We start from the raw sequence: 282,852 nt of genomic DNA on the forward strand, positions 1-282,852 counted from the left end.
TTCCCAAATTTAATAAAATTTGTGATTTTTTATATTATCTAATTTGTTTTATTTAATAGGTCTGGATCCCGCATGAAAAAAAAGTTGATTAATAGCAAGCTGACAATTTGTTAATAGCTTAAGGGTGTCTAGTCGGATAAACTTTGATATATGGGAACACTGGAACAGGGGCAGTTTTAATTCTGGAACAGGTTAAAAATTTGGAACGGTCAGACCACGAAAACGGCACATTTATTTTGTCCGACAGAATAGACTTAAACTCTACGAACAGAGATTAAACTCTCATGCAAAAATCAGACTGCTATTTATCACCTGTCATAAGTCCTGTCATTTGACATAATCTACATGTTCCACTCATTAAAACGCCCATTTGGTGATAAATAGCAGTCTGATTTTTGCATGAGAGTTTAATCTCTGTTCGGAGAGTTTAAGTCTGTTCTGTCGGACAAAATACATGTGCCGTTTTCGTGGTCTGACCGTTCCAAATTTTTAACCTGTTCCACAATTAAAACTTCCCTTGTTCCAGTGTTCCCATATATCAAAGTTTATCCGACTAGACACCCTTAAGCTATTAACAAATTTTCAGCTTGCTATTAATCAACTTTTTTTTCATACGCGGGATCCAGACCTATAAGTCAAGAGCAACAGATCAATCTTTATAGTAGTAACTTTCAGTGGCGTAACAGAGGCCCCCGCAGCGTGAAGCTTGCGGGGGGGCCCAATCGCTTAGGGGCCCATCTGGTCATCTGATATTATGTAAAAATCTGTCATTGTTATATTATTATACGTTGTGTGTTTAAAATTAAAAACGTAAAATTTCTAAATAGACGTATTTGCCAAGTTGAAATCATCTCATAATATTTAGAAACTTAATCCCTTCCGGCCTTTTTATGGTAAAGACAATAAAAACTATAATGCTTTGTACATGACTATTGAAAGATTTGAGAATTGCAATTTGCCGAAATGGGTTTTCTCTTAATCTTTACCTACGTCTAGTATTTAGATACAATTATTCAGAGGCGTAACAGTTGCCCCCGCAGCATGAAGCCCCAATATGTCAAGGGCCCCATCTTGTTGTCTAATATATGTAAAAATGTGTTTCTATATTATTTGCATACATACGTTTTTTAAGCAGTGCAGTATTGAAAATAAAGTTGTCCATCCGAATTAATAAAATTGTAGATAATATATTTGCTGATAGTAGATAGTGCAAGAAGAAAGTTGTTCATCTCATAGAATAATACTAATGTAATCATGTAGTAATTTTTGTTCTATTTTATTCTATACCAATAAAGATGAAAAATGTAAGTCGTCATAAACAATTCATGAATACATTCATGATCAGCGTCACGACGGACGTATTTGCTTGACAATTTGGATTTAGGTTCTAGTTACACTCCACTTCAAAGTTGGATTTACGCTGTTGGTTGCTTTTGCTTTGGGGGGTGACACCCCTCCTTGGGGCGGAAAACATACGTTTAAAATAAGTCCGGAAATGTATAAATTGACTAATTATAAGCAACTTTTGTTCTTCTATAGAGTTTCTTTATCTATGCTAATACTTTTCAAGTCATTTGCGAGTGAAAATGTTTATTTTTCAAAAAAAAACACGTTTTCAGACGGGTTTTTCGCAAATAACTCAAAAATAAGTATTTATCAAATTAAATATTAGATATCGAAAAAATATTTGTAGCAAAATGTAGCTTATAAGATTCAGAAACTGGTGTACTTATTCATGAAGTCTATCGACACAATAAAAGCACAGTTGAAGCTCATGAAAAATTATTCTTATTTGTCCAATTCCAAATCCAATATTTCAACCTGCAATAACCAAAAAATGAAGCAATTTTAGGGAAAAACTCTTAAAACTTTTTTTAAATGTTTCAAAAAAAAGCTTTATTTTTATTTTTTATAAAAGTTTCTAGCACCAAAACTATACGAGTTACGCTCAAAATAAAGTAGTTGGCCCCTTTTTGGTAAAAAAAATCTTGAAAATCTGCTCCTATCTCGCACCCCAAATAAAATTTATCATTAGCGCTTTACCATTTCGGTACTTTAAATATTTATTGCTATATGATCTGTAAGTTTGACCGGTTCGAAATTCTTATTTTTGAAAAAAAATTAAAAAATTTTTTATTTTGGAAAAATGCCTTTTTTTCAAAATAACTTAAAAAGTATTATAGTGATACGAAAAATCTCAAAGAGTAAAGAAATGTAGGTAGGTCTTGCTTTTAATAAATATTTTGGCTTTATTTTGTTTTTCTGTAAGACAAAAATTGGTTAAGACATGGCTGTTTAAAATTTGCATATACTCGTGATTAGTGACTCGTTCAAGCCCTTAAACTAGAACCCATTTAAAAATAAGCACTTTAAACCGGTGAAACTTACAGGTCGTATAAAAAGGTTAGGTAATTTGTAAAGCGATAATGATTAGTTTCATTTGGGGCGCTAAATAGGGGGAGATTTTCACAATTTTTTACCAAAAAATGGGATTAACTCTATTTTGAGCGTAACTGGCTTAGTTTTGATGCTAGAAACTTTTGTAAAAAATAAAGCTTATTTTAAGCTCTTTAAAAAAGTTCTAATGAGTTTCCCCGAACAATATTTCATTTTTTGGTTATTCCACGTTGAAATATTCGATTTGGAATTTGACGAATAAGAAAATCTTTTCATGAGCTACAAGTTTTCTTTATTAAGTCGATAGACTTCTTTTTTGTTTCACTTTTTTTATAAGCTAAATACATTTTTGCTAACAATATTCTTTTCGATCGAATACTTACTCTTTGAACTATTTGCGAAAAATCGCCTAAAAACGTGTTTTTTTTGTTCAACAATAAATATTTTTACTCATAAAATAAATAACTCGAAAAGTCTTGAGTTGACCTCTTTGGTGGTGACACTGAAAATTACACGGTATCGCCATATTTTACGTTGATTTACTGGGCTGTAACACATATAGGTATTTGTTACACATGTTGCATTGGGTAATTTTTTAAAGGGGGCCCCATTTCCAATTCTGCGGGGGGTCCCCGACGGAGTTTGTTACGCCACTGGTAACTTTTCAGTTTCATTTTTAAGTACATCTAAAGAGGTACTATTTACCTACATAATTTAATTTATTTTATGCCTTACAATGTGCATTTTTAAAGTGGTTAGGTAATATAGCAAAATTTTATTATTTATAAAATTCTTTCATACAGCATGACTTGCTCGAAAACCATTTAGATACCTTTTCTATGTATTATCTATAAATTAATAATTTTCCCATTTCTATATTATTCCAATTTCTATTTGTATGTAATATTTTTTAAATAACTCAAAGGCCCATTTCGCCGATTCAAGTTTATATAGGCAATTCAAATTACACGGCGCAAAGTAGTGGGTCAGGATTTAGACAGAATCGATAACCCTGGTAATTACGGCCAGTCTACCAGTTAAATAAGAAGAATAGAAGAATAAGAACATTATGGGTTATGTTATGTTGGTTGGTTTTTGCTCTTTTTCTTTTTTCCTTGTCTAAGGGTTTTTGGTTTGTCTGAAAGCTAAAATTTGTCTTTTTTTTATTAGCTGTTAGCTTAGTTATGGAAGTAAAAGCTGAAATTAATGACGAGTTTGTTGAAGATGGCTCAAAATATACAAAATATCAGCCACATACATCCCTTGACCAAAGAGACCTGAGGACTGAAGCAGAAGGTAAGACAGGTGATAAATAATAATTATTGTAAACAATGTGGTTTAATTCCAATTTTTTATTCATTATGGCAGTAAAAGCTGAAATTTTGGAAGGTAACCCAACATATATAATAGAGAGTCAGTTATCTACATCACTTGATCTGGGAGTTCTGAAGAATGAAGCAGAGTATAACTCAGGTGAGATAAATTAGTAAACAATGTAGGGTGAACTTTTTTCTATAGCTTTAATTTATTATTTTTTTTTATTTGATACACTGCATTTTTTTAATCTACTCTATATACAAAGTAATAAGTAAATGGTATGTAAGTCAATTAAGGTGAGTTAGGTACTAGTGACGGTTCTTTAAGTATTATTGTGGTCTGGCCATACTCTCTTCAGTATTCTTTCAGCAAGTGGTTGGGTGAATAAATTATTTATCAATTCGTTGGTGTGGTCAGTGGTGCGATTTTTATATTTTATTGAACGATTCTTTATCATGTCCTTGATTAGTGGGATGTACAGATCATTGTGAAGTGTCTGGTTAGATACATACTAAGGAGCTTTACTTATCATACAGAGTATTTTGGACTGGAATGTTTGGAGTATCTTCATATTTGAAGGTTTACTGCAGCCCCATAGTTCTATTCCGTATGACCAAACTGGTATGAGTATAGCTTTATACAGAAGCAGTTTATTTTCAAGAGATAAATACAGTAGAACCTCGATTATCCGTGCTCCACGGGACAGGATGTGGCACGGATAATCCGAACATTTATTTCTCATATATGATGCATATGTACACACATACATATGTGCCACTTCATCTTCCGGTGCCATATTACGTCCCCCTAATGTTAGCAATGACATTGGCAAGTTACTCACTGTCTTCAGCTAATCAGAATAGTTGTTTAGCATTGCGTATTCCTATCCAATTGCGAATGTTCTTGATCTTGAACCAGGACATCTGGTTCCTTCCAATTCCTCTGCAGCCCCCAATTTTACCTTTCACGATAAGCAGAAGAATTTTGTATTGTTTGCTTACCAATTTCATAGATTCGTGATAAATGCGAAACTTTCATCTTTCCACTTCTGTATAAAATCTCTGCTTGTTCAATCGTTAAAACATTTTTCTTGAGTTTATAACTAACTACATTTTGAAAACATAGACTGGTGTTAAGAATATAGCAGAGCAGTGACTTTTCTCTAGCGTTCAACTAAATCTCACACATTCGGCATAACACACAGCAGCAGATGGCTAGTGAATGTTTTCTAGAGATTTCCCGAGCACTGTTTCTAGCGATATTGCATTATGTGTTTCTATCATTCGTAGAGTTTTCTTATAGAATTTCTGTCGACTGATATACGTTGATGCTATTTCGAAAAATATCAAAAATGCAAAATAAGTAATGAAAAATCATAGCATGGATAATCTACAGCCCGGATAATCAGGTTTCTATTGAAACTGAGACCTCTTGTTAAATAGCCAGTTCATATTTTTTAGTTTAAGATCTAATTGTTTCCGTTTAGTTTTAATGTGCGTTTTTAATGTATTATTAGTTGAATTTAAATACATTTACTAGATTTATCCTGCCTGATTTTTTTTGTATTGTTTCTACTATCTCATTCTTCAGGGTCTTCTTTTTATATGAAGATATCTGTATTTGGTGATATGGTGAGAACAGTAAATTCAATCCTGCAGATAGTTCCTCCTTATGGTTTTGTACAGGCGACTGCGAGGTATCCATTTTTCTTTTCTTATTACTTCTATGTTTCAGCATTATCCATTCTGATTATTTTGCTAACTCCTCTTCGTCTGTATGATATTCAACTTCTAGAGTATTTTTTTATATTTCTCTGAGTTTCCACTCAATTCATCGTAATGTGTTTTTGGTTACCCTCCCTTTTCTCGCATGCATGCATTGAAACTGATGTAGAATAGATTTGATATTGTTAGAATTATTGTTACTAAAAGAACTTTAAAAAACAGAGTTAAATCTAGAAGCAGTTCTTTTTTTATTTATTTCAAAAATACAAAAGCTATATCAAAGAAAACTAGTCACAAAAAATATTTACAAACAAAGTCTGAAGCAGATTACTTGATATTTTCTGACTTAAGATCTAAATGTAAAGTCAAAACTCAAAAATGTCACTATAAATATATCAAAATTTCTGGAGATATATTAATGATAAAAAAAATCAAACAGTGTTCCAAATCACATGTACCTTGATAAACAAAAACCAAATGGCAGATAATGCCCAACACAAAGCTAACTTGTTTGCTGAACATTTTGCTAGTGTATATGATTCATCCACATGCCGATTGCCCAAAGTGGACTCATGTTCAAGTGCAGATATTTCTTTGTATATACCTACTCTATACTATATGATACTATAATAATATGTCAACTCAGAAACTCTTTTTCAACGGGACCAGATAATATTCCAACTTATTTTTTGAAACATTGTTCATTTACGATATCCAAACCAATATATCTACTGTTTAATTTATCTTTGCTTACATGTTCCTTCCCTGCTAGATGGAAAGAAAGCTATGATCACCTATTTTTAAAGCTGATGACAAAAATAATGTAAAAAATTATCATAGTATCTCTAAGCAATCAGCAATACGAAAGTTATTCGATAAAATAGTATACAATCAACTATGTTGGCAATGTAAAGAATTATTATCTGTAGTTCAACATGGGTTTGCAGTTGGGAAATCCACTATTACTAACTTGGCTGTGTATGAAATTGATCTGTTGGAGGCATTGGAGAGGAAGGAACACGTAGACTCAGTCTACACTGACTTCTCCAAGGCCTTCGATAGAGTCAATTTCGACATTTTGCTTTCAAAACTCCTAAATTTATGATTTACTAAGGAGGCCATAGAATGGATATCAAGTTTTTTAAAGGATCGAAAACAAAGGGTGAAACAATTTAATTTCCTATCTTAATCATTTGAGGTTTTATCAGGTGTCCCCCAAGGAGGCCACTGTTCACCATTACTATTTAATCTCTATAAATGATATTTCTGATAATCTTGAATCATCAGTTTTACTTTTGGCAGATGACTTAAAGTTATGTAGATGTATAAAATCTGTAGCTGACATACATATCGTCAGTATACTACGAAAACCAGGTAAATGTCGAAATACCGAAATCGAGAAAAAACGTTTTTAAAGTTTAGTGCTTTATTTTGAATTAGGCGGACCAGTTGTGTTTGATGTTCGATATGCTAGTGAAAGATGCATATATCAGAAATAATATTCTATCATTAGTTTGAAAAAGTTAAGAGACCTAGCTGATTAAACCTAAATTTAAGGTCCAGGTGGAATCACTTACCTGGTTTTGCCTGTAAATCAAAATAAATCATACTGTATTAAAGACACTTATCACCTTTTTACTGAATATGGTAGATATACAGCAGTAGAAATATATTGTTGTCCAGCAAATATAAATGTGCGCTTAGTTGGTTTTACATGCAACAGAACTTTGATTTTATGGAAGTAAGTAGCGATATATTGTTTTGTTTGAAAATGAAAAGTTGGTTAGGTGTAACTTATTTGCTTATTACACAAATTGTCTGCTGAATGGTAAGTCATATCATTTATTGAGTTTTACCTGCATGTAGAGCGTAAAAAGCTGAGAATTTTGGTATACCTACTCAATATTTTAAAATTTGTCATTTATCTGGTTTTCGCAGTATACCGACGATATATTCGTCGGCTTAGTGACACAGAAATCTAACTATATTTCACATTTTGAAGTTCAATCTACGAAATTGAACTTACCTTAGTGAGTTTCGTAGTGAGAAGTTTTCGTAACTCCTCACTGGGGTCTTAGGTGTTCAGAAAGAGGTGTCACTCAAAAGAACTCATTAAGGTAGAATGTAGAATGTAGAAAATGGGGCGGCCAATAGAGCCTGATACACTGCGACCTTAGTAGATCTATTGTGTTTCCCCTTTCTTTTAAAGCACTTCATCTAGCTTAGTCCTCTTAATGAGACTTAACAGCCTTGATAGTGGCCTTTTCATGTAGCCTGGTGCTTCCGGTTTTTCCTCACCGAGTTCTAGAAACCGCACTCGTGCGAGACCTTCGCAATGACACAGAACGTGTAGAGCGGTTTCCTCTTCTTCCAGACAGAACCGACAGGTGTCCTCTTCTGTCAGGCCTATGAGACTCAAGTGTCTATTGAGTCTACAGTGTCCAGTCAGCAGACCCACTATCATTCTGACAGTGCTTCGACTGCGCGAAAGTAAGTCTGTTGTAAATTTAGCCGAATGTCCTTTGATGAACTGTTTGGCCTGCCTCTGTCCTGGGGAGTTGTTCCACCATTCAAGAGACCTCTGTTGCGCCCATTTTTGTATAGCTGCTCTTTTTATCGTATTTGCGATTCCAAAGACGGGTTCCGGACCAACCAGTGGCGTAGATGCGCCTTCTCGGGCCAATTCATCGGCCTTCTCGTTGCCACGATAACCCTTATGTCCCGGCACCCAGGCAAGTGTCAATCTGTTTCGACTTCCCACCTGAGAGAGGACACTCAAACAGTTCCATACCAGCCATGAATCGACCTGTATTGAACTGAGAGCCTTCAGAGCCGCTTGACTATCCGAATAGATAACGATGGAGTCGTTATCTAGATTCCGACTGATTAGTTCCATAGCGCACCTTTGTATAGCAGCTACTTCGGCTTGAAATACGGTCGCATATGTCCCTAGACATACCCGGACTTCCGTCCTTGGTTTTAAGCCATATATTCCAGCCCCTGTACCTATATCGGTTTTGGAGCCGTCCGTATACCATATTGAGTTTGCCGTTATCGGCGGACCAGCTTCCCAGTCCTCTCTTTTTGGTATTGTGACTTGAAAATTTTTGTTAAAGCTATACCTCGTGACCATTCGGTCTACAGGCATTCCTAGAACGGGGTCTGCCTTTATGTCCTGGTATAGCCTTAAGTTATCAGTTCCCTGCATCATACTTATTGGAGCTTGGCCCTGGATCAACCGATGTACTGTTGATCTGGCTTCACTCTGTATGTATATATGTAGAGGTGGTAGGTTTAGTATAACTTCTAGCGCGTCCGTTGGGACTGTTCTCATGGCTCCCGTAACACTCAAGCATGCAAGTCTTTGTGTGCTACTGAGCAATCGAATCGCCCCGGACTGTTGCGTTTTGTTCCACCACGCCACTGAACCGTAAGTTAGCATGGGCCTTATAACCCTTGTGTATAGCCAGAGGTTCATTTTAGGATTTAACCCCCAATTCTTGCCACACATTCGTCTACATCTGTTCAGGGCCATAATGGCCTTCTGTGTGACTTTTTGAATGTGTGCATTCCATGTCAGCCTCTGGTCGAATATTACACCTAAGTACTTGGCCTGACTTGTGAATGGGATTTCTACTCCCTTGAGCGCTAGTGGCTGTAAGCCTTGCAGTGCTCTTTTCCTGGTGAAGGGAACAACGGATGTTTTTTGAGGGTTAACCTTCAGGCCTTCTTTCTCAGGCAAGGTAAGTCCAGTGGTGTAGATATCTCAAAACGAGACAAAATGTAGTTAGATTTCTGTGTCACTAAGCCGACGTATTGCAAAAGGATATTGACAGGTTATGGGACTGGAGTATACAGAATAATCTTACATTAAATATCGATCAATCCTATTATATCAGTTTTTTAGGGGGAATAAACAATATGACTCAAACTATCTTATGAATAATGTTAACTTAAGATATAAAAATCAAGTTAGAGACCTGGGCATCACTTTTAATGAAAGCATTAATTTCAATGACAATATTTCACAGATTACATTGAAAGGTCTTAAACTTCTTGGATTTACATTAAGAAACTGTAGTGAGTTCCCAATTGATGTAACGAAAGTTGTGTTCTCTTGTACGCTTTCAACTAGAATATGACACGCAAGTCTGGTCTCCTATGTATGACTAGTATATCAATTTCATTGAGAAAGTTCAGAATAAGTTTCTTAGGTATTCCGGTTACAAAATGGGAATTCCATTGCAAATATGTATAGACAAAAAAGTAATTTTAGATAGATTAAATCTAACAACACTTTATAACAGACGAATTCAGTTTGATTCTGTATTTATTTATAAAAATTATTAAATAATTTAATTCAATGTCCGGAATTTTTAAGTAAAATAAGCTTCAATATTCCACAGCATAGACTAAGATCTTTTGAACTTTTTTATATAAACTTTCATTACCAATTATGCCTGCAATAATACATTTTATAGGGCCTTAAAATTTTTAAATAGTCACTGTGATATAGATCCTTTTAATTTAAGTTTAAATCAATTTAAAACCATGATTTATAGTAAACTCTAGAATTATCTCTAAGTATTGTATTTTAAAGTGTAGTTATAAGATAAATTAGATTAAAAATATAATGTTATTATAATGCTGTAATGGGGTGATCCCGTCGATTTAACAAATAAAATAAATAAATTAGTCCAGAAAGCCACTGCGCATCCGCTAGGAAAAATATTCTAATTAGGATTTTTTGCACAATCTTACTCAACAAGGACTCCTTTTAACTTACTTTTTACTTTTTCGTGTCTGGATCCGACTACAGTTTTTCTGCCCAATATCGGGCCACGTCTACACCCTTTGTATTTGCGAGCCATAAATCATCGAGGGTGCACTGTGATGGGCAAAGTCTGCATACTCTCAGGTGCTCCACGTTCTGTATTTCCCCACATTCACAAAGTGCGTCGTTATCTGTCTTGATGCCCCATTTAATGAGGTTCTGTTTTACAGGGGCAACACCTGTGCGTATGCGGTTGAGTGTCCGCCAGGTTCTCCAGTCCAGGTTCATTCCATTAGGTCGTTCTGGATGTAGGGGGAACAGTTCGGGTGGTTCGACGCTGACATTTCTCATAAACCTTTTCCTGGATTTAAGTCGGCTAGTTCCTGGCGGTTCGTCAAACCCGTATAATTGGTGCCTTTCATCGAAAGTTTGCCTGAACTTCTCCACATATTGTGAGGCGCATCTACGGTCGTCTGGTGATGCGAATCCAGCTGCCTGGTACAGTAGGGGTAGAGGGGTAGGCTTCATGCAACCGGTCATTATTCTACATGTTTCATTTAACGCCGTGGTGACTTGTTGAGCGTGTCTAGATCTACCCCAAACGGGACAAGCATATTCCCCTGTTGAGAAACATAAGGCCTCAGCTGTTGACTTTAAGACCTGAGGGTTTGCACCCCACTTGCACCCTACAAGTTTCCGGAGAAGGTTGTTTCTCGTAGAGACCTTTTGTCTTGTGCTCCGACAGTGGAATTTATACGTAAGTGACCTGCTCCGACAGTGGAATTTATACGTAAGTGACCGGTCTAGTATCACTCAAAGATATTTGGGCCTATCAGTATGTTCCAAGCGTTGTCCCTTCCAAGAAGTAGAAGGACACCGTGTATAAATAATTATGTAAATGTTTATATTACTGAATAGAGAATTAAAGAACCTTTCAAATGAGCTAGCACACGACCCCTATTCTCATTTAAGAAAATCATCGATTAAGTCATCACGCCCAGATGTATGACGTCACTAGTATACCGTATATGCCACAATAGCATAACTTAAAAATAAAAATCGACCTGTTTCGGGATTTTTCCTTAAAGTTGCCGGTTTACGAAATAACGCCCTTTTAACAAAATTGCATGTTGCCAGGACCAAAAGGTGGTCAAAAATTTTTTAAACGTTTTTTTTTGTTTTTTTCCTAAAATTATTTTTTTTGCATGGAAAAAAGTTTTTTTTAGGTTTTTTGGATCATTCCAAACAGAAAAGGTGTTTAGTGACTTTTCTCTAAAAATGATAGTTTTTGACATATAAGCGATTAAAAATTGAAAAATTGCGAAATCGGCCATTTTTAACACTCAAAAACTATGTGAAAAACTGAAAATTTGAATGTTGCCAAGGTAGGTATATATTTTTTAAACATCGAATAATGAAATCCCGAAGAGTTTTTTGCAATACAATTTTCAAAACTCCTTTGTTTTTTAATTGCTAATCAAGCGTGCGCGACACTATTTTCCACCGACAGTATGGTGCAAATGAAAGGAATAAATTGGTTATTTCGTAAACCGGCGACTTTAAGGAAAAATCCCGAAACAGGTCGATTTTTATTTTTAAGTTATGCTATTGTGGCATATACGGTATACTAGTGACGTCATACATCTGGGCGTGATGACATAATCGATGATTTTCTTAAATGAGAATAGGGGTCGTGTGCTAGCTCATTTGAAAGGTTCTTTAATTCTCTATTCAGTAATATAAACATTTACATAAATATTTATACACGGTGTCCTTCTACTTCTTTTTTTGTCAAATAATTTAAGTTAATAAAAATTTTTTGGTCACCCTGTATAAATAATTATGTAAATGTTTATATTACTGAATAGAGAATTGAAAAACCTTTCAAATGAGCTACCACACGACCCCTATTCTCATTTAAAAAAATCATCGATTACGTCATCACGCCCAGACGGATGACGTCACTAGTATACGATACATGCCACAATATCATAACTTAAAAATAAAAATAGACCTGTTTCGGGATTTTTCCTGAAAGTCACCGGTTTATGAAATAACGAATTTATTCCTTTCATTTGCACCACACTGTCGGTGGAAAATAGTGTCGCGCACGCTTAAGCAGCAATTAAAAATCAGAGGAGTTTTGAATATTGTATTGCAAAAAACTCTTCGGGATTTCATCAATCGATGTTTAAAGAATATCTACTTGCCTTGGCAACATTCAAATTTTCAGTTTTTTACATAGTTTTTGAGGATTAAAAATGGCCGATTTCGCAATTTTTCAATTTTGAATCGCTTATATGTCAAAAACTATCATTTTTAGAGAAAAGTCACTAAAGACCTTTTCTGTTTGGAATAATCCAGAAAACCTAAAAAAAACTTATTTCCATGCAAAAAAAAAGAATTTTAGGAAAAAACAAAAAAAAAACGTTTAAAAAATTTTTGACCACATTTTGGTCCTGGCAACATGCAAATTTGTTAAAAGGAGTCCTTTTTGAGTAAGATTGTGCAAAAAATCCGAATTAGAATATTTTTCCTAGCGGATGCGCAGTGGCTTTCTGGACTAAATATATTTATTCTGTACCAGTAATGTGGTGTAATTCCTATTTTTTATTAGCTATGACAGTTAAAGCTGAAATTAAAGATGAGTTTGTTGAAGATGAATCAAAATATATCAAAAATCAGCCATCCACATCCCTTGACCAGGGAGACCTGAGGACTAAACCAGAAGGTAACTCGGTAAAAATTAGTAATAAACAATGTGTAATTCTTATTTTTTACTAGTTATGGCAGTAAAAACTGAAATTAAGGAAGATGACTCAAGATATATAGAGAATCAGTTATCTACATCCATAGATCTGGGAGTTCTGAAGAGTGAAGCAGATGAGTATAACTCAGGTGAGATAAATATGTAATAAACAATGTAGGGTGAACTTTTTTTATACAGGGTGAGTCATGAGGAACTGTACATACTCCTACCTCGTATAGGGGCTCCTATGAGGAATAACAAATGACCATTAAAAAGTGTCTGCTCCCATTGTTTAATAATATACAGGGCGAGTTTCGCATTTTGACAGAAATTTGTATTCGTCATAATTTTTGAACGGTCAGATCGATGTGTCTCTTATTTTGGCCAATCGTTACACTATTACCACCTAATCAACTAATTTATTCAAACTAGAAAAAAATCAGGTCCGGCTTTAAAAAAATTAGTTCGTTTGGGTCTTAGAAAAAATTTCACCCTGTATACGCTTTTTGAAAACTCCAATATGAATTTTACAAATAAGACAAATAGGCAATTAAAATGGCATATTTATTTTTTCCCCACACGATTACTTAATTTTTTATTAAAAAATCAAATTTGTCAAAATCGGAATTTTAACCTAAAAATGAAAAAAAATGAACTCTCGGTTTAACTCGCTACAACTCTGTTCCATTTTAATATTTTTTTTTCTGAAATTTTTACAGCACATACCTCTTACCGTTGTGAAGACTATGAAAATTGTTGTAGACTTTCAGTCTTCTTCTTGTAAAAGTTGCAAACTTGTAAATCGCAAAAATTAGGTGGCAAAATTTAAAATTTATCAATTTGATCACGTCTGTGTTAAACTATAGAGTCCAAAAGAAGTGTTATGGGAAGTTTTAGAGCTAGACATGTTATAGAAAAAAAAGGTAAAACTTTTAATTTTAAGAAAAACGTTGTTTTTGTAAATTAATTTTTGTAAAAAAAGTTAATTTTTTAAAATCTATGCAACAACTTTGCCAAACTTTTTATGCATAGTCAAATTTGATTTTTTAATAAAAAAATAAGTAATCGTGTGGGGAAAAAATAAATATGACATTTTAATTGCCTATTTGTCTTATTTGTAAAATTCATATTAGAGTTTTCAAAAAACGTATACAAGGTGAAATTTTTGTCATGTAATATGCCATTTTAATTGCCTATTTGTCTAATTTGTAAAAATCGTATTAGAGTTTTCAAAAAGCATATACAGGGTGAAATTTTTTCTAAGACCAAAACGAACTTATTTTTTAAATCCGGGCCTGATTTTTTCCTTGTTTGAATAAATCAGTTGGTTGGTGGTAACTTAAATTAAATATTTGTTCAGAAAAAATTAATTTTGTTAATAAAAGTTAATTTTGTTAAATCTATGGTTCACTTTACCAAACTTTTAATTCAAAATCAAATTTGAATTTTTTATAAAAAATTAAGCAATCGTGTGCGGAAAAAATATGTTATTTTAATTGCCTATTTGTCTAATTTGTAAAATTCATATTAGAGTTTTCAAAAAGCTTATACAGGGTGAAATTTTTTCTAAGACCCAAACGAACTAATTTTTTTAAAGCCGGACCTGATTTTTTTCTAGTTTGAATAAATCAGTTGATTAGGTGTCAGTGGTGTAACGATTGACCAAAATAAGAGACACATCGATCTGACCGTTCAAAAATTATGACGAATACAAATTTCTGTCAAAATGCGAAACTCGCCCTGTATATTATTAAACAATGGGAGCAGACACTTTTTAATGGTCATTTGTTATTCCCCATAGGGGCCTCTATACGAGGTAGGAGTATGTACAGTTACTCATGACTCACCCTGCATAGCTTTAATTTAATATATACTTGATTTTAAATACATTCCATAGACTTATCCTGTCCGATTTTTTCTGTATTGTTTCTGCTATTCTATTCTTCAGGGTCTTCTTTTTATATGAAGATCTCTCTCTATTTGGTGATATGGTGAGAACAGTAAATTCAATCCTGCAGATAGTTCCTCCTTATGGTTGGAAGGGTTTTGTACAAGCGACAGCGAGGTATCCATTTTTCTTCTCTTATTACTTCTACGTTTCACCCTAATCCATTCTGTTTCTTTTACTAACTTCTCTTCGTCTTTATGATATTCAACTTCTATGTTTGTTTTTTAACCAAGAGGAGTGATTCAAATTTACGGCGCCGTAATGCTTGTTTCTAATTGGTCCAACCGCAGGCAAGTTTACTCAACTGTTATTAAATTTTGCCACTAATGACATTTAAGAAATTTTGGCACTTCTGTCATTTTATAGGTTAATTAAGTATATCAGCGATTTTTTGTGTTTTCTGCATTATTCCTTTAATTTTTAGATTTTTAGTCTACTTTTATATAAAACAGTTGTTTTTAGAACTCTTTAGCGATGTGTTAGTATAATATAATATGTATGGATTATCATCAAAAGCTGATATGATCAACGAAAAAAGAAGATGAATTTGGTGGCTTTTCTAGTAACTTTCTTGGGTGTGAATCTGTCTTTTTAATTTACTCCTCTTGATTAAAAAATCAACTATAGAAGTATTTTTGATGTTTCTCCGCGTTTTCCACTCAATCATCGTAATGGATTTTTAAATTCTTTAACTGTGTGTATACATTAATAATAAATTACATAAACATAAATTAACATTGTGTATACAATAGCTGTTCGTTTTTGTGACCTTGTATAGTTCCTCCTGAAATAATGCTTGGCTTGTTTGGATTACTTGCGCAAATTGTCAAATTGAATACAACCGATACACAACACACGCTGGCGCCACGGGCGACTCGTGCATTTGTATTTCTAGTGCAGCGCATATTGAACCCAGACGTGGACAGTGGCCAAAATGTAGCAATGTTGATTATAGGTATTTCCAAGTATTCGTTACTAATCGTTACTTTTGTATAACGTAATAATTTACATTATTCGTTACTTTGAATATATACAGGGTGTAACAAAAATACAGGTCATAAATTAAATCACATATTCTGAGACCAAAAATAGTTCGAATGAACCTAACTTACCTTAGTACAAATATGTACATGAAAAAAGTTATAGCCCTTTGAAGTTACAAAATTAAAATCGATTTTTTTGAATATATCGAAAACTTTTAGAGATTTTTTATTGAAAATGGATATGTGACATTATTATGGCAGGGGCATCTTAAAGAAAAATTATAGTGAAATTTGTACAACCCATAAAAATTTTATGGGGGTTTTGTTCCTTTAAACCCCCCAAACTTTTGTGTACGTCTCAATTAAATTATTATTGTGGTACCATTAGTTAAATTTGTTATTCTTAAAACTTTTTTGCCTCCTAGTATTTTTTCGATAAGGCTGTTTTTATCGAGTTGAGGCTTATTTTTTAATATGTTCACATAAAATTTTTATGGGGGTTTTGTTCTTTTAAACCCCCTAATGGTTTTTGTACGTTCCAATTAAAATATTTCTGCGGTACCATTAGTTAAGCACAGTGTTTTTAAAACTTTTTTGCTTCTTTGTATTTTTTTCGAGAAGGCACCTTTTATCGAGATATGGCTTCTTTTTTAATACGGTTCAAAATATACCTAAAAATTTAAATCGTACATAAATTTTCATATTATTACCAAGTCTCCATAATCGTACTTAACCATATACAAATATGTGGTGGATTTGACAAATATTCAAAATATCTCGATAAAAACTGACTTTTCGAAAAAGTACTAGGAGCCAAAAAAGTTTTAAAAATATTGTGTTTAAGTAATGGTACTACAATAATAATTTAATTAGAACGTACACAAAAGTTTGGGGGGTTTAAAGGAACTAAACCCCCATAAAACTTTTATAGGGTGTCCAAATTTCACTATAATTTTTTCTTAAGATGCTATTGCCATAAGAATGCCATATGTCCATTTTTAATAAAAAATCTTTAATAGTTTTCGATATATTGGAAAAAATCGATTTTCATTTTGTAACTTCAAAGGGTTGTAACTTTTTTTATATGCATATTTGTACTAAGAAAGTTAGGTTCAATCAAACTATTTTTGGTCCCAGAATATGTGATTAAATTTATGGCCTGTATTTTCGTTACACCCTGTATTTGAGTACCAGTAATCATGTTTTTTTTTATTTAATAAAACTCCAACAGGAATCTTATGATTATTGCTATTTGATCAATCAATGATCAATAAGCAAGTTTTAGTTTTAACTACAAAATATTACAAAAAACATATCTAAGGACATATTCAGAAATAATCCTTAGGCTCTAATACATAATAGTACTACTAGCTTATAAGTGAAGCATCTTAAAAAATTTTAAATCAGAAGTTGCTTGTACCAACAGATTTTCATCAAAGCCGAATTTCTTCTGTAGATTTTTGTACACATTGAAACATACTTGATGTGTTTCAGCATTTACATACATTCGAATCTTCTTTATAGCCCGATCAAAGAACAATCTGACCCCCAAAAAAATAAAGGAAGGATGAAAATTTGGGAATAGGTAGTTGAAATTGTCTATTATTATATAAGAAAAAGTTTACAATTTTACATCCCCTCCATTTAAAGAAATGGAGGGAAATACCCCCTTCTCGGGGGTGAAAAATATACATTCAAAATAAGTCTGGAATTGGATAAAATGACTAATTCTAAGCAACTTTTGTTCTATAGAGTTTTTCCAATAAGTCAATACTTTTCGAGTTATTTGCGAGTGAATTATGTTCATTTTTAAGAAAGAAAACATGTTTTGGACGGTTTTTCGAAAATAACTCAAAAAGTATTTTATCGAAAAAAATATTACCAAAAATATAGCTTATAAAAAAGTAAAAAAAGAAATGGTGTATGCATGAAGTCTGTTGACCTAGTAGAAGCAGAGTTGTAGCTAGTGAGAAGTAGTCAAATTTCAAATCGAATATTTCAACGATTTAGAGGTTTATTTTTGTTTAAAAAAAAAGAATGTGTGTGTACTTTGTACGCACGTAAGAAGTTATACTTCTATTATATGATTATATGATTATAAACGAAATTAATATACTTTTTATTTATATTTTATTTAAATATAAAACTAATTTATACTTACTACTTCTCAAACATTTTTATTAAAACAGTGCCAAAAATTAAAATAATAAAAGAATAAAACACACACAAACACATTAAAAATGCCACAAATGATTTCGGAACATTAATTGTCGGAAAATTTTTTAACTAAATTCGTATTTTCTGAAAATAAAATTATATAATAAATATACTTACAATCATAAAATGTATAAAAAACATAAAAAAATAAAAGTTTCTATTGGGATTTGAACCAACTTACCAGCGCGGCTGGTATTGGGGTTGTATTGGGGTTCACTCGCATTAAACGCTTCGCCACGGAGACAGTGTGTCATTATGTGCGAAGATCGACTAACTAAACGGATTAAACTTTTGACATTTTTGCATTATGTAAATCAAATTATTTTGATTTTGAATTGAAATGATTTAGAATTGAAAAAATACAACAAAACATAGAGTAAGAAAACAACATATTAGGTGAATATTGATAAAAATTTTGATGGTAATCGAATTATGTAAATAAAAGTATTACATACTATGTATTTTGGTAGGTTCAAATGATAGTTCAAATGATATTACATACTATGTATTTTGGTAGGTACCTATGATACATTTACAATTATTACGTACCTGTTTCTTTAAAAACTATTTAAAAATCACTACAATTATAAACTTTTTTGTTTTGCCATATTGGATAATTTTTGTCATGTCATTTGAACATCCAATCAGAACAAAGTTGTAATGCGACTGTGCCGGGATCAAAGGTTTTAATCCTATTAAAATTCACCCTCATATCGCGCGTAAAGAAGTATAACTTCAAAAAAACTTCTAACATTAAAAGTAAGTGAGTTACGCTCAAAATATTGTTGGTCCCTTTTTTATTTTGGTAAAAAAATCGCGCAAATCATCCCCTAATTAGCATCACAAATAAAATTAATCGTTAGCGCTTCATAAATTACTTTGCTTTATTATTCTTTATATTATATGATCTATAAGTTTCATTGGTTCAAAGTGCCCCTTTTTGAAAAAATTTGGTTGTAAAACAACATTTTTTAACTTAAAAATTATATTAGTATGTAATACCAAAAATCTCAAAGAGTAATAAAACGTACGTTTTGCTTTTCTGAATATTTTGGATTTTTTGTTTTTCTGGTAGACAAAAATTGGTTATGCTATGGCTGTTCAAAATTTGAATAAACTCGTGATTAGTGACTCGTTCAAGACATTTTAACTACAGCCTTTTCAAAAATAAGCACTTTGGAACAGATGAAACTTACAGATCATATAAAGAATATATAAACAAAGTAACTTGTGAAGCGGTAACGATTAATTTTATTTGGGATGATAATTAGTGGTGATTTTCGCGAATATTTTTACCAAAAAATAACAGGGACCAACAATATTTTGAGGGTAACTCACTTACTTTTAATGTTAGAAGTTTTTTTTAAACAAAAATAAACCTTTTTTTAAACACTTTAAAAATGTTGTAATGAGTTATTTCCGAAAACTGCTCCGTTTTTTGGTTATTTCAAGTTGAAATATTCGATTTAAAATTCGACGAAGAAGAACCTACTTCTCACTAGCTACAACTCTGCTTCTACTGGGTCAGCAGAATCCATGCATACCTTTTTTTTCACTTTTAATAAGCTATAATTTTGCTTAAAATATCTTTTTTTTTTTATAAAATACTTTTTGAGTTATTTGCGAAGAACCGTCTAAAACATGTTTTTTTTTTCTTAAAAATGAACATATTCATTTAGGGAATGTAGAATTGTAAACTTTTTCTTATACAGTGGACTCTCTCTATAACGAACACCGGTATTACGAGCAGGGCCGCCGAGAGCGATGAGCGGGCCCCGGCAAGAAGTGACGAACGGGCCCCCGGCAAAAAGTGAAGAGCGAAAAAAATTATTCAACTTTTATAGAAATAAAATTATCAATAGTAAAAATATGTAATAAGAAACATTTCAAATATAAATTTTATTAAATTTTGATTATTAATAGTGAAAATATTTATAATACAGGTGCTTTTCGAGTACCTATTCTGATTGAAAAAGATGTCTATAACTTTCGAAAAATCGCATGATTTTCATTCCAAATCATTCTCACTGCACAAAGTTGATAGGCGAGTTAACCAATCCTGTTTCATTGTAGATATCACAGCATTCTTTATGCGGGAAAGAAAACTAAAGGATCTTTTCACTTCTGCGACTGTCACCGGCAATGTGCAAAATATACAGCGTGTCTACTTGAGTTGGAAACATATGGGAAACTTTTTTATTATTAATTTTACGAAAAAAAGTTATTCTTTATAAAAAGTTCTGCATGCCCCAAAACCTAAGATTCAATTATCAGATATCAAATTTTCTCAATATTATACGAGGTATGTCAAAAAATATTTTTTTTTTTTTTTTTTATTATGCTTTATTTAACAATCAGAATACATTAGCATCCTATAAGTTAAAGTGTTGGCTTGGGAGCTGGGCCCCTCATTGGCGTGAAGGGACTCCCTCCAATGAAGGAGTCCTAGATAGTCTTCATGTCAGCTGGCCATAATCTCTACAACCTTCTGGCAATTGGAGCTTGTACTAGTGGCTGTAATACTGCGTTGGGGTGTGTTTCCATTTTCTCGTGGTGTTTGTTGTACCTATCTTTAATGACATCTGTGATGAATGGAACCTTCAGATCTTCATGTAATGTTAAATTCGACACGAACCAAGGTGCATCTGTGATCATGCGTAGTATTTTTGACTGGCTCCTTTGGATGATAGCAATATTAGATTTGCTTGCACATCCCCAGACTTCGATACCATACATCCATATTGGTTTGATTATGGTGTTGTATATCAGCAGTTTATTTTCCAAACTTAGTTTTGATTTTCTACCTATCAACCAGTAGAGTTCTTTGACTTTCATGTCTATTTGTTTTCTCTTCTTTGTTATGTGCACTTTCCAAGTAAGTTTAGAGTCTAGATGTATGCCGAGGTATTTGGAAGAGTTGTTTTTAGCAATAATTTTGTTATTTATGTATAGTGATGGACACTGATCTTTTCTTGTAGTAAAGTTGACATGGACGGATTTAGCCTCATTTATCTTAATTTTCCATTTTTTTACCCAATTTTCTAGGTTTGCTAAGTCATTTTGTAGGATGTTGGAAGCTTCTACTGGATCTTGGTGAATTGCTAAGATGACGGTGTCATCCGCAAAGGTTCCTATGACAGTGTGTGGAGACGTAGGAATATCTGATGTGAATAATACATATAGAATGGGACCCAGGACACTGCCTTGCGGAACTCCGGCCTTGATTGGGAATTTTTGCGAATATTCATCATTCACTTTTACAAGAAACTGTCTGTCGTGAAGATATGATTCGAGCAGTCGATAGAAGGATAGTGGAAAGATTTTAGATATTTTGTATAAAAGTCCATCATGCCAAACCTTGTCAAAGGCTTGGCTAACATCCAAGAATACTGAGGGGCAGTATTGTTTTTGTTCTATTGCTAAATTTATTGAATGTGTTATTCTGTGTATTTGCTGAACTGTTGAGTGGCCTTGTCGAAAACCAAATTGGTGTGATGGAATCCAATCCTCAGGGAGTACTTCCTTATTTATTCTTTGAAGTATGAGTCTTTCTAGTAGTTTTGACATAACTGGCAATAAGCTGATTGGCCGATAAGATGAAACTTCGTTTGGGTTTTTGCCTGCCTTCAGTATTAAAATTATTTCTGCTGTTTTGAGTTGCGTCGGCCAGTAGTTTAGTCTCAGGATAGCATTGAAAATGTACATCATGAATATGACTCCTCTGCGTGGCAGTTCTTTTAACATTTTGGAGGTTATTTTATCGATCCCTGGAGATTTTCTTGGATTTAGGAAGTTTAGTTCATTTTGAACTTCCTTTACAGAAAGTTGTTTGGTTGCGGGTATGTTGTTTGGGATATTTGAGAGATGTCTAGCTATTTCGTCATCAACTACATCACAGTTCGGTGTGAATACATTGGATAAGTATGCACCAAATAGTGAAGCCTTTTCTTTATCGCTTCTTGCCCATATAGCTGCAGGATTGCTGGAGTCACGTACAGGAGAATTCTGCATTTGAGGCTTGTTTTTGAATTTGCATGGTTTCCAGATGGAGTTATCACTTCGGTTAAGACCCTTCAAATATTCATTAAATGAACATTCACGCAATTCTTTAATTTTTGCTTTTAGTCGACTACTGGCTCGGTTGTACACTGTTCTGTCAACAGGGGCTTGCGTGCGTTGTAATCTAGCTCTTGCTTTTCGTTTTAGAGTTATGAGTTCCTTCACTTCTTTAGGTACAGAAATATCTTTCTTTTGGATGGTGGGACGAGGAGTGGCTTGTTGTACTGATTCAATTAGGAGGTCATTAAAAGTTGTGATCGCCCCTTCGACTTCATTGGGTTCCTTTAGTCTGATGTCGAGTTTTACTTTTTCTTCAATTCTGGTACGATATTCTTCCCATTTGGTTTTCTTATTATGTAGTCTTGTGGGAGTTTTTCTATGTAACGCTGCTGTTCCTATTGAAGCTATTATCGGAGAGTGGTCAGAAGAAAGATCATAGCTTGGTATTACGTCTAAGTAAGGAGCTGGTAACCCATTTGTCACAAAAAAGTCAAGCAAGTCAGGAGTTTTAGCAGGATCAGTTGGCCAGTAAGTTGGAGTTCCTGTTGACAGGTATGCGTAATGCTTCTCGTGAATCACTGATGCCAATTCTCTACCTTTGGTTGTTGTAAGCCTAGACCCCCATAAAATGTGTTTGCTATTGTAATCACCGCCCGCAATAAATTTGGATCCTAGTGTATCGAAAAAATCACTGAAATGTTCCTTTTTTATGTTGTGTCGTGGTGGACAGTAGACGGCGGCAACTTTTAGATTATATGAGTCCATGCAGACGTTGACAGTTGTGGCTTGTAGAAAATTTTCGGCATATTTTGGCATTTCATGGTGCTTTATTGTGTTTTTTATTAGGATAGCAGTACCAGCATGTGCAGTGTTGTCTGGGTGATTGCTGTGATATGTTGTGTAATGTGGAATGTAAAAGTAGGATCTGTCAGTGAAGTGTGTTTCGCTGATGAGAAGCAGGTCTATGGAATTGTGTTTTAGAAATATTTCAACTTCTTGTTTGTGATGTAGAATGCCGTTGGCATTCCACAGTGCTATTCTAATGAACTTAATGAATTTTATTTATTAACGTAGTAAGCATATTCATCACCATGGTGTTTTGATGAATAAGTTGCTGAAACATGGCTTTGAATTCGTCTAAGAATCTATGTAGCATATCTGTTGTGGTGTCACATTGATTCTGCTGAGTATAATTGTTGGATGCTACATTTGCATAGGTCACATTATTTCTTACCGGCGTTGTTGTTGGCTTGGTGGTAAGATTAGGATGGGCATTTGGGCAACCCTGACTGCTGACTGGCTGTACATTTTGCCTATTATTTTGATTATTAGGGCGTCTCATTATGTTGTGATAGTAGCTACAACCTTTATAGTTGGCTGTATGGGCACCTCCACAAAGTGCACATGTTGCTGGAGTGTTCCTTGTTTTTGTGCAGGTTGATGTACTATGGGCTCCCCCACACTTAACGCAGACAAAAGGTTTATAACAGTAACCCTTGGTGTGTCCATATTGTTGGCATCGCGTGCATTGAGCTGGTCCATAGTTAGGTTTTGGAGGTTCTACCTGTATGATTAAATTTTGCATTTTTTGTATTTTATATACGTCTTTGTTATTTACCGCAGGCTCTAAATCCACAAAAAACAGATTAAGAGGCTCCTTAGTTCTTTTGTCCTTGGCATTGAGGATATTTCTGACTTGATGGCCTTTTGCGTTGAGTTCTTTCACTATTTCTTTTGTATCCATAGTGTGGTGAAGGTGTCTGATCACTACTCGGAATGCACGTTCTTCTTTGAGTTGGTATGTGTGGTGTACAATTTTTTTCTCACGCATATACGTTACTAGATGCCTGTAAGACTCAACAGTATCACTAATTATTTTAATTGTATTATCTGCAAGTGTTTTTGTACTGTAGTGCACATCATCAATGGCATCTCTTAAACTTAGTATCATTTTCTGGTAATCTGTTACTCCGTACACAAATATTGGAGGAGGTTTTATAGTTTTAGCTTCGGTGATATCTATTTGTTGGTCTGTTTGACTCTCTTCTACAGTTTCTTCTACAGGAAGCTGACTATATCTATTGCTTATATCTATGTCGGAGTTTTGTGAGTTGCTTCTTCTGATCTTCCTTCTTTTTGTATTCGTTACTTGTTGCCATTCGTTCTCGTTGGCTGCGTGTTGTTCTAGCTGCTCATCGTCACTTGTAGAGGACAATCTGTGATAATATTTCTGACTGGTTGATGGTATATGTTGTGATTTTTGGATCATTGGTACCTGATGTATGTAATTTTGTTGATTAATTGGTACCTGCTGAGTGGAATTTGCTTGAGAAGCATCAAAATGTTGTTGAGATAAACAAGAATTATTATTATTCATTGCTGCTTGAGTTATTGGTTGAGAATTAATAAATTGTTGTACTTGCATATTTGTATCTGCTACACCCTGTATGTTGGTTTGCGAAACTGGCTGGCTATAAGAATCTCCAGGTCCATTACTAGCTGGTAACACATTCATGTTTTTATTTCACTTAAATTAGCACTGGGTTCAAAAACTCATTAAATTTCAATGTAAATGAAAATAAATATTTCATTAATTGTTTTTAAATTGTAGGTATCGGTTTTTAACAAAAATTCCGGTTCGAAATTTTTATCGTGGCGTACGTTGCTTGATGATTAAGGCAATACATCCGCACAGCACGAGAGGCGATTCGGTACTGTCAAAAAATATGAATTTCGGCTAAGGGTAAAGTACCTTTTCCGCAAATCGCCAGGAAATTTTGACATTCCTGTCAAAATTTCTTGAAGAAAAAGTCAGGACTTCTTTACTGTAAGGAAATGTCATTTCCTTACTGTAAGGAAATGATATTTCCGTACAGTTGTTAGTGTTCTACATAAATGATAGAAAACACATTGCTATTAAAACCTTGTAAATTACCTTAATCATTAAATTTTCTTTATCTGGAGCTTCCTGGATAAATTTTTCAATTTCTTCCTTCGTTAAAATCTTAGATTTCTTTGCCCTATAACCTTGAGCTTGCCGTTTCAATAAAGAACGAAGTTTTGAGTATGTAGATATATCTACATTGTGTTTAAGTGCAAGGGTTGACTTCAGCATTGAATAATTGGCCCATAATGTTGAAGATTTCATCTTTAAACAAAGGTCTAGGAAGTATGCCATTACAACATTTTCTGAGAAAGAACTCGTATTTTTACTCATGCGATAATCCATAAAACGTCTGTATGCATTTTCGTACTTTTCTCTTGATTTCTTTGGCAATAATTCTAATGAAGCAGTATTCACTGCCTCAACCAGCTCTGGAGGAGTCCCAGGAATGGAAATTTCATCATCACTTATCATTTTACTTTCGAGAACACCAGCAATTAAATTTATAAGCGTCAAGTTTGACAATTCAACCTCAATACGTTTCCATAGTAACCCAAGTAATTTTATTAGGAATTTCAAAGCACCATTTATTTGGGAATAAAATTATCGCGTTTTTTTTTTTTTTAAATCAATCAATATCTGTCGAATTTTAAACGATTTGCGGAAAAATAGTATGTTTACCTCGTAGGAAAAGCCACATTCCTGGACTCTGTGTTGCTAAGTCTCGGCTTGCGCCTCGACTTAGCAATCTTCACAGTCGTCCAGGAATGTTAAGCTTTTCCTACCCGGTAAACAATGTACTATTATTTCTCTCAATATCGAAAATTCTTATGATAAAAAGTTGTTTGGAATTAAAAACTAAGATGAAATATGCAATTACATGCTTCTTATTGAAAAAAAAAAATATTTTTCTCAAATTTATGGATACCCAACATCGTTTTTAATTATTACATATTATAGCACCTTTATATTTCACAGTATTTCAATTAGAAGGATGTAATTGCATATTGACACATAGTTTTTAATTCTAAACAACTTTTTTAATAACCGTTTTCAATATTGTGAAAAATAAAGGTACTTTACTCTTGAGTGAAATTCATATTTTTTGACATAACTCGTATAAAATTAATAAAATGTCATATCTGTTGGTTGAATCTTCGGTCTTAGGACATACAGAGATTTTTATAAAGAATACCTTTTTTTCGTAAAAGTAATAATAAAAGAGTTATCGTATGTGTAATGAATAAAAACGAAGTTAGTATCAATAAATTTGAGAAAAATTTGGAAAATATTTTTTTCCAATTAGAAGCATGTAATTACATATTTGAGCTTGGTTTTTATTTCCAAACAACTTTTCATAATAAGAATTTTCGATAATGAGAGAAATAAAGGTACTTTACCCTTAGCCGAAATTCATATTTTTTGACATACCTCGAATAATATTGAGAAAATTTGATATCTGATAATTGAATCTTAGGTTTTGGGGCATGCAGAACTTTTTATAAAGAATAACTTTTTTTCGTAAAATTAATAATAAAAAAGTTTCCCATATGTTTCCAACTCAAGTAGACACGCTGTATATGCGCAATAACGACGTTAGGAAATAATGAATCTAATTTGAGATGTTTAATTTTATTAAGTAAATCTATTAGAGAAATTGCAGGGAAATATTCAAGGAAGGCGCAGCAAAAATGTCCTGACAGAGAAATCTCAGATAATGGTTTGGATCCAGATCAACTGAATTCTTTCGGGCCGTAGTGTCAAAAGTTAGAATAGCAATGATGATTGCCAATCTTTGTCGCGGAAATGGCAGGTAAAGAAGAAGATTTGAGAAAGTTGAGATTTACCAATATTATCCTTGTATATCGCTCTCAAATGAAAAATTTCATCTATCAATTCTTCAGACGTCTTCTTTATAAAACTCGCGCAATATATCAATTTTTTTCTTCATATTCTCGTCATCGTCATCTCGGAATGTCCACAAAATGTTAAATAGCGAATGAATTTCATTTGCTGCATTAAATATTCTGGTTAAATTGCTTATTATTTGACAATATTAAATAGTTCACAGCGAAATATTGCGTCGGGCTCGAAATTATCAGTCGCATCACTACTAGGCCCAGGCAATCATCAAAAAATCTCACAGGCTTCTTGCGCCGCTTTTCTTTATTTGAAGTAAATTCTGGATTTATTCCGTAATTATTGCTGGTAACTAATTTAGATTCGTCAACAATGGAATACCTGATCCCTTTAGATTCTGACCCTTTATATTCTTCAATCAATTTTTGATTTTTTTTTAATTCTTCTGGAAGCCCTGATATATTTTTAATCTCCATATCCATAGTTATCTGACTGCACTGCAGCATTTGACTTCTGTGATTTATTGCTGTTAAAATTTTACACCAAATTAACTAAAGGTTATGTTAAATATAGCCGAGGATTAATTAAACGTATTATGGACATAAAGTGAAGAGCAAAAAAAACGGAAAAAATTACGTCTTTGGTCTGGTCGACGCCGGGTCCCTTAGATCGCCGGGCCCCGGTAAAATGTACCGGCTGTACCGCCCTCGGCGGCCCTGATTACGAGGTTTCGCTTATAACGAGGTACGCTAGATGTCCCATCAAATTCCTGTTGAACTATAACACCTCTATAACGAGGCATAATTGGTTATAACGAGGAAAAATGAATACGAAGAATACAGTAAAACCTCCGTTAACCGAAATAATTGGGGGGGGGGGGGCGTTTCGGATAACAAGAATTTCGATTAAAAATAACATTGTTTTTTGTATTCGTCTTGTATGAAGTTACGTAGTATTGGAGATATATAGCTGCAAAACATCGTTTTCAAAGGAAAATACAACAGAAAATAGAAGATTTCTTAAAAAAACAGTCGTAAACATGTTCATTTTCCTTAATTTTTGCTATTGCTTTTTTTAAATTTACTTTTTATTGACGAAATTATTGAAACTGTCAGCCATTTCGGTTAAACGATGTTTCGGTTAAAAAGGTTTCGGTTAACGAGAGTTTTACTGTACGTGTTTTTACCTGTTTTTAACTGTTTTTAGCGAAGTAATGGCTATAAATAAATACCCTAACTGCTTGTATATCTATAGATTATTTCTATTCTATTCTATTCTAGAAATTTCCAACATCTCTGTTATTATCGAGGCCAGTGGTGTAATAAACACCGCCTGCAATAAACTTTTTTCTGTTTATCTATCGACCGATATTGAATACATATTGTAGGAAAGTTACAATTTAGGATGGTACGAAGTTTCATTGTTCAGGTCGACCATCGACACCTAATAAACTGCGTACGTAAGAGGCATCAAAACATTTCAATATTATTGTTTTCTGATATAACGAGATCCGCTTATAACGAGGTAATTAGTCCGCCATTTCAATTCTCGTTATAGAAGGAGTCTACTGTATAATAATCTATTATTGTCTATATATAATTTCAACTACATATTCCCAAATTTTCATCCTTCCTTTATTTTTTTGAGGTTTTCGTAAAATTGTGTGTTCCCTGATCGGGCTATCACGGGTAATACTAGTTTTTTTTCAGCAATTACACAGTACTATTTAAAATAATTCAATGTATAGCTCTGCAGCTCTGAAGAAGTAAAAATGAAGTGAAGTTCGACAAGATTGTATATTGCCACCACTGTTTAATCATTACGCTGAAACAATCTTAAATGAAGTGTTGGAAAACGCAAAAGAGGGCATAATCATTAATGGCTTGCTTATGAACAATCTCAGACACGCAGATGATACCTTGTTAATGACAGGATCAATTGAACATCTTCAAGCGTTATTGAACCGAATGGTGGCGATCTGTGCGATATATGGACCCAAACTCATCGCAAGAAATACATCGCAAAGTTTATGGTTATTAGTAAACAGGCAACCATAAATAATAATAACTATAACGTAACAATTGGTAATGACGCAATTGAACACGTAAGTTATCATGTATATCTGTGTACTCATATTAATGAAAGCTGGAACGCTAGTACAGGAATTAAAAGTAGAATTGCCAAAGCAAGAACAAGTTTTATGAAATAAAAAAAAATCTTTGCAGTCATGATCTCAATTTGGAACATCGCATAAGAATGGTTCAATGTTATACAGTATGTCCCTGTGAATTGGAACCAGGAACCATATGGAAAACTTTTTTATTATTAATTTTACGAATTCACATTTTATGAATATTATACGAGGTATGTCAAAAACACGAATTTCGCTCAAGAGTAAAGTAGCTTTATTGTTCACATTATTAAAAAATTTTATTATCGAAAGTTGTTTGAAATTAAGAACTATATTCTAATATGCAATTACATCCTTCTATTGAAAAAAGATTTCTTAAATTATGGATAACCAACATTATTTTCAGGCATTTCAATTATAAAAGCTCTTCTATTATTAATTTTACAAAAAAAGTTATTCTTTATAAAATGTTCTGCATGGTCTAAAACCTACAATACAACATCAAATTTTATCTATTTTATACGAGGTATGTCAAAAAATACGAATTTCGCTCAAGAGTAAATAAAATACCTTTATTTTTCACAATATCGAAAATTTTGATTATGACAAGTTGTTTAGAATTAAAAACTAAGTTCCAATATGTAATTACATCCTTCTAGTTGAAATATTCTGAACTATAAAGGTACTTTACTCTTGATCGAACAATCTTTTTTGACATACTTCGTATAAAATTGATAAAATCTGATATAAGGTGGTTGTATATTAGGTTTTAGACCATACAGAACTTTTTCTGAAGAATAACTTTTTCGTAAAATTAATATAGTCCGTTCGCTAAACTCAGACACAACTGGCTAGTTATTTTAGTAATTTTGCCAATTTTGGGAAAATTGGCCAAAAACAAAAATAATACCTACTAAAATCACTAGCCAGTTGTGTCTGAGTTTAGCGAACCGACTATAAAAGAGTTATCATAATTGAAATAAATGAAAATAATGTTGGTTATCCATAATTTAAGAAAAATTTAAAAAAATGCTTTTTTCAATTAGAAGGATGTATGTGCATATTAGAATATTATAGTTATTAATTCTAAACCACTTTTCATAATAACAATTTTCAATATTGTGAATAATAAAGCTACTTTACTCTAGAGCGAAATTCATATTTTTTGACATAATTTCTCGTATAATATTCATAAAATTTGATATCTGATAGTTGAATCTTAGGTTTTAGATCATGCAGAACTTTGTATGAAGAATAACTTTTTTTTCGTAAAATTAATAATAAAAACGTTTTCCATATGGTTACAACTTACAGGGACATGCTGTATATTCCCAGTACTACTTTACGCGGTTAAAGTATGGACTTTTTACTACTGAAGATCAACTGTGTAGAACGAGTCACAAACGAAAGGGTTTTGCAACGTTTGAATAAAACTTGTGAAGTAGTGAATGAACACGGTTAAAAGGCGTAAATTGGAATACTTTGGTCATATAATGCGTCACCCAGAAAAATATGACATACTTCACCTTGTCATGCAAGGTAAAGTAATGGGAAAGAGAAGTGTGGGCCGCCGTACAACTTTTTGGCTTAAAAACCTACGCCAATGGTTTGGGAAAATTAGCACTGAACTATTTCGTGCGGCTGTAAATAAGACAATAATTGTTAATCTGCTGGGCAACATGAGAGCCAACGATCGACAAGCAGTCTCGACACCTTAAGAAGAAAAAGATTCAAAATAATTAAATTACAGCAAACAATACTCTACACTCTACTGATAAACTGCTTCCCAACTAAAACTATTATCTTACTAAAACGTCATCCGGTCGGCTGTCTAGGGATCAAACGTCGCCGTATTTAAAGCGTGCTGCAATATACACACAACGCAAAAGTCTAAGGATATTTTAATAATTTGACAATACCAATGACAGAAATTTCATGACCATATAAATTTGCTTGTACTATAATTGTTGATACAGACCATATTGGGACCGTGCAAGTTCGGAAAAGCGACACCTGGTTTCATAGCTCGGCAACTTTTTTCGCACTTTTAATTATAGCGACCAATCATATTGGTCCTGGTTACTGGATAATTGTCAAGGCCATAGTAAAAAAAATAATAAGAAGAAAAAATAAGATTTAGGTTATGCTATTCAAACGTAAACAATTGTATGTAGTAAATAAAATTAGTTATTAAAATGCAGTACTGCAAGTAAAATACAATTAATTAAATTTTCCTTTATAATAATTGCATATCATATCAATATTGTGGAGGAATATATAATTTTTGTCCTTCAATGACAGTAGTTATGAAATGTACGTCAATTTGACAATTTCAATTGACAATATGAATTATTTAAGAAAGTTGCAATATTTCTCCGCTATTCGCGCACGATCGTTTCGCGTATCTCTTCCAAGTACTTGCACACCGCGAATAAAGACACTCACTTCTTATCAAAAAAAAAAAAATTGTAAAATTGATAGCAATACGTGTTTTATAATGTTTTTATAAGGGACAAAAAAATAGACATTTTTATGTTTTGTTTATTTTTAATTTTAGTCACTTTATACCATTCTTGTTTAATAGGTGAGTTAAAGATATTGTCTTTTTACCATGCAACGACAACATTTAACGTTGGACGAGATGAATAGAGCCGTGGGCCTCCTTCAAGCTGGTATGCGACAAACTCAAGTTGCTGACCAGCTGGGTGTCTCCCAAAGCGTCGTAAGTCGTTTGTGGCGTAGGTTTAGAGACACTGGGAGTCCAGCCGAGCAACATCCAGGACGTGGTCGCTTTACAACCGTCGCTCAAGACCGATATTTAATTTTAAATGCCAGAAGGCAGCCAACAATCACAGCACCCGAGCTGGTTAATGAATTACAACTTGCACATAATGTAACAATTAGCCGCAGTACTGTGAGGAATCGTCTCCATGAAGCCAATCTTCGTAGTCGGCGACCACCGAGATGTCCACCTCTATCTAGAGGCAATCGCGCTGCAAGATTAACCTGGTGTCAAGAGTTTCAGAATTGGACTGACAATGACTGGGCCACAGTTTTGTTTAGTGACGAGTCTAGATATGGATTTCATCCAGATTCTCGTCGGACAAGAGTTTGGAGACGACCCGGAAATGGAGAACGATTACGACATCTTGAAGAAGTGTATGCATACAGAGGTGGTACATTAATGGTATGGGGCGGAATCATGATTGACGGAAGAACTGACCTCATTTTCCCACGTGGCTTTCTCAGAAGTCAGCAATATTTGGGCACTATTCTTAAACCTGTTGTGCGCCCGTTTGCTGCTGCTGTTGGAGCAGCAGCACTTTTACTTTATGCATGATAACGCTCGACCACATGTTGCGCATATTGTAACAAACTGGTTGGATAACGAGGGTATTGATGTATTGCCGTGGCCAGCACAATCACCGGACTTGAATCCCATTGAGCATGTATGGGACATGCTCCAACGAAGAATTACTCCACATATGGCAATATCTACAATGAGTTTTAATTAAAAGAGCTTCTGAGAGAACAATGGACACAACTACCTCAAGCAGACATTAACAATGTGATTCGGAGCATGAACAGTAGATGTAGAGCTGTGATAAACCAACATGGTGGCCATACTTTATTTTAAGTTTATATTTCGTATTTTTGACATTTTATGGTGGTATGTGTATGTGAAACATGGTGATTTGCAATATAATTTTTTTGCTCCAATTTCCTGTTTTTTTTGCAATTTATGGTTTTTGACATATTAAACAACAATTTAAACTACAGATTTTGTATTACTTTTTTTAAGTTGATTACAGATAAACAAAATACGTCTATTTATAAAAATATCCCTAGACTTTTGCGTTGTGTGTATGTTACTATAACTATTATACTAGATTAGTTGATATTGTCGCAGGGGCGGCTCGTGGTAGTACAAGATGGTGAGGCACACTACACTTGAGGAATATTACAGTAGACTCTCTCTATAACGAACACGGGTATTACGAAGTTTCGCTTATAACGAGGTATGTCCAACATCTGTGTGCTTACCGAGGCCAGTGCTGTAATAAATTCCACCGCCTGTAACTTTCTTCCTATTTATCTGTCTACCGATATTGAATATCGTAGGAAATTTACAATTTGCGATGGCCAAGTTTCATTGTTGAAGTCGATGATCGACACCTAATAAACTATGTAGGAGGCTTCAAAACATTTCAGTAGTGGTGATATGCACTGTTTTAAGTTCCTTTCGTCATGTAAATCAAATATTAAACAGTATTGTTCATACAAATCTTTGTTAGCAATCAAGAAGCTACAAACAAGTTACATGACGCTAGCCGGAATGTCGTTACGTCGCTGACATCTGTCTGTCGTTGGTCTTCTTCTTTTACATCCTAAACATAATATATTACATAATAGTGTTGACTGATATAACGAGATCCGCTTATAACGAGGTAATTAGTACGCCATTTCAGTTCTCGTTATAGAGGATGTTTACTGTATTATTATGGTTAGCTTTTCTTTAATAGCCGGAAGGTCGATTTTGTGGCGTCATAACGTCACAAAACGGCACCGTATTTATTTTAAGGCTTGCAAACGATATTAAATAACAATTATTTTATTCGCAAAAGAAAGTCGAAAGTTCTAAGTCTATAACATCGTTCATACTCTTATTAGCTGTTTTTTTAGCTAAAAATAATTAATATGATACCACATATCAAAACAGTGTGAGTCAGATGTTTCGTCTTTTCTTGGTCTCATCAGCGTTGTACAGTCATATTAAGCAAAATTTACATTATATACTACATGACATAGATAAATACCATTTCTCTATGCTACATGACAAGAACGGACAACTGATTTCAGTTGCGTAACCAGGGGGTTTTTAGGGGTTATAAGCGCCCCATACCCTTAACATCCTCCTTAATTCCATACCCCCAGAGACCCATACCCCCTTAGGATCATCCTGGTTAAGCTGTTGACTGATTCTTTAATTATTAATCACTTGCCAAAATGAAATTATTGTGCGCAAACAATATACCTTCAAACACGTGATAATTTCATTTGGAACCAATCTTATATTGTAAATGTATTGAATATATAGGAAATAAAAACAAGCAAGTAAGCAAATTACTGTTATATTATAAGATTGATTTTTTATGTTAAATAAACTAAGGGTTAAATTTTATTTTTTTGGTTTTTTATATTTTTTATTAAACAGCGTGCTTAAAAGTAAAATTATTATGAAAGAAATCATAATTTCTAATTTTTTTATTAATTTACTTATTTAATTGACATTTGGAAAATGGCATACAGCTAGTCACAGCATGATAACATATTCTAAACATCTAATTACATATACTAAAATAGTAAGTAACCAGAGTGTAAGAAGGCCAAGTACACGTAACCACAACAAACTGCTTTAACAAACTACCTAACTAAAACTGCAAAACCACGCCAGAGGCATATTTTTGCCAGCCTCTGAAAGGATATTTAATCCCGGCTCCAAAAATTATTCTCAGATTAAATTTTATTGCGGCCGGCCGATCACCGTCGTCTTCGTAATATGCTAGACAAGGCGACCCATCTGAGGCAGTGCCTCTGGTATATAATTTGAGAAAGTGAGATTGAGACGCATACTCGTATATACTCCCACGTAGGGTAGGTATTACCTACCGATGTATTTATGAAGAACGCTTAACTACAAAGATACGGGGTCAGGGCCGTACCTACCTATTTTTATTTTTTATCATAAAAATAAAGTTATTAAGTTTTATGATAAAAATTAAGTTATTTAGCAAGTTTCAAAAAGTTAAATTGTATTTAAATAATTGATGATGAAATAACGAAAATAAAGTTATTTAGCAAATTTCAAACAGTTAAATTGTATTTAAAGAATTGATGATGAAATAACTAAATAACGTAAAGAGTCGATTGATATACCGGTGAGGCACTGCCTCACCTGCCTCATAGGACTAGCCGCCACTGTATTGTCGGCCTAATATGAAAAATACATAAGTCCAAAATATACAATTGTAGACTTTTGATGGCATCTGTTAGCATTATCCAAAAGCTATGTATAAATCTGCACAAGTCCGCTCTTAGTGATTTAACCGTTCAAACGCATCGGTGACTTTCTGATGTTTGTACATACAATAAGTCTTTTTATTGTGAACGGGTGAGTACCTAAAGTCGGTTCGCTAAACTCAGGACACAACTGGCTAGTGATTTTAGTTTTGCCAAAATTGGCAAAATTACTAACTATTCAGTAATTATTAACTATTTAGTAATTATTTTTTTGCCAATTTTACCAAATTAGCAAAATTACTTAGTAAAATCAATAGCCAGTTGTGTCTGAGTTTAGCGAACCGACGACGATACCAGTGATATACACTGGTACCTACAGGGTATAGGTTAAAATGACATAACATATTGTTTGATAATTAACAAATTGATTACGAAAACCGTTGAATTTAAATTGTTTAGGGACTTGTGCTCTTTTTACATTATATTTATTTGTATATAAGTGGAGTTATGCACATTTGTTAGTTTTTCGCCTCTCCTGTAAAATCAGGTATTTTGAACTTAAGCATTTTTCACATTAGGCCGACGATATTATGAATTATAATGTAGGTATTATTTTTTTTAATTAACAACATATATTTTGTTTTTTTTTCAGACTTTCTCAAAGAAGCGAATACATCAGAAACTATGAAAACAACACTTGGACATTCATGTACTAAAGAACAACGTATGGGCCAACCTGTTGAAGAAGAAACATTAAAATGCGAAATTTGTTTTAAGCTGTTTACTGATAGAAGTTCCTTGGATAAACACAAAAGATTGCATACTGTAGAAAAAAAATACAAGTGTAAAATTTGTTTTAAGCAATTTAGTGTAGCACAGCGTTTACAATATCATATAAAAAAGCGCGCATGTGAAAAACCTTTAATCAAGTGCGATATTTGTTTTAAGCAATTTACTGCAGCAAGTTCTTTGAAAACACATTTGAAGATGCACGCTGGTGAAAAACCTCACAAGTGTGAAATTTGTTTCAAGGCATTTATTACAAAAGGTGAGTTGAAGATACATTTGAGAATACATACAGGAGAAAAACCTTACAAGTGCGACATTTGTTTTAAGCAGTTTAGAGTGAAAAGTCACTTGAAAAGTCATTTGCGAACACACACTGAGAAAAAACCTCACAAGTGTGAAATTTGTTTGAAGAGATATACTGTAATAGGTGATTTGAATAGGCATTTGAAAACACATATAGGGGAAAAACCTCACAAGTGCGAAAGTTGTTTTAAGCAATTTCATGAAGCAAGCCATTTGAAAAACCATTTGAGAGTGCACACTGGGGAAATACCTTACAAGTGCGAGATTTGTTTTAAGCAATTTGGTGTAGCACATAATTTGAAAATTCATTTAAGAACGCACACTGGTGAAAATTATAAGTGCGAAATTTGTTTTAAGGAATTTTCTCAGAAAGGTCATTTGAAAGAACATTTGAAAATACACACTGGAGAAAAACCTCACAAGTGTGAAACTTGTTTGAAGAGATTTATTAAAATAGGTGATTTGAAAACGCATTTGAGAACACATACAGGAGAAAAACCTTACAAGTGCGAAATTTGTTTTAAGCAATTTAGTCAAGCAAGCCAATTGAAAGAACATTTGAGAGTGCACACTGGGGAAAAACCTTACAAGTGCGAGATTTGTTTTAAGCGGTTTACTAGTGGTGGTTCTTTAAAAGCACATTTGAAATTGCACACTGGACAAAAACCTCACAAGTGCGAAATTTGTTTAAAACAGTTTTCTGAGAAACGTTATTTGAACAAACATTTGAAATTGCACACTGGTGAAAAACCTTACAAGTGCGAGATTTGTTTTAAGCAATTTAGTCAAGCAGGTTCTTTGAAAAGACATTTGAAATTTCACTCTGGAGAAAAACCTCACAAGTGTGAAATTTGTTTTAAGCAGTTTTCTCTGGCAGGTTCTTTGAAAACACATTTGACAGTGCACACTGGAGAAAAACCCTACAAGTGCGAAACTTGTTTTAAGCAGTTTTCTAAGAAATCACGTTTGAATACACATTTGAAATTACACACTGGCGAAAAAACTTACAAATGCGAAATTTGTTTTAAGCAGTTTGCTATAACATACTATTTAAAGAGGCACATGAAAGTTCATCATCATCATCAGTAGCTCGATTCATTTTTAGACCTATTTGTTCGACCTATTTCCAAACAAATAGGTCTAAACTTTTGGGACACCCTATATAATATAATCACCATCATGTCGGATAATGTAATACACGATATTTGTACACGCATTCTGTTCTGTTCCTTGCTTTGTTCTTCCAATTATTAATCTCGAGAGTTTTCAGATCTTGTTCCATGTATCTAAGTTTGGGTCTTCCCTTTGATCTTCTCCCTACTGGTGTCTGCCTCATTATATGCTGTGCTGTTTCAGTCTCCAACATCCGTTCAACATGGCCCATCCAGCGCAGAGGTCCCATCTTTCTGGATGTTATGACGTCGGGTTCGTTGTAGGCTGCGTATAGTTCAAAATTATATCGTCTGCGCCATACGCCATTTTCTTTTATCCCCTTATATATGTGTCGAAGGTTTTTGCGTTAAAACGTACGTAATAAGATCTCATCGCTTTTCGACAGTGTCCATGTCTCTGATCCATATATAAGGACCGGTTTTATCAGGGTTTTGTATATTTTGCATTTGGTTTTTCTCGTGATGTTGTTAGATCTTAGATGTTTAATTAGCCCATTATATGTTTTATTAGCAATGTGTATTCTTCTCTTAACTTCTTCGCTGAAGTTGTTATCTGCGTAACTAGTGAACCTAGATATGTAAAATTTTTCACACTTTCGATGTGATACTCTCCTATTGTCAGATTCTGTATGTTTCTTTGGCCTGTCGATCTGCTGGATCTCTTCTCTGGATGTCCGTAAGAAGCGTAAAGATCTTACAGTATTGTTTAATATTATCAATGGCATATATTACTGCCCTGAACTCCTTGCTAAAATATTGTTGTTTGTTCCACCACGATCAAGACAAATTCAAACCTTTCATATTTCTTTTCATAGATATAATTACTCATATTTTACTTTTGTTCCTAGAACACTAAGACTTGCTAACTCCCTGGGTGACCTTTTACTTTTTGGTAACTCTGTTGATGTTTTTAAGAACCATTTAACCAAATTAAATATTTAGCAATGTCATAACCTTGTTATTTGTTAGTAAATAATGTTTTGTAATTATTTTACTTTGTCATGTCTTTTTAAATGTTTTGTACTCTCTCAGTTTATTCTTATATATTCAACACTGTAATTATCAATATCTTATTAATGTATTACCGAATTGGGCTTGCCCGTATAAATAAATAAATAATTAAATAATTCATGTATTTGGTTTTTATTTCATTAATATGCAGGCCACTGTTTTTTTGCCGCTCTTTCTATCGCATTAAAAGCTCATCTGCAAATGCCAATATTTGTACACTTTTTTGTTATTATTGTTCCTCTGGTGTTGACTTTTGACTCTAATTATTTTCTCTAATGTGATGTGGAATATAATACAGGATAGAGCATCTCCCTGTCGTAGTCCCGTTCTAACATAGACTGTATCTGTTAGTGCGTTTTGAATTCGAATTTTATTTTGTACTTTAAGTGTTTATTTTACTATGTCAATGAGTTGAGTTGGAATATTAAACTCTTTTAGGGCGTGGATCAGAAATTCTCGATAGATACTATCATAGGCACTCTCAAAATCAATGAAGAGGTGATGTGTGTATATTAAATTCACTAGTCTTTTCCAAGATTTGTCTCAAGAGGAAGATCTGATCTATTGTGGACTTCTGCCTGCAGAAACCACATTGATATCCCCCAACTATTTGTTCCGCATATGGTCTGAAACGCTCATACACAATATTTGACAGTATTTTATATGCCAGTCAGTAGCGTTATTGCCCGGTAGTTGTTACATAGAAGCTGATCTCATTTTTTATATAGTGGAATAATTACTCCGGTATTCCAGTCTTGTGGCAGTTGTTTATTATTCCATATGATCACTATTAGTTCGTGTATCGCATTCAATACGGAGTCTCCTCCTTACTTTATTAATTCTGAGCTAATGTCTAATCTAGGTGATTTGTTGTTTTTCAGTCTGGTAACTGCTTCTTGCATTTCCGTTACTGAAGGGGGGTTGTTTCTCTGGTATCCGTTTGATCCAGTATAATTCCATCGTATAGATCTACGTTTTTTTCAAACTTTTCTTTTAAAAATTCTGTTCATCTTTGTAGTACATATTTCACTCTGTTGAGTTACTGTATCTCTTTCTTTGTCTCTGCACATCATTTACGGCGTTTAAAATATCACATAACAACGCACGCTGGTGAAAAACCTTACAAGTGCGAAATTTGTTTTAAGAAATTTTCTCTGAAAGGTCATTTGAAAGGACATTTGTAAATACACACTGGAGAAAAACCTCACAAGTGTGGAATTTGTTTGAAGAGATTTATTGCAATAGGCGATTTGAAGAAACATTTGAGAACACATACAGGAGAAAAACCTTAGTGCAAAAGTTGTTTTAAGCAATTTAGTGAAGCAAGTTGAAAATTCATTTAAGAGTGCGCACTGGGGAAAAACCTTACAAGTGCAAGATTTGTTTTAAGCCGTTTACTGCAGCTGGTTCTTTAAAAGCACATTTGAAATTGCACACTGGAGAAAAACCCCACAAGTGCGAAATTTGTTTTAAGCAATTCGGTGAAGCGGTAAATTTGGAAACTCATTTAAGAACGCACACTGGTGAAAAACCTTACAAGTGCGAGATTTGTTTTAAGCAATATAGTCAAGCAGGTTATTTCAAAACACATTTGAAATTTCACTCTGGAGAAAAACCTCACAAGTGTGAAATTTGTTTTAAGCAGTTTTCTCTGGCAGGTTCTTTGAAAACACATTTGAGAGTGCACACTGGAGAAAACCCGACAAGTGCGAAACTTGTTTTAAGCAGTTTCTCAGAAATCCGGTTTGAATTCACATTTGAAATTGCACACTGGAGAAAATACTTACAAATGCGAAATTTGTTCTAAGCAGTTTGCTATAAAAGATTATTTAAACAGGCACATGAAAGTTCACACTCAAGAGAAAAAGCTCAAGAGCAACCATAAATCTGTGGCTTGATGCTAAAAGGGCCAATGTCAATTTCTTGAGGTTTTATTTTGTCAACATTGAACTCGAAAAAAAGCCGTACAAAACAGCATATTAAATTCAAAAGAAAGTTGTACAAAAAAGCAAAAATTTGACATTGGCCCTTTTAGAACCAAGCCACAGAAATAATCTTGAAATTTAATTTTATGCCTTTCAATTCAACACGTCTGTTTATGCCCTCTTATGGTTTATTTTCATTTTAATGCCTTTTCTGATGACGTAACAACGTGGTATTCTTATACCGATATATTTACTAGAGATATAAAATTTTCGGAAAAATTGGGTGCAGGAAAAAACAGGAAAAATTCGGAAAAATTGAGATTTGTTATAATATCAATATACTAAACATATTCTGCATCCCGTATTAAAATCGATAAATTTAGTAGAATCGCATAGATCTATAATCAGAAGTGCCTTTTGTCTTTACAACAAATTGCCCAACAAGTTAACCAGACTAGGTCTCTTATTAAAAGCTTGCTGAAATATGTTGAAGAACGCTACGAATTTTGTTCTAAGCCGATTCACTTTGCAACCAATTTTCTTGATGCTCGTTTTAAAGGAGAATAATGGTTGAATGAAGACCAACTAATGGAAGCTATAGACGTCATTTCTGAAATGTCTCGTTCCCTTAAACTAGATGTAGGGAAGGTGGTGGCAAATCTAACCCGACTTAGAACAAAAATTCGATTTTTTAGTCGAAATTCTTTATGGGATAGTGCGAATAATGCTCATCCCATTATATGGTGGCAAGGTTTGTTTACATCGCAGGTACTTATGCTAATTATCTCCCGAATTTTAAATGGACCTCCATCTTCCGCCTCTTCAGAAACTAGTCTTTACACAGCCTCATGCATACAGGTAAAAGAAATACAATCGCAGGATAAAATTCAGAAGTTATTCATTTAAATTTGGTTATAAACGAAAAACATGTATAAAAATCATGTTGTTTTATCCGTCCAGGATGATGAAGCGGGGATCGAGTCTGAAACAGATGCTTGGTCTGAAGATTCAGACTCAGATGAAAACCACTGAGCGCTTTGGTTAAATATTGTGCTTTCTATCTTTGAAGTTTCGGTTTTGATACTTTCAATAATATTATATATATACATGTTTGTACTTATGTCGTAGATATTAATAGATATTATTAAAGTATGTTCCTGCATTTATTTTTACAAAATATATATGTATTTAACAGACTTTAAAATTGGTATTTTTTCACGTTTCAAGTCTCAATTTAAAAATATTTAAATTTTCCCATTTTCTCAAATTTTTGCAATGGTTTGGAAAAAACGGAAAAAATACTTGTTTTTTTCCCAATTTTTCCCGTTTTTTCCGATGTGTTAAATCTCTAATCGTGTCAATACAAACATAAGGTGTCGATTTGAAATATATGTATAATATACAGCCCATTACACCACCTTAAAAATTGAGCATTTTTGATGTCTCGAATTTCCCAAACCAGTTGTCCCATCTAAGTGATTTTTTTTATAATATTATAGCCTAGGCTATAGGTTACCTCCTTAAGCTTGTCATGCACGGGGAGCTATATACTGTAATATATATTATATCACATCGCTCTCTATAGTAATGAGTGAGCCTGCACACACGGAACCATTAGTTCCGTGTCTCCAGGCTCACTCATTACTATAGGGAGTGATATGATATAATATACATAATATATTACAGTATAGCTCCCCGTTCATGACAAGCTTAAGGAGGTAACCTGTAGCCTAGGCTATAATATTATAAAAAAAATCACTGAGATTGGACAACAGGTTTAGGAAATTCGAGACATCAAAAATGCATCATTTTTAAGGTGGTGCGTTAATTTCTTGGAGAAGTGTAATTGTAATTTAATGTAAATAATATAATATCCAATAATTGTAATTTAATATAAGATGTAATATAAGCTCCTTAAAAAATGTATTTTTTATTTCCCACAATACATTCTCCACAGGTCTAAATATCGTCGCTAGACGTTCGGCAGCACGACATTGGACCAAACTGGGACGTCCTATGAAGGTCCAATTGACGTCCACCGAACGTCCCCTCGGACTTTAGGTGGACGTCCATTGGACGTTAGATGGACGTCCATTGGACGTTTGGCAACGAGGCATTTGGACCAAACTAGGACGTCCTGTTAAGGTCCAATTTACGTCCCCTAGGACGTCCGATTAAGGTCCAATTTACGTCCGATTAAGGTCCAATTTACGTTCGATTAACGTCCAATTTACGTCCGATTAAGGTCCAATGTAGGTCCCCTCGGACGTTAGGTGGACGTCCATTGAACATTTGGCAATGTGGCTTTGGACCAAACTAGGACGTCCTGTTAAGGTCCAATTTACGTCCCCTAGGACGTCCGATTAAGGTCCAATTTACGTCCGATTAAGGTCCAATTTACGTCCGATTAAGGTCCAATTTACGTCCCCTCGGACCTTAGATGGACGTTCGGTAGCGCGACATTTGGACCAAAATAGGACGTATAAAGGCGTTCCTCGGACGAAAACGGACGTCCTTAAAGTCCGTGAAGGACGTCCTATGGACGTCCTTGTGCTATTAGGGTTATATGAAACATAAATCAAAACAATATACAACTGATGTAACAGTTTTTAGATTGGTATATCAACAGCATTCTAAGCCAAGAATTTTTTAGTAGAACACTCTTTTTTATAAGCACTTTTAAACTACAAAACAAAATTACGATTTTCTCAATTTTTTTTAATAGATCACCCTATATTTTATTTTTTTTGAAATATTGTATTTATGATACTCTTTCATTTTTATATAGCATCTCCTATACCTAAACTTATTAGTTTCTGAGATATTTTTAGTTTTCTTCATTTGCTGGGAATACATTCTAAATATTATGTAATAATATACCAAATATTTTCATTCAATAAATAACTAACAAAAAATAATAAACCGTAACAAAATTTAATGAATGTACCAATTAATGTGATGTTAAGGATATAAGTCTAAAGTAAATGTTGAAAATGACCACTTTCAACGTCTATGCAATTTTGTAACCGATATTCAAATGACCGAGCCACATTTCTAACATTTTTGTAAGTCAATATTATTAAAAGCTTCTTTTATTCTATTTTTCATATCATCAAGCGTTGTTGGATGCTTCTGGTATACAAGGTTTTTTATATAGCCCCACTTGAAAAAAATCAATTTTGGAAGAACTGGAGCACCGTCGTATAAAAACCTCAACCGTCAAAAAATGTGGACCAATCACATAATCTCTAACAATATCACCTTAAACATTTATAGATCACCTAGTTTGAGTGTTAACAAAGTAGGGATTTCTTGATGCATATTAATGAAATTTAATATGAAAATTATATTATTAATAACTGCGGGTCACAATCTGCAATTAGGAATGTGTTACTAAAAACTTCTTGGCTTAGAATGCTGTTGATATAATAATCTAAAAACTATTAAATTAGTTGTATATTGTTTTGATTTATGTTTTGTGTGAGTTGTTTATTAAATAAAAATAAATCTTGTAATTTTATTATACACAAGATACCTATATTTTTTTATAGGAATTGTATGATTCTTGTATATTAGGGAAATATGATAATTCCTTAATATCGCATTTATTGATACATTCATTGCATATTGCTATGGTTTATATTTTGTGTTAGTTATTTATTGAATAAAAATAATTTTGTTTAATTATCATTCAATACCAACTTGAGTATTTCTACTAGAAAAATTGAATGTATTCCCGAAAGTTGAAGAAAACTAAAAATATCTCCGAAAGTAATAAGTTTAGATATAGGGAATGCTATATAAAAATGAAAGAGTATAATAAATACAATATTTTTGAAAAATAAAATATAGGGTGATCCATTTAAAAAAATAGAGAAAATCGTAATTTGGTTTTGTAGTTCACCCTGTATACAAACATTCGTCAATGATTTCAATTGGACTTAATTTAAAAACTACAGTATATTGTTTATCTTACTACATAAAACAAATTATTGTCTATGAATTACTTCTTTATATACAGGGTGTTAATCTCATAGGGATTTCGAAATAAAAATGGTCATAACTTGTTAAATATGAACAAGAATTATGAGGGGAACATAAATATGAAAAAATATATAAGGTGTCCATTTTAAAAAATTATATGTTTGATATACCACGCTGTTATTGATCACCCTGTAGAAATGGACATATTTTCCAAGCGTGGAGAATATCATTGCCTACATTTTTTCTAAATAACTTTTTTCGATATTCTATACCGTAATGGAATTATCGACCGATCCCGCACTAAAAACTCACCCTGTATATGTTTTTCACCACTCTCACATATTCAGAGCCGCCACTCATTTCTAATTGAATGTCCACCACAGTAGATAGGTTTCTGATCAATTTGTCACATGCCTTCTCAATATTGTTCTGAAGCTATTTTCTAGTGGCATCTTAATGCAATTTACTATTTTAATTGGGAATAAGCAACAAATTTTACTTTGAAAATAAGTTTATTTGATATTTTGGTTTCTGAAGTGAACTTGAAACGTCAAATAAACTTAATTTCAAAATAAAATTGTGGTTTATTCCCAACTAAAATGCTTCTCAAGATAAATAAATCTATGTGTAAGGCTTTCGCCTTCACTTATAATTTTTCCATTAGGTGTTGTTTCCACGTCTTATAATAAAAGTTGCTGTTGTGGACCTGCCTTGCATAAGTCCAAATTGATTTTTATCCACTTCTATTTCTAGAACCTTATACTAAATTCTATTACGTTACACCATAAACGTATGATAATAAAAGCATATTTTGGCATGCACAATTATCTGAACAAAATTAAGCAAATGTTTACTTGAAATAACTATTGCAAACCAAATAAAACACTAAATAGCTGTTTAAAATTTCTTTATTAAAAATCTGGAAGGAGGGGGCGCCCTTATTGGTGCAATGGCGAAAGTCAAACCCCTCTAAACCTCTCCTATACGCTCTGAGCTTCGCTGGTGTCGTTCCTAGCGGTTATTAATTCAACTTTTACCGGTAATTTTTGAATTTATTATTTAATTGTCATCGCTTAATATTTACAACGCAAAAAAGTAATTAAATTGTAATACATTTTTTTAAGATTTTGCTAATCATTTTGACGTTCTATTGATAAAATATGAATTTCTTACTTCGGATACTTTCACAATTATCGTGTAGATGGCGCTAAGATTAATTTATAATTACATATTACGGAACATTAAAAAAACTTAAATTCAGTATTTAAGACGTAAGTATATTTAAGGTAAAAATATATACCACAGCTTTGACCAACTAATATTTTTTATAATTAATGTTTTTAATTTTAATTTTAAATTAATCACTTTGACATTTATGTCAAATTTCCGGTAAACGTTTACAGACTTGCCACTACTGGCGCTCGCGAATTTGTAAATATCCCCTCTACGTACGAGCTCACAGCGTATAGGGCCCAGTACATCCAGATTTAAAAATACAACTCGCATATAAAAGTCATCAAATTATTTACATCATTATCAATACAATTTAAAATTCAGATCTAACCTAAGTAACATACATACAGTGTGTCCACGGATGGGGTACCCAAGATAAAAAACTTTTATTTTCAATTTTAGCAAAAAATGTCATTCTTGATAAAAATTTTTGCTTGTTCTAAAACCCCATAAAACGAAATAAAATTACAAGTTTTTCAAAACCTGCTTAAGTTTGTAGCCAATTTTGGGACCGTGCAAGTTCGGCAAAGCGACCCGTATTTCTTCGCTCTTTTATTATTCATTATTCGCACTTTTAATTATATTGGCCAATTATATTAGTCCTGGTTACTGGATAATTGTCAAGGCCATAGTCCAAAAAAACAATAAGAAGAAAAAAATAAGATTCAGGTTATGTTATGAAAACATCAACAATTGTATATATTAAATAAAATTAGTTATTAAAACGCAGTATTGCAAGCAAAATACAATTAATTAAATTTACCTTTATATAATAATTGCATATCATATCAATATTGTGGAGCAATATATAATTTTTCTGCTTCATTGACAGAAGGTATGAAATATACGTCAATTTGACAATTTCAATTGACAACATGAATTATTTAAGATAGTTGCAATATTTCTCCGCGACTCGCGCAGGGTCGTTTCTCGTTTCCCTTTCCAAGTACTTGCACACCGCGAATAAATTTTGGCACTAAGTTCGAAATCGTAACAATCTAGTGTTGCTAAGCTACAATGTAGCTTAGTAACTGTCAACTTCGGTAAATAATTTGTGAATTGTCATTTTTTTCGACAATGTTAAGCGTTCAACAAAGACTTCAATATAACGTGCAAAATAGAATATTGTAGTGAAAGAAGCGGGTAGTGGTATAAGTTTTTCACCAATGATTGCACAAAAGTCAAGCCTCATGTCATAATCACAATATTGTAAGGTGTGAATAAATTTTGGTTTAAAGGAATTAATGTTGTTTTGCTCGAATATTTTCTGTGACTTTTGTTACTCTTTGTGACTCTTTTCGTATACTTAACTTTGGATTTTCCCTTACTGACTACATAGCTAGGGCAGTAGCTGTGTCATCATCCTCATTATACGTTGTTTTCGATCTTTTTCTGTTTCCAACAGATCCCGTCTCATTGAATTTCTTTATCAATTTCTTCAATCCATTCCGTGTAACAAGTACATCTCGATATTTTTCATTGAAAATTTCAATCGCATGTCGGTACGAAACAGCTCCAATTCCATAACACATTACAATATCTATAAATTCTTTGTTGGATAGTTAACATTATCTCATCGAAAAAGAATGACAATTCGCAAATTATTTATCGGAGTTGACAGTTATTCAGCTACATTGTAGCTTAGCAACACTAGATTATTGTTAAGATTTCGAACTTAGTGCAAAAATTTATAGGGATTTACACAAAATTAAGCAGGTTTTGAAAAACTTGAATTTTATTTCGTTTTATGGGGTTTTAGAACAAGCAAAACTTTTTAAAAAAATAATGACATTTTTCGCTAAAATTGAAAATAAAAATGTTTTTCCTCTTGGGCACCCCATCTGTGGACACACTGTATTTATATAATCTCATAAGAAATTTCACTACATTTATTACTAATGAAGTAAAATTTATAATGTTAAATTAAGTAATGTTCTTGTAAATAAGTCTATAAAACTATAATAAAAATTAAATACAGGTACAACGCAAAAATGCATGTGAGCTACAAAAATTGTTAATAAAAAATGTTTAATCAGTTCTTTTTTTTTTAAGGAAAATACTCTTGAGTCTCCATTTTTCGCTTCTTCGTAATGTTCTTTCCCTTATTATTAACTTCTTCCAGAATTCCTTGAGTTTTTCTCATATATTCGGCAAAACCTTGGTCATCTAATCCGTTCAACACATTAATGAGGTATTCCTGTTGAAGACTTCGTTTGGTTTTTTCCTGGGTCACATTTGTCTGTTCTAGCTTCCCTCTGACAAATTCATTAATTTCCTCCTCATGCCTTGATTTGATAGTTGACATTTCTCCTAAACACCTTGCAGCATCATCTACAACAGAGTTAGTGCCCAAACGCTCCTCATACATTCTTACCAAGTGCACATGCTGACACAAGGTATTCCTCACCACATAGTCATCACAACTACACCAATAACGGTGAATACAAATCTTACACACTCTACAAAACAATGTCTTACACTCACTCTCACACACTTGTCTAAAATTTACATAACGTAATATATTCATACCTTTAAAGATTTTACCTCATAATAGCCATATGCAGTCTCCTTAACCAGTTCTTCTAGTTTGTCTTTCATCGATGCTGCCCGTTTGTGTGCTGTTATTGAAAGCCTGTCTTGATAATTATTTGCGCTTGGTCGTATTATATCCACTATCCTCGTCCACATTTTGGCTTCAACTAGCTCATCCATTGTATCCAATAGCTTTTCAATCCTCACTGCTGCATTCCTCTTTAAGTAATTCGTCTTTAGTAGATTGTTGAGTGATTCAATTGCCATGTTGGTATTAACCCCAGAATTTTTTCTGTAACAATAGGGCCACAGTTGTATTCTGTCTTCAGCCAAGTAACGCCTAGAAAAAAATATACTTAAGGGTGTCTTAAAATGTATGATTTCGTATAATTATTTACTTTTTCAGATAAGCGACAAATTTTATCTCATTTGCCTCTTCTAGTTTGGATACATATTTGTCGCATAGTTCTTTAAATTTATCTTCATCTGGTTCTCGCATAATCTGCCTGAGTTCATTTTTCATTTGCGCCTTCAAAGTTGGATCCTGTAATTTTTTCTTTCCTCTAATGTTCCAGTTCTTCACCACATGCCACGTACATAATAGTCTCCTTGGTTGTTGTCTCATTATCTTCTCCCATGCATTATAATATTTAGGATCATCATCACTCATGAAATATTCCGCATTAACTTCTGTCTGCATCTTATTCTTGAGGGCATCTAAAGGTTTTAAAAATAATCGTTAGTTAGCAGTCCTAAATTGCCACTACTTATACAGTGTGTCTGCGTAACTTGGAACCATATGGGAAACTTTTTTAATATCAATTTTACGAATAAAAGTAATTCTCTAGAAAGTGCTCTGCATAGTCTTAAACCTAAGACGCAATCATCAGATATAAAATTTTATCAACAGTATACGAGGTATGTCAAAAAATATGAATTTCGCTCAAGAGTAAAGTGCCTTTATATTTCATAATATCGAAAATTGTACTTGAGAAAAGTGGTTTGTAATTAAAAATTATGTTATAATCTGCATTTACACTCTTCTAATTGAAATTTTTTTAAATTTTCCTCAAATCACGGACAACCAACATCATTTTTATATATGATAGCTCCGTTATTATTAATTTTGCGAAAAAAAGTTATTCCTTATAAAAAGTTCTGCATTATTTAGCAACTAAGATACAATTATAACATATTAAATTTTGTCAATTTTATACGAGGTATGTCAAAAAATATAAATTTTGCTGAAGAGTAAAGTATCTTTATTTTTCACAATATTGAAATTTGTTATTATAAAAAGTTTTTTAGAATTAAAAACTATGTTTTAATATGCAATTACATCCTTCTAGTGGAAATATTGTGAACTATAAAGGTATTTTACTCTTGAGCGAAATTTATATTTTTTGACATACCTCGTATAAAATTGAAAAAAATTTATATCTTATGATTGCATCTTAGTTTTTGACTATTCAGACATTTTTATAAAGAATAACTTTTTGTCGCAAAATTAATAATATCGGAGTTATTTTAAATAAAAATTAATGTTGCGTATCCATAATTTGAGGAAAATTTACAAATTTTTTTTTTCAATTAGAAGAGTGTAAATGCATAGTATAACATAATTTTTAATTACAAACAACTTTTCTTAATAACACTTTTCGATATTGTAAAATTATAAAGAAACTACTCATGCATGAGCAAAATGCATATTTTTGAACATCCTCGTATATTATTGATAAAATTTGATATCTGATGGTTGCATCTTAGGTTTTAGACTATGCAGAGCACTTTATGAAGAATAACTTTTTTTTCGTAAAATTGATATTAAAAAATTTCCCATATGGTTCCAAGTTACGCAGACACACTGTATAATACATACCTAAAAAAACTTCTTGAATTTGTTGGTCCAATCTGTTTGATAGCAGGAACGCAACAGGAAATCCAGCATTTCTTTCGTCTTTCACCAGCATAATCGTCAAATCCAATCCTTTCTGATTTGTCCCATGTGTCCCATCTATACAAATTATCGGGAATTGTCGTAGTTTCTCTTCCATCACCGCATTCATAAATCCTACTGCAAAATCTTCTTTTCTCAATACATCATGCTCTTCTCCTAATAAAAATAAACCACCAAATTTTTAGTTCATTCAAAATTTATAAGCTTGTATCCCGCGTACAAAAAAAGTTGATTAATAGCAAGATGAAAATTTGTTAATATGGTTCATTCCACCAACATACGCCTGTTTTGGATTATCGCGACAACGAATATTTCAGTGTGCAACATAAGAAGTACGAAAGTAAATGGCTCTAATAATTATTCCATTAAACAGCAATGTAATTTGCAATTTATTTTCGTTCTTCATATTTTGCACAATAAAATATTCGTTGTCGAAATAATCCAACACAGGCGTATATTCGTGGAATAGGGTATAGCTTAACAGTGTCTAGTTGAACAAACCTTGATTTTAATTGTGGAACATGCCATCCTGACAATTTTATGATAGTGAAAACTAGCAGGATGTTTTTAAGTTTATTCAATAGCAAAATTTATACCGGGTGGTGAATTAGAAAAGGGGCCATAGGAAACTCAATGTTAAATTCTAAACTGTTGAATTCCTGCTTCCCTAATTATTTTACATCAAAAGTCATAAGAAACTATTTGTAGAGAATTGAAATATGTATTGAAAACAAATGTTAATACTGTTCTACGAACAATAATTATTCAAAATTTTGTAAAAATATAATACAATTTTCAGAGTAATACGCCAAAGTTAAGCCCCACACAGTGCAGTAATGTATACAGGGTGTCCCGGAAAATAGTGCGTTCCTTTAAGGTATGGAGAGAATACACAATTTGGAACAAAAAAGTCCTATACCATTTTTTTCTAAAGTTAACCGTTTCCAAAAAAAAGTTAACATTGTTTTCCATATACCTGTATTTTAATGTTTGGAAATTTTAATAAACTGGCAACATCGTATGCACTACGGAATAATAACATTTAAGAACTGCTTTAATTAATATTAGCTATTAATTAATATTAATATAATCTTGCTATTATAATCTTGCTATTAATTAATATTAGCTGGTTTGTGATTGTGATTAACAGTATTTAAAATAATCCAACCTAATAGTAGGTAATACTTATGTATTTACTATTTGTTTACTAAAATTATTTTCTTTTGAAATGTATTGAAATACCTATTGCATAATTTTAAACGAATTACACATCTTTTAACTGAACTAGTATTATGTATTTAGTAAGGTTTAAATGGGTTGAATGCTGAGTATTGCTGAGGGCTTTAACTGAATTACATAGTTTTAATAGTTTACAGTGGAACTTAAATACACCAGATAATGTCTCAGTAATTTGTTTACTTGTGAACTGAAATAACTAAGTTGTACTTACTTGAAAATAATTATTATACCGAATAGATGTTTCAAGTAACCTTTCACAAACACCATTCATAGGTAATAATATAATAGGTAATACACTCACTATTCGAAAACATTTTCGGCATTGACACTAAACAGGGACTTACATGGGACTGTCTATGCTTAAATTTGCGTACCGCACATAGTTGTCAGATTTAAATTTGCCTACCAAAATACATTTTAATTTTTTGGTCAAACGGTTGCATTTAGAAAAAAATGTTATGAGTTTTTTGTTCTACATGGTGCCTTCTACCTATACCTTTAAGGAACGCACTATTTTCCGGGACACCCTGTATAAGGTTGCATTTGGTGACAATGAAGTTATTATATTAAAAATTTGAACTGTCAATTTTTTTATTCATTTTATCATTTTATTGTTTAAAACACACTAAAGTTGATAAGATACCCTCAGTTAAGGAGAAAGTATTAATAATAAAGATATTTTCTTCAGTCAATAGTGTGCTCACTGTCAGTTAAATAGTAACTTGTGGCCTAATATGCCCACACACACCTACTGCAGTAAATACATTATATTTTTCAAAATTTTGGAATGTGTTTAAACCATAGAACAATTCTAACGTGCTATGTACTAAGAGTATAAGTCATAAATAAGATTTTTCGGGATTCTTCTATATTTTGAATTATATAATTAATAAGGTATTACCAAAGTAGAAAGTAAAATAGTTAATTACTAATTTATTAATCATATTTCGTCACCATTTTCATATTTAGTTGTAATAGTTATTTCATCAGTGGTTAAAAAGACTTTCCTCCTATACTGTGCCCAGGCTATCCGGTCAGGATCTGCGTATTTCAACTGATTGTTCAAGAGCCGAACCTTTATAGTTCGAGAGCTGGTAGATAATTTTGAGCAGGTATTTGAGGCTATCTGAAAATTTTTCAGGTGACTCTTGCATAATTGCCTAATACAAGCCTAATAGCCGCTTTACACCAACAATAAATTGATGAAGAAATTGACCAACTTCTTCAAGGTCAAATTTGACCTTGTATGTACAAAATACAATTTTATAACCAATTTTGCCGTGAATAAAAAGAAAATGAAGAAATTTGACGAAATAAAACATATCCTTTGTTCTATTTCGTCAAATTCCTTCATTTTCTTTTGATTCTAGTCAAAATCACGGAACACTTTAGGTGATCTGTGAGTAAAAATGAATGTCAAATTGTGTTTTGTACCACAAACCATACATTTTGTACGCGTCAAACTTGGGCTTGAATAAATTCGTCAATTTCTTGATCAATTTATTGTTGGTATAAAGCGGGTATAAAATATCCTTGTTTATTGATGTGCCGCCGGTTGATTGATTACAGTTGGTCGGTTAGCCCACTCTATTATTCTAGATCACTCGATTCTAGACCCACTACTTTGCGCCGTGTAATTTTGGTTGCCTACATGTAACTGCAGTAAATATCGATTTTTATTATCACTAAATAGTCTTTTCTGCGTTTTTTTCTAAAAACAATTTTAACGGTCACATATGAGGTTTGTTCCATCACGACTGAAAACCGTCCATCTAACGATCACCGTCCTGCGCAGTACCATGGAACGTTAATTATGTAGTACCGTGATCGTTACATGACGGTTCTCAGTCGTGTTGGAACAAACCTATGATCATTCACACATGATATAATTAGCATATAGGGCTTTTCATTCACAGTCATTTGTTTCGAGCTTCTGTCATGTGTCACATAATTTTAATATATCTACGTCATACGTTATTGCTATATACAAATGATACAAACCAAAGACGTATGGCGTAGATATATTAATATTATGTGACACATGACAGAAGCTCGAAACAAATGACAATCGATGAAAAGCCCTATATGAATGCGCTTCGCAATTAAAATCTAGAGTTTAAACAACTAATTAAATTTCGTCAGCCCTAGCTTTTCACCGGCCTTCAAGTGACATCAATTGATTTTGAATTTTGAGTCTATACTTTCCCAAATTTAATAAAATTTGTGATTTTTTATATTATCTAATCGTTGTTTTATTTAAATCAAGCATAGCAACAGATCAATCTTTATATAGTATTTTTACTACAAAAGCGATATTACGTAGGTCAAAATTTTTGACGTAAGAGAACTGTCAAAACATTAGAATGTGACTTTTCATTATTGTCATGTTTATTACAAACATCACATTCTAATGTTTTGACAGTTCTCTTACGTCAAAAATTTTGACCTACGTAATATCGCTTTTGTAGTAAAAATACTATAGTAGTAACTTTTCAGTTTCATTAAGTACATCTAAAAAGGTACTACCTACAAAATTTAATTTATTCATGCCTTAAGGCTGTATGACACTATACATTTTCTTGTATCATTTCTAATATCGTTTCTGATATGTCAAAAAAATGCATAGTGTCATACACAGATACAAGAAACGATATTAGAAACGATACAAGAATTTGAGTCAGACACAGATTCTTGTACAAGAACTGCGCCAATTTCTGCGCAAAGAGCAAAAACGTAAAACCTGCTGGTAAAACATCTAAAATGTCATAATTACTTACTCATGATGGCGGCTGAAATGAAAATGGGATCATGTATTGATGAGTTTATTTGTGTTTTTGTAGGTATTATTTATAAATCTTATATTGATACTTAATATACCGTTTGGTATGGACTACTGTTCTACTAATAACCATATATTTAGCTCCTAGTAAAGTTCAAACTATAAATTTAGGTTTCATGGTGCATAATTTTTTACAAATAGGTACAATAGCTCCTAATTTGGATCAAATTGAAGATAATTCTAATGCAAATATTTTAGCGCAAATTCAAAACAAAATAAAAACACAAATAATCAACCTCAAACAGTCAACGTAAAATTCTGGTTAACATTAAAATGTTAATTAAAAGTTTATAAATTTAAAAAAAATCCTTAAAATCAGCTGTAGATGCAGTACTACCATAACGTGACACGGGGTGACAAACAAAATATCGACCAATCACGTGCCGAATTTCATACAATTTTCGATACAAGAACTTGCATAGTGTCATACAGGGCACAAATGTACCTACAAGAAATGATACAAGAAAATGTATACAAGAAACGATATTAGAAATGATACAAGAAAATGCATAGTGTCATACAGCCTTTACAATCAGAGACACCGCTAACAGTTTGATCGCCCGCGTGCAATTCCAATTATGCCGCCCCCTCTTCAACTATAACTATATGGACTGGGCTTTCAGAAAGACCCTTAGTTTTCGTACATACATACATATTATGCTTTTTGCTGTGGGCTTTAAAGAGCCGCTTAAATTGACATGAAATTTGGTACACACATAGCTAACAATGCTAACATGTCAAAGAAAAAAGGGATATAGTGCCGATGTTGCTTTTGCCCTGGAGGTGGGTTTTCAGCCCTTCTCGGAGGTGAAAAAACATCAGTTCAAAATAAGTCCGCAATTGGGTAAACTGATTAATTCTAAAGCAACTTTTGTTCTAAGTAAATGCTTTTCGAGTTATTTGCGAGTGAATGTTCATTTTTTAACAAGAAAAACATGTTCTTCGACGGATTTACACAAATAACTCAAAAATTAATTATTTTTTCGAAAAAATATTCATACCAAAAATATAGCTTAGAAAAATGTGAAAAAAAAATGGTGTATATACTGAGTCTGTAGACCCAGTAGAAGCAGAGTTTAACGCTCTGAGCTTCGCTGGTGTCACTCCTAGCGGTTACTAATTCAACTTTTACCGGTAATTTTTAAATTTATTATTTAATTGTTATCGCTTAATATTTACAACGCAAAAAAGTAATTAAATTGTAATCGATTTTTTAAAGTTTTTTCTAATCATTTTGACGTTCTATTGATAAAATATCAATTTCTTACTTCGGATACTTTGACAATAATCGTGTAGATGGCGCTAAGATTATAATAGATTATTTATAATTAGATATTACGGAACATTAAAAAAACTTAAATTCAGTATTTAAAACGTAAGTATTGTTATATTTTTATTTGATATAAAAATTAAAATTTGATAATTATAAACAAAATTCACTTTAATATAAAATATTTTTAATTTTCTCAACCTCGGGCATATAAATTTAGAACAACCTGTATACAACAAATTGTTATATTTAATTTTAAGAAGTGATTAGAATAAGCGTACGAAACTCGGAACAATGTGCTTAGATAAACAAAGTGAATGACGCGTACCATTATCGTTCTTCTCGGAAGGTCGATCATTAGCCTATGCTAAATAAAACTCAGTGAAATAGATGATAGTTCATTATCGTTTTTCGCGGAAGGTTTCGATCATTAGCCTATGCTAAATAAGACTCATTTGAAAGAGAGAATAGGTCATTAAAATTTGTAAATAGTTAGAAAGTATTTTAGAATGGGAATTAAATATTTTCTTTTGAAATCCATTAAGCATATTTAGAAAGATTAAAAATTGGTTTTGAGGAATATTACGAATGAGAGTTGGTGGTGGAAGATTGATTTGTGAATCTGGAAGGGATATTTAGAAAGTAGGCGAATGGATGACAAAGTGAGAGCAGAATGTTTTGAGCTGTCGAGAAGTGAAGTCGAGTAGTAGACGGTAGTGTACGGAGAGTGAGAAAGCCGGTATAGTTCCGTGAGTGTGGAGTATCTATCGTGGAACGAGAAGTAGGCCAGGTCGAGAGTAAAAGAACCTCCTTGAGCCAAGAGTGTCCCGGTAGCTGATAGCAGTTTCGAAAAAGGTAGAACACAGCATCACGACAAAAGCAGGAACGAGAGCTATTCGAGCTAGTTTTTCAAAGGAGAACATTACTGGAAGCCAGGACGAGGTTTGATCGCAGCCAAGGATAGCAGGAAACGGGTCTTGTGTGAGGACATTTTCAGTTCACCAGGAAAAGGTCAGTCTCATTTGTTTGGACATGAATGTATGGGTTTTTCGTATTAAATTCCACATAAAAAATTGAATAACATAATCAATAATATCAGAAAAGCTTCATCAAACTTAAATAGAGTTGTTCCTAATAACTCCTAATAGTTAAATGTTAATAAAAACTTTCAATTGAAAACCAAAAGGAAATAAGATTCCCATTTGTAAATGTTATGTTTAAGAATAATAAGAAATATAGTCTGTTCGCTAAACTCAGACGCAACTTTCTAGATATTTTAGTCGGTAATTTTGCCAATTTTAGTAAAATTGGCAAAAAATAATTACTAAATAGTTAATAATCACTAAATAGTTAGTAATTTTGCCAATTTTTGCAAAATTGGCAAAAAACAAAAAAAAAAATCAACTAAAATATCTAGCCAGTTGCGTCTGAGTTTAGCGAACCGACTATAGCAAATATTAAGCATTGATTGCCTTTTAAAAAAAATAAAAAATATTTTGATTATAATTGTAACCCATATGTGTATTTTTTTTACTCTTTTCTTTTCTATCCCGATTAGGAACCATTAAGAAATATTTGAAGCCACGAAAGTAAGTAATTAATTTATAATTCGCCCTGAGATTGAAAACATATTGATATGTGATCTGGTTAATTAATTAGATTAGTATTAATACATTGATTAAATTAAGTGACATATAAGAATATTATCTCATATCAATAATCAAGATCACATCAACTGTCGTCCAACGTGGAAAGCATTGTAAAGTATTTCTAGTGGCAAATTTGAAGGATAGAAAGATTAAAGCCGGTATTTGAAAATTTATATGCCTGTGGTAAAAAGTGAGATACTTACATTTGATAACATAAAATTTTAGATCTCTTTAGGTACAAGTTTTACATAACTGATTTAATATTTTATTTTTACGATATTTACATTTGATATATTTATTGACAATTTATAATATTTGGGTGAGAAAAAGTCGTCTTGGTAACATACTAGTAAAATTTCATATTTGGCGGGGACAGTACTTCTTGAAAACAAATGTCTGTGACAAGAAGCCAAAGCAAGGACAACAAAAAACAAAAAGAACATTCAGACCAAGAAGATATTTTAGACACGACAATCATGGCATCAGAACAGCAAGAATTATCAGGAATAGATAAACTATTACAACTTATGCAACTCCAGTCACAAAAAATGGATGAAGCAAAACGAACAATGGATAAAAATCAGGAAGAAACATCAAAAGAAATGGATAAAGTGGATCAAAAAATGGATGAAACACAACAAAAAATGGATGAAACACAACAAAAAATGGATGAAACACAACAAAAATTGGATCAAAAAATGGATGAGACACAACAAAAAATGAAACAAGCAATAGAAGAGAACAACAAGAAAATGGAGGAACGCATAGAAAAGTATGAAGTGAAAATTAAAGATCACATGCAACAACAAGAGACAGAGATTAAAGAAATCAAAAGCAAAATAAAGGAGATAACGAATTGCCAGAAAAAAGAAATGGAAAGTTTGGAAAATAAGTTGGAAAATGCTATTCAAGTAGACAGAGAAGAAGTGGAAAAAAGAATCACAGAAATAGAAAAACAAGTCACCGAAAACCGGACGCAACAAAATGTCGGAGAAAGAAGAGAAATGGTTATACATAGCACAGATGACGTGAAGATAAGGTTTGGCGGGGATGTAAGAAGATTACACCCAGTGCCGTTCATAAATAGCCTGAAAAAGAAAATACAGCACATCGGAAATTTCGAAACAGCAAAAGAAACTATCAGAAACCATCTCAAAAATGAAGCAAGCCTATGGTTCGATTGCAAAGAAGAAGAATTTGACAGTTGGCAACAATTTGAACAAAAATTTTTGAATTATTTCTGGGGAAAAGTCCAACAATTGGAAATTAACAAGGAATTGCAAAATGGGAAATACAATGATAGGATGGGTATATCAGAAAGGACATATGCATTACAAATTTACTATAACGCAAAACATTTACAATATAATTACTCATCGGAACAATTAGTCGAACTGATTGCAAGACATTTCGAAGAAACGCTGGAAGACCATATCACATTGCAAAACTACAAAGACATAGATAGTTTATGCCAATTCCTACAAATAAGAGAATTACGTGTAAGAGAAACAAAATCAAGAAGGTCGCGAGAAGATTACAGGCCCCGAGAAACACAGGATTACAGAGATAGAAATCAAAATAGGAGGGACTATACAAGACGAGATTTTAATCCCAGAAGGGAAAACGAAAATAGAGACAACGGAAGAGGAAATTATGAACAAAGAAATAGGCAATGGAATGAGGACAGAAATCGAGAATACCAGAATAGAAACACCACACGCTCAAATCAAGAAAACAGAAATAATGGTAGACAAAATGAACAGGGATATCAAGAAAACCGAAACAGATCCGACAGACCAAGAGAAAATAGAAGAGAAGTAAATAATACCCAGACAGATGGATATGACGGAGAGAGACATTATAACGAAAATATAAACAACGATGAGCAACCGGCGTTTTTTCACGACGGCGCTCACTAAAAACCAAAAATCAAACAGGAATCTTTTGTAACCCCAAGGAGTTTATTAAATTGGCAAGAAACAACGAAAAGAAAAATGGAGTTAATTTAAAATTTGTGGATGGATTTATCAACGAGAAACCAATTAAAATTATGATAGACACTGGATCTGAAATAACATTGGTCAACAGAAAACTAATAGAAGAAGTTAACTTAACAAATTTAATTTACAAAATACCTAGGGTAAATTTAGTGGGCGCAAACAAACGGACATTGGCAACTATAAATGAAGGCATACGAGTAATGGTACGACTGGGTAAGAAGATGTATGCACTACAATGTGTAATAATGCCAAACATGTCACATGACATGATAGTAGGAGTTGACGAATTGGCAGAAAAACATGTAGTGATAGATTTTAAAAATAATACGATGAATCTAACAGAAGAAAAAGAAGAAGAACAGGACAAGGAACAGGAGAAACAAAATACGGACGAATCAGGTAAAGAACAAACAGTGGAAATGAATTTGGCAACGAAGCAAGGACAAAGAAGAAAAGGGAGAAAAAGTCAGAAAAAGACAAAAGAAAATGAAACCTGTGGCTCCTCAAAAGAAGAGTTGAGCCCAGAAGAAGAAAATTTGAGAGTATCAGAAACAAAGGAAACCTGGGATTCCTCAAAAGAAGAGACGAGCTCAGGAGAAGAAGAAATAAAGCAAAAAAATGAAAGCGAAAAAGATATGATCGAAACAGTGGCATTTGAAGAGGAGGCATATGAAAACGAGGATGCAGAATACACGATAAAAGTATGTGAAAAATCTGAGGAAAAAGACAGAAGATTAATATGGGAAAAAGGGAAAGACAACATAATAGCCGACACTCCAACACAGGATGAGGACACTGAAAATAAGGAAACAATTACTCTACAGGTGGGACTAATTAGAGTAATACAAGAAGAAGGGGTATAAGACGTAGATTAAAGTAAGGAAATATACAGGGAGTTGGTTTTGCCTCGAGAAAATTTATTTAAAAATGCAGATAAATTTTATCGAATACAAGGCGGGGATTTGTTATATTTTTATTTGATATAAAAATTAAAATTTGATAATTATAAACAAAATTCACTTTAATATAAAATATTTTTAATTTTCTCAACCTCGGGCATATAAATTTAGAACAACCTGTATACAACAAATTGTTATATTTAATTTTAAGAAGTGATTAGAATAAGCGTACGAAACTCGGAACAATGTGCTTAGATAAACAAAGTGAATGACGCGTACCATTATCGTTCTTCTCGGAAGGTCGATCATTAGCCTATGCTAAATAAAACTCAGTGAAATAGATGATAGTTCATTATCGTTTTTCGCGGAAGGTTTCGATCATTAGCCTATGCTAAATAAGACTCATTTGAAAGAGAGAATAGGTCATTAAAATTTGTAAATAGTTAGAAAGTATTTTAGAATGGGAATTAAATATTTTCTTTTGAAATCCATTAAGCATATTTAGAAAGATTAAAAATTGGTTTTGAGGAATATTACGAATGAGAGTTGGTGGTGGAAGATTGATTTGTGAATCTGGAAGGGATATTTAGAAAGTAGGCGAATGGATGACAAAGTGAGAGCAGAATGTTTTGAGCTGTCGAGAAGTGAAGTCGAGTAGTAGACGGTAGTGTACGGAGAGTGAGAAAGCCGGTATAGTTCCGTGAGTGTGGAGTATCTATCGTGGAACGAGAAGTAGGCCAGGTCGAGAGTAAAAGAACCTCCTTGAGCCAAGAGTGTCCCGGTAGCTGATAGCAGTTTCGAAAAAGGTAGAACACAGCATCACGACAAAAGCAGGAACGAGAGCTATTCGAGCTAGTTTTTCAAAGGAGAACATTACTGGAAGCCAGGACGAGGTTTGATCGCAGCCAAGGATAGCAGGAAACGGGTCTTGTGTGAGGACATTTTCAGTTCACCAGGAAAAGGTCAGTCTCATTTGTTTGGACATGAATGTATGGGTTTTTCGTATTAAATTCCACATAAAAAATTGAATAACATAATCAATAATATCAGAAAAGCTTCATCAAACTTAAATAGAGTTGTTCCTAATAACTCCTAATAGTTAAATGTTAATAAAAACTTTCAATTGAAAACCAAAAGGAAATAAGATTCCCATTTGTAAATGTTATGTTTAAGAATAATAAGAAATAGCAAATATTAAGCATTGATTGCCTTTTAAAAAAAATAAAATATTTTGATTATAATTGTAACCCATATGTGTATTTTTTTTACTCTTTTCTTTTCTATCCCGATTAGGAACCATTAAGAAATATTTGAAGCCACGAAAGTAAGTAATTAATTTATAATTCGCCCTGAGATTGAAAACATATTGATATGTGATCTGGTTAATTAATTAGATTAGTATTAATACATTGATTAAATTAAGTGACATATAAGAATATTATCTCATATCAATAATAAAGATCACATCAGTATATTTAAGGTAAAAATATATACCACAGCTTTGACAAACTAATATTGTTTATAATTAATGTTTTTAATTTTAATTTTAAATTAATCACTTTGACATTTATGTCAAATTTCCGGTAAACGTTTACAAACTTGTCACTACTGGCGTTCGCGAATTTGTAAATTATTATCCCCTCTACGTACGAGCTCACGCGAACTCAATCGACTATAGGTGGCAGTGCAGTTGCATGAAAATGGCCGATGTAATTGGGATAACGTATTTTGATATAATTAATATTGTTATTGATGTAATGAATTAATATAAATAAATCATTCATTAAATGAACACACCCGACAAGCATTCAAACGACGTTGATACATAGGTTAACGGATGATTTGTTTATATTTTCATCCCAATTCCTCTAGTTCCAAATAAGCGGCAGCACCCTCGCTTGAGTTCGCGAATAGCTAATGAAAAGTAGGTTGTTATCAGTCAAATGTCAAATTAAATATTTCAATGAGTTGTGGTTTATTTTTTGACAAATTTGACAAATAAGTTTTCATTAGCTACAACCATAGAGGTATATATTAACATAGAGGGAGCCTACCTTCCGCGCTTCCTGACGACAAGATCTCAGGGGACTGGTTTGCTGCATCTCCTTCTAACACATTGTATTGAGAATCTATAATGACATTCAGTGTGAATATAGGCACGGAAGAGGAGGATAACTGTAGCAGCTTTACTATGCGTAAGAGTGAAACAGCACTAATCCAAATAAAAAAGATGGTGTCGTCACTTCGCTCTGAATGACACTCTCTCTATGCTAATATTTAACTCTATGGCTACAACAACTCTGCTTCTGGTAGGTCTACACTACAGGTTTCGAGGCTTCATATATACACCATTTTTTTTAAAACTTTTTTATAAGCTATATTTTTGCTAAGAATATTTTTTTGGATAATATTCTTACCTTTTGAGTTATTTACCATAAACTGTTGAATAGAAACGCATTTTTGTTTGTTGAAAAATGAACATATTCACTCGCAAATAACTCGAAAAGTATTGTTTTGTAAAAGAAGCACATAGAACAAAAGTTCTTTAGAATTGTCAATTTTATCCAATTACTGACTTATTTTGAAAGTATGTTTTTTAACCCTCTAGAAGGGGTGAAACCGTGAAACTCACTTTCAGAAAAAAATCACGCATCGGCACAATATCACTTTTTTCTTGGACATGTTAGCTATGTGTATGCCAATATGCCAAATTTCATGTCAATCCCAGTGGTTCTTCAAAATTCGGAGCAAAAACCGAGTAAATGGACCATAATATCTATGATTCGAAATTGTGAGGTTTTGCAATATTTTTACCGTGAGTGAATGGACTAATATTATATTCTTAAATAGCACAAATTGTTACAAAATTATTTAAATGTTTGCTTGTTTTGAAAATATGTACATTGCAAAAAAGTGCCAATTTTTTATAATTAAATTTTAAAAAATAAAATAACTCAATAATTTTATAATTAAAAAATGTTTTTGATGAAAACGATTTAAACATTTTAAACGATAAAAAGAAAAACAGCTTTAAAATTTAAGAAACTTGCTTTAGTTTTAACTTCGCGAATAATTTGCTATATCAAAATGGATTTTATTTCGGTTAATGTAATTGATGAGGGGTGTAAAGTATTACATTTTGGACCTAATAGAAAATTTTAAAACTACATTAGTGATTTTATAAAACACTTACTTTACCACTGACCACTGTAAGATCCTTCAGTTTGATCTTTGATTGATGAATGAAGCTTCAGCTGCTTTAACACAATCACTCAATTCACAATCACAAAGAATTTTGTCTTTTTTAGAAATTTATAATTTACACTGTTATTCCGTATTCGTATCCTAATCGCTTACTTTGTGGAAAATAGTAATCACGAAGCCACTCAATGAAAATGAATGACTAACAGAAAAACAGTTTAGGGACAAAAAGACAAGCTCAGCATCAATTAATAAAGCGATAAAAAAGTGTTTCATAGTAAATGAAATATAATATTCCCAAAGTTCTCGAAACTTTTATTACCTAAACAAATGTGAGTATATACATTAAGATATGTAATACATTAAGATAAAGTTAAGTGCTTGCTCTTTTGTTTATATTGCTGGTTCTGAATACTTGCATAGTTATATTTTTATGTTCAAACGTGCATATTCAGCTGGAATGAAATCGGACTAATAACTTACATCGACAGATTTTTGTAAATAAGCGATTATATTTCCAGTTAGTGATTCCGCTGACTCTATATGTAGTATATAAAAGAAATATACAAGATTTGTTGTAAAAAGAAAAATAGTAATTTTGCTCTCTGTCGTTAATTGTTCTACATATTTGTTTGATTTCTGATTTGGCGCCCCCCAGGACATGGCGCCCTTGTGCGGTGCACGCCTTGCACGCCCGCTTACGGCGGGCCTGCTTACAATCTGAATTTTTAAAGTGGTTAGGTAATATAGCAAAATTTGATTATTTATAAAATTCTTTCATACTTACTCGAAAACCATTTAGATACCTCTTTTATGTAATATCTATAAGTTAATAATTTTCCAATTTCTATTTTATTCCAATTTCTATTTGTATATAAAATTTTTTAAATAATAACTCAAAGGCCCATTTCGCCGATTCAAGTTTATATAGGCAACCCAAATTACACGGCGCAAAGTAGTGGGTCAGGATTTAGACAGAATCGTTAGCCCTGGTAATTAAGGCCAGTCTACCAGTTAAATAAGAAGAAGAATATCATCATGGGTTATGTTTATGCTATGTTGGTTGGTTTTTGGTTTTATGGTGCTGAAAGTCTGAAAGCTAAAATTTGCCTTTTTTTTATTAGCTATTAGCTTAGCTATGGAAGTAAAAGCTGAAATTAATGACGAGTTTGTTGAAGATGGCTCAAAATATACAAAATATCAGCCACATACATCCCTTGACCAAAGAGACCTGAGGACTGAAGCAGAAGGTAAGACAGGTGATAAATAATAATTATTGTAAACAATGTGGTTTAATTCCAATTTTTTATTCCTTATGGCAGTAAAAGCTGAAATTTTGGAAGGTAACCCAACATATATAATAGAGAGTCAGTTATCTACATCACTTGCAGAGGCGGCTCTAGCCCATGTAGCGCCCGTGTGCAGTCGATGTTCTGGCGCCCTAGTCAAAATGGAATAGTCGAATAGGTACTATTCCTAGTACTAGTACATAGGGTATTAGAGGGTATTAGGTACACTAAACAAAAATCCAGATGTAAATAGTCCAATATTAAATGATGTCGTGAGCCAATAGTTATTCACGGCGTCAGAACAACCTACCCAAAAGAGAGGCAGATTGCAGACTTTTTATCGGCAGATAGTTTGCCTTCAAACTAATTTGTCGGCCAAATATCGGCCGACAGTTTAATCAGTGTGAGTTAACTAGGACTTGCGCGCACACGACGATTGTTTATCGGTCGATAGTTCAATTCTCTCCTAGTTTTGGTATCCAATACGAATATTTTTTTAACATTTTGCGAGAAAATGGCATCGTCTAATTCACAATCGTTAATTGTAGAAACCTGCATGGCCCAATTAGCATGACTAGTTCATTGAAGGTGACTAAGATCATCCGATAAAAGGTAAAAAACTTTTTTGAGTAATCAAGTAATTTAGAATACATTGTGTAGAATTTTCCACTAAATATAATCTGTCACTGACAATTCATCATCAGCGTCATCAACAGCTATTCCATCCGTCGCCAGAAAAAAGCCTTCCATAGATGTATCCATTCATTTTAGTTTGTTGTTTTCTGCATCCATTCGTGACCAGCCATTCAGTTGATGTCATCAGTCCATCTTGTTTGAGGTCTGCCTCTACTTATTTTGCTAGTCCTTGGTCGCCATTTAAGAATTTGCTTCATCCAACAGTTGTTTTCCATTCTTCCTATGTGTCCTGCCAGTTCCATTTTAACATGACAATCTTCTGGATCACGTCTGTTACTTTTAACCGTCGCGTCGTCTTAATTCTTTCACTGTAAATTGGATGCACTCAATACTCTCGGAATTTCTTCTTGGATTTCCTCCTCCATTATATGAGAGCGATAATAACATTTCTGGATAATTTTTTCATTGTGCGACTACTAACTCCAACAGTCAAATAAGATCTTTAGTCGGTCTTCGAGAATAGTCGGTCTTCTGTTGATAGCGTGCGCCCTCTTCACTAACCCGACTGTTTAGTTGGCTCGGTATGCTCACTAACAGCCCATCCTGACTAAACTATCGGCCGATAAAAAGTCTGCAGTATGCAGGGCTCCGCTTACTGCTGTGTTTTATCCTTCCAGTATTTTAATTTTTGAAGGAACAAAAAAGTGTCATTATTTTGCTTTAAAAGTTCGAAGCGTTCGTCAAATTTAGTAGTTGCGGTATCTAATAGGTAATAGTAGAAGTTTACTTTAAAATGTATTTTCGCGTCAGTTACTGATTCATCTTCCGCCTCCTATTTAAAAAAAATCATATTTTATGTTGAAACAAAGTAAAGTACCCGCTCTTTGGTGCTCGGCGCCCCTAACATCCCGGCACCCGTGTGCACCGCACACCCTGCACAATAGGTAAAGCCGCCTCTGATCACTTGATCTGGGAGTTCTGAAGAATGAAGCAGATGAGTATAACTCAGGTGAGATAAATTAGTAAACAATGTAGGGTGAACTTTTTTCTATAGCTTTAATTTATTATTTTTTTTTATTTGATACACTGCATTTTTTTAATCTACTCTATATACAAAGTAATATGTAAATGGTATGTAAGTCAATTAAGGTGAGTTAGGTACTAGTGACAGTTCTCTAAGTATTATTGTGGTCTGGCCATACTCTCTTCAGTATTCTTTCAGCAAGTGGTTGGGTGAATAAATTATTTATCAATTCGTTGGTGTGGTCAGTGGTGCGATTTTTATATTTTATTGAACGATTCTTTATCATGTCCTTGATTAGTGGGATGTACAGATCATTGTGAAGTGTCTGGTTAGATACATACTAAGGAGCTTTACTTATCATACGGAGTATTTTGGACTGGAATGTTTGGAGTATCTTCATATTTGAAGGTTTACTGCAGCCCTATAGTTCTATTCCTTATGACCACACTGGTATGAGTATAGCTTTAAACAGAAGCAGTTTATTTTCAAGAGATAAATACAGTAGAACCTCGATTATCCATGCTCCACGAGACAGGATGTAGCACAGATAATCCGAACATTTATTTTTCATATATGATTAGTGTGACCAACTCCAATTCAGTCGAATTCGGGACAAGGCTGAAAAAAATACCTGAAACCTGGGACTTTTCAATGAAAATCAGGCCATTTTTTTTAAATATAGAACTTAAATATTTGAATATTTAACATTTTTATGTTGATAATTTTTTTTTTGATGGGATGGGTTGTATGGATAATCACATTTTTGTTAGTTTTTGACGCTTTGACTTCCAATCCAGAAATTGTCCTCAAAAAAGCAAAAATTAGAAAATAAACTGATGTTGGACTTCCATGTAAATATAACCTTAGCTTAAAAAAAAAAGTATAATAATTATCACTATTACATATTCATGGTTTTGAATGGTCTTTTCGGAAGACGATAATTAAAATACAGAAACAGGAAAAAATTCCAGAGTTTGAGCTTGCGTAGGACTATAATACCACGAAATAAAATGCATACGTTTTGAATGTGGTATTAGTATTACACTCTAGAATTCTTAAAAGTATAACGTATTCAAAATTTGAAAATAGAATTTTACCAAAACGTTGAAAATTCGGATGGCCAGGAAGCTTTGTCCACGACACCACGTCGTAATTCGGGCCATGTCCCGGATTTTTCGGGCTAGTTGGTCACACTATATATGATGCATATGTACACACATACATATGTGCCTACTTCATCTTCCGGTGCCATATTACGTCCCCCTAATGTTAGCAATGACATTAACAAGTTACTCACTGTCTTCAGCTAATCAGAATAGGTGTTTAGCATTGCATATTCCTATCCAATTGCGAATGTTCTTGATCTTGAACCATGACATCTGGTTCCTTCCAATTCCTCTGCAGGCCCCGATTTTACCTTTCATGATAAGCAGAAGAATTTTGTATTGTTTGCTTACCAATTTCATCTTTCCACTTCTGTATAAAATCTCTGCTTGTTCAATCGTTAAAACATTTCTCTTGCGTTTATAACTAACTACATTTTGAAAACATAGACTGGTGTTAAGAATATAGCAGAGCAGTGACTTTTCTCTAGCGTTCAACTAAATCTCACTAGCTCACTAGTTTCTAGCGATATTGCATTATGTGTTTCTATTATTCGTAGAGTTTTCTTATAGAATTTCTGTCGACTGATATACGTTGATGCTATTTCGAAAAAACATCAAAAATGCAAAATAAGTAATGAAAAATCATAGCATGGATAATCTGCAGCCCGGATAATCGGGGTTCTACTCTAACTGAGACCTCTTGTTAAATAGCCAGTTCATATTTTTTTAGTTTAAGATTTAATTGTTTCCATTTAGTGTTAATGTGCGTTTTCAATTTATTATTAGTTGATTTTAGATACATTTACTAGATTTATCCTGCCTGATTTTTTTTGTATTGTTTCTACTATGTCATTCTTCAGGGTCTTCTTTTTATATGAAGATGTCTGTATTTGGTGATATGGTGAGAATGGTAAATTCAATCCTGCAGAATTCCTCCTTATGGTTTTGTACAGGTGACTGCGAGGTATCCATTTTTCTTTTTTTATTACTTCTATGTTTCATTCTTATATATTCTGATTCTTTTGCTAAATCCTCTTCGTCTGTATGATATTCAACTTCTAGAGTATTTTTTATATCACTCAGAGTTTTCCACTCAATTCATCGTAATGTGTTTTCGGGGACCCTCCCTTTTCTCGCATGCATGCATTGAAACTGATGTAGAATAGATTTGATATTGTGAGAATAATTGTTACTAAACGAACTTTAAAAAACAGAGTTAAATCTAGAAGCAGTTCTTTTTTTTATTTATTTCAAAAATACAAAAGCTATATATCAAAGAAAACTAGTCACAAAAAATATTTACAAACAAAGTCTGAAGCAGATTACTTGATATTTTCTGACTTAAGATCTAAATGTAAAGTAGAAACTCAAAAATGTCACTCTAATTATATCAAAATTTCTGGAGATATATTAATGATAAAAAAAAATCAAACAGTGTTCCAAATCACATGTACCTTCATAACCAAAAACCAAATGGCAGATAATGCCCAACACATAGCTAATTGTTTGCTGAACATTTTGCTAGTGTATATGATTCATCCACATGCTGATTGCCCAAAGCGGACTCATGTTCAAGTGCAGATATTTCTTTGTATACTATTAAAATCTCTGATATTTATGATGGTATAATAATATATGTCAACTCAGAAACTCTTTTTCAACTGGACCAGATAATATTCCAACTTATTTTTTGAAACATTGTTCATTTACGATATCCAAACCAATATATCTACTATTTAATTTATCTTTGCTTACATGTTCCTTCCCTGCTAGATGGAAAGAAAGCTATGTATCACCTATTTTTAAAGCTGGTGACAAAAATAATGTAAAAAATTATCATAGTATATCTAAGCAATCAGCAATACCAAAGTTATTTGATAAAATAGTATACAATCAACTATATTGGCAATGTAAAGAATTATTATCTGTAGTTCAACATGGGTTTGTAGTTGGGAAATCCACTATTACTAACTTGGCAGTGTATGAAATTGATCTGTTGGAGGCATTGGAGAGGAAGGAACAAGTAGACTGTAGACTCAGTCTACACTGACTTCTCCAAGGCCTTTGACAGAATCAATTTCGACATTTTGCTTTCAAAACTCCTAAATTTATGATTTACTAAGGAGGCCATAGAATGGATATCAAGTTTTTTAAAGGATCGAAAACAAAGAGTGAAACAATTTAATTTCCTATCTTAATCATTTGAGGTTTTATCAGGTGTCCCCCAAGGAGGCCACTGTTCACCATTACTATTAAATCTCTTTATAAATGATATTTCTGATAACCTTGAATCATCAGTTTTACTTTTTGCAGATGACTTAAAGTTATGTAGACGTATAAAATCTGTAGCTGACATACATATCGTCAGTATACTACGAAAACCAGGTAAATGTCGAAATACCGAAATCGAGAAAAAACGTTTTTAAAGTTTAGTGCTTTATTTTGAATTAGGCGGACCAGTTGTGTTTGATGTTCGATATGCTAGTGAAAGATGCATATATCAGAAATAATATTCTATCATTAGTTTGAAAAAGTTAAGAGACCTAGCTGATTAAACCTAAATTTAAGATCCAGGTGGAATCACTTACCTGGTTTTACCTGTAAATCAAAATAAATCATACTGTATTAAAGACACTTATCACCTTTTTACTGAATATGGTAGATATACAGCAGTAGAAATATATTGTTGTCCAGCAAATATAAATGTGCGCTTAGTTGGTTTTACATGCAACAGAACTTTGATTTTATGGAAGTAAGTAGCGATATATTGTTTTGTTTGAAAATGAAAAGTTGGTTAGGTGTAACTTATTTGCTTATTACACAAATTGTCTGCTGAATGGTAAGTCATATCATTTATTGAGTTTTACCTGCATGTAGAGCGTAAAAAGCTGAGAATTTTGGTATACCTACTCAATATTTTAAAATTTGTCATTTATCTGGTTTTCACAGTATACCGACGATATATTCGTTGGCTTAGTGACACAGAAATCTAACTACATTTCACATTTTGAAGTTCAATCTACGAAATTGAACTTACCTTAGTGAGTTTCGTAGTGAGAAGTTTTCGTAACTCCTCACTGGGGTTTTAGGTGTTCAGAAAGAGGTGTCACTCAAAAGAACTCATTAAGGTAAGTTCAGTGGTGTAGATATCTCAAAACGAGACAAAATGTAGTTAGATTTCTGTGTCACCAAGCCGACGTATTGCAAAAGAATATTGACAGGTTATGGGACTGGAGTATACAGAATAATCTTACATTAAATATCGATCAATCCTATTATATCAGTTTTTTAGGGGGAATAAACAATATGACTCAAACTATCTTATGAATAATGTTAACTTAAGATATAAAAATCAAGTTAGAGACCTGGGCATCACTTTTAATGAAAGCATTAATTTCAATGACCATATTTCACAGATTACATTGAAAGGTCTTAAACTTCTTGGATTTACATTAAGAAACTGTAGTGAGTTCCCAATTGATGTAACGAAAGTTGTGTATTGTTCTCTTGTACGCTTTCAACTAGAATATGACACGCTAGTCTGGTCTCCTATGTATGACTAGTATATCAATTTCATTGAGAAAGTTCAGAAGAAGTTTCTTAGGTATTCCGGTTACAAAATGGGAAATCATCGAGGGTGCACTGTGATGGGCAAAGTCTGCATACTCTCAGGTGCTCCACGTTCTGTATTTCCCCACATTCACAAAGTGCGTCGTTATCTGTCTTGATGCCCCATTTAATGAGGTTCTGTTTTACAGGGGCAACACCTGTGCGTATGCGGTTGAGTGTCCGCCAGGTTCTCCAGTCCAGGTTCATTCCATTAGGTCGTTCTGGATGTAGGGGGAACAGTTCGGGTGGTTCGACGCTGACATTTCTCATAAACCTTTTCCTGGATTTAAGTCGGCTAGTTCCTGGCGGTTCGTCAAACCCGTATAATTGGTGCCTTTCATCGAAAGTTTGCCTGAACTTCTCCACATATTGTGAGGCGCATCTACGGTCGTCTGGTGATGCGAATCCAGCTGCCCGGTACAGTAGGGGTAGAGGGGTAGGCTTCATGCAACCGGTCATTATTCTACATGTTTCATTTAACGCCGTGGTGACTTGTTGAGCGTGTCTAGATCTACCCCAAACGGGACAAGCATATTCCCCTGTTGAGAAATATAAGGCCTCAGCTGTTGACTTTAAGACCTGAGGGTTTGCACCCCACTTGCTCCCTACAAGTTTCCACAGAAGATTGTTTCTCGTAGAGACATTTTGTCTTGTGCTCCGACAGTGGAATTTATACGTAAGTGACCGGTCTAGTATCACTCCAAGATATTTGGGCCTATCAGTATGTTCCAAGCGTTGTCCCTCCCAAGAAGTAGAAGGACACCGTGTATAAATAATTATGTAAATGTTTATATTAGTGAATAGAGAATTGAAGAACCTTTCAAATGAGCTAGCACACGACCCCTATTCTCATTTAAAAAAATTATCGATTAAGTCATCACGCCCAGATGTATGACGTCACTAGTATACCGTATATGCCACAATAGCATAACTTAAAAATAAAAATCGACCTGTTTCGGGATTTTTCCTTAAAGTCGCCGGTTTACGAAATAACGCCCTTTTAACAAATTTGCATGTTGCCAGGACCAAAAGGTGGTCAAACATTTTTTAAACGTTTTTTTTTTTTGTTTTTTTCCTAAAATTATTTTTTTGCATGGAAAAAAGTTTTTTTAGGTTTTTTGGATCATTCCAAACAGAAAAGGTGTTTAGTGACTTTTCTCTAAAAATGATAGTTTTTGACATATAAGCGATTAAAAATTGAAAAATTGCGAAATCGGCCATTTTTAACACTCAAAAACTATGTGAAAAACTGAAAATTTGAATGTTGCCAAGGTAGGTATATATTTTTTAAACATCGAATAATAAAATCCCGAAGAGTTTTTTGCAATACAATTTTCAAAACTCCTTTGTTTTTTAATTGCTAATCAAGCGTGCGCGACACTATTTTCCACTGACAGTATGGTGCAAATGAAAGGAATAAATTCGTTATTTCGTAAACCGGCGACTTTAAGGAAAAATCCCGAAACAGGTCGATTTTTATTTTTAAGTTATGCTATTGTGGCATACGGTATACTAGTGACGTCATACATCTGGGCGTGATGACGTAATCGATGATTTTCTTAAATGAGAATAGGGGTCGTGTGCTAGCTCATTTGAAAGGTTCTTTAATTCTCTATTCAGTAATATAAACATTTACATAATTATTTATACACGGTGTCCTACTTCTTTTTTTGTCAAATAATTTAAGTTAATAAAAATTTTTTGGTCACCCTGTATAAATAATTATGTAAATGTTTATATTACTGAATAGAGAATTGAAGAACCTTTCAAATGAGCTACCACACGACCCCTATTCTCATTTAAAAAAATCATCGATTACGTCATCACGCCCAGACGGATGACGTCACTAGTATACGATACATGCCACAATATCATAACTTAAAAATAAAAATAGACCTGTTTCGGGATTTTTCCTGAAAGTCACCGGTTTATGAAATAACGAATTTATTCCTTTCATTTGCACCACACTGTCGGTGGAAAATAGTGTCGCGCACGCTTAATTAGCAATTAAAAAGCAAAGGAGTTTTGAGTATTGTATTGCAAAAAACTCTTCGGGATTTCATCAATCGATGTTTAAAGAATATCTACTTGCCTTGGCAACATTCAAATTTTCAGTTTTTTACATAGTTTTTGAGGGTTAAAAATGGCCGATTTCGCAATTTTTCAATTTTGAATCGCTTATATGTCAAAAACTATCATTTTTAGAGAAAAGTCACTAAAGACCTTTTCTGTTTGGAATAATCCAGAAAACCTAAAAAAACTTTTTTCCATGCAAAAAAAAAGAATTTTAAGAAAAAAAAAACAAAAAAAAAACATTTAAAAAATTTTTGACCACCTTTTGGTCCTGGCAACATGCAAATTTGTTAAAAGGAGTCCTTTTTGAGTAAGATTGTGCAAAAAATCCGAATTAGAATATTTTTCCTAGCGGGTGCGCAGTGGCTTTCTGGACTAAATATATTTATTCTGTACCAGTAATGTGGTGTAATTACTATTTTTTATTAGCTATGGCAGTTAAAGCTGAAATTAAAGATGAGTTTGTTGAAGATGAATCAAAATATATCAAAAATCAGCCATTCACATCCCTTGACCAGGGAGACCTGAGGACTGAACCAGAAGGTAACTCGGTAAAAATTAGTAATAAACAATGTGTAATTCTTATTTTTTACTAGTTATGGCAGTAAAAACTGAAATTAAGGAAGATGACTCAAGATATATAGAGAATCAGTTATCTACATCCATAGATCTGGGAGTTCTGAAGAGTGAAGCAGATGAGTATAACTCAGGTGAGATAAATATGTAATAAACAATGTAGGGTGAACTTTTTATACAGGGTGTTAGTAAATAAGTATGAACAATTTTAAGGGCTAATTCTACATGAAAAATTAATGCCAATTTGCTCTATAAACATATGTCCGCAAATGCTTAGTTTCGGAGATACGGGGTGTTTAAATTTTTATTTCAAACTGCCAATTTATTTATTGCTCTAAGACCAGTTGAGCTATGAAAATGAAATTTGGTGAGTTTTAGGAGGTAGTTATTACGAGTTTTATGACATACAATTAAGAATTTTGTATTCATCATTGGCGCGCCTACGGGCAATGGTCTGAATTATTTTAAAGAAAAAAAATAGTACGCCACTGAGATATTTCGAATTAGAAATTATTTTTAAATTCCACCTAATTTATGATAAAAAACTTGTCCTGCCTTTTTTTATATGATGCACCGTTTTTATGCAGAAAAATAAAACATCTTGGCGCATATTTTTCATTTCTTAATACATCATCAAGAACTATCCAATATAATAATACTAAACTAGAACAATAACAGAAAATATTACTAATACCATTTCAACTAGGTACAAAGCTGCAAGACATGTTTAAAATGATCTCCTTTACAGGTAACAGAAGAATTTATATTCATCATTGACGCGCGTAGGGGTAGTGGGCTGAATTTTTTGAAGAAAAAAATAGTACGCCACTGAGATATGTCAAACTAAAAATCATTTTTAAATTCCTCGTTCAATTGACGACAAAAAATCTTTCCTGCCTTTTTTTTCATATGCGGCGCCGTTTTTATGCAAAAAATTAAACATCTTAACGTTTACAAAGTATTTGAACTAAGTTTCTATGCATATGGAAACTACCTCAAATACTTGGTAAGCGTTAAGATGTTTTATTTTTTTGTATAAAAACGGTGTCTCGTATGAAAAAAAGGAAAGAAAGATTTTTTGTCGTAAATTGAACGAGGAATTCAAAACTGATTTTTAGTTTGACATATCTCAGTGGCGTACTATTTTTTTCTTCAAAAAATTCAGACCATTACCCGTACGCGCGCCAATGATGAATATAAAATTCTTCTGTTATCTGTAAAGGAGATCATTTTAAACATTTCTTGCAGCTTTGCACCTAGTTGAAATCCTATTAGTAATATTTTCTGTTATTGTTCTAGTTTAGTATTATTAAATTGGATAGTTCTTGATGATGTATTAAGAAATGAAAAATACGCGCCAAGATGTTTTATTTTTCTGTATAAAAACGGTGCATAATATGAAAAAAAGGCAAGAAAGGTTTTTTATCATAAATTAGACGTGAAATTTAAAAATAATTTTTAATTCGAAATATCTCAGTGGCGTACTATTTTTTTCTTTAAAAAAATTCAGACCATTGCCCGTAGGCGCGCCAATGATGAATACAAAATTCTAAATTGTATGTCAAAAAATTCGTAATAACTACCTCCTAAAACTCACCAAATGTCATTTTCATAGCTCAACTGGTCTTAGAGCAATAAATAAATTGGCAGTTTGAAATAAAAATTTCAACACCCCGTATCTCCGAAACTAAGCATTTGCGGACATATGTTTATAGAGCAAACTGGTATTAATTTTTCATGTAGAATTATCCCTTAAAATTTTTCATACTTATTTACTAACACCCTGTATAGCTTTAATTTAATATATACTTGATTTTAAATACATTCCATAGACTTATCCTGTCCGATTTTTTCTGTATTGTTTCTGCTATTCTATTCTTCAGGGTCTTCTTTTTTATATGAAGATCTCTATTTGGTGATATGGTGAGAATAGTAAATTCAATCCTGCAGATAGTTCCTCCTTATGGTTGGAAGGGTTTTGTACAGGCGACAGCGAGGTATCCATTTTTCTTCTCTTATTACTTCTACGTTTCACCCTAATCCATTCTGTTTCTTTTACTAACTCCTCTTCGTCTTTATGATATTCAACTTCTATGTTTGTTTTTTACCAAGAGGAGTGATTCAAATTTACCGCGCCGTAATGCTTGTTTCTAATTGGTCCAACCGCAGGCAAGTTTACTCAACTGTTATTAAATTTTGCCACTAATGACATTTAAGAAATTTTGGCACTTCTGTCATTTTATAGGTTAATTAAGTATATCAGCGATTTTTTGTGTTTTCTGCATTATTCCTTTAATTTTTAGATTTTTAGTGTACTTTTATATAAAAATAGTTGTTTTTAGAACTCTTTAGCGATGTGTTAGTATAATATAATATGTATGGATTATCATCAAAAGCTGATATGATCAACGAAAAAAGAAGATGAATTTGGTGGCTTTTCTAGTAACTTTCTTGGGTGTGAATCTGTCTTTTTAATTTACTCCTCTTGGTTAAAAAATCAACTATGGAGTATTTTTGATGTTTCTCCGCGTTTTCCACTCAATTCATCGTAATGGATTTTTAAATTCTTTAACTGCCCTTGTCTATTATTTATTTTAATAAGTAATTGCTGCTTATCATTCTCAGCTTTTTGCCATTGTGTATACAATAGCTGTTCGTTTTTGTGACCTTGTATAGTTCCTCCTGAAATAATGCTTGGCTTGTTTGGATTACTTGCGCAAATTGTCAAATTGAATACAACCGATACACAACACACGCTGGCGCCACGGGCGACTCGTGCATTTATATTTCTAGTGCAGCGCATATTGAACCCAGACGTGGACAGTGGCCAAAATGTAGCAATGTTGATTATAGGTATTTCCAAGTATTCGTTACTAATCGTTACCTTTGTATAACGTAATAATTTACATTATTCGTTACTTTGAATATATATTTGAGTACCAGTAATCATGTTTTTTTTTTATTTAATAAAACTCCAACAGGAATCTTATGATTATTGCTATTTGATCAATCAATGATCAATAAGCAAGTTTTAGTTCTAACTACAAAATATTACAAAAAACATATCTAAGGACATATTCAGAAATAATCCTTAGGCTCTAATACATAATAGTACTACTAGCTTATAAGTGAAGCATCTTAAACATTTTTAAATCAGAAGTTGCTTGTACCAACAGATTTTCATCAAAGCCGAATTTCTTCTGTTGATTTTTGTACACATTGAAACATACTTGATATGTTTCAGCATTTACATACATTCGAATCTTCTTTATAGCCCGATCAAAGAACAATCTGACCCCCAAAAAAATAAAGGAAGGATGAAAATTTGGGAATAAATAGTTGAAATTGTCTATTATTATATAAGAAAAAGTTTACAATTTTACATCCCCTCCATTTAAAAAAATGGAGGGGAATACCCCCTTCTCGGGGGTGAAAAATATACATTCAAAATAAGTCTGGAATTGGATAAAATGACTAATTCTAAGCAACTTTTGTTCTATAGAGTTTTTCCAATAAGTCAATACTTTTCGAGTTATTTGCGAGTGAATTATGTTCATTTTTAAGAAAGAAAACATGTTTTGGACGGTTTTTCGAAAATAACTCAAAAAGTATTTTATCGAAAAAAATATTAGCAAAAATATAGCTTATAAAAAAGTAAAAAAAGAAATGGTGTATGCATGAAGTCTGTTGACCTAGTAGAAACAGAGTTGTAGCTAGTGAGAAGTAGTCAAACTTCAAATCAAATATTTCAACGATTTAGAGGTTTATTTTTGTTTAAAAAAAAAGAATGTGTGTGTACTTTGTACGCACGTAAGAAGTTATACTTCTATTATATGATTATATGATTATAAACGAAATTAATATACTTTTTATTTATATTTTATTTAAATATAAAACTAATTTATACTTACTACTTCTCAAACATTTTTATTAAAACAGTGCCAAAAATTAAAATGATAAAAGAATAAAACACACACAAACACATTAAAAATGCCACAAATGATTTCTGAACATTAATTGTCGGAAATTTTTTTAACTAAATACGTATTTTCTGAAAATAAAATTATATAATAAATATACTTACAATCATAAAATGTATAAAAAACATAAAAAAATAAAAGTTTCTATTGGGATTTGAACCAACTTACCAGCGCGGCTGGTACTGGGGTTGTATTGGGGTTCACTCGCATTAAACGCTTCGCCACGGAGACAGTGTGTCATTATGTGCGAAGATCGACTAACTAAACGGATTAAACTTTTGACATTTTTGCATTATGTAAATTAAATTATTTTGATTTTGAATTGAAATGATTTAGAATTGAAAAAATACAACAAAACATAGAGTAAGAAAACGACATATTAGGTGAATATTGATAGAAATTTTGATGGTAATCGAATTATGTAAATAAAAGTATTACATACTATGTATTTTGGTAGGTTCAAATGATAGTTCAAATGATATTACATACTATGTATTTTGGTAGGTACCTATGATACATTTACAATTATTACGTACCTGTTTCTTTAAAAACTATTTAAAAATCACTACAATTATAAACTTTTTTGTTTTGCCATATTGGATAATTTTTGTCATGTCATTTGAACATCCAATCAGAACAAAGTTGTAATGCGACTGTGCCGGGATCAAAGGTTTTAATCCTATTAAAATTCACCCTCATATCGCGCGTAAAGAAGTATAACTTCAAAAAAACTTCTAACATTAAAAGTACCTAAGTGAGTTACGCTCAAAATATTGTTGGTCCCTTTTTTTATTTTGGTAAAAAAATCGCGCAAATCATCCCCTAATTAGCATCACAAATAAAATTAATCGTTAGCGCTTCACAAATTACTTTGCTTTATTATTCTTTATATTATATGATCTATAAGTTTCATTGGTTCAAAGTGCCCCTTTTTGAAAAACAACATTTATAAAACAACATTTTTTAACTTAAAAATTATATTAGTATGTAATACCAAAAATCTCAAAGAGTAATAAAACGTACGTTTTGCTTTTCTGAATATTTTGGATTTTTTGTTTTTCTGGTAGACAAAAATTGGTTATGCTATGGCTGTTCAAAATTTGAATAAACTCGTGATTAGTGACTCGTTCAAGACATTTTAACTACAGCCTTTTCAAAAATAAGCACTTTGGAACAGATGAAACTTACAGATCATATAAAGAATATATAAACAAAGTAACTTGTGAAGCGGTAACGATTAATTTTATTTGGGATGATAATTAGTGGTGATTTTCGCGAATATTTTTACCAAAAAATAACAGGGACCAACAATATTTTGAGGGTAACTCACTTTTAATGTTAGAAGTTTTTTTTAAACAAAAATAAACCTTTTTTTAAACACTTTAAAAATGTTGTACTAATGAGTTATTTCCGAAAAGTGCTCCGTTTTTTGGTTATTTCAAGTTGAAATATTCGATTTAAAATTCGACGAAGAAGAACCTACTTCTCACTAGCTACAACTCTGCTTCTACTGGGTCAGCAGAATCCATGCATACCTTTTTTTTTCACTTTTAATAAGCTATAATTTTGCTTAAAATATCTTTTTTTATATAAACTACTTTTTGAGTTATTTGCGAAGAACCGTCTAAAACATGTTTTTTTTTCTTAAAAATGAACATATTCATTTAGGGAATGTAGAATTGTAAACTTTTTCTTATACAGTGGACTCTCTCTCTATAACGAACACCGGTATTACGAGCAGGGCCGCCGAGGGCGATGAGCGGGCCCCGGCAAGAAGTGACGAACGGGCCCCCGGCAAAAAGTGAAGAGCGAAAAAAATTATTCAACTTTTATAGAAATAAAATTATCAATAGTAAAAATATGTAATAAGAAACATTTCAAATATAAATTTTATTAAATTTTGATTATATTTATAATAGTGAAAATATTTATAATACAGGTGCTTTTCGAGTATTCTGATTGAAAAAGATGTCTATAACTTTCGAAAAATCGCATGATTTTCATTCCAAATCATTCTCACTGCACAAAGTTGATAGGCGAGTTAACCAATCCTGTTTCATTGTAGATATCACAGCCTTTATGTTGGAAAGAAAACTATATAAAGGATCTTTTCGCTTCTGCGACTGTTGCGACGGCAATGTGCAAAATATACAGCGTGTCTACTTGAGTTGGAAACATATGGGAAACTTTTTTATTATTAATTTTACGAAAAAAAGTTATTCTTTATAAAAAGTTCTGCATGCCCCAAAACCTAAGATTCAATTATCAGATATCAAATTTTCTCAATATTATACGAGGTATGTCAAAAAATATGAATTTCGGCTAAGGGTAAAGTACCTTTTCCGCAAATCGCCAGGAAATTTTGACATTCCTGTCAAAATTTCTTGAAGAAAAAGTCAGGACTTCCTTACTGTAAGGAAATGTCATTTCCTTACTGTAAGGAAATGATATTTCCGTACAGTTGTTAGTGTTCTACATAAATGATAGAAAACACATTGCTATTAAAACCTTGTAAATTACCTTAATCATTAAATTTTCTTTATCTGGAGCTTCCTGGATAAATTTTTCAATTTCTTCCTTCGTTAAAATCTTAGATTTCTTTGCCCTATAACCTTGAGCTTGCCGTTTCAATAAAGAACGAAGTTTTGAGTATGTAGATATATCTACATTGTGTTTAAGTGCAAGGGTTGACTTCAGCATTGAATAATTGGCCCATAATGTTGAAGATTTAATCTTTAAACAAAGGTCTAGGAAGTATGCCATTACAACATTTTCTGAGAAAGAACTCGTATTTTTACTCATGCGATAATCCATAAAACGTCTGTATGCATTTTCGTACTTTTCTCTTGATTTCTTTGGCAATAATTCTAATGAAGCAGTATTCACTGCCTCAACCAGCTCTGGAGGAGTCCCAGGAATGGAAATTTCATCATCACTTATCATTTTACTTTCGAGAACACCAGCAATTAAATTTATAAGCGTCAAGTTTGACAATTCAACCTCAATACGTTTCCATAGTAACCCAAGTAATTTTATTAGGAATTTCAAAGCACCATTTATTTGGGAATAAAATTATCGCGTTTTTTTTTTAAATCAATCAATATCTGTCGAATTTTAAACGATTTGCGGAAAAATAGTATGTTTACCTCGTAGGAAAAGCCACATTCCTGGACTCTGTGTTGCTAAGTCTCGGCTTGCGCCTCGACTTAGCAATCTTCACAGTCGTCCAGGAATGTTAAGCTTTTCCTACCCGGTAAACAATGTACTATTATTTCTCTCAATATCGAAAATTCTTATGATAAAAAGTTGTTTGGAATTAAAAACTAAGATGAAATATGCAATTACATGCTTCTTATTGAAAAAAAAAATATTTTTCTCAAATTTATGGATACCCAACATCGTTTTTAATTATTACATATTATAGCACCTTTATATTTCACAGTATTTCAATTAGAAGGATGTAATTGCATATTGACACATAGTTTTTAATTCTAAACAACTTTTTTAATAACCGTTTTCAATATTGTGAAAAATAAAGGTACTTTACTCTTGAGTGAAATTCATATTTTTTGACATAACTCGTATAAAATTAATAAAATGTCATATCTGTTGGTTGAATCTTCGGTCTTAGGACATACAGAGATTTTTATAAAGAATACCTTTTTTTCGTAAAAGTAATAATAAAAGAGTTATCGTATGTGTAATGAATAAAAACGAAGTTAGTATCAATAAATTTGAGAAAAATTTGGAAAATATTTTTTTCCAATTAGAAGCATGTAATTACATATTTGAGCTTGGTTTTTATTTCCAAACAACTTTTCATAATAAGAATTTTCGATAATGAGAGAAATAAAGGTACTTTACCCTTAGCCGAAATTCATATTTTTTGACATACCTCGAATAATATTGAGAAAATTTGATATCTGATAATTGAATCTTAGGTTTTGGGGCATGCAGAACTTTTTATAAAGAATAACTTTTTTTCGTAAAATTAATAATAAAAAAGTTTCCCATATGTTTCCAACTCAAGTAGACACGCTGTATATGCGCAATAACGACGTTAGGAAATAATGAATCTAATTTGAGATGTTTAATTTTATTAAGTAAATCTATTAGAGAAATTGCAGGGAAATATTCAAGGAAGGCGCAGCAAAAATGTCCTGACAGAGAAATCTCAGATAATGGTTTGGATCCAGATCAACTGAATTCTTTCGGGCCGTAGTGTCAAAAGTTAGAATAGCAATGATGATTGCCAATCTTTGTCGCGGAAATGGCAGGTAAAGAAGAAGATTTGAGAAAGTTGAGATTTACCAATATTATCCTTGTATATCGCTCTCAAATGAAAAATTTCATCTATCAATTCTTCAGACGTCTTCTTTATAAAACTCGCGCAATATATCAATTTTTTTCTTCATATTCTCGTCATCGTCATCTCGGAATGTCCACAAAATGTTAAATAGCGAATGAATTTCATTTGCTGCATTAAATATTCTGGTTAAATTGCTTATTATTTGACAATATTAAATAGTTCACAGCGAAATATTGCGTCGGGCTCGAAATTATCAGTCGCATCACTACTAGGCCCAGGCAATCATCAAAAAATCTCACAGGCTTCTTGCGCCGCTTTTCTTTATTTGAAGTAAATTCTGGATTTATTCCGTAATTATTGCTGGTAACTAATTTAGATTCGTCAACAATGGAATACCTGATCCCTTTAGATTCTGACCCTTTATATTCTTCAATCAATTTTTGATTTTTTTTAAATTCTTCTGGAAGCCCTGATATATTTTTAATCTCCATATCCATAGTTATCTGACTGCACTGCAGCATTTGACTTCTGTGATTTATTGCTGTTAAAATTTTACACCAAATTAACTAAAGGTTATGTTAAATATAGCCGAGGATTAATTAAACGTATTATGGACATAAAGTGAAGAGCAAAAAAACGGAAAAAATTACGTCTTTGGTCTGGTCGACGCCGGGTCCCTTAGATCGCCGGGCCCCGGTAAAATGTACCGGCTGTACCGCCCTCGGCGGCCCTGATTACGAGGTTTCGCTTATAACGAGGTACGCTAGATGTCCCATCAAATTCCTGTTGAACTATAACACCTCTATAACGAGGCATAATTGGTTATAACGAGGAAAAATGAATACGAAGAATACAGTAAAACCTCCGTTAACCGAAATAATTGGGGGGGGGGGGCGTTTCGGATAACAAGAATTTCGATTAAAAATAACATTGTTTTTTGTATTCGTCTTGTATGAAGTTACGTAGTATTGGAGATATATAGCTGCAAAACATCGTTTTCAAAGGAAAATACAACAGAAAATAGAAGATTTCTTAAAAAAACACTCGTAAACATGTTCATTTTCCTTAATTTTTGCTATTGCTTTTTTTAAATTTACTTTTTATTGACGAAATTATTGAAACTGTCAGCCATTTCGGTTAAACGATGTTTCGGTTAAAAAGGTTTCGGTTAACGAGAGTTTTACTGTACGTGTTTTTACCTGTTTTTAACTGTTTTTAGCGAAGTAATGGCTATAAATAAATACCCTAACTGCTTGTATATCTATAGATTATTTCTATTCTATTCTATTCTAGAAATTTCCAACATCTCTGTTATTATCGAGGCCAGTGGTGTAATAAACACCGCCTGCAATAAACTTTTTTGTGTTTATCTATCGACCGATATTGAATACATATTGTAGGAAAGTTACAATTTAGGATGGTACGAAGTTTCATTGTTCAGGTCGACCATCGACACCTAATAAACTACGTACGTAAGAGGCATCAAAACATTTCAATATTATTGTTTTCTGATATAACGAGATCCGCTTATAACGAGGTAATTAGTCCGCCATTTCAATTCTCGTTATAGAAGGAGTCTACTGTATAATAATCTATTATTGTCTATATATAATTTCAACTACATATTCCCAAATTTTCATCCTTCCTTTATTTTTTTGAGGTTTTCGTAAAATTGTGTGTTCCCTGATCGGGCTATCACGGGTAATACTAGTTTTTTTTCAGCAATTACACAGTACTATTTAAAATAATTCAATATATAGCTCTGCAGCTCTGAAGAAGTAAAAATGAAGTGAAGTTCGACAAGATTGTATATTGCCACCACTGTTTAATCATTACGCTGAAACAATCTTAAATGAAGTGTTGGAAAACGCAAAAGAGGGCATAATCATTAATGGCTTGCTTATGAACAATCTCAGACACGCAGATGATACCTTGTTAATGACAGGATCAATTGAACATCTTCAAGCGTTATTGAACCGAATGGTGGCGATCTGTGCGATATATGGACCCAAACTCATCGCAAGAAATACATCGCAAAGTTTATGGTTATTAGTAAACAGGCAACCATAAATAATAATAACTATAACGTAACAATTGGTAATGACTCAATTGAACACGTAAGTTATCATGTATATCTGTGTACTCATATTAATGAAAGCTGGAACGCTAGTACAGGAATTAAAAGTAGAATTGCCAAAGCAAGAACAAGTTTTATGAAATAAAAAAAAATTCTTTGCAGTCATGATCTCAATTTGGAACATCGCATAAGAATGGTTCAATGTTATACAGTATGTCCCTGTGAATTGGAACCAGGAACCATATGGAAAACTTTTTTATTATTAATTTTACGAATTCACATTTTATGAATATTATACGAGGTATGTCAAAAACACGAATTTCGCTCAAGAGTAAAGTAGCTTTATTGTTCACATTATTAAAAAAATTTTATTATCGAAAGTTGTTTGAAATTAAGAACTATATTCTAATATGCAATTACATCCTTCTATTGAAAAAAGATTTCTTAAATTATGGATAACCAACATTATTTTCAGGCATTTCAATTATAAAAGCTCTTCTATTATTAATTTTACAAAAAAAGTTATTCTTTATAAAATGTTCTGCATGGTCTAAAACCTACAATACAACATCAAATTTTATCTATTTTATACGAGGTATGTCAAAAAATACGAATTTCGCTCAAGAGTAAATAAAATACCTTTATTTTTCACAATATCGAAAATTTTGATTATGACAAGTTGTTTAGAATTAAAAACTAAGTTCCAATTTGTAATTACATCCTTCTAGTTGAAATATTCTGAACTATAAAGGTACTTTACTCTTGATCGAATAATCTTTTTTGACATACTTCGTATAAAATTGATAAAATCTGATATAAGGTGGTTGTATATTAGGTTTTAGACCATACAGAACTTTTTCTGAAGAATAACTTTTTCGTAAAATTAATATAGTCCGTTCGCTAAACTCAGACACAACTGGCTAGTTATTTTAGTAATTTTGCCAATTTTGGGAAAATTGGCCAAAAACAAAAATAATACCTACTAAAATCACTAGCCAGTTGTGTCTGAGTTTAGCGAACCGACTATAAAAGAGTTATCATAATTGAAATAAATGAAAATAATGTTGGTTATCCATAATTTAAGAAAAATTTAAAAAAATGCTTTTTTCAATTAGAAGGATGTATGTGCATATTAGAATATTATAGTTATTAATTCTAAACCACTTTTCATAATAACAATTTTCAATATTGTGAATAATAAAGCTACTTTACTCTAGAGCGAAATTCATATTTTTTGACATAATTTCTCGTATAATATTCATAAAATTTGATATCTGATAGTTGAATCTTAGGTTTTAGATCATGCAGAACTTTGTATGAAGAATAACTTTTTTTTCGTAAAATTAATAATAAAAAAGTTTTCCATATGGTTACAACTTACAGGGACATGCTGTATATTCCCAGTACTACTTTACGCGGTTAAAGTATGGACTTTTTACTACTGAAGATCAACTGTGTAGAACGAGTCACAAACGAAAGGGTTTTGCAACGTTTGAATAAAACTTGTGAAGTAGTGAATGAACACGGTTAAAAGGCGTAAATTGGAATACTTTGGTCATATAATGCGTCACCCAGAAAAATATGACATACTTCACCTTGTCATGCAAGGTAAAGTAATGGGAAAGAGAAGTGTGGGCCGCCGTACAACTTTTTGGCTTAAAAACCTACGCCAATGGTTTGGGAAAATTAGCACTGAACTATTTCGTGCGGCTGTAAATAAGACAATAATTGTTAATCTGCTGGGCAACATGAGAGCCAACGATCGACAAGCAGTCTCGACACCTTAAGAAGAAAAAGATTCAAAATAATTAAATTACAGCAAACAATACTCTACACTCTACTGATAAACTGCTTCCCAACTAAAACTATTATCTTACTAAAACGTCATCCGGTCGGCTGTCTAGGGATCAAACGTCGCCGTATTTAAAGCGTGCTGCAATATACACACAACGCAAAAGTCTAAGGATATTTTAATAATTTGACAATACCAATGACAGAAATTTCATGACCATATAAATTTGCTTGTACTATAATTGTTGATACAGACCATATTGGGACCGTGCAAGTTCGGAAAAGCGACAGCTGGTTTCATAGCTCGGCAACTTTTTTCGCACTTTTAATTATAGCGACCAATCATATTGGTCCTGGTTACTGGATAATTGTCAAGGCCATAGTAAAAAAAATAATAAGAAGAAAAAATAAGATTTAGGTTATGCTATTCAAACGTAAACAATTGTATGTAGTAAATAAAATTAGTTATTAAAATGCAGTACTGCAAGTAAAATACAATTAATTAAATTTTCCTTTATAATAATTGCATATCATATCAATATTGTGGAGGAATATATAATTTTTGTCCTTCAATGACAGTAGTTATGAAATGTACGTCAATTTGACAATTTCAATTGACAATATGAATTATTTAAGAAAGTTGCAATATTTCTCCGCTATTCGCGCACGATCGTTTCGCGTATCTCTTCCAAGTACTTGCACACCGCGAATAAAGACACTCACTTCTTATCAAAAAAAAAAAATTGTAAAATTGATAGCAATACGTGTTTTATAATGTTTTTATAAGGGACAAAAAAATAGACATTTTTATGTTTTGTTTATTTTTAATTTTAGTCACTTTATACCATTCTTGTTTAATAGGTGAGTTAAAGATATTGTCTTTTTACCATGCAACGACAACATTTAACGTTGGACGAGATGAATAGAGCCGTGGGCCTCCTTCAAGCTGGTATGCGACAAACTCAAGTTGCTGACCAGCTGGGTGTCTCCCAAAGCGTCGTAAGTCGTTTGTGGCGTAGGTTTAGAGACACTGGGAGTCCAGCCGAGCAACATCCAGGACGTGGTCGCTTTACAACCGTCGCTCAAGACCGATATTTAATTTTAAATGCCAGAAGGCAGCCAACAATCACAGCACCCGAGCTGGTTAATGAATTACAACTTGCACATAATGTAACAATTAGCCGCAGTACTGTGAGGAATCGTCTCCATGAAGCCAATCTTCGTAGTCGGCGACCACCGAGATGTCCACCTCTATCTAGAGGCAATCGCGCTGCAAGATTAACCTGGTGTCAAGAGTTTCAGAATTGGACTGACAATGACTGGGCCACAGTTTTGTTTAGTGACGAGTCTAGATATGGATTTCATCCAGATTCTCGTCGGACAAGAGTTTGGAGACGACCCGGAAATGGAGAACGATTACGACATCTTGAAGAAGTGTATGCATACAGAGGTGGTACATTAATGGTATGGGGCGGAATCATGATTGACGGAAGAACTGACCTCATTTTCCCACGTGGCTTTCTCAGAAGTCAGCAATATTTGGGCACTATTCTTGAACCTGTTGTGCGCCCGTTTGCTGCTGCTGTTGGAGCAGCAGCACTTTTACTTTATGCATGATAACGCTCGACCACATGTTGCGCATATTGTAACAAACTGGTTGGATAACGAGGGTATTGATGTATTGCCGTGGCCAGCACAATCACCGGACTTGAATCCCATTGAGCATGTATGGGTCATGCTCCAACGAAGAATTACTCCACATATGGCAATATCTACAATGAGTTTTAATTAAAAGAGCTTCTGAGAGAACAATGGACACAACTACCTCAAGCAGACATTAACAATGTGATTCGGAGCATGAACAGTAGATGTAGAGCTGTGATAAACCAACATGGTGGCCATACTTTATTTTAAGTTTATATTTCGTATTTTTGACATTTTATGGTGGTATGTGTATGTGAAACATGGTGATTTGCAATATAATTTTTTTGCTCCAATTTCCTGTTTTTTTTGCAATTTATGGTTTTTGACATATTAAACAACAATTTAAACTACAGATTTTGTATTACTTTTTTTAAGTTGATTACAGATAAACAAAATACGTCTATTTATAAAAATATCCCTAGACTTTTGCGTTGTGTGTATGTTACTATAACTATTATACTAGATTAGTTGATATTGTCGCAGGGGCGGCTCGTGGTAGTACAAGATGGTGAGGCACACTACACTTGAGGAATATTACAGTAGACTCTCTCTATAACGAACACGGGTATTACGAAGTTTCGCTTATAACGAGGTATGTCCAACATCTGTGTGCTTACCGAGGCCAGTGCTGTAATAAATTCCACCGCCTGTAACTTTCTTCCTATTTATCTGTCTACCGATATTGAATATCGTAGGAAATTTACAATTTGCGATGGCCAAGTTTCATTGTTGAAGTCGATGATCGACACCTAATAAACTATGTAGGAGGCTTCAAAACATTTCAGTAGTGGTGATATGCACTGTTTTAAGTTCCTTTCGTCATGTAAATCAAATATTAAACAGTATTGTTCATACAAATCTTTGTTAGCAATCAAGAAGCTACAAACAAGTTACATGACGCTAGCCGGAATGTCGTTACGTCGCTGACATCTGTCTGTCGTTGGTCTTCTTCTTTTACATCCTAAACATAATATATTACATAATAGTGTTGACTGATATAACGAGATCCGCTTATAACGAGGTAATTAGTACGCCATTTCAGTTCTCGTTATAGAGGATGTTTACTGTATTATTATGGTTAGCTTTTCTTTAATAGCCGGAAGGTCGATTTTGTGGCGTCATAACGTCACAAAACGGCACCGTATTTATTTTAAGGCTTGCAAACGATATTAAATAACAATTATTTTATTCGCAAAAGAAAGTCGAAAGTTCTAAGTCTATAACATCGTTCATACTCTTATTAGCTGTTTTTTTAGCTAAAAATAATTAATATGATACCACATATCAAAACAGTGTGAGTCAGATGTTTCGTCCTTTCTTGGTCTCATCAGCGTTGTACAGTCATATTAAGCAAAATTTACATTATATACTACATGACATAGAGAAATACCATTTCTCTATGCTACATGACAAGAACGGACAACTGATTTCAGTTGCGTAACCAGGGGGTTTTTAGGGGTTATAAGCGCCCCATACCCTTAACATCCTCCTTAATTCCATACCCCCAGAGACCCATACCCCCTTAGGATCATCCTGGTTAAGCTGTTGACTGATTCTTTAATTATTAATCACTTGCCAAAATGAAATTATTGTGCGCAAACAATATACCTTCAAACACGTGATAATTTCATTTGGAACCAATCTTATATTGTAAATGTATTGAATATATAGGAAATAAAAACAAGCAAGTAAGCAAATTACTGTTATATTATAAGATTGATTTTTTATGTTAAATAAACTAAGGGTTAAATTTTATTTTTTTGGTTTTTTATATTTTTTATTAAACAGCGTGCTTAAAAGTAAAATTATTATGAAAGAAATCATAATTTCTAATTTTTTTATTAATTTACTTATTTAATTGACATTTGGAAAATGGCATACAGCTAGTCACAGCATGATAACATATTCTAAACATCTAATTACATATACTAAAATAGTAAGTAACCAGAGTGTAAGAAGGCCAAGTACACGTAACCACAACAAACTGCTTTAACAAACTACCTAACTAAAACTGCAAAACCACGCCAGAGGCATATTTTTGCCAGCCTCTGAAAGGATATTTAATCCCGGCTCCAAAAATTATTCTCAGATTAAATTTTATTGCGGCCGGCCGATCACCGTCGTCTTCGTAATATGCTAGACAAGGCGACCCATCTGAGGCAGTGCCTCTGGTATATAATTTGAGAAAGTGAGAGTGAGACGCATACTCGTATATACTCCCACGTAGGGTAGGTATTACCTACCGATGTATTTATGAAGAACGCTTAACCACAGTATAAATAGGTTCCACAGTAGAACCACTCTCCGAAAAATTGGAAGTAAAATGTTTCAACGCGCAGGGCGGCTGCGCATATTTCCTGGCCGCGCGAGAACCATTCTTCCCTTGCCAGTCGAGTAGGTACGTACGGGTTAACAGTGCCGTATTTTGCTTAAATTGAGTTAGTTTTGTGAATAATTGTTGGTATTGTGAAGTTGAACATGAGTAAAGTTCGAAGTGGTATTAGTCGGTGTTCAGCGAAAATGTGCACGAACAATTCAAAAAATTGTAACTACAGTTTTTTCCGATTTCCCAAGGAAGCTGATAGGTACGTATATAATTTTGAATTTGCTTATTTAACCACCTTAACAGAATAGCATCATTAATATTGGAAATAGTAAAATGTTACGTGCAGTTTTTTAAATACTTATGATACAATAATTATGTTTACAAAGAGGAAATATTTTCTAAAGATTTTTTGATATATATTATATGTTTATATATATAAATTCGGGTGCAAAACGTCCTCCGATGTTGTCCGATGCCTTGTTGCCAATATCTTCTATCATTGCAATTATCATCTTCTAATCCTCGTACACTCACTGATCGTCTTACTCCTTGTATCCACGTCGTTCTTGGCCTTCCTCTTTTCCTGATGTCTGTAGGTATACATTTCATAATTTTGGGAGTCTCTCCTCTCCCATTCTCTGAACATGTCCGTACCACGTTAATTGTTTCTTCTCAATGCATCTATGACCGTTTCCTGTAAACTAATTCTTCGCTTTACTTACTCATTTCTAACCCGGTCCAATCTCGATGTTCTACTTGCTCTTCTTAGGATGTCCATCTCGGTAGCTTCTATTTTACTTTTTTGGTGTTCCTTTACTCTCCATGTTTCTGATCCCTATACCAATGTGCTCTTAATCATGGTGTTGTATATTCTCATTTTTCTTTGTTTCCCTATCTTGGTACTCCACAAAACTCCGTTCAATGATTTAATTATATCTCTAATTATCGTTCTTTCTTTATTTACTCTGCTCTTAATTTCTGCATCTTTCGTATCTTCTTTGCTGAAATTAATTCCCAAATACTTACATTTATCACAGCTAGTTATTTTCTGATTATATTGTCCAATATCATATTAGTTGAATCTTCACCTAAGCATAAATATTGTGTTTTTTCTACATTCATCTGCATATTATATTATATATTTATGAAAGTTAATAATAGCCGGAAAATTTAGTGTTGTCTAAATAGTAAGTAAATTTAATTTATTTTCAGAGCACGAAATTGGGCAATGTTGTGCCAGAGAGAAGATTTGTTAAAGAAAAAAAACTTAAATTCGAACAGATTATGCAGTGTTCATTTTGAAAATACTATGTTTTCAAATAAAACTCGGAACAGGTTATGTAAAAACGCAGTACCACGTTTATTTCCTTCAATAGAAGAGAGTCCAAACCAACATTCAAATGTTGATCAAGGTGAGTTTATATGTTTGAAAGCTGCAATTTCTATGTAAACCCAAGAATCTTCTGCTATTTATATTGTTGACGTACAAATTTGTTGCATTGTAGTATTGCAATAAATTATAGCTTGTTTACTATGTAAACAACTTTACTATTTGTTATTCAAAACATATCAAACTTATTTTGAAACTATTTCTTGTGTCATGTTATAGTTTATTAGTTTTTGGTGTAATAAACCACAAATTATGAAATTCAATATCATCAACATTAAAATCGGAATTGTTTGTGTGACCACATTATTCCTTCACTCAACTCATTTTAAATCCCCTCGAAATTAAAGGTAATTTGTGATCTGGAAATACCAAGCTGCCCCTTGCAATCTGTCTGCTCTATACAAAAATATTTAAGCGGAATTTTGACGTGGAAATACCACAGTATATAGAGGGAAATTCCCTCTATATACTGGGGAAATACCATATATTGTCGAAATAAAAGACGGTATGCAACTTTCTAAGAAATTACAATCCATTTCCTGCTATTCTCTTTGCTATTTCTATTGTTGGAATACAAATTTGTTGGATTTGCATTTGTTAAATATTTTTGATTTCAAAATAACAAAAGGCTTCCTTGTACTTTAAAAAAATAATTCAGCTTGGTAATAAAAAATTAAATGTTGTAGATTGTAGATATTTTATGTATAATACGACACTTTCTTCATATAAGGCAACCTATAAACTTCTGTTGTAGATGATGAAAACAGTTTTGATCCAGTAAATGAGGAAGATGAGGAACAACGGGAAGAATTAGCTACCGTACTGCTAGGTGGAGAGGACGACAGCGAAGTTGTTCTACAAAAAAATCAACAAACTCAAACTTTGGAAAGTGTATCGACCTATAGCCCTAGAAAAAACAAGCTAAGAAAGACTATAAAGGAATTGCAAAACAAGAATTTTCGATTAAAAAAAAAATTGCAAAAACTACAAGGTTCTGGAAAACCCGATTATCTTAAAAACATTACATTGGAAAATTATAAATCACTAACGGATAAATTTTGTTCTGCCAATAAAAATTTAGCTAATTTTATTAATATTCAAATTGAACAAAATCTGAAAAAAAAGAACGGTCGGAGATATTCAAACGAATACAAAAACTTTTGTTTACAATTATATTTTAACGGTCCAAAACTGTATAGGAAAAAATTAGTTAAAGAATTTTGCTTGCCCAGTGTTACAACATTACACAAATTTGTCACACATATATCTGTCAAACCTGGAATAAATTATTTCATTTTTGATATACTTAAAAAAAAATGAATAATGTTTCTGATCTCGATAAATTATGTATCCTTTGTTTTGACGAAATGAGTATTAAGGCACATTTATTTTATAGTATTAAAAAAGATAGAATAATAGGTTTTGAAGACTTTGGAGATGAAAATACTAGTTTTAAACCAGCATTATCCGCAACAGTAATAATGATAAGAGGCGTAAAAACCAACTGGAAGCAACCAATAGCTTACTACCTTGTTAATTCAACTTGCCCTGCGGAAAAGCTACAAAATATAATTTTAGATATTATTACAAAATTACAAAATATTTCTTTAAAAGTGGTAGGAGTAGTATGTGATATGGGCTCTAATAATCTTAAACTTTCAAATTTGTTAAATATATCTGCCGATAGACCATATTTTTATCATGAAAATAATAAAATTGTCTTTTCTTTTGATACACCTCATTTATTAAAAGCACTCCGCAATAACTTCCTAAGACACAAATTTGTTATTGATGATATTATCGCTTCTTGGGAATTCATTAAAAAATTTTACGAACATGATAAACAATATCCTATACGTGCAGCGCCAAAATTGACCGAATCACATATATCTCCTAACAATTTTGAAAAAATGAAAGTGAAATATGCTTCTCAGATATTTAGTAACACTGTTGCTGCCGGTCTGCATCTGTATATTAGATTTAATGTATTCGTCGAGGAAGCAACAACAACCGAAACATTTATTAGGAACATTAATAATTTATTTGATATGCTCAATTCTTCTTCATTAAGAGGAGCAACTGAGTACCAAAGACCGTATAGAGGAACCGATACTCAGCAAGAATTTCTTAATACGTGTTTCCGATTGTTTAATAATTTACAGGTAATTAATTTTAAAGGTGAAAATGTAACACCAAGAATAAAATGTGTTAATGGTTGGAAAATAACCATTAATGGAGTGATTCATTTGTGGAATCTACTACAGTCACACGGAATGGATTATTTTTTCACAAGGCGGATGAATCAAGATTGTCTAGAAAACTTTTTTGGTTCAATCAGGCAGCAAGGTGGCAATTGTGTTAACCCTACTCCGGTACAATTTACCGCAGCATTCAAAATATATTTTTGTTTAGACACGATGCATTCCGGTACAGAAAATTGCGAAAGAGATGCCGGCGATATTTTGTTAAATGTAACCGATATATGTAACGACGAATCACTGCCCGAAACCCCTGCTTTGGTTCCTGAAAACACTTTGGATGACCAAGAATATCAAACATCAGATAAATTACAGAAAAACTTCACAAGATATATATGCGGTTATTTAATAAAAAAGTGTCTTAGGAAACATGTTTGTCAAATCTGTGAAGCATATGGGAGAGAGTACGATGAACTAGACGATTCGTCTCTGTTTTGTTACGTTAAAGCCTACAGTGGTAATGAAACAAACGTTTTTGGCAAGCTCTATATGCCAAGCCAAAATTTTGTGCAGTATATTACAGATTTGGAAATTATTTTTCAAGAAAATTTTCAAAATTTTAGTCATCAACCGAAAATCTTACAAAACTACGTTAGTTTATTCGAAAAAATACCATATACGCATCCTTGCAGCAATTTTCCAAAGGGTTATCTCATTAGATTATATGCTAGAATAAGAATATATTACACATTAAAAACAATTAATAGAAATTTTAAAGTATCTAAGACAAAAGGACATAGGAAATTAATAATTTGGAAACATAATTAGCTTTAAAACTTGTTGTTTGTTTGGGTTTATATGACTGCGGACACTAAATCCATTCGCAAATTTTAATTTTTTTTTACTTATTAGTCATGTTTCGCATACAATTTTATCCGTAAACTAATACTAACATTAATTTCTAATAAGTAATCCTTTTTATATTTTTTTGATAATTTAGTTAGTTAAGTAATTCATAATTTAGTTTTAAAATGTATTTTTTGATAATTACTTCTTCTATAATATATAATAAATTTTTCTGCAGCTCTATACTTAATTCAAGGGCTATTTTGCAATATATTGTTTAAGTTCCTCATTTTTTTAGGGGGAGAATAGTATAGGAATCACCCGGTACTCTCTCCAACTATCTGAAATATCTTCTGATAGCCATATTTGAATAAAAAATTTAATAGTGTTTTTTTTTTATTTTGATATAAATTTGCCAACATAATATAAGGTATATTCCTATTCCTGGCGAAGTATTTTTCTTATTCTTAAGACTTATTTTTAATTCATACAAACTAAATGGCACTGAAAGTGGATAATATTGTGTAGTGGATAACACTGGACATAATTTTCTTAAAAACGCATCAACCAATTCTCCTTTGGTCACTGGATTTACTTGTGGTTTAAAAATGGATTTGACTAGACTATGTCCCGCAGACATCCTGACAATGCAGATGCTTTGTTGATCCGACTCCTCAGGTCCTTTACTGGGCCGCAATTAACTTAGAAAAAATAATTTTATTAACGTTTCGACTTCCAATTCGGACGTCGTTGTCAAAATACAAAATATTAATTTATTTAGTATTTTGAAAACGACGTTTGAATTGGAAGTCGAAACGTTAAAAAAATTATTTTTTCAAGTAATTTGTGGCTTATTTCCCAATTAGAATAGTTGATATTCGTTTAATTCATTACAAAAATTGTTGAAATTGTTAAAAATAAGAAAGACGAAGAGAAATTTTTTTATTTAAATTTGTGGCTAAAAATCACCATCATAAATTATAAAAGGCTTCTCGAGACTATTAAAAAACTTTTTCCGTTCATTTATTGTGATTTTAAGATTTGGTTTTACTGTAAAACCATGTAAAACTTTTACATAATATATAGAATAAATGGTTAACTTTTTAGCAGTTTGAATTTTAATTGATAATATACTCTTGCACATTACGCGATTGATTTGATGAAAAGTAGGACTATTGCAAAATTTAATTAATTTTTTGCAGACTACAACTGAAACTAAACGAATAATGCAGAAAACACAAAAATCTCCGATATAACCAAATTAACCTATGAAATGCCAATAGTGACAAAATTTCATAAATGTCAATAGTGTCAAAATTTCATAACAGTGGAGTAAACTTGCCTGCCGTTGGACGAATTACAAACAAGCGTTACGACGCGGTAAATTTGAATTACTCCTCCTGGTTTAAAAACAGAGTATAGTAATGCCGTGAGAGCTTCGAGATTAACCTCCTTTTTATCTGACATTTATATGACGTGTACAATATATTAAAAACCATTGCGATATAAAACTTGCGCAATACCGTTGATATTTTAAATACCGTTGAAATATAAACATTGAATTGTAATATTGTTTTTCATTTATTAAACCCTTTAGTTTTGTAATATTAACATTTAGTAAGAACATCTGGACAGTTAAATATGGGAAACCGCATTTTTTATTTTAATAAATAATAATAGTAGTAGGCCCAGAACGTTTTAGTACGGCTCTGTAAGGTTAACCAAAGGAGCGTGCGGCCTCCGCCTGCATTCACCACTGGTGAATTACCAATTTCGTACTTTGCCGGTATTACTTTCAGAGATCAAAGCGCCGACAGACGAGTGATTTTACTGTGGAACCTCTATATACTGTGGCTTAACTACAAAGATACGGGGTCAGGGCCGTACCTACCTATTTTTATTTTTTATCATAAAAATAAAGTTATTAAGTTTTATGATAAAAATTAAGTTATTTAGCAAGTTTCAAAAAGTTAAATTGTATTTAAATAATTGATGATGAAATAACGAAAATAAAGTTATTTAGCAAATTTCAAACAGTTAAATTGTATTTAAAGAATTGATGATGAAATAACTAAATAACGTAAAGAGTCGATTGATATACCGGTGAGGCACTGCCTCACCTGCCTCATAGGACTAGCCGCCACTGTATTGTCGGCCTAATATGAAAAATACATAAGTCCAAAATATACAATTGTAGACTTTTGATGGCATCTGTTAGCATTATCCAAAAGCTATGTATAAATCTGCACAAGTCCGCTCTTAGTGATTTAACCGTTCAAACGCATCGGTGACTTTCTGATGTTTGTACATACAATAAGTCTTTTTATTGTGAACGGGTGAGTACCTAAAGTCGGTTCGCTAAACTCAGGACACAACTGGCTAGTGATTTTAGTTTTGCCAAAATTGGCAAAATTACTAACTATTCAGTAATTATTAACTATTTAGTAATTATTTTTTTGCCAATTTTACCAAATTAGCAAAATTACTTAGTAAAATCAATAGCCAGTTGTGTCTGAGTTTAGCGAACCGACGACGATACCAGTGATATACACTGGTACCTACAGGGTATAGGTTAAAATGACATAACATATTGTTTGATAATTAACAAATTGATTACGAAAACCGTTGAATTTAAATTGTTTAGGGACTTGTGCTCTTTTTACATTATATTTATTTGTATATAAGTGGAGTTATGCACATTTGTTAGTTTTTCGCCTCTCCTGTAAAATCAGGTATTTTGAACTTAAGCATTTTTCACATTAGGCCGACGATATTATGAATTATAATGTAGGTATTATTTTTTTTAATTAACAACATATATTTTGTTTTTTTTTCAGACTTTCTCAAAGAAGCGAATACATCAGAAACTATGAAAACAACACTTGGACATTCATGTACTAAAGAACAACGTATGGGCCAACCTGTTGAAGAAGAAACATTAAAATGCGAAATTTGTTTTAAGCTGTTTACTGATAGAAGTTCCTTGGATAAACACAAAAGATTGCATACTGTAGAAAAAAAATACAAGTGTAAAATTTGTTTTAAGCAATTTAGTGTAGCACAGCGTTTACAATATCATATAAAAAAGCGCGCATGTGAAAAACCTTTAATCAAGTGCGATATTTGTTTTAAGCAATTTACTGCAGCAAGTTCTTTGAAAACACATTTGAAGATGCACGCTGGTGAAAAACCTCACAAGTGTGAAATTTGTTTCAAGGCATTTATTACAAAAGGTGAGTTGAAGATACATTTGAGAATACATACAGGAGAAAAACCTTACAAGTGCGACATTTGTTTTAAGCAGTTTAGAGTGAAAAGTCACTTGAAAAGTCATTTGCGAACACACACTGAGAAAAAACCTCACAAGTGTGAAATTTGTTTGAAGAGATATACTGTAATAGGTGATTTGAATAGGCATTTGAAAACACATATAGGGGAAAAACCTCACAAGTGCGAAAGTTGTTTTAAGCAATTTCATGAAGCAAGCCATTTGAAAAACCATTTGAGAGTGCACACTGGGGAAATACCTTACAAGTGCGAGATTTGTTTTAAGCAATTTGGTGTAGCACATAATTTGAAAATTCATTTAAGAACGCACACTGGTGAAAAACCTTATAAGTGCGAAATTTGTTTTAAGGAATTTTCTCAGAAAGGTCATTTGAAAGAACATTTGAAAATACACACTGGAGAAAAACCTCACAAGTGTGAAACTTGTTTGAAGAGATTTATTAAAATAGGTGATTTGAAAAAGCATTTGAGAACACATACAGGAGAAAAACCTTACAAGTGCGAAATTTGTTTTAAGCAATTTAGTCAAGCAAGCCAATTGAAAGAACATTTGAGAGTGCACACTGGGGAAAAACCTTACAAGTGCGAGATTTGTTTTAAGCGGTTTACTAGTGGTGGTTCTTTAAAAGCACATTTGAAATTGCACACTGGACAAAAACCTCACAAGTGCGAAATTTGTTTAAAACAGTTTTCTGAGAAACGTTATTTGAACAAACATTTGAAATTGCACACTGGTGAAAAACCTTACAAGTGCGAGATTTGTTTTAAGCAATTTAGTCAAGCAGGTTCTTTGAAAAGACATTTGAAATTTCACTCTGGAGAAAAACCTCACAAGTGTGAAATTTGTTTTAAGCAGTTTTCTCTGGCAGGTTCTTTGAAAACACATTTGACAGTGCACACTGGAGAAAAACCCTACAAGTGCGAAACTTGTTTTAAGCAGTTTTCTAAGAAATCACGTTTGAATACACATTTGAAATTACACACTGGCGAAAAAACTTACAAATGCGAAATTTGTTTTAAGCAGTTTGCTATAACATACTATTTAAAGAGGCACATGAAAGTTCATCATCATCAGTAGCTCGATTCATTTTTAGACCTATTTGTTCGACCTATTTCCAAACAAATAGGTCTAAACTTTTGGGACACCCTATATAATATAATCACCATCATGTCGGATAATGTAATACACGATATTTGTACACGCATTCTGTTCTGTTCCTTGCTTTGTTCTTCCAATTATTAATCTCAAGAGTTTTCAGATCTTGTTCCATGTATCTAAGTTTGGGTCTTCCCTTTGATCTTCTCCCTACTGGTATCTGCCTCATTATATGCTGTGCTGTTTCAGTCTCCAACATCCGTTCAACATGGCCCATCCAGCGCAGAGGTCCCATCTTTCTGGATGTTATGACGTCGGGTTCGTTGTAGGCTGCGTATAGTTCAAAATTATATCGTCTGCGCCATACGCCATTTTCTTTTATCCCCTTATATATGTGTCGAAGGTTTTTGCGTTAAAACGTACGTAATAAGATCTCATCGCTTTTCGACAGTGTCCATGTCTCTGATCCATATATAAGGACCGGTTTTATCAGGGTTTTGTATATTTTGCATTTGGTTTTTCTCGTGATGTTGTTAGATCTTAGATGTTTAATTAGCCCATTATATGTTTTATTAGCAATGTGTATTCTTCTCTTAACTTCTTCGCTGAAGTTGTTATCTGCGTAACTAGTGAACCTAGATATGTAAAATTTTTCACACTTTCGATGTGATACTCTCCTATTGTCAGATTCTGTATGTTTCTTTGGCCTGTCGATCTGCTGGATCTCTTCTCTGGATGTCCGTAAGAAGCGTAAAGATCTTACAGTATTGTTTAATATTATCAATGGCATATATTACTGCCCTGAACTCCTTGCTAAAATATTGTTGTTTGTTCCACCACGATCAAGACAAATTCAAACCTTTCATATTTCTTTTCATAGATATAATTACTCATATTTTACTTTTGTTCCTAGAACACTAAGACTTGCTAACTCCCTGGGTGACCTTTTACTTTTTGGTAACTCTGTTGATGTTTTTAAGAACCATTTAACCAAATTAAATATTTAGCAATGTCATAACCTTGTTATTTGTTAGTAAATAATGTTTTGTAATTATTTTACTTTGTCATGTCTTTTTAAATGTTTTGTACTCTCTCAGTTTATTCTTATATATTCAACACTGTAATTATCAATATCTTATTAATGTATTACCGAATTGGGCTTGCCCGTATAAATAAATAAATAATTAAATAATTCATGTATTTGGTTTTTATTTCATTAATATGCAGGCCACTGTTTTTTTGCCGCTCTTTCTATCGCATTAAAAGCTCATCTGCAAATGCCAATATTTGTACACTTTTTTGTTATTATTGTTCCTCTGGTGTTGACTTTTGACTCTAATTATTTTCTCTAATGTGATGTGGAATATAATACAGGATAGAGCATCTCCCTGTCGTAGTCCCGTTCTAACATAGACTGTATCTGTTAGTGCGTTTTGAATTCGAATTTTATTTTGTACTTTAAGTGTTTATTTTACTATGTCAATGAGTTGAGTTGGAATATTAAACTCTTTTAGGGCGTGGATCAGAAATTCTCGATAGATACTATCATAGGCACTCTCAAAATCAATGAAGAGGTGATGTGTGTATATTAAATTCACTAGTCTTTTCCAAGATTTGTCTCAAGAGGAAGATCTGATCTATTGTGGACTTCTGCCTGCAGAAACCACATTGATATCCCCCAACTATTTGTTCCGCATATGGTCTGAAACGCTCATACACAATATTTGACAGTATTTTATATGCCAGTCAGTAGCGTTATTGCCCGGTAGTTGTTACATAGAAGCTGATCTCATTTTTTATATAGTGGAATAATTACTCCGGTATTCCAGTCTTGTGGCAGTTGTTTATTATTCCATATGATCACTATTAGTTCGTGTATCGCATTCAATACGGAGTCTCCTCCTTACTTTATTAATTCTGAGCTAATGTCTAATCTAGGTGATTTGTTGTTTTTCAGTCTGGTAACTGCTTCTTGCATTTCCGTTACTGAAGGGGGGTTGTTTCTCTGGTATCCGTTTGATCCAGTATAATTCCATCGTATAGATCTACGTTTTTTTCAAACTTTTCTTTTAAAAATTCTGTTCATCTTTGTAGTACATATTTCACTCTGTTGAGTTACTGTATCTCTTTCTTTGTCTCTGCACATCATTTACGGCGTTTAAAATATCATATAACAACGCACGCTGGTGAAAAACCTTACAAGTGCGAAATTTGTTTTAAGAAATTTTCTCTGAAAGGTCATTTGAAAGGACATTTGTAAATACACACTGGAGAAAAACCTCACAAGTGTGGAATTTGTTTGAAGAGATTTATTGCAATAGGCGATTTGAAGAAACATTTGAGAACACATACAGGAGAAAAACCTTAGTGCAAAAGTTGTTTTAAGCAATTTAGTGAAGCAAGTTGAAAATTCATTTAAGAGTGCGCACTGGGGAAAAACCTTACAAGTGCAAGATTTGTTTTAAGCCGTTTACTGCAGCTGGTTCTTTAAAAGCACATTTGAAATTGCACACTGGAGAAAAACCCCACAAGTGCGAAATTTGTTTTAAGCAATTCGGTGAAGCGGTAAATTTGGAAACTCATTTAAGAACGCACACTGGTGAAAAACCTTACAAGTGCGAGATTTGTTTTAAGCAATATAGTCAAGCAGGTTATTTCAAAACACATTTGAAATTTCACTCTGGAGAAAAACCTCACAAGTGTGAAATTTGTTTTAAGCAGTTTTCTCTGGCAGGTTCTTTGAAAACACATTTGAGAGTGCACACTGGAGAAAACCCGACAAGTGCGAAACTTGTTTTAAGCAGTTTCTCAGAAATCCGGTTTGAATTCACATTTGAAATTGCACACTGGAGAAAATACTTACAAATGCGAAATTTGTTCTAAGCAGTTTGCTATAAAAGATTATTTAAACAGGCACATGAAAGTTCACACTCAAGAGAAAAAGCTCAAGAGCAACCATAAATCTGTGGCTTGATGCTAAAAGGGCCAATGTCAATTTCTTGAGGTTTTATTTTGTCAACATTGAACTCGAAAAAAAGCCGTACAAAACAGCATATTAAATTCAAAAGAAAGTTGTACAAAAAAGCAAAAATTTGACATTGGCCCTTTTAGAACCAAGCCACAGAAATAATCTTGAAATTTAATTTTATGCCTTTCAATTCAACACGTCTGTTTATGCCCTCTTATGGTTTATTTTCATTTTAATGCCTTTTCTGATGACGTAACAACGTGGTATTCTTATACCGATATATTTACTAGAGATATAAAATTTTCAGAAAAATTGGGTACAGGAAAAAACAGGAAAAATTCGGAAAAATTGAGATTTGTTATAATATCAATATACTAAACATATTCTGCATCCCGTATTAAAATCGATAAATTTAGTAGAATCGCATAGATCTATAATCAGAAGTGCCTTTTGTCTTTACAACAAATTGCCCAACAAGTTAACCAGACTAGTTCTCTTATTAAAAGCTTGCTGAAATATGTTGAAGAACGCTACGAATTTTGTTCTAAGCCGATTCACTTTGCAACCAATTTTCTTGATGCTCGTTTTAAAGGAGAATAATGGTTGAATGAAGACCAACTAATGGAAGCTATAGACGTCATTTCTGAAATGTCTCGTTCCCTTAAACTAGATGTAGGGAAGGTGGTGGCAAATCTAACCCGACTTAGAACAAAAATTCGATTTTTTAGTCGAAATTCTTTATGGGATAGTGCGAATAATGCTCATCCCATTATATGGTGGCAAGGTTTGTTTACATCGCAGGTACTTATGCTAATTATCTCCCGAATTTTAAATGGACCTCCATCTTCCGCCTCTTCAGAAACTAGTCTTTACACAGCCTCATGCATACAGGTAAAAGAAATACAATCGCAGGATAAAATTCAGAAGTTATTCATTTAAATTTGGTTATAAACGAAAAACATGTATAAAAATCATGTTGTTTTATCCGTCCAGGATGATGAAGCGGGGATCGAGTCTGAAACAGATGCTTGGTCTGAAGATTCAGACTCAGATGAAAACCACTGAGCGCTTTGGTTAAATATTGTGCTTTCTATCTTTGAAGTTTCGGTTTTGATACTTTCAATAATATTATATATATACATGTTTGTACTTATGTCGTAGATATTAATAGATATTATTAAAGTATGTTCCTGCATTTATTTTTACAAAATATATATGTATTTAACAGACTTTAAAATTGGTATTTTTTCACGTTTCAAGTCTCAATTTAAAAATATTTAAATTTTCCCATTTTCTCAAATTTTTGCAATGGTTTGGAAAAAAACGGAAAAAATACTTGTTTTTTTCCCAATTTTTCCCGTTTTTTCCGATGTGTTAAATCTCTAATCGTGTCAATACAAACATAAGGTGTCGATTTGAAATATATGTATAATATACAGCCCATTACACCACCTTAAAAATTGAGCATTTTTGATGTCTCGAATTTCCCAAACCAGTTGTCCCATCTAAGTGATTTTTTTTATAATATTATAGCCTAGGCTATAGGTTACCTCCTTAAGCTTGTCATGCACGGGGAGCTATATACTGTAATATATATTATATCACATCGCTCTCTATAGTAATGAGTGAGCCTGCACACACGGAACCATTAGTTCCGTGTCTCCAGGCTCACTCATTACTATAGGGAGTGATATGATATAATATACATAATATATTACAGTATAGCTCCCCGTTCATGACAAGCTTAAGGAGGTAACCTGTAGCCTAGGCTATAATATTATAAAAAAAATCACTGAGATTGGACAACAGGTTTAGGAAATTCGAGACATCAAAAATGCATCATTTTTAAGGTGGTGCGTTAATTTCTTGGAGAAGTGTAACTGTAATTTAATGTAAATAATATAATATCCAATAATTGTAATTTAATATAAGATGTAATATAAGTTCCTTAAAAAATGTATTTTTTATTTCCCACAATACATTCTCCACAGGTCTAAATATCGTCGCTAGACGTTCGGCAGCACGACATTGGACCAAACTGGGACGTCCTATGAAGGTCCAATTGACGTCCACCGAACGTCCCCTCGGACTTTAGGTGGACGTCCATTGGACGTTAGATGGACGTCCATTGGACGTTTGGCAACGAGGCATTTGGACCAAACTAGGACGTCCTGTTAAGGTCCAATTTACGTCCCCTAGGACGTCCGATTAAGGTCCAATTTACGTCCGATTAAGGTCCAATTTACGTTCGATTAACGTCCAATTTACGTCCGATTAAGGTCCAATGTAGGTCCCCTCGGACGTTAGGTGGACGTCCATTGAACATTTGGCAATGTGGCTTTGGACCAAACTAGGACGTCCTGTTAAGGTCCAATTTACGTCCCCTAGGACGTCCGATTAAGGTCCAATTTACGTCCGATTAAGGTCCAATTTACGTCCCCTCGGACCTTAGATGGACGTTCGGTAGCGCGACATTTGGACCAAAATAGGACGTATAAAGGCGTTCCTCGGACGAAAACGGACGTCCTTAAAGTCCGTGAAGGACGTCCTATGGACGTCCTTGTGCTATTAGGGTTATATGAAACATAAATCAAAACAATATACAACTGATGTAACAGTTTTTAGATTGGTATATCAACAGCATTCTAAGCCAAGAATTTTTTAGTAGAACACTCTTTTTTATAAGCACTTTTAAACTACAAAACAAAATTACGATTTTCTCAATTTTTTTTAATAGATCACCCTATATTTTATTTTTTTTGAAATATTGTATTTATGATACTCTTTCATTTTTATATAGCATCTCCTATACCTAAACTTATTAGTTTCTGAGATATTTTTAGTTTTCTTCATTTGCTGGGAATACATTCTAAATATTATGTAATAATATACCAAATATTTTCATTCAATAAATAACTAACAAAAAATAATAAACCGTAACAAAATTTAATGAATGTACCAATTAATGTGATGTTAAGGATATAAGTCTAAAGTAAATGTTGAAAATGACCACTTTCAACGTCTATGCAATTTTGTAACCGATATTCAAATGACCGAGCCACATTTCTAACATTTTTGTAAGTCAATATTATTAAAAGCTTCTTTTATTCTATTTTTCATATCATCAAGCGTTGTTGGATGCTTCTGGTATACAAGGTTTTTTATATAGCCCCACTTGAAAAAAATCAATTTTGGAAGAACTGGAGCACCGTCGTATAAAAACCTCAACCGTCAAAAAATGTGGACCAATCACATAATCTCTAACAATATCACCTTAAACATTTATAGATCACCTAGTTTGAGTGTTAACAAAGTAGGGATTTCTTGATGCATATTAATGAAATTTAATATGAAAATTATATTATTAATAACTGCGGGTCACAATCTGCAATTAGGAATGTGTTACTAAAAACTTCTTGGCTTAGAATGCTGTTGATATAATAATCTAAAAACTATTAAATTAGTTGTATATTGTTTTGATTTATGTTTTGTGTGAGTTGTTTATTAAATAAAAATAAATCTTGTAATTTTATTATACACAAGATACCTATATTTTTTTATAGGAATTGTATGATTCTTGTATATTAGGGAAATATGATAATTCCTTAATATCGCATTTATTGATACATTCATTGCATATTGCTATGGTTTATATTTTGTGTTAGTTATTTATTGAATAAAAATAATTTTGTTTAATTATCATTCAATACCAACTTGAGTATTTCTACTAGAAAAATTGAATGTATTCCCGAAAGTTGAAGAAAACTAAAAATATCTCCGAAAGTAATAAGTTTAGATATAGGGAATGCTATATAAAAATGAAAGAGTATAATAAATACAATATTTTTGAAAAATAAAATATAGGGTGATCCATTTAAAAAAATAGAGAAAATCGTAATTTGGTTTTGTAGTTCACCCTGTATACAAACATTCGTCAATGATTTCAATTGGACTTAATTTAAAAACTACAGTATATTGTTTATCTTACTACATAAAACAAATTATTGTCTATGAATTACTTCTTTATATACAGGGTGTTAATCTCATAGGGATTTCGAAATAAAAATGGTCATAACTTGTTAAATACTCTGTATAGTAATGCAAAACCCTATATTATATGAACAAGAATTATGAGGGGAACATAAATATGAAAAAATATATAAGGTGTCCATTTTAAAAAATTATATGTTTGATATACCACGCTGTTATTGATCACCCTGTAGAAATGGACATATTTTCCAAGCGTGGAGAATATCATTGCCTACATTTTTTCTAAATAACTTTTTTCGATATTCTATACCGTAATGGAATTATCGACCGATCCCGCACTAAAAACTCACCCTGTATATGTTTTTCACCACTCTCACATATTCAGAGCCGCCACTCATTTCTAATTGAATGTCCACCACAGTAGATAGGTTTCTGATCAATTTGTCACATGCCTTCTCAATATTGTTCTGAAGCTATTTTCTAGTGGCATCTTAATGCAATTTACTATTTTAATTGGGAATAAGCAACAAATTTTACTTTGAAAATAAGTTTATTTGATATTTTGGTTTCTGAAGTGAACTTGAAACGTCAAATAAACTTAATTTCAAAATAAAATTGTGGTTTATTCCCAACTAAAATGCTTCTCAAGATAAATAAATCTATGTGTAAGGCTTTCGCCTTCACTTATAATTTTTCCATTAGGTAGCTGTCTTATAATAAAAATTACTGTTGTGGACCTGCCTTGCATAAGTCCAAATTGATTTTTATCCACTTCTATTTCTAGAACCTTATACTAAATTCTATTACGTTACACCATAAACGTATGATAATAAAAGCATATTTTGGCATGCACAATTATCTGAACAAAATTAAGCAAATGTTTACTTGAAATAACTATTGCAAACCAAATAAAACACTAAATAGCTGTTTAAAATTTCTTTATTAAAAATCTGGAAGGAGGGGGCGCCCTTATTGGTGCAATGGCGAAAGTCAAACCCCTCTAAACCTCTCCTATACGCTCTGAGCTTCGCTGGTGTCGTTCCTAGCGGTTATTAATTCAACTTTTACCGGTAATTTTTGAATTTATTATTTAATTGTCATCGCTTAATATTTACAACGCAAAAAAGTAATTAAATTGTAATACATTTTTTTAAGATTTTGCTAATCATTTTGACGTTCTATTGATAAAATATGAATTTCTTACTTCGGATACTTTCACAATTATCGTGTAGATGGCGCTAAGATTAATTTATAATTACATATTACGGAACATTAAAAAAACTTAAATTCAGTATTTAAGACGTAAGTATATTTAAGGTAAAAATATATACCACAGCTTTGACCAACTAATATTTTTTATAATTAATGTTTTTAATTTTAATTTTAAATTAATCACTTTGACATTTATGTCAAATTTCCGGTAAACGTTTACAGACTTGCCACTACTGGCGCTCGCGAATTTGTAAATATCCCCTCTACGTACGAGCTCACAGCGTATAGGGCCCAGTACATCCAGATTTAAAAATACAACTCGCATATAAAAGTCATCAAATTATTTACATCATTATCAATACAATTTAAAATTCAGATCTAACCTAAGTAACATACATACAGTGTGTCCACGGATGGGGTACCCAAGATAAAAAACTTTTATTTTCAATTTTAGCAAAAAATGTCATTCTTGATAAAAATTTTTGCTTGTTCTAAAACCCCATAAAACGAAATAAAATTACAAGTTTTTCAAAACCTGCTTAAGTTTGTAGCCAATTTTGGGACCGTGCAAGTTCGGCAAAGCGACCCGTATTTCTTCGCTCTTTTATTATTCATTATTCGCACTTTTAATTATATTGGCCAATTATATTAGTCCTGGTTACTGGATAATTGTCAAGGCCATAGTCCAAAAAAACAATAAGAAGAAAAAAATAAGATTCAGGTTATGTTATGAAAACATCAACAATTGTATATAGTAAATAAAATTAGTTATTAAAACGCAGTATTGCAAGCAAAATACAATTAATTAAATTTACCTTTATATAATAATTGCATATCATATCAATATTGTGGAGCAATATATAATTTTTCTGCTTCATTGACAGAAGGTATGAAATATACGTCAATTTGACAATTTCAATTGACAACATGAATTATTTAAGATAGTTGCAATATTTCTCCGCGACTCGCGCAGGGTCGTTTCTCGTTTCCCTTTCCAAGTACTTGCACACCGCGAATAAATTTTGGCACTAAGTTCGAAATCGTAACAATAATCTAGTGTTGCTAAGCTACAATGTAGCTTAGTAACTGTCAACTTCGGTAAATAATTTGTGAATTGTCATTTTTTTCGACAATGTTAAGCGTTCAACAAAGACTTCAATATAACGTGCAAAATAGAATATTGTAGTGAAAGAAGCGGGTAGTGGTATAAGTTTTTCACCAATGATTGCACAAAAGTCAAGCCTCATGTCATAATCACAATATTGTAAGGTGTGAATAAATTTTGGTTTAAAGGAATTAATGTTGTTTTGCTCGAATATTTTCTGTGACTTTTGTTACTCTTTGTGACTCTTTTCGTATACTTAACTTTGGATTTTCCCTTACTGACTACATAGCTAGGGCAGTAGCTGTGTCATCATCCTCATTATACGTTGTTTTCGATCTTTTTCTGTTTCCAACAGATCCCGTCTCATTGAATTTCTTTATCAATTTCTTCAATCCATTCCGTGTAACAAGTACATCTCGATATTTTTCATTGAAAATTTCAATCGCATGTCGGTACGAAACAGCTCCAATTCCATAACACATTACAATATCTATAAATTCTTTGTTGGATAGTTAACATTATCTCATCGAAAAAGAATGACAATTCGCAAATTATTTATCGGAGTTGACAGTTATTCAGCTACATTGTAGCTTAGCCACACTAGATTATTGTTAAGATTTCGAACTTAGTGCAAAAATTTATAGGGATTTACACAAAATTAAGCAGGTTTTGAAAAACTTGAATTTTATTTCGTTTTATGGGGTTTTAGAACAAGCAAAACTTTTTAAAAAAATAATGACATTTTTCGCTAAAATTGAAAATAAAAATGTTTTTCCTCTTGGGCACCCCATCTGTGGACACACTGTATTTATATAATCTCATAAGAAATTTCACTACATTTATTACTAATTAAGTAAAATTTATAATGTTAAATTAAGTAATGTTCTTGTAAATAAGTCTATAAAACTATAATAAAAATTAAATACAGGTACAACGCAAAAATGCATGTGAGCTACAAAAATTGTTAATAAAAAATGTTTAATCAGTTCTTTTTTTTTTTTTTAAGGAAAATACTCTTGAGTCTCCATTTTTCGCTTCTTCGTAATGTTCTTTCCCTTATTATTAACTTCTTCCAGAATTCCTTGAGTTTTTCTCATATATTCGGCAAAACCTTGGTCATCTAATCCGTTCAACACATTAATGAGGTATTCCTGTTGAAGACTTCGTTTGGTTTTTTCCTGGGTCACATTTGTCTGTTCTAGCTTCCCTCTGACAAATTCATTAATTTCCTCCTCATGCCTTGATTTGATAGTTGACATTTCTCCTAAACACCTTGCAGCATCATCTACAACAGAGTTAGTGCCCAAACGCTCCTCATACATTCTTACCAAGTGCACATGCTGACACAAGGTATTCCTCACCACATAGTCATCACAACTACACCAATAACGGTGAATACAAATCTTACACACTCTACAAAACAATGTCTTACACTCACTCTCACACACTTGTCTAAAATTTACATAACGTAATATATTCATACCTTTAAAGATTTTACCTCATAATAGCCATATGCAGTCTCCTTAACCAGTTCTTCTAGTTTGTCTTTCATCGATGCTGCCCGTTTGTGTGCTGTTATTGAAAGCCTGTCTTGATAATTATTTGCGCTTGGTCGTATTATATCCACTATCCTCGTCCACATTTTGGCTTCAACTAGCTCATCCATTGTATCCAATAGCTTTTCAATCCTCACTGCTGCATTCCTCTTTAAGTAATTCGTCTTTAGTAGATTGTTGAGTGATTCAATTGCCATGTTGGTATTAACCCCAGAATTTTTTCTGTAACAATAGGGCCACAGTTGTATTCTGTCTTCAGCCAAGTAACGCCTAGAAAAAAATATACTTAAGGGTGTCTTAAAATGTATGATTTCGTATAATTATTTACTTTTTCAGATAAGCGACAAATTTTATCTCATTTGCCTCTTCTAGTTTGGATACATATTTGTCGCATAGTTCTTTAAATTTATCTTCATCTGGTTCTCGCATAATCTGCCTGAGTTCATTTTTCATTTGCGCCTTCAAAGTTGGATCCTGTAATTTTTTCTTTCCTCTAATGTTCCAGTTCTTCACCACATGCCACGTACATAATAGTCTCCTTGGTTGTTGTCTCATTATCTTCTCCCATGCATTATAATATTTAGGATCATCATCACTCATGAAATATTCCGCATTAACTTCTGTCTGCATCTTATTCTTGAGGGCATCTAAAGGTTTTAAAAATAATCGTTAGTTAGCAGTCCTAAATTGCCACTACTTATACAGTGTGTCTGCGTAACTTGGAACCATATGGGAAACTTTTTTAATATCAATTTTACGAATAAAAGTAATTCTCTAGAAAGTGCTCTGCATAGTCTTAAACCTAAGACGCAATCATCAGATATAAAATTTTATCAACAGTATACGAGGTATGTCAAAAAATATGAATTTCGCTCAAGAGTAAAGTGCCTTTATATTTCATAATATCGAAAATTGTACTTGAGAAAAGTGGTTTGTAATTAAAAATTATGTTATAATCTGCATTTACACTCTTCTAATTGAAATTTTTTTAAATTTTCCTCAAATCACGGACAACCAACATCATTTTTATATATGATAGCTCCGTTATTATTAATTTTGCGAAAAAAAGTTATTCCTTATAAAAAGTTCTGCATTATTTAGCAACTAAGATACAATTATAACATATTAAATTTTGTCAATTTTATACGAGGTATGTCAAAAAATATAAATTTTGCTGAAGAGTAAAGTATCTTTATTTTTCACAATATTGAAATTTGTTATTATAAAAAGTTTTTTAGAATTAAAAACTATGTTTTAATATGCAATTACATCCTTCTAGTGGAAATATTGTGAACTATAAAGGTATTTTACTCTTGAGCGAAATTTATATTTTTTGACATACCTCGTATAAAATTGAAAAAAATTTATATCTTATGATTGCATCTTAGTTTTTGACTATTCAGACATTTTTATAAAGAATAACTTTTTGTCGCAAAATTAATAATATCGGAGTTATTTTAAATAAAAATTAATGTTGCGTATCCATAATTTGAGGAAAATTTACAAATTTTTTTTTTCAATTAGAAGAGTGTAAATGCATAGTATAACATAATTTTTAATTACAAACAACTTTTCTTAATAACACTTTTCGATATTGTAAAATTATAAAGAAACTACTCATGGATGAGCAAAATGCATATTTTTGAACATCCTCGTATATTATTGATAAAATTTGATATCTGATGGTTGCATCTTAGGTTTTAGACTATGCAGAGCACTTTATGAAGAATAACTTTTTTTTCGTAAAATTGATATTAAAAAATTTCCCATATGGTTCCAAGTTACGCAGACACACTGTATAATACATACCTAAAAAAACTTCTTGAATTTGTTGGTCCAATCTGTTTGATAGCAGGAACGCAACAGGAAATCCAGCATTTCTTTCGTCTTTCACCAGCATAATCGTCAAATCCAATCCTTTCTGATTTGTCCCATGTGTCCCATCTATACAAATTATCGGGAATTGTCGTAGTTTCTCTTCCATCACCGCATTCATAAATCCTACTGCAAAATCTTCTTTTCTCAATACATCATGCTCTTCTCCTAATAAAAATAAACCACCAAATTTTTAGTTCATTCAAAATTTATAAGCTTGTATCCCGCGTACAAAAAAAGTTGATTAATAGCAAGATGAAAATTTGTTAATATGGTTCATTCCACCAACATACGCCTGTTTTGGATTATCGCGACAACGAATATTTCAGTGTGCAACATAAGAAGTACGAAAGTAAATGGCTCTAATAATTATTCCATTAAACAGCAATGTAATTTGCAATTTATTTTCGTTCTTCATATTTTGCACAATAAAATATTCGTTGTCGAAATAATCCAACACAGGCGTATATTCGTGGAATAGGGTATAGCTTAACAGTGTCTAGTTGAACAAACCTTGATTTTAATTGTGGAACATGTCATCCTGACAATTTTATGATAGTGAAAACTAGCAGGATGTTTTTAAGTTTATTCAATAGCAAAATTTATACCGGGTGGTGAATTAGAAAAGGGGCCATAGGAAACTCAATGTTAAATTCTAAACTGTTGAATTCCTGCTTCCCTAATTATTTTACATCAAAAGTCATAAGAAACTATTTGTAGAGAATTGAAATATGTATTGAAAACAAATGTTAATACTGTTCTACGAACAATAATTATTCAAAATTTTGTAAAAATATAATACAATTTTCAGAGTAATACGCCAAAGTTAAGCCCCACACAGTGCAGTAATGTATACAGGGTGTCCCGGAAAATAGTGCGTTCCTTTAAGGTATGGAGAGAATACACAATTTGGAACAAAAAAGTCCTATACCATTTTTTTCTAAAGTTAACCGTTTCCAAAAAAAAGTTAACATTGTTTTCCATATACCTGTATTTTAATGTTTGGAAATTTTAATAAACTGGCAACATCGTATGCACTACGGAATAATAACATTTAAGAACTGCTTTAATTAATATTAGCTATTAATTAATATTAATATAATCTTGCTATTATAATCTTGCTATTAATTAATATTAGCTGGTTTGTGATTGTGATTAACAGTATTTAAAATAATCCAACCTAATAGTAGGTAATACTTATGTATTTACTATTTGTTTACTAAAATTATTTTCTTTTGAAATGTATTGAAATACCTATTGCATAATTTTAAACGAATTACACATCTTTTAACTGAACTAGTATTATGTATTTAGTAAGGTTTAAATGGGTTGAATGCTGAGTATTGCTGAGGGCTTTAACTGAATTACATAGTTTTAATAGTTTACAGTGGAACTTAAATACACCAGATAATGTCTCAGTAATTTGTTTACTTGTGAACTGAAATAACTAAGTTGTACTTACTTGAAAATAATTATTATACCGAATAGATGTTTCAAGTAACCTTTCACAAACACCATTCATAGGTAATAATATAATAGGTAATACACTCACTATTCGAAAACATTTTCGGCATTGACACTAAACAGGGACTTACATGGGACTGTCTATGCTTAAATTTGCGTACCGCACATAGTTGTCAGATTTAAATTTGCCTACCAAAATACATTTTAATTTTTTGGTCAAACGGTTGCATTTAGAAAAAAATGTTATGAGTTTTTTGTTCTACATGGTGCCTTCTACCTATACCTTTAAGGAACGCACTATTTTCCGGGACACCCTGTATAAGGTTGCATTTGGTGACAATGAAGTTATTATATTAAAAATTTGAACTGTCAATTTTTTTATTCATTTTATCATTTTATTGTTTAAAACACACTAAAGTTGATAAGATACCCTCAGTTAAGGAGAAAGTATTAATAATAAAGATATTTTCTTCAGTCAATAGTGTGCTCACTGTCAGTTAAATAGTAACTTGTGGCCTAATATGCCCACACACACCTACTGCAGTAAATACATTATATTTTTCAAAATTTTGGAATGTGTTTAAACCATAGAACAATTCTAACGTGCTATGTACTAAGAGTATAAGTCATAAATAAGATTTTTCGGGATTCTTCTATATTTTGAATTATATAATTAATAAGGTATTACCAAAGTAGAAAGTAAAATAGTTAATTACTAATTTATTAATCATATTTCGTCACCATTTTCATATTTAGTTGTAATAGTTATTTCATCAGTGGTTAAAAAGACTTTCCTCCTATACTGTGCCCAGGCTATCCGGTCAGGATCTGCGTATTTCAACTGATTGTTCAAGAGCCGAACCTTTATAGTTCGAGAGCTGGTAGATAATTTTGAGCAGGTATTTGAGGCTATCTGAAAATTTTTCAGGTGACTCTTGCATAATTGCCTAATACAAGCCTAATAGCCGCTTTACACCAACAATAAATTGATGAAGAAATTGACCAACTTCTTCAAGGTCAAATTTGACCTTGTATGTACAAAATACAATTTTATAACCAATTTTGCCGTGAATAAAAAGAAAATGAAGAAATTTGACGAAATAAAACATATCCTTTGTTCTATTTCGTCAAATTCCTTCATTTCCTTTTGATTCTAGTCAAAATCACGGAACACTTTAGGTGATCTGTGAGTAAAAATGAATGTCAAATTGTGTTTTGTACCACAAACCATACATTTTGTACGCGTCAAACTTGGGCTTGAATAAATTCGTCAATTTCTTGATCAATTTATTGTTGGTATAAAGCGGGTATAAAATATCCTTGTTTATTGATGTGCCGCCGGTTGATTGATTACAGTTGGTCGGTTAGCCCACTCTATTATTCTAGATCACTCGATTCTAGACCCACTACTTTGCGCCGTGTAATTTTGGTTGCCTACATGTAACTGCAGTAAATATCGATTTTTATTATCACTAAATAGTCTTTTCTGCGTTTTTTTCTAAAAACAATTTTAACGGTCACATATGAGGTTTGTTCCATCACGACTGAAAACCGTCCATCTAACGATCACCGTCCTGCGCAGTACCATGGAACGTTAATTATGTAGTACCGTGATCGTTACATGACGGTTCTCAGTCGTGTTGGAACAAACCTATGATCATTCACACATGATATAATTAGCATATAGGGCTTTTCATTCACAGTCATTTGTTTCGAGCTTCTGTCATGTGTCACATAATTTTAATATATCTACGTCATACGTTATTGCTATATACAAATGATACAAACCAAAGACGTATGGCGTAGATATATTAATATTATGTGACACATGACAGAAGCTCGAAACAAATGACAATCGATGAAAAGCCCTATATGAATGCGCTTCGCAATTAAAATCTAGAGTTTAAACAACTAATTAAATTTCGTCAGCCCTAGCTTTTCACCGGCCTTCAAGTGACATCAATTGATTTTGAATTTTGAGTCTATACTTTCCCAAATTTAATAAAATTTGTGATTTTTTATATTATCTAATCGTTGTTTTATTTAAATCAAGCATAGCAACAGATCAATCTTTATATAGTATTTTTACTACAAAAGCGATATTACGTAGGTCAAAATTTTTGACGTAAGAGAACTGTCAAAACATTAGAATGTGACTTTTCATTATTGTCATGTTTATTACAAACATCACATTCTAATGTTTTGACAGTTCTCTTACGTCAAAAATTTTGACCTACGTAATATCGCTTTTGTAGTAAAAATACTATAGTAGTAACTTTTCAGTTTCATTAAGTACATCTAAAAAGGTACTACCTACAAAATTTAATTTATTCATGCCTTAAGGCTGTATGACACAACATTTTCTTGTATCATTTCTAATATCGTTTCTGATATGTCAAAAAAATGCATAGTGTCATACACAGATACAAGAAACGATATTAGAAACGATACAAGAATTTGAGTCAGACACAGATTCTTGTACAAGAACTGCGCCAATTTCTGCGCAAAGAGCAAAAACGTAAAACCTGCTGGTAAAACATCTAAAATGTCATAATTACTTACTCATGATGGCGGCTGAAATGAAAATGGGATCATGTATTGATGAGTTTATTTGTGTTTTTGTAGGTATTATTTATAAATCTTATATTGATACTTAATATACCGTTTGGTATGGACTACTGTTCTACTAATAACCATATATTTAGCTCCTAGTAAAGTTCAAACTATAAATTTAGGTTTCATGGTGCATAATTTTTTACAAATAGGTACAATAGCTCCTAATTTGGATCAAATTGAAGATAATTCTAATGCAAATATTTTAGCACAAATTCAAAACAAAATAAAAACACAAATAATCAACCTCAAACAGTCAACGTAAAATTCTGGTTAACATTAAAATGTTAATTAAAAGTTTATAAATTTAAAAAAAATCCTTAAAATCAGCTGTAGATGCAGTACTACCATAACGTGACACGGGGTGACAAACAAAATATCGACCAATCACGTGCCGAATTTCATACAATTTTCGATACAAGAACTTGCATAGTGTCATACAGGGCACAAATGTACCTACAAGAAATGATACAAGAAAATGTATACAAGAAACGATATTAGAAATGATACAAGAAAATGCATAGTGTCATACAGCCTTTACAATCAGAGACACCGCTAACAGTTTGATCGCCCGCGTGCAATTCCAATTATGCCGCCCCCTCTTCAACTATAACTATATGGACTGGGCTTTCAGAAAGACCCTTAGTTTTCGTACATACATACATATTATGCTTTTTGCTGTGGGCTTTAAAGAGCCGCTTAAATTGACATGAAATTTGGTACACACATAGCTAACAATGCTAACATGTCAAAGAAAAAAGGGATATAGTGCCGATGTTGCTTTTGCCCTGGAGGTGGGTTTTCAGCCCTTCTCGGAGGTGAAAAAACATCAGTTCAAAATAAGTCCGCAATTGGGTAAACTGATTAATTCTAAAGCAACTTTTGTTCTAAGTAAATGCTTTTCGAGTTATTTGCGAGTGAATGAAAAACATGTTCTTCGACGGATTTACACAAATAACTCAAAAATTAATTATTTTTTCGAAAAAATATTCATACCAAAAATATAGCTTAGAAAAATGTGAAAAAAAAATGGTGTATATACTGAGTCTGTAGACCCAGTAGAAGCAGAGTTTAACGCTCTGAGCTTCGCTGGTGTCACTCCTAGCGGTTACTAATTCAACTTTTACCGGTAATTTTTAAATTTATTATTTAATTGTTATCGCTTAATATTTACAACGCAAAAAAGTAATTAAATTGTAATCGATTTTTTAAAGTTTTTTCTAATCATTTTGACGTTCTATTGATAAAATATCAATTTCTTACTTCGGATACTTTGACAATAATCGTGTAGATGGCGCTAAGATTATAATAGATTATTTATAATTAGATATTACGGAACATTAAAAAAACTTAAATTCAGTATTTAAAACGTAAGTATATTTAAGGTAAAAATATATACCACAGCTTTGACAAACTAATATTGTTTATAATTAATGTTTTTAATTTTAATTTTAAATTAATCACTTTGACATTTATGTCAAATTTCCGGTAAACGTTTACAAACTTGTCACTACTGGCGTTCGCGAATTTGTAAATTATTATCCCCTCTACGTACGAGCTCACGCGAACTCAATCGACTATAGGTGGCAGTGCAGTTGCATGAAAATGGCCGATGTAATTGGGATAACGTATTTTGATATAATTAATATTGTTATTGATGTAATGAATTAATATAAATAAATCATTCATTAAGGTTGATATGAACCCTTAATTAATTTGTTTCTGATCCTAGAGATGGCTGTACTGTAGCATGTTACTGTGGTAACATTTTCAACTTAATTGTAGATTTCTACATGATGACTCTGTAATAATGTAGAAACCTGAACACTATTCTGTCCTTACACCCATTGGCTCAATTGGCCCTGTTGTCAAATTGTTTAGACAGTAATTTTATCAAGGCCTAATAACAATGTAATGTTAGCAAGAAACATTTAGTCCATGATGTGATGCCGCTCTCGTCTAAAAAAAATTATGGTTCGGTTTCTCTGCGGATTCCTATTCAGAAATGTTCTCTTTAAGGAAATATGAAGTGCGCAGGGCGAAATTTTTGGCCAGAAATTGTTAAAAATTTTTTTTTAAGAAATTCAAAAGATCATCCTTTTTGCTCGGGAAAATATTTTTTTAGGTTTTTTGGGCCATTCTAACAAGAAAGGTATGTTGTCATTTTTCTCAAAAGTTGATAGATTTCGAGTTAAGGGCGATTTAAAATCTGAAAAATGCGATAATACGTATTTTCGAAGTTTAAAAACTTAGTTTTATGTATATTAATATATCTGAAATAGCCAAGTGCTTGAATTAAAGTTTAAACATTTTTTTTTCAAAATTATGAAGAGTAGTCGGTTCTATCTTAAATTTAGACCGTTCTTTTTAAAATGTATCAAAGAATATATAGTGAGTAGAAGTTTACGGCCCTGTAACGTTTTAGCATAGGATTTTGCGTTCCAACTGAGTAGGTGCTATGGAGGTGCATAGATCTGACAACGTCCGTAGTCACCGTCATCTCACCACCGCCCGCTCTGCGGCCGTAACATCCCTCGTCAACAAGCCTCCTTATAAACGTGACCATCTGTTTTATATAAAAGCTTCCTCTATGAGCTATATTATATTCGTTCAATTCGTTGATGTTATTATGCGTCCATCCAATTTTAATGCCGATGCGGCAGGTTATATTTCAACAATCTTCTATTTTGCACGGGAAAATATTTTTTCAGGTTTTTCGGGTAATACTAAATAAAAAAGTTTGTTTTCATTTTTCTGACAAGTTTACAGTTTTTGAGTTATAAGCGATTTAAAATCTGAAAAATGCGAACATACGCATATTCAAGTTAGAGGCTTGAAAACTGATAATTATTATTATTTTTGTAGTTGATAAGTGCCTAAAATCGAAGCTTAAACATTTAATTTTAAGATTTTGCTGGGTAACCGGGGCTTATTTCAAAAATAAATCGTTGTTTTTTACTTGTTAATTATGCGCGTTGAAAATAAAATTTAATAGTTATTTATGATATAAGTGTTAAAAGTTTAAAAGTACACGTTTAAGGCAGGCATGTGAAGGTTTGCAGAATCAGCGAAGCGAATTCTGCAATTCACATGAGTGCCTTAAAAATGTACTTTTTAACACGTATATCATACAATATTTTTTCTAGAAACGTCTTATATATCAACAATTATAATTTATTCATTTCATTTACAAGACAATGACAATACCTACAAAAACTTTTACTTGAACTTGACTGACATTCCATTTTTATATTTTTCTTGACATTACATCAAAGCCGTCTATACTGTCAATACGTAAATCATAACATAACAACTATACGCTGTGAGCCCGTACGTAGAGGGGATATTTACACATTCGCGAGCGCCAGTAGTGACAAATCTGTAAACGTTTACCGGAAATTTGACATAAAATGTCAAAGTGATTAATTTAAAATTAAAATTAAAAACATTAATTATAAAAAATATTAGTTGGTCAAAGCTGTGGTATATATTTTTACCTTAAATATACTTATATTTTAAATACTGAATTTAAGTTTTTTAATGTTCCTTAATATTTAATTATAAATTATTCTATTAATCTTAGCGCCATCTACACGATAATTGTGAAAGTATCCGAAGTAAGAAATTAATATTTCATCAACAGAACGTCAAAATGATTAGCAAAATCTTAAAAAAATCTATTACAATTTAATTACTTTTTAGCGTTGTAAATATTAAGCGATAACAATTAAATAATAAATTTAAAAATTACCGGTGAAAGTTGAATAGTAATCCGCTAGGATCGACACCAGCGAAGCTCAGAGCGTATAGAATAACATCTACTTTTATTGTTGTAAGTATATTCTAACAAATTTTAATAGTTTTTTCTACAAACGTGTTAAAAATGCAATAATACAGTTTAAATTAAATTTTAAAAAACCTTTTAAACTACCTTTTTCAAATTGAGCAAGTTGTACTATTAATATTAATGTTAATAAATGAAATATGAAATATAAATATTTTGACGTTTCACAATTTGACATTTCACTTTTAACTGCAGTGCCTTAAAATTTTTAAAGCACTAGTGCCTTAAAGTAGCATTTTTAACGCTCGTATGGAGTGCTAAAAATTGCATTTTTAACAAGGTTGTAGAAAAAAGTTATTTAAACAATTTCTGGCCAAAAATGCCGTCCGGCACCCTTCTCATAATGTTTAAAGGAGACATTTTTGAGCAGGAATTCCAGAGAAACTGAATGGGAAGCATTGTTCATGCGGGAGCTACCACACAACCGGGACTACTTCTCTTTAAATTTTGTATATTATTATTACCATAGTTTTTTAAACAATTTATTTATTTATTTAATTATTTACAATGTACCAATTACATACGCCAATCATATCGCAAGACAAAAATATGGAAAACCAACAACCACCCTACAGTTTACAGGACTTAAGCAGTCACCATATGTAAATGGGGGAAACTCCTGGAGTTGGCCGAAGAAATCAATATTCACCTTATTCATAGTCTAAAAGATAAAACTACTTTCTTTTATAGGAGATGGCGCAAAGGCGCAACCTCGATCTATGCTGGGTTTCGAGTAACTCACAGTTGCAACTACTCCCAAGCTTCCGAACCGTACTCCATAGTTTCCCCCCGCAGCCAACTTCAGATTGCGTTACCCGCAAGATTCAGATTGAGTTACACTAAATACCAATTACCAATCTTGTAATTTGTTTAGAAACATTGTTTAGACAATTTCTGCCCAAAAATTTCGCCGGCACCCTTCTGATTTATTTAAAGGGGACATTTTTGAATAGGAATCCGCAAAGAAACCAAATCAGAATTTTTTTTCAGACGAGAGCGGCCTCACATCATAGACTAATGGCATATTATGTTTCTCGGTAACTAAATATTCCAGTTGTTAGTCATATCTTATCTCACACTGAAAAATGGTAATAAAATTTTATGACCGCTTGCAATCTTGTAAAAAATGTATTAGCACAAATTTTGTTTATACATAAACGTTTTAACACGTTGACGGACTGTACGTCAAATGCATAAGCAAGTGTGACACTATATGAATTTTGCAAAGTAGAATAAATATACACTGGCGCGCAAAAAATTTAGGTCACTAGATGAATTATTTGATGCCTCGGATTTCCTAAACCTGTTGTCCGATTTGAATGATTTTTTAGTATGTTATAGCTTTATTATTTAAGAATCTTAATGTGTTAATATTGTTGCTAGACAGGTAAATGTCATTTTATACCGGGTGTAACAATCATACTGTGTTTTTCCTTAAAGTTCGGAAAACTCTGTGGAATATTATAGCATAGATAAAATGAGGCGCTCAGAGCAACAGTGGCCTAACCCACATCCCACAATTTTACCAAAACGATATTATTACATTAAAGGTATTCTTTATTTAAGTGTTTTCAGATGCAGACTAGTTCAAGCAATGGTTGCTTCAGCCACTCTGCATCTGAAAACACTGAAGTAATGCATAACTTTATTGTATTAAAAGCATTTTGGTAAAATTGTGGGATGTGGGTTAGGCCACTGTTGCTCTGGACGCCTCAAATATTGAAATTAGATCTCAATGTAGCCTTAGGCTTTCTTAACACTTTCTTTTTTTATTCATTTGCTTATGTTGGATAATAAAAAAGTTAGGTATTTTAACAACTAGCCATGTTCTTCATCAATACAGGGTGTTTCTAAATAAGAGCGACAAACTTTAAGGGGTAATTCTACATGAAAAAATAATGACCGTTTGCTTTATAAACATTGTCCACAAATGGTTAATTTCCGTGATACGGGATGTTGAATTTTTTCTTACCAACTGACGGTTTATTTGTTGCTCTAAAACCGATTGAGATATGCAACTGAAATTTGGTAGGTTTTAAGAGGTAGTTATTGCGCATTGTTTGGCATACAATTAATAATTTTATATTCGCCATTGGCGTGCATACGGGATGTATCTAAAATATTTATACCCGTATGCACGCCAATGGTGAATATAAAATTCTTAATGGTATGTCAAACAATGCACAATAACTACCTCTTAAAACCTACCAAATTTCAGTTGCATATCTCAATCGGTTTTAGAGCAAGAAATAAACCGTCAGTTGGTAAGAAAAAATTCAACATCCCGTATCACGGAAATTAAGCATTTGTGGACATATGTTTATAAAGCAAATTGTCATTATTTTTCATGTAGAATTACCCCTTAAAGTTTGTCGCCCTTATTTAGAAACACCCTGTATTGATGAAGAACATGGCTAGTTGTTAAAGTACCTAACTTTTTTATTATCCAACATAAGCAAATGAATCAAAAAAGAAAATGTTAAGAAAGCCTAAGGCTACAAATGAGTTCTAATCTTAATATTTTATCTATACTATAATATTCCACAGAGTGTTCCGAACTTTAAGGAAAAACACAGTATGATTGTTACAACCGGTATAAAATGACATTTACCTGTCTAGCAACAATATTAACACATTAAGATTCTTAAATAATAAAGCTATAACATACTAAAAAAATCATTCAAATCGGACAACAGGTTTAGGAAATCCAAGGCATCAAATGATTCATCTAGTGACCTAAATTTTTTGTCCGCCAGTGTAATAGCGAAATTGCTAAATTTGTTTTATGGAAACAATATGTTTTTTGTAAACATGTGGACGACGACCATGGATGTCGTATTATATTTCATATGCATTTGTAGATGTAATGTGACAAAAAATCTACAAAAATCTACCGATTTTTTGTCATAACTCGTTATTTTAAAAATGTCGTCTATAGACGTTCTGTTCATCAACGTGTTAAGAACTAAAAATATCTGAGAGAATAAAGTCAATGTATGATAGAAAAAGAATAGAAGAAAAGAACAGGATTTTGATTTTAAATTCGGCAAAATATGTTTAAGCAAGGCGAAAACATCGTGTTTCTTGGGAAAAATATTCCCATGAGATCTTTTTGCGTAATCAGTTTCATGAGATACCGCAGAATAAGGTCCAAAAAGGTTATAATAAAGATATTAAAAATGGTTGTTAACAGAAAAAAATACTCAAAACTATTTCACTAACACCAAAGCTAGTTCTTCTCTGTCTTGCTCGTCGATTTATTGCATTTCGATTTAATGTCCATGATTCAGCTCCTTAGTAAAGCACACTGTGTACATAACATATAATTATTCTGAGGGCCAATATCAGATCTTTGCTGCATAAAATCTTTTTCATTTTCACGAAGTTGGCACGTGCTTTTTCAATTCTCTCACTTATTTCTGGAGTATAATCGTTATTTTCTGTGATTATCGTTCCCAGCAAATATATTTTTTACTCTCTCTGACTGCTGGCCGCCTACCGTTAATATTTCATTTGTATTGTTGTTCTTTCTGTACAATGGGGCATTCGATTCCATAGAACTCTGGACCGTATTAAACGGAATGAATAACGCACGGAAGTCATCTGAGATTTGCCGATGACATAGTGCTCATAAGCAACAATACAGAAGAACCAATCTACATACTAAAGATGCTTAAACATGAATCTGAGAAAGGCGGTTTAAAAATGAATTTAAATAAAACAAAAGTGATGACAAATCAAAATATCAGAATCGACTTAGTTGGAAGTGAGATCGAAAGTGTCGAAGAGTCACACGATCAAACTAGGCCATCAGAATCAAACGGACGAGATAGCTATAAGAATCTGAATTAATTGAGCAGCAGTTGCAAGACTCAGTGATGTGTTGAAAAACAAAAAGATACCAATAAATCTAGAAAAAAGGGTACTCAACAGTTGTATTCTACCAGTTATGACTTATGGAGTGGAGACCGTGACACTTACAGGGTTATCAGCCAATATATTAAGAACAACACAAAGGGCCATCGAACGAGCTATCTTAGGAGTATCTCTGAGAGAACATATTCGAAATGGGACGTACAAAACAGGACGAAGGTGGAATATGTTATTGCAAGAATTGCGCAAATGAAATGAAGCTGATAGGAAGGACACGTGCCACGGCAAAACAACGAAAGGTGGACGAGAAACATTTTACATAGGAGACCACGCGAGCATAGTCGTAGCAGAGGAAGACCACAAAGACGATGGCTACATGACTTCAAAGCAAAAGTGGAGAGAAACTGGTACCAAATAGCACAAAACAGAGAAGAGTGGCGAACTCATGGGAGGCCTTTGTCCAGGAGTGGATGCAACCAGGCTAAAGAAGAAGTTATTGTTTTCTTTAGGGACATTCACTTAACAAGCTACTTGTTTTTATGGATTCAGCTGCCTCTAGAGATGTATATTCTCGGGATGAATACAGTCACTTAACTTCCACAATATTATTGTCACTTACTGACCCGTCCGGACAAGCTCGTAAAAACCCATAACCTTTTTCAAACACAGAGACAATCCACACTGCTTTACTATATTTTTTATTTTGATAGCAATTTCTGGCTGTTCTTCGTTTCTTATCAGATAAAACAATTGTTCCAGATATCGTTATCGCGTTTCCTCTTTTTACTTCTTTATCGATGATTATTCTGCCGCGCCGTTTTCATTTTCTAATATTCCATAATCTTTCTCTTCCTGCTCTTAAAGAAACTGTTTATTAGATTTTTTTTCTTTCTCATTTAATTTATTCCGATCCAGATTAGCTCCATATAACAGTTTTAAGTTCTACTTCCATCAGATTAATCAATACGTTTATTTAACATACCTATTATTAAGTTACAACACATTTTTTCTTTTTGTCTTATTTATTTCTGTTGTTTTTGTACAGAGAAGAAATCCATATAGATGTAAGATTTTTAAAATTGATTGTTACCTATTATTCCTTGTATATTGATCCTTTTTTATTTTTAATATGAAGGTGAAAATATTTTTAACCTCTCCTCAATTAATTTTAGAAGTGGTTATTTACTGCTCTTACTCCATATCTGTTTACATATTATCGTCCAATTGTTTTCCCTTTTTAGCTCACCACAAATGCAAAAAGTAATGGACAATGAAAATTTTAAAGATAAAGTAATAATTTCAATTAAAATCTTTAATAAACATAAAAGTGCGACAAAAGAGAAATACCATGGATGGTAGTTATTAGAAACACTATTTGACAAAAATGAAGACTATGCTCATGCTCCAATTCCAATTCAAAATATAGTCAAATACAAAGCTTCAGAGATACATGAAAAAATGCAAATAAAAAAAGACAACTTTATGGTACTTAAAAACATTAAAATGCCAATTGCCAACTAGGGTTTAATCGAAACAGAAAGTACCGGCCCTAAATATATTAAAATCTAATACGGCCAAGGGGACTGAAAATATTTCAACAAAAGTAATTAATTTCAGAAGGTCACGTTGATGCGTTATAAATAGACGTTATAGTAGTAGGCTTATATTACCTACTAACATTAAAACATTTTGTTGTACAAAGTAATTGATATGGCAACGCTGTTAGGATAAAGTTCTGTGTGACGCGATTGAAGCAGAAGGCACTGCTATCTATCGAACATAAATATTACCGATGGTGTAGATGGCGCTATGTCATGGCGGCACAAATTCTTAGCGGCAATTCAAGATATAATTCTTGTTTAACGAGATTTTTCATATGTTTAGGAAAAAATATTCAACATTTTATTGGAAATATTTTCCATTGTTACAGTTTTATATATGTTGTTATTGAAATTTTATCCAATTTCTTACCGGTAGCTTTATTATAAGCCGAAACATATTATTTTTTCCTACTGTGGCAAAACTGTACATTCAAAAATTTTAAAAAAATTCGTAAGTATTTCCTAGGATTATATCTTTATGCTGTAAGAAAATTAACAAAATTGTATGTTTAGTTTTCCCGCTTTATACTTGAAAAAAAGGAGTTTTTTTGAGTTTTTTCGAAAACGAAAACATGAAGTTTGCTCAAAATTTGTCAAAATACTTCTAGTGATCACATATACCTTCTCAATTTTTTTGAATGTGTAGTTTATTTTTGGGGGGGTTCAGATCAACCTTAAATGAACACACCCGACAAGCATTCAAACGACGTTGATACATAGGTTAACGGATGATTTGTTTATATTTTCATCCCAATTCCTCTAGTTCCAAATAAGCGGCAGCACCCTCGCTTGAGTTCGCGAATAGCTAATGAAAAGTAGGTTGTTATCAGTCAAATGTCAAATTAAATATTTCAATGAGTTGTGGTTTATTTTTTGACAAATTTGACAAATAAGTTTTCATTAGCTACAACCATAGAGGTATATATTAACATAGAGGGAGCCTACCTTCCGCGCTTCCTGACGACAAGATCTCAGGGGACTGGTTTGCTGCATCTCCTTCTAACACATTGTATTGAGAATCTATAATGACATTCAGTGTGAATATAGGCACGGAAGAGGAGGATAACTGTAGCAGCTTTACTATGCGTAAGAGTGAAACAGCACTAATCCAAATAAAAAAGATGGTGTCGTCACTTCGCTCTGAATGACACTCTCTCTATGCTAATATTTAACTCTATGGCTACAACAACTCTGCTTCTGGTAGGTCTACACTACAGGTTTCGAGGCTTCATATATACACCATTTTTTTTAAAACTTTTTTATAAGCTATATTTTTGCTAAGAATATTTTTTTGGATAATATTCTTACCTTTTGAGTTATTTACCATAAACTGTTGAATAGAAACGCATTTTTGTTTGTTGAAAAATGAACATATTCACTCGCAAATAACTCGAAAAGTATTGTTTTGTAAAAGAAGCACATAGAACAAAAGTTCTTTAGAATTGTCAATTTTATCCAATTACTGACTTATTTTGAAAGTATGTTTTTTAACCCTCTAGAAGGGGTGAAACCGTGAAACTCACTTTCAGAAAAAAATCACGCATCGGCACAATATCACTTTTTTCTTGGACATGTTAGCTATGTGTATGCCAATATGCCAAATTTCATGTCAATCCCAGTGGTTCTTCAAAATTCGGAGCAAAAACCGAGTAAATGGACCATAATATCTATGATTCGAAATTGTGAGGTTTTGCAATATTTTTACCGTGAGTGAATGGACTAATATTATATTCTTAAATAGCACAAATTGTTACAAAATTATTTAAATGTTTGCTTGTTTTGAAAATATGTACATTGCAAAAAAGTGCCAATTTTTTATAATTAAATTTTAAAAAATAAAATAACTCAATAATTTTATAATTAAAAAATGTTTTTGATGAAAACGATTTAAACATTTTAAACGATAAAAAGAAAAACAGCTTTAAAATTTAAGAAACTTGCTTTAGTTTTAACTTCGCGAATAATTTGCTATATCAAAATGGATTTTATTTCGGTTAATGTAATTGATGAGGGGTGTAAAGTATTACATTTTGGACCTAATAGAAAATTTTAAAACTACATTAGTGATTTTATAAAACACTTACTTTACCACTGACCACTGTAAGATCCTTCAGTTTGATCTTTGATTGATGAATGAAGCTTCAGCTGCTTTAACACAATCACTCAATTCACAATCACAAAGAATTTTGTCTTTTTTAGAAATTTATAATTTACACTGTTATTCCGTATTCGTATCCTAATCGCTTACTTTGTGGAAAATAGTAATCACGAAGCCACTCAATGAAAATGAATGACTAACAGAAAAACAGTTTAGGGACAAAAAGACAAGCTCAGCATCAATTAATAAAGCGATAAAAAAGTGTTTCATAGTAAATGAAATATAATATTCCCAAAGTTCTCGAAACTTTTATTACCTAAACAAATGTGAGTATATACATTAAGATATGTAATACATTAAGATAAAGTTAAGTGCTTGCTCTTTTGTTTATATTGCTGGTTCTGAATACTTGCATAGTTATATTTTTATGTTCAAACGTGCATATTCAGCTGGAATGAAATCGGACTAATAACTTACATCGACAGATTTTTGTAAATAAGCGATTATATTTCCAGTTAGTGATTCCGCTGACTCTATATGTAGTATATAAAAGAAATATACAAGATTTGTTGTAAAAAGAAAAATAGTAATTTTGCTCTCTGTCGTTAATTGTTCTACATATTTGTTTGATTTCTGATTTGGCGCCCACCAGGACATGGCGCCCTTGTGCGGTGCACGCCTTGCACGCCCGCTTACGGCGGGCCTGCTTACAATCTGAATTTTTAAAGTGGTTAGGTAATATAGCAAAATTTGATTATTTATAAAATTCTTTCATACAGCATGACTTACTCGAAAACCATTTAGATACCTCTTTTATGTAATATTTATAAGTTAATAATTTTCCAATTTCTATTTTATTCCAATTTCTATTTGTATATAAAATTTTTTAAATAATAACTCAAAGGCCCATTTCGCCGATTCAAGTTTATATAGGCAACCCAAATTACACGGCGCAAAGTAGTGGGTCAGGATTTAGACAGAATCGTTAGCCCTGGTAATTAAGGCCAGTCTACCAGTTAAATAAGAAGAATAGAAGAAGAAGAACAGGAGCGCCTAAAAGGAGGACTTCGCAGATCGTGCCGTGACGTCACACGTAACAGCAGATGAGGAGTGACGTCAAAGTCAAATGTTGCATGTTGCAATGTTGGTGATTTAATTAAACTGATTTTTGTGTTTATTTTTATTGCAACTTCTAATAAATTATAAAATATCGATTCACATAATAATAATCAAGATGATTTTATTTTCATTGTGGAAGAAGGAAATGTAAGTATGTAAATCAGAATTAATAAAAATAATTATATAAAATCATGAAGTAGACACACAATAATCTGAAAACAATATTATTGTTTTAAAAAGAAAACATTCAAAAATATGGATTGGTGAAGAAGTAAAAACAAAATAATGCTAAGTTTACTGAAGAGTTTGAACAAGAGGTTAATCAGTTTTAAATAAATATATCTATTATATTACCGACATACCAACACATAGTTGATTTTATATGTAAGTAAACAAGACCCCCAATACATCAATCAATAACAAGAACAGAAAAGTTAAATAAACACATGATAGGATCATAGCTAATGAAACAGAAAAAGTGGACTATTATTCAATTATGTAAAAATTTGTTAATGTTGGGAAAACTTTGAAAGCCTTACAATACTGCAGTAGTAAAAATGAAAGATTACCCATGAACGAACATATAAAACACGCTGTATTTTTCTGTCACCCTGTCACAAAAAAAATGGCCAAAGTAAGTACATGTAATACTTATAAGCAGTCCTTACAGTATTGGTACTAGTTCATAATTTTCTGGAACATAGAAAAGATGTGTTTATGATCGATCGCTCATGGGTAATCTTTCATTTTTCGTACTATATTATATAAATATAATCCAATCCAATTATTGGTACCTATATTGAATAGTAGGCTAGGACTAAACCAATAATTAGTTATATCAAAAGACAATAATTTTTTAATATTGTACAGGGTGTAACAAAAATACAGGTCATAAATTTAATATGAACCTAACTTATCTTACTATAAATGTGCACATAAAAAAAGTTACAGCCATTTGAAGTTACAAAATGAAAATCAATTTTTTCCAATATATCGAAAACTATTAGAGATTTTTTATTGAAAATGGATATGTGGCATTCTTATGGCAGTAGTTTCTTAAGGGCACCCAAAGTCCCATTTAACGACAATGTTAACATGTAACATATATCTGTAACCAAAGCACTTAGAGACCTAATTCTTTTTTTATTTTGAAACTACATTTTAGTGTGGCGTAAATTTTTGTAAAGTTGGAGTGAAAGAAACTTTTATTTAAAAATTTTTTAAAATACTCCTACAAAAAAACCCAAAAAAGTTTAGATTTTATTTTTTATTTTACTTGTTTTTGTACATTTTGCAATAAAACTTTACGCGGCACTTGATATTGTCCATCTACAACTACTGTAAAAATTTGGACCTTCTATCATCTAAGGATCCAGAGATATTTGACATCAAAAGTGAAAAACCTAGTAATTTGGGAAATCGCAAAAACATAAAACACTCTAATAGGCTATAAAGCTACCGGTACACAGTAAGTTGAGTGCAGACGTTCAGAAAACAAATAATTTTGACATATTTGTATATGGTTAAGTACGATTATGGAGACTTGGTAATAATATGAAAATTTATTTATGATTTGCATTTTTAGGTATATTTTGAACCATATTAAAAACGAAGCCATATCTCGATAAAAGGTGCCTTATTGAAAAAATACAAAGAGGCAATCAAGTTTTAAAAACACTGTGTTCAACTAATGGTACTGCAGCAATAGTTTAATTGGAACATACAGTCGGAAAAATGAAAGATACCCATGAACTAACATATAAAACATGCTGTATGTTCCTGTCACCCTGTCACAAAAAAAATTGTCCAATGCAAGTACATATGTAACAATAATTATTACAAGTACTTGCGCTGGCCAATTTTTTGTGTGACACGGTGACAGAAAAATACAGCGTGTTTTACATGTTCGTTCATGGGTATTCTTTCATTTTTCCTACTGTACACAAACATTTGGGGGGTTTAAAGGAACCAAACCCCCATAAACTTTTTATGTAAACATATTAAAAAAGAAGCCGCAACTCGATAAAAACTGCTTTATCGAAAAAAGAAAGTTTTAAAAATATTGAATTTAACTAATATGGTACCACAATAATTTAATTGGGACATACACAAAAGTTTGGGGGAGTTTAAGGGAACAAAACCCCCATAAAATTTTTATGGGGTGCACAAATTTCACTATAATTTGAGATTTTAAGATTTTCCTGCCATAAGAATGTCACATGTCCATTTTCAATAAAAAATCTCTAATAGTTTTCGATATATTCGAAAAAATCGATTTTCGTTTTGTAACTTCAAAGGGCCCGTAACTGTTTTTATGTGCATATTTGTACTAAGCTAAGTTAGTTACATTCAAACTATTTTTGGTCCTAGAATATGCGATTTAATTTATGACCTGTATTTTCGTTACACTCTGTATAATTAATATGGCAAAATTGAAGAATCCAATAACGGGAATAAAATCTAATTTTAATATTTGTTATTACCTACCTTTCTCATATACCTGTCTGAATTTATTCTAAATAAAAAATGTAATTACAGATATTGCAATCATGTAGATGGAATCCCGCATTCTTTAAGAAAAAAAAAGCAATTTCCAGAAGGAAACTACCAATAATAAAATAAAGTAGATAATGCAAGAAAGAACAAAGCCATTATTTAACATAGCTCAACAACTTCACATAGAAAAAGATGAGGAAAGGGCGCAACAGAAGTATGCCAAATAAAAGGGTAGAAGGGAGACACAGATAAGAAGTGGATTTATTCAATTTAAAAATTAAACTGCAAATGACAAATAAATAAATAATAAAAAAAATCATAGGTGTATATTAATCATTTTTCTATTTCCCCATGTCCCATAACACAAAAATATTCTATAAGATTAGAAAACATCTCCAAAATTATCTTCATTTTGATCTCTCCCTCTCTCTCTGTGTGTATGATATGGATTATTTCTGTGCGATATAACAATTGAATCAGTTCAAGTGTGTTCCACTTACATTGGCTAAAATATAAAAACCTCTTCTTCCATATACAAAAAGGATGTATTTGTGGATAGTTTGGATGGTTTAGTGAACTCATTAAAAATAGCGTCAGTAGATAATCAGACTGTCCAAGTAACAGATATTTGTTACCATTACTACCATTTGCCCATTACTACGATTTGAATTTAAACAGCAATAATACAGAATTATTTATATTTCGCACAAAAAATATGTATAAAAGTATTATTTTAAAGTATTTAAAACATATCCAGGAAGCATCACGAAATTGTCAGTCTTCCCATATCCTATATATTTATTGAAAATTTTGAGAATTTTATTATACATCCAGTACATGTTTAAGATGTTTATTGTTTTATAACTTTGTATTTTTTTTGTATCTTTTTTTTTACAAGGTACATTTTTGAGAATCATGAGCATCTATAATCTGACATTTTAGCTACATACTATAGGTTTGTATTCTCAAATTATGATCCAACATCTAATTTAATATTTGATAACTCTGCTCAAAAAATTACATTTAATAAAAACAAAATAACATATAATTTATGCTTAAGAATTTTTAGAAAGGCCAAGATAAACAGTTTACACAAATTGAAGATATTTTAAGTAATCTTAGTATTACTCTATAGAAACAAATATTCTTTTTATTTATTTTACGCTGCAACCACAAAGGATATTAGCGACATAAAAACATAATACAGGTAAAGTTACAATAGCTGACAATATATTCTAGTGTCTTTTATATAACTTACATTCATGTTTACTCCCAAGGCTTCCTTTATATACTTTGGGATATTGTGCTTTTTATTGTAGCTTCATATATTTTGCACTGAATTAATATATGCTTCACAGAGAGCTTTGTTTGGCAATTTTCGCATATTGGTGGCACAGTTCGCATAAAGAGGTGCTTATGGGTTAAGTTACTGTGTCCCAGCCGCAAATGTGTTATTTTCACTTGTTCGGATCTATCCACTGTTGGCCGAAGCCACGGTTTCACTAATTGTTTAATTTCTTTGAGTTTGTTTTATGATGTACTCCACTTATTTTGACACGCACTTAACCCATTACATTTTATTTCTGACTTCAAATCATAAGTAGAAACCTCGTTAATATGAATGGAGTCCTGGCAGAAGGATGTCGAGCAGGCTAGTTGATCATCATCATCTTGGTGTTACAGCCCTTAAAGAGCCTCGATCTTCTCAAGCGTTCTACGCCATTCTGTTCTCTCCCTTGCTTGCACTTTCCAGTAAACAGCTAGTTGATCTGCTTCTTTTATTTCCTTGTATACCCGAATGCGATGGGACAAACATAAAGTCGAAAGTGACCTTATTTTCAGTTAGGGTCGCTATTTCTGATTGAATAGATTGAAAAGCGACATTTGAATTTCTCGAAAAAATATTTTTTTCAAATTATCATGAAGAAATTTTGCAGGGTTACATTAACCAGAGATTATGTAGAATAAAACAAAAACGTGAAAGAAAATAATTTATTATAGAATAGAATTGAAATGTGCTTTATTGTTACTGAAAACTTTACAATTTTCTAGACAAAGCTTACATAGAGTCAGAAAAATAGTAAATTGTAATCTTGTTATTGTTATTTAATAACAATAACAAATACAATTTACTGAGTTTAGCTAAAACTAAGTCTTTAAACTGAAGATTCACTAATTCTGTAACATGGTCGTGTTTCTCCAATAAATGAGCACATAAGTCTTTATTAAAATTGAAAAAAAAAAAGTTACATTCCTTGCAGCAATATCTTTGAGGAGTTTCATATTCTATATAGTTTGCATACTTTGTATGCACGTTTCTATTGTGCCGATTGAGTCTGAAACTCCTTATTACACTCACAGCAAAACACTCCCATTTTCCTTTATTTTTTAAGAAAGAAACCCACAATAATTATTAAAATACGAATCAACAGCAGACTGCCACATAGTTGCCAGGTCAAAAAACTAAAAATCACCAGACAATTGCTTAAAAAGTTGCCAGATTTTGCTCAAAATCACCAGATTGTTATGGGTATGCGCAGTAACGAAAAATGTGTTGCTGCGCAGAATTTTGCGCATGCGCATACCCGTAACCATTCGAGAACGGTAATGTGAAGGGTTGGAACAAACCTAATAAAACAATAATTAAAATACAAATGAAACGATTTTTTTTTTGTAAAATATAATGTAAAATGTAGGTGTTCATTTTTATAAAAGGTACTGATAATCCCGACAATGTAGATTATTTAAAACTTAACGTTTTATGTCTTAAACTTGGCCTGACAGACGACCCTCGTCGAGCGGGGTGTTATACAAAATTGTTTTGTTGGAAACCTAGTAATTTTGCTCATGCTAATAAATTTTTAATACAAATTAAAATTGAAAAAATAGTTCCTAAGAACCTTTGAGATTTTAGTTTAGATGACCAAACCAACACAAAACGTGACAAAACTACAAAATATGAAGAACAGTAATCACTTAAAACTCTACAGCTGACACAAGAAAGATAAAACTGATAAATTGAAAATTGATATGTTGATATTAACTGAACTGGTTTGTTTATAAAACCAAGACATAAATTATCCGAAGTGCATGAACACTTGTAAGAGTAGCGTAAATTTCGGTGGATCCCCAGTTGAGCACCACAGAGGCGGATCATTTTATATTACAAAATTAGACTTTTTGTATTATATGAATATTAGGCAATTCTTAATAACGAATAAAAAACATATAATCGTACTTTTTAAATAAAAAAATATAATATAGATAAGGTCAAAAAATCACCAGATATTAAGCTTTTTAAAAAAGTTTTCACCATATCACCAAATGGGTTAGAAAATCACCAAATCTGGTGAATTTTCACCAGACCTGGCAACCTTGGACTGCCAAAAAATAATTTCTTAGGTTATGTTATGTTATACCAAAACAATCAAACAGCAACAGCACAAATCACATGTGGGTGGTGACGTCACGGCACGATCTGCGAAGTCCTCCTTTTAGGCGGTCCTAGAAGAACATCATCATGGGTTATGTTTATGCTGTTGGTTGGTTTTTGGTTTTATGGTGCTGAAAGTCTGAAAGCTAAAATTTGCCTTTTTTTTATTAGCTATTAGCTTAGTTATGGAAGTAAAAGCTGAAATTAATGACGAGTTTGTTGAAGATGGCTCAAAATATACAAAATATCAGCCACATACATCCCTTGACCAAAGAGACCTGAGGACTGAAGCAGAAGGTAAGACAGGTGATAAATAATAATTATTGTAAACAATGTGGTTTAATTCCAATTTTTTATTCGTTATGGCAGTAAAAGCTGAAATTTTGGAAGGTAACCCAACATATATAATAGAGAGTCAGTTATCTACATCACTTGATCTGGGAGTTCTGAAGAATGAAGCAGATGAGTATAACTCAGGTGAGATAAATTAGTAAACAATGTAGGGTGAACTTTTTTCTATAGCTTTAATTTATTATTTTTTTTATTTGATACACTGCATTTTTTTAATCTACTCTATATACAAAGTAATATGTAAATGGTATGTAAGTCAATTAAGGTGAGTTAGGTACTAGTGACAGTTCTCTAAGTATTATTGTGGTCTGGCCATACTCTCTTCAGTATTCTTTCAGCAAGTGGTTGGGTGAATAAATTATTTATCAATTCGTTGGTGTGGTCAGTGGTGCGATTTTTATATTTTATTGAACGATTCTTTATCATGTCCTTGATTAGTGGGATGTACAGATCATTGTGAAGTGTCTGGTTAGATACATACTAAGGAGCTTTACTTATCATACGGAGTATTTTGGACTGGAATGTTTGGAGTATCTTCATATTTGAAGGTTTACTGCAGCCCTATAGTTCTATTCCTTATGACCACACTGGTATGAGTATAGCTTTAAACAGAAGCAGTTTATTTTCAAGAGATAAATACAGTAGAACCTCGATTATCCGTGCTCCACGAGACAGGATGTAGCACAGATAATCCGAACATTTATTTTTCATATATGATTAGTGTGACCAACTCCAATTCAGTCGAATTCGGGACAAGGCTGAAAAAAATACCTGAAACCTGGGACTTTTCAATGAAAATCAGGCCATTTTTTTTAAATATAGAACTTAAATATTTGAATATTTAACATTTTTATGTTGATAATTTTTTTTTTGATGGGATGGGTTGTATGGAGAATCACATTTTTGTTAGTTTTTGACGCTTTGACTTCCAATCCAGAAATTGTCCTCAAAAAAAGCAAAAATTAGAAAATAAACTGATGTTGGACTTCCATGTAAATATAACCTTAGCTTAAAAAAAAAAGTATAATAATTATCACTATTACATATTCATGGTTTTGAATGGTCTTTTCGGAAGACGATAATTAAAATACAGAAACAGGAAAAAATTCCAGAGTTTGAGCTTGCGTAGGACTATAATACCACGAAATAAAATGCATACGTTTTGAATGTGGTATTAGTATTACACTCTAGAATTCTTAAAAGTATAACGTATTCAAAATTTGAAAATAGAATTTTACCAAAACGTTGAAAATTCGGATGGCCAGGAAGCTTTGTCCGGGACACCACGTCGTAATTCGGGCCATGTCCCGGATTTTTCGGGCTAGTTGGTCACACTATATATGATGCATATGTACACACATACATATGTGCCTACTTCATCTTCCGGTGCCATATTACGTCCCCCTAATGTTAGCAATGACATTAACAAGTTACTCACTGTCTTCAGCTAATCAGAATAGGTGTTTAGCATTGCATATTCCTATCCAATTGCGAATGTTCTTGATCTTGAACCATGACATCTGGTTCCTTCCAATTCCTCTGCAGGCCCCGATTTTACCTTTCATGATAAGCAGAAGAATTTTGTATTGTTTGCTTACCAATTTCATCTTTCCACTTCTGTATAAAATCTCTGCTTGTTCAATCGTTAAAACATTTCTCTTGCGTTTATAACTAACTACATTTTGAAAACATAGACTGGTGTTAAGAATATAGCAGAGCAGTGACTTTTCTCTAGCGTTCAACTAAATCTCACTAGCTCACTAGTTTCTAGCGATATTGCATTATGTGTTTCTATTATTCGTAGAGTTTTCTTATAGAATTTCTGTCGACTGATATACGTTGATGCTATTTCGAAAAAACATCAAAAATGCAAAATAAGTAATGAAAAATCATAGCATGGATAATCTGCAGCCCGGATAATCGGGGTTCTACTGTAACTGAGACCTCTTGTTAAATAGCCAGTTCATATTTTTTTAGTTTAAGATTTAATTGTTTCCATTTAGTGTTAATGTGCGTTTTCAATTTATTATTAGTTGATTTTAGATACATTTACTAGATTTATCCTGCCTGATTTTTTTTGTATTGTTTCTACTATGTCATTCTTCAGGGTCTTCTTTTTATATGAAGATGTCTGTATTTGGTGATATGGTGAGAATGGTAAATTCAATCCTGCAGAATTCCTCCTTATGGTTTTGTACAGGTGACTGCGAGGTATCCATTTTTCTTTTTTTATTACTTCTATGTTTCATCCTTATATATTCTGATTCTTTTGCTAAATCCTCTTCGTCTGTATGATATTCAACTTCTAGAGTATTTTTTATATCACTCAGAGTTTTCCACTCAATTCATCGTAATGTGTTTTCGGGGACCCTCCCTTTTCTCGCATGCATGCATTGAAACTGATGTAGAATAGATTTGATATTGTGAGAATAATTGTTACTAAACGAACTTTAAAAAACAGAGTTAAATCTAGAAGCAGTTCTTTTTTTTATTTATTTCAAAAATACAAAAGCTATATATCAAAGAAAACTAGTCACAAAAAATATTTACAAACAAAGTCTGAAGCAGATTACTTGATATTTTCTGACTTAAGATCTAAATGTAAAGTAGAAACTCAAAAATGTCACTCTAATTATATCAAAATTTCTGGAGATATATTAATGATAAAAAAAAATCAAACAGTGTTCCAAATCACATGTACCTTCATAACCAAAAACCAAATGGCAGATAATGCCCAACACATAGCTAATTGTTTGCTGAACATTTTGCTAGTGTATATGATTCATCCACATGCTGATTGCCCAAAGCGGACTCATGTTCAAGTGCAGATATTTCTTTGTATACTATTAAAATCTCTGATATTTATGATGGTATAATAATATATGTCAACTCAGAAACTCTTTTTCAACTGGACCAGATAATATTCCAACTTATTTTTTGAAACATTGTTCATTTACGATATCCAAACCAATATATCTACTATTTAATTTATCTTTGCTTACATGTTCCTTCCCTGCTAGATGGAAAGAAAGCTATGTATCACCTATTTTTAAAGCTGGTGACAAAAATAATGTAAAAAATTATCATAGTATATCTAAGCAATCAGCAATACCAAAGTTATTTGATAAAATAGTATACAATCAACTATATTGGCAATGTAAAGAATTATTATCTGTAGTTCAACATGGGTTTGTAGTTGGGAAATCCACTATTACTAACTTGGCAGTGTATGAAATTGATCTGTTGGAGGCATTGGAGAGGAAGGAACAAGTAGACTGTAGACTCAGTCTACACTGACTTCTCCAAGGCCTTTGACAGAATCAATTTCGACATTTTGCTTTCAAAACTCCTAAATTTATGATTTACTAAGGAGGCCATAGAATGGATATCAAGTTTTTTAAAGGATCGAAAACAAAGAGTGAAACAATTTAATTTCCTATCTTAATCATTTGAGGTTTTATCAGGTGTCCCCCAAGGACGCCACTGTTCACCATTACTATTAAATCTCTTTATAAATGATATTTCTGATAAGGACCATAAGGATATTCATAAGATAACTTGGATATCTCCAGATGGAAGGACAAAAAACCAGATAGACCACGTATTAATAGAAAGTAAACATATCAGAGCAATTACCGATTCCAGAAGCTACAGAGGGGCAGATACCAATAGCGATCATATTCTAACGATAGCCAAACTTAAACAAGAGCTGCCAAGAAACCCAAGAACAGCAAAAGAAAGATTAACATACAGGATAGAATTACTTAAAGAAGAAAAAACGGCAAACAAATTTGTGGCAGAGATAAATAAAAGACTTCGTTACCCCACCGCAGAAGATATTGATGAAGAATGGAGGAATATACAGATAGCGATGACAGAAGCAACGGAACTATGTCTAGGAAAAGTACAAGCAGAGAAACGAAGAGACTGGTTTGACGAGGATTGTAAAATAGCATTGATACGTAGAAATAAAGCAAAAATAGAAAAAGACAAAAATAATACACAGGATACTACAGAAAAATATAAAATGGCAAGAAGAGAAGTAAAACAAATCTGCAGAAAAAAGAAAAGAGAACATCTTGACAAACAGTTGAAAACAATAGAAGAATCATACGTAAACAAGGAAATAAGAAATTTCTACCAAGAAGTAAAAAAATCTCGAGGAACTGCAAAGAGTAAAACAAGTTATTGTAGAGGTAAAGACGGTGTGCTTTTAGGAGAAACAACAGAAAAATTGAACAGATGGGCGGAGTATTTTGAAGAACTATTAAATGAAAATAAACAAGCAGAACCCCAGGAAATAAAACAACATGAACAGGATAACACAGAACAACAACGTGAAGAAGAACCTACACTACAAGAAGTAAAAGAAGCAATATTGAAGCAAAAAAATAACAAAAGCGCAGGAGAAAGCGGAATTCCGGCAGAGATTTTTAAAGTAGGAGGAGAAAAGCTGCAAGAAAAAATTTTCCGACTAATATTAACAGTCTGGCAAAAAGAGGAAATGCCGCAACAATGGAACAATGCACTCATCTGTCCAATCTACAAAAAAGGTGATGAAACAAGTTGCGAAAATTATAGAGGAATATCGCTATTAGAAGTGGCCTATAAAATACTTGCAAAAATCATCCGAAATAGATTGCAAAAGGAGGTAAATAAGATCATTGGAGAATACCAAGGAGGTTTTAGACCAGGAAGATCAACAACAGATCAAATATGTTTATTAAAACTAATACAGAACAACAGCTACGAACAAAATTTGGGACTACACATGTTGTTCATTGACTTTAAACAGGCTTACGACTCAGTGGACCGAGATATGCTATATGAAGCAATGAGATCCTTGGGTATTTCAGGAAAGCTGGTTAAATTAGTGAGAATGACGCTCAACAATACAAAAAACAGGATAACACTGGAAGGAAATTTTTCAAAACAATTCACAGTGAATAAAGGACTGAAACAGGGTGACCCTCTATCTACAGACTTATTTAACTTGGTACTAGAACACATAGTAAGAAGGATAAAAATTAATACAAGCGGTACCATATTTAACAACAGACAGCAGTTTATAGCTTACGCTGATGATCTAGTCATCCTAACAAGAACAAAGGAACATCTCCAAAAAATATTCCAAAAGTTCGAAGCGGAAGCAAAAAGGTATGGATTAAGAATCAACCAAGGAAAAACACAATACATGGTAATGAAAGGAGATATAAATAAAGAGGATAACTATATAAAAATGAAAGGAGAAGGAGATGAATATAAATTTAAGGAAGTAGCAGAATTCGAATACCTGGGAGTGACTGTAACCAGTACTGGAAGGGAAGAAAAAGAAATAGATAAAAGATTATTGAAGGGAAGTCGAGTTGTGGGTGCCTTAAACACGATATTAAAAGCAAAAAATGTATCAATAAACGCGAAAATCAGAATGTATGAAACGATAATACGGCCCACAGTGTTGTATGCGAGCGAAACGTGGGTAATGAATCAACAAGAGGAGAAGAAGATACAGATATGGGAAAGGAAGATCCTGAGAAAAATTTTTGGAGGTATACAGATAGCGGAGAAAACCTGGAGGAGACGAACAAATGAAGAAGTAATGAGGATGTATGGGAGACCAAAAATAACGACAAAAATACGAGCCCAAAGAGTTAGATGGCTGGGACATATTACTCGAATGCCAGAAACTAGAAACGTCAAACGAATATTGAATGACAGAGCATTGGGAAAAAGGAGACGAGGTCGACCAAGGAAGAGATGGTTAGAGGCTGCAGAGAGGGATTTGGAAGAAATCGGGGTGAAGGACTGGAGAAAGAGTGCAGAGGACCGAACAGAATGGAGAAATATTATCCAGAATTTAGAAGCCGTAGGCCTATAAGGCCTGTTAGCGCTGTTATATATATATATATATATATATATATATATATATATATATATATATATATATATATATTTCTGATAACCTTGAATCATCAGTTTTACTTTTTGCAGATGACTTAAAGTTATGTAGACGTATAAAATCTGTAGCTGACATACATATCGTCAGTATACTACGAAAACCAGGTAAATGTCGAAATACCGAAATCGAGAAAAAACGTTTTTAAAGTTTAGTGCTTTATTTTGAATTAGGCGGACCAGTTGTGTTTGATGTTCGATATGCTAGTGAAAGATGCATATATCAGAAATAATATTCTATCATTAGTTTGAAAAAGTTAAGAGACCTAGCTGATTAAACCTAAATTTAAGATCCAGGTGGAATCACTTACCTGGTTTTACCTGTAAATCAAAATAAATCATACTGTATTAAAGACACTTATCACCTTTTTACTGAATATGGTAGATATACAGCAGTAGAAATATATTGTTGTCCAGCAAATATAAATGTGCGCTTAGTTGGTTTTACATGCAACAGAACTTTGATTTTATGGAAGTAAGTAGCGATATATTGTTTTGTTTGAAAATGAAAAGTTGGTTAGGTGTAACTTATTTGCTTATTACACAAATTGTCTGCTGAATGGTAAGTCATATCATTTATTGAGTTTTACCTGCATGTAGAGCGTAAAAAGCTGAGAATTTTGGTATACCTACTCAATATTTTAAAATTTTTCATTTATCTGGTTTTCGCAGTATACCGACGATATATTCGTCGGCTTAGTGACACAGAAATCTAACTACATTTCACATTTTGAAGTTCAATCTACGAAATTGAACTTACCTTAGTGAGTTTCGTAGTGAGAAGTTTTCGTAACTCCTCACTGGGGTTTTAGGTGTTCAGAAAGAGGTGTCACTCAAAAGAACTCGTTAAGGTAAGTCCAGTGGTGTAGATATCTCAAAACGAGACAAAATGTAGTTAGATTTCTGTGTCACTAAGCCGACGTATTGCAAAAGGATATTGACAGGTTATGGGACTGGAGTATACAGAATAATCTTACATTAAATATCGATTAATCCTATTATATCAGTTTTTTAGGGGGAATAAACAATATGACTCAAACTATCTTATGAATAATGTTAACTTAAGATATAAAAATCAAGTTAGAGACCTGGGCATCACTTTTAATGAAAGCATTAATTTCAATGACCATATTTCACAGATTACATTGAAAGGTCTTAAACTTCTTGGATTTACATTAAGAAACTGTAGTGAGTTCCCAATTGATGTAACGAAAGTTGTGTTCTCTTGTACGCTTTCAACTAGAATATGACACGCTAGTCTGGTCTCCTATGTATGACTAGTATATCAATTTCATTGAGAAAGTTCAGAATAAGTTTCTTAGGTATTCCGGTTACAAAATGGGAATTCCATTGCAAATATGTATAGACAAAAAAGTAATTTTAGATAGATTAAATCTAACAACACTTTATAACAGACGAATTCAGTTTGATTCTGTATTTATTTATAAAAATTATTAAATAATTTAATTCAATGTCCGGAATTTTTAAGTAAAATAAGCTTCAATATTCCACAGCATAGACTAAGATCTTTTGAACTTTTTTATATAAACTTTCATTACCAATTATGCCTGCAATAATACATTTTATAGGGCCTTAAGATTTTTAAATAGTCACTGTGATATAGATCCTTTTAATTTAAGTTTAAATCAATTTAAAACCATGATTTATAGTAAACTCTAGAATTATCTCTAAGTATTGTATTTTAAAGTGTAGTTATAAGATAAATTAGATTAAAAATATAATGTTATTATAATGCTGTAATGGGGTGATCCCGTCGATTTAATAAATAAAATAAATAAATTAGTCCAGAAAGCCACTGCGCATCCGCTAGGAAAAATATTCTAATTCGGATTTTTTGCACAATCTTACTCTACAAGGACTCCTTTTAACTTACTTTTTACTTTTTCGTGTCTGGATCCGCCTACAGTTTTTCTGCCCAATATCGGGCCACGTCTACACCCTTTATATTTGCGAGCCATAAATCGTCGAGGGTGCACTGTGATGGGCAAAGTCTGCATACTCTCAGGTGCTCCACGTTCTGTATTTCCCCACATTCACAAAGTGCGTCGTTATCTGTCTTGATGCCCCATTTAATGAGGTTCTGTTTTACAGGGGCAACACCTGTGCGTATGCGGTTGAGTGTCCGCCAGGTTCTCCAGTCCAGGTTCATTCCATTAGGTCGTTCTGGATGTAGGGGGAACAGTTCGGGTGGTTCGACGCTGACATTTCTCATAAACCTTTTCCTGGATTTAAGTCGGCTAGTTCCTGGCGGTTCGTCAAACCCGTATAATTGGTGCCTTTCATCGAAAGTTTGCCTGAACTTCTCCACATATTGTGAGGCGCATCTACGGTCGTCTGGTATGCACAAAAGATCTCTATAGGTCGAAGTGCTGAGAGGCTCCATAGCCTTAACGACCTCACATAATCTAATCTCTACGGTCGTCTGGTGATGCGAATCCAGCTGCCCGGTACAGTAGGGGTAGAGGGGTAGGCTTCATGCAACCGGTCATTATTCTACATGTTTTATTTAACGCCGTGGTGACTTGTTGAGCGTGTCTAGATCTACCCCAAACGGGACAAGCATATTCCCCTGTTGAGAAACATAAGACCTCAGCTGTTGACTTTAAGACCTGAGGGTTTGCACCCCACTTGCTCCCTACAAGTTTCCGGAGAAGGTTGTTTCTCGTAGAGACCTTTTGTCTTGTGCTCCGACAGTGGAATTTATACGTAAGTGACCGGTCTAGTATCACTCCAAGATATTTGGGCCTATCAGTATGTTCCAAGCGTTGTCCCTCCCAAGAAGTAGAAGGACACCGTGTATAAATAATTATGTAAATGTTTATATTACTGAATAGAGAATTAAAGAACCTTTCAAATGAGCTAGCACACGACCCCTATTCTCATTTAAGAAAATTATCGATTAAGTCATCACGCCCAGATGTATGACGTCACTAGTATACCGTATATGCCAAAATAGCATAACTTAAAAATAAAAATCGACCTGTTTCGGGATTTTTCCTTAAAGTCGCCGGTTTACGAAATAACGCCCTTTTAACAAATTTGCATGTTGCCAGGACCAAAAGGTGGTCAAAAATTTTTTAAACGTTTCTTTTTTGTTTTTTTCCTAAAATTATTTTTTTTGCATGGAAAAAGTTTTTTTAGGTTTTTTGGATCATTCCAAACAGAAAAGGTGTTTAGTGACTTTTCTCTAAAAATGATAGTTTTTGACATATAAGCGATTAAAAATTGAAAAATTGCGAAATCGGCCATTTTTAACCCTCAAAAACTATGTGAAAAACTGAAAATTTGAATGTTGCCAAGGTAGGTATATATTTTTTAAACATCGAATAATGAAATCCCGAAGAGTTTTTTGCAATACAATTTTCAAAACTCCTTTGTTTTTTAATTGCTAATCAAGCGTGCGCGACACTATTTTCCACCGACAGTATGGTGCAAATGAAAGGAATAAATTCGTTATTTCGTAAACCGGCGACTTTAAGGAAAAATCCCGAAACAGGTCGATTTTTATTTTTAAGTTATGCTATTGTGGCATATACGGTATACTAGGGACGTCATACATCTGGGCGTGATGACGTAATCGATGATTTTCTTAAATGAGAATAGGGGTCGTGTGCTAGCTCATTTGAAAGGTTCTTTAATTATCTATTCAGTAATATAAACATTTACATAATTATTTATACACGGTGTCCTTCTACTTCTTTTTTTTGTCAAATAATTTAAGTTAATAAAAATTTTTTGGTCACCCTGTATAAATAATTATGTAAATGTTTATATTACTGAATAGAGAATTGAAGAACCTTTCAAATGAGCTACCACACGACCCCTATTCTCATTTAAAAAAATCATCGATTACGTCATCACGCCCAGACGGATGACGTCACTAGTATACGATACATGCCACAATATCATAACTTAAAAATAAAAATAGACCTGTTTCGGGATTTTTCCTGAAAGTCACCGGTTTATGAAATAACGAATTTATTCCTTTCATTTGCACCACACTGTCGGTAGAAAATAGTGTCGCGCACGCTTAATTAGCAATTAAAAAGCAAAGGAGTTTTGAATATTGTATTGCAAAAAACTCTTCGGGATTTCATCAATCGATGTTTAAAGAATATCTACTTGCCTTGGCAACATTCAAATTTTCAGTTTTTTACATAGTTTTTGAGGGTTAAAAATGGCTGATTTCGCAATTTTTCAATTTTGAATCGCTTATAATATGTCAAAAACTATCATTTTTAGAGAAAAGTCACTAAAGACCTTTTCTGTTTGGAATAATCCAGAAAACCTAAAAAAACTTTTTTCCATGCAAAAAAAAAAGAATTTTAAGAAAAAAACAAAAAAAAAAACGTTTAAAAAATTTTTGACCACCTTTTGGTCCTGGCAACATGCAAATTTGTTAAAAGGAGTCCTTTTTGAGTAAGATTGTGCAAAAAATCCGAATTAGAATATTTTTCCTATCGGGTGCGCAGTGGCTTTCTGAACTAAATATATTTATTCTGTACCAGTAATGTGGTGTAATTCCTATTTTTTATTAGCTATGGCAGTTAAAGCTGAAATTAAAGATGAGTTTGTTGAAGATGAATCAAAATATATCAAAAATCAGCCATCCACATCCCTTGACCAGGGAGACCTGAGGACTGAACCAGAAGGTAACTCGGTAAAAATTAGTAATAAACAATGTGTAATTCTTATTTTTTACTAGTTATGGCAGTAAAAACTGAAATTAAGGAAGATGACTCAAGATATTTAGAGAATCAGTTATCTACATCCATAGATCTGGGAGTTCTGAAGAGTGAAGCAGATGAGTATAACTCAGGTGAGATAAATATGTAATAAACAATGTAGGGTGAACTTTTTATACAGGGTGTTAGTAAATAAGTATGAACAATTTTAAGGGCTAATTCTACATGAAAAATTAATGCCAATTTGCTCTATAAACATATGTCCGCAAATGCTTAGTTTCAGATACGGGGTGTTTAAATTTGTATTTCAAACTGCCAATTTATTTATTGCTCTAAGGCCAGTTGAGCTATGAAAATGAAATTTGGTGAGTTTTAGGAGGTAGTTATTACGAGTTTTATGACATACAATTAAGAATTTTGTATTCATCATTGGCGCGCCTACGGGCAATGGTCTGAATTATTTTAAAGAAAAAAATAGTACGCCACTGAGATATTTCGAATTAGAAATTATTTTTAAATTCCACGTCTAATTTATGATAAAAAACTTGTCCTGCCTTTTTTTTATATGATGCACCGTTTTTATGCAGAAAAATAAAACATCTTGTCGCATATTTTTCATTTCTTAATACATCATCAAGAACTATCCAATATAATAATACTAAACTAGAACAATAACAGAAAATATTACTAATACCATTTCAACTAGGTGCAAAGCTGCAAGACATGTTTAAAATGATCTCCTTTACAGGTAACAGAAGAATTTATATTCATCATTGGCTCGCGTAGGGGTAGTGGGCTGAACTTTTTGAAGAAAAAAAATAGTACGCCACTGAGATATGTCAAACTAAAAATCATTTTTAAATTCCTCGTTCAATTGACGACAAAAAATCTTTCCTGCCTTTTTTTCATATGCGGCGCCGTTTTTATGCAAAAAAATTAAACATCTTAACGTTTACAAAGTATTTGAACTAAGTTTCTATGCATATGGAAACTACCTCAAATACTTGGTAAGCGTTAAGATGTTTTATTTTTTTGTATAAAAACGATGTCTCATATGAAAAAAAGGAAAGAAAGATTTTTTGTCGTAAATTGAACGAGGAATTCAAAACTGATTTTTAGTTTGACATATCTCAGTGGCGTATTATTTTTTTCTTCAAAAAATTCAGACCATTACCCGTACGCGCGCCAATGATGAATATAAAATTCTTCTGTTATCTGTAAAGGAGATCATTTTAAACATTTCTTGCAGCTTTGCACCTAGTTGAAATCCTATTAGTAATATTTTCTGTTATTGTTCTAGTTTAGTATTATTATATTGGATAGTTCTTGATGATGTATTAAGAAATGAAAAATACGCGCCAAGATGTTTTATTTTTCTGTATAAAAACGGTGCATCATATGAAAAAAAGGCAAGAAAGGTTTTTTATCATAAATTAGACGTGAAATTTAGAAATAATTTTTAATTCGAAATATCTCAGTGGCGTACTATTTTTTTCTTTAAAAAAATTCAGACCATTGCCCGTAGGCGCGCCAATGATGAATACAAAATTCTAAATTGTATGTCAAAAAATTCGTAATAACTACCTCCTAAAACTCACCAAATTTCATTTTCATAGCTCAACTGGTCTTAGAGCAATAAATAAATTGGCAGTTTGAAATAAAAATTTCAACACCCCGTATCTCCGAAACTAAGCATTTGCGGACATATGTTTATAGAGCAAACTGGTATTAATTTTTCATGTAGAATTATCCCTTAAAATGTTTCATACTTATTTACTAACACCCTGTATAGCTTTAATTTAATATATACTTGATTTTAAATACATTCCATAGACTTATCCTGTCCGATTTTTTCTGTATTGTTTCTGCTATTCTATTCTTCAGGGTCTTCTTTTTTATATGAAGATCTCTCTATTTGGTGATATGGTGAGAACAGTAAATTCAATCCTGCAGATAGTTCCTCCTTATGGTTGGAAGGGTTTTGTACAGGCGACAGCGAGGTATCCATTTTTCTTCTCTTATTACTTCTACGTTTCACCCTAATCCATTCTGTTTCTTTTACTAACTCCTCTTCGTCTTTATGATATTCAACTTCTATGTTTGTTTTTTAACCAAGAGGAGTGATTCAAATTTACGGCGCCGTAATGCTTGTTTCTAATTGGTCCAACCGCAGGCAAGTTTACTCAACTGTTATTAAATTTTGCCACTAATGACATTTATGAAATTTTGGCACTTCTGTCGTTTTATAGGTTAATTAAGTATATCAGCAATTTTTTGTGTTTTCTGCATTATTCCTTTAATTTTTAGATTTTTAGTCTACTTTTATATAAAAACAGTTGTTTTTAGAACTCTTTAGCGATGTGTTAGTATAATATAATATGTATGGATTATCATCAAAAGCTGATATGATCAACGAAAAAAGAAGATGAATTTGGTGGCTTTTCTAGTAACTTTCTTGGGTGTGAATCTGTCTTTTTAATTTACTTCTCTTGGTTAAAAAATCAACTATAGAGTATTTTTGATGTTTCTCCGCGTTTTCCACTCAATTCATCGTAATGGATTTTTAAATTCTTTAACTGCCCTTGTCTATTATTTATTTTAATCAGTAATTGCTGCTTATCATTCTCAGCTTTTTGCCATTGTGTATACAATAGCTGTTCGTTTTTGTGACCTCCTGAAATAATGCTTGGCTTGTTTGGATTACTTGCGCAAATTGTCAAATTGAATACAACCGATACACAACACACGCTGGCGCCACGGGCGACTCGTGCATTTATATTTCTAGTGCAGCGCATATTGAACCCAGACGTGGACAGTGGCCAAAATGTAGCAATGTTGATTATAGGTATTTCCAAGTATTCGTTACTAATCGTTACTTTTGTATAACGTAATAATGTACATTATTCGTTACTTTGAATATATATTTGAGTACCAGTAATCATGTTTTTTTTATTTAATAAAACTCCAACAGGAATCTTATGATTATTGCTATTTGATCAATCAATGATCAATAAGCAAGTTTTAGTTCTAACTACAAAATATTACAAAAAACATATCTAAGGACATATTCAGAAATAATCCTTAGGCTCTAATACATAATAGTACTACTAGCTTATAAGTGAAGCATCTTAAAAATTTTTAAATCAGAAGTTGCTTGTACCAACAGATTTTCATCAAAGCCGAATTTCTTCTGTAGATTTTTGTACACATTGAAACATACTTGATGTGTTTCAGCATTTACATACATTCGAATCTTCTTTATAGCCCGATCAAAGAACAATCTGACCCCCAAAAAAATAAAGGAAGGATGAAAATTTGGGAATAGGTAGTTGAAATTGTCTATTATTATATAAGAAAAAGTTTACAATTTTACATCCCCTCCATTTAAAAAAATGGAGGGGAATACCCCCTTCTCGGGGGTGAAAAATATACATTCAAAATAAGTCTGGAATTGGATAAAATGACTAATTCTAAGCAACTTTTGTTCTATAGAGTTTTTCCAATAAGTCAATACTTTTCGAGTTATTTGCGAGTGAATTATGTTCATTTTTAAGAAAGAAAACATGTTTTGGACGGTTTTTCGAAAATAACTCAAAAAGTATTTTATCGAAAAAAATATTAGCAAAAATATAGCTTATAAAAAAGTAAAAAAAGAAATGGTGTATGCATACGGTGACCATATCTTTTTAAAGAAAAAAAAGTACAAAAAACAAAAATGTATTAAAAACGCAAAATGTATCTTGTTATTGGACAAATATAACTTTTTGGCATTAAAAATAAATAAGCTATGTAGCTAACCATAAAAAATTATATAAATTAAACTAAACATAACACGTTATATTAACTTTGAAAAAGTTACAAGCCTGTAATTAAGAGTTTTTAGATGAGGGACCTGGAATAGCCTCATCTTCTTCCGGTTTTCTGCATCATTCATATTTTTCTGAACTTAAAATTAATTTAAGAAGGTCCGGCTTCGACTGAAGTAAATGAAACATTTCATACAAGTCTCATCAAAATTTGCGTACACCAGCATCGCTGCGTTGAGAGTGGATATGGACATTTGTGACTTTTCCGACGTCCAATAATTATTTATTACAGAAAATAAACGCACGATAGCCGCAACAGTACCCGGAAGACAAAAAATAAATTCGCATAATATCTGTAAGTTTTTCAGTTTGAATTTATCTACACCATGGACGTATAAATAAAGATTTTTAATTATAAAGATCTTTATTTATACGTCCATGATCCACACACTTAAAAACTTGAAGCCATCGATCCTGACTATTTTCTTCTCTGTTCCACTCAGCAATTTTTTCGTCAAAATATTGGATCAGAAATATTGGAAACCATCAAGACACAAAAGCTGCAATACATGGAGCAGTATACAAAGAAATTTGTTTAAAAGTAGTAAAAGATAAAAAATATTCATTTTTTAGAAAAAATAAGTACATTTGCGTGCCCTTAGAAAGGTTTTAAAGTACATTAGGACAATATTTAAAAATAAGTACTCTCCTACTAAAATAAGTACATATGGTCACCGTATGCATGAAGTCTGTTGACCTAGTAGAAGCAGAGTTGTAGCTAGTGAGAAGTACTCAAATTTCAAATCGAATATTTCAACGATTTAGAGATTTATTTTTGTTTAAAAAAAAAGAATATGTGTGTACTTTGTACGCACGTAAGAAGTTATACTTCTATTATATGATTATATGATTATAAACGAAATTAATATATATATATATATATATATATATATATATATATATATATATATATATATATATATATATATATAGTGGCTAAAACACCCCCGTGGGGGTAGCGCCGCCTTCACAGGCTCTCTAGATCCATGTTTTCGAGGTGGATCAGTCCTCCATTCTTCTTTTCTTAGACTGCATTACATATCCGGTTCCAGCTCCTTCTGTCTCTTGCTCTTTCTTCTGCATTTCTAATTCCCATGTCCTCTAGATCTCGCTTCACCTCTTCCAGCCATTTGGACCTCGGTCTTCCTCTTCGTCTCCTACCGGCCGGAGACCACTTTGTTACTATGTTTACTATCGCCTCTTCTCCTGCTCTCCATACATGCCCAAGCCATCTCAATCTTTGTCTCTTTATTCTCCTGACTATATCTTGCCCCTTCAATTCCTCATTTATTTCATTATTTCTTCGACTCCTGTATTCACCTTCTGCTGTTTTTATTGGTCCTAATATTGCCCGAATTATTTTTCTCTCAGTTCTTCTCAAATTTTCTTCGTCTGTCTTGGTCATTGTCATCACTTCTGCTCCATACATTAATGTCGGTCTAATTAATGTTTCATAGAGCCTTAATTTTGTTGTTTTTGTTAATATCTTGCTTTTTATCATTTTTTTGTTGGCTTGGAATGCTCTATTTATTGCCAATGATTTCTCTTTTATTTCGTTTTCTCTTGTTCCATCATTTGACAGCATGACTCCTAGATACTTATATTTACTTACTTCTTCAAATTTGTATCTTCCCACTTTGACCTCACTATTGGTAGGTTTTTTTCCTAAACTTAACATTTTTGTTAACTCTTTGTTAACTCTTAACATTAGCCATGAGAAGAGTCAACAAAAGAATGGAAATATTGGAAACCATCAAGACACAAAAGCTGCAATACATGGAGCAGTATACAAAGAAATTTGTTTAAAAGTAGTAAAAGATAAAAAATATTCATTTTTTAGAAAAAATAAGTACATTTGCGTGCCCTTAGAAAGGTTTTAAAGTACATTAGGACAATATTTAAAAATAAGTACTCTCCTACTAAAATAAGTACATATGGTCACCGTATGCATGAAGTCTGTTGACCTAGTAGAAGCAGAGTTGTAGCTAGTGAGAAGTACTCAAATTTCAAATCGAATATTTCAACGATTTAGAGATTTATTTTTGTTTAAAAAAAAAGAATATGTGTGTACTTTGTACGCACGTAAGAAGTTATACTTCTATTATATGATTATATGATTATAAACGAAATTAATATACTTTTTATTTATATTTTATTTAAATATAAAACTAATTTATACTTACTACTTCTCAAACATTTTTATTAAAACAGTGCCAAAAATTAAAATAATAAAAGAATAAAACACACACAAACACATTAAAAATGCCACAAATGATTTCTGAACATTAACTGTCGGAAATTTTTTTAACTAAATAGATACGTATTTTCTGAAAATAAAATTATATAATAAATATATGTACTTACAATCATAAAATGTATAAAAAACATAAAAAAATAAAAGTTTCTATTGGGATTTGAACCAACTTACCAGCGCGGCTGGTATTGGGGTTGTATTGGGGTTCACTCGCATTAAACGCTTCGCCACGGAGACAGTGTGTCATTATGTGCGAAGATCGACTAACTAAACGGATTAAACTTTTGACATTTTTGCATTATGTAAATCAAATTATTTTGATTTTGAATTGAAATGATTTAGAATTGAAAAAATACAACAAAACATAGAGTAAGAAAACATATTAGGTGAATATTGATAGAAATTTTGATGGTAATCGAATTATGTAAATAAAATTATTACATACTATGTATTTTGGTAGGTTCAAATGATAGTTCAAATGATATTACATACTATGTATTTTGGTAGATACCTATGATACATTTACAATTATTACGTACCTGTTTCTTTAAAAACTATTTAAAAATCACTACAATTATAAACTTTTTTGTTTTGCCATATTGGATAATTTTTGTCATGTCATTTGAACATCCAATCAGAACAAAGTTTTAATGCGACTGTGCCGGGATCAAAGGTTTTAATCCTATTAAAATTCACCCTCATATCGCGCGTAAAGAAGTATAACTTCAAAAAAACTTCTAACATTAAAAGTAAGTGAGTTACGCTCACAATATTGTTGGTCCCTTTTTTTATTTTGGTAAAAAAATCGCGCAAATCATCCCCTAATTAGCATCACAAATAAAATTAATCGTTAGCGCTTCACAAATTACTTTGCTTTGTTATTCTTTATATTATATGATCTATAAGTTTCATTGGTTCAAAGTGCCCCTTTTTGAAAAAATTTGGTTGTAAAACAACATTTTTTAACTTAAAAATTATATTAGTATGTAATACCAAAAATCTCAAAGAGTAATAAAACGTACGTTTTGCTTTTCTGAATATTTTGGATTTTTTGTTTTTCTGGTAGACAAAAATTGGTTATGCTATGGCTGTTCAAAATTTGAATAAACTCGTGATTAGTGACTCGTTCAAGACATTTTAACTACAGCCTTTTCAAAAATAAGCACTTTGGAACAGATGAAACTTACAGATCATATAAAGAATATATAAACAAAGTAACTTGTGAAGCGGTAACGATTAATTTTACTTGAGATGATAATTAGTGGTGATTTTCGCGAATATTTTTACCAAAAAATAACAGGGACCAACAATATTTGAGGGTAATTCACTTACTTTTAATGTTAGAAGTTTTTTTTAAACAAAAATAAACCTTTTTTTAAACACTTTAAAAATGTTGTAATGAGTTATTTCCGAAAAGTGCTCCGTTTTTTGGTTATTTCAAGTTGAAATATTCGAGTTAAAATTCGACGAAGAAGAACCTACTTCTCACTAGCTACAACTCTGCTTCTACTGGGTCAGCAGAATCCATGCATACCTTTTTTTCACTTTTAATAAGCTATAATTTTGCTTAAAATATCTTTTTTTTTATAAAATACTTTTTGAGTTATTTGCGAAGAACCGTCTAAAACATGTTTTTTTTTCTTAAAAATGAACATATTCATTTAGGGAATGTAGAATTGTAAACTTTTTCTTATACAGTGGACTCTCTCTATAACGAACACCGGTATTACGAGCAGGGCCGCCGAGAGCGATGAGCGGGCCCCGGCAAGAAGTGACGAACGGGCCCCCGGCAAAAAGTGAAGAGCGAAAAAAATTATTCAACTTTTATAGAAATAAAATTATCAATAGTAAAAATATGTAATAAGAAACATTTCAAATATAAATTTTATTAAATTTTGATTATATTTATAATAGTGAAAATATTTATAATACAGGTGCTTTTCGAGTATTCTGATTGGAAAAGATGTCTATAACTTTCGAAAAATCGCATGATTTTCATTCCAAATCATTCTCACTGCACAAAGTTGATAGGCGAGTTAACCAATCCTGTTTCATTGTAGATATCACAGCCTTTATGTTGGAAAGAAAACTAAATGATCTTTTCGCTTCTGCCACTGTCACCGGCAATGTGTAAAATATATATGCGCAATAACGACGTTAGGAAATAATGAATATAATTTGAGATGTTTAATTTTATTAAGTAAATCTATTAGAGAAATTGCAGGGAAATATTCAAGGAAGGCGCAGCAAAAATGTCCTGACAGAGAAATCTCAGATAATGGTTTGGATCCAGATCAACTGAATTCTTTCGGGCTGTTGTGTCAAAAGTTAGAATAGCAATGATGATTGCCAATCTTTGTCGCGGAAATGGCAGGTAAAGAAGAAGATTTGAGAAAGTTGAGATTTACCAATATTATCCTTGTATATCGCTCTCGAGTGAAAAATTTCATCTATCAATTCTTCAGACGTCTTCGACGTCTTCTTTATAAAACTCGCGCAATACAGGGTGAGTCATGAGGAACTGTACATACTCCTACCTCGTATAGAGGCTCCTATGGGGAATAACAAATGACCATTAAAAAGTGTCTGCTCCCATTGTTTAATAATATACAGGGCGAGTTTCGCATTTTGACAAAAATTTGTATTCGTCATAATTTTTGAACGGTCAGATCGATGTGTCTCTTATTTTGACCAATCGTTACACTATTACCACCTAATCAACTGATTTATTCAAACTAGAAAAAAATCAGGTCCGGCTTTAGAAACTTAGTTCGTTTCGGTCTTAGAAAAAATTTCACCCTGTATACGCTTTTTGAAAACTCTAATATGAATTTTACAAATTAGACAAATAGGAGATTAAAATGGCATATTTATTTTTTTCCGCATACGATTACTTAATTTTTTATAAAAAAATCAAATTTGACTATGAATTAAAAGTTTTGTCTAATGTATAATCCCTCTGGGGCTCAGTGGAGAACGTTGTTCAGATGAAAACACCAAGTAGCGATAAAGGTATTTATTGATAGAACCGACACTAGGGTATTTGTACCCCGGGAGAACTGTTGAACAGTGACTCGTTACTGGAACGCGTTTAGTTGAAGACTGATGAAGACTCTCTCTCTAGGCGAGATTTGTTAGTTTTATAGAAGCTTAAATTGGGTCATTGATGACACGATGCCCGCGTGATTTGTATATCTAATCAAGGTAAATAATTGTACTTTCGTCAGCACTTTCGTATCATTTCCAAATTATATTGTTGATAATTGACCAATTTGTATCTAAACTAATAATCCACATGTGTGAATATAACAACAAATAAATTCGTGCGATCTACTGGGTGATATAATTATTCTGTTCAATATCGGATATGAATTCTGAATATTTGTTATTGGACAAGTTTGGTAAAGTGAACCATAGATTTAAAAAAATTAACTTTTATTACAAAAATTAATTTTTTTTGAACAAATATTTAATTTATGTTACCACTCAATCAACTGATTTATTCAAACTAGAAAAAAATCAGGACGGATTTAAAAAATTAGTTCGTTTTGGTCTTAGAAAAATTTTTTGGACTTTTTTCTAGTTTAAATAAATCAGTTAATTAGGTGGTAACATAAATTAAATATTTGTTCAAAAAAAATTAATTTTGTAATAAAAGTTAATTTTTTTAAATCTATGGTTCACTTTACCAAACTTTTAATTATTCATAGTCAAATTTGATTTTTTTTTATAAAAAATTAAGTAATCGTGTGGGGAAAAAATAAATATTCCATTTTAATTGTCTATTTGTCTAATTTGTAAAATTCATATTAGAGTTTTCAAAAAGCGTATACAGGGTGAATCTTTTTCTAAGACCAAAACGAACTTATTTTTTAAATCCGGACCTGATTTTTTTCTAGTTTGAATAAATCAGTTGATTAGGTGGTAATAGTGTAACGATTGACCAAAATAAGAGACACATCGATCTGACCGTTCAAAAATTATGACGAATACAAATTTCTGTCAAAATGCCAAACTCGCCCTATATATTATTAAACAATGGGAGCAGACACTTTTTAATGGTCATTTGTTATTCCTCATAGGGGCGTCTATACGAGGTAGGAGTATGTACAGTTCCTCATGACTCACCCTGTATATCAATTTTTTTCTTCATATTCTCGTCATCGTCATCTCGGAATGTCCACAAAATGTTAAATAGCGAATGAATTTCATTTGCTGCATTAAATATTCTGGTTAAATTGCTTATTATTTGACAATATTAAATAGTTCACAGCGAAATATTGCGTCGGGCTCGAAATTATCAGTCGCATCACTACTAGGCCCAGGCAATCATCAAAAAATCTCACAGGCTTCTTGCGCCGCTTTTCTTTATTTGAAGTAAATTCTGGATTTATTCCGTAATTATTGCTGGTAACTAATTTAGATTCGTCAACAATGGAATATCTGATCCCTTTAGATTCTGATCCTTTATATTCTTCAATCAATTTTTGATTTTTTTTAATTCTTCTGGAAGCCCTGATATATTTTTAATCTCCATATCCATAGTTATAGTCGGTTCGCTAAACTCAGACACAACTGGCTAGTGATTTTAGTCGGTATTTTTTTTTGTTTTTGGCCCATTTTGCCAACATTGGCAAAATTACTAACTATTCAGTAATTGTTAACTATTTAGTAATTATTTTTTTGACAATTTTACTAAGTTGGCAAAATTACTTACTAAAATCACTAGCCAGTGGTGTCTGAGTTTAGCGAACCGACTATATCTGACTGTACTGCAGCATTTGACTTCTGTGATTTATTGCTGTTAAAATTTTACACCAAATTAACTAAAGGTTATGTTAAATATAGCCGACGATTAATTAAACGTATTATGGACATAAAGTGAAGAGCAAAAAAAACGGAAAAAATTACGTCTTTGGTCTGGTCGACGCCGGGTCCCTTACATCGCCGGGCCCCGGTAAAATGTACCGGCTGTACCGCCCTCTCGGCGGCCCTGATTACGAGGTTTCGCTTATAACGAGGTACGCTAGATGTCCCATCAAATTCCTGTTGAACTATAACACCTCTATAACGAGGCATAATTGGTTATAACGAGGAAAAATGAATACGAAGAATACAGTAAAACCTCCGTTAACCGAAATAATTGGGGGGGGGGGGGTTTCGGATAACAAGAATTTCGATTAAAAATAACATTGTTTTTTGTATTCGTCTTGTATGAAGTTACGTAGTATTGGAGATATATAGCTGCAAAACATCGTTTTCAAAGGAAAATACAACAGAAAATTGAAGATTTCTTAAAAAAACACTCGTAAACATGTTCATTTTCCTTAATTTTTGCTATTGCTTTTTTTAAATTTACTTTTTATTGACGAAATTATTGAAACTGTCAGCCATTTCGGTTAAACGATGTTTCGGTTAAAAAGGTTTCGGTTAACGGAAGTTTTACTGTACGTGTTTTTACCTGTTTTTAACTGTTTTTAGCGAAGTAATGGCTATAAATAAATACCCTAACTGCTTGTATATCTATAGATTATTTCTATTCTATTCTATTCTAGAAATTTCCAACATCTCTGTTATTATCGAGGCCAGTGGTGTAATAAACACCGCCTGCAATAAACTTTTTTCTGTTTATCTATCGACCGATATTGAATACATATTGTAGGAAAGTTACAATTTAGGATGGTACGAAGTTTCATTGTTCAGGTCGACCATCGACACCTAATAAACTACGTACGTAAGAGGCATCAAAACATTTCAATATTATTGTTTTCTGATATAACGAGATCCGCTTATAACGAGGTAATTAGTCCGCCATTTCAATTCTCGTTATAGAAGGAGTCTACTGTATAATAATCTATTATTGTCTATATATATAATTTCAACTACATATTCCCAAATTTTCATCCTTCCTTTATTTTTTTGAGGTTTTCGTAAAATTGTGTGTTCCCTGATCGGGCTATCACGGGTAATACTAGTTTTTTTTTCAGCAATTACACAGCACTATTTAAAATAATTCAATGTATAGCTCTGCAGCTCTGAAGAAGTAAAAATGAAGTGAAGTTCGACAAGATTGTATATTGCCACCACTGTTTAATCATTACGCTGAAACAATCTTGAATGAAGTGTTGGAAAACGCAAAAGAGGGCATAATCATTAATGGCTTGCTTATGAACAATCTCAGACACTCAGATGACACCTTGTTAATGACAGGATCAATTGAACATCTTCAAGCGTTATTGAACCGAATGGTGGCGATCTGTGCGATATATGGACCCAAACTCATCGCAAGAAATACATCGCAAAGTTTATGGTTATTAGTAAACAGGCAACCATAAATAATAATAACTATAACGTAACAATTGGTAATGACTCAATTGAACGCGTAAGTTATCATGTATATCTGTGTACTCATATTAATGAAAGCTGGAACGCTAGTACAGGAATTAAAAGTAGAATTGCCAAAGCAAGAACAAGTTTTATGAAATAAAAAAAATCCTTTGCAGTCATGATCTCAATTTGGAACATCGCATAAGAATGGTTCAATGTTATACAGTATGTCCCTGTGAATTGGAACCAGGAACCATATGGAAAACCTTTTTATTATTAATTTTACGAATTCACATTGTATGAATATTATACGAGGTATGTCAAAAACACGAATTTCGCTCAATAGTAAAGTAGCTTTATTGTTCACATTATTAAAAATTTTTATTATCGAAAGTTGTTTGAAATTAAGAACTATATTCTAATATGCAATTACATCCTTCTATTGAAAAAAAATTTCTTAAATTATGGATAACCAACATTATTTTCAGGTATTTCAATTATGAAAACTCTTCTATTATTAATTTTACAAAAAAAAGTTATTCTTTATAAAATGTTCTGCATGGTCTAAAACCTACAATACAACCATCAAATTTTATCTATTTTATACGAGGTATGTCAAAAAATACGAATTTCGCTCAAGAGTAAATAAAATACCTTTATTTTTCACAGTATCGAAAATTGTGATTATGACAAGTTGTTTAGAATTAAAAACTAAGTTCCAATATGTAATTACATCCTTCTAGTTGAAATATTCTGAACTATAAAGGTACTTTACTCTTGATCGAATAATCTTTTTTGACATACCTCGTATAAAATTGATAAAATCTGATATAAGGTGGTTGTATATTAGGTTTTAGACCATACAGAACTTTTTCTGAAGAATAACTTTTTCGTAAAATTAATATAGTCCGTTCGCTAAACTCAGACACAACTGGCTAGTTATTTTAGTAAGTAATTTTGCCAATTTAGTAAAATTGGCAAGTGAAAACTCGTCGTTTATACCCCGTTTAGGCTTAAGCCTCTTCAGGGTGAAGGATCCTCCTTTTCAGGAGTGTGGGAGATTGCGTGAGAATGCGTCGATGATGTGTGGAGAAGCAGAATTGCTAGTGGATTGGGTTAAGAAGGTGGTTTTAGCGCAGAAGCTGTAGGAGCGAAAGATAGAAAGAAATTGCCATGCTCAGCAAGCGACCAGTCAGTGAGGGGGTTCCAAATCTGTCACCTTAGAGGAACGGCTCTTAGATCAGCGTGTGGGGATGCAGTTGTTTATCTGCGATACATTAGGGGAGTTTGTTCAAGTATTTCATAGTACTCATCGGGAAGTTCGTTTCTGGCCAATTGTAGAAGATTGGCCGGAGGGAATGGAACTTTGTTTTTGGGAGTCCCGGTGAGTATATGCCCTCGCCGATTGCAAGGGGTGATTAGGACATTTTTAGCCCTTTGGTTGTTACCATTAATCGTTCGTATGACATATTTGTTGCTGAGAGAACGGATTCTCTCATTTATGGGGGGTAGTTTAGCGAGTGGGTGTACCAATACCGACGGATATCTCCAATGCTTCCTGAGGCACTTTCTGAGAATTCTACGCTCGCATCTGAGGATTTTGTTAGTATAATGTTGTTTTAGCGAAGCATAAAGGAGCGCTCTGTAATCGATAATGGGCCTTATGAAGGTTTTATAGGTGTGCAGAAGAGTCTTGCTCGATGTACCTCCAAACGTTCCAGATAACGCTCCAAGGAGTTTAGCTCTGTTTCTTACCCTGTTTAGGGTGTGTTGGATGTCGATGTTCCAGTTGAGTGTCCTGCCAAAGTGGACTCCCAAGTAGACCACCGACGGACGATATTCAAGAGCTTCTCCTTGAAGGGTTATTCTGGTCGTTTCGTACTTAGCACTACGAGGGTGTCTGAAGGCAATCATTTGTGTTTTGGCTGGGTTGAGGGTGACTCTCCATTTGTTGCACCACCTTACTACCTTGTCTAATAGAGTTTGGGCCCTATCGAAGGCAGAGGGCCGTCCTAGCGTGCCTCGCGCAGTGCCTGCAGTGAGCAGTGCAGTATCGTCGGCGTAAAGTAGGATTGACTCGGTTCGATTAATGGGATGGGGAATGTCACTGTTGTACGCTGTGTATAGTATAGGAGCTAATATGGATCCTTGAGGCACTCCTGCTTGAGGAGTAAATGGGGTGGATAATTGGTTAGCGACTTTGACGCGAATTGTTCGATTGGAGAGGTAGGAATGAATAAGTTTGATAAATGTTATAGGCAGTCCAAATCGGTGGAGTTTTTCGATCAGGCCTGGGTGCCAGACCTGGTCGAAGGCCTTTTGGACGTCTAGGAAGATGCCTATTGCATATTTTCTATGCTCATTGATGGTTTGGGAAATGAAAGTGGCTGCTTCAATCAATGCGTTACGTGTGGAATGTTCAGCTCTGAATCCAAATTGAAAACTGGGGAGAATGTGGTTTGTCTCTAGGAATTCTACGAGTCTCTCCTTGAGGATTCTCTCGTAGACTTTACCTAGAGTGTTAAGAAGAGAAATAGGTCTGTAGGATTCTGTGCTGGTAGGTGGTTTCCTAGGTTTAGGAATCATGACTGTGTTGGCTACTTTCCATGAAGTTGGAAAATAGCACAACCTGAGACATGCATTGATTGTGTTTGTAAGCAGGGGTATAATACTCTCTGGAAGTTTTTTGAGGCACCTTCTGTGGATACCATCTGGGCCAGGAGATGTGTTTTTTCCTATGTTACACATCTGCCTGACGGTTTCCTCCTCCACAGGAGCCACCATCGGATGAGGGTAGGCTACCATGTGTTGGGGGTTTTGGAGTATTTCTTCCACTCTCCTTTCGACATTGCGTCTGTGTCGCTCGTTGAAGTTTGGGTTGTTGGGTGAGACGAAGGCTGTTTGGAGAGAGCTTTATCATTACTAAATCATTACTAAATAGTTAGTCATTTTGCCAATTTTGGGAAACTTGGCCAAAAACAAAAAAAATACCTACTAAAATCACTAGCCAGTTGTGTCTGAGTTTAGCGAACCGACTATAAAAGAGTTATCATAATTGAAATAAATGAAAATAATGTTGGCTATCCATAATTTAAGAAAAATTTTAAAAAATGCTTTTTTCAATTAGAAGGATGTATGTGCATATTAGAATATTATAGTTATTAATTCTAAACCACTTTTCATAATAACAATTTTCAATATTGTGAACAATAAAGCTACTTTACTCTAGAGCGAAATTCATATTTTTTGACATAATATCTCGTATAATATTCATAAAATTTGATATCTGATAGTTGAATCTTAGGTTTTATCTTAGGTTGAATGCAGAACTTTGTATGAAGAATAACTTTTTTTTCGTAAAATTAATAATAAAAAAGTTTTCCATATGGTTACAACTTACAGGGACATGCTGTATATTCCCAGTACTACTTTACGCGGTTAAAGTATGGACTTTTTACTACTGAAGATCAACTGTGTAGAACGAGTCACAAACGAAAGGGTTTTGCAACGTTTGAATAAAACTTGTGAAGTAGTGAATGAACACGGTTAAAAGGCGTAAATTGGAATACTTTGGTCACATAATGCGTCACCCAGAAAAATATGACATACTTCACCTTGTCATGAAAGGTAAAGTAATGGGAAAGAGAAGTGTGGGCCGCCGTAAAATTTCTCGGCTTAAAAACCTACGCCAATGGTTTGGGAAAATTAGCACTGAACTATTTTGTGCGGCTGTAAATAAGACAATAATTGTTAATCTGCTGGGCAACATGAGAGCCAACGATCGACAAGCAGTCTCGACACCTTAAGAAGAAGAAGATTCAAAATAATTAAATTACAGCAAACAATACTCTACACTCTACTGACAAACTGCTTCCCAACTAAAACTATTATCTTACTAAAACGTCATCCGGTCGGCTGTCTAGAGATCATACGTCGCCGTATTTAAAGCGTGCTGCAATATACACACAACTCAAAAGTCTAAGGATATTTTAATAATTTGACAATACCAATGACAGAAATTTCATGACCATATAAATTTGCTTGTACTATAATTGTTGATACAGACCATATAAAGACACTCACTTCTTATCAAAAAAAAAAAAAAAAAAATTGTAAAACTGATAGCAATACGTGTTTTAGAATGTTTTTTATAAGGGACAAAAAAATAGACGTTTTTATGTTTTGTTTATTTTTAATTTTAGTCACTTTATACCATTCTTGCTTAATAGGTGAGTTAAAGATATTGTCTTTTTACCATGCAACGACAACATTTAACGTTGGACGAGATGAATAGAGCCGTGGGCCTCCTTCAAGCTGGTATGCGACAAACTCAAGTTGCTGACCAGCTGGGTGTCTCCCAAAGCGTCGTAAGTGGTTTGTGGCGTCGGTTTAGAGACACTGGGAGTCCAGCCGAGCAACATCCAGGACGTGGTCGCTTTACAACCGTCGCTCAAGACCGATATTTAATTTTAAATGCCAGAAGGCAGCCAACAATCACAGCACCCGAGCTGGTTAATGAATTACAGCTTGCACATAATGTAACAATTAGCCGCAGTACTGTGAGTAATCGTCTCCATGAAGCCAATCTTCGTAGTCGGCGACCACCGAGATGTCCACCTCTATCTAGAGGCAATCGAGCTGCAAGATTAACCTGGTGTCAAGAGTTTCAGAATTGGACTGACAATGACTGGGCCACAGTTTTGTTTAGTGACGAGTCTAGATATGGATTTCATCCAGATTCTCGTCGGACAAGAGTTTGGAGACGACCCGGAAATGGAGAACGATTACGACATCTTGAAGAAGTGTATGCATACAGAGGTGGTACATTAATGGTATGGGGCGGAATCATGATTGACGGAAGAACTGACCTCATTTTCCCACGTGGCTTTCTCAGAAGTCAGCAATATTTGGACACTATTCTTGAACCTGTTGTGCGCCCGTTTGCTGCTGCTGTTGGAGAAAATTTTTACTTTATGCATGATAACGCTCGACCACATGTTGCGCATATTGTAACAAACTGGTTGGATAACGAGGGTATTGATGTATTGCCGTGGCCAGCACAATCACCGGACTTGAATCCCATTGAGCATGTATGGGACATGATCCAACGAAGAATTACTCCACATATGGCAATATCTACAATGAGTTTTAATTAAAAGAACTTCTGAGAGAACAATGGACACAACTACCTCAAGCAGACATTAACAATGTGATTCGGAGCATGAACAGTAGATGTAGAGCTGTGATAAACCAACATGATGGCCATACTTTATTTTAAGTTTATATTTCGTATTTTTGACATTTTATGGTGGTATGGGTATGTGAAGAAACATGGTGATTTGCAATATAATTTTTTTGCTCCAATTTCCTGTTTTTTTTGCAATTTATGGTTTTTGACATATTAAACAACAATTTAAACTACAGATTTTGTATTATTTTTTTTAAGTTTATTACAGATAAACAAAATACGTCTATTTATAAAAATATCCCTAGACTTTTGCCTTGTGTGTATGTTACTATAACTATTATACTAGATTAGTTGATATTGTCGCAGGGGCGGCTCGTGGTAGTACAAGATGGTGAGGCACACTACACTTGAGGAATATTACAGTAGACTCTCTCTATAACGAACACGGGTATTACGAAGTTTCGCTTATAACGAGGTATGTCCAACATCTGTGTGCTTACCGAGGCCAGTGCTGTAATAAATTCCACCGCCTGTAACTTCCTTCCTATTTATCTGTCTACCGATATTGAATATCGTAGGAAATTTACAATTTGCGATGGCCAAGTTTCATTGTTGAAGTCGATGATCGACACCTAATAAACTATGTAGGAGGCTTCAAAACATTTCAGTAGTGGTGATATGCTCTGTTTTAAGTTCCTTTCGTCATGTAAATCAAATATTAAACAGTATTGTTCATACAAATCTTTATTAGCAATCAAGAAGCTACAACTTACAAGTTACATGACGCTAGCCGGAATGTCGTTACGTCGCTGACATCTGTCTGTCGTTGGTCTTCTTTTACATCCTAAACATAATATATTACATAATAGTGTTGACTGATATAACGAGATCCGCTTATAACGAGGTAATTAGTACGCCATTTCAGTTCTCGTTATAGAGGATGTTTACTGTACTATTATGGTTAGCTTTTCTTTAGTAGCCGGAAGGTCGATTTTGTGGCGTCATAACGTCACAAAACGGCACCGTATTTATTTTAAGGCTTGCAAACGATATTAAATAACAATTATTTTATTCGCAAAAGAAAGTCGAAACTTCTAAGTCTATAACATTGTTTATACTCTTATTAGCTGTTTTTTTAGCTAAAAATAATTAATATGATACCACATATCAAAACAGTGTGAGTCAGATGTTTCGTCCTTTCTTGGTCTCATCAGCGTTGTACAGTCATATTAAGCAAAATTTACATTATATACTACATGACATAGAGAAATAACATTTCTCTATGCTACATGACAAGAACGGACAACTGATTTCAGTTGCGTAACCAGGGGGTTTTTAGGGGTTATAAGCGCCCCATACCCTTAACATCCTCCTTAATTCCATACCCCCTGAGACCCATACCCCCTTAGGATCATCCTGGTTAAGCTGTTGACTGATTCTTTAATTACAAATCACTTGCCAAAATGAAATTATTGTGCGCAAACAATATACCTTCAAACACGTGATAATTTCATTTGGAACCAATCTTATATTGTAAATGTATTGAATATATAGGAAATAAAAACAAGCAAGTAAGCAAATTACTGTTATATTTTTTTTTATATTACTGTTTTTTATATTTTTTATTAAACAGCGTGCTTAAAAGTAAAATTATTATGAAAGAAATCATAATTTCTAATTTTTTTATTAATTTACTTATTTAATTGACATTTGGAAAATGGCATACAGCTAGTCACAGCATGATAACATATTCTAAACATATAATTACATATACTAAAATATTAAGTAACCAGAGTGTAAGAAGGCCAAGTACACGTAACCACAACAAACTGCTTTAACAAACTACCTAACTAAAACTGCAAAACCACGCCAGAGGCATATTTTTGCCAGCCTCTGAAAGGATATTTAATCCCGGCTCCAAAAATTATTCTCAGATTAAATTTTATTGCGGCCGGCCGATCACCGTCGTCTTCGTAATATGCTAGACAAGGCGACCCATCTGAGGTAGTGCCTCTGGTATATAATTTGAGAAAGTGAGAGTGAGACGCATACTCGTATATACTCCCACGTAGGGTAGGTATTACCTACCGATGTATTTATGAAGAACGCTTAACTACAAAGATACGGGGTCAGGGCCGTACCTACCTATTTTTATTTTTTATCATAAAAATAAAGTTATTAAGTTTTATGATAAAAATTAAGTTATTTAGCAAGTTTCAAAAAGTTAAATTGTATTTAAATAATTGATGATGAAATAACGAAAATAAAGTTATTTAGCAAATTTCAAACAGTTAAATTTTATTTAAAGAATTGATGATGAAATAACGTAAAGAGTCGATTGATATACCGGTGAGGCACTGCCTCACCTGCCTCATAGGACTAGCCGCCACTGTATTGTCGGCCTAATATGAAAAATACATAAGTCCAAAATATACAATTTTAGACTTTTGATGGCATCTGTTAGCATTATCCAAAAGCTATGTATAAATCTGCACAAGTCCGCTCTTAGTGATTTAACCGTTCAAACGCATCGGTGACTTTCTGATGTTTGTACATACAATAAGTCTTTTTATTGTGAACGGGTGAGTACCTAAAGTCGGTTCGCTAAACTCAGGACACAACTGGCTAGTGATTTTAGTTTTGCCAAAATTGGCAAAATTACTAACTATTCAGTAATTATTAACTATTTAGTAATTATTTTTTTGCCAATTTTACCAAATTAGCAAAATTACTTAGTAAAATCAATAGCCAGTTGTGTCTGAGTTTAGCGAACCGACGACGATACCAGTGATATACACTGGTACCTACAGGGTATAGGTTAAAATGAGATAACATATTGTTTGATAATTAACAAATTGATTACGAAAACCGTTGAATTTAAATTGTTTAGGGACTTGTGCTCTTTTTACATTATATTTATTTGTATATAAGTGGAGTTATGCACATTTGTTAGTTTTTCGCCTCTTCTGTAAAATCAGGTATTTTGAACTTAAGCATTTTTCACATTAGGCCGACGATATTATGAATTATAATGTAGGTATTATTTTTTTTAATTAACAACATATATTTTGTTTTTTTTTCAGACTTTCTCAAAGAAGAGAATACATCAGAAACTATGAAAACAACACTTGGACATTCATGTACTAAAGAACAACGTATGGGCCAACCTGTTGAAGAAGAAACATTAAAATGCGAAATTTGTTTTAAGCTGTTTACTGATAGAAGTTCCTTGGATAAACACAAAAGATTGCATACTGTAGAAAAAAGTTACAAGTGTAAAATTTGTTTTAAGCAATTTGGTGTAGCACAGAATTTGAAAACTCATTTAAGAACGCACACTGGGGAAAAACCTTACAAGTGCGAGATTTGTTTTAAGCAATTTAGTCAAGCAGGTTCTTTGAAAACACATTTGAAATTTCACTCGGGAGAAAAACCTCACAAGTGTGAAATTTGTTTGAAGAGATTTACAGTAATAGGTGATTTGGATAGGCATTTGAAAACACATACAGGGGAAAAACCTCACAAGTGCGAAAGTTGTTTTAAGCAATTTCGTGAAGCAAGCCATTTGAAAAAACATTTGAAAATACACACTGGAGAAAAACCTCACAAGTGTGAAATTTGTTTGAAGAGACTTATTAAAATAGGTGATTTGAAAACGCATTTGAGAACACATACAGGAGAAAAACCTTACAAGTGCGAAAGTTGTTTTAAGCAATTTAGTCAAGCAAGCCAATTGAAAGAACATTTGAGAGTGCACACTGGGGAAAAACCTTACAAGTGCGAGATTTGTTTTAAGCGGTTTACTAGAGCTGGTTCTTTAAAAGCACATTTGAAATTGCACACTGGACAAAAACCTCACAAGTGCGAAATTTGTTTAAAGCAGTTTTCTGAGAAACGTTATTTGAACAAACATTTGAAATTGCACACTGGAGAAAAACCCTACAAGTGCGAAATTTGTTTTAAGCAATTTGGTGAAGCGCATTATATTAAAACTCATTTAAGAACGCACACTGGTGAAAAACCTTACAAGTGCGAGATTTGTTTTAAGCAATTTAGTCAAGCAGGTTCTTTGAAAACACATTTGAAATATCACTCTGGAGAAAGACTTCACAAGTGTGAAATTTGTTTGAAGAGATTTACAGTAATAGGTGATTTGGATAGGCATTTGAAAACACATACAGGGGAAAAACCTCACAAGTGCGAAAGTTGTTTTAAGCAATTTCGTGAAGCAAGCCATTTGAAAAAACATTTGAGAGTGCACACTGGGGAAATACCTTACAAGTGCGAGATTTGTTTTAAGCAATTTGGTGTAGCACAGAATTTGAAAACTCACTTAAGAACGCACACTGGTGAAAAACCTTATAAGTGCGAAATTTGTTTTAAGGAATTTTCTCAGATAGGTCATTTGAAAGCACATTTAAAAATACACACTGGAGAAAAACCTCACAAGTGTGAAATTTGTTTGAAGAGATTTATTACAATAGGTGATTTGAAAACGCATTTGAGAACACATACAGGAGAAAAACCTTACAAGTGCGAAAGTTGTTTTAAGCAATTTAGACAAGCAAGCCAATTGAAAAAACATTTGAAAGTGCACACTGGGGAAAAACCTTACAAGTGCGAGATTTGTTTTAAGCGGTTTACTAGTGCTGGTTCTTTAAAAGCACATTTGAAATTGCACACTGGACAAAAACCTCACAAGTGCGAAATTTGTTTAAAACAGTTTTCTGAGAAAAGTTATTTGAACAAACATTTGAAATTGCACACTGGAGAAAAACCCTACAAGTGCGAAATTTGTTTTAAGCAATTTGGTGAAGCGCATAATTTTAAAACTCATTTAAGAACGCACACTGGTGAAAAACCTTACAAGTGCGAGATTTGTTTTAAGCAATTTAGTCAAGCAGGTTCTTTGAAAACACATTTAAAATTTCACTCTGGAGAAAAATCTCACAAGTGTGAAATTTGTTTTAAGCAGTTTTCTCTGGCAGGTTATTTGAAAACACATTTGACAGTGCACACTGGAGAAAAACCCTACAAGTGCGAAACTTGTTTTAAGCAGTTTTCTAAGAAATCTCGTTTGAATACACATTTGAAATTACACACTGACGAAAAAACTTACAAATGCGAAATTTGTTTTAAGCAGTTTGCTATAGCATATTATTTAAAGAGGCACATGAAAGTTCATCATCATCAGTAGCTCGATTCATTTTTAGACCTATTTGTTCGACCTATTTCCAAAGAAATAGGTCTAAACTTTTGGGACACCCTATATAATATAATCACCATCATGTCGGATAATGTAATACACGATATTTGTACACGCATTCTGTTCTGTTCCTTGCTTTGTTCTTCCAATTATTAATCTCAAGAGTTTTCAGATCTTGTTCCATGTATCTAAGTTTGGGTCTTCCCTTTGATCTTCTCCCTACTGGTGTCTGCCTCATTATATGCTGTGCTGTTTCAGTCTCCAACATCCGTTCAACATGGCCCATCCAGCGCAGAGGTCCCATCTTTCTGGATGTTATGACGTCGGGTTCGTTGTAGGCTGCGTATAGTTCAAAATTATATCGTCTGCGCCATACGCCATTTTCTTTTACCCCCTTATATATGTGTCTAAGGTTTTTGCGTTAAAACGTACGTAATAAGTTCTCATCGCTTTTCGACAGTGTCCATGTCTCTGATCCATATATCATCATCATCATCAGCCTCTCTCAATCCACTGCTGGACATAGGCCTCCCCTGTTTGTCTCCAAAGTGTTCTATCTTGTGCTTGCTGTACAAAGTTTTTTGTTGTCCTTCGTAAGTCATCTTGCCATCGTGTTGGTGGTCTTCCTCTGCTACGTTTATCGGCTCTTGGTCTCCATTCAACTAGTTTACGAGTCCATATTCCGTCCTTCATTCTGGCAACGTGTCCAGTTCATTTCCATTTTAAGTTACAGCTTCTTTCAATGACGTCTATGACTTTGGTCTTGACATGATCTGATCCATATATAAGGACCGGTTTTATCAGGGTTTTGTATATTTTGCATTTGGTTTTTCTCGTGATGTTAGATCTTAGATGTTTAATTAGCCCATTATATGTTTTATTAGCAATGTGTATTCTTCTCTTAACTTCTTCGCTGACATTGCTATCTGTGGTACCTAGTGAACCTAGATATGTAAAAATTTTCACACTTTCGATGTTATAGTCTCCTATTGTCAGATTCTGTAGGTTTCTGTGGCCTGTCGATTTGCTGGCCTTCATGCATTTGGTTTTTATTTCATTAATATTTAGGCCACTGTTTTTTGCCGCTCTTTCTGTTGCATTAAATGCATCTATCATTTCTCTTTCGCTTCTACCTATGATATCAGCATCATCTGCTAATGCCAACATTTGTACAGTTTTTTGTTATTATTGGTTCTCTGGTGTTGACTTTTGACTCTAATTATTTTCTCTAATGTGATGTGGAATATAATACAGGATAGGGCATCTCCCTGTCGTAGTCCCGTTCTAACATAGACTGTATCTGTTAGTGCGTTTTGAATTCGAGTTTTACTTTGTACATTAAGCGTTTCTTTTACTATGTCAATGAGTTGAAATATTAAACTCTTTTAGGGCGTGGATCAGAAATTCTCGATGGATACTATCATAGGCACTCTCAAAATCAATGAAGAGGTGATGTGTGTCTATATTAAATTCACTAGTCTTTTCCAAGATTTGTCTCAAGAGGAAGATCTGATCTATTGTGGACTTCTGCCTGCAGAAACCACATTGATATCCCCCAACTATTTGTTCCGCATATGGTCTCAAACGCTCATACACAATATTTGACAGTATTTTATATGCCACAGTCAGTAGCGTTATTGCCCGGTAGTTTTTACATTGAAGCTGATCTCATTTTTTATGTTGTGGAATAATTACTCCGGTATTCCAGTCTTGTGGCAGTTGTTTATTATTCCATATGTTCACTATTAGTTCGTGTATCGCAATTCAATACGGAGTCTCCTCCTTACTTTATTAATTCTGCGCTAATGTTGTCTAATCCAGGTGATTTGTTGTTTTTCAGTCTGGTAACTGCTTCTTGCATTTCAATTACCGAAGGGGGGTTGTTTCTCTGGTATCCGTTTGATCCAGTATAATTCCATCGTATAGATCTCCGTTTTTTTCAAACTTATCTTTTAAAAATTCTGTCCATCTTTGTAGTACATATTTCACTCTGTTGAGTTACTGTATCTCCTTCTTTGTCTCTGCACATCATTTACGGCGTTTAAAATATCATATAACAACGCACGCTGGTGAAAAACCTTACAAGTGCGAAATTTGTTTTAAGTAATTTTCTCTGAAAGGTCATTTGAAAGGACATTTGTAAATACACACTGGAGAAAAACCTCACAAGTGTGGAATTTGTTTGAAGAGATTTATTGGAATAGGCGATTTGAAGAAACATTTGAGAACACATACAGGAGAAAAACCTTAGTGCAAAAGTTGTTTTAAGCAATTTAGTGAAGCAAGTTGAAAATTCATTTAAGAGTGCGCACTGGGGAAAAACCTTACAAGTACAATATTTCTTTTAAGCCGTTTACTGCAGCTGGTTCTTTAAAAGCACATTTGAAATTGCACACTGGAGAAAAACCCCACAAGTGCGAAATTTGTTTTAAGCAATTCGGTGAAGCGGTAAATTTGAAAACTCATTTAAGAACGCACACTGGTGAAAAACCTTACAAGTGCGAGATTTGTTTTAAGCAATATAGTCAAGCAGGTTATTTCAAAACACATTTGAAATTTCACTCTGGAGAAAAACCTCACAAGTGTGAAATTTGTTTTAAGCAGTTTTCTCTGGCAGGTTCTTTGAAAACACATTTGAGAGTGCACACTGGAGAAAACCCTACAAGTGCGAAACTTGTTTTAAGCAGTTTTCTCAGAAATCCGGTTTGAATTCACATTTGAAATTGCACACTGGAGAAAATACTTACAAATGCGAAATTTGTTCTAAGCAGTTTGCTATAAAAGATTATTTAAACAGGCACATGAAAGTTCACACTCAAGAGAAAAAGCTCAAGAGCAACCATAAATATGTGGTTTGATCCTAAAAGGGCCAATGTCAATTTCTTGAGGTTTTATTTTGTCAACATTGAATTCGAAAAAAGCCGTGCAAAACAGCATATTAAATTCAAAAGAAAGTTGTACAAAAAAGCAAAAATTTGACATTGGCCCTTTTAGAACCAAGCCACAGAAATAATCTTGAAATTTAATTTTATGCCTTTCAATTCAACACGTCTGTTTATGCCCTCTTATGGTTTATTTTCATTTTAATGCCTTTTCTGATGACGTGGCAACGTGGTATTCTTATACCGATATATTTACTAGAGATATAAAATTTTCGGAAAAATTGGGTGCAGGAAAAAACAGGAAAAATTCGGAAAAATTGAGATTTGTTACAATATCAATATACTAAACATATTCTGCATCCCGTATTAAAATCGATAAATTTAGTAGAATCGCATAGATCTATAATCAGAAGTGCCTTTTGTCTTTACAACAAATTGCCCAACAAGCCCAGACTAGTTCTCTTATTGAAAGCTTGCTGAAATATGTTGAAGAACGCTACGAATTTTAAGCCGATTCACTTTGCAACCAATTTTCTTGATGCTCGTTTTAAAGGAGAATAATGATTGAATGAAGACCAACTAATGGAAGCTATAGACGTCATTTCTGAAATGGCTCGTTCCCTTAAAATAGATGTAGGGAAGGTGGTGGCAAATCTAACCCGACTTGGAACAAAAATTGGATTTTTTAGTCGAAATTCTTTATGGGATAGTGCGAATAATGCTCATCCCATTATATGGTGGCAAGGTTTGTTTACATCGCAGCCACTTATGCTAATTATCTCCCGAATTTTAAATGGACCTCCATCTTCCGCCTCTTCAGAAACTAGTCTTTACACAGCCTCATGCATACAGGCAAAAGAAATACAATCACAGGATAAAATTCATGTTATTCATTTCAATTTGGCTATAAACGAAAAACATATAAAAATCATGTTGTTTTATCCGTCCAGGATGATGAAGCGGGGATCGAGTCTGAAACAGATGCTTGGTCTGAAGATTCAGACTCAGATGAAAACCACTGAGCGCTTTGGTTAAATATTTTGCTTTCTATCTTTGAAGTTTCGGTTTTGATACTTTCAATAATATTATAATTTTTAACTCTATATACATGTTTGTTCTTATATCGTAGATATTAATAGATATTATTAAAGTATGTTCCTGCATTTATTTTTACAAAATATATATGTATTTAACAGACTTTAAAATTGGTATTTTTTCACGTTTCAAGTCTCAATTTAAAAATATTTAAATTATCCCATTTTTTCAAATTTCTGCAATGGTTTGGAAAAAACCTGTTTTTCCCGTTTTTTCCGATGTGTTAAATCTCTAATCATGTCAATACAAACATTATAAGTGTCCTTTTGTGTCTGACTTTACCTAAAATAGACAGTGAAGTGGAACGGGCCTATCCTTATGGGGAATTCTGACGACGAGGTCGAGGCGCGTGTTGAAGCGAGATTCAAGTGGGTCCTAATTTAAACGTCGGCAAAGAGAGATATAATATATATAATAGTGGAAAAGAAAGAGAACGCAGATACCCTACAAGACGGTAAAATTAGTAATATTTACACTTTGTGATAAAATGTCCAGAATATGTCCCGAAGAATACAGGCAACCAAAAAGTTGACTGCTCTCAGTGGTGGAGATAAAAATATTAGTTGGTTTTTTTAATTCTCACAATGATAAAAATTAGAACAAAACGTAGTTTGACCATAAAATTACCACGCCACTGATCATACCCTCGGCTGACGAGACATCCACACTATCCACAGGCTAATAAATTTTAGCATTTGGTGTTATTTTAAGGGTCATAAATACCAAATTTTGACAGAAATTTCTCTATCTCTTCTTACGTTTAATCTTTTTCACGTTGGGTTGAATTCCGTCTTCAGTTTTTATCCTTTTCTGTTACATTTTTTTATTTCACTCATAATGTCGCAACACGCTCTGTCAGTTTTCCTCTTTATATTTTACTGTTAATCATATATGTTTTTAGAGCCAATAAATCCATATCTTTTCACACACTTGTATCACTACTAACCAGCCTATCTTGTCGAAGGTATAATATCGCGTCAAAACATGGTCCGTTCGATCTAAATGTAGTATTCAGAGTGAAAGAAAAATATGAGAGCTTTATCAACGACAACTGTGCGTAAACGACACAGCTTAACGAGCGGAAGGAACGCAAAGCTTATTTATGCTGAGAAAGAACATTATATATTATAGTCTAAGAGCTAGTGAACCCTCCGACTAACGGTCGTCCTGTAAGGCTAGAAATTTTTATAGTGATTAATTAATAATATTAATTAATTAATAGCACACCAAGACTAAAAACCATGACCTGGCAGGCATCGGCAGTGCACGTGTATCTACCAGGTGAATCGAAAAGTGCATAGTTTAGGGGGAAAATAAACTTTCTCTTGTAAAGTTTAAATTTAAGTATGTGTTTGAGTAAGTCATTTAGAAGAAATGTGTACAATGACAGGCGATTCTGAAGAGCACAAGACCTTGCCAGGCGAGGGGAAAGATTGGGGGTTTTCCTAAAATTATTTTTTTTGCATCGAAAAAAGCTTTTTTAGGTTTTTTGAATCATTCCAAACAGAAAAGGTCTTTAGTGATTTTTCTCTTAGGTTAATAGTTTTTGTTATATAAGCGATTAAAAAATTTAAAAAATGCGAAATCGGCCTTTTTTAAAATTTTTAACCCTAAATCAGACATTTAACTAAAAATTTCAATGTTGCTAAGGTAGGTAGATATTCTTTAAACAATTATTGATGAAATCCCGATTAGTTTTTTGCTATACAATATCGAAAACCCGTTTGTTTTTTAATTGCTAATCAAACGGGCGCGACACTGTAGTATAAGTGAGGACGTTTGAGTTTGCATAAATTCATTATTTCGAGAGAGGGCAAATTTGAAATTTTTTTAAATGAGAGTAGGGGTTGTGTGACAGCTCATTTGAAAGGTTATTTAATTCTCTATTGATTAATATAAACATTAACAATTATTTATACAGGGTGTACAAAAAAAAATTTATTAAATTAATTTAGACAAAAAGAAGAAAATTTTTTTTGTACACCCTGTATAAATAATTATGTTAATGTTTATTAACACAATAGAGAATTAAATAACCTTTCAAATGAGCTATCACACAATCACTACTCTTATTTAAAAAAATCATCGATTACGTCATCACGCCCAGATGGATGACGTCACTAGTATTGTATATATGCCAAAAAGGCCTAATTTAAAAATAAAAATCGACCTGTCTGAGGATTTCTCTTCAAATTTGTCCATTCTCGAAATGATGAATTTATGCAAACTCAAACGTCCTCACTTATACTACAGTGTGATCGCCCGCTTGAATAGCAATTAAAAAACAAAGGGGTTTTCGATATTGTATTGCAAAAAACTCTTCGGGATTACATCAATCATCAATGTTTAAAGAATATCTACCTACCTTGGTAACATTGAAATTTTTAGTTAAATGTCCGATTTAGAGTTAAAAATGGCCGATTTCGCAATTTTCAAAATTTTTAATCGCTTATATAACAAAAACTATTAACCTAAGAGAAAAATCACTAGAGACCTTTTCTGTTTGGAATGATTCAAAAACCCTAAAAATCTTTTTTCGGTGCAAAAAAAATAATTTTAGGAAAACCCCCTAATCTTTCCCCTCGCCTGGCAAGGTCTTGTGCTCTGTAGAATCGCCTGTCATTGTACACATTTCTTCTAAATGACTTACTCAAACACATACTTAAATTTAAACTTTACAGGAGAAAGTTTATTTTTCCCCTAAACTATGCACTTTTCGATTCACCTGGTAGTTACACGTGCACCGCTGATGCCTGCCAGGTCATGGTTTTTAGCCTTGGTGTGCTATGAATTATCACTATACAAATTTCTAGCCTTACAGGACGACCGTTAGTCGGAGGGTTCACTAGCTCTTAGACTAATAATTGGACGACTGTGCACATCTTTTAGTAGAGTCACTGAAGGTTTTCACCTCCGATTTCAAGTTCAGCCATATTGATAAGAGAAACTATAAAACATTATGAAATGCTAAAATACGAAACAAATCACATTCAAGCAACATCGATAAAAATACAAACTCTTCCATATGATATAACTGTCACAGCAATTTATTGTCCGCCCAGGCATAGACTTACAAAAGAAGATCTTCTACCCTTTTTCGAAACTCTAGGGCCAAAATTTATAGCAGGTGGAGATTACAACTGTAAACATACGCTATGGGGTTCACGCCTAACAACCACCAAAGGCAGAGAGCTAGCAAAAGTTATCCAGGATAAAAGCTACTCATTCCTATCGACGGGATCACCGACATATTGGCCAACCGATCCAAATAAAACACCAGACCTATTGGATTTCTTTATTACAAACGGAATATCTCAATCGTATACAGATGTAGTACCAAGTTTTGATTTATCATCAGATCATAGTCCCATAATTGCCACAATTAGCACAACGGTGATAATCAAAAAACCAACACCTCGACTGCATAACTTCAAAACAAACTGGGACACATACCGGCTAATCATAGAACAGGAAGTAAATCTACTAGTGAGATTGCAAACTCCCGAACAAATAGAAACAGAAACTAATAATCTAATCAACTTACTTCAAAATGCTGCCAAACAGTCTACCCCTCAACCTGGACAAAAAAAATTTTCAACCAACATTCCTCTTGAAATAAAAAGACTAGTAGCAGAAAAACGAAAAGCTAGATCAATTTGGCAAAGAACTCACAGACCAGACGACAGGACAATTTATAATAACAAAACAAGAAACTTAAAAACAGCTCTAGAACAGATGAGAAACAACTCATTTGAAAACTATGTATCAAACATTTCGCGTCAAGATAACTCTATCTGGAAACCAATCAAAAACAAAAATAAACCAATAAATACTTCACCTCCAATTCGGAAAAACTCATTACCACCAGGACCATGGGCAAAAAGCAACAAAGAAAAAGCTGATTTATTTGCTGAACATCTAACTGAAGTCTTCAAGCCACACGACAATGACCAAGTACAAGAAGTAGAGCAGGAACTAGCCTTACCAATTAATCAACGAGAGCGACTAACTTTAATTACACCGAAGGAGATCAAAGATGAAATTAATCATTTGAATGAAAAGAAGGCACCAGGCACTGATCTCATAACAGCAACAATGCTAAAACAACTTCCTAAAAAAGGTATAATGAAGTTATTGTACATATTAAATGCAATCTTAAGACTTAATTATTGGCCTATATCACTAAAAATTGCCCAAGTAATTATGATACCGAAACCTGGTAAAGCTTTAACGGATGTTTCATCATACCGCCCAATAAGTCTACTGCCAATAATGTCAAAACTTCTTGAAAAGCTGTTACTTAAAAGAATTATGAGCGACCTAGAATTCCAAAACTGGATCCCAGAACACCAATTTGGATTCCGGCAAGGTCATTCTACAGTGCAACAATGCCATCGCATATCAAATGTAATTAATAGAGCTTTGGACAATAAACAGTATTGCACAGCAGCCTTTCTGGACATCAGCCAAGCATTTGATAAGGTATGGCACCCAGGATTACTTTATAAAATCAAAAAATCCCTACCCAACAAATACTTTAACTTATTAAAATCATATCTAAATCACAGAGAATTTGAAACTAAAGTGGAGGGTAGTATACTGGGTCCACTTCTTTATGTACTGTACACATCCGATTTACCAACCTCTCCACAAACCACCATTGGAACTTTCGCTGATGACACAGCAATATTTGCAACTGAAGAGGATCCAACAGCTGCAGTATTAAAACTTCAAGAACACCTAGACCAAATTGGACAGTGGTTAAAGAAATGGAAGATAAAAGCTAACGAAACTAAGTCAACACATATAACTTTCACACTAAGGAAAGACCAATGCCCAAATATTAGCCTTAATCAAGTCAACATACCACAACAGAACATCGTCAAATACCTGGGGCTTCATCTTGATTCTAAATTAAACTGGAAACAACACATTTTAAAGAAGAAGAAACAAATTGAGTTGAGAGTGAAAGAAATTAATTGGCTTATAGGTAGAAAATCTCGACTCTCAATTGAGAACAAACTGCTGATTTATAAAACAGTCATCAAACCTATATGGACGTACGGTATAGAACTATGGAGTTGTGCCAGCAAATCAAACACAAAAATTATCCAAAGAACTCAATCAAAAATTCTACGCACCATCGCAAATGCCCCGTGGTACATTTCCAACCAAACCCTTCATACAGACCTAAACATCCCGTTAGTCAGCACAGTAATTCAAGAAAGAGCCAACAGACATCACGAGAAATTGGAAGACCACCCCAACCAATTAATATTACCATTACTACAGCCACTAAACAACAGAAGATTGCGAAGATTATGGCCCATAGATCTTCGCTGAAACTGAGGTGAAATCGCTGGGTGATGTACCTCATAACGCCATTTTAGTTTACAATAATACATTGATATATGTTATTGTACTTGTTATCAAATTAGCTTATAGAATATGTAATTCTGATTGTTAATAAATGCTTACAAAAAAAAAAAAAAAAAAACCTCCGATTTCGTTGAACTTTCATCGATTTTCATGGAAACCGGTGAGTAGTTAGAAGATACTTCAAGGAACAAAGGTGACATGATGTTAACTTGCGCTTTTACCCTGGGGGTGGATGCCACCCATTCTCGGCGGTGAAATTTTTTTAATAAAAAAAATACCAGAAATCGATAGAGAGGCAACTTCTAAGCAAAATTTGTTATATAAAGTTATTAACATAAATCACTACTTTTTGAGTTATTAAATATCAAAAAAAAATTTTCTTAAAAAAAATGCATGTTTTAAAGCTGTTGTTCACGTATTACTCAAAAACTATAAGCTTTTGTAAAAAAAAAACTATTATTACCAAAATTAAAGATAATAAAAAATTTAATACACTCCCCACTTAAAGAACTAAACTAATGTTATTTCAAAGTGAGTTGTGGGTAATTGAATGTATATTTTTTAATATTTTAATTTTATTTAAAATTTTATTTTTTCTTTAAAAAAATGCATATTTTAAAGCTGTTGTTCACGTATTACTCAAAAACTATAAGCTTTTGTAAAAAAACTATTATTACCAAAATTAAAGATAATAAAAAATTTAATACACTCCCCACTTAAAGAACTAAACTAATGTTATTTCAAAGTGAGTTGTGGGTCATTGAATGTATATTTTTTAATATTTTAATTTTATTTAAAATTTAATTTTTTCTTAAAAAATTGCATGTTTTAAAGCTGTTGTTCACGTATTACTCAAAAACTATAAGCTTTTGTAAAAAAAGTATTATTACCAAAATTAAAGATAATAAAAAATTTAATACACTCCCCACTTAAAGAACTAAACTAATGTTATTTCAAAGTGAGTTATGGGTAATTGAATGTATATTTTTTTCGACGAGTACTCAAATCTTCAAGCTTACATAACGGGAAAACGATGCATTTTATAGAATATACTTGTTAATCACTTGTCAGAGTACTTCGCAGTACCTATCAAATGAGCTCCAGTAGAAGTTAATAGCATCAAAATTAAGCAAGTTATGATGAAAATAAGAGAACCCTTTCGATTTTTTTAAGAAAAAGTGAAAAATAAAACATAGAAAAATTAAAATTTGTTGTAATCCTCACAAGAATTTCTTTAGGTTAACATAATTAATGATTTCAATAATTTTCACCGGTTTAGAATGCATATTTTTGAAAAAAAAGATACAATTTAAAAAAATCAGAATTTTTAAAATTATCGTACTTTTCATTTTCTTTTGATATAATAACTCCAAAAATACTCAATATACGTAAAAAATGATGTATACCTAAATTTTAGTTTTTTCTGTTCCAAATACTTTACCCATTTTACGATTTCCGTAGAGTAAAAAATAACCGAGATAGAAACGTTTAAAATTTCAATTTTGCTGCGAGAACCATGTAGCCGGGGCCATTTAACCTTTTATTATTAAAAAAGTGAGAGGTTTAAAAGACTAATTTTGACATTTTTTAATAGCTCTTGGAATCAACTTTTAATTAGTTTTTAGGTTAATCTGATATCTTAAAAATTAACGGAGGTATTTACAAAAAAACAATAACATTTTTGGAAAAATTTTTAAAGGATACATTTTGAAACATTTTTGGTGCATAAATTTTAATGCTATCAACTTGTTCGAGGGCTTATTTGATACATATTTCTATGAACTTTGACAAATGTTTAATAAGTTTATGTTATAAAATGCATCATTTTGCCGGTATTTAAACTTGAATACTTAGATTTGGGTACTCGCCGAAAGAAATATACATTCAATTACCTATAACTTACTTTTAGTTAACATAGAAAGGTTTTTCTAGTAAGGAGTTTATTTGATTTTTTATTAGCCTCAATTTTGATAATAATAACTTTTTTGTAAAACCTTATAGTTTTTGGGTTATTTATGAAAAATCGGTTAAAACATGCATTTTTCTTAAGAAAAATTAAAATCTTTGTTCTTTAATAACTCAAAAAGTTTTGATTTATTTTAATACATAACTTTATATAACAAATTTTGCTTATAATTTGTCCCTCTATCGAATTGTGGGGTTATTTTTAATAAAATAATTTTCACCCCCGAGGAGGGGTGGCATTCACCCCCAGAGTAAAAGCTCAAGTTGGCACCATGTCACCTTTGTTCCTTGAGATATCCTCTAACCACTCACCAATTTTCATGCAAATCGATGGAGGCTCAACGAAATCGGAGGTAATAGCTCATATCTACCATTCAGGAGGAGGGGTGGCATTCACCCCCAGAGTAAAAGCTCAAGTTGGCACCATGTCACCTTTGTTCCTTGAGATATCCTCTAACCACTCACCAATTTTCATGCAAATCGATGGAGGCTCAACGAAATCGGAGGTAATAGCTCATATCTACCTTCAGTGACTGCACTATTTAGCTTGCGTGCGGTAACGTTCCCCAGACTCTCCGTTACTATAATAGGTGATTTGAAGAAACATTTGATAACACATACAGGAGAAAAACCTCTTAAGTACGAAATTTGTTTTAAGCAATTTGGTGTAGGACAAAATTTGAGAACTCATCTAAGAACGCACACTGGTGGAGAACCTTACAAGTGCGATATTTGTTTTAAGCAGTTTACTCAGAAAGGTTCTTTGAAAACACATTTGAAATTTTACTCTGGAGAAAAACCTCACTAGTGTGAAATTTGTTTTAAGCAGTTTTCTCTGGCAGGTTCTTTGAAAACATATTTGAGAGTGCACACTGGAGAAAAACCTTACAAGTGCAAGATTTGTTTTAAGCCGTTTACTGCAGCTGGTTCTTTAAAAGCACATTTGAAATTGCACACTGGAGAAAAACCCCACAAGTGCGAAATTTGTTTTAAGCAATTCGGTGAAGCGGTAAATTTGAAAACTCATTTAAGAACGCACACTGGTGAAAAACCTTACAAGTGCGAGATTTGTTTTAAGCAATATAGTCAAGCAGGTTATTTCAAAACACATTTGAAATTTCACTCGGGAGAAAAACCTCACAAGTGTGAAATTTGTTTTAAGCAGTTTTCTCTGGCAGGTTCTTTGAAAACACATTTGAGAGTGCACACTGGAGAAAACCCTACAAGTGCGAAACTTGTTTTAAGCAGTTTTCTCAGAAATCCGGTTTGAATTCACATTTGAAATTGCACACTGGAGAAAATACTTACAAATGCGAAATTTGTTCTAAGCAGTTTGCTATAAAAGATTATTTAAACAGGCACCTGAAAGTTCACACCCGAGAAAAAGCTCAAGAGCAACCATAAATCTTTTAATGCAATTTTTGGGGATAATATTGCGTGTTAGTGCTTATAATAATTAGTATTGATCAAACCAATAACAGCAGTGAATAATAAAAATAAAGAAAATGAAACAAATTTTTTTTAAAATCCACTATCTAAAATCTAAAAAATATAAAAATAAATATAAAAAAAAATTTAAAGAAAAAAAAATTACAAAGAGGATTTAAACCTCCGAGGTGTTGAACCGGGTTGACATCTTATCGTAGAGACAAAAGAAAAAAAAACAAAACAAAATAAAAATACAAAAAAGAACACAATTATTTTAAATATTGACATTAATATTTTTATTCGTAAAATGTATACATAGTCCGTTCTTTAACGGTAAAATATTGCAAAAACTCTAAATTGTAAAGAACCGCTTGGATTGACATGAAATTTGGCATACACATAGCTAACAAGTCAAAGAAAAAAAGTGATATTGTGCCGATATGTGCTTTTGCCCTGGGGGCGGCTATCTGGGGGCGGCTATCACCCCTTCTTGGGGGTGAAAAAATGTTCGTCCAAAGAAAGTCAGGAAATGGATAAACTGGCTGATTTTAAGTAACTTTTGTTCTATAGAGTTTTTCACTAAGTCAATACTTTTCGAGTTATTTGGCAGTGAATATATTCATTTTTTCAACAAAATAACCACGCTTTTAGACGGTTTTTCGCAAATAACTCAAATAGTAAGTATTTTGTCAAAAAGACATTTTTAGCAAAAATATAGCCTGTAAAAAATTTAAAAAAATGGTGTATACATCACGTCTCTACACCTAGTAGAAGCAGAGTTATAGCTAATGAAAAATAGGTTCATATTCGTCAAATTCCAAATGAAATAATTTAACGTGAAATAACCAAAAATGAAGCACATTTCGGGGAAAACTCATTACAACTTATTTAAAGTGTTTAAAAAAAGCTTAATTTTTGTTTTATAAAAAAAATTTCTAGCATCAAAATTAAACAAGTTACGCTCAAAATAAAGTTAGTCCCTTTTGGTTTTGGTAAAAAAATCGAGAAAATCACCCCCTAATTAGTATTTTAAATGAACTTAATCGTTAGGACTTCATAAGTTTCTTGACTCCTGTATATATTGTTTATATGATCTGTAAGTTTCATCGGTTCAAAGTCCTTATTATTGAAAGGGCTGTACTTAAAAGGAGTTAAACGAGTCACTGATCACGAATGTATGCAAATTTAGAAACACCAAATCTTAATCAATTTTTGTCCAACAGAAAAACAAAAAAATACATGATATTCAGAAAAGCAAATCTAACTTTTTTTTTGTTTTTCGAGATTTTTGGTATCTCTAACAATTTTTAAGTTATTTTGAAAAAAAAGCATATTTTTCAAAATTTAAATTTTTAAAAATTTTATTTTGAAACCAAATTTTTTCAAAAGTAAGCACTTTGAATCGATGAAACTTACAGATCATATAAACACAACATAAGTAAAATAATTTGTGGAGCGGTAACGGTTAATTTAATTTAAGTTGCTAATTAGGGGGTGGTCTTCCCGATTTTTTGTTGCAAAAACAAAAGGGACCAACTTTATTTTGAGCGTAACTTGCTTAAATTTAATGCTAGAAACTTTTTGTAAAAACAGAAATAAAGCTTTTTTTAAACACTTTAAAAAAGTTAAAATAGGTTTTCCCCAAAAAGTGCTTAATTTTTTGGATATTTCACGTCGAAATATTATATTTGAAATTAGGTGAATATGAATCTATTTTTCATTGGCTATAACTCTGGTTTTACGAGATCCAGAGACCTAACGCTTACACCATTTTTTTTACTTTTTTATAGGCTATATTTTTGCTAAGAACGTTTTTTTCGAGAAAATACCTAATTTTTGAGTTATTTGCGAAAAACCGTCTAAAAATGTGGTTATTTTGTTGAAAAATGAACATATTCACTTGCAAATAACTGGAAAAGTGTTGACTTGGCGAAAAAGCTCTATAGAACAAAAGTTACTTAAAATTAGTCAGTTTGCCCATTTCCGGACTTATTTTGGGCATATATTTTTTCACCTCCAAGAAGGGGTGAAAGTCACCCCCAGGGCAAAAGCACACATCGGCACAATATCACTTTTTTCTTTGACATGTAAGCTATGTGTATGCCAAATTTCATGTCAATCCAAACGGTTCTTTAAAATTTAGAGCAAAAACCGTGAAAGAATGAACTATACACTATGTTCTTGATAACCATTAATAGACCAGGGCTCATCTGTAAAAATAGTAGTACATTTGAACGTTGAGAGGTGACTCAAATTTTTTTGCAGAAATTGCTTGAAAATAACTCATATAATAATATTTGAGTTATCCTCCCTCTCAAAAAGGTCCGGAACATTGTTTAAATAATCAAAATGTCAAAAAATGAAGGAAAAATTCTATTTTTCTCTTCGTTTTTTGATTATAACTTTAAAAGTATTCATTTCCGAGAAGAGTTGTACATTACTAAAAGTTGCGTAATTAAATTTGCTACAATATAGAATTAGTTAAAAATTTAAAAAACAGTCACCCTTGTTGCAAAATAGCAATAATTGCGAAAAAAAAACATAGAAAAACAAGTATTCGCGTTTTACGTTTTTCGACCATTTATGCTAAACTTAGGACCTTCATATTTCACCCAGAAAAACTTTATGATATATAGATTTTGCAAAATAAATTTTGCAATCCAGCTTTCGCAAAAAAAAAATTCATTTTTTCAAAATGTTACAGGACTGAAAATAAAGTAGATAGCAAGTTGAAATTTTTTTTGTGTATAGAAGTGTACTGTAACTTTCATTTCCAATTTCAAAATTAAAATCGATTAACTAACACGGCGTCAGGAATTTTTTTAAATAAACAATAATTATTGGTGCTACTCGCAGGACAGCGGATAGTTTTCTCTGATTGGGCATTCCAATGACCTTTGATAATGATTGATACATTTTAATTTTTATTACATTTCAATATAAATAAATAAATTTGTTTATTGCAAAATAAAAACACATACTCTATCCTTTGAAATAACACTTTTTTTAGCAAAAACTTTCTTTGTTCATATATTTTAACTTAGAGAATAAAAGTTTATTATTTTTAAACATATGCAGTTGTTTAAACAATATTTCACAAACAATAATACAATTGGTTTGATTTTTGTGGAATTAAAATATTAAAATACAACAAAATATAGAGTAAGAAAATAATATATTAGATAAAGATTGGAAGAAATTTTGGTGGAAATCAACTTGTGTGAATCGAACACCGCTGTCCTGCGAGTAGCACCAAATATTAATGTTTATTTAAAAAATTTCCTTACGCCGTGGTAATTAATCGATTTTAATTTTGCAAATTTCAAATGAAAGGTACAGTACACTTCTATAAGCAAAAAAAATTCAACTTGCTATCTGCTTTATTTTCAGTCCTGCAACATTTAAAAAAAAAGAATGTGTGTAAGAAGTTATACTTCTATTATATGATTATATGATTATCAACAAAATTAATATACTTTTCATTTATATTTTATTTAAATATAAAACTAATAATTTATACTTACTACTTCTCAAACATTTTTATTAAAACAGTGCCAAAAATTAAAATAATAAAAGAATAAAACACACACAAACACATTAAAAATGCCACAAATGATTTCTGAACATTAATTGTCGGAAATTTTTTTAACTAAATACGTATTTTCTGAAAATAAAATTATATAATAAATATACTTATATCATAAAATGCATAAAAAAAATAAAAGTTTCTATTGGGATTTGAACCAACTTACCAGCGCGGATGGTATTGGCGTTGTATTGGGGTTCACTCGCATTAAACGCTTCGCTACGGAGACTGTGTCATTATGTGCGAAGATCGACTAACTAAACGGATTAAATTTTTGACATTTTTGAATTATGTAAATCAAATTATTTCGAGTTTGAATTGAAATGATTTAGAATTGAAAAAATACAACAAAACATAGAGTAAGAAAACAATATATTAGGTGAATATTGATAGAAATTTTGATGGTAATCAAATTATGTAAATAAAAGTATTACATACTATGTATTTTGGTAGGTTCAAATGATAGTTCAGATGATATTACATACTATGTATTTTGGTAGGTACCTATGATACATTTACAATTATTACGTACCTGTTGCTTTAAAAACTATTTAAAAATCACTACAATTATAAACTTTTTTGTTTTGCCATATTGGATAATTTTTGTCATGTCATTTGAACATCCAATCAGAACAAAGTTGTAATGCGACTGCGCCGGGATCCAAGGTTTTAATCCTATTAAAATTCACCCTCATATCGCGCGTAAAGAAGTAGAACTTCAAAAATGAATTTTTTTTGCGAAAGCTAGATTGCAAAATTTATTTTGCAAAATCTATTAAACCGATCTTAATGAAATTTACAGTGTTGTTTTACTATATCATAAAGTTTTTCTGGGTAAACTATGAAGGTCCTAAGTGTAGCATAAATGGTTGAAAAACGTAAAATTCGAATACTTGTTTTTGTATGAGTTTTTCGCAATTATTGCTATTGTGAAACAAGGGTGACTATTTTTTAAATTTTTAACGAATTTTATATCATAGGAAATTTAATTACGCAACTTTTATGTCAGTACAACTTTTCTCGGAAATGAATACTTTTAAAGTTATGATCAAAAAACGAAGAGAAAAATCGAATTCTTCCTTCATTTTTTGTCATTTTAATTATTTAAACAATGATTCGGACCATTTTGAGTGGGAGGATAAGCCAAATATTATTATCTGAGTTATTTTCAAGCAATTTCTGCAAAAAAATTTGAGTCACCTCTCAACGTCCATCTTAAAACAGATGAGCCCTGGACTATAAGTATAATATAGGTATAGTATTTATTAACATAGTATGTGCATTAGCTGTAATGAGTAGGAAGAATAAGAAGAAGTAACACATTGTAATATTATTATAATAACCATGTTTCACTAATTGATAATTTATTTTTAATATATTTACTTTTGATTGAGACTGGCTGAATGATTGTAGTCCACGCCAAAAAGAAGCAGCAGTCCCAGCTAGCAAGATAACGTTACATTAACGTTAAATTTAGGTTTTTTTTGTATTGTTACGTAACATCTATCAAAAAATGACGTTACTGATACGAAATTTTAATACGTATATTATACGTATGAATTTATTCGTTTCTTAAACGTGGCTCTTTGGTAGGTTTTAATGCGTATGAATTTATTCGTCTCTAACACGTGGCTTTTTGGTAGGTATAGACACGTATAAGATCTCGTTTGAGATTGCAGCGCCATCGCGTATTTATTTCGAACCTTTTATTAATACAATACCTAACCTTACATTTCCGTGATTAAAATCGTGTTAGTTTTTATGGAGTTATGTCAAAAAAATCAAATTATTATTGTTGTGTGCCTCAAGGCCCCGTCTCACCATCAAATAATTGACAGTTAATTTGATCAAACTTGACAGTTAGTGACACAAAGTGACAGTTAGTATGTATAGTTTGTGTCACTAGTCAAGTTTGACTGTCAAGTTTGATCAAATTAACTGTCAATTATTTGATGGTGAGACGGGGCCTTTAATGTGATTCTTGGATAAAGCGTACCTAATAGTAATTTATTGTTTCATTCTTTCCCTAAATAGGATAAACAAAATAGAATTCTATTCAATGACAGTTTAGTTGAAAAACGAAATGTATGGAAATATCTTCTAAAAATGGGGAAGCAGCCTAGTCCTTATATGAAAGTGTGCAGTTTACGAATGAAGATTACTTCAAAGGGTATGTTTATGTAATATAATATAAAGTAGCTATTAATAATTTTGTCTCTTTCTCTCACATAAAAGTCAAATATATAATAAATGTTTATTTCAAATATTTAATAAATGTGTCAGCATCATGTGTGTGGTTTTATTTACACAATAATTTTAACTCCTATTTATAAATATCATTTATACCGAAAATTCTCCTAAAAAGTGACTTTAAAAAGGTTACCTAGAAATAACGTAAAATTGTTACGTAACATCGCTGTGACTTTTATACGTACCTATATTTTAGGTAAAATTTGATGTAACTTTTGACGTAACTTCTCCCAAAATGTTGACGTTTGTTTGACGATATATATACGAACATTGTTAGCTGGGGTGCCTCGCAGTGGACTAAACCTAACAGACGAAGCGGCGTCCGTCGAGTGGACCGCCGCTGCGACGTAGACAGCGGGGCTTCGTTTTACGTTACTTATATGGAGTGACACACATCAGGCGCTCTCGACTCTTTTTCGTTGAGTCGACGGTCGCTCGACTCATGCTAGAATCCATGCATCGCTAGTCGGTTTTACGACATCTGGCGACATATCAAAGATGATATATCGTGATACAACGCACACGGTTGAGCTGTTTTCCGGCGAATTTTGTTGTGAGTGTTGTCAGATCTTATTTTTATGATGGAAATTACAGACATCGAAAAGTTAATCTGTGAAATTCAGATGAGACCAGCAATTTGGGATATGCGTCTTGATGAATATTCAAACAGAATAAAAAAAACAGGCTTGGGAAGAGGCTTATAAGTGTGAAATTTGTTTTAAGGTGATACAGTAGCGATCAACAGGTAGCCAAAACGCGTTCCAAGATTGCGGCTATAATTTTGAATATTTTTTCGAGATATTTGGCACACGTGTTGGTAATATAATAAAGAATGGCGGTACAGAGCCCAATTTGAAAAATATAATATGTGGAAATTACTCTGTAATTCAATACAATATTAAAAAAACGAGCCTGTACCGCCATTAAGAACAACAAAAAAATACACTTTCTTCAAATAAACTTTTTATCCCATGCCTAGATTTTGTGTCATTTTGGAACTACTAATGAAATAAAAAATTTTAGTAGTTCCAAAATGACACAAAATCTAGGCATCGGATAAAAAAGTTTATTTGAAGAAAGTGTATTTTTTTGTTCTTCTTAATGGCGGTACAGGCTCGTTTTTTTAATATTGTATTTAATTACACAGAGTAATTTCCACATATTATTATATTTTTCAAATTGGCTCTGTACCGCCATTCTTTATTATATTACGAATACGTGTGCCAAATATCTCGAAAAAATATTCAAAATTACAGCCGCAATCTTGGAACGCGTTTTCGCTACCCGTTGATCGCTACTGTTTCCTCTTAAGGAATTTTCTCTGAAAGGTCAATTGAATACACATTTAAAAGTACACACTGAAGAAAAACCTTACACGGGTGCAAGTTTTAAGCAGTTTTCTCAGAAATGTGGTTTGAATACACATTTGAAATTGCACACTGGAGAAAATACTTACAAATGCGAAATTTTTAAGCAGTTTGCTATAATCGATTATTTAAAGAGGCACATGAAAGTTCACACTCGAGAAAAAACTTAAGCGCCACCATAAATAATCTTGTAATACAATTTTTAGGGATAATATTGCGTATTGTGCGTATAATAATTAGTATTGATCAAACCAATAACAGCAGTGCCTCACAGTGGCCTAAAGGCAAAATTACACGGTCCATCCAAATTGAATTCACTTTGGTTGAATGGAGCAGAAGTGAAAGCAATGCTATTTACACCGTATACTGAATTCGCTCTGCCGAGATTCACTTTGTCACATTAGGAATAGGAAACATACAACACAAAAATTCCTACCTCACAGTATTAACTGCTCAAATCAACTTAATCTATCATTAAAAAAAAGAATAATTATTAGAAATAGTGGGAGTGTATACTAATCTCATACAATTTTGTGGAGTTTATTTCTACAAAATATTTATATTTTGTACAATAAATAATTTTCTCGTTTGTTATCAATACATTATAATGGTGTAATTATTGATTGACGTAAGGTTTATGTTATTTATGTCTGTTTACTATTAATAATATTGACTAAAAGCAGTTATGTTTGGTTGTTTTTTTTGTAAGCATTTATTAAGGTGATACAGTAGCGATCAACAGGTAGCAAAAACGCGTTCCAAGATTGCGGCTGTAATTTTGAATATTTTTTCGAGATATTTGGCACACGTATTCGTAATATAATAAAGAATGGAGGTGCAAAGCCCAATTTGAAAAATATATTAATATGTGGAAATTACTCTGTAATTAAATACAACATTAAAAAAACGAGCCTGTACCGCCATTAAGAAGAACAAAAAAATACACTCTCTTCAAATAAACTTTTTTATCTGATGCCTAGATTTTGTGTCATTTTGGAACTACTAAAATTTTTTATTTCATTAGTAGTTCCAAAATGACACAAAATCTAGGCATGGGATAAAAAAGTGTATTTGAAGAAAGTGTATTTTTTTGTTCTTCTTAATGGCGGTACAGGCTCGTTTTTTTAATATTGTATTTAATTACAGAGTAATTTCCACATATTAATATATTTTTCAAATTGGGCTCTGTACCGCCATTCCTTATTAGGTATATTACGAATACGTGTGCCAAACATCTCGAAAAAATATTCAAAATTACAGCCGCAATCTTGGAACGCGTTTTTGCTACCTGTTGATCGCTACTGTTTCCTCTTAACAATCAGAATTACATATTATATGAGTTAATTTGATAACAAGTACAATAACTTATATCAATGTAGTATTGTACACTAAAATGGCGTTATGAGGTACATTACCCAGCGGTTTCACCTCAGTTTCAGCGAAGATCTATGGGCCATAATCTTCGCAATCTTCTGTTGTTTAGTGGCTGCAGTAATGGTAATATTAATTGGTTGGGGTGGCCTTCCAATTTCTCGTGGTGTCCGTTGGCTCTTTCTTGAATTACTGTGCTGACTAACGGGATGTTTAGGTCTGTATGAAGGGTTTGGTTGGAAATGTACCACGGGGCATTTGCGATGGAGCGTAGAATTTTTGATTGAGTTCTTTGGATAATTTTTGTGTTTGATTTGCTGGCACAACTCCATAGTTCTATACCGTACGTCCATATAGGTTTGATGACTGTTTTATAAATCAGCAGTTTGTTCTCAATTGAGAGTCGAGATTTTCTACTTATAAGCCAATTAATTTCTTTCACTCTCAACTCAATTTGTTTCTTCTTCTTTAAAATGTGTTGTTTAAAGTTTAATTTGTAATCAAGATGAAGGTATTTGACGATATTCTGTTGTGGTATGTTGACTTGATTAAGGCTAATATTTGGGCATTGGTCTTTCCTTAGTGTGAAAGTTATATGTGTTGACTTACTTTCATTAGCTTTTATCTTCCATTTCTTTAACCACTGTCCAATTTGGTCTAGGTGTTCTTGAAGTTTTAATACTGCAGCTCTTGGATCCTCTTCAGTTGCAAATATTGCTGTGTCATCAGCGAAAGTTCCAATGGTGGTTTGTGGAGAGGTTGGTAAATCGGATGTGTACAATACATAAAGAAGTGGACCCAATATACTACCTTGTGGAACTCCTGATTGAATTTTGTTACGGTTTGATAGTTCATCCTCTACTTTAGTTTCAAATTCTCTGTGATTTAGATATGATTTTAATAAGTCAAAGTATTTGTTGGGTAGGGATTTTTTGATTTTATAAAGTAATCCTGGGTGCCATACCTTATCAAATGCTTGGCTGATGTAAAGAAAGGCTGCTGTGCAATACTGTTTATTGTCCAAAGCTCTATTAATTACATTTGATATGCGATGGCATTGTTGTACTGTAGAATGAAATTGCCGGAATCCAAATTGGTGTTCTGGGATCCAGTTTTGGAATTCTAGGTCACTCATAATTCTTTTAACCCTGCTGTCCTGTTCGGGTCTATTTGACCCAAAAAATAATTTATTTCTTATTTTACAAATTATTACGCGGCGTAACGATTTGGTGTTTCGTGACTTTATTACCTAATATGAGGTCTTTCAATTGCATATGAGATAAACAATCAACTTCCTGATTTTTTTGATAAAAATGAAATTGTTACCTATGGTACGTTCGGGTCAATGTGACCCGAGTATTTAAACCGTTAAAAATTACTTGTGTATGTGTGTTTAGTTGGCAGTATTCTATATTAGCAGTACCTGTGTGTTTGTCAGCCGCATACGTCTGTAAATAAAAACAGGTTACTGCAAGCTAAAACTTGTAAAATCAACTGTAGTGTAGCTGGACGATGTTGCAAACCAAATTATAAATATGACCAACATGGACAGACAGCATGTATTTGGAACCAACTGGAAAGACATAAATAAAGTTGGTTTCCAAGCATACATTGGTTTTTTATTTTTAGCTCGAGTTTATAAGTCCCATGGTGAATCAACTAAAAGTTTATGGAATGAAGAAACGGGTCGTACTATATTTAGATCAACAATGTCGCTTGATCTATTTACAGAAAGTTTGCCAGTAATACGTTTTGATAACAAAACTACTAGACAGGATAGAAGACGTTTTGATAAACTTGCGGCAATACGTGAAATTTATGAAACATGGGTAGAAAATGTAAACAGAACTTTTAACCCTGATAAAAATGTTACCGTCGATAAGCAACTAGTTGCCTTTAGAGGCAACCGCTCTCCCTTCAAATGGTATATTCCAGCAAGCCAGCGAAATATGGCACAAAACTTTAGGGTTTATGTAATTATGAACAGTAAAGCTTCTTATGCTCTAAAATTGAAGATCTATACAGAAATGCGTGTGATGTGTGACTTGAGTAGTGATTTGAAATGCCACAATATTACGTGTATAATAACTTTTTTTCATCGTAAAATTTGGGAAAATTTCTTCTAAAACAAAGTAGATACAACGCCTGGGATTATAAGTAAAATAAACCGGAGCTTTCAGCAAAAATCGCGAATAGAGAAGTTCATAGCTCGTCTTTTTTGCTTCATGCAAGATTTGAAAATATTCCCAAAAATAATAAAAATGTTGTTCTTATGAGTACTTTGCATCATGAATCGAGGCATCATGCATCATTTTCATCAAATGAAAAAGCCCCAAATTATTTTAGATTACAATTCCAATAAGGGAGCAATGGATACTCTAGATTAGCTTGTTGGCACGTATATATGTGAGAAGAGATAAATCGCTGGCCAATGATTGTTTTTTATAATCTACTGGACATTTCTGCCTACAACGCGTTCGTATTATGGGCATCAATAAATATCCAATGGAATACCAATCAATTGGGAAAACGGCGAATTTTTCTTGAGGAATTGGGAAAAAACTAATGAATCTAGTCATCATTTCCAGAAAAAATATACCAATAACTAAAGGCTCTTACGAACTGGCAAAAAGGACACGAGAATGAACAAGTTGACAAGATGGAAATGCTAGTGAACCGTCTATTAAATCTAACTCCGCCTGCTAAACGAACACGCTGTAAACTTGCCGTAAAAACGATGACAAGACAAATTGTTATATTGGATTACATCACAAACATATTTGTAAAATCCATTCTTTTTATTAATGTCCCAGTTGTAAACTGAATTAAATTTTTGTAGATATTTGTTACTAGGCTTTTTTGAAAGAAAAAATGTCTTTTGTTTTTGTTAAGAAGGTTTAAGTTACATTAATAACATAATTTTTGTTTAGTTAACCATAATTTATTGTTAGTAAAGTTTTATTTATCACCATTAGCTTATTTTATTTCGATTAAGGAGCGTAAACCATAGTTGGGTCATATTGACCCGAACAGTACATTTGTGTAGTTGACTCGAACGGGACAGCAGGGTTAAGTAACAGCTTTTCAAGAAGTTTTGACATTATTGGCAGTAGACTTATTGGGCGGTATGATGAAACATCCGTTAAAGCTTTACCAGGTTTCGGTATCATAATTACTTGGGCAATTTTTAGTGATATAGGCCAATAATTAAGTCGTAAGATTGCATTTAATATGTACAATAACTTCATTATACCTTTTTTAGGAAGTTGTTTTAGCATTGTTGCTGTTATGAGATCAGTGCCTGGTGCCTTCTTTTCATTCAAATGATTAATTTCATCTTTGATCTCCTTCGAGGTAATTAAAGTTAGTCGCTCTCGTTGATTAATTGGTAAGGCTAGTTCCTGCTCTACTTCTTGTACTTGGTCATTGTCGTGTGGCTTGAAGACTTCAGTTAGATGTTCAGCAAATAAATCAGCTTTTTCTTTGTTGCTTTTTGCCCATGGTCCTGGTGGTATTGAGTTTTTCCGAATTGGAGGTGAAGTATTTATTGGTTTATTTTTGTTTTTGATTGGTTTCCAGATAGAGTTATCTTGACGCGAAAGGTTTGATACATAGTTTTCAAATGAGTTGTTTCTCAACTGTTCTAGAGCTGTTTTTAAGTTTCTAGTTTTGTTATTATAAATTGTCCTGTCGTCTGGTCTGTGAGTTCTTTGCCAAATTGATCTGGCTTTTCGTTTTTCTGCTACTAGTCATTTTATTTCAAGAGGAATGTTGGTTGAAATTTTTTTTTGTCCAGGTTGAGGGGTAGACTGTTTGGCAGCATTTTGAAGTAAGTTGATTAGATTATTACTTTCTGTTTCTATTTGTTCGGGAGTTTGCAATTTCAGTAGTAGATTTACTTCCTGTTCTATAATTAGCCGGTATGTGTCCCAGTTTGTTTTGAAGCTATGCAGTCGAGGTGTTGGTTTTTTTATTATCACCGTTGTGCTAATTGTGGCAATTATGGGACTATGATCTGATGATAAATCAAAACTTTTTACTACATCTGTTGTCGAGTCACATATGGCAGTGTCCGTGTTTAAAAGATATTTCTGCTTTATACATACGGCGAGCCATATGGCTTGGTTTTCGTTGTTTTAAGGTGAAGAGATGGTTGGGCTTACTAGCCCACTTCAGATTGAAACCCTTGATAAGAAAATTACCCCTATTAAAAATACGCAAGTATAGCTTAAAATGAAGTGTTTTTCTTTGGATGTTATCCGAAGAATGTTACAAACTCGACTGACTTTAAAAACATATTACAATATCTACACATTTCTTAAAACGGCAATATATTCTTATCAAGGGTTTCAATCTAAAGTGGGCTGTAAGCCCAACCATCTCCTCACCTTAAAACAACGAAAACCAAGCCAAATGGCTCGCCGTATGTATAAAGCAGAAATATCTTTTAAACACGGACACTGCCATATGTGACTCGACATGTGAAGAGATGGTTGGGCTTACTAGCTTACACTTCAGATTGAAACCCTTGATAAGAATATATTGCCGTTTTAAGAAATGTGTAGATATTGTAATATGTTTTTAAAGTCAGTCGAGTTCGTAACATTCTTCGGATAACATCCAAATAAAACTTTGTTTTAAGCTACACTTGCGTATTTTTAATAGGGGTAATTTTCTGTAATCGAAAGTTATTTTCTATAATTTAATTTCGAACCTATAGGGATCTTTGCGTGAAGTAACTCGTGGACATCCCAATGTAACATCTGTATATGATTGAGATATTCCGTTTGTAATAAAGAAATCCAATAGGTCTGGTGTTTTATTTGGATCGGTTGGCCAATATGTCGGTGATCCCGTCGATAGGAATGAGTAGCTTTTATCCTGGATAACTTTTGCTAGCTCTCTGCCTTTAGTGGTTGTTAGGCGTGTACCCCATAGCGTATGTTTACAGTTGTAATCTCCACCTGCTATAAATTTTGGCCCTAGAGTTTGGTTTGGTTGTGTAGTAATTTCCAGTCACGTCTAGCAACTGAACTTCCCAAAAAGAAATTACTAAACGTCACTAGACAGTTGTGTCTCGGAAAAGCAAATCGACTTTATCTGGAAAGTGAACCGTTCAACACATATTTTTAGAAAAATGTCGTCATGCGTAAATTTATAATGCATAGAAATTATTCGGATTATCTAGTTGCATAAAAGAATTATCTAAAAAGAAGCTGACGAAGTGCACAAGGTAGGCAAATTTTAAAACTTTATACAGTACAACCTGACCTGTCATATCCGGACCTTCCCATATCCAGACGGTTCTGCGCCGTCCGGACAGTGGCGGCTCGTGACCTCAGTATGCGGGTAGGCTACACATATACTTCGGGTAGGCGACAAAAAATATCCTACAGTTTGTAATACATTTTGAGCCGTCTTGCAATACTAAATGTAATCTATAAGCGCAACAATGTGTAAAAATTGCTTTTGGAGCATCTACTTTAATTTTTGATTGTAATCCGTTTAAAGAGCCAGCCATTACACTTGCACCATCGTAAAATTGAGCAATTAATTTATTTTTGTAATCATATGGCTCAAGCACGTTTGAAATTAAACTATATAGAGCGTCTGCAGATCTATTATCGCTAACATCAAAAAACCCTAAAAATCTTTCTGTTACCTGACCAATTTTGTTAACAAAACGGATTGTTAAAGTACACTGTGATTTTTCGGTTATATCAGTAGTATCGTCAGCTAGTATAGAAAAGTATTAGACTTTCATTAATTTCTGTTGAAATTTCATTTTTTACGTAATCGGCAAGACAATCTATTAAATCATTTTGTATTGGTTTTGACAAACCCGTGAACACCCCTTCTATTTTTTAACATGATCCTGGATTTCCTGATCGCGTTTAACTACTAAATTAAAAATTTCTTTAAAATTACCCATGTTTGAAGAATTATGGCTCTCATCACGACCGCGAAATGTAAGTTCTTGTTTTGCTAAAAGAATTGTAACATCAATTTCTTCAACTTCTTCAATCTTTTTCAACTTCTTCATTATATATCTTGTTAGATAGAGAAATATGTCCAGCGAAAGCACTGTCAGTAGTTTGTTTATTTTTTTCTAACCGTTTTAAATCTAAGCAATTGTTTAAATGTTCTTTCGAAGATTCATGTTTTTTTACACTAGCTGATAAATTTTTCAAATCTGAATATCCCTGACTCACCCAAACATTTTGCTTCAAATTTGAGAGCAACAGACAAGGCCAACAGAAAAGTGAATTTTTAAAATAACTTCCGCTTAGCCATTTATGATTTTCATACCATATTGTTTTAAACGATCTCGAAAATGGTTGATTGTCTTTTGTCTTATCTGTGGATACAATTGTTAAATTTTGTAAAGGCCGGCCCATTGAAATAATGGGTGTGTTCGGACGACCACAGCGGCTGGACAGCTGAGCCAGCAGTAGCTGTCAGACGTCACCGCTGGAAGTCAGCCGCTGACAGATTTACTAAGCTTTCCCTATCACGGCTGGATACAACCACTCAGCCGATTTCTGCTGACAGCCAGCCGCTATGGTCGTCCGAACGCACCCAATTACTAATCTTTCTTGATTTTGGCGCCTTGAAAAAGGCGTCTCGATCAAACTGCATATTACATCGTTTAAAATATTCATATTCGATGACTAAAGTGTTTCCACCAATAAAACTAACACACCTACGTTTCAACAACGTCAAATATTACTTATTTTATTTATGTATCAAATAATAATTTACTATTCGAATAAATTGATAAGTTAACAATTAACCTCGCTTTAAATTTTTAATTATCTATATAATCTAATAACACATTATTCAGTTTTCATAAACAAATTTAAATTGTCCTACCTAGTTTTATTCAATACTTAACCTACTAATAACAGCCAAAATCAACAAACAAAATTTTAAAACAGTTTCACAAGACACAAGAGAAGCAACTGATAACATTTTGTAGGTCCGGCTAAAGACTCTGTGCCTATCCGCCCGTTCAAAATCGTAGAATACGGTCGCTACCAGCAGACCTGCAGCAGGCCTGCTCGCGTAAACAGAGAGATCGCACTGACCAAGGAGAATATAGAATCTATACAGTACTACTGATACTACAAGGAGCGTTCAATAATTATAACTACGGAGAAAATTTTTTGGATATTTTTAAAAATAATTTGGATAATTTTTGCTATTTTATTGTAGATATTGTTTCAAAATTTATAAATTACAATTTTGAAATAAGTAATTTATATTAATAATTTATATTATTGTACTACATTTGAAGAGGGTAGGCGGCGCCTACCTTGCCTACCCCGACGGGCCGCCCCTGCGTCCGGATCTACCGAAATCTACCGAGAAAGGCAGTCCTGCTGTTGGACAATGCACTAAAAGAAGAACTAAAAGATGGCGAAATAATGTATTATAGAATCTATAAAACGTGTCTATCGACGAAAGTTATTGACGGCGTTGATTACTGGAATGTATGAAGGAGTAAACGTTTCAGAGACTATAAAAGAATTAGTGGTCTTGATATCCGGATCGGTATGTCGCCACATTGATCCGGATATGGCAGGTTTGACTGTATCTTAAATTGTTACACTTTTGGTTCAAATACGACTAAACGGCTGTTTCTCGAAACTGGCGCGCACGACTGACTGTAAACGTAAATCGTTCAACGTTCATTTCTTGTATTTACACGTTCATTTTTTGTTCACCAGCGCTGAAAATTGAACGCCAGAAGTGAAAATATTGAGCATGTTCAATTCTTTCAATGCGAGTGAAAGACAGCATTCAATAACATTGAATGAATCAATTTTACGTTTACATGCATCACTTTGGTTGCTTCATCCAAATTGAAAGGCAAAAGTGAACCGTGTAATTTTGCCTTAAGCGCTAACATAAACGAAGCGGCGTACGTCGAGTGGACCGCCGCGGCGACGTTGACAGCGGCGTTTCGTTTTACGTTACTTATATGGAGTGACACACACCAGGCGCTCTCGACTTTTTTCTCGAGTCGACGGTCGCTCGACCCATGCTGGGCCCAGAGCACGCCAAATAGAATTCTATTTTGCTGACGTCACAAAGTAGAATTTCATAATGGGAGAATCGACGGTTGCGTGGCAACGTGACGTCACTAAAATAGAATTCTATTTGGCGTGCTCCCGCACCTGGATCCATGCGGCGCTAGTCGGTTTTACGACATCTGGCGACATATAAATGCGTGTATTGTGATACAACATAGACGGTTGAGCTGTTCTCCGGCGAATTCTATTGTGGGTGTTGTCAGATCTTATTTTTATGATGGAAATTACAGACATCAATTAAATATAGTTAAATAAAATCGAATTGAATCGATTCATTCAAAATTTCATTCTTCTTAAAGTGCCGTCTCCTCAATGGATGTTGGCTTCTACAATTGCAAACTCTTCTCTGTCTTCAGCTGTTCTTATTAGCTGTTCAAAAATTAGCCCTGTCCTTTGTCGGATAGTCTTTTCCTATCGTGGAAAAAAAATTTGATTAACCTATAATATATAGTAACAAGGCTCCTTAAGTGCCACACTCTTTTTATTATAATAAATAATTTTCTTATATGTTATCAATACATTGTGTTATGGTGTAAATAAATAAATGTTCATTGGTGAAAGTTTTATTTTATTTATGTTTGTTTACTCTTAATATTAGTCCGTTCTTTAACGGTAAAATATTGCAAAATCTCTAAATTTTAAAGAACCGCTTGGATTGACATGAAATTTGGCATACACATAGCTAACAAGTCAAAGAAAAAAAGTGATATTGTGCCGATATGTGCTTTTGCCCTGGGGATGGTTTTTACCCCCTCTTGGGGTGAAAAAATATTCGTCCAAAGAAAGTCAGGAAATGGATAAACTGGCTAATTTTAAGTAACTTTTGTTCTATAGAGTTTTTTCACTAAGTCAATACTTTTCGAGTTATTTGGCAGTGAATATGTTCATTTTTTCAACAAAATAACCACGCTTTTAGACGGTTTTAGTAATAATAGAGCCTGTAAAAATTTAAAAAAAAATGGTGTATATATTACGTCCCTACACCTAGTAGAAGCAGAGTTATAGGTAATGCAAAATAGGTTCATATTCGTTCAAATTCCAAATGGAAAAATTCCAAATTTCGATTAAATTAAATATTCAAGCCATCTCCCGCCAGCCACCTGCCTCTTGGAAGTTTTAACATTCAATTTAAGCGAAAAGCAATGATTATTTGTGATATAATCATTTTTGCCTGGTTTCTGACAGCAGTAAAATGTATTTAAATTTAAATTTAATAAGTTACACACATTCTTCTTTTTTTAAACGCTTTTCTTTAGTTCAATAGTTTGCGTCCAATCTTTAGAGGTTAATTTGCCTGCCTTTTCTTCAATGCAAATGAATGAAAATTTGCAGACATATGCATTCGCGGGAACAATACACGAATAGTCAATAAAAAAAAATTTGTTTATGTTTATTAATTGTTTAAATAAAAAAAAAGATTTTAATGGAAAATGCTTAAATTCTCTTGTTTTTTACAATGTAGAAATTTGAAATTTTTACGGATTGTAGCTAATGATTTGAACTATACATATAATTTCACTTTTTACGTTAATTGTTTACGTTATGCTTCACAAATAAACAATGAAGTTTCAAATTTTTTGCCGATTCCGACTACTTTTTATGTTTGTACATCATATGGTTTATATACATATTTTAATAAACATGACGATATATTTTAATGTTTGAAAAGTGTAAGACTAAAAAGTAAATAAAAAAATATAAAAAAAAATTTTTAGGAAACGCTTTTCTTTAGTTACTAGTGACTAAAATTAAAAACATTATAAAAAAATCAACTAAAAAGCAAAAAATAAAAAAAATTCAAACACATTCGTTAAAGAAAAGCGTGGGGCGAAAACCGTTTATTCGATGAAGATGCGCCCCATGCTTTTCTTTAACGAATGTGTTTGAATTTTTTTTATTTTTTGCTTTTTAGTTGATTTTTTTATAATGTTTTTAATTTTAGTCACTAGTAACTAAAGAAAAGCGTTTCCTAAAAATTTTTTTTATATTTTTTTATTTTTTACTTTTTAGTCTAACAGTTTTCAAACATTAAAATATAAATATCATGTTTATTAAAATATATGTATAAAACATAACATGATTAACAAACATGAATATTAGTCGGAATCGGTAAAAAAATTTAATCTCTATTATTTATTTATGAAGCATAATGTAAACAATTAACGTAAAAAGTGAAATTATGTATAGTTTATATAACTAACTACAATCTCTAAAACTTTCAAGTTTCTTCACTGTAAAAAACAAGGGAATTTAAGCATTTTCCATTAAAATCGTGTTTTTTTTATTTAAACAATTAATAAACATAAAATTTTTTTATTGACTATTCGTGTATTGTTCCTGCGAATGCATATGTCTGCAAATTTTCATTCATTTTCATTGAAGAAAAGGCAGACAAATTAACGTCTAAGTATTTGACACAAACGATTGAACTAAAGAAAAGTGTTTAATAATAAATTACATACATTCTTCTTTTTTGTCAAATAATTTAATTAAAAAATTATTTTTGGACACCCTGTAAAAATTGAATGACCTTTCAAATGAGCTATCGCATGTCCCCTATTCTCATTTAAAAAAATCATCGATTACGTCATCGCGCCCAGATGGATGACGTCACTAGTATGACATATATGCCAAAATATCGTAATTTAAAAATAAAAATCGACCTCTTTCGGGATTTTTCCTTAAAGTCGCCTTTTTACGAAATAACGAATTTAAATACTGTATAACTGTAAGTACTGTATAAACAAATATATGAGTGTTCAAAATTTAAAACTTTATTGTTTATTTATGACGCATAACGTAAACAATTAACGTAAAAAGTGAAATTATGTATAGGTTATACCATTAGCTACAATCCGTAAAAGTTTCAAGTTTCTGCATAGTAAAAAACAAGTGAATTTAGGCCTTTTCCATTGAAATAGTTTTTTTTTATTTAAACAATTAATAAAGCTAAACAAAAATTTTTTGTTGTCTATTCGTGTATTGTTCCCGCGAATGCATATGTCTGCAAATTTTCATTCATTTGCATGGAAGAAAAGGTAGTCAAATTAACATCCAAAGATTTGACGCAATCTGTGCGAAGATGTAGGTGTTGTTGGCCTTACACTTCGTCCTGGTGCCTTTGTTTCGCGCACCAGTTATAGATCGCTGGTTTTTCCCCTTGGGGAAATTGAATTTTCTTTCCTTAGGGAAATGGTTTCACTTTTTCTCTACTTTAACGAAGGACCACCCAAAGCTTTGGGACAAAATGAAATATACGAGAAGAACGTTTTTACTAAGTCTATTTACCAAAAACAATTACAATAACGAAATTTTGGACGCCGATAGCTTGCTTGCAATAGCTCAATAAACACACTATGAGCACGAAAACAAAAAGAGTTGGCACTAGTTACTGAACACGTATTAAAGAATCCGGTTTGCGCTGAACCGAGAGCGTTGAGCTCCAACCTTTCGACTGTCCCGTCTGGCAGTTGCAACTGTACTGTCCCGTCTGGCACATGTGCGAAGATGTAGGTGTTGTTGGCCTTACACTTCGTCCTGGTGCCTTTGTTTCGCGCACCAGTTATAGATCGCTGGTTTTTCCCCTTGGGGAAATTGAATTTTCTTTCCTTAGGGAAATGGTTTCACTTTTTCTCTACTTTAACGAAGGACCACCCAAAGCTTTGGGACAAAATGAAATATACGAGAAGAACGTTTTTACTAAGTCTATTTACCAAAAACAATTACAATAACGAAATTTTGGACGCCGATAGCTTGCTTGCAATAGCTCAATAAACACACTATGAGCACGAAAACAAAAAGAGTTGGCACTAGTTACTGAACACGTATTAAAGAATCCGGTTTGCGCTGAACCGAGAGCGTTGAGCTCCAACCTTTCGACTGTCCCGTCTGGCAGTTGCAACTGTACTGTCCACTGTCTCCGAATACACACACCCCAACCCCCTTTCATCGCAACCGCCTTCCTTGACCTTCAAAATTTCCTTTTTTGGTTAAAGTTTACGTCAGCGGTCTTTCTCTTGAAATGGCCTGGTTGGAATTTTTGGATAACAAAGACTGAGAGATAAAAATTTCTAACTGTGTACTGTCATTGTTATAATTCTTAAGAACGCATTATGATTATATTTAGAAAGTTACTTTTCAAGCAAGTACCGGCATCCGTAAAGATAATTAAATTTTAGGAAAATTAGGAAAGTCTATATCTTAAAACTAATATACAGCGTGAGCGAAATTAAACTAATATTAAACATTGTTGTTTAGCAACATAGTCCCCCCGTTGATGTGACCTACATCTAAATGAGTATGAGGTAGAGGACACACTTTAACAATAGATCTTATGAATGTTCCGTCTTTAGTTCTTACTTTTATGGTTCGAACCTTGCCGTCTTTACCTGGTAATGTTTCAATTACTCTTGCCAATGGCCACTTTAGAGGGGGAGCGTTGTCATCGATTAGGAGTACAAGATCGTCAACTTTAATGTTTTCTTGGGGCGTAAACCATTTGGGCTTGTTTTGGAGACGATTTAAATAATCCCTGGACCAGCACTTCCAGAAATGCTGCTGAATTTTGCTGCATTTCTGCCACAGTGACAAACTATTTTCGGATCTTGACGAGATGTCTTTCTCTGGATAGGAAGTCATGCTGCTGCCGATCAGAAAGTGACCGGGGGTTAGAAATGAGAAGTCATTTGGGCTGTCTGACAATGGACAAAGTGGTCGTGAATTTAAAACTGCTTCTATTTGAGCTAAAATAGTGGTTAATTCCTCGAATGTAAAAATATTATTGCCTATCATCCTTACCAAGTGATACTTACAGCTTTTTATTGCTGCTTCCCAAATTCCACCCTGATGTGGAGATCGAGGTGCAATGAACTTCCACTCAATTGATGTTGAGGCTGCGAATGCCTTTATGGTAGGTAGGACATCCGCTCCCATAAAGAAGTCGTAAAGTTCCTTCAACTGATTACGAGCTCCGAGAAAATTGGTCGCATTGTCCGAATATATCGTTTTAGGGATGCCTCTGCGTGAAATGAATCTTTTCAAAGTTAGTAGGAAAGCTTCAGTACTGAGACTGGACACTAGCTCTATATGGACTGCCTTAGTAACGAGGCATACGAATACTGCTATATAAGCCTTACAAATGGGTGCACGTCGCAATCTTGAAGATTTTATTTGAAGTGGGCCCCCGTAATCGATACCAACATTAGTGAACGGTCGAGAGACCTGAAACCGCTCTTTGGGTAGATCGGCCATTATTTGATAAGCCGGCCTTGCGTTAAATCTATAACAGCTCTTACATTTGTATATGATTCTCTTGATTTCTCTTAGTCCATCAAGAGGCCAATAAGTGAGTCTTATGTTTGACAATGTATTTTGAGGGCCGGTGTGCAATAGGCGAATGTGTTCTCTTTCAAGCAACGATCTAACTACATGGCATTTTGAAGGAAGAAGGAGTGGAAATTTTTGATTATATGAAACATTTGCGTGGCGAAGTCTTCCACCAACTCTTATAAAACCAGATGTGTCTATAAATGGATTCAATTTTAAAATTGCCTTATTTTTAACTAGTTTCTGGAGCTGTATGTCGTTAAATTCTGGTTGAAAGAATGTTAGTTGAATAATTTTGACTATCCTTTGCTCAGCTTCTATCAGTTCAGTAGCCGAAAGTACACCATTTCTTTTGTTTTTCTTATTCTTAAGATTGTAGATAAACCTATTGCAATATGCAATTACTCTTTGTAAACGAGTGAAGGATGAAAATTTGCAAAATGTTGTATATAGAGTTGGCTTTGAATTATTTACAGTGTGAAGAGTGCCTTTTATTTCAGGGACACCTGTTAAGTCAGTATTTGGAACGAATTCATTGAATTTAGTGGTTGTGTTCATTAAAAAGTTAGGCCCATGCCACCATAATGTATTTTCTATCAGCAAAGCGGGTGTTGTACCGCGAGAAAGAATATCTGCAGGGTTATCTTTAGACCCTATGTGATTCCATGAATAAGTTTGCGTTAACTCCTGTATTTGAGATATACGGTTTGCTACGAAGATTGACCAACGAGAAGGATGAGAATTAATCCATGCAAGTACGATTTGCGAGTCTGTCCACAACCTAACCGAAGCTATGGGAGAAACCTTTGGTGAAATAATAAGGACAATATTTGAAATCAAGGTAGAGAGCAAAACAGCACCTAATAATTCAAGCCTCGGTAGGGAAATGATTTTTAACGGAGCTACACGGCTCTTTGAGGTGATTAGGTTGCACGAAACGGTTCCATTTTCATGTAAAACTCGTAAATAAATACAAGCACCATATGCTTTCATGCTTGCATCGCAGAAACCGTGGATTTCAATTCGAGAAATATTGAGAGGATTGAGCAGAGATCTAGAAATTGCAAGTTTGGCGAGATCAGGAATGTGAGCTAAAAAATTTAACCATTCTGAGGAAATTTCTTGTGTGAGTTTGTCATCCCAATTTAAGTTACACATCCAAATTTTTTGCATTAGCAACTTTGCAGATACAGTAATCGGATTTATTAGACCAAGAGGATCGAAAATAGAGGCAATAATGGATAGAACTTCTCTTTTTGTGTATTTTGTTTCATTGGAAATGTCAGGGATAGATATAGAAAACAAATCAGACTTAGAATTCCAACATATCCCCAGAACTTTATTTGACGAATTTTCGGGTTTTACCACATAATTAGAATTTTGTGATTCAGTGGAAATGGAGTCGAGAAACTCAGAAGAATTAGAACTCCATTTATGGAGTGGTATTCCGGCGGAATTTAAACTCACAGAAAGCTGTTTATAAGTCTTATGCAAAGTGTCGATGTCATTTGCACCATGTAAAATGTCGTCTACATAACAAGAATTTTGTAGTGCATCAGCAGCTAATGGGTAATTTCCTTGATTACGAACTGCCAACTCTTTGAGGCATCTAGTGCTTAAAAAACTAGCTGAATTTGTGCCGTAAGTCACGGTCTGAAGTTCTAGACATTTTAATTCTTCTTGCGGGGAATTGCGCCATAGAATGTTTAACAGAAATGTCTGTTCCGGATTGATTCTTATCTGCCTAAACATCTTTTCGATGTCGGCGATGAGAGCATATTTGTAAAGTCTAAAACGAATTAGGATTTCGAATAAATCAGGTTGTACGGTATAACCTTTAAGCATAATATCATTGAGAGACACATTTGAGGTTGATTTCATTGATCCATCAAATACAACCCTGAGTCGGGTAGTTAGGCTATCATGTTTGAGAACACAATGATGTGGAAGAAAAAACTTATGTACTGACGATTCATTAATTTTAGAAAGAGAAACGCATTTACAATGACCTAAAGATACATATTCTGATATGAAATCATTGTACTGACGCCGTAATTCGTCTGATTTATTAAGCCTTTTTTCAAGATTGAAAAAACGTCTTTTTGCCAGATGAAATGATTCGCCTAATTTTCGATATTCATTAGGAGTTTTCAGAGGTAGGTCTACTTGAAATCTGCCACTGGGAAGAATTGTAAACGAAGATTTGAATATGTCCTCAGCTTGCTGTTCTGAGGGAGTTAATGTTTTTGCATGAATAGGATTGATAGGTTTAGCCTCTTCTATTTCCCAAAAGTTCTTTAAAAGAGAATCGAGATCAACAGTTTGTGCGTGTAATGAAACATTTGAGTAATGAGAGTGAACATTAGTTGAAGGATTCGAGTTTGATCCTAACATTGCATTACGAGAGTATGGAATATTTCCTCCTACAATATACCCCAAATGAGTGTTTTGAAGAATAGGAAGATTGGGACCTAGTTTTATTAAGCCATACGTAACTAGATCGAAATAGATATCAGCTCCTAAAAGAATGTCTACGTCCGACGGGGTACAGAAATGTGGATCTGCGAGTTTTACATTTTTTGGTATTTTTAATAAATTTAAATCAAGCGCGACTTGTGGATGCTGGCACGTAATGCTTTCAAGGATAGCGCAAGACAGATAAAAATTTTTGTCAGGAGATGTGTTTGAATGGATTTGAAGGTCTACCATCCTGTTTGAAACAGAAGAAGTTTGAGCTATGCCTGATATTTGAAGATTTCTGGTATATGGTGAATAAGAAATTCTTTTGGCTAACCTGTCTGTTATGAACGAAACCTGGCTACCGGAGTCTGTTAAACAACGAACTGAGATGGGATTATTTTGAACATCGTAAACAGTTACCAAAGCAGTTGCGAGTAAAACTTGTAGGTTTTTCGAATATACAGAGTGAGACGAAATATTGCTCGGACCTGGGGGATTTTGCATATCTGGCAAAGATTGCGGAATTGCATTTAGAACAGAATTGTTCTGCGAATTTTCTTGAATATTCTCCGAGGTATATTGAGAAGGATGCTGGTTTTGACGTTGGTCACGGAAATTACGAACAAATTGATTTTGGGCGGGTTGACTTTGATGATTTGACCTATCGGAAACTTGCTTTGCATTATTTTCCGACGGATGCGAAATGTGGAGCAAAGAATGATGGCGCCTATTGCAGGTTTTACAATTCGACAATGAGGGACAAATATTAGATTTATGGCCACTAGCAAGGCAATTGAGACAGAAACCTTTGTTCTTTACTTTTTGTATACGCTCTTGAGCAGTCAAATTTAAAAATTGTTGGCAAGAGTATACCTTGTGTGAGCTAGAATTGCAGACAAAACATTTAAAAAGTGTATCTCTGTTATCTGCAGAAGTATGCAGAGACGGTATTGGTTTATGATTTGTTTTTTCTTCAAAGATCAAATTTTCCAATATCTTACATTTCTTTTCAATGAAATTCAAAAACTCATCTATCGTAGGAAGTTCGTTAAAATCTCTTTCTGATTCAAAGGATCGTTTCATATTAAAATCTAATTTTTGTGTGAATATATGAATTAAAATTAAATCTGCAAGATTGTCGGAAATATTTAAATTGTTTATCGCACTTAAATTCTTTTTTATGTGAGTTAAGAATTCACGCAAGTTTTGAGCAGTATTTTTTGTTATTGAAGGAACGTTCAAAAGTTGTTTTAAATAAGTATTAATTATTAAACATTTATTTTCAAATCTATTTTTAAGTATATCGAGAGCAACAGAAAAATTTGAACCCACAATTTCCAAATTTTCAATTAGTTGTAGAGGTTCGTTTTTGAGAATTGATTTTAAGTAGATTAGTTTTTCAATATCTGAAAGATGAGTGTCATTTACGATAAGTTTTGTGAAAATCTCGGAAAAACTAGGCCAATTCCCTATAGTCCCATCGAAATGAGGAATTTTTAGCTCCGGTAAGCGGACATGACGGTTATTTGAGTTTGTGGGACTTTGTTGAGCTGAGGTGCTCATAACAGAATTTACTGAAATTTGATCAATTTTATCATTTAAGGCTGATTCCAAGATTAGAAATCTCCCTTCTACATCTGCCATGTCAACAGCATATGCATCATCTAATATTTCTAATTCATTTTGAACGTCAAGGTACTTGTCAAAAACTTTTGATAAATAATCTTTTCTAGAAATAAGTTCATTTTTTGAAATATTTTTATTTCCATTATCTTTTAACCAATTCTCCAATCTAGTTATCGAAGCTTTGCTACGACCCCTTGCCTTAACAAGGTCATCTCTTGCTTTAGTGAGATCGTCAACGGTTTTATTCATGGTTGACTGCGTAAATTAGACAAAAATTTGATGAGCGAAAACTACGTGAAACGATTTGATCTTTGAATTAAAAACCAAAAAATAATATTAAACAGAGAAATTAACGAAATATGAGAATGTCCAATAAAATCAAGAAAATATATTAATGTCCAATAAATATAAAAAACAGCGAAATAACGAAAGTGTTCAATAAATATTCAAAGAGAGTTTATAGTGTGCACTTCACAAGTAATATTAAAATTAAAAAGCTTACAGTTTGTTGTGAGTTTGATGCGATGCGTTGAATCAGCTACCACGATGAAGAAGTCTGGAGACGTCCACTGGAAGATCCTGAAGGTGCGTCGATGTCTAACTTGAAGGTGAACCAAGCGAAGATCTTTGGTTCGAAGTTAAAATATGAAGATATCCGGTCTCGAAGGAACATGTGCGAAGATGTAGGTGTTGTTGGCCTTACACTTCGTCCTGGTGCCTTTGTTTCGCGCACCAGTTATAGATCGCTGGTTTTTCCCCTTGGGGAAATTGAATTTTCTTTCCTTAGGGAAATGGTTTCACTTTTTCTCTACTTTAACGAAGGACCACCCAAAGCTTTGGGACAAAATGAAATATACGAGAAGAACGTTTTTACTAAGTCTATTTACCAAAAACAATTACAATAACGAAATTTTGGACGCCGATAGCTTGCTTGCAATAGCTCAATAAACACACTATGAGCACGAAAACAAAAAGAGTTGGCACTAGTTACTGAACACGTATTAAAGAATCCGGTTTGCGCTGAACCGAGAGCGTTGAGCTCCAACCTTTCGACTGTCCCGTCTGGCAGTTGCAACTGTACTGTCCACTGTCTCCGAATACACACACCCCAACCCCCTTTCATCGCAACCGCCTTCCTTGACCTTCAAAATTTCCTTTTTTGGTTAAAGTTTACGTCAGCGGTCTTTCTCTTGAAATGGCCTGGTTGGAATTTTTGGATAACAAAGACTGAGAGATAAAAATTTCTAACTGTGTACTGTCATTGTTATAATTCTTAAGAACGCATTATGATTATATTTAGAAAGTTACTTTTCAAGCAAGTACCGGCATCCGTAAAGATAATTAAATTTTAGGAAAATTAGGAAAGTCTATATCTTAAAACTAATATACAGCGTGAGCGAAATTAAACTAATATTAAACATTGTTGTTTAGCAACACAATCTATTGAACTAAATAAAAGCGTTTAAAAAATCGACATGATGTTAGTTCAGTGAAAAATTTGATGAAACTACACAAAAAATGCAAAGGTTCCGTCAGATTACTTGATTTTGAAAATTTTGGCACTTGTCTGATTGTTAGCGAATGTCACAGTAGTTGACAAACCAATAAAATTATTTTTATGTTATCAAAAATATTATATCTGGAAAGTGTGACTTTATACCCACATAACAATGATGTTCGTATCGTGTTCTAAGCATATACTACCAACATTCGTCAGAGTATATTCTTTTTAGTATATGCGTAGTACAAGCATAGCATGTACCTTAAAAAACATTCTAAATTTCATGTTCTTTGCACATACTTTAAAGTATATTCTCGTACCGAATATACTGAGTACATTCGTGTACGTAGTAACTCGGAATATTCGTAAAAGTTTATTCTTAGAATGTACCTTTACCGAATATTCTTAGCACATACTTATAAGTACATTCTTAACACATACTTATAAGTAGATACTATTCTCAGAATATACTTTTACCGAATATTCTTAGCACATACTTATAAGTACATACTTAACACATACTTATAAGTAGATACTTTTAAAATATCTTAAAAATAATATATATGTATGTATAGGAAGAATAATGTTAGCCTATAGATTATCAACTTCGTTAAGAATAATTAATGAAATTTAAAAATTTATGTATGTAGGTACTATTAATTAAACTACCGAATTCATTATTTAAAATTGTTTTAATTGTATGGTAAAAATGTTTAAGAATTAATTGTATTAACGAAAAAGGAGAAATTGTCGTTTCGCTTTCATAACTGAAATGCATTTACTATTTTGATTAAGTTTATTGAGTATTCTTATGAAGAATTTTATTTTTACATGGAATTGACATTCAGGTAAGCTGTGTGGCTGAGCCAAAACCCACAACCGGCACAAACAAAGCGGAAACGACCGCTGCATACCTGCATAGGGGTTAGCGGGTAGGGGGTTGGGAACAAAGGAAAAATACAAAATATGAAAATAGTTACTGAATAGGCATTTGGCATTTGTGTCTACACTTAACACTAACAATGTCTATGCTGTGTTGTGAGGAAGACCAAGTATTTCAACCAGGAATAGGAACATGCATAATTAAACGTTTTATTTTGTTTGCGATCAACTTACAAATAAAAAATTCATTTTGGTACTTCAATATTACTTAAATAGTAAGTATGTATATAGGTACATATAAGCAACATATAAATTTTTAGTTATTTACATACATATGTTACATAATATTTATTTGGGTACGATAGGTATATGAATATGAATATATAAATTTATATATTCAGCATTTTTATTTTTATATGCACATAATAACTAAATATATATACCTACTTACCTATATAATATTGATATAACTAACTAAAATTTATATAATATTTTATATTTACTTTTTAAGTAATATTGTAGAATGTACTAACTACATTCTCATATGTAATATGTAAATTTAGTAGAAAGTAGAACCTAGGATGAGATTCGGTGATGCTGAAAACATGCTTCTGAGCAATATAGCACTTCCTTGTAATATTCTTCCCATATACTAAAAAGTACATTCTTCCTATATACTAAAAGATGTGAGGTAGTACATTCTAAGTATATAAATAGAAGGTTTATAGCACCTTCTTAGAATATCCTAAAAAGTATATTCTTGGTATATACTGAGAAGAAGTGCGGTAGTACATTCTAAGTATATACATAGAACGTTTAAGTACTGTAATGTAGTATATACTCAGTATGTGCTCTGCACATTCGCAATGGTAATTACGCATATTCTTAGTATATACTTTTTCTGAAAAGTATGTTCTATGAATCTACTAAGAACATGAAATTGTTATGTGGGTAGTAATTCGCATAAACTTGTTAACTTTGACTTTTCAAAAAAAAAGTGTTTGAAAAGATTTAAAATTTCGATAAAAAATGTATTTCTTTTATTTTAGTAAAAAATTAAAATTTCAAGTATTACTTAAAAAATCTCAAAAGCAGTTATTTAGTTAATGCAAATTGTCGCAGTAAATATTTATGAGTATAGTACATACCTTCACACCGGACCCTTAATAATTGCACGATATCACATGACAACATTCACAGCACATAGGTCACAGAAACACACTTGTTTATAAATGACCGTTGAATATGTTTAACAGTTCGTAACAAACTTTAAATTATTCGCCAAAACGAATTCTAATGTTAATTGTAGCACGAAACGTCTTAACCGGTGGTTTTTCTAAGACAACGATAAAAACACGAATCTTGTGAATTCGAGTTTTGGTCGAAGTTTTGTTTCGTACCATATTGAAATTTGAGACGAATAAGCGCCGATGTTTATACGGTATGGTGCAAATGAAAGGAATAAATTCATCATTTCGTAAACCGGCACATTTAAGAAAAAATCCTGAAATATGTCGATTTTTATTTTTAAATTATGATATTTTGGCATATTATATCTCATATAAGTGACATCCATCTGGGCGTGATGACGTAATTGATGATTTTTTTAAATGATAATTATTCTCTCCCTATTATAGGGGTCGTGTGCTAGCTCATTTGAAAGGTCATTAAATTCTCTATTCAGTAATATAAACATTTACATACTTATTTATACAGGGTGTGAGAAATATTCTTTTAAATTAAATTTGGCAAAAAAAAGAAGAATGTGTGTAACTTATTAAATTTAAATTAGAATACATTTTACTGCTGCCAGAAACCAGACAAAAATGTTTATATCACAAATAATCATTGCTTTTCGCGTAAATTAAATGTTAAAATTTCCAAGAGGTAGGTGGCTGGCGGAAGCTGGCTTGAATATTTAATTTAATCGAAGAGCAATGTTTATTTCTGAAATACACATTTTTTTCTGTTTACAGGCAACTGTAAAATGTATTCTGAGTTAAATAAATTACATACATAAATTATATAAATTTTTATATTACTGAATAAAGAATTGAATGACCTTTCAAATGAGCTATCGCATGTCCCCTATTCTCATTTAAAAAAATCATCGATTACGTCATCGCGCCCAGAAGGATGACGTCACTAGTATGACATATATGCCAAAATATCGTAATTTAAAAATAAAATCGACCTCTTTCGGGATTTTTCCTTAACCCTGGATTGCTACACTTATTTTCTAAACTCAATCTGCTACATCGAGGTACAGTGGTACCCCAAATAAAATCGACCTAAAATATTTATATATGTATGTTTTAAGAACTTATGACAAAAACAATCTTAAGATAACATGCTAAGAATTTATTTTGTATATAAAAATATTTTATTATATTATTATTCACAAGTTTATTTTCATATTTTCTACACCCACTACTGCAAATTGGTGTAACTTACAAACAAGGTTGGGGTACAAGTGTACCCCAGGTAGAATTCCAGGGTTCAAGTCGCCTTTTTACGAAATAACGAATTTATTCCTTTCACTTGCATCGTACTGTATAAACAAATATATGAGTGTTCAAAATTTAAAACTTTATTGTTTATTTATGACGCATAACGTAAACAATTAACGTAAAAAGTGAAATTATGTATAGGTTATATCATTAGCTACCATCTGTAAAAGTTTCAAGTTTCTACATTGTAAAAAACAAGAGAATTTAGGCCTCTTTCCATTAAAATCGTTTTTTTTTTATTTAAACAATTAATAAACATAAACAAAAATTTTTTGTTGTCTATTCGTGTATTGTCACCGCGAATGCATATGTCTGCAAATTTTCATTCATTTGCATGGAAGAAAAGGTAGTCAAATTAACATCCAAAGATTTGACGCAATCTATTGAACTAAATAAAAGCGTTTAAAAATAAAAAAATATAAAAAAAATTTTTTTAGGAAACGCTTTTCTTTAGTTCCGAGTGACTAAAATTAAAAATATTAAATAATCAACTAAAAAGCAAAAAATAAAGAAATTGAAAAAATCCAACACATTCGTTAAAGAAAAGCGTGGGGCTAAAACCGTTTATTCGATGAAGACGCCCCACGCTTTTCTTTAACGAATGTGTTGGATTTTTTCAATTTTTTTATTTTTTGCTTTTTAGTTGATTATTTAATATTTTTAATTTTAGTCACTCGGAACTAAAGAAAAGCGTTTCCTAAAAAATTTTTTTTTATAAGCTATATTTTTGCTAAGAACGTTTTTTTCGACAAAATACTTACTTTTTGAGTTATTTGCGAAAAACCGTCTAAAAATGTGGTTATTTTGTTGAAAAATGAACATATTCACTCGCAAATAACTCGAAAAGTATTGACTTGGCGAAAAAGCTCTATAGAACAAAAGTTACTTAAAATTAGTCAGTTTACCTATTTCCGGACTTATTTTGAACATATATTTTTTCACCGCCAACAGGGGGTGAAAGTCACCCCCAGGGAAAAAGCACACATTGGCACAATATCACTTTTTTTCTTTGACATGTAAGCTATACGTATGCCAAATTTCATGTCAATCCAAGCGGTTCTTTAAAATTTAGAGCAAAAACCGTGAAAGAATGGACTATATATTAGCTATGAGCATGTATGTTGTATAGTATTTGCCAGCCACTTCTAGTCTACCAAAATGTATTTAACTTGGCACAAAAAAAAAACACCTAAATTTACTTTTGTCTTGTTTTTAAACCAGAAGGAGTAAACTAAAAAGACAGAAAGTGCGATCTTCAGAGTGGTCAGGGACTAGTCCACAACAAAAATCGCATGCGCTCTTAAATTCCATCCCTTTCGCTCATAGATCTCCGTATACCACCAATCCAAGATTTTTTCGGACTTCCTCTTTTTCGGTTTTCTCTTGGTACACATATCATTGTCTTCCTAGGGAGTCTTTGTAATTGAAGCGTTTATTTGAAAAACAACACTTGTTCAAACATTAAAATTTTGGCAAATCAAGAAAAACTTCCCAGACATCTGTTGTTTTTGTAATACTATCCTAATGTTCTATGTAGTTTACTCCGGACATCTGAGATTTTTGCACAACTGAATGTGCCATATGGATAAAGAAACTACTATTCTATGAGAAGAATACATAAAGTCCAGTTTGCGAAAAATGGACATGTGTTGTTTTTCAAATAGACGCTTCAATTGTTTTTGTTACACCCATTCTCTCTTATTATTTCATTTCGAATCCTCTCTAACTTTGATGTACCTACTGTTTTCTCGTCTTAGTACGTCCCTCTCCGTAGCCTCTAGTTTTCGTTTTTTATATTACTTTTCGTTTCCCTAATTGCATTAAATTAAATGTTTCAGGATTTTGAATAAAAAAGCACTAAAAATTCGATCATTTATTTAATCTCATATGGTATTATTTCCCCAATATGTAGACACATTATATCCTAAGTATATTATTACACTGTATACACTACTATTTTTTAAGAAAAATAAATGATTTGATGATGTATCACATTCAAAATTGAAAGCTCCTAGTCAAAACAGAACAAATAAGCACAAACAAAAAAAAAACAGTACAAAATATATGGATTTAAAAATAATCTAGACCTATTATTGATAAAACCAGGATCAAAATAATGGACCTGTTGTTTATAATATCACACGCTTACATCTTTCGTGCTGATTTGGTGGAGTGAACCTTTCTTTGCATTTCTGAGCTACATTTCAAAAGAATTTTTTAATCTACAGAAGTATGGTGATACAGACTATTTAAATTTAAATTAGATATAGGTACACCTTATACATGGCAACACTGCACCTGATTTGCGCCAATTCATTCAGTCATTCGTCATTCTACAGTGGTTGGAGCGGCAACAGATCAATTCAGTTCCAAAGCTTAAAGCGAGGGGATTACACAGGGGGTTTGATTAATTAATTGATTTTTTCCAAAAATAATGCTCATCCGTCATTGATAAATAAGAGCATCATTTATTTTATAAAAAAAAAACATGTCAGGCTTATATGGAATGCTTGAATTATTTTAGATACGACTTATACGCTCTGAGCTTCGCTGGTGTCGCTCCTATCGGATTACTAATTCAACTTTCACCGGTCATTTTTAAATTTTTATTTAATTGTTATCGCTGAATATTTACAACGCAAAAAAGTAATTAAATTGTAATCGATTTTTTTAAGATTTTGCTAATCATTTTGACGTTCTATTGATAAAATATCAATTTCTTACTTCGGATACTTTCACAATTATCGTGTAGATGGCGCTAAGATTAATTTATAATTACATATTACGGAACATTAAAAAAACTTAAATTCAATATTTAAAACGTAAGTATATTTAAGGTAAAAATATATACCACAGCTTTGACCAACTAATATTTTTTATAATTAATGTTTTTAATTTTAATTTTAAATTAATCACTTTGACATTTATGCCAAATTTCCGGTAAACGTTTACAGACTTGCCACTACTGGCGCTCGCGAATTTGTAAATATCCCCTCTACGTACGAGCTCACAGCGTTTGGGGTGTGTATTATGAATAAGTTTCGATATTTGACTTTTAAAAGTTTCGTGTAACGAAACAATTTGACAAACTTCCGGTCATAATTTTTTAACCGGAAATGACATTAAAACCGGAACTAAATATTCGATCTCGACTTTTCAATACACGATGATTGATACATCATATGTACAGTTACGGTCATTGAATAGTTTACAGGCTTACGTATCTAGGAGCCGATTTTTTAAATTTTTACCTCGTTTAAACGCTCCTTTTACGTCAAAGTGACGTTGCCAGTGGCGTACCTAGCTAGAATAGGTTGATTAAAATTAAAAAATCTAAATATTTTACAAAATTTAACAAAATGGAAAGTATAGAAAGAAGTTTTTTGAATAAAATGGATTATGGTCTTAATAACGAAAATAAAGAAGTATGGTTTTAAAATATGCATTTTATTTTAAATCCATTTTATATTAAATAATGATAAACAATGATAAATAATAAAAAATAATTAATATTTAGTGGAAGCCCCATTCTTGTCAATACAACTTTGCAGTCTTCTGTTCATAGATAGCACCAATCCGCTCATGTTATAGTTAACAAGCTCTTCCCATGCCTGCTCAATTGCTTCCCATAATTCAATTCTGTTCCGTGGTCTAAGGTTTCTTTTATTTAGTTTCTTTGTTAACTCTGACCACACATTTTCGACGGGGTTAAAGTCTGCACTACGGGACGGCCACGGAAGAACATTAACATCAGTTTCTTCTAGCCATTCTCGAACAATTCTACTCGTATGCACCGGGCAATTGTCATGTTGGAAGATGAAGTCGTTGTTGGGGAATCTCGGGATCACCGATGGCAACATTGTATGCTCAAGAATATGTTTGTAATGTAATCCTGTTAACTTCTCTTCTACATGATAACAAACGCCCGGGCCTTCAGCACTTATCCATCCCCATACATTGACCGAAAATCCTCCACTATTTCTTAAATGATGCGTATATTGTTCATCATACCTTTGATTTCTCGGCCTATAAACCCTTACCCGACCATTGCTATATGACTGAAATACTTTTTCATCGGAAAATGCAACCCTAGACCAACAATTCTCATCACGGTTTATAAATTCATTACAAAATTCAACTCGTCTCCTCTTGTGATCCTCAGTCAAAAAAAGTTTCCTTGCAGCTGCACAATTTAGCAGTCCACTTGCTTTAATTCTTCTACGCGCAGTGCGAGTACTGCATGCCTGGAAACGCTGTCTCTTCTCTTGCTTTTTGAGCTGTGGCAAAAGGAGATTCTCTCAAATAATCTACTAACATCTCATCCTGTTGATCTGTGGAGATCTTCTGCCCTCTTGAACCGCCCAACCGTGCTATAAAGTGAAAATTATCCCATCTTTGTTTGATCTTCCATATGCACATATGGCTCACGTTCAAATCAGCAGCAACTTGCCTTAGTGACCAACCTTCTTCGAGTTTGGCAATTGCTCGATCTTGCTTTTTGCGCATCATTCAAATGTATTCTAACCATTTTGGAGGAGTTTGATATACTTTTATTTTATTTTTGAACACTCGCGAAAGTTTTGACAAGCATTGACTTTTTGAAATTTTTTGACTTTGACATTTGTCAAATCCGTACGACACTGCAATTTTACAGTATTACAATATAAAAAGTAAGGTGTAAACTATTCAGTGACCGTAACTGTACCTACTATTTCTGCGACTATAATACGGCACTTCCGGTTACACCTTTTTAACCGGAAGTGATATAAAACAGGAAGTATATATTTATTCTCGTCTTGCTAAGGCGCATCGAGTAATATGTCGCTTGTACTATTTCGGCGACTTTAAAATAGTACTTCCGGTGGCAACTCTAACCGGAAGTCCGAGGTCCAAGTTCTCACTTCTTAATAAGATCTTTGGGTTATCTATGCATGAAACCGGAAGTATAGATGTGTTCTCTTCTTGCTACAAGAAAATAGCTTCAGAACAACAATAATTCAAGCTTTCCATAAGCTTGTCTTACATTATGTGTCCATTATAATACGAGGCGTGTTTTTTAAGTAAGTACCGTTTTGGAATTAGAAAAAGACCTGCAAAGATATGGCAATAATTTTATTTTTACATGAAAGCCTGTACCTTAATCTACTTTTCTACATAATTTCCGTGAATATTGAGGCACTTGTCATAACGTGGCACCAGTTTTTGAATACCCTCCTGATAAAATTCTGCCGCCTGACTTGTTAACCACTGCATCACAAATGTTTTGACTTCGTTATCGTCTTGAAGACGCTGACCGCCCAGGTGTTTCTTCAAGTGCAGGAACAAATGGTAGTCGCTGGGCGCCACATCAGGGCTATATGGAGGATGATCTAGAGTTTCCCATTTAAATGATTTGATGAGATCTTTGGTCTGATTAGCCACATGTGGACGGGCATTGTCATGCAGCAAAACGATACCCTTACTCAACTTGCCACGTCTTTTGTTCTGGATTGCACGACGCAGATTTTTCAATGTCTCACAATAAGACGCTCCATTGATTGTCTCATTACGAGGCAGAAACTCCACTAGCAATACTCCTTTTCTGTCCCAAAAAACTGTGCACATGATTTTCCGGGCAGAAATTGTTTGCTTAAACTTCACTCTTTTGGGTGATGATGAATGTCGCCATTCCATGGATTGTTGTTTCGATTCTGGTGTGACGTAGGCCACCCACGTTTCGTCACCAGTAACAATTTGGTCTAAAAAATCTTCACCTTCACTGTGGTACCGCTCAAGGAAAGTCAATGCACTGCCTAAACGTTGGGCTTTGTGCAAATCCGTCAACATTTTTGGAACCCAACGTGAACACAATTTCCGGTAATTCAAGTTCTCGGTCACAATGCGATACAAAACACTACGAGAATACTGAGGAAAGCAGTCGGACAATGATGAAATTGTAAAGCGTCTGTTTTCTCTCACCTTTTCGTCCACTTTCTGCACCAAATTTTCATTAACGACCGAAGGACGCCCACTCCGTTCTGCATCATGCACATTTGTGCGGCCATCTTTAAATGCTCTCACCCATTTCCTTACCATTCCATCACTCATAATGTTTTGTCCGTAAACTTCAATGATCTCACGATGAATATCGATCGGTTTTACGCCTTTAGCACTGAGAAATCGTATAACAGCCCGTACTTCACAATCAGCAGGACTCACGATTGTTGGAGGCATCTTAAACACTGGAGTAAACAAGTATACAATGAAGAATCAGACTGTAATAGCGTCAGTGCGTAGACAAGAGATGTAGGTAACCAGCGCTCATGCGCGGAACGCCGACCGTAGCGCTGCGGCGGCGGAATCGCAAAACGGTACTTACATAAAAAACATGCCTCGTATATGTACTTAAATTATAAAATACAAGAGAGAAACAGGGAGAAAAGGAAAAAATAAGAATAAAATAAAAGTAGCTTTAAAAAACCAAAAACAGTTTATAAAAAGTCAATAAGAACTTTTGTTTTTAAATTCCATATACTTTGCTGTTGAAGAACTATACTACACATATCTAAATGTACAGGACCAGGTTTAATCATTGCAAATTAATGATCTCATTATTTCCGAGATACACCAATTTCTACACTTTGTGACTTTGCCCAGTACGGAATCTCCGTTTTAATCCATACTGATCACAGGTCTCGTTTATTTAATTTTGAAGGCCTTCACCTTCGCTGCAATTAGCCAGCACTAGGTTACCGTCGACATATCTAATATTGTTCAAGGTTACTTTCTTCTTCTTCTGCCTTAAGTAATCCATCTTTGGGCATAGGCCTCCCCCATTCAAACCAGTGTTTTCTATTTTGCTCCACTTGTTTCTAGTTATGTCCTCCAATCTTCTTAATGTCATCAGCCCATCTCATTTGTGGCCTTCCTCTGCTTCTCTTGTCTCCATGGTTGTATTTCATGATTCCATCTTTTATCCTTAAGTCGGGCATTGTGTCCTGCAAAGCTCCATTTTAATATGGTAGCATGTTCTCCTGCGTCTTTTACCTTGGTTTTGCTTCTAATCCATTTATTTGTTTTTTTTGTCTATAAGCCTCACCTCGATCATTGATCTTGTTTTTTTATGTATGTACTTTGACCCGTAGAACACGAATTTTTTGGGTAAGAGTTGATCCGGATGTTCATAAGATTGTTATAGACAAAGAACTTGAGGAATTACATAACAGCGATTTCTCGCAAAACAAAACATTTTTTGTATTTTTTGGGTCATTCTCAGAAAACAATGTTCTTACTTACAAGTTTTTTCGCAGGATGCATAGCTTTCGCGATAAACGTGGTTGAACTTTCAAAAAATCAAAAAATTGCAATTTTTGGACCCGAATGACTTTTGATTAAAAAATAAAATAGCAATTCTGCTTACCGAATTTGAAAGTTCGAGTCAAATTATATTGGTTTTGATTATTTGCATTGTTAAAAATTTATTTTTTTATTAATAAACAAAGTTATAAACACATAGTGTTTCCCGTTCCCAATACATGCGTTTTAATTTCTACATGCTACGTAGAAATTGCCTCGCTTGCACTTGTACTTACTCTACCTACTCGTTCGATTTTAAACGAGAGATCATTGAAAACATCACTCAAGCACTATGTGTTTATAACTTTGTTTAACAATAAAAAAATAAATTTTTAGCAATGCAAATAATCAAACAGATATGATTTGACTTGAACTTTCAAATGCGGTAAGTAGAATTGCTGTTTATTTTATTTTTTAATCAAAAGTTATTCGGGTTCAAAAATTGATTTAAAAAGTTCTTTCCAAAACTTTAAATATTTCGAAGTGCTAAACCTTTTTGAAGGATCAGACAGGCTGCCGACGAGTTTGTACAACATCGAATATCTCAAAATAGGTATACATTTCGTGGGGCAGAAAAGTAAGTTAAAAAAAAAACAATTATAAAGAGGACTGATGGAGGTAAGTCCAAATATTTATTCAAATCTTCTGCTGTTTGATAATTCTGATATTGATATTGATCAAAATAATGAAAATTTAACGTGCAATGCCTTAAACGGCGTTTCTAAAACACCTAAGGCCATAGCGGAAAAGAAAAAACAGAACAACATGGAACCAGAACACGAATCAGAAATAGTAGAGAAAAATAAAACTAGAAACAAAAATAAGAAGGCAGCAAAACGTCAAAGGCCGAATGAGAGCCAGGAAGATGAAGATTCAGTGGCTGAAATGAAAAAGCAACTAAAAGAAAAGGACGAAGAAATTAAAAAACTCAGAAACCAAATCCATCAATTGAATGAAAAAATCAATGGACTACAAAATACAATAATAAACTCTCAAGAAAAAGTAATCGAAACTATAGATAAAAGATTCGACGAACTTAAAAACGAAAACCAGACAACCGATATACAAATAAATGAAAAAAAATCGATGACAGCAATCCCAAAGAGAAAAATTGAAGATACTAATAATAACATCGCAAATACAAAAAATTTACCCATAACACCCACAACAAAAACCAATGAAGATTTCCCTTCCCTGCCAAAAAAGGTCGGAAAAGACAACAGCGTGCCATCAACATCTAAGGTACAAGAACTATTTCCTTCCCTACCGAATAAGGGCAGGGAAGAGACAATGGAAACAAGCGAAATTGATAATATCCTAATCACCGAACAAAACACTCAAGAAAGCACTATAAACAGGTGCAAACCAAAACCACCCGTCATAAAACTACAAACAGTAAACGAAACAGGAACAATATTGAAAATTGCTGAAACTCAAAAGATATACACAGACAATAAAATCTCCAAAAACGGAAGAGAAACACTCATTCAAACAAAATGCCCTGAAGATTATAGAAAATTTACCCATATCTTGGAAGATTATAACAAAGAAATCAAAATTCAGTGGATCGCCTTCCCATTAGACGAAGATATCAAGCCCAAAATGGTTATTAGAGGACTTCCCTCAAATACAAAACCTATAGATATACAAACGGAACTAACAAATAAACATGAAATAAATACAATTAACGTAACAAACATGAAGTCTAGGAAGGCAGACAAAAAATCTCTGCCAATGTTTATAATTACAGTGGAAAAAGAAGACGTAACCAAAGCCAGGAAAATTACCAACCTTATGTACATGAGAGTAGTAATAGAAGATCTAAGAAAGAGCAACGGACCAACTCAATGTTTTAATTGCCAGGGCTTCCACCACGCCCAAAATGCATGCTTCAAAGACGCTAGGTGCGTAAAGTGCGGAGAAAATCACAAGAGTAAATTCTGCCAAATTCCAGCAGAACAAAAAGCAAAATGTGCTAATTGCCAAGGGCAACACCCGGCAAGTTATAGAGGATGCCCAAAGATACCTGCCTGGGGAAGACCCAGACAAATAACAACAGAAAACAGAACACAACAACCTAAAAGAAACAATGGGCAATTGTACGCCCAAATCACCAAACCAACACAAAACCCAACAACAGATTCGACCATATTAATTTCAAAAGAACAACAAAAAGGACTGGCCACGATGATAGAAGAGCTAGTCATAAAAACGGTAAGTGAAGCGATTAAAAATGTAAAAATAGCACTGAACTAAGGCACGAAACTAGGGGATACCTGAAGATAGGCTCCTGGAATTCAGGCAGCATAAGAACTAATACAAACGTGCTGGACGAATTAATAAATAGATATGAAATGGATGTCATAGCATTGCAAGAAACTAAACTAACTCGTACCATCAATATCAAGTTTCCAGGATACGACATCTACAGGAACGACCACAGGGCAAATTCAGGAGGAACTGCTATCCTAGTGAGAAAAGGAATAAATCATACATTACAACATACGCCACCACTAAACACTATGGAAGCAACAACAATAAAAGTCCAGATGAGACAAGGTGAAATAAGGATCACTTCAGCATATGTAAGGCCAACAGATCCTTTAAACGACGACGACCTGAATACGTTCCTGAACGCCGAAGAACCGTCCATAATAATAGGAGACCTAAACGCCCGATCCCCTAACTGGAACGATAGAGCTACAAACAGAAACGGTAGAATACTGAATAATTATCTAGTGAAAAACGAAGACACCATGGTGATTGGGCCCATCGAACCAACATACTTTCCTGGAAATGCTCTACCAACTGATTTAGATATAGTAGTGGCCAAAAGCCTAGGACTACAAACAGACATCCGAACCTTAAACGAAGGATCAGCAGACCACAACCCCATACTCATAGAAATAGGTACATGGGAAGAAGATAACAAAACAACAAAGAAAAAAAAGAAAACCAAGTGGTCTAACTTCAAACGCCTAGTGAGCATAGGAATTGGAAACATTCCTACAATTGACAATCCACAAGAAATAGAGGAAAAAGTCCTAGAGCTCGAAAACATCATAAAAGAAGCACTAAGAAATAGCACTACTGAAGAAGAATATGAAATTCATATGGGAAGATTTAGAGACATAAATCAAGAAATAAAAGAAATGATAAGGGAAAAGAACAGAGCCAAAAAGAGAGCCAGAAGAACAAGAAACCAGGAAGATAAAAATAGGGCAAATCGACTGAATCGACAAGTCAAACAGGCACTAATAGACCATAGAAGCCAAAAGTGGGAAAACTACATAAAAGAAATGGAGGAAAGGAGCCAAAATATGTAAGAAATATGGAGGCTCCAAAGAACTTTAAGAAACGATAGAAAACCCATTCCCCCACTACATGGAGAAAATGGGATCGTCTACACAGAAGAAGATAAAGCCGAGGTGATGAGAAGGCCACTTGAAAGAGAGTGTACACTGAATTATCACCAAGACGAAGATATAGACTTTATCGAAGAAGTCGAAGAAACAGAACTAGAAACGCCCGAAGAACAAGAAGAAATAATAAATCCCACATCACCAAGAGAAATAAGTGAACTGATTCGAAAAAGTTCACCAAAGAAAGCACCTGGTCCAGACGAAATCACTAACAGAGCTCTGAAGTATCTTCCCTCGAAAGCAGTTGTGTATTTGACAAATATAACAAACGCAATACTAAGATACAGCCTCTTTCCAAAATCGATGGAAGGAAGCCCATGTAATTATGATACCCAAGCCAGGAAAGAACCACATATTTCCTCAAAATTACAGGCCGATTAGCTTACTTCCAGCAGTCAGTAAGATAGTGGAGCGGGTCATCCAAACCAGGCCCCAATCAGAGACAGACAGGCTAGGCATAATCCCAGAATCACAGTTTGGATTCAGAGCTCAACATTCCAGCGAACTTCAAATATTAAGACTTACCGAATATATAGTAGCTGGATTCAATGACCAACAATATACGGGAGCAGCCTTTCTGGATGTAAGCAAAGCCTTTGATAGAGTGTGGCATGAAGGACTGACATACAAAATGAGAGATTATGGATATAGCGGGGCCATGACGAAACTCATCTCCTCGTACCTAAGCGACCGGAAGTTCAGGGTCCTGATAGGACCAGTTCTATCAGAACACGGAATGCCGGAAGCTGGAGTACCACAGGGGGCAGTTTTATCGCCCCTTCTGTATAGCATATATACAGCAGATGTTCCAAGAACACCCGGAACATTGATCAGCCTTTATGCAGACGACACTGCAATTGCTGCAAAACACTTGAACCTTGATATAGCTGTAAGAAATCTACAGACGGCATTGGATACAATAGAAGAATGGAGTATCCAATGGAAAATAGCAATAAATCCAGATAAGACCCAAGCGGTTATCTTCAAAAAGAGAACAGATAACCCAGAAGAACAGCTAACATTGCAAGACATACCCATCGAATGGCAAAACGAAGTTAAATATTTAGGAGTCACAATGGACCAAGGTCTTACAATCACATCACATGTCAACGCAACAATCCAGAAAACAGCAGCGGCCAGATCGGCAATAAGAGGACTCACAGGAAGAAGAAGTAAATTAGCTATGAAAACAAAATTAAGACTGATAAATAGCATTATACTGCCAATAATTACATACGCATCTCTTGCATGGGGTCACATAAGTCAATGTAACAAAAAGAAGATACAAGCGGCACACAACAACTGCCTCAGAGAAGCTGCAAACGTGCCCAGATACGTCGCCGAACGGTTCTTATTTAGAGACCTAAAACAAATAAGAGTACTGGATATTATGGAGAAAAAAGCCAGAACAAAATTTGCTGAGCTAGAAGACCACCCAAACCGGATCTTGCAAGAGATATTAAGGTATGATGTGTACCATAGATGGAAACATAGGAGACCCAAACAACAAATATTCGTAAATATATAATAAAGGCTAGATAATCGTAGCTCTATCAAAAGAAGACAACTTGCTCACCTTTGGCATCTCATTATATTTATTAATGTTGATTTTTATAATTCTCAGACATCCCTCAAAAAAAATATACAAAAAACTTCAAAACGGCTCCAGCCACTAAACAAATCAATAAAATATTAACAATAGGCGAAAGCCACAAAAAAATATTAGTAACAAAACCCAAAAAACGGGCATGAGGGGCCCACATCCTCGAGCGCCGAGTCGCCGAACTGGACATAGCCCAGAGCGGGGACTCGGCGACCGAGCAAGCAAAACAGATCGAAGATAAGTCACTAGAGATAGCGGGAATAGAGCGCCTCACGCTGGCCTGCATTGATCGGGGTAGGATTTCATATGGGAGTTCGTGTACCCAAGACTCCCATATGATAAGCACTTTGCTGATTGAGAGCCCCTATAGCGCATCAGAGTGCTATTGGGGGGTAAGTGGATGGTCTGGAGCATTGAAGCGGGGTGGAGTGATTCCTGCTTACGGGAGTTAATCCTCCTCGCCCCAATGAATTGTATCACCCGAATGTCATTCTCTAGGGGTGAGCAAGTCTCTCAGGCTGGGTTAAATCACTATGCTTGCTTGGTTCAAAAATTGCAATTTTTCGATTTTTTGAAAGTTCAACCGTGTTTATCTCAAAACTATGCAATCTACGAAAAAACTTGTCAGAATATTTTTTGCTTAGAATGACCCAAAAAAATGTTTGTTTTGCGAGAAATCGCTGTTATGTAATTCCTCAAGGTCTTTGTTTATAACAATCTTATCGACATCCGGATCAACTGTAACCCAAAAAATTCGTGTTCTACTGGTCAAAATACATAAAAAAAACTTAAGTAATTCCATCTGAATAAAGAAGTCCGTTGTACCCCCCCCTGGCGACAGGACTATTGCTCTTTGTGGCTTTACTATTTTATCCATATTGGCTCTGGTGAGTGTCCACGTCTGTGAATCATACGTGAGTATAGGGAGGATACACTGATCGTAAATTCTGGTTTCCAAATATTGTCTGATTTTAATATTTTTCAAGACTCCAACTCAGTTTTCCAAATCCTGCCCACGCTAACCTTATTCTTCTGGTAATTTCGGCAGTTTGATTTTCTTTGTTAACTTTCATTATCTGTCACAGGTAGATGTATTAGCTTACTGTTTCTAAATATATGTCGTTCAACGTTATTTTTCTAATGTTCGGTGTACATATTCGTCATTATTTTTGATTTTTCAAAGTTCATCTTAAGACCTACTTTTTCCGATGCTTGAAATAGTTGCGTCATCATGGTCTGCAATTCTTCGAAACTTGTAGCGAATATTACAATGTCGTCAGCATATATCTCAAATGACTAAGTTTTCTTCCATTTACATTTATTCAAGGTTACACTATTCACAATAATACCTTCTGTTGTTTTCATTACAGCTTCCTTAAATATTTCCTCTAAAAAGAGTAGAGGCGAGAGGATACAGATTTGTCTTACTCCTCTTTTTATATTTATTTCATCCGACAGTTCTTATTCAACTTGATTTTGACTGTTCTTGCCATTTAATGCCAATATAACTACGCCTGTGGTGTTTCCCGAACCGAACTGATTCTGGCTGTCACACTAGGCAAACTAATAAAAAAATCTCAGACAATAGAGGGTCACCAAGGATTCTGCATTCCGACTTACAGAGAATTTTCTCTGTCTCTAGATAGATGTCGCTAATGCGTCCTTACGCATTTGATATTTTATTATTTTGCCTAGTGGGACAGCCAGAATTAGTTCGCTTCGGGATATACCACAGGCGGCTCTGAAGACACTGAAAAGTAGAAACCTGGGTCAGCCGATGGTGGTGGCCCCCGAATCGAATTAAAGGTTTCTACATATTATCAAGCACTCATAGTTTAGTTTCCGAAAAATATTGATTTTAATGGTTTTAAAAATGAACAATTCATACTATCCGGAACGTATCGGTATCGTATCAGACACCTCTTTGTAAAATCAGGCTTTTCGGTTTCGGAGACTACGTACGTGCCGGAAACGATGAGTGCATGATAATATGTAGAAACCTTTAATCTAAAGCTATCTTTCCGTAATAACTCCTAACTTAGTCCTGCAAAATTTATCAGATTTTTTTTTCAAATATTTGTAAACTCTGTCCTGTACATAAACTTAAGTCGGCTTTACATTTACGAGTACTCGGATCCGAGTTACGAGTAGAACTGCGAACGTTTACATTGAATACGAGTGATTCTTTTACCTTTTCTTCACTTTATATGTAGAAATATTCATTATATCTGCAATAGCTTTATATGCATTATTTATTTTGTTGATATCGTGATATCTTTTTGAGTTTACATTCCACAAACATTCAAATGATCGGTAAAAATCAATAAACTGTCCCATCTGTTCTCCAGAAAATCTCAGTTCCGCCATTTTCTATTTGTAAATTACACGCGCTCTCATACCAACCACAGCACACCCCCTGTGTGCTGTGATACCAACTCATACTGCGTTCAACTTCGATCCATAGGGCTTTTCATCGATTGTCATTTGTTTCGAGCTTCTGTCATGTGTCACATAATATTAACATATCTACGCCATACGTCTTTGGTTTGTATCATTGATATATGCCAATAACGTATGACGTAGATATATTAATATTATGTGACACATGACAGAAGCTCGAAACAAATGACTGTGAATGAAAAGCCCTATACTCATATCTGAGTGACAAGAGGTTCCGAGGCGTTTCAGAGACATGTTAAGGATAGACCGGGCTAGTCATATGCCACTCAATGGGTGCGTTCGGACGACCACAGCGGCTGGACAGCTGAGCCAGCAGTAGCTGTCAGACGTCACCGCTGGAAGTCAGCCGCTGAGTGATTTACTAAGCTTTCCCTATCACGGCTGGATCCATCCACTCAGCCGATTTCTGCTGACAGTCAGCCGCTATGGTCGTCCGAACGCACCCAATGCATCGAGGTGTAACGCCGACATAGGATTGAATGGTCTAGCCATCTTTGTCTGTCACTGTCACATGCGCGGGATCGCTTGATTAAAAGAGATATATAGACCACCGATCGACTGTTTGCGCGTTACGCTTTTTTGGTGAGTATGCCGTGTCTACGCTTAATATGTCAATGGGTGTAACGCCGACATAGAATATATGAGTCTAGCCATCTTTGTCTGTCACATGCGCGGTATCGCTTGGTTAAAAGAGATAGATAGACCACCGATCGACTGTTTCCGCGTTACGCTTTTTTGGTGAGTATGCCGTGTCTACGCTTAATATGTCAATGGGTGTAACGCCGACATAGGATTGAATGGTCTAGCCATCTTTGTCTGTCACATGCGCGGCATCGCTTGGTTAAAAGAGATAGATAGACCACCGATCGACTGTTTCCATGCTGTTTCCGCGTTACGCTTTTTTGGTGAGTATGCCTTGTCTACGCTTAATATGTCATTTACACTTCCGAGATGCACTCCGAGTAGGGTAACTCGGATCCGAGTATTCGTAAATGTAAAGCCACGTAAAGCCGACTTTACACATTATACACCGTCTACAAACTACAAACGATCACATAAGCGTCACATCAAAATGTATAAACTCAGAGAAACAAACAATGCCTTTGATAATCTAGTAGCGTAAGGCATCATATTATATAGATGGTTGATATACATCAAAACTGTTTCTATATTTTCTGAACTACTTTTGTAGACAACACTGAAAAATATAAATTTATTCGGAAACTTACATTTCTCACTATTACTATATTTCAGACTTATAAAATGCTAGAGGGACCAAGAACAAAAATAATATACGAATATGGTTCGGAAAATATTTGTTATCTACATTATTTAATGGGAATCAACCACAATTTTCATTGAAAATAAGTTTATTTTGACGTTTCTATTTCCGCTACGCCAAGATAAATATATTTTCAATTAAAAACTGTGGCTAATTACCATTAAATAAAGTAGATAATAATTAAGAACCTTGTAAAAACTTGATTAATCTATTTATACTAAACACTTATTTTCTTTTCCATTCCATATGCTTCTTCCAGAGTCGATAGACCTCTGTTACCTCTTTTATCCGTATTGTCTCTCTTACCTTAATTTCTTGGATACCTTCTACACTTTTCTTCAACTATTTAAATTTTAACTATTTAGAATGGGAAATAAGCCACAGTATTATTAAAAAATGATTTTTATTTATAATAAAATAAAATATTTATAATAAAAATCATTTTTTAATAATATTGTGGCTTATTTCCCATTCTACATAGTTAAAATTGTAAAAATGCCACAAGAAAATAGCTTCAGAACTATTTAAATAATCCAATTTCATTATTTTGTTCTTGGGGTTTCTCTACATTTCTTCGCGTTGTTAGCGTGTTGTTAACTCTTAGATTTCATTGTTCTTCCCGATCACATTTTCGCTACCAGCTAAATTATATTTACTAATTTTTTCTATTATTAGTAAGTAATCTTATTCATAGGTTCAAAACTATTGTAGTGTTTTTTCTAATATCTTCTTGCAGAAGAAGAATGTTTGTTATAAGTAGTGACCGGAATATATGCAAAATTCATTTTCTGTATATCTAGCATATTTTGCATAAATTTAATATTTTTACAAGAAATTGCACATAAATTCAATATTTTCTGAATATGTCGACTTTTTCTCGACATTTTTCAATCAAATTCCCCGCTTCTTTGAATCATTTTGGGCGTATCTGCCATTGCAATAAAAGGTTTTAGATAAACTGATAAACAGTTAACCTGTGATGGTACACGACAACCCTCACGGAATTTTCGTAATTCCTTTGTTATAAATATTATAATTGCAATTTGTATAATTTATTACGACAGTAGCAAAGTTTAAAGTATTGAACTCATTTGAAAGACTGCAACGAAAGCACACGTCATTATAATACGTATAAGGGAGCGTTCAAGTATCACGTAACGCGGTTTTTGACCCCCGCTCCCCCCCTACGTAACGCACCTTAATCGGGCGTTCACGTATTACGTAACGAAATTTTTGAAGATTCTTAACCCCCCAACCTGCGTTACGTAATACTTGAATGGTCCCTAATACACTTATAGTACCTCACCATATATGGTCATACATATTGGCACTGTTTTTAACTATAACAGATATAAATAGGAAAGTCGTGTACCTGAGACGATATTGTTGTTGTTACACTCTCACGCGCGTAGTCAGGGGATCTAGTTACCGGGGCAATTTGTTATCCCCGACCTATCTCAAGTGCTACGTAATTCAACTGTACATTTAATTATATAAAAATAAAGTTTATGGAAAAAGTTTGTTTGTTTGTTCGGGGTAGTGTCTTCGTCTAGCAACCCCCAACTTCACAAACCTTACAAATATAACGTTACAAAATAAAATATACATAAACACTTTTAGTGGAACGGATGTTTCCGAAATCCAAATGTGACTGAAGTGTCCGTGAAGCTTTTAGGATTAAGTAGTTGTATGAATCTCCGACATTAATTTCATTTATACTTTTCGCGCTAAACAGTGTAAACGTGTGTATTGAGGGACATTTTAAAAGTGCAATTATAGTGTAATTTTATTACGTAACCCGTAACTACGTTAATTTGTTTATATCAAGATGTCCAAACTAAGTGCTTGGTTTCAACCATATCCTAAATTAAGCGGGCTGGAAAAAAAGTATTTTGCCGAGCTCGCTCTAAAATTGTACGCAACTATTTTCATTTTAAGACATGTCATTTTCAGCGCATGTTTCCGTAAAAAAACACGTGAATAAGCTTTGGCTTTTTATGTAAGAAAATAAATAGAAAATAGAAAATTTTTAATCGATCAGTATAATATATGTATATAATAAAAATAAATAAAAAAAAATTTAATCGATCAGCAAGCAAAGACACTGTCGATCCTTAAAAGTGTGAAAAAACTCTTAAAGGGCCTAATTCAAAAGGGGAATTGACAATAGCGCAGTGCTTAGGAACTCAAAAACTGAGCAGCAACTTTTTAACCAGGACCTTTGCGATGCCTTGTTATCTTCGAGAATTCCAATTTCAAAAGAAAACAATGTCACTTTCACTTTTTAGGTTTTATTAATGTTAAGCAATTCATGACATATCTAGATCATGGGATTAACCTACTGATTACGTCATCACGCCCAGATGGATGACCTCACTAGTATGATACATAATATGTCAAAAAATCATAATTTAAAAATAAAAATCAACCTGTTTCGAGGTTGTTTTCGAGAAAATGAATTTTTTAAATAATTTTGCCTGTCTGTATATGCGCATATTTATTGTTTCTGTTGTATATATTCCGGTTTCTAGTTATGTTATAAATATTTATAATATTTTCATTCGAAGACCCTCAAGTTTGGTTTTTTGAATATATTTCTAAGAATAATTTTGATAGGACCAATCTAGGTCAAGGAAACGGTTATATAACATCAAATACACAAAATGTTTAAGATTTATGTAAGAAAATATAGAACATTTAAACATTTTAATGAAATAAAGTAAAACTCTCTGTCGCTATGGCTTTCTAAAAAGACGGAGTCTGCATCAGTCATACTATGGTGACATAAAAATAAGTTCGTGATAAGAGGTTTTTGTGAGATTGGTTTAGAAGAAAACGAGTCAGGTTCCAGATCAGCGAATCCTGGCTTTAACAATTTAAAGGATCCATGTAAAAAACACGAAACAGTAGTTTTTTAATTACTTAAGAAATAAAAAATCTTCCTCTGTCGATGGTATATAATTTTATTAAAAAATGTTTTTAGAAAACATCCAAGTTGGAATCTAAGTACATCACACAAACGTTTTCGGACTTATCAGTCCATCATCAGGTTAAACTCCAAATCCAAAGCAGTTGAAACTAGCTACAGAGTTAGGTCGTATGACCTTTTAATTATAAAATTTGAGCCATCTCGGCTAAATTACAGGCGACACTAAGTCGATGTTTAAAGATTAAAATTTGTATGTTAGAAAGGTGTCTTCATCTTTGTTTCAAACTTCATGGTTAATGTGACTGTTAGTAGACAGCAGGGAACTAATTTAACCGAGATGGTTAAACTAACTCGGTAGCTAGTTTCAACTGCTTTGGATCTGGAGTTTAACCTGATGATGGACAAGTCCGAAAACGTTTGTGTGATGTACTTTGATTCCAAATTGGATCTTTTTTAGAAACATTTTTTAATAAAATTATATACCATCGACAGAGGAAGATTTTTTACTTCTTATTATTTGGTGTACAGACAACATTACGATTTCTCTACGTTACTTCTGATTTAGGTTTCTGTGTCTTCCAAAATCTACACTTGCGAGCAAAAAAATCGGCTCAAAAGTAAAATAAGTTATGGCTCAATGACACCAATATTTATAAGTTCGTAACTAAAGAACATAACAAAGCTAAATTAATATTGTATGTGCGAAAACATGTTATGAATGAAAGTCATTAATGTAATGAATATAAAAGTAAATTAACATAAAAAATCAAAATTAATACATATTGAGTATTTCCTCCTCTGCGTTGTATTACACTTTCCATTCGAGATCTTAAGGACCTCATTAAGTTTCTGACTGATTTCTGAAGAATAGCTTACCGCTCTTCATCGAATGCAGTTTTTAGCTCCGCTACTGTCGCTGGTGCTGGATTACGGGCCCGAAACCTGCGTTTGAGCTCATTGTAACGGTGTGTTACGTTACGAAATTATTTTTGAACTTTTTAATTATTTTTATAATTATTTTCTGTTGATCTCTTAATTAATTTTTCTAATTTTCGCATAATTAACTATTTCTAATTATTATCTTCTTTTGTATTTAAAAGTTCTTGCAACGATGCCACACTTAATTATGTTGTGGTATCACTGGTTGATTTGTAATATACGTCACCTAGTGGTATTGACAGTTCGTTGGTTCCGAGTCTTAATTTTGAGGGAGAGAGACATTTCGCGTCACTTTTGGTTGGAGGTTCAAGGAGTGACGAGTGGCATGTGCAAATTTAGGCCAACTTTGGAGGCTAAGACCTCGTTTTATTGTTAAAATATGTGAATTTCGAAGTATGGATCACCAAACTTATTCAGGAGTGTTTGGGAAGAAATAAGGAATCAATCCAATTGGGTTTGCTGCATAAAATCATCGCTACATGGTAAATTATTATCTTTTTTTTTATATATATAACTGTCATAGCAGCCATTTCATTGTGACATATACAATTTTTCCAGTTAAATCTTATGTGTAAATTTATTCAGTGAACTTACTATATTTTATTCAGTCCAATATCTATAAGTAATATTCATTCAGAGAAAATCCTAACCTTAATTTTTAGCCATTTATCTTTATCTTTTATCTTTGTTTTCCAACATCATTAATAAGTATCCTATAATTATTTTAAAGAAATCATATTTATTCTGTATTTAAATCCCAAATCCACGTATTCTGTAATTTGAAATTGTCACATAAATTCTTGTCAAGACCATGTAGTTCAGTAATGAGAGATTTTTTGTGTGTAAGTAATGGCCTTTTTTACATTATGATTTATCCTAAAAACACTTTCCTAGTTTTTCTTCTTTCTTTCCTTTGATTCTTTTCGTACGCTTAAGAAATTGAAGTAAACGGGAATTGTGTTTTTTTAGCCACTCATGTGAAAACTTAAAAACACCTCAAAACACCGAGATGCCAATCTCCAACCATAAGTCACTTGGGAACAAGCTTATGCGACATTCCAGCTCCTAATTTCCTCTACACCTGGACCTACGGGAAGGACAGGTTAGCACCATCCTGGTGCTCATTTTCGGGAATGCAGCAGCAACCTTTTTAGGAGCCATTTGGGTTTGTTTGGGAACATTTAAGTTTTGTGACTGGTAGTAACTATGAAGTTCATATCACAGACATTTGGTTGATGTACTATGTTATTAATTACTTTTTTCAGATTTAGCTTACCTTATGTATTAGGTTCCCAAACTGATTTACGATCTACGGTAAGTTACTTGTGCACAAGGAATAAGAAAATTAGGTTTTTATACTTTATTATTGAGTTAATTGGTTTGTAAATTTAGGTTGTAATATTAATTGCTTGTTTCCCAGATATTTTGTTGTTCATTTGCTTTTCTTCATTGGTTCGTTCAATTCATGTCGTTTGTATAGGTTATCTTAGCTTTAATTTATTTAACGTTTATTCATTTAACTTTGCTTAATTCATTTGACTGTATTTTATTTAGTCAGGCTTGTGACAGCTGATCTATATATTTTTCCATATTTGTCGGTATTTAATTTAGTTGTACGTAGCAAGTGTACTATAACCATTTGGTACAGGTAGTCTCATGTGAGATGTACCCTATGTATAAATAAGAGGTATATAATTTTGTAACATATATATAACAGTACTGTTGTTATATTGTATATCCTGTTAAAGCGTTAACTTTTGTCATGTTAGAGTCACATACATACTATTCAATTTGGTTTAACTCAGAGTTTGTCAAACATCTAGTAGTTATATTTAATAAATTTTGTTTATTTGGTATATCATTTATTATTATTATTCCTTTAGGTTCACATTTACTGATTTAATATAGTTTGGCAGCAGTGTAAGATACCTGGGAGAATGATCGAAGATCATTTCCTGGCGCCCATCATTTGTTTGTGTTTATTTAATTTGTTCTTCTTTAGCAATTATTGCGAAAAGGAAGCGAAAGGCGAAAAAGGAAGCGAAAGTAGCAGTAGCAAAAGCCAAAGCAGAAGCGTATTCAAACCTATACGATCAACTTGATACCAGGGAAGGCGAAACGAAGATATATAAAATCGCCAAACAGAGAGCAAAGAAAGCGAAAGATTTTAATCAGATTAGATGTATCCGAGATGAAAATAATAAAATACTAGTTCACGAAAGGGATGTCAAAAAGAGATGAAGAAAGTACTTCGACAGCTTATTAAATGAAGAATTTGACAGACAGCCTGTAGAGTCAACGGAGACAGTAGCAGCAATGATCACCAAAATAACCAACGAGGAAGTGGCTCAAGCGCTTCAAAAAATAAAGAAAGGAAAAGCGGTAGGACCAGATGATATTCCTGGGGAAGTATGGAGAGCTTTGGGAGAGACAGGAACAAGGTGGCTAGCAGGTCTATTTAATAGAATTATGGAAGTCGGACAAATGCCAGACGAATGGAGAAGCAGTATACTGGTACCTGTTTACAAAAACAAGGGAGATATACAACAATGTACAAACTACAGGGCTATAAAACTGCTTAGCCACACCATGAAAATATGGGAAAGAGTAATTGACAGACGGATACGTGAAGAGACCGAAATATCCGAGAATCAAACTGGCTTTATGCAGGGTAGATCAACAACAGATGCAATTTTCATTATAAGGCAGTTGATGGAAAAATACAGGAGTAAAGAAACAAACGCTCATATGGTATTCATTGATCTTGAGAAAGCATATGATAGAGTTCCTCGAGAGATTCTGTGGTGGGCACTCAATAAGAAAGGAGTCCCTGGCGAATATGTAAAGATTGTGAGAGATATGTATGAGGGAGTAACGACTAGTGTTAGGACAGGTGTGGGAGAGACTGATAAATTTCAGGTGAAAGTAGGACTGCACCAAGGATCGGTGCTTAGTCCTTATTTATTCTCATTAGATTTGGACCAGATAACAGCGAAACTACAGGGTAGTATTCCATGGTGCCTAATGTATGCTGATGATGTCGTGTTAGTAGGAAATAGTGAAAGAGACTTAGAACAAAAACTGGAACAGTGGAGACAAGCTCTGGAGGAAAAAGGTTTAAAACTTAGTAGGACAAAAACAGAGTATTTGGAATGTTCATTTAAAGATGGAGCTACTACAAATAAAATGGTATCTTTGGATGGTGAAATGATTGTGAAAAGCAATAGTTTTAAGTACCTAGGATCGGTATTACAGAGTAATGGAGAAATAGATGGAGATGCATGCAGTAGAATTAGGGCTGGATGGATGAAGTGGAAAGAAGCGAGTGGTGTGTTGTGTGACAGAAAAATTCCAATGAAGCTGAAGGGAAAATTCTATAAAACAGCCATAAGACCGGCTATGATGTACGGAACTGAATGCTGGGCAGTGAAAAAGAAAGAGGAACAACGAATGCATGTGGCGGAAATGAGAATGCTTAGATGGATGAGTGGAGTGACAAAGAAGGATAAAATTAGAAATGAGTATATTAGGGGAAGTCTAGGTGTGGCACCAATTGATGCCAAAATGAGAGAGCATAGGTTAAGATGGTTTGGTCATGTTCAACGTCGAGACGTTAATCACCCAATACGAAGAATAGCTGAAGTGCAGGTTCCTGGAAGGTGTAGGAGAGGAAGACCAAAGAAGACCTGGGGGGAGGCGATAAGGCAGGACATGTTGGTAAAGGGTATTAACATTGATATGACCCAAGATAGAATTGTGTGGAGAAATGCAATTAGGGAAGCCGACCCCGCATAGGGATAAGGCAAAGAGATTGATGATAGCAATTATTCATATTTACTCATTTTCAGTACATCATTCTTATCTTAATATTTCCATTCTTAGTAATCATCACTATCTACTTTGAGCTACCGTCTTTGACAGGCATGCAAATTGGCCGTATCCATCCTTGAGTGTCAAGTTGTCGTTCTCTTGCATCTCTCGCTAGCCTAACTCCATTCAGTTTGCCTCTGTCTATTCATACTTCTAATATCAGTTTATCTCATCCTTTCATCTTTTCATTTCCCCACATAATACTACTACAAAAGTAGTATTTTTGTTAAATCGGCTTCTCAACACAGAAGCCCCTTTCATTTCTTTGTTACATTAGCTACAATAAGTCTTTTTTCTACTTCTGTTGGATTTTATCATCCTCTTTACTTTCACTCCAACAGAAGTTCTCTTATTGTTACATCATCCCATAGCTGCTTTATGGGATTTGTATCGGGACTCAATGGAAGCCAGTTCATTATTATTATATTTGTGCTAGCTAGGCATCGAGCGTTATCATACCTAAACATCCGCTGTCAAACCCCCTCCGCGACCACCACCGGGCACGAACACAAGCTCTGTTTTTCCTTCTAAGGATACAACACATCAAAAAAATACAGGAACCACCCCCTCACTGCACCCTTGGGCAAATACTGCTCCAGGTCTTCTCCTAACTATACACTGAGTGACGGTGACACCACGAACATTCCTCAAGGATTGTTGAAACTCAACTCCTGTCGCGTGCCGATTCCACAAGGCACAGACAATGAATCGATCATCCCTCTCTGGCATTACACGTCGTCGACCGGAACTTGGTCGTCGACTATTATTATAGCTAGTGATCTCCTGGGCCCTGATTCTAATTCAAATTTCGACTCAAAACAAGTCGCACTCAATACGGCGACGTTGAAATGCGACTGTGCGAGCCTTGTGGATTTTAGTTGAACTAACGAAATGATGTCATTAAATAGGTAACGACTTATCGAAATTAATTGCGACTCCAAAAAAGTGGATGATATTATAATTTCGAGTCGAAATTATTGTGACACGGACATGAATGAATGGCCGAAAGCGAGGTTAGGTTTAGTTTAGGAGATGTGTTTTGTTTGTTTCTTGCAAGGAAAACTAAAGCAAAAGGTATTAATATGGCTGAGTTTTATGGAAGTTTGCTGGTTTTGGAGGAATTAGATAGAATAGTATTAAATTAGAAATATAATAATTGAGAATGTCCACAACGTGAATTATCAACTCAATGAAAGATGTAAAGTAATAATCTGGGAAAATTGGTATAAAACAAGAAAAAATATGTACCAGCTATTTTATTGCTGGACATGCTGGAATCAAATCTTAAGATTTCATATATAATAATATAGCTATGCAAAGTCCTCAGAAAGTGTGCTATTTTGTTTATAAACAAATTAGCGCTCCGAAATCTTTTTTCAATTATTGCTCTGTAACTCAGAAGATTTTAACGTTAAACCAAAAACACTCACACAAAAATTCACTGTAATTTAATTCTGCACATAGATATTTTTTTCCGATTTCCTTCGGCGGAAATTTTCCTCGAAAAATTCGGGGTTTCCAAACAAAATCTTAATTTTCAACTAAAATTTTAGGGAAGTAATTATTTATCAATACATACATAATTAAATAACTTGGTGACATAAATCTTTTTTGTTATGAGTGTCTTGAAGATATGAAAATTTGTATGTACAAAGAGGATCGGAATAAAAAGGTAATTTATATTTAAGTAAAGGTAATTTATATATTAAGGTAATTTATTAATAATAAAAAAAATACCGGTCAAATTTGACCGGTTATACCTGGAACCACTCCCCGTGCCCTTTTCAACAGCGTTAACCACAGAAGCCGTGCCCTTTTCAACAGCGTTAACTTAATTTAATTTAACCTAATATTTTCTGAGGGGTTCTATTTGTTTATAAGCCAAAAAATTGTTTCTTTATAACATCCTTGAGACCGCTCAAATAGTCCTATTTCAATTCTGTAAAGTACGTTGAATAAGTATAGTGCTTTTTTATACGAAAATCATAGTTATTCTAGTGTATCAAAATCTTTCTGGTTATTATTTCGACCGACATTTTTTAATTAACATTTTAATTGTTGCTAAACTATTGGTTAGATTGTCGCCGGCCTCCTGATATATAATCTTCTATAAAAAATCTTTCATGTCATCAATTTATTTAATTATTGATAAATAATTATTTCCCTAAAATTTTAATTGAGAATTGCAGATCTTTTTGAGAACTCAGATTTTTCGAGTAAAATTTTTGTTGAAGGAAATCGGAAAAAAAATTACTTTGTGCAGAACTAAATTACGGTGAATTTTTGTTTGAGTGTTTTTGGTTTAAAGGAAAAATCTTGGAAGTTACAGAGCACTAATTAAAAAAAAGAAGATTTATTAGTGCTAATTTGTTTATAAATAAAATAACACACTTTCTGCGGACTTGTCATACCCCATATTACTAATATATGCAATCTTAAGATTCGATTTTAGCAATAAAATAGCTGGTAAATAACTTTTCCCAAAAATGGCATTTTTTCGATAATTTTGCCAGACTATCAACAAATGTTGAGGTGGTTGGGTAGCCAATAAATCCAATAAACCGGAGCGCTAACCCAAATTTTGAGCAGTGTCAAAATGATAACGTTAATATCCCCAGTTGTAACTAGTATCGAAATTAATAAGAATCGCTATAAATTGCGACCATCATGGCGGAGTCGAAATTAAATGGCGACCTCAAAATGAATTAGAATCAGGCCCCTGGTATCGACGGAAAGCCATTGAGACTGCTGACTGCGTCATAAAAAGGCGATTGGCGACAGTCCTCTGACTATAGCGCTCTCGTAATTATGCATATACCTTGGCCGCCTTTACTGGAGAAGTATCCATTTATAAAATTATTCACTTACTGCACACTGAAGTGTACGCACACATCAACGATAGAAAAGCGACTGAGAAGACCACCGGAAAATTCATAGAGGTCTAAATTTTGTAGGACATGCCAGTTACATACAATGTTTGCTGCATTCCCTATGTCAACAGAAGAAGGCAAATTTTACAACTCGTTGCCAATTTGCATAACACAATTATTTTTTCGAAGCTCTATAATAGACAATATTTTTTTGCATTACTTGTTTTAATTCAAAGAAGACAACATGAAATTACTAAGCATAAACTACAATGCATAGCTTGAGTGGATTTTTTTGCTCGCAAGTTTATTTACCAAGACTTTTTTTTTTGTTTTACGCTACTCAAAAATATTCCAAACAAATATTTAAAAAATGTTTATGATTGTGGCACCGCATCTCTAAAAAACCATAACTTGCCAAAATAAAATATAATTCTACTAAAGTATGACATAAATATATTTTAGACAAGACGAAATAATTCACAAAATACATTTTGGTCCTTTACTAAATCTAACACAATCTATCTTATATTCTAATAGGAATTTTCTATAAAAACTCTCACATATTTAGTACACCTTAAATCACAGATATTATTTAGTTTGAATGACACTGCCCATTGCAAGAAAAAAAAAAAACTACACTCACCAGCACAAAATTCGGCCACCCAAAATTTTTGTTGAAGTTTGACAATCTATAACTTTATTATTTGTGCTCCGATTTTCAGGAATCTTGCATCAGTTTGTAGGTACATGCATTGATTTCGTTTGTTATTTTTCCGGTAACAAAAATTTTTTGCTTAGACGGCATTATACGGGGATGAATGGAAGCGTTGTATTTTCTCTCAACTTTAAAAAATTCTGTGAAAAAATTGGAGGATTGATTTTGTTTTATACTCCTTTTGTATTATCCTGGAGGTATCACTAAGGTTTTGTTCTTTGAATTATCCGAATATCTCTTTTCTTGTAAGAGCTGTAAATAAAAAACTGCTTTGAAGATTTATTTAATTAAAAATATCAAACGCACTAAAATTAACAAAACAAAATTAACAACAAAACAAAACAATTCAATAGCGGGTATGTCCATCTCTTGCAGCAAATACTGCTCGCAATCTGTTTGGAATCGAATAAAGATGTGTTATCCTTGCCTGAGGAATAGCCCGATATTCCTCTACCAGGGCCATAACTGCGTACCAAATTATTTTCTGGAGGCCTAGGATGACGGCGAATAGTCGTATTTAATTCATTCCATAAATGCTCAATAGGATTGAGATCTGGGCTGGATGCGGGCCATTCTAATCTTATCAATCCAACCTTTAGATATTTATGTTTATCAGTCAATCAGTGTTTTTATTTACAAAAATGGTACAGGTCTTACAAGAAAAGAGATATTTGGATAATTCAAAAAACAAAATTTGATGCCTCCGAGATAATATGACAGGACAATGAAACAAAATCACCTCTTCCATTTTTCCACAGATTTTTTTAAAGTTAGGAGAAAATACAACGCTTCGATTCACCCCTGTATAATGCCATGCAAGCATAACTTTTTTGTTACCGGAACCAAAAGAATTGATCTTTATAATTTGATTAAATTTTTTTTAATAAATGTTGCCATAACTCCGAAATTATGGCATTTAGGTATAGGGAATATAACATAAAAGATAATAATCAGTATTTCTTAAATGCTTCAAAACGCAAAAAATATACAGAGTGTTACATCTAAAATAAGAAAGTTCATTAGATTTCCAGAAAAACGGAAGATTTGACAACAATGTAATTAATACTATAATATCGGCCGAATTAGAAAACCCTTACCCATCAAAATCTATAAAAATCGTTCCAGCGGTTTCCGAGAAATTACCGTGTTGTCCTAACTTTTTCGCTACCCTGTATATTACGCTGAATATCACTTAATATTTGAGATACTTTCTGATCAGCATTTATGAGCACGAAATAAATATTGTCTATTACCTATATTATCTCTGAATATTGTACTTTTCTTGCAATCGGCATATGGTGTAAACTTATATTGAACAGAAACCATCATGTATGTACCGTTTCATGATAATACTTTTTGATTTTTCTGCGTTCTTTTTGTTCCCGTTCTACAATGATTTCCTTATCAAATACAAGAGGACACCCTGCCACTTTTACAAAATGATAGGGTAGTGATGTTCCCTAAATCTAACACATTTAAAGATATATTACAAAAAGTTAAGTTAGGTTTACTGATATCGATTAAATTAGGTGACAAACTGTAAAGGTTTGGTCGTATACACCTAAAAAGAATGTATTAAACCGCGAAAATGGAAGAACTTTATAAAAGAAGCGCCCAAAGGAATGTAACCTTGTTAATTAAACATTTAAAAAAATATCTTTTGAAGTAATTCACAAAACTATTTAGCTACAATAAAATCGTCTGTTGTATGTGCAAACTATGCCCAATACCACAAGCACGAAATACTATATCAAAGATGTAGTCAGTCCATTAGTATACAGTATCATGCAAAAGTATGGAATATATTCAATATTTCACAAACAAATGACTTTTAACATAAATCTTAAAACACCCTAATTTTAATTTTTAAATGGCCGCCAATTTCTGTATATGTGTTTGACATGACGTCATCGGTGTTGACGTAATGACGTAATAGATGTATTTTTTAAGACAAAGCGATTCATGACACAATTCATTTCAAAGGTCTCCTAATCAACTTTGGAACGATGTATTATTCGTATACTTAGTTCTAGTGTTAAATAAAATTATGTACTGAGTTATGTAAAATGAAATTATAATAAATACTCATTTTCTAAACTAAGTTACGTTAGTATGGAATTTACTGCCCGTATTTCTCATTGTATCATTGCTGAACGTCGTCAATTTCAATATTTCTGATAATTTTATTGTATATTACTAAACATTTATTATAACTAAACCGCAATAATAAACCAACAATTTTGGTTTACCTTGTAGAAATAAATATTCAAATAATTGCCTCCTTACAAAGGCGAGTAGGAGACCTTAATATTCAACACATATACTATTGTGTTTTCAATTTATCAATCAAAGCCAAAATGAAAATTAAATTAAATTTTTTTTAAATAACGCGGGTTCATAAATTTGATACACCCTGTATATTGATCTGTAAATATTTATTAGAATTTAGTTTGGATGTAAGCGGATTTCTCTTTTAATGAGCTTTCCGATGAACCATTAAAGACTTTTGTGAATAATTAAAGTGAAAAGGACGATGTATTTAGGTTTAAAATGTTAAAAGATTGTTTATTACGGGAACTATATAATCTACAGGTAGAGGTAATTATCATTTTCTAGAAAAATGGTTTAAAAGAAAGTTTGGAATGTTAATATCTTTGTTTCACCCCGAGTAAATGTTGTAGGGTTCCCCGAAAGTAATTAGGATGGTCGGAATAATTTTGAAAATTACTGTTTGTTTGTCGAATGGAAAAGAGAAATGTTTCTGATTCTTGGCAATCTGGAAGGGGAAAAGTTTTTTGAATGTTGAGTGAATTTGAAAAAGAAGGCAGTATGATATTGGCATCGCTGAGGAGCAGTTCGACGTTTTCGTGGATAGGTAGTTAGCAAGTACCACTGGTTGTTTGATAGTGGGGAATAGTGCTGAAAAGTGGAACGAGAGACAGATCAAATTGAGACAAAATACCTCTTTGATTCTGTATTATTGTGAGAAGGAGAGCAGAGAATTTTTGGAGTTCTGTTTGAATCGAGTACTGGTCAAAAGAGGCCTGGCTTGTTGGAGAATTGGTGCTGATATGCTGATAGATTTGAAGCTGGAGAACGGAGAGGGCTTTGATGAGTAGCCTTTAACATAGTCAACGAGGGAGAGCTGTTTTGGGTCACGAGAAGACATCAGAGTGAGTGAAGCAAAAGGTCAGTCAATTTATGTGAAAGATATTTTTATGTTCGGAAACTAAAATTGTGAGTAAAAAGCATGTGAATTAAAATTCCAATATTTCAAAAAGTAAATAGGAAATATAGGTAATCTTGCGAATACATAAATTTGTTTTGTTTAGTTTGTTTTACCAAAGTCATCGGGAACAAACCGATAAATTGTTTTTTTTTAACTAGAATAAATTTAAGTGGTAAAAATTTCATTCGGACATCTGTGTCCACAGGTTTTAGATTTGATAGACTTTTAGAGTATTGATTTTGATAAATAAAAGACAATTCTGTATGTTTATTTTATATTTTGCTTTAATTCTTTTTCCTATTTTATCCCGATTAGGATCAACTAGGAGATACTGAAACCACGAGAGAAGATAAGTATAACGTAAGATAATTTAGACATTTTTTTAATATTATAAAAAGGCACCCTGAGATTTTGTATTCATTTTTTATGTATGATTTGCGACAATTAAATAATTAATCAAATAAATAATAATTAATATAAAATTAATAAGAAGCAGATCATAACAACATGGCTAGCCAACGTAGGACATTAAAGTATCTCTGGTTGTGAATTTGAAGGATAGGGAAAGGAAAAACAGGCGAAGGAAAGTTTATTTGCCCGTCGGAGAAATTTGATATATTTAAAAATTTTGAAATATTTTGTTTTACTTATTTTTTTATCTAGGTACAATTTTACATATTTATTTTATTTTTGATTGATTTGAATTTTGATAAATTTGAAAATTTGTGTGATAAATTGACTATATTTGGGGAGAGAAAAATTTTCGTCTCTACAGCATACAAGGCATTTTCGAATTTCGTATCAGGCGGGGATAAATTTTAACTACATGTCGATAATAACTAGAAGCAAAAGCAAAGAAAACAAAAAACAAGAACATTTCGAACAAGAAGAACATATAGAACAAGAAGACATTTTCGAAACAACAATCATGGCATCAGAACAACAGGAATTATCAGGAATAGATAAATTATTACAACTGATGCAACTCCAGTCACAAAAAATGGATGACAATCAAAGAGAAACAAAACAAGCAATGGATGAAGCAAAAAGGACAATGGACAAAAATCAGGAAGAAACAAAACGAGCCATGAAGGAAACACAACAAAAAATGAATGACAATCAACAGGAAACAAAACAAGCGATAGAAGAAAACAACAGAAATATAGAGAGTATCAAAAAGGAAATTATTAAAAAAATCGAAGAGATTGCAGAAAAGAGCGAGAAACAGGAGATAGAGATTAAAGAAATCAAAATCAAAATGAAGGAGATAAAAAATTGCCAGAAAAAGGAACTAGAAAATTTGGAAACCAAATTTGAAAATGCTTTACAAGAGGACAGACGAGAAATAGAAAGACAAATGGAGGAAATCAAGAATCAACAAAATTCCGGAGAAAGAAGGGAAACGATTATCCATAGTACAGAGGATGTGAAAATAAGATTTGGCGGGGATGTAAAAAAATTACACCCAGTAATTTTCATAAACAATTTAAAAAAGAAAATACGATACATCGGTAATTTCGAGACAGCCAAAGAAACGATAAGGAACCATCTTAAAGATGAGGCGAGTTTATGGTTCGATAGCAAAGAAGAAGAATTGGACAATTGGCATAAATTCGAACAAAAGTTCCTGAGTTATTTCTGGTAAAAAATACAATAGCTAGAAATAAACAAGGAATTGCAAAATGGGAGGTACCATGATAGCATGGGTATTTCAGAGAAAACGTATGCACTACAATTATATAATAATGCAAAACATCTACAGTACAATTATTCATCCGAACAGCTAGTAGAACTGATAGCCAGACATTTTGAAGATACCTTAGAAGATCACATAACTCTACAAAACTACAAAGATATCGACAGTTTGTGCCAATTCTTACAAATACGACAAGCAAAAATGAGAGAAAGAGAAATAAGAAGATCGCAAGATAATTATAGACAACGCGAAAATCGAGACTATACAGATAGAAGACAGAACTTTAGGAGAGATTATACAAGAAGAGAAAAAGAAAATAGAGACAACGGAAGAGGAAACTATGAACAAAGAAATCGACAATGGAACGAAGACAGATATCGAGAAAACCAGAAGAGAAATAACACCCGCACAAATCAAGAGGACAGAAATGATAATAGAAGGAATGAACAGGAAAATCGTGGAAACCGATACGGGTCCGACAGACAAAGAGAAAACAGAAGAGCGGTAAACAACACGCAAATATATGAATATGAGGATGAGAGACAAAGCGACGGAAGAAGAAGCGAAGAAGAACAGCAAGCGTCTTTTCACGAAAGCGCTCACTAAAAACAAAAGAACAAACAGGAATTTTTTGTCACCCGAAGGAATTTATTAATTAGCAGGAAATAATGATAAAGGAAGTGGATCTAATTTAAAATTTGTAGATGGTTTTATCAATGAGAAACCGATTAAAATTATGATTGATACTGGTTCAGAAATTACTTTGATTAACAGGAAATTAATAGAAGAGGTTGATTTGACGAATTTGATTTACAAAATTCCCAGGGTAAATTTAGTGGGCGCAAATAAACGGACTTTGGCAACAATAAATGAAGGAATACGAATAAGGGTTCGATTGGGGAAGAAATTTTATGCACTACAATGTGTTATAATGCCAAACATGATGCATGATATGATCGTAGGAGTGGATGAATTGTCAGAAAAACATGTGGTGATAGATTTCAAAAATAACACGATGAAAATCACAGATGGAAAAGAAGAAGAACCGAACATTCTGGAAATGGACAAGGAACATGAGAAACGAAAAAAGGATAATGCACACAAAAAAGAAAGAGGAGAAAGCAGCAGAAGATAAGTAAAAACAATGAAGCCTGGGATTCCTCGAAAAAAGAGATGAGCCCAGAAGAAGAAAAAGAAGAAAAAAGAGTGAAAAAAGAAATTGACGATTGGGATTTCTCGAAAAAAGAGATGAGTCCAGAAGAAGAAAAATAAGAAAGAAGATTGATAAAAGAAAATGAAGATTGGGATTCCTCGAAAAAAAGATGAGCCCAGAAGAAGAAAAAGAAGAAAGAAGATGGATAAAACAAAATGAAGATTGGGATTCCTCGAAAAAAGAGATGAGCCCAGAAGAAGAAAAAGAAGAAAGTAGATTGACAAAAGAAAATGAAGCTTGGGATTCCTCAAAAGAAGAGATGAGCCTAGAGAAAGAAAAGGAAAAAAAAGATTAACACAGGAAAATGAAGCTTGGGATTCCTCAAAAGATGAGATGAGCCCAGAAGAAGAAGAGATCAGAATAGAAAAAGAAGGCGGAAAAGATACAATTGAGACTGCGGTATTTAAAGAGGAAGTATGCAAAATGGAGAAGACAGAATACACAATAAACATGTGTAGAGAATCGGAGGAAAAAGAAAGAAAATTGATATGTGGAGAAGAAAAGGAGAAGGAACTGCGTGTAATATTGAGGGAATAAGAAAATTTAATAAATGAAGAAAACAGAGTAGCCAAAAAGTATGAAAATTCATTTGAGACTAAAGACTTAGGAAATTTTCGATCGAAAACTTACTCTATCCCATCTAAGTACAGACACTGGGAAAAAGAAAGCAATTGTTTTTCAGGTGGGACTCAATATTTTGACACAATAGAAAGAAAAGTGTTGTTGTCGAGAGAAAATCATTCTTTTGTTGCACTTACTAAAACTGATTTTATCTCAAAACAAGGCGGGGATGTTATTGTGTTTTCAATTTATCAATCAAAGGCAAAATGAAAATTAAATTAAATGTTTTTTTTAAATAACGCGGGTACATAAATTTGATAAACCCTGTATATTGATCTGTAAATATTTATTAGAATTTAGTTTGGATGTAAGTGGATTTCTCTTTTAATGAGCTTTCCGATGAACCATTAAAGACTTTTGTGAATAATTAAAGTGAAAAGGACGATGTATTTAGGTTTAAAATGTTAAAAGATTGTTTATTACGGGAACTATAGAATCAACAGGTAGAGGTAATTATCATTTTCTAGAAAAATGGTTTAAAAGAAAGTTTGGAATTTTAATATCTTTGTTTCACCCCGAGTAAATGTTGTAGGGTTCCCCGAAAGTAATTAGGATGGTCGGAATAATTTTGAAAATTACTGTTTGTTTGTCGAATGGAAAAGAGAAATGTTTCTGATTCTTGGCAATCTGGAAGGGGAAAAGTTTTTTGAATGTTGAGTGAATTTGAAAAAGAAGGCAGTATGATATTGGCATCGCTGAGGAGCAGTTCGACGTTTTCGTGGATAGGTAGTTAGCAAGTACCAGTGGTTGTTTGATAGTGGGGAATAGTGCTGAAAAGTGGAACGAGAGACAGATCAAATTGAGACAAAATACCTCTTTGATTCTGTATTATTGTGAGAAGGAGAGCAGAGAATTTTTGGAGTTCTGTTTGAATCGAGTACTGGTCAAAAGAGGCCTGGCTTGTTGGAGAATTGGTGCTGGTATGCTGATAGATTTGAAGCTGGAGAACGGAGAGGGCTTTGATGAGTAGCCTTTAACATAGTCAACGAGGGAGAGCTGTTTTGGGTCACGAGAAGACATCAGAGTGAGTGAAGCAAAAGGTCAGTCAATTTATGTGAAAGATATTTTTATGTTCGGAAACTAAAATTTTGAGTAAAAGGCATATGAATTAAAATTCCAATAGTTCAAAAAGTAAATAGGAAATATAGGTAATCTTGCGAATACATAAATTTGTTTTGTTTAGTTTGTTTTACCAAAGTCATCGGGAACAAACCGATAAATTGTTTTTTTTAACTAGAATAAATTTAAGTGGTAAAAATTTCATTCGGACATCTGTGTCCACAGGTTTTAGATTTGATAGACTTTGAGAGTATTGATTTCGATAAATAAAAGACAATTCTGTATGTTTATTTTATATTTTGCTTTAATTATTTTTCCTATTTTATCCCGATTAGGATCAACTAAGAGATACTGAAACCACGAGAGAAGATAAGTATAACGTAAGATAATTTAGACATTTTTTTAATATTATAAAAAGGCACCCTGAGATTTTGTATTCATTTTTTATGTATGATTTGCGACAATTAAATAATTAATCAAATAAATAATAATTAATATAAAATTAATAAGAAGCAGATCATAACAATACATATTTAGCAATTGATGGGATAATTTGAAAATTAAAATTGACGTGTTTTATGATTTTTTAAGTCGTTTGTCTTTGAAATGACAAATTTATTCCATACTTCTCTTGCTTCATAATGTAAAAGGATAGTAACTAAATAGTTTAATGGTCATTATTCACAGAATTTTATTTATGACAGTAAAATGAATAAAATTTCATTAGTAAAATTAATTTCATAAAATAAAAAAATATTTGGCTAAAATTTAAAAAATATACAAAATAAGAAATATAAAATAATATATTAAAAATTAAAATGGCGGAAACAAAAATTTAGTCTTAAAAGAGGAATGTTGATTTTTTAATTACTGTGGAGAGTAGTAAATTGATTCAAAATTAATCTAATATTATGTAAAATTTGTAGGTATTTTTTGGGTTTTTAGGTATATGTGTTAAGTAAGAAACTATCCTCAGCTTGCTATGCAACAAGATTCGAGGGAAAACAATTTAGTCTCTTCCAAAATAACATATTTTTCTCTGTTCTAGTCGCATCTTCGATAATGGTCTTTCTTTTTGGAGTTCTGGTACAGCTGCCCACAGCTAAACCCGATTTGGGCTTCGAAACGTTAATAAAATTATTTTTTCAATTTAATCGTGGCTTATATCCCATCTAAATAGTTAATCATAAAAATGCCACTAGGAAATAGCTTCAGAACAACATGAAGAGGACTATATTTCCTACTATTTATTTCCCGACAGCTTATGTCTATCACCCACCGTTTAGCGGGAGTGGCGCCCCAAAGTTGACAAATTTTTAAAAAAGATGTTTTAAAAAAATATTTTTTCCCAACTTTAATGAAAATTAAGAAGAAACCCTAGGGAAATTAATCACAAATAAGTGGCTGATTTTTTGGTATAGGTTTCATTTAAGGGGAATTGCCCATTTTTTAATTACGGGGTGTTACATTTTAAAAAACCCCTTTTTATACCATTTAAACCGCCTATGCTAGAGTAAAAAAACCTTCAGCGATTATCCATGTACTGGTGTTATTTACAAATTTCTATAATGCAGCCCCATTTTTTTTAGAACCACCCCAAAAAAAGGAGAATTAATAAAGAAAGTGATTTTCTTGGAATCCTTCGCACACCATGCTCTTTATTAAAATGCTTCATATATCATTTTGTCCACGTTCTTATTACCCATGCATGGACAACAAAAGCGATTTCTTAATGCAAACACTGTAGCCAAAAAAATAAATAAATAAAGGGAGGGTTAAAAATTTTTTTTTTTGCTTTAGACCCATATGGACATGCTCCATCAATAGGGTTTTCCATAAATATATAATGATTACTGCAACATCCCTGCGGAAACTACCCCTTTAATGGAAAATAAACTGCAGAAACTGCCCACCGTTACTCTTGGAGAGCATGTTTTGACGATTTTCTCATTACCTATGCAGTTTTTAAAATAAAACTTATACATAATTAAAAACCACTATTTTCTCTACAAATAAGGTCCTATGCATTTTAACCGTTACGGTACAGTGGCGCCGCAAACCTCAGAAATGCTTTGGCGGGCTCCAGTTTTTGTGTTTTTTTTTGTCACCTATTCATTTATGGATAACCTACTTATGGAAAATAAAAGAACACACTGTCTGCTACACATTATGATCTATGCATATTTTATTTTCTTTGCACCCTAAAGCCACAGTGCAACGGTGGCCCAAAATCAATTTTTGATTATTTTCTTTATTAATTCTCCTTTTTTTTTGGGTGGTTCCGGGGAAATGTGTGGGTGCATTATACAAATTTGTAAATAACACTAGTACATGGATAATCGCTGAAAGTTTTTTTGCTCTAGCATAAGCGGTTCAGATGGTATAAATAGGGGTGTTTTTTAAAATGTAACACCCTGTAATTAAAAAATTTGCAATTTCCCTTAAATGAAACCTATATCAAAAAATCAGCCACTTATCTGTAATTAATTGTCGCAGGGTTTCTTCTTAATTTTCATTACAGTTAGGGAAAAATAATTTTTTTAAACATCTTTTTTAAAAATTTGTCAACTTTGGGGCGCCACCCCCTAAACGGTGGGTGATAGACATATGCTGTCGGGAAATAAATAGTAGGAAATATAGTCCTCTTAGTTTTACTATTAAGTAAATTTTTTTCAAAACGTACAGGAAGGGCTACCTTTCGCAAAAACGGCAAATTACCCCCTTTAAAGGGATGAAAAGGGGGCTTCCGGTGAGAAATTAAAAAAAAAGTTAGTCTCATAACAAGCACCCCTTGATATACCAGAAAAAAAAAATAAAACCGGACTTGTGTCCATTTTGCGAGGTTCAACCTCTGTTTCCTACACTAAATATCAAAACTAACAACCATCAAACCTGAAAGAATTAAACGGGCTGAGATTTCAAGGCGGTCTTCAGTAAAATTAGAGAACTGATTTTACCATTCAATCGACGTCTAAACAACTTATTAGTCCCCCTTTTACAGAGTCAATTTACTACTTCCAGTATTTATAAAAAAATATATACCCAAATGAAATCTCTCAAAATTTAAATGTCAATCACAGTATCTGCTCCCTTGGCGCTTCCCTTTCCCTCAAACTCTTTATACTTATTTTTACCCAACTCTACGGTTTTTAAAAATTCACTTTTACCAAACAGAAACCTTTTGACGTTCTCCTCCATTTCGGCGTATCGAGCTTTATCGACGGTTTCTGAAGAATGAGCTTTGGCGTTTTCCGATCTGGAATTTTCTGAGCTACTGATGTCGTTATCGATATTACTCCTGATCCAGTCCTCCACGCGCTGTTGGTTTTGCGTCGAGTTCTCGCTGAGCATAGAGTTCGTTTCTAAGCTGTCTGGGGTTGGGGCTGATTCCTTTGGCACCGGTTTTTGAGATCTAAACAGAAAGTCATTTTAACACTTAGAATGCCACAATAGCGAAAAAAAAAAGAAGTTTCTTCCAGCCGCAAATTTTTTTATCCTATATAAATAATATAATATATACTCACGGACAAAAATATTGCATATTTTAACTTCAATCGTTATTATTTATTTATTTTTTATCTTTGAAATGTTAAGTATTTTTTTTGAAGTTATACTCCTTTAGGCGCGATGGGAGTGAAATTTAATATGCGCGAATTCATCAAAAACCTTGTTTCCCCGGCGCAGACGCATTATACCTTTGCTCTGATTGGGTGTTCAAATGACATGACAATAATAATTGTTCAATATGGAGGTTATGAGAAACGAATATTGTATATTAGTTTTTATTGTTGTGAAGACACAGACAAAAGCAAGTTTATAATTGTAGTAACTTTTTAAATAGTTTTTAAAAGCAACAGGTACGTACTTAATTGTAAATGTTTCAGTATTGTAATAAAAAATTACATAGGTACCTACCTATTTGGAAAATGTATGTATATACCTACTAGTAGGTAATGTTTTGATTTACATAATTTGATTATCAACAAAATTTCTTGGAATAGATGGTTACTTAACAACAGACATTGAGAAGAAACAGTTGATTTGGTATGGTCATGTTCAAAGAATGGAAGACACAAAATTGCCCAAAAAGATCATGCAGTGGGTACCACCAAACCGCAAAAAACGAGGAAGACCCGAAAAGACATGGAAAGAAGGGGTAACCAAAGCAATGAGTGCAAGGGATCTTAGAGATGGCCAATGGGATGATAGAAGGACGTGGAAGTTATGCATCGGACAACGTCGAAAGACGTTCTAAAACCGATACATATATATATACAAAATTTCTACCACTCTTCATATAATATACCTATTGTATTCTTACTCTATGTTTTGTTGTATTTTAATATTTTAATTCCCTTTGTGAACACACACACACACACACAAAAATCAATCTAATTTGATTCAATTCAGAACTGCCAAACAGTAAAACGTTCAGTTAGCCTACCTTCCCACTTGACAAGTACGTGTAAGTGGTCAAGTCGGGTGACGGGTGTGTGTAAGTGGATTTCAAGTCTAAGCACGCGGGTTCGAATCCCAATGAAAGTTTTTATTTTTTTATCTTTTTATACATTTTATGATTGTGAATATATTTGTTATATAAGTTTTTTCAGAAAATCAGAAAATGCGTATTTAGTTAAAATTTTTGCCAACAATTATTGTTCAGAAATCTTGGTGCATTTTTCGATATGTTTGTGTGTGTTTTATTCTTTTATTTTTTTTAATTTTTGGTAGTTTTAATAAAAATGTTTGGAAACTAGTAAGTATTAAAATTAGTTTAATATTTAAATAAAATATAAATAAACTGTTTAAAGTACATATATTAATTTCGTTGGAATCATATAATAGAAGTATAACTTCTTACGTGCGTACAAAGTACACAAACATTCTTTTTTTATTAATTTATTTATCTATTTATTTTATTTATTTATTTTTTTGATGTATTTTTATCTATTAAAGATAAATAAATGGTTAAACATAGTATTTATAACCGAATATGCAATAATGTCATAAATTAACAAACATGCATAGTATGGAAAGTGTGCTGTGGCGACTTGACAATTCTTGTTTTGTTGAAATGTCAATTAGAATATGTCAGTTGGAGAGTTTTATTTCTCGATTATGCAATTTTCTTGCTGATATACCACATTTAAGCGAGTTAGTGTGCGTTAGAATTGTTAATTTAAGAAATGAGGGTTACAGACAAGAATATATTGCGTGGATAGCGGATATCCATCAGTCGAATGTTTCTCGTATAGTTATTTATTAATTTATTTATCGTATGGCAATTACAACACATTTAGAATAAAATTACAAACATTAGTAATATAGGTATATGACAAACTTTAAATAGTTACAAACAAACAAAGTGTATTATATAATCAATTGACTTTGAAGTTGCAAACAATAAGTCTTCAGGGCTACCATTGTAGGATCTTGAGGGACACTCTTCAATAATGTGGTCAATGGTTTGGTTCTCCCCATAGTCACATTGAGGAGACGGGTTCTTTCCCCGTTTATGTAGCATGTATGCACATCTGCCATGTCTGGTTCGGATCCTATTTAGAGTGGACCATGTTTTACGTGGAAGATCAAAACCTGGTGGCTTGTGGGTAATGCAGGGCATGTTATTTTGCCATGCGTTCCATTCTTGGGACCATGTATTCGTGATGTTGAACTCCTCATGTATCATTCTTGCCGTTTTTATTGGTTGTTTTCTAGAGCGGAGACGGGTATTTCGTGCATCCTCGGTATCTTGGTGGATCGGCAGATTTATAGTGTTCTTTTTGTATTCACGTGTAAGTGCGTCTACTCGTCGTAAATGTGGAGGTGGGATGTGACTTAATACTGGAAGCCATTGGGTGGGAGTTGATTTAATTGTACCCGATATCATCCTCATAGTGCTGTGCAGCTGAGTGTCGACCTTTTTTACGCGTGGGCTGTGTAGCCAAACTGGAGCACAATATTCAGCGGTCAAGAAAACAAGGGCTAAGGCAGTAGAGCGGAGAGTGGAAGCCGATGCTCCCCAGGTGGTACCGCAGAGCTTCTGTATGATATTATTTCTTGTACTCAACTTTTGGGCAGTTTTTGTTAGATGCTCTTTAAATGATAGCGCTCTGTCTAGTGTTACGCCCAGGTACTTAGGAGTTTCGTTGTGGGTAAGTGTGGTATTTTCAAACCGTATGTTGAGTTCCTTTCCAGCAAGTTTATTGTTCAGGTGAAATCAACTAACTTCTGTTTTGGATGCATTTGGTTGAAGTCGCCACTTGCGAAAATATTTGCCCAATATATATAAGTCTGCCATCAGAACTTCTTCAGACGTTTCTAGTGTTCTGCATTGTGTAGTGAGGGCCCAGTCATCGGCGTATCCGAACTTTCTTGATTGTGTTTCCGGCATATCTGCTAAGTATAAGCTAAATAGTAGTGGCGAGAGCACTGACCCCTGTGGTAGGCCATTCTTGAGTTTCTTTGGTGGGCTGATATCTGTGCCCATCACTACTTGAAACTTTCGGTCGTTGAGTATAGTAAAGCGATACAATGAGACTGGAGAATACAAGGGACGACCTGGTCAAGGACGAAAACGATGTAGAACGCCAAGAGATGACCAGTATTTAAGACTTAAATCTTTGCGAAATCGTACATTTACAGCTCCCCATCTCAAAAATGAATTACTGATCACAAGACAAGTTAATGTAAGAGTCAAAATTGTGACTAAAATCAATTACTTTTAATGGGACATTTCATTAAATTACAATTCAGAACAACATGTGACTAGAATATTTAAAGAGGTTGGTTTGAATCCAAAACGGATTGCCAGAGTTCCACTTCTTCTACCACGGCATAAAACTCAAAGGTTGCACTTTGCAAGAGCCCACGTTAACTGGAACGAACATCAATAGGGAAGAGTTCTTTTCACAGATGAAACGAGGATACAATTATGGAAGCCAGATGGACGTGATTGAGTATACAGAGGGTCTGGGGAACGTTTCGCAGAATGTAATCTTGTACAAAATGTTAGCTTTGGTCGCGGTTCTATAATGCTATGGGGTGGCATTAGTTGGGAGAGTTGTACGGAGCTTATTGAGGTGAATATTCGAATGAATGCTGACTGGTACATACGGAACATCCTTGAAGAGCTTGTTTTTCCTTATGCCGGCTTCATTGGGTATGATAACTCTGTGCTAATGCATGATAATTCCCGTGCACACACCGCAGGAACAGTCATATAACATCTAGAGGTGTTGGGGTTGAGGCTCTAGACTGGCCACCAATGAACACTGATGCAAATACCATAGAACATATATGCGACATCCTAAAAAGACGTATACGAGCAAGAAATCCAGCTCCAAACTCAATTGCAGAATTAAGAATTGCTGCACAGGAAGACTGGAATCGACTTCCACAAGAAACCATCCGAGATATTCTGCGGAGCATGACTAGAAGGACGCAGGCAATCATTAGAGCTAGAGGAGGAAATACTAGGTACTAAATTGTTACAATGTTGTAAAAATTGTTATATTGTCGTTATTGTTTCTCTTTCTAATTAAATGCTATAGGCAAAATCATACTATTTCATTAATTTCTCTACAAATTAGTTGTGACTCTGCAATATGCAAGTTACTTGACAATAAATATACGTAGCATAGTCCAGCTCAACTTATTTAGCAATAAAGAGTACACATTTTTTTAAAAGTAAAAAGATATACTTCAAAAACAAAATATGCAATATTTTTGTCTGTGAGTGCATAAATAAAAAGCGATAATAATCAATTGCTGATTCTTGCGGCTATTGGGACCGTGCAAGTTCGGCAAAGCGACCCCTATTTCTACGCTCTATACTAAAATTCGCACTTTTAATTATATTGGCCAATTATATTAGTCCTGGTTACTGGATAATTGTCAAGGCCATAGTCCAAAAAAATATTAAGAAGAAAAAATAAGATTCAGGTTATGTTATGAAAACGTCAACAATTGTATGTAGTAAATAAAATTAGTTATTAAAATGCAGTACTGCAAGCAAAATAAAATTAATTAAATTTACCTTTATATAATAATTGCATATCATATCAATATTGTGGAGCAATATATAATTTTTCTGCTTCATTGACAGAAGGTATGAAATATACGTCAATTTGACAATTTCAATTGACAATATGAATTATTTAAGATAGTTGCAATATTTCTCCGCGACTAGCGCAGGGTCGTTTCTCGTTTCCCCTTCCAAGTACTTGCACTCCGCGAATAGAATCAAATTACCCGTGCATCACGGCATACTTCTCATGGCAGCCAACCTGTTAAATGCATTATTTTGTGAACTATTGGCTGCCGAAACAACTCAGAGACCTGTATTTTTAAAACTACATATACTAAAATCACAATAAATATGCACTATATAGAAATAAACAAACCAAGACACGTTGAATGTTACGAGGAGCACTCCCGAATCATGATTTATAATGTATAAACTTTGTAAATCATGATTTGGGATTTACAATGTAAATTGTAAATCATGATTTGAGAGTGCTCCTTGTAACATTCAACGTGTCTTAGTTTGTTTATATTTCTAGTACATCTTTATTGTGATTTTAGTATAACTACAGAATCGCCTGTTCGCTATGAGACTGTAACACAATACTCTGGGTATTGTGATTGAGAGGGAGTCAAAAGTAAAATTGAGGTAGAAGTAGAAGAGGGAAGTTATTGAAGATATTAACAGGAAATGCTTAGCTCAGAAGAACAAATTAAAACTGTGGGAGAGACATAAATTCTCAACTGACAATTCGGGCTAGCTTTACTACACGGAAGATTGGCTTTGAGATATGTAAAAAATAGAGATATTGGATAATGAAATTAGATAAACAAGGAAGAAAATGAGACCTTTTAATACAAAAACTTAATACAACTAGATAAGACCACTGGAAATAGAGTGACATGAAAATGACGATAAGTAGAGAAGAAGAAGGGCGCCAACTCAACAATGGTTGAGATTTTTTAGAGGTAATGAACAACAAGAAACAAATAACACTCGATACACTAACCTGAAATACAACAAAATTCAATAGTTACCTTGTAATGCTATGTTATACTGTTAGTAAGAACTGAAATAAAAAGCAAAAGTACTTCTGACAAGTATATTTATAATAAATATCCTAAACAACATATAATTAGCTTATATACATAAGCAGACAGTATGATATAATCAATATATATATATATATATCAATATAATCAAAAAACCGCGAACAAATAACAAAAATCACCACTACTGTGCCAAGTAAAGAGATATTAGTAAGATTCAATAATCACGTCCGTGAGAATAGCCAAAAGTCTTAACTTAAATGTTAGTAAATAATGATCCTTGGACTGGCAAGTGTCCAAATAGCTAACGTTCCAGATCTATGTGCACGTAGTATACTTACAACACAGATACTGGATATATACAAAAACACTAGATATGAGTCGGTCAGAAACTCTTTAATTAAAGTTTGTTTTTAAAAACCCTTGTAAATTTGAAAACTACTCTTACTGACAACCTTTTATAAACTTATTTCTCTTCTCTATTAAATTTTAAAAACTTGATTTATTCTCAACTATTATTATCCGTTACCTATTTAATATTTGTTTGAAATCCTATTTTATTAAAAAAAAAAACAAAACTAACACCCCCCTATTAATTACAAAAAAAAAACTAGGCAAAATGTACCTGATTATGTGCACACAAAAAGTTTACACTCTAATGTATAGTTATGAATGAGAAGAAACTTGACTTTATGTTAACGTTAACAAAAAAGAAATAAACTAAAAGCTTTATATCTTCCAAACACGAAGACAGGTCTGTTTAGGGTAAACTCCTCTTAGCACTACCACATCTAAAGTGTTTGGAAGGCTGTTCGAAACGAAGCCAAGCTACTGGTGTCCTGGTGATATATTATGTAAAAATAGGTAATGGACAATAATTTGCATTAGGATGCTGCACAACATTCCAAGGATTTGGACTGTGGGATGCGATGATGTCTAGAATCTGTGTGCAGCTTTGCAATTGTTAATTGGTCATCATTACGGTGTGGTTTTAATACTTAAATTGGTATATTTTTGGTTACTGTTGATTTAAACTTTGGATAAATAGTATTTATTTATTAAGCGCAACAGGCTTTGTAGGCCTAGGGCTAAAATGTTTACATTTCTGATTACATAAATAATATAGGGTCATTTCAAATCACTCAATTTTGGAGCAAAAAAAATTTTGGACTTCCGATTTGTTTGAAAATTGGTATATAGCTTCTGCGGGACGTAAAAATAAGATATTTAAGGTCAAAAAATCTTCTTCTTCTTTTTTTCTCAAAATGTTATTTTATGCGATTTTACAGTGATTTGGTGTTTATTTATACAAATTTGCATTTTCTATCGTAAAGTATCAATGGAAAACATAATATTTTAATAGAAGGGACTCAAAAATGTCATTATATGGCATTATAACAAGTTACTTTGATTCAAAACAAGCTTTTTATCAAATTTTATAGTGTAGAAAACGTAAAAATACCGTTTTTTTACATTTTTATCCATTCCCAAAATACATCATAATCAATTTGGCTGAAAATTTGCCCACAGATAGACAAAACATAGGACTTTAAGTGGTGAGAAGGATTTGAATTATATTACAATACCAAAAAAGTTAAATGCAATATTATAGTCAAAAATATAGGCGTCTACTGTAAGTACAATTAACTCGAAAATATCGACCTCACGACAAAAATTGTTAAAAAGAAATTGTAATAATTGTAAATACGATTTATTTGGAACAATTTCAGTTCCTTCCATTTTTGTCGAAAAGTTAAAAATGGCGGAGATATTGAGCAAAACAGGTTCTCCTTTAAAATCAAGATGGCGGCTAACGTAACGGAGAAATTCATTCGTGATTTTAAATTTAGGCTACTATTGACTCTCCTAAAGATCAGAAAAATAAAATTTTGGGCAGCTCAGCATTCAAGGTCAAATGCTATCCCGACTGGACTAATATATACTTTTGAGTCTGATATTACTGCATGTAACTTTTTTGGTATTGTAATACAATTCAAATCCTTCTAACCACTTAAAGTCCTATCTTTTGGCTATCTGTGGGCAAATTTTCAGCCAAATCGATGATGATGTATTTTGGGAACGGAGGAAAATGTAAAAAACGGTATTTTAACGTTTTTTACACTATAAAATTTGATCAAAAACTTGTTTTGATTCAAAATAACTTGTTATAATGCCATATAATGACATTTTTGAGTCCTTTCTATTAAAATATTATGTTTTTCATTGATACTTTATGACAGAAAATGCAAATTTGTTTAAATAAACACCGAATCACTGTAAAATCGCATAAAATAACATTTTGAGAAAAAAAGAAGAAGAAGATTTTTTGACCTTAAATATCTTTTTTTACGTCCCGCAGAAGCTATATACCAATTTTCAGACAAATCGGAGATTCAAAATTTTTTGCCTGAGTGATTTGACATGGGATGTACCTATAATAAATAACTTAATATAACTTACATAACTTATAAATTTTATTTAATTACACTTCAGTCTTTTTATACACTCCTTCACCACCTCTCTCAATCTCCTTCTGTCCAATGCTAGTTCTTTCCATCTCTCAACGTTACTTTTCTTCAAGTCTTCATACACACTGTCCTTCCATCTTTTCCTTGGCCTGCCTTTCCTCCTCTTTTGTATTGGTCTTCGTGAAAGTACCATTTTTGGCATTCGTTTACTTCCCATTCTCTCGATGTGCCCCAAGTATCGTATTCTCTGTGCTTTGATCGTCGTCGTGATCGTTGGCTCTTGATATAGTTCTTCCAATTCTTTATTGGTTGTTCTTCTCCACTGACCTTCTATTTTCACATCTCCATATACTGCTCTTTGCATTTTTCTCTCCCATCTTTCTAAAAGGTCTGTTTCTGACTTTTTGAGCACCTATGTTTCGCATGCGTATGTTATTGTAGGTCTGATAACAGTCTTATAAATTCTTATTTTTTTTTTCTTGATACGTATTTGGATTTGAATAATGTGCGTAATGCTCCATATTTTTTATTTCCTTTGGCTATTCTTGCCTTTATCTCCCCTTCTTCATGACCATTTTCATCTATTTTGGCTCCCGGGTAAATAATTTCTTTGGCTCTTTTGAACGAGTATGTTTTTTCTCCATCTATTTGTACTATGCTGTTATTCTCTTTTTCTTTTTGGATCTCTCCCATTATCATATACTTTGTCTTCTCTTCATTTATTTTAAGTCCGAATTTTTTGGCTTCTGTTATTATGTTTTTCATTAACTTTTGTAGTTCTTTTTTGCTTGTTGCTAATAGCGTCAGATCATCTGCAAATGCTAAGCATTGGTGGCCGTTTTTAAATATCGTTTCTTGCATGTTTATTCTGCTCTTCCTGATTATTCCTTCCAATGTAAGATTGAATGCCGTTGTTGATAGTGGGTCTCCTTGTCGTAATCCTTCCTTGGTTTCAAACTTTTTGGATGTATACCCTTTCCAAGCTATTTCGTTTGTTGAGTTTTCCATCTTTACCATCCTGACAATTTTACTTGGTATCCCCAATTCTTTCATCAGTTCGTAATCTGCTGTCTGTTTATTGTGTCGTAAGCCTGCTTAAAGTCTATGAACAAAGCATATAGTACTGTTTTATGTTCGTAACAGGTAGTCTGTATTTCTTTTAAGGCAAATATTTGGTCAGTCGTTGATCTGTTGTTTCTAAAACCTGCCTGGTATTCTCCCAGTATTTTTTCCGAATATTGACTTAGCCTTTTTCTTATACTTTGTGCCAAGATTTTGTAAACTATTTCTAATAGTGCGATGCCTCTGTAGTTTTCGCATAGCATTCTATCACCTTTTTTATGTATAGGGCATATCCTTGCTATGGTCCACTCTTCTGGCATTTTTTCTACTTCCCATATTCTTTTTATCAGGTCATATATCTCTTTCTGTAGTCTTTTCCCTCCTGATTTTATCATTTCGGCCGATATTTCTGTTATTCCTGGGCTTTTGTTATTTTTCAAGCTCCTTATTTCGTTCTTTATTTCTTGTTCTGTGGGTATTTCTATTTCTATCTGATCATCTTCAATTTCATGGTTTGTTTCGTTTTGTACTTCGCTTTTATTTAGCAGTTCTGTGAAATAGTTTTGCCAGTTTCCCATTATTTTTTCCGGCTCATTTAGCAACATCCCTTTATCATCTCTCATATATGGGTTGTTTTTTTTATATCCTCTTTCCATTTTTTTTGCTTCCTGGTAGAATGATTTTATTCTTTTTTTTTGAAATTTTTCTTCTATTTCTTTCAGTTTGTTCTCGTTGTATTTTCTCTTTTTGCTTCTACATTTTCTTTTCATGATTTTTCTCAATTCTCTGTATTCTTCTCTAGTGCTTTCTTCGTCATTTGTGAGATTTTTGAGTCTTACCTTTATTATTGCTTCTGCTACTTCTTGACATTCTTTATCATACCAATCTTTTGTTTTGTGTTTTCTTTTGGTTTTCGCTAGGATTGCTTTACTTGTGTTCAAGATTGCTTCTTTTATATTTCCCCATTGTTTGTCTGGGTTTGAAGTTTCTTGTTCCCTGATTAGTCTGTTGGTTATTCCCTGTTCATACTTCTTCTGTGTGTTGTTATCTTTTAGTAGTCCTATGTTGAATTGTTTTCCAATTTTTTCTTTTGTTTTATTGTTTTTCTTTATGTTATGCTCGATTTTGTATTCTGCTCTCACCAAGTAGTGGTCCGAGTTACAGTCCGCTCCTCTCATGCTCTTTACATTTATTACATTGTTTGCATGTTTCTTCTCTATTAAAATATGGTCTATCTGATTTACTGTCTTTTTATCAGGGGAAATCCACGTTCCTTTATATATATCTTTTCGTCGTAATTGTGTGCTTCTTATCACCATTTGCCTTTCTGTTGCAAAGCCTATTATTCTTTGGCCATTATCGTTCGACACCTCATGCTTACTATATTTCTCTATTATTTGTTCGTATATATTCTCTCTTCCGACTTTGGCGTTGCAGTTTCCCATTATTATTTTGATGTCAAACCCTGATAGTTTATCATATTCTCTTTCCAATTGTTCGTAGAATTCATCTTTTTCTTCTTCTGTGGCATCTTCAATCGGTGCGTGTACATTTATTAGACTTATGTTTCCTTTGTCCCCTTTTAATCTTATTGTGCATAATCTATCTGATATTGGTTGGAATGCCATTACTCTTTCCTTCCATTTTCGCTGTATTATAAAACCTGTTCCTAACCTTCTGGTTTCTCCCCCGCTTTTAAAAAATACCACGTCTTCTATTTCTACTATTTCTGTTTCCAATTGTTTTGTCTCTTGTAAAGCTATTATTTCTACATTATATCTTTTAATTTCTTTAATTAATTATTTGAGTTTTCCTGTTTCGTATGTGCCTCTTACATTCCATGTACCCAAGTTGACTTTAGTTTTCTTTTTGTTATTTTTACTTATTGCCTTGCCCATTGCCTGCGTCGTTTCCGTCTCATTTATCTCTGTTGCAAACTGTATGTTGTCATTTTTCGGCTTTTCTTTTTTATTGCTGTCTTGATTTGTTTTATTTCCATAGTTCGTAATCCTGTTCTTTGCATTTTTCGTCGTCATTTGTTTCCTTTCATTGCTGTAGCTTAGTTTTTTGCTTTGGTCTCTACCACCATCGTTTGGTTCTTTCCATCCCAGCGCCATATTTCATGATCGGCATATATTTTCTTATACCCTACTTTCATTTTTCTCCCTTCCTTTCTTAGTTCTTGCGCTTTTTGTTTGACACGTTTCTGTACAATTCTGTCGTTCTTTGATAGGTCATCGTTGATATAAACTAGACCTTCTTCTCGATTTCTCAATTTAGTTTTGTTTCGCATGTTTTTGTTTTCGCATTTTCTTTTATCTTCTTCCTTTTCAAGCTCAACCAAACAAACTTTTTCTCCTAACTTTAGAGCCTTCTCTATTTGTACATCTACTTCTAATTCTTTCTGCATAAAATTTTTCACTGAATGCTTTAGGATATCTGGACCATTTGTATCTATGTTCAAACCCTGTATAATTATATTTTTTCGCCTTTTTTGATTTTCTAAACTTTCAAGCCGTTCTTCTATTTGATAAACTGCCTGTTTTAGTTTCGTGTTTTCTTCTCTTAATGTTATATTTTCCTGTCGTAGCTCTCTTATTTCATCTCTATATTCTTTCTGCTCTCTACGCATCTCACTAAGTTCTCTTGATTGTTCCTCGATTTTTAAACTTACTCCTGCCATCATTTCCATAATTTTTTGTACATTCTCCTCCATTTTCTCCTTTCTGTAGGAGGGAGATCTGCTTATTTTTCGACTTTTGTTAAAAGCCCGTTCCAATTCTTCCTCTTTTCTCTTCTTGTCGTTTTCGTCGGTCGTAGTACCGTCACTTTCTATTCGAAATAGCTCTTCGTATTTTTTATCTTCTCTGCTCATTACAACTGGTTCTTACAAATAGTATTTATGATGTTCTTAATCCATTTAAATAGTGTATGAGATTCTGACCAAGACTGCCGGTCTTGCCCGGTATTGAAAATCAATCGCGTCGACACAAAAGCCGTCTTATGGTAAAAATACGTTCTAAATTGATCGCGGGCGGATCGAAACGAAATTTCTTGAGGGATATTATTACTGTTAATTTTATTTATTAATTTTAATTGAATTAATCTAAAATCAATGTAGTTAATTTAAAGGGTCCGTAGCGTAACTGCTACAAGACGTACACTAAAAGTTTTAAACATGGCGCCATCTAGCGGAAGCTACTCAACTCAGCAAATATGAGGTTTGTTCCAACAAGCGGCCAAACCTGTCAGAAACTATCAACGAATAGTCGACCAGCGCGAGTAGAGGGGATAGCAGTGACGACTGTGTTAATGCTCTCTAACTGACCAACTGTTTGCTGGCGATTTCTGACTAGTTTGATTGTTTGTTGGAACTGAATGATGATATGATTTTCGTACATTTTGACATTTCCTATGGACAGATTGAAAATCTACATGGCGTCGTTTAGCAGCAACAAACTTTCGTGCGATTATTTCATAAGATTTTAAAGTTGGCCTAATTAAATAAGAAAGCGTCGATCGAGTTCGTCTTGTTTTTCGTTATAAAGCACCAGTTCCATAATAAAAACAATTTTGCATAACCATTTGTTACTGAGAAAGATGTGTGGTCATTCGATTCCTCATGTTTTGACTGCTGCCCATAAGATGTACGTGTCGATTGGTGCCCCTCCATACTCAAAACGATTCCACGAAGGCAGCTCAAATTTGGTATCTAACATCGTGACTGGTAATGAAAAATGAATATATTGGAGCCCAAGAAGACAAATCAAATAAAAATATTTGCAGCTTTTGCAAATAAATGGTCGCAAGTCTCTTTTTGGAAAAAAGGGACAAGCTGCCGCGATTTCGTTAGACACCGTTAATGGTGAATGGTAAACAACCATTTGTTTGCCAAAAGTGATTGATGAACTGCATAAAAACAACTGTAATCGACGCATCGTGTTTCATCATATTGCCAGCTCTCATACCACTCGTAAAATATCCGAATATTTGAAGGCACATTGATCGTTGAAGTTTGGAAGATCAAAGGAAGACTAGGCCTAGGCGTCGCACAAAAGAAGTTTCTTGTCTGCGAACTTTACACCAATTAGGCACACCAGACAATTATATGATGATCTGAAGTTAGAAAAGAATTCCAGTTGATATTCGCCAACCTCCGATGAGCAGGGAACACATGAAGAAGAAGGTGTGCCATCCTACATACTGTACTGACTTGGCACCGTGTGATTTCTTTGTATTCTCGAGAATTCAAAACAAACTCCGAGGTAAACGTTTTAAGACGCCAGAGACGGAGCTTGTTCTGAGCTCAGTTATACCTTTTTAAAAGTTCTACTGCCCGAGCTACATATACTTTTGGACACACCACAAGGAATTTTATATTAAACTGAACTTTATAAATTTAATGCGCTTATTCAACAAAAAACGAACAACTACTTTACAGATACTAGGAACAATGTTACAACACGAAAACGAAATATAGAAGAAATGCAAAATACACTAATGAAAGCGAACAAGTGTGTTTATGCATTAAATAGGTTACTAAGATATAAATGCATATCAAGAGGTGGAAAATTAAGAATATACAGAACAGTTATTAGGCCTATAGTAACTTACACATCTAGGCTATTGATTATGTATTTTAGAAAGGAACTACAACGTTAACAAGGTTTTATTGTTTCATATAGTCAATGGACTTCTAAATATGAAAAACCTGCGGAGTGCTACCATTTAAAGGGGTGCGTTTTTGAGAAAGAGGTGAATTAGTCCCTAGGCACAGGGCGAATTACGGTGGGTTCTATGCACTTTTGGTACAAACATGTCTGCAGCAAAATTGTTCCTGGTTAAATTTACTGTCGAAACATCCCATTTTAAAGTCAAATATATATTCAAAAGAAAAGCAAGAAAAATACACAAAAGATAGCAATTTCGTTTTCCCCCCATAACTTTTATCCACAGGGATATATGTATAGACATTGCTTCACAGAAAAAAAAACTTCCAACTTTCCTCTTTAAAATGACGTTTGGTAGAAGTCTATATAATTTTCAGTTTCCAAAATATGATTTTACAAAGTTCGCCACTACAGACATTTTAGCCCATTTTCCTTGTTACTTCTCAAACATTGTTCTGTATCTTTTTTCTACGTAGCTTTAGGTAACTGCTATGTTACTCTTAGTAGGAAGAAAAGTCAATTACTTTTAAAATGGTCGATCGTAGAAGGCTTTATGACTATTTTTAAACAAGATATGGTTGTTCAAAGTTTTATACTTTTAATGATTTTTGATACAATAAAAAAGAAAGCTTATTTTCTTTACTTTAAAATGGTGTATTGTAAAAAAATCTAGGACTATTTTTAAACCAGATATACCCTTTCAAAATGTGACATACACACATGCACTTGGCAAGTTGGATCCATATGAAAAACTTTTTTATTATTAACTTTATGAAAAAAAAATATTCTTTATAAAATGCTCCGCATAGTCTACAACCTAGTATGCAATCATCAGATATAAAATTTTATCAATAGTGTACGAGGTATGTTAAAAATATGAATTTCGCTCAAGAGTAAAGTACCTTTATATTTCACAATATCTCGAAAAGTGTTATTAATAAAAGTTATTTGGAATTAAAAATTATGTTATAATATGCAATAATATTCTTCTAATTGAAAAAAATAATTTTTTTTTTAAATTTTTCTCAAATTACGGATACACCTGGGTATCTTACGGATGGATATCTTGTTTAAAAATAGTCCTAGAATTTTTTGCAATACACCATTTTAAAGTAAAGAAAATAAACTTTTCTGATTCCACAATATATATACCTAAATGTATCAGAAAAAAAGTCATGAGAAATTTAAAAAATAATCATTAAAAATATCAAAAATCATTAAAAGTATAAAACCTTGAAAAAGCATAACTTGCTTAAAAAGAGCGGTATAACCTTATACAATAGACCATTTTAAAGGTAATTGACTTCTATTTCTTCTAAATGTACCATTGCGTATACCTAGAAATGCGTAGAAAACAGTTACAGAACAATGTTTGCGAAATAATGGGGAAAATGGCCCAAAAATGCTTTGAGTGGCGAACTTTGAAAAATCATATTTCGGAAACTTTAAATCCCAGAGATTTTTACCAAACTTCATTTTAAAGAGAAATAATGGAAGTTATTTTTCGCTGAAGCAATACCTATACCTATATCCATGTAGAAAGTTATGGGGCAAAAAACAAAATTGCTTTCTTTCGTGTTTTTTGCTTGCATTTCTCTTGAATATATTTTTGTAAAAAAATAATTTTGACTTTAAAATACGATATTTCGATAGTAAATTTAACCTGGAACAATTTTTCTGTAGACGTGTTTGTACCAAAAGTGCATAGAACTCACCCTAATTCACCCTGTGCCTAGGGACTAATTCACCCCTTTCTCAAAAACGCACCCATTTAAATGGTAGCACTCCGCGGTTTTTTCAAATTTAGAGGTCCATTGACCAAATGAGACAATAAAATCCCGTTAACGTTGTATGTAGTTCCTTTTAGCTCTCTTATTTTGAACATAATCACTAGCCTAAAGAGAGACATGGACATTAATTAAAAAAACAACAAGAAATGGTGCAGATATGGTAACTAAAAGTACTAAGGAAAACATTTGGAGGAAAAGAGAAAGGCGTTTAGCTCAGAAGGACAAATGAAGATGTGAGAGAGTTATATGGGAAGCTCAGCACACTAGGGGTAATAAGACCCCAACGACTAAGATGGTTGGGACCCATACAGAGGATGTCAGAGCCTAGACTACCGAAAATGCTATTGTCAAGTACAATAGGAGGACGCCAAAAAAGAGGTTGGCCTAGAAAAAGGTGGAAAATGAACGTAGAAGCTGATTTAAAAAGATTCAACGTTACAATGTACAGTGTTACAGTGTACTTTACTATGGAGTGGAATCATGGTCGTTAAATGTAGAGACAATGAGACGACTTAACGCCTCTGAAATGTTGACCTATAGAAGAATTATGAGGGTTTCCTGGGTAGATAGAGTTACGAACAACGAAGTACTGAGAAGAATAGGTAAAGAGAAGGAAGTTGAACTTACAATTAAAGAAAAAAAACTACAGTATCTCGGACATGTGATGCGGGGCGAGAAGTATGGCATCCTGCGACTCATAATGCAAGGAAAGATAGATGGCAGAAGAAGCATCGGAAGAAGATGAATTTCATAATCAAGCCATGAGACTACTAGGTTCGACGCGCTGATTATTATTATTAAATTTCAGATAAGATACAAAATTGATCGGGTTTCTTGCTGTATCCACTTACCGTGTAAAAAGAACGGGTGCTATGTTATTGTGAGCGTTATCTAGAAGGATATTCCTGCTACCGACTTGGGTTCTCAAGGAGGCGTATCGGGGGCCTCTCGGCGAAGACAACTTGGCACTTCCAGCATCTTCATTATTCTCAGACTCGCCTTTTTCTGAGGTCGATTCCATTTCATAATTAGGTTTGAGTTGATCACACAATCTAAAATAAAGTCAAAAAACATTAAAACAGGTAAATAAAAAATGCAAAATTAGTTTTAATACTTTAATACATTTATGCCCGTTCCGTCCTTTCACGCATATTTTTTCTTAAGTATTTTTTTACTATTTTTTTTTAATTTATATTCTGGTTAATTAATGTGTGGGAATGTCTTTACGGTGCATAATTAATACGGTCTTGTAGACACCGCCCTAATATTCTTAAGAAATACTTATATATAAGGAATCTATTCGGCTTGTGCACAGTCACAGCCAGTATTTGTGAGAGTGACACATAGCTCTATACAGGGTGGGGCATTAGTGTGACAAAGTCCAATTACTCGTTTGTCGTAAGAAATACGAAAAAAAGTTATTTAGATAAAAGTTGGAGCTCACATAGTACCATCATTTAAAAATATTTTCAAATATACAGGGGTGTCCGTATTGACAGGGTGACACAAACTTATATTTTTTTAAATGGCACACCCTGTATATTTTTACATTTTTGGATTCTCCTCAATGTTTCCTTTCTTAAAATATAGGATTTTGTAATATTGTACAAGGTAGTTTAAAAGATAATTACGTTTTTTTGTTAATTTCGTAGCAATATTTACACCCTGTAGAATTGTAGTGATTCGACAACAAATTTTTATTTTATGTTCAAACGATTTTCAATATAGTCTACTATTGTTAAACATTAACAGTATAGCGAAATGTTTAATTTTAGTATACAGGGTGGGTCGAAACTCGGAATGAGTATTTTCTGAGCTTTCTTAAATGGAACACCCTGTATTTAAGTATTGTAATGAAATGATATTTTATGGTACTTTTTTTTATTTCTTAAGCATTCCCTATACCTAAGTGCTTTAATTTGTAAGTTATTCGTGATTCTTTAAGCCAATCATTAATTGCAACAAAAATTACGTGAAATTTTATTAGGTGACCGTGAAAATATCCAATCAAAAATAATTTTTCGAAAAAAAATACATAATAATTTAGCCCGATCCTTAATTTATTAATATTAGATGAGATATCCAAATACATTCGTAGTTAAGGTTGATGGTGTTTAAAATATTAATCAAACATACAAAATTCTCCCTAGTTGGCTATGACACAAAATTTGCTTAAACATTTGACATTATACTATTTATATAGTTTCAGTTGATTTGTTACCATTACTAATATTAATTTTTCTAATGAGGAACTGATTAAAATGGATTTGTGTTAGGAGAGTATAACAAAAATGAGCTACTTGCAATAAAAATTTATCATCAGCAATTCCCTGATAGACGACAACCAAGAAGAGAAACTTTTGAAAGTATACTAAAACGGTCTCAACAGACTAGATACTTAGATTGTAAGAACGGTTGTACTAATATGCCTATCCTCAGTAACACTAAGGATTACATTTAATTCCTGTTTTCTTCATTTATAATAGTTTTTGTTCTATCAGATTTATCATAATCTAAGTGTACAGTCCGTTGAAACCGTTCTAGTATTTTTCAAACGTTTCTCTTCTTGCTTGTCGTCTACCAGGGAATTTCTAATGAAAAATTCTTATTGCTAGTAGCACATTTTTGTTATACTCCACTAGCACAAAAATCTTATTAATCAGTTCCTCATTAGAAAAATGCATATTAGTAATAGTAACAAAGCAACTGGAACTATAAAAATAGTATAATGTCTAAATTTTAAGCAAATTTAGTGTCATAGCCGACTAGGTAGAATATTGTATGTTTTTATTAATATTTTGCGCGCCAACAATCTTAACTACTAATTTATTTGGATATCTCATCCAATATTAATAAATTAAGGATCAGACTAGATTATGATGTATTTTTTTTGAAAAATTATTTTTGATTGAATATTTTCACGACCACCTAATAAAATGTTACGTAATTTTTGTGGCAATTAATGTTTGGCTTAAAGAATCACAAATAACTTACAAATTAAAGCACTTAGGTATTAGCAGTGTGCAAGTACTTGGAGGGGATACGAGAAACGATCGTGCGCGAATAGCGGAGAAATATTGCAACTTTCTTAAATAATTCATTTTGTCAATTAAAATTGTCAAATTGACGTATATTTCATACCTACTGCCATTGAAGAAGAAAAATTATATATTACTCCAAAATATTGATATGATATGCAATTATTATATAAAGGTAAATTTAATTAATTGTATTTTCTTGCAGTACTGCATTTTAATAACTAATTTTATTTACTATATACAATTGTTTACGTGTTAATAACATAACCTGAATCTTATTTATTCTTCTTATTATTTTTTTGGAATATGACCTTGACAATTATCCAGTAACCAGGACTAATATAATTGACCAATATAATTAAATTGCGAAAACTGTTGCTGAGCGTAGAAACCAGGTGTCGCTTTGCCGAATTTGCACGGTCCCAATAGGGAATGCTTAAAAAATAAAAAAGTACCATAAAATATTATTTCATTACAATACTAAAATACAGGGTGTTCCATTTAAAAAAACTCAGAACATACTCATTCCGAGTTTCGACCAACCGTGTATACTAAAATTAAACATTTCGCTTTACTGTTAATGTTTAACAATGGTAGATTATATTAAAAATCGTTTGAACATAAAATAAAAATCTGATGTTAAATCACTACAATTCTACAGGCTGTAAATGTTTCCACGAAATTAACAAAAAACGTAATTATCTTTTAAACTACCTCGTAAACTATTACAAAACCCTATATTTTTAGAAAGGAAACATTAAGGAGAATCCAAAAATGTAAAAATATACAGGGTGTTCCATTTAAAAAACAAGTTTGTGTCACCCTGTCAATATGCACGCCCCTGTATATTTGAAAAATTTTTTAAATTATGGTCCTCTCTGTGTCCCAACTTTTACCTAAATAACTTTTTTTCGTATCTCTTACGACAAACGAGTATTTGGACTTTGTTACACTAATGCCCCACCCTGTATAACCATCCACCACAGCAACGCGTTCCAACACGAGATAACACAGTCCAGCGCGCTGAAGAAAGAAAAGAAGCAGACATGATCAAAGGCAGGCGTAAAATCATAATTTTACACACACACACACACACACTATTCACTCTTAACTACAGAGATATCAATTTGTTAAATACTACCCTAAAACTTACAACTAAAATTCTACAAGAACTAATGAATCAGAGGATAAGTTTAGCAGATGAACAACAGGGTTTTCGTACTGGAAGATCGTGTAACGATGCAATATTCGTCATAAAGTAGATTACTGAGAAATAAGACTATAATAGACCAGCATTTCTATGTCTGATTGACTTGAAGAAAGCATTTGACAGAGTAAGACTCAAAGATATAGTCCATCTTCTGTATAATAGAGAATTCCCCTAGATATCATAAACACCATTGAGAACATCTACCAAAACAACAAAATGGAAGTCAGAATAGATCGACAACTTACAGAACCTATACATATAGGCATCGGAATGAGACAAAGAGACTCATTGAGTCATATGCTTTTCAATTTAATTATGGATGAAGTAATCAAAAGCGTTAACAAAGGAGTAGGATACAGGATGAGAAACAGAAGTAAAAATACTCTGTTGCGCAGACGACGTAATATTGATAGCCCAATATGAAGATAGTCTGCAAAGATTAGTCTATAGATTTAACATAAAAGCAAAAGAATTCAATATGAAAATTTCATATCAGAAAACTAAAACAATAGTAATCAGTAAAGAACCAATCAGATGTAAAATAGAAATTGATGGTATCAGTATTGAATAAGTACCTAATGGAAATAAAATACCTTAAAATTACATTGTCAAGCTACGGAGACAGGGACAAAGAAGTGAGAAAGCACGAGGAGCACTCCCAAATCATGATTTGGGAGTGCTCCTCGATCATTCAACGTGTCTTAGGTTGTTTATTTCTGTATAGTGCATTTTTAGTGAGATTGTAGTGTAGACAGTTGTGTCTCAGATTAGCGAATCGACATACAAAAAGCAAAGCAAATAGACTGGCAGGATATATTAATAACACTATAGGGCGAAACCGATACATTACCACTGAGATGAAGTCAATAATTTGTAGAGCCAGCGTACAACCAATAATGACATCATCATCATTCTCTTTGCCTTATCCCCATGCGGGGTCGGCTTCCCTAATTGCATTTCTCCACACAATTCTATCTTGGGTCATATCAATGTTAATCCCCTTTACCAACATGTCCTGCCTTATCGTCTCCCCCCAGGTCTTCTTTGGTCTTCCTCTCCTACTCCTTCCAGGAATCTGCACTTCAGCTATTCTTCGTATTGGGTGATTAACGTCTCGACGTTGAACATGACCAAACCATCTTAACCTATGCTCTCTCATTTTGACATCAATTGGTGCCACCCCTAGACTTCCCCTAATATACTCATTTCTAATTTTATCCTTCTTTGTCACTCCACTCATCCATCTAAGCATTCTCGTTTCCGCCACATGCATTCGTTGTTCCCCTTTCTTTTTCACTGCCCAACATTCAGTTCCGTACATCATAGCCGGTCTTATCGCTGTTTTATAGAATTTTCCCTTCAGCTTCATTGGAATTTTTCTGTCACACAACACACCACTCGCTTCTTTAAACTTCATCCATCCAGCCCTAATTCTACTGCATGCATCTCCATCTATTTCTCCATTACTCTGTAATACGGATCCTAGGTACTTAAAACTATTGCTTTTCACCATCATTTCACCATCCAAAGATACCATTTTATTTGTAGTAGCTCCATCTTTAAATGAACATTCCAAATACTCTGTTTTTGTCCTACTAAGTTTTAATCCTTTTTCCTCCAGGGCTTGTCTCCACTGTTCCAGTTTTTGTTCCAAGTCTCTTTCACTATTTCCTACTAACACGACATCATCAGCACAAATTAAGCACCATGGAATGTTACCCTGTAGTTTCGCTGTTATCTGGTCCAAAACTAATGGGAATAAATACGGACTAAGCACCGAGCCTTGGTGCAATCCTACTTTCACATGAAATTTATCAGTCTCTCCCACACCTGTCCTAACACTAGTCGTTACTCCCTCAACATATCCCTCACAATCTTTACATATTCACCAGGGACTCCTTTCTTATTGAGTGCCCACCACAGAATCTCTCGAGGAACTCTATCATATGCTTTCTCAAGATCAATGAATACCATATGAGCGTTTGTTTCTTTACTCCTGTATTTTTCCATCAACTGCCTTATAATGAAAATTACATCTGTTGTTGATCTACCCTGCATAAAGCCAAATTGATTCTCGGATATTTCGGTCTCTTCACGTATCCGTCTATCAATTACTCTTTCCCATATTTTCATGGTGTGGCTAAGCAGTTTTATAGCCCTGTAGTTTGTACATTGTTGTATATCTCCCTTGTTTTTGTAAACTGGTACCAGTATACTGCTTCTCCATTTGTCTGGCATTTGTTCAACTTCCATAAATCTATTAAATAGACCTGCTAGCCACCTTGTTCCTGCCTCTCCCAATGCTCTCCATACTTCCCCAGGAATATTATCTGGTCCTACCGCTTTTCCTTTCTTTATTTTTTGAAGCGTGGCTCAACTTCCTCGTTGGTTATTTTGGTGACCATTGCTGCTACTGTCTCCGTTGACTCTACAGGCTGTCTGCCAAATTCTTCATTTAATAAGCTGTCAAAGTACTTTCTTCATCTCTTTTTGACATCCCTTTCGTGAACTAGTATTTTATTATTTTCATCTCGGATACATCTAATCTGATTAAAACTTTTGCTTTCTTTGCTCTCTGTTTGGCTATTTTATATATCTTCGTTTCGCCTTCCCTGGTATCAAGTTGATCGTATAGGTTTGAATACGCTTCTGCTTTGGCTTTTGCTACTGCTACTTTCGCTTCCTTTTTCGCCACCAACCAATAATGACCAATTTCGCCAACCAATAATGACATATGCATCAGAAATAAGACCCGATACAGCCATAACACAAAAACTACTAGAAACGACAGAGATGAGAGTACTGAGAAGAATTACAGGAAATACGCTGAAAGATCGAAAGAGGAGTAAAGATATCAGAAGACAATGTAACGTACAGTGTATAAACGAATGGACACTAAATAGAAAAAAAAATGGAAGAAGCACATAAGCAGAATGGGGGAGACACGTGTGGTCAAAATAGCAAGAGCTAAATCACCAATCGGTAGAAGAAGTATCGGCCGACCGCGCAAAAGATGGAGAGACAACCACCCTTAGATGTATCAATCCGCCAATGAACAAGCAGAATTGCTTATAAAGAGGAAGAAGAAGAAGAATTGTTTACTTATTAGTATAACATAAAAATATAAAGATCAAAAATAATTAATCGTCACTATATTTGGACGGGATTCTGTAGAAAGGAACCAAACCACAAATATGTATTTTGCCTATAAACAGTCTCATAGGTTGTAAAATATCTCGTAGATACTTGTGCAGAAAAGAACCAAGCCACATACGATATACACCATCCTCTATGAGCGAAAAAACCAACCAACATTATCGTTGCAGCATGACAGCGTTCTGCAAAAAAGATCCATGTGGGTTTGTTCTTTTATGCAAATTCACGTAAGTTATTTTGCAGAAGCTACAAAAGTGGATTTTTTTTAAACAAATATTTTCATGAATTCACGGGATAGTTCAGAGAAATAAGGAAAAAAATATCCTATTGGTGACACAACCCCCTCCAGGCCGAAAAAATATTTTTTGAGTAGTATGGTCATCTATAATAATAACCTATATGTTTCCTGCAGCCGATTTTGATGATATACATAGTTATAACAAATGAAGATCAAAAAACGCTCAATTTTCGTCTATTACCAAAAAGTTAAGCATTTTAAACAAATTTGGGAGTAAAAAAATCATAAATCATATAAAAAAACTTCAATATGGCGTTCGCTGAATATGTCTATCCCTATTGGTTGCTTAGAAAATTGCAAAATAAGTCATAAATTTTGAGTTTTTATAAATATTCATAACTTATGTAAAAATTAACTTAGAACCTTCTTTTTACACGGATTGCTGAGACTTCTGGTGCTTAAATTATACCCTAAATTTCAAAGCAATTGGTCAAATAGTTTAAAAATTATTTAATTTGTTTATTCCAAATTAATTTTTTTTGCAACACTGTAAGTCAGAAAATGATGAAGTTACAGTAATACTTTGGACAGTTTTATTTTTTCACATTTAGAAAGACTGCATTTTTATACAAATTAAAAAAAAAAGAAAAAATTGTCCTAGGACAATTAGGGACGAAGTTGGCCCCCCTCTTTTTTAATTCACAGCAGCTTTCTTTATAATAATTACGAAATCAAAACAGCCAGCCACATTTGAAAGAACATAATTCAAAATTTTAATGTACCAAATATAAAAAATATATACTTTCAAACAAATCGTCCACAAAGTTTTAAAATGTGACCCTTAAAATCGGCCGGCCTTGAAACTTGGGAGATCGATGAGAAGGGGGAAGGAATCTCTGGTTCTCGCCTATGGATTTCGACGTTTCTTTTTTTAATTTGTTTGTACTTTTTGCGTACAGTACGAATATGCATTATCTAAATTAATTAATTGTTATATACACCATCAAATTTGTTTAAACAATTTTTTTTTCAATTTTTTTTAATATTTGAAGTAATTTTAATTACAAAACATAAATATTTATGAATAATGTAATAATACATAATCTTTTATTAAACTTAGTAATAATTTAAAATATGAAAAAACAAATGATCCCATTCAATTGTTTCTAAAAATAGTATTGGTCTGTGGAAATCAAAAAATCTCAAATGAACTAGTATATGTTGAGTCCGGGAATCTTTACCCGTACGTCATCATTTAAAGCATACGAAATAAGTCGATGGTAAGTCGGAAATTGAAATTTGCTAAACGCAACAGCAAGTCACTTACTGTCACTTGCTGTTGCGTTTAGTAAATTTCAATTTCCGACTTATCATCGACTTATTTCGTATGCTTTAAATGATGACGCACGGGTAAAGATTCACGGACTCAACTGTAGGTTTTATATATAGGCTTTATTTTTTTGCTAAACATGCTATTATATGAATGAAAAACTGACGTTACAGAACCACCAAACAAGAGATAAACGTAATTGATTGGGGTTGGAAATTCATCTAAGAACAGTTAGTACCGATCCGATCAACAGATCTTCTTTATACCAGATACTTTATTAAGATAAATTACCTGCTCTTGAAAAACTGGTTGCACTGAGTACCTGTTTAGTACAGAGATATAAATATTTTATGGACTTCGATAACCAAAACCTCTATCTTTCTCTGTTATCTATTTTGAAGTTTCTTTTTTTATCTGTATGTACTCTTTGCGTACGTTACGAATAGGTTTTTTGTTAATAAAGTGGTTATTTAATTAACTATGTAAATTGTGTAAACAATTTTTGGAAATTATTTTACGGTATTTTTAGGATGACTTTGTTGGCAATCATAGAAGTGGATCATTTGCACTTGAGTTTACGATAACTTATATTAAATAGGTAACTGATAATTGTTACGTTTTTCATAAAAATACAAGTAATCCTAGATAAATCTCCTTTTATTTTATTTTAATAGTATTGTTATCATACCAAAATGTATGAAATATATTAATTTTTGTTTTTTTACAATCTTAAAAAATTATAACTTTCAATATTGTAAGATACAATTGTTATAATATTGTAGAAAATTTCTGCAAATAATTTTGTTCTTTTTGTCCTCTCTCTAATTTTGTTACCTTTCATTTTTCATTTATCTAGTAGCATGTTTATCAAGAAATAAAACCTAGTTTATTTGAGATTTTTATTTTCAATGCAATATTATAAAGCAATGTTAGTTTTAGGAATAATTGAATAGAATTAGTATATATTATTAATTATAAACCATATGTACGTTTTACAATAAAAGGTACATCTAATGTTATTTAAAAAATTGAAAAAAAATTGTTTAAACAAATTTGATGGTGTATATAACAATTAATTTATTTAAATAATGCATATTCGTAATGTACGTAAAAAGTACATACAAAGTAAAAAAAGAAACGTCGAAATAAATAATCGAGAACCAGAGATATTGTTAACAGCTCCTTCCCCCTTCTCATCGCTATCCCAAGTTTCAAGGCAGGCAGATTTTAAGGGCCACATTTTTAAGCGATGTGGACGATTTCCTTGAAAGGAAATCTTTTTTATATTTGGTACATTAATACTATAAAGTCCTTTCTTTCAAATGCGGCTAATTTTATTTCTTAATTGTTATAAACAAAGCTGCTGTGAATTAAAAAAATAAGGGGGCTAACTTCGTCCCTAATTGTCCTAGGACAATTGTTTTTCTTTCTAAATGTGTATAAAAATTCAGTCTTTCTAAATACGAAAAAATTATTTTTCTACGGGTAACGGTTAAAAAGCTATTCTAATTGTTTATAAGCAAAAAATCGTCATGTTCTTGCAAAATAATTTTACACTATTTCAAATTATTATTTGTCATTTTTTTAAATTAAGTTAATAGTATATATCTTCTTTCATAAACTGTACGAAGTATTACTGTAACCTCATCATTTTCTGACTTACAGTGTTGCAAAAAAAAATTTTGGGATAAACAAATTAAATAACTTTTAAACTATTTGACCAATTGATTTGAAATTTAGGGTTTAATTTAAGCACCGGAAGTCTCAGCAATCCGTGTAATAAGAAGGTTCTAAGTTAATTTTTACATAAGTTGTGAATATTTATAAAAACTCAAAATGTATGACTTATTTTGCAATTTTCTAAGCAACAAATAAGAATAGACATATGCAGGGAACGCCGTATTGAAGTTTTTTTTATATGATTTATGAGTTTCTTATTCTCAAATTTGTTTAAAATGCTTCACTTTTTAGTAATAGAAGAAAAAAGCAAAAATTTACCGTTTTTGATCTTCATTTGTTTATGACTATGTATATCATCAAAATCGGCTGCAGGAAACATATAGGTTATTAATATAAATGTCCATACTACTCAAAAAATTTAGATTCGGCCTGGAGGTGGATGTGTCACGAGAAAAATCTTATTTCTCTGGATTAGGACTTGCAGAACAAATTATTAAATCCCAGTACAGTGGAACCCCGATAAGTCGGCCCCCGATAACCCGGAAGTCCGGCTAACCCGGACCGATTTTCATCAGACAAAAATTTAACAAATAAACAATTTAACAATTTTATCAAATAAAAATGTATGTAGGCCAAATAATATTTCAGAGATAATGTGTATTTGTGTAATTTGAACACATAAGTACAATAGTAAAAATGATTCATGCACACGGCGGCAGCCAGAGCGACCGTCTCAGCTTATCGGAAAGAACAGACACTTGTCTGTATTCCTTTTTCTTTATTTATGTCAAACTGTCTTAGCATTCTTTAAAAAAGACGTGACTATTTAAAAATTCTTGTATTGTGTGTAGTACAGCCTATTAATCACTTCCGTTCTGTAATGTAATCGTGCTTCAGATTGTGTTTGCTTTGTCTACGTAATGGTAACAAAACGTAAAAATGTTGCAGTGACAATGGAAAAGAAACTAGAAACATTAGGTAGGATTGATAAAGACGAATCTTTAAAATAAATTTATTGCAGCATCATAATATGATATTATGCTACCATAGGTCTGGATCCCGCGTATGAAAAAAAAGTTGATTAATAGCAAGCTAAAAATTTATTAATAGCTTAAGGGTGTCTAGTCGGATAAACTTTGATATATGAGAACACTGGAACAGGGGCAGTTTTAATTGTGGAACAGGTCAAAAATTTGGAACGGTCACAACACGAAAATGGCACATTTGTTTTGTCCGACAGAACAGACATAAACTCTCCGAACAGAGATTAAACTCTCATGCAAAAATCAGACTGCTATTTATCACCTGTCATAATTCCTGTCATTTGACATATTCTACATGTTCCACTCATTAAAACGCCAATTTGGTGATAAATAGCAGTCTGATTTTTGCATGAGAGTTTAATCTCTGTTCGGAGAGTTTAAGTCTGTTCTGTCGGAAAAAATACATGTGCCGTTTTCGTGGTCTGACCGTTCCAAATTTTTAACCTGTTCCATAGTTAAAACTTCCCCTGTTCCAGTGTTCCCATATATTAATGTTTGTCCGACTAGACACCCTTAAGCTAATAACAAATTTTCAGCTTGCTATTTATCAATTTTTTTTTGTACGCAGGATCCAGACCTACCATATTATGGTGTCGGTACATCTCTACAGTATGACTGAGTTTTTTACCAAGAAATGAACAAAACTCTACACTCTATACAACTATACGTAATTTAGATGTGTACTGTGCATATGTGTTTCATGTTTTTGTAATTGTAATGGAGGTTATTTATTAATTTTTACTATATTCTCCGGCTAACCCGGATTTTCGATAACCCGGATCGGCCGCGGTCCCGATTAATCCGAGTTATCGAGGTTCCACTGTAATTTCATATTAACATTTTCTTAGATTATATGCCTGATTATGTAACTCAATAATGGAAAATACATGTTTGATAACTTTGAATTCACTTAGGTTATTTTGCAGGAGGGAACCAAGCCGCAAAAGTGGATTTTTTAAAACAACTGTTTTCTTGAATCAAACAGTATGTGTGAAATCAAATCTAATGCATATATTGACGATTTTAATGTTAAACCATGATTATTTTTAATAGAGAATTTTAAATTTTATCGTAAAGTTCTTGGATAATACCTCAGTTTTAACAAAGTGTGGTTTGGATCCTTTCTGCAGAATCCCGTCCATTTCTGTATTAAAATACAATTTCAAACTTTTTTTTGCCTTACCTGTGATGTTTTTCTTCATTTTCACTAGCCTTTGGTGTGCTAACAGCCTGATACGACATGATTTCGTTCAAAATCACGTTATCAGAACTAGGAGTAATTTTCGATGTGATTCTGTTCGAATCGACCAGACTAGGGGATTTGGTGATGTCGACGTTTTTATCGGCTAAAAAATTATTGGGCTGAACCTTGACAATATTATAGTTGGCTTGATTAAGAACCGGCTCGATGTTCTCCAAAGGGTAAATAGGAACGACTTTGTGAGTTTTTGGTTCTGAGGTCCGTACAATTTTCATACCTAAATGGAACAATGTAGAAATTAAGATTAGTCTGATACAACTAAGAGCCGGTATAGGTGAAACTTGCTAATCATTTTAGGCACGATAAGAGGCTATAACTTAAATCTAAGAGAATTTTAGAACCTAAAAGAAAACGTATGAACACTGTGCCGTCACTTTTTAGTGGCACATGCGTCGACAGTGGCGCATCAAACTTTCCACTTATGGACGGGATAAATAAATTAAAAGGTACCCTCCCTCACTCCCAGAATTCAATTTTTTCATTTTTTTTAAGTTCTATGTGATTAAAAAAATAAGACTCGGCGTAATTTTAACCCACCACTCCCTTCCTCCTTCAACCAGCAACAAAACCTCATTTTTCGTTTTTATTTTTTTAGGTGAGGTGCAATCAATTTTAAAAAATTCACACGCATAGTTGAGGCTCTTACAAAACATGTCCATTTTTATAGACCCTTGAGTTATGTGTACATAACCTCAAAAAACGGAGATGCTGGAAACGGAGAAGATGAAAGAGAAAATACGATGGTAAGACACTATGGGATAGAGCTAGAAGTGCAGATATACGACGGAGATGCAAGGTGGAGCACATTATAACAACTGGGTAAGAAACAGAAGAGTAGAATGAAATTCTGACTTTTGGCGATTAAAAAATAAAAAAAAAATGAAATCCGAAAAATATTAATTTGAAAGAAAAATATATTTATTTACAATTTTAATGTTTTAAAGTTAAATAAAGTTTAAGACGCTTATTTATAATTTTTATATAAGTCTTATATTGTAATCTATCATGGCTTTCAGCATCTCCAGAGAGCAATATGGCCGAAATACAAATAAAACTTTTATTTGTATATTTAATAAAATATTTGGTCTATCGACAGAGAATTGTTAAGATCAAATGGTTTTATTTTATACCACTCCAAGAGTATATATCCTACATAAAAGCAAGGTGGCCTTGGAATTAAAACCGTTTAGTTTTAATGCTGCTGTCAATAATGCCACTCGGTTTTAATATGAATCTAACCTAAAATCGAGGCGTCGAGTGCTGTGTGTGTTGTATTTTTCTTTTAAAATGACCAGTTCGTTTATATTTTAAGTACTTGCCACTTATTTCTTCCATACTAACTGTACTTCCACTTTTTACAAAACACTACATCACTGTTTCGCTCTAAAACAAATAGCCGACCATTTTGGACATGAAAGAAGAAGGGATGAGTTTAGTTTTATTGTTTCTAACAAGAAGCATAGTTTAGTCTTTACGGTAACCAAATTGATTCAGTTAAGAGCGTTTGGTTTTAATATAGCCTACTAATTGCTTTTATGAAAGCAACTTTAAAGAAAACTAAAAAAATAGTTTTAAGGCATATGTTTTACTGACATAATAGTCTTGAGATCAAGTAAATTTAATAATAGGTTTTATTAGTCGTATTAGGAGAATCTTTAAAACTGCAATAAAACTAAAAGGTAACAAACTAGAATCTAATAAAACCAAACGGTCCTGAAGTTTTTCATAAAACTGATTAGTTTTAAAGTGAACTGAGAATAAACCATTTTAAAACTACAATAAGACAAATTATCTATTAAGATTAATTAGTCTTATTTGATAATCTTATTAGATACTTTAAAACTAGTGACAAATGTTTAACAGTTTTAAAGTTCTGGCAGTATATCTACAAGGTAACTTTAAAACCATTATTTTCTTTTTTACCACAATAAAACCTTTATAAACCATAAATAAAACTAAAATGTTTTTATTGTGCTACTTGGGATATGAAGATGTCACACCGTTAAACAAAATAATTCTGAGTATCAAACTTACTAGTCATTGGCAATACACTCTCATTACACCTCAAACACACCATCTCCTTGTACTCCCCAGTCTGCGTGCCGATAGTGTGACACTCCAGCTGATGAACGATCTTCACTCCTTTGGCACAAGTGCATGTATCACAATGTTTGACAGCGGCTCTTTCCCGCTGTCTTTCCTCCAAAACTTTGGCCATAATCGCGGCTGAGACGATGTCAACGGGAGGAGATTCAGGTTCTGGTTCGGTCTTCCGTTCGGGGTTTGGGGACTTTGGGACCGAATATACCATCGCCGTGGGAGGAAAGGTCGGAATGGGAACCTTGATGCTTTTAATTTCTGGGGGGACTCGTGGTTGCTCCGGTTTCTTTTTGGTAGTCATGTAGTTTGAGACTTGGGACTGCACTTCAGGCGGCAACTGAAATAACAGAACATATAACATCTGACTTTTGTGGTTGTGATCAGTAAATGCACAGTAAAACCTATCTTAACCTTTTGACTGTCACCCACGATAAGAGATTATTCTCCTTATGCCAGCGAAATATTAGACCCATGAGATGAATCATATAAAGAACGCAAGATTTGCGTTGCCGACACATAAACAACGTTTGTAAAACGCGAGAGACGCGTTGCTGGCAGTCAACAGGTTAACCGAAATACAGTTGAGTCCGCGAGTCTTTACCCGTGAGTCATTAATACCTGAAGAGATAAAACACATACTTTTTATCTAGCATCATTCTCTTCCACGCATGAAACTCATGACAAACCGGCTGCCGTTTGTTATTAAGTAACAACATGTTATTTTTATGAACCATCTAGACTCAGTGCATTGAAAAGAGATAGGTACAAAAAAAGACGATTCGGTATGTTTTCATATTTTAAGCACAATTTGTTTGACGTTTCTGCTTTGTTTACTTTTGTGGCTGTCAGTCAGTTGAATTTTTTGCGGGTTTTGTCGAATTTTTGCGTTTTGAAGTTTCTTTATATTACACAAACAGTTGTTTTCACAACTAATTTTATATTGGGCTTTGAAATTTTAAGGTAAATAATTATATTTTGGCAATTAATATTTAAAACATACAAAGCTGACGTCATTCACACAGTAAAGAAATGATTGTGTTTAGATTTCCGTCAAAGTGAATAAAATAACAAAAATAAAATATGTTGAAATGTATTGAATTTTTTAATAAATTGTTTATTTATTTATAAATCAATAATAATAAAAGAATTTATTAAGCTACTTCAAATGTAGCTGTAATTCTGCACAAAAATTTTGAAGCAAAACTTACATTTGACATTCTATATATTTGGTAACGTTAAATTTTATAATAAAACCCGTAATCGGAACAGTAGCCACTTTCTGTCAGTTGTTGTTGCGTGAAATAGATTTCCGACTTATTTCGTATGCTTTAAATGATGACGCACGGGTAAAGACTCGCGGACTCAACTGTATGTTTGTAACGGTTCAAAAAACCTACAAGTTTTAATTCACGTATCTAAATTCCCATTCTTTATATAAGGTTAATATGCGCCATACAAATGTTCGAATTTATAAACATCTTAAAACATTTCGAAGTAAAAACACTTTGGGTAGTTTACAATAAGAACCGTGCGAGAAAACAGAATAGACGTCCAATGTTTATCACAGCCTAAATTGCATCGGTTAACTTTTTTTCTATTGGCTGAATTAAATGGTTCGATCGGCGAAAGAGTGATCCTTGCGTGAGAATTGAATCCATGCCCGATTTGAATCTGAAGAGAATCAGATACAAGGTCCGCTAGTCATGCGGAACCTGCCTTTATCGTGGATAGGGCGATGTTTGAGTATTTTTTTAGAGATCAAAAGGCAATAGTGATAGTTTGCGATAGTAAATTTTCGCATTTATTAACATATGAAAATCTTCGAAGTGAAAAACTCTTTGGGTATTTGTTAATAATTTGTATAAGAACCGTGCGAGAAAACAGAATATACATTCAATGTTTATCAAAGCCTAAATTGCATCTATTAACTTTTCTTCTATTCGCTGAATTAAATAGTTCGATCGGCGAAAAAGTAATCCTTGCGTGAGAATTGAATCCATTCCCGATTTGAATCTGAAGAGAATCAGATACAAGGTTCGCTAGTCATGCGGACTGCCGCAGATCAAAAGGCAGTCGTGATACTAAGCAATCAATCAAGTCATATCATCTAATCAAATATTGGCAAGTTACTCTTCCGAGATCTAGTTGCAGTATGCAGTAAAAAGTGTTGTTTGCAGTCTATGGAGTTTGTGACACACACACACACACCCACACACACACACACCCACACCCACACCCACACCCACACCCACACCCACACCCACACCCACACCCACACCC

At 33.0% G+C, this 282,852-nt stretch overlaps 3 protein-coding genes and 2 long non-coding RNA genes across 31 annotated transcripts in view; 3 read left to right on the plus strand and 2 right to left on the minus strand.

Annotated features, from left to right (window-relative positions):
• The first annotated feature begins 3,401 nt into the window (after positions 1 to 3,401).
• On the plus strand, positions 3,402 to 171,564 carry LOC126892106 (zinc finger protein 208-like). 26 transcript variants are annotated; one of them, XM_050661550.1, is made up of 9 exons: positions 3,402 to 3,484; positions 3,568 to 3,702; positions 3,766 to 3,870; positions 12,830 to 12,943; positions 12,997 to 13,110; positions 73,234 to 73,347; positions 73,401 to 73,514; positions 96,839 to 97,738; positions 165,924 to 171,564. In XM_050661550.1, exons 2-9 carry the CDS (start codon positions 3,582 to 3,584, stop codon positions 167,474 to 167,476), a joined length of 3,135 nt encoding a protein of 1,044 aa, XP_050517507.1. In that variant the 5' UTR covers positions 3,402 to 3,484; positions 3,568 to 3,581; the 3' UTR covers positions 167,477 to 171,564. The 26 variants fall into 26 exon arrangements, with proteins under 26 accessions (XP_050517507.1, XP_050517509.1, XP_050517506.1 ...); XM_050661552.1 differs by lacking the exons at positions 3,402 to 3,484; positions 96,839 to 97,738 and adding exons at positions 144,498 to 144,611; positions 144,665 to 144,778 and having other exon boundaries at positions 3,491 to 3,702; positions 165,363 to 171,564; XM_050661549.1 differs by lacking the exon at positions 3,402 to 3,484 and having other exon boundaries at positions 3,491 to 3,702.
• LOC126892109 (zinc finger protein 227-like) lies at positions 15,785 to 41,885 on the plus strand. Its single transcript, XM_050661577.1, has 2 exons — positions 15,785 to 15,864; positions 35,717 to 41,885. Exons 1-2 carry the CDS (start codon positions 15,852 to 15,854, stop codon positions 37,243 to 37,245), a joined length of 1,542 nt encoding a protein of 513 aa, XP_050517534.1. The 5' UTR covers positions 15,785 to 15,851; the 3' UTR covers positions 37,246 to 41,885.
• On the minus strand, positions 97,990 to 167,217 carry LOC126892112 (uncharacterized). The gene is made up of 3 exons (XR_007700679.1): positions 167,142 to 167,217; positions 165,630 to 165,713; positions 97,990 to 98,116 (listed from the first exon to the last, which is right to left on the minus strand). It is a non-coding gene; the product is annotated as an uncharacterized LOC126892112 (long non-coding RNA).
• On the plus strand, positions 126,634 to 130,526 carry LOC126892110 (uncharacterized). Its single transcript, XR_007700678.1, has 2 exons — positions 126,634 to 127,850; positions 130,242 to 130,526. It is a non-coding gene; the product is annotated as an uncharacterized LOC126892110 (long non-coding RNA).
• Positions 171,565 to 247,917: 76,353 nt separating the features above from the next.
• Positions 247,918 to 282,852, minus strand: part of LOC126892113 (uncharacterized) — a 90,234-nt gene continuing 55,299 nt past the window's right edge. Inside the window, exons 5-8 of one of the 2 annotated variants that reach the window (XM_050661578.1) lie at positions 280,507 to 280,909; positions 278,395 to 278,689; positions 266,368 to 266,568; positions 247,918 to 249,863 (exon numbers count right to left, since the gene is read on the minus strand). In XM_050661578.1, coding sequence (XP_050517535.1) covers positions 249,515 to 249,863; positions 266,368 to 266,568; positions 278,395 to 278,689; positions 280,507 to 280,909 — 1,248 coding nt within the window. In that variant the 3' untranslated portion in view covers positions 247,918 to 249,514. The remainder of the gene's footprint in view (positions 249,864 to 266,367; positions 266,569 to 278,394; positions 278,690 to 280,506; positions 280,910 to 282,852) is intronic. The other variant, XM_050661579.1, reaches the window with a different exon arrangement.

The sequence above is a fragment of the Diabrotica virgifera genome, chromosome 9, assembly GCF_917563875.1.
Source record: "Diabrotica virgifera virgifera chromosome 9, PGI_DIABVI_V3a".
Lineage (NCBI taxonomy): Eukaryota > Metazoa > Arthropoda > Insecta > Coleoptera > Chrysomelidae > Diabrotica > Diabrotica virgifera.

Bases quoted from the DNA above. Each gene is read 5' to 3' on its own strand.
- LOC126892106 (XM_050661550.1), top strand. From the start codon at position 3,582: ATGGAAGTAAAAGCTGAAATTAATGACGAGTTTGTTGAAGATGGCTCA. The intron at 13,111-73,233 runs GTGAGATAAATA...ATTTTTTATTAG, and splicing joins AGCAGATGAGTATAACTCAG to CTATGGCAGTTAAAGCTGAA. The intron at 73,348-73,400 runs GTAACTCGGTAA...ATTTTTTACTAG, and splicing joins CCTGAGGACTGAACCAGAAG to TTATGGCAGTAAAAACTGAA.